This window comes from Tamandua tetradactyla, chromosome 1 (genome assembly GCF_023851605.1).
Source record: "Tamandua tetradactyla isolate mTamTet1 chromosome 1, mTamTet1.pri, whole genome shotgun sequence".
NCBI classification, from domain to species: domain Eukaryota; kingdom Metazoa; phylum Chordata; class Mammalia; order Pilosa; family Myrmecophagidae; genus Tamandua; species Tamandua tetradactyla.
In genome coordinates, this window is record NC_135327.1 from 176,388,718 (window position 1) to 176,646,180 (window position 257,463).

General features: G+C 37.8%; 1 protein-coding gene, 1 long non-coding RNA gene and 2 pseudogenes across 5 annotated transcripts; 2 read left to right on the forward strand and 2 right to left on the reverse strand.

Annotated features, from left to right (window-relative positions):
- Nucleotides 1–32,178: 32,178 nt before the first annotated feature.
- LOC143663645 (uncharacterized) lies at nt 32,179–33,526 on the reverse strand. The gene is made up of 3 exons (XR_013166118.1): nt 33,480–33,526; nt 33,288–33,356; nt 32,179–32,384 (listed from the first exon to the last, which is right to left on the reverse strand). It is a non-coding gene; the product is annotated as an uncharacterized LOC143663645 (long non-coding RNA).
- On the forward strand, nt 32,487–216,726 carry LRGUK (leucine rich repeats and guanylate kinase domain containing). 4 transcript variants are annotated; one of them, XM_077137085.1, is made up of 20 exons: nt 32,612–32,942; nt 38,342–38,449; nt 40,740–40,821; nt 45,040–45,140; nt 48,549–48,630; nt 66,574–66,698; nt 70,697–70,840; nt 84,373–84,453; nt 86,967–87,053; nt 88,422–88,528; nt 108,006–108,125; nt 115,382–115,478; nt 118,143–118,256; nt 120,550–120,751; nt 122,385–122,480; nt 164,503–164,642; nt 183,857–183,945; nt 188,361–188,492; nt 214,275–214,420; nt 216,148–216,726. In XM_077137085.1, exons 1-20 carry the CDS (start codon nt 32,658–32,660, stop codon nt 216,276–216,278), a joined length of 2,469 nt encoding a protein of 822 aa, XP_076993200.1. In that variant the 5' UTR covers nt 32,612–32,657; the 3' UTR covers nt 216,279–216,726. The 4 variants fall into 4 exon arrangements, with proteins under 4 accessions (XP_076993141.1, XP_076993052.1, XP_076992972.1 ...); XM_077136937.1 differs by lacking the exons at nt 164,503–164,642; nt 183,857–183,945; nt 188,361–188,492; nt 214,275–214,420; nt 216,148–216,726 and adding an exon at nt 127,377–132,747 and having other exon boundaries at nt 32,488–32,942; XM_077136857.1 differs by lacking the exons at nt 164,503–164,642; nt 183,857–183,945; nt 188,361–188,492; nt 214,275–214,420; nt 216,148–216,726 and adding an exon at nt 127,377–132,747 and having other exon boundaries at nt 32,491–32,942; nt 38,339–38,449.
- Nucleotides 216,727–216,842: 116 nt separating this feature from the next.
- Nucleotides 216,843–219,040, forward strand: LOC143663426 (5-azacytidine-induced protein 2 pseudogene; annotated as a pseudogene).
- A 6,776-nt stretch (nt 219,041–225,816) lies between these two features.
- LOC143681710 (exosome complex component RRP45 pseudogene) lies at nt 225,817–241,733 on the reverse strand (annotated as a pseudogene).
- Nucleotides 241,734–257,463: the final 15,730 nt, after the last annotated feature.

Genomic DNA, 257,463 nt, shown 5'->3' on the forward strand with positions numbered 1-257,463 from the left:
GTTATTCTTGGAAGATAGTATGGAGCTAGGGTACTAATGAGGGAACTTGAGGTGAAAGAGTAGATAGTTTAAAAAAGTAAAGAAAGAAAGTGGAGTAGAAAGAGAGATGAGGTGGGGGGTGGGGAGAGATGCGGTAGGGTGGGGAAGAAGGAAAGAAAAAGAGACAGAAAAAGACAAAAAGAAAGAGAAAGAAAGAAAAAGTTCTCAGAAGTATGAGGAGGATCAGACAAGTGTGACATGAAAATGAGTCAAAAGGGAAAACTAGTCCAGAATCCCTGGTACATAAGATGTCCTTTAATTATTCGTTGTTAGCTTTCTGGGAGCAGTGGAAGGAGAGGGTATCAGCGGATACAGGGGATCTTCCCACTCCCTGGAATTGCATGTATGCAGCAGTTTGGTTGGATGCCAGTTTGTAAGTCCATTACATGAAATAAGGTTCGAAGGTTTTAATCCGAGTCTCAATATTTCCTGCTGTCTATCTCCCAGAAATATAATAGGATTGCATTTCCTAGCCCCTTTGTGTTTGGTTGGGACTGTGTGATTAGATAACCAGTGAGTCATAAGTAGAAGTATGTCATTTCTGGGCTGAAGCATTTATATACCTGTGTGAAGCCCTCCAGAGCTTACTTCTCCCTCTGCCACAATGTCCAGCCATGTTCCAGATTGTAACCGTTCAGTCAGCTTGGATCCCAGAGAGAGGAAGATGCAGAGCAAGCCCCAGCCGACCTGCAATGAACATGTGGTGAAATAAATATTTGTTGCTTTAACTAAAATTGGGGGGGAATGTTTGTTATTGCAGCATAATCTTACCTATCCAGACTGATATATACAACAAAAAGGCTGACTGTGAGAAGGAGCACAGGAAGAGCAAGGAATTTTAAAAGAATGATGAAATAATTGACTTCAAAGATAACTATTTGATTGAAATGTTGGGAATTCGAGCCAAATTTCGATTTTCAAGAGAGAAGAGGGTGGTGCTTTGCAGATAGCAAGTGCTCAGTTAGTATGTTTGTCCTAAAGAGCAACAGTATGTGTTGTCCACTGAAGGAGTGACCCTGGATTCCCCTGGCATATTTATGTCTTTTGTTTTCTCCCACTCCTTCCTTTAACTTCTGTAATATTAGTGAGCCCATATTTATAGGTCTTAGTTCAGTGTCTCTAGTCACAGGAAAGCGTTTATATAAATCCAATGCATAAATAGAAAAACTTAAAAGCAATAGTAATTAACTGCTCCTAAAGCTTAAAAACCCTAAGAGGCCACACATCCTTGCTCCTAAATTCTGCTGACATCTTATCATCTCATTGAACCAGCCCATTTTTCTTTCGAAGCTTCCCATTACAGTGTCATTCAATATCAGTTCCCAGAATTGAGTTTTCATCCTCTGACAACCCAGGCCCATTCACCAAAAAATGAAAAAGATTGAGAGAAAAATCTATTTCCTGTTTTTCTACTTTCTTCTCTGACAGCTCAGAGTACCTTGTATTTCTCTGATGTCCCAATGGAAGTAAATGCTAATGGTTGTGAATGAGAACTGAGGTTGCAATTCTAAAACGAGGGGAAAAAAAAACCACTGAAATGCTGTAAACTCAGCCAGTTTTAAGAGACTAATAAAGCAAAAGGTACTAGGCCTTTGGGCACCTAAAGAGCTGAAATTCACTCATCTACAATTCAGTAAACATAAAGATTTTCAATAGGTTATAGAAAATTCTAACTTTTGCAGTTTTATTTACTGATGCAGTTAGTTATAGAGCCCCAGCAGCCACCTGGGGATGGGGTACCAGGCCTGCTGCTCTATATTGGGTTTACTTGTTTATATTCACTCAAGAAAAGAAAGTAAAGCCCCAAAATTCTTACTAGCTAAACACATACCTCGAATATGCTTAGTACACCACTCATTTCTAAACCTTCTTATACTAATTAACAAATCTTTTGGTCCAAATTTATTCAGCAGAACTTGAAAAGTTTGCCATAGCCACCTTTGGAGTCGAGGCTGAAAGGATGTCCGTGAGTCTAGCCTGTGAGACAATGTTTCTTGGGACCTTGACATTTGGGTTCTCCTGACCCTCAGTAATGTTCCTCCCATCAGATGCAGGTGGTTCCTCTAATCCCCCACAACAGTATATCTAGCTGTCATTTTCCTAGTAGAGGTATGGGTTGCATTGAGCCATTAACATGACCTTGGGGCCCACAACTCCAATTTGTAATGCAGGACCCAGGGTCTAGTTCCAGCCTACTGCGGAGCACAGGGACACTAACTGGGTCCACTGAAAACAAGACCATGCTTTTGCCCAATGGGTGGTACTTCCCTGACCTGCTGAGGAAATGTGTAAGTCAAGAACGCATTTGCCAGTTTCCCACAGTCAGGAAGCCTGACCCAGAGATCCCACAAACTACTACACGGAGGCCTCAGTGCAGCCTTTCCCAGAAACCTAACCCCTATTGCTAGTGCAAACTGGCTCATGCTCCCCATGTGCAGGGCTTTGCATCTCATCACTAAAGCATGTGGAGTCCATCCAGCCTATGCTATTGATCCTGGCAGCCAGGATCACGCCGCCAGCCTCCAGCTTATTAATAATGCAGGGTGGCAGCCCATGACTTATTGAAGCTATAAATGTTCCTCACCTGCATGATTAGCGCTTAGCTCACTGATTAAAAAGTTTCATCCTGTCACAAAATCTACCCCTTCTGAATGAATGGCTTGTCGAAAGAGAGCCAGAGTCTCTAAAATACATCTCAAAACTAAATAAAAAGGAATCAGTAACAAAAACAAAACCTACTTATGTTCCTTACTGAATGAGAAGAAAGGAACTACTAGCAGAAGACACTTTTCAAAAGTCCTATGCCATGCTTGTTGGAGACCTACCAGTAGTTATGAGTATAAGTGGGGGCAAGAGAGAGAGAATGCTGGAGAGATGATTAGGGCTCTATAGGAGGAAATGACGAGTTCTGATTTTTACCTTGAGGAGTCTGGGGGGAAGCATTAATGAGTTTTAAGTAAGAGAGTGAGATCAGGTTTTGACTTTAGAAATCTCACCTCTGGGGAAGACAGGTATTGAATTAGAAGGATGAGGGCCGTAATCCAGGAGTAGACAGACAGTGCTGATACAAACTAGGATGATGGCAGTGCAGGTGGAGAGAAGTGGACAGAAACAGGAGATATTTAAAAGCGTGACTCACTCACTGCCCTCCCCCTGTCTACATGGGACATGACTCCCAGGGGTGTGGACCTTCCTTGCAATGTGGGACAAAAATCCTAGAATGAGCTGGGACTCAGCACCAGGGGATTGAGAAAACCCTCTCAACTGAAATGGGGAAGAGCGAAATGAGACAAAATAAAGCATCAATGGCTGAGAGATTCCAAAGAGAGTCGAGAGGTTATCCTGGAGGTTATTCTTATGCATTAAATAGATACCACCTTTTTCATTAAGGTGTATCACAGAGACTGGAGGGAACAGCCTGAAAATGTAGAGCTGTCTTCCAGTAGCCATGTTTCTTGAAGATGATTGTATAATGATTTAGCTTTTGCAATGTGACTGTGTGGTTGTGAAAACCTTGTGTCTGATGCTTCTTTTATCTACCTTATGGACAGACGAGTAAAACATATGGATTAAAAATAAATAAATAATAGGGGGAACAAATGTTAAAATAAATTTAATAGATTGAAATGCTAGTGATCAATGAAAAAGAGGGGCAAGGGTTATGGTATGTATGAATTTTTTTCTGTTTTCTTTTAATTTCTTTTTCTGAATTGATACAAGTGTTCTAAGAAATGATCATGATGATAAATATACAACTATGTGATGAAAAAAGAAAAGAGAATGTTCATATTGTATGTTGATTGGTTTTATTAATAAAAATTTAGAAAAAATAAAATAAAATAAAACGTGACTCAAACCCTCAATACCTTTAGGTGTCTGCTTGAATTTTACCCTCTGAGTCTTCCCTTAACCACCTATTTAAAACCACAACCATCTCTACCCCTGGCTATATCCCCCTTCTCTGCTTAATTTTTCTTCATAGCATTTATCACTGTCTGATATACTATATAACTGAATTGTTAATTTGTGTGTTGTTTGCCTTTCCCAGTGAAACTATAAGCTCCAGAAGGGCAGGGATTTTTGTATCTTGTTCTCTGTAACTGCAATACTTAGCCCAATCTGACACATAGTGGATGGTCAATAACTATTTTTAAAATGAATGGATAAGTCAAGAATGAATACATTTAACAGGATAGGGTCATTGGTTACCTGGGAAGGTGTAAGAAGTATTAAAGGAGCAAAGAAAAGCTCTCAGGTTCCTTGCTGGGTTAACGGAGGGTGGTGCATATTTACTGAGATGGAACGCCATGCAGGAAGGGGAGAAGCAGGATGGGAAGTAAAGAGGTGAATGTATGTTAAATTGGAGGCACCCTGGGATATCTAGTAAACAAGGCGCAGAGCTTTCAGCTGGAGGCATAGATTTTGGAGCCTTTGAAATCTTTAGTCATTAAAATATATATATATTTATCGTATACCTACTTTGTTTCAGACATTATGCCAAACCATGATGAATACAAAGATGAGCCTACGGAGGTCATCCAGGTGGGTGACATTACTCATAGAGTCAACAAATACTACAGGCTGATAGCCGCTGTTACGGAGGGAGAAGGGAAACAGACACTCTCATAGATTTTGGGAGGAACTGGAAATTGGTAGAATCTTTCTGGAATACAATTTTCCGGTATTTATCAAAAAGCTTAGAAATTTACATGCTTAAAGCTCAACAATTTCTTTTCTAGATATTTATTTGCTGGCCATAAGCACAAAGTTTGCTATCTACCAAGAGGCAAGGGCTGTTCCTATTTTTGTTTGACCAGCTGGCGCACCATGCAGACACCTAGGAACCCCAACCAGTGATACAGAGGGCAGTCCCCTTAGGGCCTGGACCCTAAACAGGGCTATGAGAACCCTATCCAGAAGCCACTGAAGAAAAGCCAGAGTCTAACTTTGGTTCCTTGCTCATGTCTAATGCATACTTAGATTAAAGAAGGGCAGTGGCTCCCTTTTCCAGTTGCTTATCTCTGTGTAACAAATTAACCCAAGACTTAGTAGCTTGAACCAGTTTTTTCTTTATTATATCTTATGATTCTGCAGGTTAGGAATTCAGGCAGGGCTCAGCCATGCAATTCTTCTGCTCTGTGTGGCATCCACTGGGGTCACTTTGTGGTGCTAAACTGATGATTCCAAAATGGCTTCACTCACATGCTTAACACCTTAACAAGAGCAGATCCAAGGCTAGGTTCATCTGAGTCTCTGTCTCACTCCTTGTATCTCAAGATATCTTCACATGGTCTCTTCCAGCAAGGTAGTTTGATGTTTTACATGATGACCGTGGATACCAAGAGACCAAGACAGAGGCTGCCAGTCCTAAAGGCTAGACCTAAATAAAACTGGCATAGCATCATTTTGGCCATACTCCAAGGGTCAAAGAGTAACAGGCCAACTGGGTTTCAAGGGCAAGGGAAGTAGAGCCCATCTCTAAGTAGAAGAAATGTCAAAGAATTTGCCACCATCTTTAACCGGCCACACTTCCTAGTTCAACATTGCCAAGGGGATAAGATCTGGCATGTACTTTCGTTATGCCCCTTCTACTCCTCTACCATGTGGGCAAATTTCCTCCCTACTAAGTGATAGGGTTTTCCTACTAAGTGATAGTATTTTCAATTGGTAGGAGAGGAAATGCAAACCGAACTCAAAGGAGTTTTATTGCTGGGCCCTACACGGGTGGGCTGACGCCTGAGATGGTGACAGCAGTGAGCAGGAGGAGGGGTAGAGCTTATACAGGATGGTTGGTGGGAAATAGGGAATTTTGGTGGTGGGTTTTCTTTGTCTAGCTTGGGAATGGAAAGTTGGCAGGTGTTGACTGGTGGGTTTAGAAGCAGAGGTAGGGGTGGGGAGGGCACTAAGTGGGGGGATATCACAAGCTTGCAGCTGCTGGGGCTGTAACTGCCAGAGCGAGTATGCTGGATAAGGGGAGCTATTGTAGGAATGCAGCTACTAGAGGGGGATGCAAGGACACTCATATGACTGCCTACAATGTGGGCTGGGGCAGGTTTGGTTTTGCAAGGGGCCTCCTGGAAGGAGGTGGGGAGCAGAGGTTGGCCTTACATTAAGCATCTTCCAAAGTGAAAATCTCTCAGTCTCTATTTCTCTGTAGAAAATGAGGGTAATTTTCTCATTTGTAGCAAACAAAAAGGATCTCTTGTAATTTTGCCCTAATAACCAAGTGTGATAAACCAAGGCTGTCCTGGCTCCAGCAAGCTGCTAATCTGACTCTCCTGAAAAAACATTTTACTGTGAGAGAGGTGTGATCAGATTAGTCTAAGCCATTCATTTCTGGAAACATGGCTCAGGGAAATATATGGCATGTCTACTGATTAGTTATCACATTGAACACCAGCTACAACTGGCCACTCTGCAGGTGGCTGTTGCTTCTAAGCCAAATGTTCAGACCTAAGTTATAATTCCAAAATACTCTTGTGGAAGTTATGGATACTTCCTTATTTGTTCAATAGCAGAGAGAGTTGTCTTTGTCAATGTTAACAGACAGCAAAAAAAACTCTTATTGGAGCACCATGGGCCACACATAAATTACCTGAGGGGCTGGCCAAGATTGAGGATATGGCTGCCAGATATTGGACTTACTATATGAAGACTTTAGATCAGCTATTATAAATAATATATAATATATATATATTATATATATATATATATATATATATATGTCCAAAGAACTAAAGAAAACTGTTTTGATTTATTAATGCTGCTGGAATGCAATATACCTGACATGGGTTGGCTTTTATAAAGGGAATTCATTAAGTTACAAGTTTACAGTTCTAAGGCCATAAAGATGTTTAAACTAAGGCATTCAGATAAAGATACCTTGATTTAAGAAAGGGCCAATGATGTTCAAGGTTTCTCTATGGGCTGGGAAGGTGCATGTCAACATCTGCTATCTTTCTTTACTGGCTTCTCCTTTCAAATGGCTTCCCCAGGGGCATTTTCTTTCCGCATTTCCAAACATCTCTGTATATGTCAGCTCTGAAGCGTTTTCCAAAATGTTTCCTTCTTAAAGGGCTCCAGTAAGGGACCCACCTTGAATGGGTGGAGACACATGTCCATGGAAACAAGTTAATGAAAAAGATCCTACCCAGCAATATTGAATCCGGATTAAAGAACATGGCTTTTCAGGAAAACATAACAGTTTCAAATGGGCACAGAAACCATATCTAAAGAATTAAAGGAAAGCATGAGAATGATATCTCACCACAGAGATCATCAATAAAATGATAGAAATTATTACAAAAATAAAAAAGAGGTGGATCCTAATTCCCCTCCCTTTAAATTGAGCTGCAGTTAGTGACTAAACTCTCATAAATAGAAGATGGCAAAAATGATGGTGTGTGACTTCCAAGATTAGGTCATAAAAGACCATGAGGCTTCTTCCATGCCCTCTTTCTTGGATCATTCCTTAGAGGGAAGCCAGCTGCCAATGTCACAAGCACACGCAGGCAGCCCTATGGAGAGTATGGCAAAGAACTGAGACCTCCTACCAGCAACCAACAAAGAACTTATTCCAACAGCCATGTGAGTGAGTCATCTTGGAAGCAAATCCTTCAGATCCATTCAAGCCTTCATAGACTGTAGATCCCTATCATCTGACATCTTAATTTCAAAGAGATCCTCAGCTAGAAACATCCAGCTAAGTCACTCTCAGATTCGTGATGCTCCGAAGCTTGTGTATCTCACACAAGTTATGTTTATTGTTTAAGTAGCTAAATTTGGGGACAATTGGTTTTGCAACAATAGTAACTAATACAGACAGGGAGGAAAAATCCTGTGAAAACAGTCCAAGGAAAGAATTAAGATCAATAAAAAAATGTTACCAGAAAGGTAATTTTGTTTTAGCAAAAGGAAAAACATTATGTAGTAAGAGCAGTCCACAATGGGATATTTTTAAGTAGTGAGGGCTTGTCCCTTGAAGTTTTCAATCAAAATAAATGTCTACTTATCACAAGATTTTTGTTGATGACCTCTATTCTCAAATTTAGTTGTAATCTGATCTTTGACACCACCACCCCCACCTGTTTCCATAAAGAATTTTAGATAGTCTGGAATAATGACACATAATACATAAAGATGTTAAGATAGACATTTAAAAATAGAGATTAGAAACCACATAGAAGAGTTAAGAGAGTTGCTGCAATTAAAATTAAACCTCTTCAAAGCTCAAACTAGAAGAAAATTCTACCCTTATCACTGCAGATGTTGGGTTAGTAGACCTAGAGTGGCACCTGGCAATATTCAGCTATTTTTAAATGTCCTAGCTAATTCTGATTGGGTAACTACTGACCCACATTGTCCCTCCCAACTCTGTCCTCTCCTCTGGGCTTTTGTTAAGTGCTAAACATTACCCAATTGAAGATAAGCTGAAGAATCTTCCCTGTTACAGAGTCCATGGGCCACAGATCCCAGAAGGTGTGTAAGAAAAAACCTAGCTGCCTCCATAATAGAGAAAAGCAAATCTGTCTGATGTTTTCAGGGACTACTTTGCAGTCCCTTGAAGCAAGGCTATTTTATCTTGCCTAACATTGGGAGGCTATCTCCTTGGCTCACCCCTATGGAAGACGGAGGAGGTAATCTCAGCTCATAGACAGTCTTTGATAAGACATACATTTATGTGAACCAAATCAAGACTCAATTCATCAGTCCTAAGGCATCCTGCATATTGACTAGGGAATTACCTTCACAACCTGATATGGAATGGGAACACCTAACTTCCCAGCAGATCCCATTTATCCCTAAGCTTCTCTTCCTGGTTATTTCAGCCCTCTTAAGGAGAAGCACCGAGATGCTGTAGCTCTGTTTCAGAGTATGAAAGACTCAGTTTCGGCCTAGAAAATGTTCATGGTGATACCACTTGGTGACCTCAGTAGGGAAGAAAGCTGACTTGGAGTTGCACTTCCTCCTAATGAAAGCTCAGATGATCAATGCTATGCAAGGACCTAGTAACTAGGTACTGAATTCTAGGATTCCAACGCTGTGAATATTGGGCACTGCAGTCAAATCTGTGTAAACTGGGTACACACACACTCCAAGCACTGTAATGAAAGGGAAGCCTCACACCTATTAATCAACATAAAGTCTGAGACAAAGACAGAGAAACGGCACCTGATGTTCTTTTCAACCCAAGTCCCTACTTAATTCCAAACATATTCTGCAGGCTGGACGGCGGGGCGGCTGAAGGGTAATCAGTCTTATGCTGGAATTAAAGCCTGCTGCGATGTTAATGAAGAACCGCCAGTGGGTTTGCTGGAAGGTAATTTAGATCTACATAATTATGACTTAATCCCTCACCCTGTGACATCAAAAAGGTCCTTACCCAAGTGGAAGCTGCATGATTTCATGCCACAAAGAGTACAGCTGTGCGACTCCATTCCCTTTTGTGTGCAGTGCTCACATCAGTTATGATAGCTTTATTAAATGGTGTGACCCGACCTGATTCGTGCATACCAAGTGCTATGTCCCAATCAAAACTGCAAACTGTGGTTGAGCAGGCTGTGAAAAGAAATCAAGATCTGCATCTTAAATAGCAGATTAACTTCTCTGGATGGGAAAGCTGCTGGTGGGGGTGGGCATGGCTCAGAACCATCTCACTTCTTCATCCGTGGCAAATGGGAGGTGCTGCCTCTAGCAGTTGGAGGTAAAGAAATCCTTGGAGCTGTCTTCAGGACCGCAGTGATACCGGAATCAACCTTCATCGCAGAGAATTATTACTGGGACACATCTTCGTCACACACATCAGGCTCCCAACGCTAAGGAGAGCCCTCCTTGAAGCTTTTATACTTCTCCTTCTGTATCTTCTGAGAGACATGAGACATGGGCATGAGAATTGTCCTTGCAGACAGGATCAACATTTCCTTCAGAAAATAACTTGGGACCAATTCGACCAGCTGCAATTCTGGTGCTTTGCGTCACAGAAGAGTGATAGAGGTTACTTATGCTAGAGGCATTCCAGGAGAGAGAGAGGTTTTGTTCAGTCTGGGGTGGGGAGATGGGGACGGGATCAGGGATGTTTCAAGAAGGTATTATTTGGTCTTGGGGTAGAACTGTGTTTTTAGATGTGAAAAAGAGAACCTCAGGTGAAGGAAAGAGCTTAATTGGGTTAAGACCCTGTACTTGTATTTCAGGGGCACTAAGTAGTTGAGTTCTAAAGAACAGCAGTCTGAAGAGGGGCCGTGGGAAGGATTTGAGCCCAGGCAATGGAAAGCTTTGAACACCACGAAAGACATTTTAATTTTTTTAACTGGGGGAGCTTGCTTCTCAGTGGTTTGTTTCATTTTTAATGCTATTATTGAGATATATTCACACACCATACAATCTATCCAAAGTGTACAATCAATGGCTCAGAGTATCATCACACAGTTGTGCATTCATCACCCCCAATCAATTTTAGAACATTTTCATTACTTCAGAAAGAAAAAGAAAACTCAAAACTTCCCATACCTCTTATCCCTCCTCCCATCGTTTAGCTCTAGGACTAGTGTGGGGTATTTGTCATTGTTGATGAAAGAATATGAAGATATTACTCTTAGCTATAGTCCATAGTTTGTATTAGGAATATTTTTTCCCATATACCACTCTACTATTAACTCTTTGTAAAGGTATCATACATTTGTTCTGGTTCATGAAAGAACTTATTTATATTTGTAGTGTTAATTGCAGACAATGTCCACCAGAAGGTTTGCTGTGCTATATACATGCCCATATTTCATCCTCTAGTTTTCCTTCTGGTGACACACATGACTCTAAAAACCCCCTTTCAACCATATTCACAGACAATTCAGCCTGTGACTTACATTCTCAATAACATGCTACTATCAAGCTATCTATATTTCTATAAATATAAATCTATTCCCCGTTGGCCTAAAATCATTTGAGGTGGCTGAGTTTCTCTGCAGGTCTTGGGAAACCAGGTTGTGTGCCAGGAAGTGACCCGATCCTCCCTTTAGAGGAAGATGACCTTGGCCATCCCTACTCAGAGAGGAGGGAGACGAGAAACCTCATTAACAAGCTGCTGCAATCCTCTGAGAAGGAAGCAAAGAAAATCTGAATTAGAAAAATGGCAGTAAAACAAAGAAAAGAGGATGAACACAAGAGGCAAAATTACATCCACCTGGCAAATGTTTGGGGCTGGGTAGAAGGAAGAGAGGACTGGAGCACGTCGGTGTCAGTGTTTTGAGCCTGGTGACCCGGAGGAGGGCAGTGTCATCAACAGGTTTAGTGAGGACAGGAGGATCTCGTGGAGGAAGCAGACAAGGGGGACATGTCACACATGTTGGCCCCCGGGTAGAGGAGTCCAGCAGGCAACTGAAGGGGGAAGAAACTGAGAAGTCATTCACCTGGACAACAGAGTTGAAATTTTGAAAAAACCTGGAAAATAACAGTTTCTACTATACAGGAAATGAAAAGGGAAAACAGCATCCCTGTGAATCTATTTAAAGGTCGTTCTAACCCAGTCAAATGTGTGGGACTTGAAAAGAAATAATGAAATTAACAAAGAAAAGGTTTGATCTTGAACCTTGCTTTCCCCGATCATCCCCCTCTATGGAAGGATGAAGTAATGAAACGAGTAAACTTGTTTGTCAAAGAACGTCTCTCCCAACTGGAAAAATAAAAGCAGGAGCTCATGCCTGAAGCCCTCAGCCTCCGGGGAAGATCTCCCTGCTTTGCTACCCTGACCATAGCAGGAAACGGAAATGGAGACACCGAGGGAGTTAGGAAAGTAAAGCAGAGATGATAGCAGCTCAGCTTTCTTTGGAGAGTTAATTAGATGGTGAGCTTTGAGCTCCCCGACAGAGAAGCAGCTCAGGTTATCAAAGTATTCTTAATTGATGCATCCAGAGAAAGAGACAAAAGCAGCAGCATTTAGAAAGAAGATCTTGGATGCTTTTAGCACCAGAGTGAGGGAAAGTACTTTCTTTAAAGTTGAGTAAGAAAAGCCTTGGTTATATTAAGCACACCCATCCATACATGAGTCCTTATATGCTTTAAGTATTTATCAAGCCTGGTAAAAGTGAATGATATCTTATGGCTCTCTTGTCACCAAAACCACTCACTACCTCAGTGCTGTTCAAAAGAAATATGACAGCCACAGGTAATTTAAAATTTTTTCTAGTAGGTACGTTTAAAAAAGCAAAAGAAATGGGTGAAATTAACTTTAATAATATATTTTATTTAACCTAATAAATCTGAGATGTTACAATTTCGAAATGTAATCAACAGGAAAGTTATTGAATAATTTGAAATATTTTTGCATGAAGTCTTCAAAATCGAGTGTGCATTTTACACTTAGAGCACATCTCAATTGCACCAGGTACATTTCATATACTCAGTGGCCCTTTAGGACAGCACAGCACCACCTCTTCTGAATAGGGGACTTCAGATATGCTAAGCTATTTATCCACAACAGTTCTTTAATTATGGGCTTCTACCTCATTTTCAAAATCAGTGATCTTTCTTCACTTCAAAATGTTTGACCAATTGATTTGTTAGAAATTCCTTCAAAATTATAAGGCATTTCTTCCTGTTTAAAGGTGGGCTGCAGGACGCAGTTCACAAAATATTATTTTGTGCAAAGGCCAAGCTAGAATCTGAAGCAAATCTCTGTGGGAAAGGATAGGGGTGCAGGGATGAGAACTAACATTTACTGACGGCGTTCTATGCGCCATGTACCTTGCAGGTGCTGTATTTCTATTATTTCATTTAAATCTCACATCAAACCTGGACAATATATTTACTACCTCCATTTTTTACATGTTTTTTATTGTTAAATATAACATAAATACAAAGAAAAGAAAGAAAAAGCAATGATTTTCAAAGTACACTTCAACAAGTAGATACAGAACAGATTTCAGAATTTGTTATGGATTACTATTCCATTATTTCAGATTTTTCCCATCTAGCTGCTCCAAAACCTGGAGGATAGAAAAATATATATTTTTCTTTTTTGTGAAAAATAACATATATACAAAAAAGTTAGAAGTTTCAAAGCACAGTACAACAATTAGTTGCAGGATAGATTTCAGAGTTTGGTAAAAGTTACAATTCCACCATTTTAAGTTTTTACTTCTAACTGCTCTCAGATACTGGAGACTAAAAGAAATATCAGTATAATGATTCAGCAATCATACTTGTGTGTTAACCCTACCTTCTCTATATAACTCCATCATCACCTTGATCTTTCTTCCACTCTTTAGGGGTATTTGGGCTACGTACATTCTAACTTTTTCATGTTAGAACACTACCCTGTTGTGCTGGTTTGAAAGGATGTATGTCTCCTAGAAAAGCCATGTTTTAATCAAAATCCTATTTCATAAAGATAGAATAATCCCTATTCAATGCTGTATGTTTGAAACTGTAATCAGATCATCTCCCTGGAAATGTGATTTAATCAAGAGTGGTTGTTAAACTGGATTAGGTGAGGACATGTCTCCACCCCTTTGGGTGGGTCTTGACAAGTTTCTGGAGTCCTATAAAAGAGGAAACACTTTGGAGAATGAGAGAGATTTGGAGAGAGCAGAGAATGCTGCATCACTACAAAGCAGAGAGTCCAGGAACCAGCGACCTTTGGAGATGAAGAAGGAAAACGCCTCCCAGGGAGCCTCATGAAACAGGAAGCCAGGAGAAGAAGCTAGCAGCTGATGACGTGTTCACCATGTACCCTTCCAGATGAGAGAGAAACTCTGACTGTGTTTGCCATGTGCCTTCTCACTTGAGAGAGAAACCCTGAACTTCACTGGCCTTCTTGAACCAAGGTATCTTTCCCTGAATGCCTTAGATTGGACATTTCTATAGATGTGCTTTAACTGGGACATTTTCTCAGCTTTGGAACTTTAACTAGCAACTGATTAAGTTCCCCTTTTTAAAGACTGTTCTGTTTCTGGTATATTACATTCCGGCAGCTAGCAAACTAGAACACCCATTTTTTAAATGAGAGAACTGAAGATAAAAGAGGCAGAATACCTTGCTCAAGTAAGTGTTACTATACAGAGTATCAATTGTAACAGGTCCTCATTTTCAGTATCAATGGTCCTTTCAACTAGAGTAACTTAAGGACAGAGGTCAATCTTGCAGGCAGTGGTTCTCGGTAGATTTCCTTAGCTTTGGCGGTAAACAAGACCATATGGAGTCTTGCATTCTAATCAAGGCACATGGGTCATTGACATGTGCCCCCCCACCTCACACAGCATAGAAACCACCTACACCTCCCATTAGGGTTAGGACTAGGAGGGAAGCAGAGAAGCAGACACATCAGCTGTCCACCCTTAGTCTGGCAATCCACAATTCCCCCTCTCCTATTAAACTCTTGCTCCCAAGGGCTCAAGGATGGGAGTTAACGTGACATCTTGGTGCTGGCCCTGACTTATACTCAACCTTAGAAATACCGAACTTATGGTGACCTGAAGGTATAACCAAGAAATCAGGATTAAGGGATGATTTTGATAACTGAATCATTATATAGGTATTCCTTTTTGTTTCTGGTCTATTGGAGTAAACAAGGGGAAATTCCTGAAATCTCAATTGTAATCCAGCTGCCTTGGTCTGATAATGACTGTACAGCCCTTATCTTCTGTCCCTGTGATTGTAACAACCTTGTGACTAACCTTCATTTGTACCCAGTTATCCAATTTTCAACTTTAAAGCCCCTAATGTTTATTAAAGAAGCGTTTTGGGTCCACCCAGAACTAACCCATCCCAAGTCTAAAGTTATGATGACTGGGATCATCTTGATGACTGGGATTTGATCTAACCAAAGTAGGCCCATCGGCCATGTGCAGTAGCTTAGACTTGAATTAAGACCTCATTCCGTCATTTCCTTACACACGTCCTATGACTAAGCATGCAATCAATCTGTGCATGCTCAGTAATGAGATCACCTCTAATTACATCATCTGGGGCCACTGTGCTCATTATCCTAAACCCTGCCCATCTTTTCTCTAATTAAACTACCTGAATTATTGCAGTTTTGGGGGACAGATTTTGGGATGATAGACTATCTGATCTACTACATGCCTAGTAATGAACTCTTTCTCTCTTTGAAACCTCGGTGTCTCAGGAATTGTTTATTGAGCACGCCAGGCAAAAGAATCCATGGCCTTCGTCCAGTAAAAGGGACAAGAGGAAAAGGGAGCTGCAGGTAATGGCAATAATAACAATACATTTTTAAAAGTGGTTGAAAAGAGCTCTGAATAGTGCACAAAAAGGGGCAAACACACTGGGTAAGAAGAGAGGTGAAGGAAAGAGGGAGGTGGAAAAGATGGCATGGGCCCGGGAAAGCGTCCTGCTCCAGTCAGCGTGTTGGAGCTTCTCTAAACAGTGTGAGGGGAAAAGAGCTGACTTGCCTCCTTCTGCCCCATCCTTCCTGTTTGCTCAGTGCCACCTGTCATTCCTGTATCAGCTCATCAAAAATGGTACTCAGTACTTTCTGTTAACCTTAATTTTTCCCTGACTTATTTCCCTCACCAGAATTTAAGCCAAATGAGGGTGGGGATGGTGACTTTACCCACATTTCTACTTCACACTTTCCTTATCATGGTGCTCTGCACATTGCAGACACTCAAAAAGCATTTGCTGAATGGAATTTAAGGGTAAATTTGGGGTACACTGTGAATATAACATTGAAAAGTAAAAAGGTTAAGAGCTTTTTTTACACGGAATAGTGAGAAATTCATTGGAAGTTGAGAGAAAGAGAAAGAGAGAAAGAATTGGGAAGAGGATGCTGAAAGGGAACCAAATTAGGAGAATAGGTGCAGGCAGGGTGCAGGCCACAGACCCTTGAACAGCTCTGGAAAAATCAGAGACCAGGCATTGTATTAGCTCATTATCACGTTAAATAGCCCAAGCACAGGATGACTGCCCTTTGTTGACAGATACCTGTTTGATCTCATAAAGGAACGTGGGGAGAGAAGTTTCCTATGGCTTCCTGTGAAATTGCTTTGCCTTTCACAGAGAAAGCTCTCTAAATAACAAAAGGGAAATGTATGTGAAGGGATTAACTGTCCCAGATTCTACCAAAAAAAAAAAAAAAGGAAAATAAAAAAGCTCAATTAATCGTTTGATCATTTGAAACATCCCAAAAGTGGTTACCATCCTCAAGAGGAATAATGAACCACCCTAGCCGGGCAAAAGGCACCCACTTTCGGTACCCCAAATCCCCTTTCACTAACCTCCCAACTCCATCCTTCCCATTATGAAAGTGGGTGATTTTTAGGATTTTAGGATTCACGCTCCTAAACCAAAAAGGAAGGAGATTCGGCCCTAATCTACTGCTGAAAAACCTCTACACCCAGGAAGCCTTGGGATCCTGAAGATGGTAATTTATTGTGAGCTCCGCTGGAAAAGCTCCAAGCACCTTGACCAGTAAAGTTCTGTTGGCTGGAGAGCAGGTATCATTCCCTACAAAGGTGCAGGGAAGGGACACAGCAATTCGATGCAAGGCTTTAACAGCAAGTAACTGTAACCATATAGGAGATGATTTTTCCACTTAAGAAGTCCAGAGATCCAGAGCACCAGGGTTGTAAATCCAGCTGTTCAACCACATATCTGAAGACATAGATTCTTGTCGAGGGTCCACTGTGCCATACTCACTTGCTGGCCTGTCTTCAGACCACAGGAGGCTGCCACAACTTCAAGAGTCCTAGGCAGAAGGTCAACAACCACGGAAAAATAGACCATCTCCTTCTTTGGATCTTTAAGAGTCCAGAAACCATTCCAGGAAGTCCCAAAGCAGAGACTGTCATTGGCCTGGTGTGTCTCATGTGCCCATCCTAAACCAATCACTGGCAAGGAGTAGAGCACGATGATTGGCCAGAGTCAATCAACCCCCCAGCGGGAAGCACATGGCTGCAGAATTCAGGTTCTGTTAGGAAGGAGGCATGGAAGTTGGAGGTGGAGGTTGGGGAAATGGAAGTTAAGTAGACAAATATCAGGGTGTGTCTGGACTCACAGTTTTAATTCTACTTGTTAAACCAATGAAATCCTATTGTCTTTCCTCCAAGAGATTTCAGTGATATTTGACTGTATTTCACAGTTTTCTCTGGGACGCACAGCATGTAACAGAAAGAGCATGGGCTTTGGAATCAGAGGCCTGGGTTCATTTGTTTTGCTGCACTACCCACTAGTTTATGTGCTCCTAAACGCGTTTGCTCATCTGCAAAATGGGGATCATAATACCCATGACCCCCTCCACATGGCGAATATTAAGAAATGGTATGTAAATAATCCAGCGCAGTGCCTGGTGTATAGCAGGTGCCCTTACTGTGAAATCCTTTGTTCTGTGTTAGAAATAGTGGCAGTACAAGTGGGTCAGTTACTTATTAACTTCCTAGCAGAAGAGTGCCTGGATTTGTTTTCAGCAGAAACACATTAAATACTTCACAGTTCCACCGAGGCCACTAAGAAAATTGGAAGAATGAGGTGTGTTTCAAAAACGCTGTGGAAGGGAGGCACCCAGAGCTAGTCAAATACAGTAGGAGACCATACAACAGGAAAAACACTGGCCTACCCTTTCTCTCTTCACTGGGATTTGGCACTCTGTTCATTCATGATGGTGCAGATTGCTGGGTTCAAAAAAGGCACAGTTAGTTACATCCCCGTCTGCCTTCCCATTACACTTGGCACAAGTACTATTACTATCTAATAATAAATTATTAGTATCTATTACATTGTATTACAACACCCACACATCATTATGAATCATCTGTACGTAGCTCCTTTTCTCCTACTAGACCATGGATTGGCATAGTTAATTTTTCTTATTTATCTTGTTTCCCTAAGGGAAAGTCCGGTAATCTAGCAGCTTCTGGTTAGTCTGTAAGTTGCAGAGAGATAGAGACCACCATTTTCCAACTAAAACTTGACCCTTTTCAATCCTGTGTTGAGGTCATGAGACACTCTTTTCCTCACGTCTTTAAGGCTGGCTGTAAAATGTTGTTTTTACAGAGCCCCCTGGGAGGAGCCCTTAGGAAGGCTAGGGAGGGCTTGAGACTTTGGCCCACATTTCATTTTTGAGGGGGCTGCCATCTTCTTCCTGAGTCATTTCTTTCTTATCTCAGCCTCTCTTGGCAGCTTTCATTTTAATGGTTGTTTTTGGAGAGACAGTTCTTGTTCCTCTCTTCTACTACAGTGGCCCAGAATTTATTGAATCAGCGCTCTTCAATTTGCCACTTGTCTCCTCAAACTGTGCATCTACCAGACTCACTTTAAGAGAAATGTCTAATTTTCTATTAACAGGCTTGTATTTAACCAGCAGTGCCCCTGTCCCTATTTTGGATTTCCATACATTACTCACACTGTGAAGTTTCATCACTTGACACGGTTGGGTGTTTGAATGGCTGAGCTCAGAAATGGCACTTTCACAGCCTATGGCTCAGATTCTCCAGTTCGTCACATAATTAAAACCCTTATGCTTTTCCACTCTCAATTAATACATTAATGGGTCTGCTTAAAAATGAAACGAAATCAGTCCCTGTACTTATTACCTCTAATCAGAGACTAGATGGGTGAATAGCTGCAGTGACAATAAAGTAGACCAGGGTTTGTTTTGAAGAAGGGAAGGAGAGAAAGGTAAGAGCAAGGCATCCTCCTGCTACATACCCCAAATCCTGCTCCCCAAGTACATTACAAACACCAGCCAATATCTCAATGGTGATAGTTTGCTAAGGGCTTAAAGCTAACAGTCTCACTGTCTTTTGGAATTAAGTAGACTTGTCTTTGACCTTGGGTAACATCCCCAACCTGCCCTTTCCAAAGCATCTAATCCATTTCTTGATAAAGTCTGGCTCATGCCCAACCCACCCACTCCACCCCCTGTATCCACTGCTCCATCCTGCCCCTGTGTCAAGGCAAGAGTCTGTGATTTCCAGGTGCTGGTCTCTGCTATTTCTTGTTACTGTCCTTCATCTTTCTTACCTCAGCATTACTGTTTCCAATCTGAGTATGTTCTTGCTTTCTGATTCTTGCATGCACCCAATACATTCTTTTCTTTCCCAATCTTCCCCTCTTTTGTTCATCTATTCCTGTATAGGCAATTCGATTGACAACCCCTTACTGAAGTCGCAGCTACTTCAGTGGATACTGTTGTAAAACAATAGATCTTTTTCTTCTTTACTGAGAAAAACTGTCTTTTGTGATTAAAAAAAAATTAGTAGCAGCTGAAAGTGGAATTTTAATGATACTGAAACCTAATTGTTATTCAGCTTTCACTTTAAATCCTACCTCATCTTCCACAAATTCATATTAATTCATCAGCTAAATAACGTGGCTACTCCTAAAGATTCTGACATCTAATTCTCTGCCTGTGCAGGTTTATTGCCAGGGTGAAAAATACTTCGTCTGTTTACGTTCATTTTTAAAAACAAATGCAATGAAAATATAAAATGCTGTTTAGGATTTATCTGAAAAGCCTTGGCAGCTTCCATGAGAAATGGTTGGGTGGGGAGATATGAATCAAATTTGGAAGTCCTCTCCTCCAACCATAAATAATATATGAGTAAGTATGAGCTGATTTTGGCATGGAGAAGATCTATCTATTTTTGACTAGGATTCATATCCATTTATTTATTTTTTAATTTAGCATAAAAAGTAATTTTGTGATGGCAAAGGATTAGGAATTAGCCATATAAGTTGGTTAATTGTGACAGTTGTGATCTTCGGAATAGTTTAGATTTAAAAAATATCTAATAAGTAGTCCATTGATCATTCCTTCTGAGGCTTAAGCCTGAGATTCTAGTGTCGGGAGGTAGTGGGATGCTGGTTAGGACAGAACCGTGGACTTACGGACCATGGGGTAGGTGGCAGGTATGAGAAGGACTAATTCTGATTACATGTGAGCCCAGGGTTCACACTTAGGGTACATAATTCTGGGTGTAATTTCCAGAATGATTTAATTCAAGTCCAGGTAGGTGTAGATGACAGAAGGCTCTTCTGGACTCAATCAGACTGGCTTACTAAATGAGGAAGGCCTGGTTGTTTGCCCAGTTTTTAGGGTCTACTGCATAGAAGATGAATGAGTCAGATTAAGATGCAGACCCTTTGAGTTGGGACAAATGAAGCAAAATTAAAAAAAAAAAAAATACAATACCTGTGACATCGCTCATGTTAACTATTTTTGGGGAGGGGGTTATTGTGAAAAATAACATATATACAAAAATGCAATAAATTTCAAAGTACATCACAACCATTAATTGTAAACAAATTTCAGAGTTTGGTATGGGTTACAATTCCTCAATTTTAGGTTTTTACTTTGAGCTGCTCTAAGATAGTGGAGACTAAAAGAAATATCAATATCATGATTCAGCAATCATAGCTCATTTGTTAAACCTGATCTTCTCTGTATAACTCCGCCATCACCTTTGATCTTTCTCCCACTCTTTAGGGGTATTTGGGCTATGGCCATTCTAACTTTTTCGTGTTGTAAGGGACTGTTGATAATGTGGATGGGGGATAGAACTAGCTGATGTTCTGGATTTCTGCATTTCAGGACTTATGAAGTCCAGGGACCCATCTGGAGGTTGTAGATTTCTGGAACGTTACCCTAGTGCATGGAACCTTTGTAGAATCTTATATAGCCCAGTAGGTGTTCTTTAGGATTGGCAGGAATGGTTTTGGTTGGGGTTTAGCAAGTTATCTCATCTTGACTTTTTTTTGTATGCTGTATGGTGGGGGCCACATTCCATTTTTTTTTTTCCATGTGACTATCCTGTTATTGCAGCACCATTTGTTGAATTTTTTTTTTCTTTGGGGGGGAAGTACCTTGGCTGGGAATTGAATCATGCTAATTTTTGATATGTTAAATTATTACTTAATGCATTCTACCCTTGGTTTACTTCTCATGCTCAAGTTATAAACATATTTCTATGACTACATAGAAATAAAAAAGCAAGAGAGATGAATCCTGGGTCTCTCTCACTCAACCCTCAACTTCCAAACAGAATGTGAGTGCTGTGGGGAACTATCTTGGTAGACAAATTGTTTTATTTATTCCTGTCAAATGATTATCTTTATTTCCACTTATTCTTATCAATCAGGGCCCTAGCAGGAAACATTTGGCCCACTTAGGATTCTGAAGAGAATTTAAGAAAAGGACTATTTACAGAGGTATGGACAGAATTAAGAGAATGAACAAGGGCTGTTGAGGCACTGAGGACCTAGCCACCGCAGGAAGCTGTCACCACATCTCAGCCTGAAGGATCAGGAGGAGCTTTACCAGAGCCTGGGGAAGGCTGAGGCTGTGTAAGTGGGGCTCTGGGCAGGAACTGTAGCCACAGGCACAACATGTCCGGGAAGCACTCCTCCTGGCCTCCTGTCTCCTACCTCCTATTGACTAAAAGCAACCAAAAGACAGAAAGCAAAGGAACCCAGGTGATGCAATCCATAGGGCTCCTGCTCTAGGGAGGAAGAGACTCACAGCGAATGGAGGGGCGGGGGGAAATGGAGACCACCCAGTGCCTGTGTCTTACAAATGATTGAATTAGTACAGGCTCAGGTGCTCAGTGACGTCTGCCCTATAATTAGTACCACCTTGAAGCTGTATGTACCCCAGGAAAAAAGCATATTCTTAAATCTAATCCATCCTTGTGTATGTAGACACTTTGTAATTAGGACCTTTTGATGAGGCTACTTCAGTTAAAGTGTGACCCATCTCACTTATACTGGAGTTCTTTATAAATGGAATGGATATAGAGAGATAGAGAGAGAAAGAAAGCCACAGAAGCAAGAAGAGGAAAGCATGAAAACCTAGAAGAGAAGCAGATCCTGCCATGTGCCTTACCATGTGGCAGAGGAGCCAAGGATCGCTGGCAGTGGGTCTTCGGAAAGAAAGCATTGCCTTGATGATGCCTTGATTTGGACACTTGCTTGGTCTCAAAACTGTAAGCTAATGAATTCTCATTGTTCAAGCTAAACCATTGCTTAGTTTCAGCCTAGGAAACTAAAATGCCCACTGTACACAGTGTTAACGCCCTCTGCCTAGAGAGAGTTTGTTCTCCTTTTGAGAATTTTTTTTTTTTTTTAAAGAGAGAGGGAGGAAAGGAAGGAAAGACAGAGAAGGAAGGAAGGGAGGAAGAAAGGGAAACATTTTTAAACATTTTCTTGTTTTATTATATTTTGTTTGTTTGTTTGTTTTTTACATGGGCTGGGGCCGGGAATCGAACCGGGGTCCTCCGGCACGGCAGGCAAGCACTCTTGCCCGCTGAGCCACCGCGGCCCGCCCCTTTTGAGAATTTTAAACATTAAAAAAAACAATGGTATTAAGAGCAATTCCATTTCTAAATAATTAAAATCATATTTCTCAAATATGATTTTTATTCAAAAGAATTTTGTAAAAGCCATAAATCACTTTTGAATTAGTTCACAGCCAAAGTGGACTCTGAGTAACTTGATTTGGTCAGGGACAAAAATCAAAACAAAGCAAGAGTGGCTTGAGGGAATCTCAATAATTAATGAACTTTGGAAAAAATGCCCCAAGCCTCCATTTGTTTATAATAAAATACTCTGCATACCCAGAGCTGTGTCTGTATCTGTAAGACTCTTTAAAATCAGGTAAATAATTCAACTACCATTTCACCCACCTGGATATCTAAGGGCAGCGAGGGCTCAATGACCAGGCTTCACTCCTATTCTTCTGTTGGTTATTTATTTTTGTTCTCTAAAAATGAACATTACCAGTGTCCTAAGATGCGCCAAAAGGCCCTATGGCATGGCATGATTCAAGATATGATTCCTCTTTTTACCATCTCTTCCTGCTTTAGATGATGTAATACTTAATTTGGAAGACAAGAATTCCAAAGCCTACCTGTACGTTTTCATGCGAGTGTGGGTCTTTTCATTATTAATGATGATTATTTCTATGTGCCTTCTAGATTTTTTAATTCTCTTAGCTGTTCGCACTGTCACTGACCTTGAGAAAGACAGGAGAGCTCCCCAGACAGGATGGCATAAAATCAGGAAGAATGTCCAAGCAGAAAGAACAGCCCACTTGGCTGGACAAAAAGCTGGTACAGCAACAGTAGATGTGATGTTTGTTCTTTCCCTTTCATAGGTTCCAAAGGACTTTCCTTCTGGCCCTCACTTAGAAACTGCACATAAGGGTTGCCCGCATTCTTGGAAAGATATGCAGTCTCTCTTTTGGACTTGATAGCAGGAAAGGTTTGTAAGGTAGTATTAACAACAGCAAAAACTAATATGATATCACTTGAGTGAGATTCAGAAGCTAAAGATTCTAACCTCAATCTGTTACTAACCAATTGGATGAGATTGTGTTCAAGTCAGACAACACAGATATAAATTAGCTTTTGCTGCCTTTCAAACCACTCCACATCTCAGTAGCTTAGAACAACAATCTGCTTAGCTCAGGATTCTTTTTTGAAAAAAAAATGTGTAATTGAGAAATCCTCACACACATACAGTGCAACTTTATTATATAATGAATGACTCACAATGTCATCACACAGTTGCATATTCATTAACATGATCATTTTTAGAATATTTGAATTTTTGCAATATTTAGAAAAAGAAAAAAGAAAAAAACTTATATATCCCATATTCCTTACCCCTCCTTCTCATTGACCACCAGTATTTCAATCTACGCTATTTTTATTTTTTAGTTTTTTTAAAAACATAACTGGGCACAAACATGAACGTTCCTACCATATGACCATTCCATTCTTGGTATATAAACAATAGCTCACAATATCATCACGTAGTTGTATATTCATCACCACGGTCACCTCTCAGAACATTTTCTTCAATCCAGAAAAAGAAATAAAAAGAAAAAAGAAAAAAATTTGTACATACCATAACCCCTACCCTACCACTCCCCGATCACCAGTATTTCAATCTACTAAATTTATTTTAACATTTGTTTCCCTATTATTTATTTATTTTTAATCCATATGTTTTACACATCTGTCGATAAGATAGATAAAAGGGACATCAGACACAAGGTTTTCACAATCACACAGTCACATTGCAAAAGCTTTATCATTATACAATCATTTTCAAGAAACATGGCTACTGGAACACAACTCTACATTTTCAGGCAGTTCCCTCCAGCCTCTCCATTACACTTTAACTAAAAAGGTGATATATATATATAATGCGTAAGAATAACCTCCAGGATAACCTTTCGACTCTATTTGGAATCTCTCAGCCATTGATACTTTATTTTGTCACATTTCACTCTTTCCCCTTTCGGTCAAGAAGGTTTTCTCAATTCCTTGATACTGAGTCCCAGTTCATTCTAGGATTTCTGTCCCACGTTGCCAGGAAGGTCCACACCCCTGGGAGTCATGTCCCACATAGAGAGGGGGAGGGCAGTAAGTTGCTTGTTGTGTTGGCTGAGAGAGAGAGAGGCCACATCTGAGCAACAAAAGAGGTTCTCTGGGGGTGACTCTTAGGCCTAATTTTAAGTAAGCTTAGCCTATCCTTTGTGAGTTTAAGTTTCATATGAACAGACCCCAAGATGAGGCTCAGCCTTTTGCTTTGGTTGTCCCCACTGCTTGTGAGAATATCAGGAATTCTCCACTTGGGGAAGTTGAATTTTACCCCTTTCTTGCCATTACCCCAAGGGGACTATGTAAGTACTTTTTTATTCACTGTTCAAATCACTCTGGGATTTATTGGGGCATCACTCTGGACAAACCTACAAAATCTCATGCCCTACTCAAGGTTCCATGTACTTATGGTGTTCAATTAAGCCATCCACATAAGTTATATTAGGAAATGCACTAGTCAAAATATAAATTCTCTTCCAAATAAACATTTTTTGATTTAGCCTCACACATAAGTTAAAGTTTTAAAATATGAATTACCATGTATTTTCAACACCTTGCAGTATTGACATTCCTTTGTTCTTCCTCATGCAAGAACATTTTTTAATTTGTACGTTTAGTCACCATCATTATACACTCTAGGCATTCCTAGATTATACCATCTCGGTCTTTATTGTCTATTTTCCCTTCTGATTTCATTTGTGCCCCCAGGCCTCCTCCCTCTAATACTCTGATTTCTCTTCAGGTGGTATAAATCTTTCACCCTTTACTACCCAATTTTTTTTTTCCATTTATCCCCCCCTGTTATTTATTTAATTTTCATTTGAATTGTTATTATTATTATTTTTTATTCATCTGTCCATACCCTGGATAAAAGGTGCATCAGACACAAAGTTTTCACAATCACATAGTCACACTGTAAAAACCATATAGTTATACAGTTTTCTTTAAGAATCAAGGCTAGTGGCGCACAGTTCAACTGTTTCAGGTTCTTCTCTCTAGCCACTCCAATACACCATAAAGTAAAAAGGGATATCTATATAATGCATAATAATAACTTCCAGGATAATCTCTCAATTCTTTTTGAAAGCTCTCAGTCATTGAAACTTTATTTTGTCTCATTTCTCTCTTTCCCCCTTTGTTCAAGAAGGCTTTCTCAATCCCGTGTTGCTGGGTCCCAGTTCATTCGTGGGATTCAGGCTCCATGTTGCCAGGGAGGTTTACACCTCTGGGAGTCATGTCCCACTTAGGGGAGAGGGCAATGCGTTCACCTGCCAAGTTGGCTTAGAGAGAGAGGCCACATCTAGCAACCAAAGAGATTCTTTCAGAGTGATTCTTAGGCATAATTACAAGTAGACTTAGCATCCCCTTTGCTTCACAGGGGCACACCTCAAGATTGAGGGTTTAGTTCATGATTCTTTGTGTTGACTGGAAGTTCTTCTGGTCTGGGTCATCTCAGCTGATTTTTGCTGAGCTTACTCCAGAATTTTAGGTTAGCTGGCTAATTAACTAGTACTGGATAATGTAGGGTGGCTTCATTAACCTGTCTGGCAAGGGAAGGTAGTTATGCAACATGATGGGAGAAACTGGACCCAGTGTCTCTCCTTACCCTGCAACCTAGTCCAGACTTCTTCACAAGGTCACGGAGTACCCAAGATCAGCACGAAAGAACAACCCCAATGCTTGAGTGTTTTTCAAGTCCCTGCTTGTGTCACTTTTGCTATCATGCCATTAGCCAAAACAAGGACAAAGGCCAAGCCCAGATTCAAGAAGTAGATGGTTTGTATACAGGAATGAGAAGAATTGGTGCCCATATTTTCACTCCACCTCAATGCATTGGCCAATTTTATACTCATTGTATTTAATTCTCACCATAACCTAATGAAGTAGGCATAGGGACCATACATGTGTTCGGAGCACTTAAATAATCTACCAGGCTTGGATTAGGCCTCAGCTCTAACTCTAAAGAAGTCCTGTTATACTTTTAATGCTGGGTTTGTGTCTTTTTATTTCTTTGGCAGCTTCAGAGTCCAGGTGCTCCTTTTTGAGACAAGCATCCTGTTAATTTGATTCCAGACACTCTTTAGCACAGATGTCATTTCACTTAGGAGGAATGAAATGACAGCTGTGTTCAGTATATTCACTATAACACTAAGCTTTGGAACAGTCAATAAGTGTTCATAATGTGCAAAGCATTTTTTGCAAGAAAGAGAGTCACCGCAGTGGAGAAAGGTAACTGAGAAAGGCTGGCCATAAGGTATAGCTGGAATTGTGTAAAGTGCCTAAAATATACTGTGTATCAGAGACTAACAGAGCCTTTGTGATAGTTTGAAACTGTTATGTATCCCAGAAAAGGCCATTTCTTTTAATCCATTCCTATGGGTGCAGACCTGTGGTAGATGGGAACTTTGGTTAGGTTATTTTAATTGAGATGTGACCCATCCCATTCAAGGTATGTCTGAATCCTTTTAATGGAGTCTCACATGGGAAAAGTGTCATCTATGTGTAAAATACTTCATAAAAAAACAGGAATACTCATGGCTGTCAGTATCTCTCACTATGCCCCCCTTTTTTTCTTCCTTCTTTTACATCCCATTCTTTAGACTCTGTTTAGCCATTTTAGCACATGAAGCAATTTCATTCCCTTCTTCACTCCTGTCCACTTGGAGGTTGTGTAACTGATGGGCGATAAGGATAACCTGGATGTTTCCTGTGCTTTCCAACAGAGCCTGCATATTTGCTTCTCCCCAAAGCACCACATTTACAAACTTTTTCTTAACTAGATGAAACATATCGCTAGTTTAGCAATATGGTTTCTGGTAGGATTTCTTGCACACCTCATTCACCTGTCTTCTACTTGTTCTTCCTAAAGTGCCATCAGGATGCTTTAGTTATTACACTTTCAGTCTTTTGAGCTCCCTTTCCTTTCTCCCACCTCCTGAAATTACTTCTTTCTGAATTTTCCTTGCTCTCCTTGAATGTCCTTGCATTACATCCTTGACTCCTAATACCTCCTTCCAGAAGATATCATAGTGTACTTCTGGCCTCATTTTAATAATTTTGACCTTAATTCTCTCTGACTTCCTTTATGAATTCCCTCTTTCTTTCTGCTAAGCTAGAACTTCTTGGTAATCCTTATCTAGTCCTCTGTTCAGATTTTATTCATGACTTGATGCTTGCAATTCCTTGGCAGAAAATTCTTCATTGGCTTGACTTTTCTGCCTTTGTCTCTGAGCTTTGAAGATTATCTTTTCCTAGACTGCAATTTTTATCTTGAATCTCAACACCAGTATCTGATCCAGGGAACTCAATTAGTGGGGCACCCAGAAAATGCCTTTTATATCTGCTAGTAGAGATATTGTCTCAGTTAAGTCCTGCTTCATCAGGTTCTATTAGCCCAATTAATTGCTACAATCATAATCTAAAAAGTTATTTTTCTGCAAAGGTGACAAATGAAGTTCCTCACATGTTGTACTACCTTTCACCCACTTTCCTTATAATCATCATGAAAGTCAAAGTGTTTGTCTGCCAGGTGATGTTCTCACGGCTCCCTACATTTTCCCTTCTTAGCCCTTATGGCCATTGAAATTAAACCATCATTTGTGTAATTATTTGTTTAATGTCTATATATCCACTAGGCTTTATTAGTTAATTTGCTTTTAGCCAAAACACGTGTTTCTTCCCCATGAAGAATCATCCCTTCTGTGATGAAAATTAGAAAACATAAAAGGATAAGAAGTTAATGGATAGAATTATCTTACATTTAAGGTTCTCCCTCATAAAGTTTTGCTAAAGCAGTTGAGTAGAAGTATCATGTTGTGATTAAGCATGAGGCTGGAAACCCAACTCTCTGTTTGTGACCTTGAGTGGGTTACATAACTTCTCTATGATGATCTCTCCTCATCTAATTTTGGGAGAATAATATTAATCTCTACCTTATAGGGTCTCTATGGTGATTAAATGAGTTTATATACATAGCACTTAGAAAGGTGCCTGTTACATAGCAATTATCGAGGAAGTGTTAGCTGTGGTTGCTGCTTTCTTTTAATTATATCAATGGTGCCTCTGCTTCCTCTCTGCTGTCCCCATTTCATGGTATTCTGCAGAAATCATAATTTTCCATAAAGAACACCATGAGTTCAAGGTGTCGCCATCTCAACATGCCTGAGAAATATGCTGAACTTCTTTTTCCTTACACAAAAGAAGGGGGCCAGATGCACAGGTGGTTCAGTGGTAGAATAATAGAACCCAGGTTCTATTTCTGGACCATACACCTCCCCCTTCCATAAAAAAAAAAAAAAAGAAGGGAGAAAACATTCTTTGCCTTGTCTAAGTCCCACACTGCTAGGAAGGTATTCTTTCCAAATATGGGAAACAAGGCACTCATCTCTGACTTTTGCTTCCATTCTCAATGTGGTCAGGTCTTACATCACAGTGTTGACTCTGGACTGGGAAACCTCTATTCCTCATGGAAAAGTTAGGAGAAAGGGTAAATAATCGCACTGAGGCAAAGCTACCAAGTAGCCAAAGCTAATAGTTGACACCCTCTTTCAAATTTAAGTACTTGACCCCTTTGGCTCTCCTCTCACAGCTGCGTACCCTCTCTCCAAAGAGATGTTTTTGAGGGTGGTGGGCTCAGACTGTTGCTCCTTCTCTCTCCCCTTCATTTTATCCAAGGTGGCAAGGATCAGGACTATTTGAGAAGACCCTGCTCTCCTGGGTTCCCATATCCCACTGCCTCTGCTCACCCCACTCCACTTCCCTGGTCCCAGGAACCTGGAGTCTTCATTTCTTTCCTGCCTGCCCCTAACTGCTCATGCACAGGCATGCACTCACGCACGTACGCTCACACACACAGATGCACACACAATACTAACACAAGCCATTTTTAGTATTTTGTTCTCACCTGGGCCAGACTCTCTGTGCCTCACAATCAGTTCCTGGCAAACTAATTCATACTTTGGGAGAAAGTAGAATATTTTAATGGTTAAGATCAGGAGCTTTAGAAACAGAAAGACACTAGTTGTCATTTTAGTTTGGGCACAAATCATGGGACTTTGGGCTAAAATACTTAGCATCTTTGAGCTTCATTCTTCACCTTTGTAAAATGGGGATATCAATTCCTATTTCAGAGAGCAGTTGGAATAATTAAATTAGATGATACCTATATAGCGTTAGCACAGGCCTGGTTCACAGTGAGCAGTGACAAAATGCAAGTGATTATTGTTTTGTGCTAATGGGAAGAATTTAGACCAAATATTCTCTCCTCTTCCCTCCTCTCTCTCTCTCTCTCTGCCTAATCCTGTCCTCTATACTTGTTAAAATAACTTGCCTTCTAGAGACAATACCTTCTATTTAGATGCCCAGAATCCAAAAATAGGGATTCTACTGGTAAAATTCCAGCCTAGGGACCATTTTGGTGAGCAAAGATTGAGCAACAAGAGGTCTAGACTTCTCACACCTGTCTGCCGCTACCAAGTCAGGCAATTTTGGACAGGGTCATCATCCCTATAAGTCTGTTCATTTCTTCTTCCATAAAAGGGAGAGATGGGATAAGATGGCTGTTTAAGTTCCTCTGGTCTGACATGCTACATTTCTATATGAAAGGGTGATACTCTGAATGAATTATTTTGTTTTTATACTTAAATCCCTTGACTGATACATGTTATTTCTTCTGAGACTACTTGTATGGAGCTTTCTCTTGGTGCCTCACATTTCTTTCACTTGCAAAAAAAAAGTGGTGATTGAAGGTGAAGTTAGCTATTCTGGGTTTGGATTTCAGCACAACCACATGGGACCAGCGATTTAACTTCTCTGAGGCCTCAGTAACCTCATCTGTTGAACGGGATTAGACAGAAAGTAGATGTGAAGTCGAAAAGAGACAAAATGCTTAGAAAATACGATCACAAATATCATAGTTTTATTGTCCGTAGGGCATTAACCACTTTTCTTTTTTGTCATTTTAACAAGTTAAAGTTTTTTAAGTGATAAATTATATATAAAACATAAAATTTGTCATGTTAAATATTTTTAAGGGTACAATTCAGTGGGATTGATTACATTCACAGTGTTGTGCGATCATCATACTAATTCCAAAACTTTTCATTACCCCAAACAGAAACTCTGTACCCACTAAGGAATAACTTCTCCCTCTCCCCAGCTTTTGGTAACCTCTAATGTGTTGTTTTTACAAATCTGCTTATTCTAAACACTTCGTATAAGTGGAAGCATTCGGTATATATCCTTTTGTGACAGACTTCTTTCATTCAGCATAATATTTCAAGGTTGCATTTTGTAACATGTATCAGAATTTTATCTCTTTTTATGGCCGAATAATATTCTATTGTACATATATGCCACATTTTGTTAATCCCTTCATCTGTTGAAGTACACATGGATTACCTCCACCTTTCGGCTATTGCAAATAATTTTGCTATGGAATTGGTCTACAAGTAGCTCTTCTAGTCTCTATTTTCAATTCTTTTGGGTATATACTCAGGAGTAAAATTGCTGGGTCATATGGTCATTCTATGTTTAACGTTTTGAGAAAGTTCCAAAGTGATTTTCACACTGGCTGCACCATTGTGCATTTCCACCAGCGATGCACGAGAGGGGCATTAACCAGTTTTGTCTCGAAATTAGCAAACATTTTAATTTGCTAATTATTTCCTCATGTTCTTCAAATTGCTCTTTGAAACAGCCTTATCATCTTACTGGCTCCCTTATTAATTAATCAGTTGAATAAAATCTTTGACATGGGCTTCATTTGATATTTGTATGAAAGTCATGTTTTTAACTTTCAAAAATTATACCTTAACAGGCTTTAACTAACTCTGCCTGAAAACACTTCCTGCAATCGATTGATATTGACAAAACTTGCTTTGCTAGAAATGCTGATTAAGTTAATGAAAAACAACAACAACAAAAACACATTGTATTTGCATTTTTATTCTTCTTTCTTCTTCTTGCTTATACCAGTTAGTTAGAGCCATGCCCTGTGGGAGTCGGATTGGGGAAAAATCCCTGGGAGGAGTCTCTGTCTACTGGAAAAAGAAAGAAGCAAGCAAGATGAGTCTAGCAGAAAGAGATGCTTTCACCGTGGCCTTTGCATTTATGACTAGGGAGATAATGAAGGAAGGTAATTCTGAAAGCTTTATGTCAGTTTTAACGGTCCCTCAAGCACTGAGAAAGATAATAGTCAATGGATGGTATCCATAAGGATTTTTTCCCTTTCTCCCCTGAGAGCCATTGACAGGATCATTTTGAATTTGCAACTGCTGCCATTGAAGCATGCAGAAAAGGCTCTGTAAGGCCAGGAGGATGAGGGCGACTTCCCTACAAGGATCTGTATTGTCATCACTATGGCAATAATTTTTATTCTGTTTCTCTATAATGCATCTACTTTGTGGTGCTTAAGGCTATGGGATTTGGGTCAAATAAAATCACAGTAGCATAAAACCATGCTTTGTAATCTTGCAAGAGTATTTTATAAAACAGCAAAGAGAACCCATAAGACAAGATAAAAATAATAACCAGTGCTGGTCACTTGACTAATACAATTATTTATGGGACGTTAGAGGCTTTTCAGAGGCTTTCAGAGACTGTCAATTTGACAGTCGTTTTCTCTCTTTCTTTGTAGATTGTGAGGCCACTTCCAGCCCCCACTCCCCCTCACCCCCCACCCCGCACCCCCCGCTCCCGGACATGACTTATCATCTAAGGGGAAAACGTAAATGAATTTCAAATCAGCACTCAGTCCTCTGGTAGTTTCTGTTTATTATCCACAATTCAGGAACTACGGGTTGTATTTCATTTATGCATACCCTCATTTCGGAAAGCCTCGGTCTCAACAGAGTTAAATTTCAATACATGTCATTAGCTTTCCTACAGATAGCATCAGAGACATCAAAGCCTTCCAAAGTTCCAATCTGCGGAGAGAGCCATTCGTGAACAAAGCTGGCGAGGAGGCACACTCGTGATCTTAGCATGGGATGCAAAATCTCTAAGAGGCACCTCGAGGTAGGATGAAAACAGTTGGGAGAGAAAAAGAGGGAGAAAACAGAAAAGAAAAGCCAACGACAGCAAAAAGAAAGCCAACGACAGAACGAATTACAAAGAAGAAAATAACAGGAGAAGCAGACGAAAAGAAGGGTATTTAGCTGTTCGGAAAGCCGAACGCCAGTGAGAAAGCGAGGAGGCGAGGAGGGGTGGAGACTACAGCCCCCAGAATCCCCTGCGGCACCTCCTCCCCAGGAGCCAGTCTCCTAGGCAACTGCGGTAAACAAGATGGCGACCTCCGGGAAGCTACCCCAAAGTCCCAGGCTTTGCTCTCTCCTGGGAGGCTTGTACAGTTTAAGAACTGGAGCCCAGTCGATATCGTTGCCCTCAGAGAAAGAGAATCACATCTTCTCGTCTCCTTTTCCCATGGGGCAGAAGCCGAAAGGTACTTTCCACAAATCCTCCCACCTACTCCAGCAGCTTATTCACCGCTATCCAGAGTCGGACGCGGAAGAGTACGAGGGCGAAGTGGAGGACGAGGAGTCTTCAGAGTCCGAAATGCTGAAATTGGAGGTGTGCTTTCCCCCACCCCCTCACCCCTTCGCTCTCACTACCATCTGTCGGGCCCTGCTGTTTCAGCGGCACTTGCCCGATCCGCCCCTCACCAACCCGCGGTTTAGCGGATCTCTTCGGCTCTCGCCTCCAGGAGCGCTCCCTGTTTTCTTCGCATTTCTGTTACACCGTTTCCTCACTCACTGCTTGAAATATTGCCAAATATTCCCGTTATGTTTTATGAGTCGTTACACTCAGCGTCGTTAAGAAAAAAATATCTATATATTTATATGAGAGTTATGACTCACTTTTTGAAAATTATACATTGACAGTACTGTGAATAGACAGAGTTCGTCTTTGGCATACCTAGTACCTGTTTCCGGGACCCTGAAGTACTTCAACACTCTCCCCCACTTCTAGTCTCTTCATCCTTCCCTAAAGGAAAAACAAAAACAAGAACAAAAAAAGTGTTGAAATAATTTTATTAATGCTTTCTCAAAGACTAAGTTACTTAGAAGTTTTAATATACTATTTCTACTAGAAGTATTTGCTTTATACAAGCGGCACTCCCTGGCGCAGAATGGAGTCAGAAGGTTCAGCCAGCTCGCAGTGGGAATATTTTAGAACGTGGGGAATGTTCCCAGCGTTCCCACCTGTATTGCCATCTAAGCTACACAATAATACACATTCCTTTTCTACAATGCCTCTTCTGTCACCCAATTCCACTTCTTTCTTATATTTCATATCATCTGTTCCTTTCTTAGTCCTTGACCCGTATTCTTGACTTTTTAGATTCTCGTCACATCATTTTCTTCTCTGGGTCCTCTTGCTTTCTTTCAAAAACACGAATTGCTTTGCTTCCCTTCAGTAAACCATTAGGTTTTCCTCTTTGTCTTGGCTGTCAGAAAACTCAGAATCAAATATTTTTCTTAATTTCAGTAGTTTTCTTTAGATTAGGTTTTCCTTTCTCCTTTGCCTTCCTTTGTAATATAAATTGCTTCAAATTCATTTCAGAAGCAGATATAATATAGACAAATAGAATGCTTTCAATATCCCCACTCTGTAACATTCTTCTGACTTCCTTTCTTACCTTGATATCTTGAATATTTCTTTTCTTAGTCACCTCTCATCATCTAGGCCTAACTTGTTTCTCTTTATTATGCCTCTTTCACTTCACAGACTCATTACCCTTTTTTTTCTTCTTATTACCTGTTCTCTACCTCTCCCCCCACCTGAAATATCTTCTGTTATTGAGTCTACCTTTAGCCATACACTCTTCCTCTATCTGGGTTCCCTTTCTTTTGTAATGTCCTTTGTTCACTTTTAACATTTGGCCCATTTTTTTTCTACCCTCAGTCCCCCCCTTCTATCTCCTTCTACATGGTTTTACTTAAAGTGGACTGTAGAAAATTATTAAATATTTTATCTGTCTTTTGTTGTTCATTCTGCTTCCCCTAATAGTGACTATAGCAAAACTGTAGCAGTGTTTTTGCAACTTCGAGATGTTTGTATGGTTTCCACCAGCTTCTACCCCAGAGGAATTCACAAATGAATCACCAGTTCACTTTATTATTCTAATTAACGACGCTCTTCATCTATGGGGTTCATTAGTGCCATTGTTAATCTGTCTTCAGTATGCCATTAACAAGCCATAGAAGGAGTTGACTTGAACTAGTTATTCCTTTTTGCTGTGTAGGACATCTGTGGAAAAACTCCATTATTTCTTCAATTTAAATTCTAAATATTAATATTTATTTTGTGTTCTTGCATTCTACTTTGGTATCACATATTTTAATATGCTGAACAAACAAACAAAAAGTTTTAAAAGGAAATATTTAGACTTTCATGACCAGTTATTTACTTTCCATATCTTACCATGGCTATGATTGGTCATACTATGACAATAGCAGTGCTTTGTGAGTGTCTGTAATGTACATAGCCTCAAACCCCAGAAGACATTATGAATTAAGGGGAGGCAGTACAGACAAGCTGTTAAGATCACTGGTTTTGAATCAAAGATTCCCAGTTGTGAGATCTTTTTTTTTTTTTTTTTTTTAAACATGGGCAGGCACCAGGGATCGAACCCGGGTCCTCTGGCATGACAGGCAAGAAGCTGAGCCACCGTGGCCCGCAGTTGTGAGATCTTGAGCAAGACACTTAACCTCTCTATGTCTCATCCCTTATATGGGAATTACAATAATACCTTTCTCATAGGAGTGTTGTAAGAAGTAAATGAGATGTTATATATAAAATATATTATTTTAACATAATACATTATTTATACTGTTACTAATATAAATAATAATAACCTACATGTTTTTGTCTGCTAACAATAGCCTGTTAGGTGATTGAATTAAATTAGTCTTCATTGAACAAGCATTCATTGAATGATTGCTGTGAGGGAAGCACACTTTGATTATATAGTGTAGAAAAAGTATCTGGGTTCGAAGTCTAATGCATCAAAACCAGTGTTGGCTGGTAATTTAATGTGGGTAATAATGCCTAGTCATGGGGTAGCAATTTCATGAGAACCTCTATGTTCAAACCCTTAATCTAGTATCTGATCCACAGTAGATTCTCGAATATTATTGATGCAATAAATAATAGCAATAGCAATGGTAGAAAAAGGTGAGAACATTGAGGACATACATTGTTTCTGCTCTCAAACTGAGGTAGGAATGTGTGCAAATAAAAGCAATTAGCATCAGAAGTATTATATAGAGAGATGTGTACAGGTGACAGCTGGGTTGCCAGGATCATGAACGACTTTATGGAAGAGTAGGCCCTTGTCTGGATGAAGAGGTGTTGTCTGATCAGGTGGATAGTGGCTTTTCCTGCAGATGAGTTATAAGGTGAGGGCAGAAGTTAGGTGGGGGCCAGACTGTGGAGGGCTCTGTGCTGTTGTACCAATTGTGGACTTGGGTTTCTAAGCAGTGGGGAACTGCTTTGGTGTCTGGGTGGGATTAGAATGGAAGGTAGTAAGACTGGAAGCAGGTAGGTCAGTGAGGAGCCTCCAGCAATATTTAGGGAGAGAGATTAAGAGTCTGAGTTAAGGTAGTGGCAGTGGGAATGGAAAGGAAGTTAAAGAAGAAAAAAATATTAAAAATGGGACAGTTGCTAATAGAATTTTAGAAGTCCAGGATGACTGTTAGTTCTATGGCATGGTCTGGGAAGATAAGGTCATTAGCTACAATAGGAAAGGGGCAGATGGAGCTGTGTATTGAGTTGGATATTTGAATCATGAATTTAGGACTTAGGGGAGAGGTCTCAGAGGAGAAGACCTGAAAGTTATCAGCATTGGAGTCTGTGAGGTCACCCAGGTAGAGAAGAGATAAGAGGAAGGAAGGGAAGGGAATAGAAGAGAACTGAGAACAGAATCCAGGGTGATACAGGTATTTAAATGGCAGGCAGATGAAGAACCAGGAAAAGAAACTGAGAAGGACTAGTAAGAAAAGAGGAAGAAGGAAAAAGAACCCTGTGATAGGGAAACCAGGGCAGGAAAGAGTTTCAGAAACATGGGAATAGATTATGCTGCCATGAGGGTAAGTGGGAAGAAAGGCCAACAAAGTGCTTAGAAGCCATGACTGAGGAAGGACACCTTGGCCCATGTGTTTTTCAAGATGTGGTAGAGGCGGAAGACTAGCTGAAATGAATTGAAGAGTGAATGGGAGGTGAGGACGGTGGGGGTGGGGGTGGGGGAAACTGAGGGATACAAATCAAAACAAAATGATAAAACAAGACAAAACAACTCTGGTTATTAAGGACAGTTATAGCTATAGCTAAAGGAATGTGCAGGACTGAAGAGAGCCTTTTTAGGACAGCTGGATAGCTAGAACAGTGAAGTGTGACAGGTTTAAAACACAGGCCAAAGAGGGCATAATTGATTGTCCCCCTGAGGAAACAGAAGGGAGTGGGATCCTGAGTATGGAGAAGCAGCAGCCTTCCCTTTGGGATGCACATAAGAAACATTAGGGCAGGTGCAGAAATTCCAGACAGTTAGTGCCTGATAGTTTCTATTTTGCTCCTAATGTAGAAGAGAAGGGTATCTACTGGGAGTGAGGACAAAGGAGTTGAGGCCCTGGACAGCTTGAGGAGGGAAATGAAGGTGAGGCCTACTCAAGGAAAGCAGTTGGAAAGGGAGTTGGTGAACAGGAGGCTGGCTAGTAGCACTGAAGCCCAGCTGCAGGTCACTTTAGAGTGGCACCAGAATGTATGGTTGTGTGGCCTTTCCCAGACCACTCAGCTCAAGGGTAGGGATAGGTTCATTAATTCATCCAACCCACATACTAGGCACTGTTTTACCTAGATACCTTCAGCTATCTTGGTCTCTGTGGTTCACCCAAAGGACCATACTCACATTTATTTGCCTTCTGTATTTTGTACATGTTGCCCCTTTTACCTGCAGTTTCCTCTTCAGCCTTCTTTTCTGCCCTTTCTTCCCCTTTGCAAGAATAGCTCATAACTTTGGATCTTGGCTTAGTTGTGCTTCTCTCCCCCCCACCTACTACCACCCACTGGAAGTCTCTTCTAACCTCCTCTTTCTCTACCCTAGACCTGACACCTGTTAGGTGCCCTACTTACCTCTATTGTGATATTTATCAAACTCCTGAAATTGCTTGTGTACTTGTCTGTCTCCTAGACTGAACTTGTCATGCCTAATGGACAGGCACCACTTCTCATTCATAATTCTCTCCTCTGAGTCTAGCATACTGGCTGGCATGTGCATGGTATTATATAAAGATTTTTTCCTTCCAAATGAACATCACACATTCCCTGACTCAAAGAAGTAGTTGATTGTAAAATTGATTCAGTTTGGGTATGTATAGGGTAGTTGTAATCAGGGGATAAGGGGTCAGAGACTTGAGGGTGGAGAGAAATTTCAAATGCCCATGGAATAACCAGTAGGAAAGGAGATCTAGTCAGCAGGGGAAAGAGAAGGGAAAGAATGAACCAACTGAATATTTTGATGTGGTCAAAGTGTAAGTTCAGTAAGGGTAGGAGGGTATGGAATCACAGAATGGAATACTGGAGTCTGAGTTCCTTGGGTGGGGCAGTTAAGCATGATGACTAGATCTACAGTGCCTGGAACATGAAAGCATTCAATCAACGTTAGCTGTCACCACTCGTACCAGTACTTCTACTGCTGTTATGGTCATTCAACATTGAATACCTAATATGAGTAACTACCTGAAAATTCAGTGTAAATAAAAACATTAATTTTATAGATATTAAATTTTACATAACATGTACATATTCTCAAGGCAAACATTCTCTGAGGCTGGTAAATTTGGGGGGCCTGGTTACTGAATATGTAATATGCTAAATATGTGCTGGATATGACTTGACAAATTGTTTCTTTTCTAATGGAAGTCCTTCCTTCTTACTACCTGCCTAATTTTTTTTTTTTTTTTTAATAGCAGGAGGAATTTGATGGGGTCCTGAGAGAGGAGGCAGTGGCCGAGGCACTTCACAAATTGGGACGCTCAGGCTCTGGGACTGAGCAGGTCTACCTCAATTTAACTTTATCAGTGAGTATGACAAAAATCGCCATTAGCTGGCTCATTTTGACCCTGGTTGTACCATATCTATTTTCTCTGGTGATCATAGCTTTTATAGTGGCCCTGAATCTGAGAGATTTTGAATTTGATGGAAACTAGTGATAATGGTTATTTATGTAAATGTTGGACTTTAAAGAGTGCTGGCCAGTCCAGTTGTCAGCCCCGCAAATTCCTTTTTATCATTCCCTTCACACACTATTTCTTTGATCTTAAGTCATCTATATTATAATAATCAATTTTTTCTTTCCAGGAGGTTGAATTTGATTCTGCAAAAATCAATCAAAAACCCTTTAAGAATTTTCTCTCTGATCAGTGCAAGAAGGACTAAAATTTATATCTGAACCCTAAGGAATACAGTATTTTGGTATTGACTGTCCTCCCCATCAAGAAACAAGTAGCTTTGAGCTATAGCTCACCTTCCAAATGATACCTATTATTCAAGAAAAAAAATCTATTGCTATTCATCAATTTTCAAGATTTTAATACTACTTATAATTAGAGTAGCACAGAATGATACCTCTGATTTTATCACCAGAGAAGCTAAAAAATCAGAATACCTTGAGTACCTTAGGTTCTTTCCATGTTTTGTTACTCTATAGTCCTAGAAAAATAATTTATCTCATTTTCTTTCCTTGTATTGTAAAGAATTTAAATATTACTTGGTGATCCATAGAGGAAATGCAAATACATAGGTGAAAAGCATGTTGAGATTTTGCTGTTGCACCATAATTTGGCTAAAGGATAAAGTCATTGTAAGGTAGTTTGAATTAGGAAGCTACCCAAGAAATGTTAAGCTATTTTCATCTATGTTGTTTGCATGGCATCTCCTTTGAGGACAGTGTATTAGGGCGCTATCTTATTCTTCATTCTTTTCAGTTTATAACATTTTGTGGATGCTCAGCCAGTCAGGCAATAATATGTGGGAGCAGCTGGTACTGCCCCATGTTAGGCATCACATGTTGCATAATTCTAGCAGCCAAGATCTCCCACACAAGTCCCTTTCAATTAACGTTCTACTTATGTATTTCACTTATGTACGTAGTGCTGTGCCTTAAATGGATATGCCAAAAAAAAAAGCACTCCTTTTAATCTTATTTCAGTTATATGGGCCAAAGATTAGCTGACCTCCTTATTTGTGAGATATTACAGGTTAAATTCCTTTGCCTTGATACCCTGCCTTACTGAATACACTTTCTTAGAGTTGCTTGGTTTACTAGGTTTTTCCCCATATATCTTACTTCATGTTACATATTATTTCTTATTTTCTCTTATTGCATGTGTACATATCTTCTCTCTTATCAAAGTCATGAGTTTCTGAAGGGCTAACTATAAATCTCTTCCGTCACTGCGGTTCTCATCATGCCAAGCACAACGAATGTCTCGCACACGAGTGGGTGTTCTGTCAACATTTATTGTTACTGTTCTAGAAGTCTTTATTAAACAATCATCGTTATTATTTTATTTGTGAACTTGGCTAAAAATGGCTCTTCACTGGTTGGCTTTTTCTGATGGTGTAACATTAGCCAGTAATTGGTTTCTTTGCTCTGAGGAATCATCCTCCCTCTTGCCCCTCTTTAAATTGACTGGAATCAGGATTGCATGGAAAGAGTTTGGGACAGGATTTAGGAGACTTGGATTCCGCTTCTCCCTTTATCACTAACCTGTTATGAGATTTTAGACTATTTGTAAACTTCCCTGTACCTCCCATATTGCCCATCTCTGAATTGGGAATAACTTGGCCTCCCAGTCTCCCAGGTTTGTTTGATAGAAGAGATTATTGTGAAAGAGCTTTGAAAAGAGCACTGAAACTGTAGATGGTGTAGTTACTAATAGTCTCTTGATTAGGTGTGAACTCTTATCTTTAAAACTTCATTTAAATTCAAGGCATTTGCTTTTTCTTTTTTTCTGCTAGATAAAGACTTTGGCTTTATGGCTATTATGAGTTTTTTTATATATAAAACTCTGCCCTAAAGGTCTCATGAACACTGCTTTAATTTGCCTTTTCATGTTGTATTCATTTTTTGCTAACAACCCTAATTTTCTAAGCTATTATTTCTTCAGAGAAATGCATTTTTAATGGGTTTGTGGTCTGTTTGAATTCTTTTTAGTAGTAGGCTTCAGATTCCCTTCTCTCACTTTTACTACACTTTTGATAGACATTCTGGATTTCTTTCTGTCACCTATTATTTCCAGATGTTGCAAGAAGGCTGAATACTATCCATGTAAGCAAAATTAAAGTCTTTACGTTTTATTTTCTTAGGGTTGTGATTTAATTGACATTAGCATTCTCTGTGGATATGTTCACCTACAGAAGTTGGATCTTTCAGTAAATAAAATCGAAGGTATGTAAACTGCCTTTCTTGAAAATTGATGAACTGTTGAATTATTTAAAAATGTAAAACTTTGCCATATGTAATATAATTTAAAACCACAAAGCTTGCTCTAAGTGATGTTGTGGATCAATTTAGAATGGCTCCTCTTTCCATGGAAAAATGGCACCAGTGACTGATGAATAAAAAAAAAGCACTTCTTCAAACATGTGATATTATGACATAATTAAGAAGTACTCAGTATTTAAGAGTATCAAATTGAATATTTGCTTTAGTCCCCCTTTTAAGAAATTGACCATTACTTCTTTAATGTTTCCTGAATATTTGATGATTACCTTCTCTTCTCTTTCTATTCAGTGCAGATGATCTCTTCTTCTTTTTTCCTATAGTAGATTCTTTTCCTTATTTTGCTCTTGCATCCACATCTTATCATGCCTAGATACTTCTGTTCTCACTTGAGCACCAGGAATTCACAAATTTAGTTTTCCCCCCTTTTTTGCTTTCTCTATCTACTTGAATATTTACCTCTAGCTGATTTTTAGTTCTTTATACTTTTTGACACCTGTTCACATTTAATGAAATTAGTCCTATAATTTTTACATTTTGATCCTTGTTTCTCATTTATGATCTTATTTGAAGTTAATAGTGCACTTTTTTTTCCTTTAAAATTCTAGGAAGTAAACAAATCATTATTTCTGACTTGCCTTTGTCACCAATAACTTTTTTTTTATTAATTAAAAAATTAACTAACACAACATTTAGAAATCATTCCATTCTACATGTAAATCAGTAATTCCCAATATCATCACATAGATGCATATTCATCATTTCTTAGTACATTTGCATCGATTTAGAAAAAGAAATAAAAAGACAACAGAAAAAGAAATAAAACGATAATAGAGAGAAAGAAATAAAAAAAAAACAAACTATACCTCAGATGCAGCTTCATTCAGTGTTTTAACATAATTACATTACAATTAGGTAGTATTGTGCTGTCCATTTCTGGACAATAACTTTTCTATATGCTTCTTTCACCTGTCTTTTTTTCTTGACAAAGTGTGGCTGATATGGTCTCATTCATTTTCTGATTTTTTTCTCTCTCATATACTCCAGTAATTATATCTATCCTTTCTTTTCAATGCCTAAGAAATATTCTAGCATTTAAAATTTTAAAAATGCTACTATTTTTGAAATACTTTTTTTTTTTTTAGTTTTATAAAATTTTATTATGGGAAATTGCAAATACGAGCACAAGTAGTGTGATGAACTATCTCTCAGTGTCAACAGTTATCAACCCATGATCAATTCATTTATACTTCTCCACCTCCCTTCACACCTTCCCCAGAGTTTTTTGTAAAGGCAAATCCCAGATGTAATATCATCAGAAAGATTTTTTGAGTGTTGCCAGCAGGAGCTCTCCCTCCTTCCTTCTGCACATTGGTTTAGTTACTGGATAAGGAGCTGCAGATGGTGGAAGGCTTTAACAAGCTCAGCGCCGGTGTGCAGAGGAAAGATATTTGACTTGATGCACTTGCCACCCCCAGCAGGAGTCCACAGTTATCAAAGCTTTCCTCTTCAGTCAAATATGTCTTATTTAATCTTTTATGGCCCATTTCGTGGATTCATCAAGTGTTTGAGAGCCTACTGTCTGTGTGTGACAACAGTCTTACTCTGAAGCAGAAGGGTCTTCAGTTTACATCAGAATCAACTGCAGGAACTGTCAAAACACAGATTATTGGGCCCCACCCTCAGTGTTTCTGATTTAGTAGATTTGGGGTGGAGCCTCCGGGAGAGACAGTCTGCTAGTCCTGGGCCTACACTTTGAGAACCGCTAATGGAGATGTGAGGAGCTCCTGCCATCTGGTGGGTGCCATGGGCACTACACCGAGTGAGGAATTAGTGTCTGCTATTAGAAACCTAGCATCCCAGACCATGGTGTTTTTCTGTCAGAATGATTTGAAAGTGTTGGCCGTCTGCAAAGTGAGATATGCACTCCCCATCTCTTTGTCTCCGAGTGCTAGCTACTTTTGTTTCAGGATAGAACTCCGATACTTATCTACCCACAGAAAGGTCAACTCCAAGGAGGTTCAGGGCCGAGGAAAGTCAATTGAATTAGGACCACTACTAACAGACCTGTAGTGAGCTCACAGTTGAAAAAAAGGCAAAACATTGTAAAGCGATTTCAGTTTCTTTTTAGGTTTCCTTTCACAAGTAGCCTTTTTTGACTTGCTCATTAATTCCCACCAAAATGTGAATCACCCAATGAATTGTCCCTCCTAGAACTATTTACATTTAATTTAAAAAGGGTATAGTTAAGACCAAAGCAATGAAGTGGAAATGGGTGGGTATTTTCTGACTTTGGTGAGGCTTTGAGAAAGAAATCTGTTGGGACACCTGGTCACATTGCCTGCTCCCATACTCCAGGGCACACCCACCTGCTCTGGGCATGTGCCACCTGGTGAAAATGTGATGGCTCCAGTTCTCCCACTGGGTACCTCCTCTGAGGGATTGGAATAGTTGGTTCTCCGATCTAGAGCAAGAAGAGAGAGGGAGCCAGTATTATTGTCACCATTTTCAGGTGGAAAGAGGAGTCATTGGTTGAGCCAGGGCTTTAGGTAATTCTTTCCTAAATGTGCTTCTGCTGTAGAGTGGCAGAAAAAGGCAAAACAATATTTCACCATTTTTATATTTTTATATGTAATTTCACTGTGAGTATCCTTTATTAGCACAATAGCCCTTTTCTTAGTATTCAAGGTTCAGAGTGTTTGCTTGGGTTAAAATGCCAAAGTCAAATATGCTTTTTTTTTTTTTTTAAATGAAGTTAAACATACACTGAAGCTATGACCTAGCGAATTCACTCTTAGGTATTACCCAAGAGAAATAAAAATATATGTCCTCATGTATTATACACAAATGTTTATCTTGATTTGTAATGGCCCCAAACTACATCAGTAGTTAAGTGAACAAACAATATGTGGTATAGCCAGCAATGAAATAAAAATCAGAAAAAAAGGGGGGGGTGAGGGGGAATGAACTACTAATATATACAACATGAATGAATCTTATAAACATTATTTTGGGTGAAAGAAGCTAGCACAAAGAAGTTCCATTCTTTGAAGTTCTATAAGAAGCCAAAGCAACCTAAGGTAATAGAAAACAGCGATGGAATGGGGACAGGTGGTGAACTGGAGACTTTCTGTGGTGACTGAAATGTTCCATTTATTGATTGGGGTTTGGGTTATGGGGTAGGTGCATGATCAAAAGTCATCAAACTCTGCACTTAAGACTTGGGCATTTTATTGTATGTCAAATATCCTTCAATTAAAAAAAAAAAAGAAAAGAAAACCTTCTGCAGCCCAGGCACTCAAAATAACAGTCACGAAGAATGGGGCAGGGGAGGTGGCTGCTCTGGGGACCCGAGGGGGAAATGTATTCCCATAGTGGTGAGCTCCTGAAACTGGACCCCTCCTGATTCTGCTTCATTGTTCCCTCTGTCATCCCATGCCCAGTACAGGACAGTGTATAACAAATGTTTACACAGGGTAGGAAGAGTAGATGGAACGATCCTCTGAATGTGACGGAGCAGACCCTTGGAGTGATGCCAAGTCTGAGTTTAGGAGAGTGGGCTCCGTGGGCCTGTGTTCATCACATGTACTTTTGAACCAACCCCGAGTCAAAGTAAAATAATAGCAATTATTTAAATCACTTCAAGTAAGTAATGAAATTTATGATTAAGTCAAATGAAAACAAAATTTAATTTGCAACAAAGAAAGTTCCCAGTGGTATTTTCAATCTTCCTGAAAAGGCCTAATTCAGTTATTTAGGGGCTAATTATCCTTGGTGTATCTGAGGTTTAGTTTCTCATCCTTTCCTCTAAGGCTGGCAGTTTTCGAAGGATTTGTTAGCAGCTCCTGGGAGAATGAACTGGGACATGGAGGTGGTCTCAGCCATTTGTTACCTGGCTGTCCTGGGGAAAGGAATGAAAGGGATGGGAAACCCTGGAAAAAAGGTTAAACTTCGGGCTCTTGAGAGTTTTCTCTTCTTCTTCTTTTTTTAAATTTTTAACTATTTTATGTACTCTTGTTTTTATTTATTTTACTGATCTGGAATAATTAAGATGTGCTTGCAACTGGTATAGATGTTCTGATATAATGTATACTTGTTTTTAATGATTTTGTCTCATTTTGATTTTATTGGCTTACTTATTCTATATTTCTGTTTTCCCTCCAGATTTGTCTTGTGTGAGTTGTATGCCTTATCTTCTAGAACTCAATGCTTCTCAAAATAAACTGACTACCTTCTTCAATTTCAAACCACCTAAAAATCTCAAGGTAGACATTATCTATACATTAATTACATAAATTAAGTGTGCGGCAAAGTATATTAAATAGGCAAAACAGCACTAAATATAAACAGTGAATTCAGGGAGAATAAGATGTAGGGGTAAACAGTCTAAGTGTCTGAAACAAAAGAAAAAAGGGTAGACAAATTTGTGTGTCATTTTATTGTAGTGAGATGATCTGATAGTCTTTTTGGAAAGGTTTGCTAAAATTTTGTGTACAAACCAAAGAATTTCCTTCCATTCACCTCTTTCCCTCATTCAAATACTAGTTTTGTATGTTTTTTATTATAGCAGAACAACTTTATATCAAATTTGTAATCTGAAATATCTCTTAGAATTTCCTGTGGGTTCAAATTTTGCCTTTATTATTTAATTTAACTTTTGTTTATTTTTTTAGAAGAAAATTATTTCAGGATCTTCATTCTTGCTTTTCTTAACTCTGTTTTGTATTTCTGAGACCAGAAATAAACCAACTGTTGACTGTGTTTTATAGAGCAGTTCACTATGCCATAGAACAGTGCATCTCACCTGTGGTTTTGTTTAAATTGGCCTGGGGTGGTGGGCCATTCTGTGATTGTGATTGCCTGAGATTATGATTGCCTGCAAGCTCAGGGACAGTACTTGAGCAGAAAGGACATAAACAGTAGTTCCCAATCTTTTCTGCACATTGAATCACCTGGGGAGTTTTAGAGACTACTGATGGTTGTGTCCCAATGCTAGGGAGTCTGATTTAATTGGTAGGAGGTGAGGCCTGGGCTTTGGAATTTTTTAAAGATCCCCAGGTGCTTCTAATATGCTGGCAAAATTTGGGAACCATTGGCACAGAGCTTGTGATTAGCATTCTTGTATTGGACTCAAATATTTAATAAAAAAGTTATTTTAAGAAATGGGCATCAGCTGTTATTGCTCTTTAGCATTTATTGGTTTTATTTTATTTGCAAATGATATTAAATTAGATCCAAAGTATTTGCTGAGGCTTTCACACACAATATGGTATCTGAAATCTGTTTGTAATCAAGAATCTGACATACCCCATACTGACAGTGAGATAGATGCCTTTCTTGATTTTCTTCTATTGCTTCATATTCCATTTTTATCAGTCATGTGTTTTTCTCCTTTGAAATTACAGTATTTGCCAAGGTGATATTCCTTTGTCCCAGTAATAACACAAGGTATCTGTTAGTCCTTCATAAGGGCTCATTTGGTCTTGAGATTACTTACAGTATTTGCCAAGGTGATATTCCTTTGTCCCAGTAATAACACAAGGTATCTGTTAGTCCTTCATAAGGGCTCATTTGGTCTTGAGATTACTCAGAAATTGTATTTGAAGAGCTGTTTCAGTGCTCTCTTGCTGTCCCCTGACTCCTTGCCCTCAACCCCAGGAAATCAATCATGGAAAAACTTGGGAAAAACTTCCTTGGAGTTTCTTCCACTCATACCTCTAGCTTCTCTCCTCCCCTAAAGACCCCAGAAATGAGCAAAAGCCAATCATAAACTCTATCCTGAAAGTAACAAACTCTGAGAGAATTAAGAGCAAATATATTGGTAACTTCAGAGAAATGCTTGCAAAGTAGCAGGCTGTCCCTGATCAATTTTTTTCAACTCTTTGGAAACATGGGAAGGAAATGACTGAGGCATTGCAGGTGTTTTCACATGCATTATCTTATTTGTCCTTCCTCTAAAAGCTGCAGGGCTGCTGATACTGTCCCATTTTACTGATGTTTATTGATATGGACTCTGAAGCATAGAAAGGTTAAATAACCGGTAGGGAACTAAGCTGGAATCGAACTTGATGTCTACAACCCCAAAGTCTCACTCTCTTGGGAAGTTCTGCCTCCTTTTTATTTAATACGTATGAGCCTTGTACCACCAACCAGAGAGCACATACATTTCCTAAACAGCAGGGGCTTCTACTTGCACTTTTTTTGTATTTATTGGAATGTTTTTGCTCTTTTAGGTGAAGTTAATGCTAATCTGATTTGATGAGTACTTCAAATGGGCATCTGGGTTCAAAAGGGCGTCAGAGTAATATCATGACCCTTTAAGGTGTCTCAGTAAACCTAATGTCATAGGGACATGGAAGGCATAGAATTGACTGTAGTGCTGACTGACATATAATTAGATAGATATAAGCAGACACATGCGCTGGCAAGAGGACGAAAGGTGTTGATGAGAAAGTGTTAATCATCACTGAGGCCGGAGAATTATGTGTATTCCTAGCACATCATTTGGAGCTTATTGATTATGCATAAGAAAAAAGTTAATATTAAGCAGGTTTTACATCATGCCACAGTGACTTCTAATTTCTGTCATGTTACATATTTCACATAGCTGCAATTTGTGTATGCATAGTTCTGTGTTCTGTTTTGTTTGTTTTTTAATTTACCTAATCCTATTTCATTTGTTCATTTCTATTTTTTGATATGGTTTACACACTTCTATTTTAAATCACTGTGTAGTCCCATGGCTATATTGTAATTGACAACCATTTCTCTACTCTGACCATTTGAATTTTCAGGTTTTGTTTTTAGTATTTAAAGTACTTAGGATTTGAAGTGTTTAGTATTTAATGCATTGCTATCATAATCTTACCAAATTTTGGGGGGTAGAATCACTCTTTTAAAGGGAATGAAAAAATAAGAATATTGCACAGTGTTTATTATAAAATCATGAGATAGTTATCCAGAAAATGATTAGTGTCCCCAGCAATTTATTGGTGTAGGTATTTTTAAAAACTTGGATCTTTATATCCTTTTTTTAAAAAAATCAATTTTGTTTATCTTTTGCCAGAAGGCAAATAATTAAAGTTATTTAACTTTCTATTTCTTTATGTTGGTGGGGCTCATGTTTTTTACTAGGAACAAATGAGGTTGCTGAAAATACTTTCCTAAATTAGTCAATTTTGAGACAAGATATGAAGTTGGACAGATGAAGGAAGGATAAATAAGAAAGATGATTCTGGCATTTAGAGGAAAATATAGTGAGATAGGAATAGGAAAGGCAAAAAAGAGGGGTATAAGATATGCATATTAACTAACTGAACACAGTTTACTGGAAATTAGAGAAAATGAAAGAAATTGTGGTAAGTAAGAGGGAAATTGACATAAATCCTACAGATCAAGAGTGTTTAAAATAAATGCTGAAAACAGAGTAATAGCAGGCATTGGAAGCACTCAGACTGTGGGATGACTGTGAGGGACCTTAATGGGTCAGAGACGAAAGGAGGGGCCTCCAGGTAGAAAATGGTTAAGGATGCATGGATGTTGTAGCCTTAGTGGGTTCTCAGTAATGGAGTCTAACGCTACACCCAGAATTATATTCCTCATGTACAATTAATTATTGTGTGGGAGATGAATGAAAAACAAAGTATGGCATATTGTTCTCTTTTTCTCACCAGAATGTGGATTTTTCCTGCAACCGAATTTCTGAAATGTGTGATTTGTCTTCATACCAGGCTCTCACTAAACTAATTTTGGATAGTATCCTTTGAATGAGTAAAGGGAAAAATTTAGTTAATATATCAATTCAGGAATGTGTACCAGATGGCAATTTACTACAGATATGTGACTCATTTAAAAGATTAGAAATTGATATTCACATGGCTAAGAAAGATATTTTATTTACCAAGGAATAAAACCGCAAATCAAAACTTGCCAAGCGCATCTTATACCTGAAAAGTTGAAAGTAAGAAAGCCATTCTTCCAAAAAATATATATTTATTCTTAATTGTAGACCAGATAAGAAGTTCTGTTTTAATTGACTTTGACTCCTTTCTTCAAATTTAAAATTGTGCCCTACTTGTTTTTTTAGTGTAAATTCAGTATTTGAAAATCCAGATTTGGTCATGGGTAACAAGTAAAATTATTTTATGAATAATTCATATTATGCTTTCTTTAAATAGCTGGCATCTTTAGTGTCTTTAAACTATGCTTTCATTTAAAAAAAAAACAGAAAACTTTTGATCTTTAGCCAACTTCAATAACACATCTGCACACAGAGCCCCTACTCTAAAGTTAGTGTGTTCCAGTTTCTGGAGCCTAAAGGGTTAAAAAGGGATTGGTGACTTTAATGAGCTTAAGTCTCTTGTTTTACACCAGAGACTCTGGTATTCTCTGGGTGATAAAGGGAACAGCTCCTTATCTTTCTCTGTAACTATCTTTTTGTCAGCCTGAGGATTTTTTTTTTTTAACATGGGCAGGCACCGGAAACGAACCTGGGTCCTCTGGCATGGCAGGCAAGCGTCCTTGCCTGCTGAGCCATCGTGGCCCACCCACTGCCTGAGGATTTTGAAGGAGTCAGGGTGGAAAATGAATTGATAGTCCCTAGGTGCCTCATTCCAGGGATGTGGCAGCAGTTAGTACACTACCTTTATAACAAGGCGAGATGGAGGAGGATCAGCAGGTCTGTTTTCTTGAAGACATATCTTGTAGAAGAAAACCTTTTTCATTCATGATGGAAAGTTTAGGTCATAGCACCATTCCTTTTAGAAGTTTCATATGAAAATGAGCAATTAGTGGATATACAGATGGTGCTCTTGAAATGTTTAAGTTCTCCTGAATGTAACCTAATAGATTTGTTTTGATGATGAAGGGACAGAGTGTCTTTGGCCAGAAGTCAGGTGGTCCAGAAATCTCCTAGTCAGAAACACTCTCAGGCCATCTAGGAGAGTGCTGCTCAAGAAGGACCAGCAGCGTCAGCATCACCTGCAGCTTCTTGGAATTGCAGGTTCTTGGGCTCTACTCCCAGACCTAGTAAATCAGAAATTGCATTTTAACAAGCCCTCTAAGCAATTTATGTGCACATTAAACCTTGAGAAGCACTGCTCTAAAAGTCAGCTGCCCCTTTAAACTCCTAAGAGCCAGAAGGGATTGAGCATCCGGAGTCCCTTCTGATGACTCACGGTACGATGAATGGGAATATTCTTCTGTGCACTGAACAAAACTGCCAATGAGAACAAACCAACCAACCAAACTTCAGTACTTTGGACTCAAAACAGGAGATGCAGTTCAAACATTTCTAATGCAAGAATCATAATTTATATATAATTTTATCTTTCAATGTAAACAACTAAACCATGATGACTTTGTAGATGTCAAATATCATGAAGGAAGGAATTAGGTTTTTTTCTTGATATTTTATGCAGCAATGGCGTCTTCTCTTTGAAGTATAACAAACTGCAATCATTGTATCAGAACCAAGTGAAATTCAGAACATGAGAACATAATTGGAATGTAATATGGCACCATTCCTCACCTGTGTTTAAAAAAAAGGAAAGAAGACAAGTAGCCAAAACAAAGTACTTTTCATAAACTATTAATGAAATAAAGTTTTAGATACCTTACAGTTTTAAAAACTCAGTAGGCTGGTTTCTAAACAGGTACTACATAAGCCACCCCCACCCCCCTTTGTGCTATTCAAGCATATCATATTGTGCATGATGCAGAAAATGAAGCTTGACAAGTTTTTCTGAACATCTGAAGGCAAAAATGTCTTTGGCAAGACTATGTTTTCTTTTGTGGGGAAAACACTAGATGAGACTGTTTTTTTTTTTTTTTAATTTTAATTTTAATTTTTTTATTTTTTATTAACGGAAAGAAAGAAAAAAAAAGAAATTAACGCAACATTTGGAAATCATACCATTCTACATATGCACTCAGTAATTCTTAACATCATCACATAGATGCATGATCATCTTTTCTTAGTACATTTGCATCGGTTTAGAGGAACTAGCAACACAACAGAAAAAGATATAAAATGTTAATATAGAGAAAAGAAATAAAAGTAGTAATAATAGTAAAAAACAACAACAAAAAAGCCCTATAGCTCAGATGCAGCTTCATTCAGTGTTTTAACACGATTACTTTACAATTAGGTATTATTGTGCTGTCCATTTTTGAGTTTTTGTATCTAGTCCTGTTGCACAGTCTGTATCCCTTCTGCTCCAATTACCCATTATCTTACCCTGTTTCTAACTCCTGCTGGACTCTGTTACCAATGACATATTTCAAGTTTATTCTCGAATGTCTGTTCACATCAGTGGGAACATATAGTACTTGTCCTTTAGTTTTTGGCTGGACTCACTCAGCATAATATTCTCTAGGTTCATCCATGTTATTACATGGTTCATAAGTTTATCTTGTCTTAAAGCTGCATAATATTCCATCGTATGTATATACCACAGTTTATTTAGCCATTCTTCTGTTGATGGACATTTTGGCTGTATCCATCTCTTTGCAATTGTAAATAACGCTGCTATAAACATTGGTGTGCAAATGTCCGTTTGTGTCTTTGCCCTTAAGTCCTTTGAGTAGATACCTAGCAATGGTATTGCTGGGTTGTATGACAATTCTATATTCAGCTTTTTGAGGAACTGCCAAACTGCCTTCCACAGTGGTTGCACCATTTGACATTCCCACCAACAGTGGATAAGTGTGCCTCTTTCTCCGCATCCTCTCCAGCACTTGTCATTTTCTGTTTTGTTGATAATGGCCATTCTGGTGGGTGTGAGATGATATCTCATTGTGGTTTTAATTTGCATTTCTCTAATGGCCAGGGACATTGAGCATTTCTTCATGTGCCTCTTGGCCATCCGTATTTCCTCCTCTGGTAGGTGTCTGCTCAAGTCTTTTTCCCATTTTGTAATTGGGTTGGCTGTCTTTTTGTTGTTGAGTTGAACAATCTCTTTATATATTCTGGATACTAGACCTTTATCTGATATGTCATTTCCAAATATTATCTCCCATTGTGTAGGCTGTCTTTCTACTTTCTTGATGAAGTTCTTTGATGCACAAAAGTGTTTAATTTTGAGGAGCTCCCATTTATTTATTTCTTTCTTCAGTGCTCTTGCTTTAGGTTTAAGGTCCATAAAACCACCTCCAGTTGTAAGATTCATAAGATATCTCCCTACATTTTCTTCTAACTGTTTTATGGTCTTAGACCTAATGTTTAGATCTTTGATCCATTTTGAGTTAACTTTTGTATAAGGTGTGAGATGCGGGTCTTCTTTCAGTCTTTTACATATGGATATCCAGTTCTCTAGGCACCATTTATTGAAGAGACTGTTCTGTCCCAGGTGAGTTGGCTTGACTGCCTTATCAAAGATCAAATGTCCATAGATGAGAGGGTCTATATCTGAGCACTCTATTCGATTCCATTGGTCGATATATCTATCTTTATGCCAATACCATGCTGTTTTGACCACTGTGGCTTCATAATATGCCTTAAAGTCCGGCATCGCGAGACCACCAGCTTCGTTTTTTTTCCTCAAGATGTTTTTAGCAATTCGGGGCACCCTGCCCTTCCAGATAAATTTGCTTATTGGTTTTTCTAATTCTGAAAAATAAGTTGTTGGGATTTTGATTGGTATTGCATTGAATCTGTAGATCAGTTTAGGTAGGATTGACATCTTAATTGTATTTAGTCTTCCAATCCATGAACACGGTATGCCCTTCCATCTATTTAGGTCTTCTGTGATTTCTTTTAGCAGTTTTTTGTAGTTTTCTTTATATAGGTTTTTTGTCTCTTTGGTTAAATTTATTCCTAGGTATTTTATTCTTTTAGTTGCGATTGTAAATGGGATTCGTTTCTTGATTTCCCCCTCAGCTTGTTCATTACTAGTGTATAGAAAAGCTACAGATTTTTGAATGTTGATCTTGTAGCCTGCTACTTTGCTGTACTCATTTATTAGCTCTAGTAGTTTTGCTGTGGATTTTTCCGGATTTTCGATGTATAGTATCATATCGTCTGCAAACAGTGATAGTTTTACTTCTTCCTTTCCAATTTTGATGCCTTGTATTTCTTTTTCTTGTCTAATTGCTTTGGCTAGAACTTCTAACACAATGTTGAATAATAGTGGTGATAGTGGACATCCTTGTCTTGTTCCTGCTCTTAGGGGGAAAGTTTTCAATTTTTCCCCATTGAGGATGATATTAGCTGTGGGTTTTTCATGTATTCCCTCTATCATTTTAAGGAAGTTCCCTTGTATTCCTATCTTTTGAAGTGTTTTCAACAGGAAAGGATGTTGAATCTTGTCAAATGCCTTCTCTGCATCAATTGAGATGATCATGTGATTTTTCTGCTTTGATTTGTTGATGTGGTGTATTACATTAATTGATTTTCTTATGTTGAACCATCCTTGCATACCTGGGATGAATCCTACTTGGTCATGATGTATAATTCTTTTAATGTGTTGTTGGATACGATTTGCCAGAATTTTATTGAGGATTTTTGCATCTATATTCATTAGAGAGATTGGTGTATAGTTTTCTTTTTTTGTAATATCTTTGCCTGGTTTTGGTATGAGGGTGATGTTGGCTTCATAGAATGAATTAGGTAGTTTTCCCTCCACTTTGATTATTTTGAAGAGTTTGAGGAGAGTTGGTACTAATTCCTTCTGGAATGTTTGATAGAATTCACATGTGAAGCCATCTGGTCCTGGACTTTTCTTTTTAGGGAGCTTTTGAATGACTAATTCAATCTCTTTACTTGTGATTGGTTTGTTGAGGTCATCTATTTCTTCTTGAGTCAAAGTTGGTTGTTCATGTCTTTCCAGGAACCCATCCATTTCATCTAAATTGTTGTATTTATTAGCGTAAAGTTGTTCATAGTATCCTGTTATTACCTCCTTTATTTCTGTGAGGTCAGTGGTTATGTCTCCTCTTCTATTTCTGATCTTATTTATTTGCATCCTCTCTCTTCTTCTTTTTGTCAATCTTGCTAAGGGCCCATCAATCTTATTGATTTTCTCATAGAACCAACTTCTGGTCTTATTGATTTTTTCTATTGTTTTCATGTTTTCAATGTCATTTATTTCTGCTCTAATCTTTGTTATTTCTTTCCTTTTGCTTGCTTTGGGATTGGTTTGCTGTTCTTTCTCCAGTTCTTCCAAGTGGACAGTTAATTCCTGCATTTTTGCCTTTTCTTCTTTTCTGATATAGGCATTTAGGGCAATAAATTTCCCTCTTAGCACTGCCTTTGCTGCATCCCATAAGTTTTGATATGTTGTGTTTTCATTTTCATTCGCCTCGAGGTATTTACTAATTTCTCTTGCAATTTCTTCTTTGACCCACTTGTTGTTTAAGAGTGTGTTGTTGAGCCTCCATGTATTTGTGAATTTTCTGGCACTCTGCCTATTGTTTATTTCCAACTTCATTCCTTTATGATCCAAGAAAGTGTTGTGTATGATTTCAATCTTTTTAAATTTGTTCAGACTTGCTTTGTGACCCAGCATATGGTCTATCTTTGAGAATGATCCATGAGCACTTGAAAAAAAGGTGTATCCTGCTGTTGTGAAATGTAATGTCCTATAGACGTCTGTTAAGTCTAGCTCATTTATAGTAATATTCAGATTCTCTATTTCTTTATTGATCCTCTGTCTAGATGTTCTGTCCATTGATGAAAGTGGTGAATTGAAGTCTCCAACTATTATGGTATATGTGTCTATTTCCCTTTTCAGTGTTTGCAGTGTATTCTTCACGTATTTTGGGGCATTCTGGTTCGGTGCATAAATATTTATGATTGTTATGTCTTCTTGTTTAATTGTTCCTTTTATTAGTAGATAGTGTCCTTCTTTGTCTCTTTTAACTGTTTTACATTTGAAGTCTAATTTGTTGGATATTAGTATAGCCACTCCTGCTATTTTCTGGTTGTTATTTGCGTGAAATATCTTTTCCCAACCTTTCACTTTCAACCTATATTTATCTTTGGGTCTAAGATGCGTTTCCTGTAGACAGCATATAGAAGGATCCTGTTTTTTAATCCATTCTGCCAGTCTATGTCTTTTGATTGGGGATTTCAGTCCATTAACATTTAGAGTTATTACTGTTTGGATAATATTTTCCTCTACCATTTTGTCTTTTGTATTATATGTATCATATCTGACTTTCCTTCTTTCTACACTCTTCTCCATATCTCTCTCTTCTGTCTTTTTGTATCTGACTCTAGTGCTCCCTTTAGTATTTCTTGCAGAGCTGGTCTCTTGGTCACAAATTCTCTCAGTGACTTTTTGTCTGAGAATGTTTTAATTTCTCCCTCATTTTTGAAGGACAATTTTGCTGGATATAGGAGTCTTGGTTGGCAGTTTTTCTCTTTTAGTAACTTAAATATATCATCCCACTGTCTTCTAGCTTCCATGGTTTCTGCTGAGAAATCTACGCATAGTCTTATTGGGTTTCCCTTGTATGTGATGGATTGCTTCTCTCTCGCTGCTTTCAAGATCCTCTCTTTCTCTTCGACCTCTGACATTCTAACTAATAAGTGTCTTGGGGAACGTCTATTTGGGTCTAATCTCTTCGGGGTGTGCTGCACTTCTTGGATCTGTAATTTTAGGTCTTTCATAAGAGTTGGGAAATTTTCAGTGATAATTTCTTCCATTAGTTTTTCTCCTCCTTTTCCCTTCTCTTCTCTTTCTGGGACACCCACAACCTGTATATTTGTGCGGTTCATATTGTCCTTGAGTTCCCTGATATCCTGTTCGAATTTTTCCATTCTTTTCCCTATAGTTTCTGTTTCTTTTTGGAATTCAGATGTTGTATCCTCCAAATCACTAATTCTATCTTCTGTCTCTTTAAATCTATCATTGTAGGTATCCATTGTTTTTTCCATCTTTTCTACTTTATCCTTCACTTCCATAAGCTCTGTGATTTGTTTTTTCAGTTTTTCTATTTCTTCTTCATGTTCAGCCCATGTCTTCTTCATGTCCTCCCTCAATTTATCGATTTCGTTTTTGAAGAGGTTTTCCATTTCTGTTCGTATATTCAGCATTAGTTGTTTCAGCTCCTGTATCTCATTTGAACTATTGGTTTGTTCCTTTGACTGGGCCATATTTTCAATTTTCTGAGCGTGATCCATTATCTTCTGCTGGCATCTGGGCATTTAGTCAGATTTCCCTGAGTGTTGGACCCCACAGGTTGTAAGATTTTTCTGTGAAATCTCTGGGTTCTGTTTTTCTTATCCTGCCCAGTAGGTGGCGCTCGTGGCACACGTTTGTCTATGGGATCCACCAGTAAAAGTTGCTGTGGGTCCTTTAACTCTGGAAAACTCTCGCCGTAGGGGAGGTTTGGCAGCCGAAGCGTCTTGGAAGAGTGCCAGCCGGCCCGGGGGTCCGAACGCGGGGAGGGTCGCTGGCCGCCGCAGCACGTGAGAGCGCCCGACCAAATTTCCTAGTCGGCTCAGGGCGCCAAGCGTGGCAGAAGGGCAACAGCTGTCGCAGCCCGGGAGAGTGCACTGTTCCCAGGCGGACCGGGGAGTCACATGTTTGGAAGGGACCCCCTGGTCACCGTTCTCCGCAGTCTGGGGATTTCTGACCCAACTCTTTCAGTTGGTCCGGGGGGCCTCACGTGGTGGGGACGCCAGCCGCCGCGGTCTGAGGGGACCGCCTGCCCAATTCTGCCAGCTGGCCTGGGAAGGAGGAAGGGAGGGACTCCGGCCGCTTGCCGTCCCACCCAGGAAAGCCCACGTCCCTCGGTGTTCTCACCGGAGCTGGTTCTCCCAGACAGTCAGCCGTTCCAGGATGGGGTACGCTGTCCCTTTGATCTCCGTCGTGGCTCCGGGAGTTGCTCTGTATTGTCTCCACTCCCCCAGTAGCTCTTCTGGAGGAGGAATGGTGAGGGCGGCAAGGCTGTCGAGGCTGGTGGCGGAGGAGCCGGTGAAGGCGGAAGAGGGCACCGTGGTGGTTGGAGAGCCGCTGGAGCAGGAGGGGGAAGAGGGGAGAAGGAGGGCGGGCGGGTCGGCTGCTGCGGGGCGTGGGCGCCGCGCGGCGGGCCGGCGGAGAAAGAGAGGGGAGAAGGAGGGCGGGCGGGTCGGCTGCTGCGGGGCGTGGGCGCCGCGCGGCGGGCCGGCGGAGAAAGAGCGAGACTGTTTTTTGAAAAGACTAACAAGCTTTAATTTAAATTAAAAAATAATAGAAGAATTTTAACAACTTTCCTGCCATTACATTTGAAAATTTACACAAAATGGACACATTTCTAGAAAAAGATTACTCACCAAAATGCTTACTTTAAAATAGAAATCCTGAGCAATCCTGTATCTATTAAAGCAGGATTTAAAATCTTCATACAAAGGAAACCTCAGACCTAAATTTACAATGAACAGGCATTCCAATATTGGTCAAATTATTTCAAAATTATTATTAAAAATAGAATGCAAATTCCCAATCCATTCAAATGAAGTAACTTTGATATCCAAACTAGACAAGAGGAAGGTAAATGACAGACTGATTTCATGATGATATAGATGTAAAAATCCTAGGCAAAATATTAGCAAACTGGATCTGACAGCGACTAAGTTGGGTTTATCTCAGGAATGTAAAGATGGTTTAATGTTAGAAAATCTGTAAATGTCATTAACTATATTAACAGATTAGAGAGAATAAACCAAATTATCTGTAGTTATAGATATGGAAACCAAATAGATATAGAAAAACATTTGATAAAATCAAGTGCTCATTCACAATAAAAACTCTTAGTAAAGTAATGGTAGAGAATTTATTCAACTTGATAAAGAATGTCTACAAAAAAATTAGAAGCGGACTTTATCCTAATTGGTAACATGTTCTAAATATTCTTTAGAATTAGTAGTAAGACATGACTATACACCATTACCACTTCTATCCATCACTTTGAAGGTTCTAGCCAGTATCATAAAACAAGAGAAAGAAATTAAAGGTATAAAGATTATTAAGAAGAAAGTAACAGTCATTATTTGCAGATGATATGATTATCTACAGGAAATAAACCAAGAACTTGAAATAAATGACTAGAAATTACAGGGAGAGTTTAGAGAGTTTAACAAGGTGGCTGGATATGAGTTCCATGTATAGAAATTGATTGCATTTCTCTGTACTAGAAGCAAGCAATTAGAAAACACATTTTTAAAAGACACCATTTATATGAGAAATAAAAATTAATATCTTTAAAGATGAATAAGACCTGTGGGGAAAGCATGGCAAAACTTTGATGAAGGGCATGAAAGACCTAATTAAATAGAGATATATTCATGTTCCTGGATAAAAAAGAAGACGGACAAAAGATGTGAAAAGGAATTTTACAGAAAAAGACACAGGGAAGGCTAATAAATATATGAAGAGATGCTCAAACTCATCTGTATTCAGGGAACTGCAACCTGAGACCATTATGAGATATTGTGTTACGTTCATTCAGTTGACAACATTTAAGAAATGTAAACATACCAAGTGTTGGAAAACTTGTGGATCAAAAGGATCTCTTCAAACTTTGCTTGTGGGTAGGAAATTAGTTCAGCCACCTGGGAAAACAGTTTACTATTATCTTGTAGAGTTGAACATCCAAAGACCCTATGACCCAGGCACTTTCATTCCTACATATGCAAAGTTTAGTGTTTGTGTACCTGTAGGCTTATCTAAGAATGTTCAAGTGGCACTGTTTATAAGAGCAAAAATCTGGAAATGACCCAAATGTTCATTGACAAAACATAAATATGTTATGGTATAGCCACACAATAGAGTATCATATAGCAATGAAAATAAATGAAATATACCTACATGCAGCAATGAGAATGAATCTTAATAAAACTAAATAATTCAGGTTTAAAACTAAAGGCAAGAGGAAGGAGAAAATTCAGCCTAGTTCTCTCTGAAAGGGTGTCCCAAGAATGCAACGGGAGAGTTGTGGGTAGGTAGATTTATGTTAAGCAGATGTTCTTCTGCTTGGGCTGGGGCACAGTTTCAAGAATGTTCATTTTATTTTTGATAATAAATAAAAGTGAGCCATGCAGGGGCTAGTGATGAATCAAATATTAAACCTAACTCGGTCCTGTATACAGGACCTGTACATTAAAAACATTTTAAAACCCTGAATATTATTATTTGAAATAAAAACAAAGTAGTTAATTGAGCTATTAATACTGACAATGTCTTTGTATTATTTTATTATTAATACCTCAGAATGAATTATTAACAATTCAAAAGATACCAGTTTTTAAATTTATCTTGTGCTGTTTTATCTTTCCACATGTGGTTAACTGATGATTAATTTATGATTGTTCTAAATTGTAAGATGATAGACATTACCAAGGATAAGTACATTTATTTATTCTTCAGAAATAATGCAATTTATTCTTTAACTGCAACTGTCAACTAACTGTTTATTTGGAAGGTGTTTTATGATTATGGAACCACAGAGTTAAAAAAAATGGCTTATAGAAATTTATAGATCATCTTGTGTGACCTCTTATTTTATGTAAGAGGAGCTTGGGATCAGGGAGGTTCAGTGATTTGCCTGAGATTATTTGGTAAATAGATGAAATGAGACTAGTCATCTGAATTCCATTGTTTTTCCTATGTTGCAATTCACTGAATAATTACCACTTTATCATATAGCCATTTCATCTGTACGCATGTTTAATTTCTTAGAGAGATTCTCTCCTATAGAGAAGAACATTTTTCATGGGTGAGGTGATAGAGATCTTTCAAGATTGGTTTTGATTAAAGCCATCATTGTGGCTTTCAGCACTAAGGGAATTGTGATGGATTTCCCGCTTATCTCTCAGTAACTGTTTTCTTGATACCCGAACCATATTTTATGATTGTAGACAAATGAGTAAGTGTGAATGCTGAAGTAGTGAATAATTCATGTCAAGCACTGTCAACTACTGACAGCTTTGCCAAAATGTAAAAATATATGGTTGGGCTCTCCCCTAGTTGTAAAGTTATGCTTATATGCCACAGGATTACTCCACTCAACTTCACAAGAACCTTAACTTCCACTGTAAAAGATTTACCTACAGAATTGTAAAACTTTAGAGCTGGAATGCAATAAGATAATTTTCTTTCTTTCTCTTGATAGTTGGCTTTAAAATTTTTTATTTCTTTTTTTATTGACAAAACATAACAACATACAAACATGAACGTTCTTAACATATGAACATTCCATTCTGAATATATAAGTGGTGACTCACAATATCACATAGTTGTATATTCATCACCATGATCATTTTTTAGAACATTTGCATCACTCCAGAAAAAGAAATAAAAAGAAAAAGAAAAAACTCTTATATACCATACCCCTGACCCCTCCCTCTCATTGACCGCTAACTAGTATTTCCATCTACCCAATATATTTTAAGCTTAGTTCCCCTATTTTTTCTACCTATAACCCTTGCCTCTCCCTTTCATTGATCACTAGTATTTCAATCTATTCAGTTTTGACATTTGTTCCCCCACTATGTATTTAATTTTAATCCATATGTTTTACTCATCTGTCCATACCGTAGATAAAAGAAGCATCATAATACACAAGGTTTTCACAATCACACGTTCACATTGTGAAAGCTATATCATTATATAATCATCTTCAAGAAACATGGCTACTGGAACACAGCTCTACAGTTTCAGGCACTTCCCTCTAGCCTCTTTAATACAACTTAAACTAAAAATGGGATATCTATGTAATGCATAAGAATAACCTCCAGGATAGCCTCTCGACTCTGTTTGAAATCTCTTAGCCACTGACACTTATTTTGTCTCATTTCTTTCTTCCCCCTTTTGATTGAGAAGGTTTTCTCAATCCATTGATGTTGAGTCCCAGCTCATTCTAGGATTTCTCTGTCCCATGCTGTCAAGGAGGTTTACATGACTTCCTTGTAAGTCATGCCACGTAGAGAGGGGGAGGGTGGTGAGTTTGCTTGCCATGTTGGCTGAGAGAGAGATAGGCCATATCTGAGCAACAAAAGAGGGTCTCTGGGGGTGACTCTTAGGCCTAACTTTAAGTAGGCTTAGCCTGTCCTTTGCGGGGATAAATTTCACGTGAACAACCCCAAGATTGAGGGCTTGGTCTATTGATTTGGTTTTCCCCACTGCTTGCAAGAATATCAGGAATTCTTCAAATGGGGAACTTGAATTTTCCCCCTTTCTTGCCATTCCCCCAAAGGGACTTTACGAATACTTCTTTATTCACTGTTCAAATCATTCTTGGATTTATCAGGGCATCACACTGGGCAAGCCTACAAAATCTTATGCCCTAGTCAAGGTTCCATGTACTGATGGTGTTCAATTAATCTGTCCATATAATTTATATTAGGAAATGCACTAGTCAAAACATAAATTTTGTATCAAGTAAACATTTTTTGCTTTAGTCTCACACAGAATTTGAAGTTTTAAAATATGAATGACCATCTATTTTCAACGCCCTGTGATATTGGCATTCCTTTGTTCTTCTTCATGCAAAAACATTTTTAAATTTGTACATTTAGTCACTATCACTGTACACTCTAAGCATTCCTAGATTATACCTTGATAGCTATTTTTTAGAAAGGAAATATACCTGAAAGGATTATCCGATTGTTTCTTACTGAAAAGTCCCAAGACCCATGAAAGGACAAAGTATTAGGAGGAAGGGCAAGACACAGTTTTATGAAGGTTTTTAAAATAAGAAAACTGAAGATTAGGGAGATAAAGGTTTTCCTGAAAGCAAACTGTTGAACCAGTCCTGCATTTTGGCTTTAGTCATTGCAGATAGCCAGATAGGATGTATCATCAGCTGTTGGTATAAGTAATTAGGAGGGGACAAAAGCTTTTTACCACTAAAAAGTACTCTTAACCACATTTACTCGAGGGTTTGATTAATTTCTAGTGCCTGAAATTCCTTGATTTAAAAGGGAATGATGAGTTGAAAAATAGGAGAGGGCATTTTTTCCAAAATGGACATAGTTCTCAACAGAGATGTTCAGTCAAATTCCTCTTTCTTTGTTTCAGTACTGTGAGTGGCAGCAGTGGGTTCTATAGAGGCCGTGGTGATGCTTGCAGTGAGGCATCTGCTTCCTTCTTTTTATCCTCGCAATACTATTTTCATAAACACGACTTGTTGTACCATCAAAGCTGGAAGGCAAGCTGGATGTACCAAGGGAACTGTGGTTAGCCTCTAATGTCTTGGAAAATTACAGTATGCACAATAAACAAACCTTTCTTTTCAATTCCTATTCTCTCTTGATAGTTTGTTTTCTAGTTTTTTTCATCCTTGTCTGCTTCCCATGGGAATGCTTGCTGACCTAGCTACCCAGAAACATCTCTTTTATTCTTTGGCATGATTCATACAGTGTCTTCACTTTGCTTAAAGCAGAGCTACTCAGCATTACTGCTCCTGAAATAGATCTTACATTTTATTGCTACCTCTGTGAAACTAAGATAGATGGCATTTGAAGTTTTCCTTGCTTAATTGTTGATACCAAAGCATGCCTATTCCAAGGATATTTTATTTGATTTGTAACTATGAAATAGTTTAATCTACTATTTCCTATATTTCACATTCAGCCTGCTTTATGACCCTTATCTACAAAGAGTTGTCCTCATTCCAGAATAATTATTTACTCAATCCAAAGAAAATGGAAGAGGAAATGAGGGTGGTGTTGGTGAACATAAATATCTACATATAGGGCTAGTCTGTCAGTGAGCTTTATGGAAGTAAACTTGAAAATTCATATTGGCAACAAATAGAGCTATGGGGCAGAAAGGAGAAAGATTGTTAACAATATGTTAAACATATGCTTTAACCCAAGGATTGAGTCTGAAACCAATGAGGAAAACCTAGGAATTTCTTGTTCACCTTGGCAATATTTTCTCATCTTTCTCAGTCATTGGTCTTTCAAGAGTCAATTCCAACCTTGTATCTTCCATATTTGTGTTTAGTTATACAATTGTTCATCAACATAAGAGATAGAAGATATGATACCTTGGCCTCATGTGTTTATAATTTAATAATGATAGTGCCTTGTAATTCTGAGGTACTTTATGGTTTGTGCGGCTCATATAACACCCATTTTCTTAATTTTTCACCATTCTCTGATTTTTGATGTTCATGGCCATCTGATGTTATCCTCACTTTACAAATGAAAAAATATATTCAGAGAGGTTAGGACATAGTAAGTAGAATATGTTGGCTACAAAGAATTATAATATGAGGAAATTATTCTATGATTAATGGTAAGGAGATGTAGCTGTGGGTTAGAAGTTGATCAGAAAGCCTTTAAAAATGTTTTTTCTGGAGTAGATACTAAGAAGTGGAATTGCTATGTCATTTGTAGAATTTTAATGGACACTGCTAAGTTGCCTCAAATTAGCTATATAGTAATGAATGCGCTCACCCATTAGTGTGAAAATATCTGTTTTTGAAACCTTATTGCACTTTAAAATGTTTGCCAAGCTGATGACTTAAGAATGGCATCTTGTCTTATTTGCATTCCCTTGAATACAGATGAAGTACAACTTCTTTTCATATGTTTATTAGCCATTTAGATTTATTCTTTCGGGAATTCCCTGGACATATTCTTTGTTCATTTTTTGTTGGATTAGTTTGTATTTTTCTATTGATTTATTGTCATTCTTAATGTATTCTAGATAGTAATCTTTGTCTATTGGTTATGTTGTGAATATTTTCTCCCAGTCTATCATTTGTCGTTACTTGAGTGACTAAAAAGTAATAAGAAAATGAGGGTTAGCTGTCAAGAATAAATGCTTAAAATGTGGATTTAATGTGAGCATTCAAAAAGAAAAACAAAGAGAAAAAAAGTAGAACTGATGTGTAGGAAAGCAGCCTGAAAAGAAGGTATACTGCCAAGAATGTTCTTGATACATTTGAGAACTATTGTAAAGATTGACCTGTCAGAAATGGGGAATTTTCATTGGATTATAATGGGAGAAAATGTTGGATAAGTATGTTTTGTTTATTGTGAAGGACCTTAAATTCCAGTTTGAGGAATTTAGAATTCATCCTGTGAGAATTTTTTAATTGAAGCATAGTATCCAATAATTATTTTGAAAAAATTAACCTGACTACACTGTATAGAATGACTTCAGTGCAAGAAGTATACAATATTAGAGGTATCCATTGGTGCTAAAGATGAGCTAAATTGGCAGAGGAGTGAATGTAAAGGAAGAGAATAATTAATGAAATGTTTTGAAGAAAAATAAAATCCAGGTTTTGGCAATTGATTGAATGCCCAGAAAATCATAGCTGGCTGAGAGAATGTGATATCATCAGCTACTTGGGAAAGAAAACTTAGCTTTGGTGGAGAAATGATATTAGATCCTAGAAACTGACCAGAGACATTGAGGACAGAGAGAAGTGAGTGGATTTGGTGACTTTGTGATTCCAGTTTTAGATGAATATGAAGATGGAAAAGAGAAGTTAAAATTTTAACAAGGAATGAAAATTGAATCAATGAATTAGGAAATCCAGACAGTGTTCAAATCTCACTCATTTTAAAGGGTGATAAGAAGCCAGTACAGATAGAAAGAAAGTGCTGATGCTCTGTATAATAGATTATTGGTCTTTGGACCATCTGTTTGCTACAGATAACATCTCTGAGGCTGTTACCTGGTCACAGGGATGATAAAGCCTGGTACATATTCCTCTCCAGGGTGCCCCATGTTCAGAAGTCTTGCCAATTGGAAAGCACATGAGTTTCTCATGGAGACCATTAAGTAACCAAGGGAACATACACTTCTAAGAAGGCAACTATATATCACCCCTGTGATATTTCTTTCCTCACAAGTTAAACAGAATTGCATTTAAATACAAGTGCAACTCTACACCCAAAAGCTATGCCTTTATAAAATAACAGTGTGGTGGTTTGAGGCTGTATTGACCCCATAAAAACATATTCTTAAATTTAATTCATTCCTGTGGGTGTGAATCCATTGTAAGTAGGACCTTTTCATGATATTACTTCAGTTAAGAAGGTGTGGCCCACCAGTCAGGATGGGTCTTGATCATATTACTGGATTAGGATTTTATAAGCAGAGTGAAATTCAGACAGAGGAAGAAAGCCACAGCAGCAGAAAGCTGAAATCAGTGAAACCCAGAAGAGAAGTGAGAGACTATGAGAGAGATTCCATCAGGTGACAAGCTAAGGGCCAAGGATCACCAGCAGCCAACCCCAGATTACCATGATCTTCAGGAAGAAAACATAGCCTTAATGACACCTTGAGTTGGATTTTCTTTTAGCCTCAAAATCGTGAGCAAATAAATTCTGATTGTTTAACTTGACCCATTTAATGGTATTTACTTGAGCAGCCTAGGAAAATAAAACAGATTTTTGTACCAGGAGAATAGGTGCCTCTGTTGTAAATACCAAAAATGTAGAAGTGAGTAATGAATAGAGGTTGAAAGAATTATGAAGTGCTTAATAGAAAAGGCCTAGATTGCTTTGAAGAGACTGTTGGTAGAAATATGGATGCTGAAGGCACTTTCAATGAAGTCTTAGATGGAAATGATGAATGTGTTATTGGAAACTGGAGGAAAGGTGATTCTTGTTTTAAAGTGGCAGAGAACTTGACAAAATTGAGTTCTGATGTCACATGGGAGGCAGAACTTGAGAGTGATGAACATCACTGAGCGAACGGTGGGGCTGCTGTATTAGACCTGGAGGATGAAACATTGATTCATAGATGACTCTCAGACCTTGAAATCTAATGGAATATACTTTGCAGAATTTAAGAATTATTTGGGACCCATGTCCCCAGTTTTCCTTGTAATTTCTGCCTATCGGAATGAAAATATTTTTTCTATGCCTGTCTTTCCATTTTTGGAAGCAGACAACTTGTTCTCTAGGTTTCACAGATCCACACACATAGGGAAATTGTGCCCAGGACAGACCACACCTATAACAGATTTAATGAGACTTGGTACTTAACATTGTTTCTGAAATGAATTAAGGCTCTTGGGGTTTTAAGATGGAATAAATGTATTTTGCATGGAGAAAGAACATGTCTTTGGGTCCTGAGGATGGTGTGTGGTAACTGGAAGCTGTATGTAGTCCAGGAAAGCATGCTCTTAAATTTAATTCATTCCTGTGAGTGTGAACCCATTGTAAGTAAGACCTTTTCATGACATTACTTCAGTTAAAAGGTATGGCCCACCCAATTTGGATGGGTCTTAATGCTATTACTGGAGTCCTTAATAAGCAGAGTGAAATTCAGACAGTGGAAGAAGGCCACAGAAGCAAGAAGCTGAAATCAGTGAAATCCAGAAGAGAAGTCAGTGACCATGAGAGCCACCATGTGCCTTGCCATGTGACAAGCTAAGAGCCAAGGATCATCAACAGCCAGCCCCAGGACACCACAGTATTTGAGAAGAAAGCATTGCTTTAAATACGCCTTGATTTGACTTTCTTTTACTCTCAAAATCATGAGCAAATAAATTCCCACTGTTTAACTTGACCCATTAAATGGTATTTGCTCAAGAACCCTAGGAAATGAAAACGCTCAGCTTTAAGTGGTGCTAATATAATTTATATTCTATCTAAAAAATATATTTTAAGATTTAATGTTCATTCTATAGTTGGCACATAATACAGCTTTATTTAAGCTGATTTTTTCTCATGATTTAGCACTGATTCTTTTTCCTTCAAAATCTTTTAATAACATTTTCCTTAAACATAGTCATGGTATATAGGCAACAAAATAGAAGAAATCAAAGGATTAGAGCTGTGCATCAATCTAACTCACCTTAGCCTGGCCAAAAACAAGATCACAACAATTCATGGCTTAAGCATGTTACCAATCAAAATACTTTGTCTGGTAAGTCTAAAAAAATTATTATTCTTTATAGAAGTGGTAGTTAATGTTTTAGTAAATGTATGAATTATGATTATTTAGAATTTTTCAAGTTCTAAATGAAATGTTATCTTCAGCTTTGTTTGCTCGTTTTCATATCTCTTGGTTGTGTGTTATTAATAGTTCATGTTAAATTAAATTTTTTTCTAATTTGCTATCCAAATTCAGTTTTTTAAAAGATTGACTTATTACACTGAGAAAGAAAGATATAATTTTATCAATTATTATGTCTATATTTTGCAATGTCTTATTGATAGAAATAACGTTCAGCCACATTCAAGCATAATATTTATTGCTGATTATTGCTTTCAAATGAATCGCAAAATGTTCTCTATGCTCTGAATTTTGACAGTCCTTTTATATTAATATGTTAGTCTTCCATTCTAGAAAATCAGAAATTTGTGCTACAAGTGAATATTTATAAACAGAAAGTTTAAATTTATTTATCCCATTCAGAACATCTTTTTAATAAACTTATATGACATGCTTTGTAACTATCACTCAAGGAAAATAAGAGTTCATTTACAAAAAAAATCAGCAGGATTATCAGCCCAAAAGATTATACATAGTATTTTTGAAATAACAGTGTAATAGCTCATTAATTTCAGGGCTGATGACATAGTTTATTGTTTATTCAGGATTCTTTCTCTTCCTTTCTTCCTCCCTCCTACTTCTTACCTTTACATGGTTTTGCTATTCTTTATATCCATCACAGGGTGGGCAGGGAGAATTTTAATCCAGTGAAGCTTGTAGTTTATTAATTTCTTAAGTGAACTATCCCACGGAAGGATGTTCAAACTGTTGTTTGAAATGATGTCTTTGGGTTATCTCCAGACTCTTGACATATCCGATATGCTATTCCTGTTTTATTTAGTCATAGATAACCCAAGGTGGCTATGTGTTGATTTTTCTTTCAATTAGCCTGGAGCTTGAGGTGCTTTTTCAAGACCTTTCATTCTTTACTTTGAGTTAGGTGAGGGTATAGTACTGGCTTGTTGTTCCTTAAGGATGGAACTAAGGCTTGAAAAGGTTTAATAATTTATATGCAGTTTCATGTTTCCACCCACTAAGGTTAGCAAAGCATGCATGAAAATGAATTTGGTAAATTGGTTTGAAAATTTAAGAATTATAAAAGAAGTAGCATTTTAAAATAATGATAATTTGAAATATTATTGGTGTTATGTATTATTCATTTTGTGGTTTGTTAGAACCATATTCTTTTCTTCACATATATTCTCTGTATTAGCACTCCTATTAACTTTAAGTGGAGAATATGTGGAAAGATATATGGGGGTGTGCTTAAGGGAATGAGATTTGAGCCATTATTAAGAATAATAACACACATCACTTTCATCCTAAGAGTTTGCTTCAACAATTAAATAAGTAAGTCAGGTTGACAGTTCCATTTTAAGTAGCTTGTAGAGAAAGCATAAAATTCTTAATGTTTTTCTACAAATAGATTAAATTGATTGTTCCCATTCCCTGCCCCTATCACCTAAGATGAACTAGAAAATACAGAATATGCTATCATTCCTTTTCCTTAAAATTTTTGAGACTAGAAGGTTTTTATTTTCCAAATTTTAATAAAATCTCTCAAGTAGAATGATTCACATTTGTTACAACTGTTTTTATTTTTAATCCATTGAAGCAGAAAACCAATTACTTTAGTTACTATGGAAAATAATTCATTTTACAATTTAGAGAAAAAGAGCAACTCATATGTAAAACAATTACTAGTTCTCTGATACCAACTTTTACTGCAAATGTAAAGGAAAAATAGTTCTGTTGATCTGCTTTTTTGCAAATAATGACAATGAATTCCAAACTTTGAAATTCATTTCTTGGCAGGAGTTGCTTGTTTTTTACTCCCAGATTTTCAGATTAAGAATATTTCTAATTTCGTTTATTTAAGAAAATAGGCTGTTTCTAAAAGTCTTTCCTCCTCTGCCTCCAATCATTATAAAATAAGCAGGAGGAGCCATTTAAGCAGAAACTGGATATCCACTTATTGGAGTGATGCATTGTTTTTTTAACATTGGGTAAAGGGTTTGACTCAGTGACTTTCAACCCAGAAATTTGTTGATTCTGAAAATTTCTCAATTCTGATAACTTTTATGATCATAGGCTATCTAATTAAGCTTTGTTATGCCTCACTGTACCCATGCATCTACCACACTGAAAGCTATCAGAGACTGTAAAGAAGAGTTATAGTCTATCTACAATTCAGAGTTCTTTGGGAAGAAGTGCACTGTAAATAAAATTGATACATGGGCATATTTTGAATAGGATATTGAGGTCTTATTTCAATAAGTTAAATTAATATGGATAGTATGTTTAGTGTAGTTTTTCTTTCCCTTTTCCGTTACACTTTTTTTGAATTCTGAACAGTAGGAAATTTGACTTAATTTGCAAGTGGGGTTATGAGTAATTTTTCCTTTTTATTATGGAATTTCAAACATATGTAAAAATAAAGAGACTAGCATAATGAACCCCTAATTTCTCAACATTCTATTAATATATTTTAAAAAGCCATAGAATTATACTAGTGAAAACAAATTTTGCTCATTGTTGAAGTGAAATCTTATGAAAAATAGGATGAAAATGAGCTCTTGCTATTAAATGTACCAGGAAACATGAACCAGGAAAAAAAAATGGAAGAACAATATTGTTTAACTTTTCAGTTCTTAAAATGCTTATTAAAAGTTATAGAAGTTTAAGTATGGGAAAAATAAGATGTTATTAACTGAAACCCCAAATTCCCTCTTTATTATGATTCTTTATTCAAAGTTTAGTTTTACCATGACATGTTCTTATGCTTCAAGGCTAAGGAACTCAAGGAAGTATGAGATACTGGAAAACATACAAGAAAATACAAATCATTGTCATCCCTATTATTTATTCGTTTGGAGGTAGGGGAAGAGGGTAGCATTTGAGTCTTGAATCTTCCTTGTTTTGTTCTCATTGTTTGTCTCATATCATACAAGGTGTTTATGTATGAATTATTGAAGAACTTAGTTTGGGTATCTACTAAAATGTTTAGTAGTCTTAGTTTGGAAATACCCAAAATGAGAGGGGCCTTAAAAATAAACATTTTATTTGCTAATGATTTAGGGATCAGAGTTGGATTCAACTAGTGATTATTCTACTGGTCTTTCTGCATTGGCAGAGAGATTGTCTGGGAATGGACTCAGCTGGGATTGTGGTGTAGCTGGGTTTTTCTCTTTATTTAGTCTCAAGGCCTATCTTCATGTGGCCTCTCCACAAAGTCTCTCCAACAGGTATCTGGAGTTCTTACATGGAAGCTCAGGGCTCCCAAAACATAAAAGCAGCAGCTGTTAGGCCTCATAAGTCTTAGGCTTACAGCTCCCACATTTGCATCATTTTTTTTTTTATTTAAGTAAGTCATAGGTCCAGTCTAAATTCAAGAGGAGGGAACAGCAGTAGAGCCTGAAAACTTGAAGGCATGGTTCATTGGAGGCCACTATAGCCCTCATGATATAAAGGAATTATATTTAGATTGTTTCTGAAAATGAAGGATATGTAGGAATTACAAAACTCAAGGGGTTGATTGTGATGGTGATGAAAAATTTTTGTTGATTTTATATTTCTAAAGTTAAATATGGAACTATGCTTTAGTCATTAAGCTTTAGGTATGCAATGTTAATGTTAAAAGCTTATATTACTTAGCTTTTGTCATGCCTGCTGATTTGAACACTCATCTCAGCTTAACTTTAAAGAACATATTCTAGTCTGAGTCTTCCAGCTGAAAAACTGGGGTTTCTTTTTGGGGGTGTATATATGTATGTTTAGGGAAGTGAATGATGGCAGTATGGTAAAAAACAAGAATGGGCTTACTAACTTCAAGAGATTTGGAGGAGATTCCAAAATGAAAGCTTGTCATTACAACGTTTCCTACTAGAAACTTGAAGACAGTAATGTATTTTTTAAAAAATCAATTTTAGAGTTATAACCACATTGAGAAGATCACAGGTTTGGAGGACCTGAAAGCACTACAAAGCCTGGATCTGTCCCACAATCAGATTGCGAGCCTCCAAGGCTTAGAGAATCACGAGTTCTTAGAAGTGATCAACCTAGAGGACAATAAGGTAATATACTTTCCTTGTCTTGGTTTCAGTGTCTTTGTAAGAGGACATATATTAGAGACTTAGCACAAATGCCCCATTATTGGTTACTCAAGGCTGTCCCGTTAATTGCCGGTTTAGAAATGTTATTCTAGCAAACCTCCCAGAGCAGTAGTTGTAGGCTGGTTTTTTAAAAATAAATACTTAGAATTATTAGTTTTTGAAAATGTAATGACTCCTAATTACACTGTGTTAAAGGGTTAGGCTACATCTAAGTGTGTAGAGTTTTCTGAAGTAGATGTGTTAGTGGGAAATTTTGTGTAGAAAGTTGACATTAGGAGTGTTTAAAATGTCAGAGCAAGGAAATTGGAAATGTGAAGATAGCTTAAAGGTGATGTTTCTCCATGCCTATTGCTTAGAGAGAAGAGGCACAGGAATTGAATTCTTGTAGGGTGTGTTCCCAATCTGCGTGATGACGTGTGGGTTGGATTTATTCAAATTCTCATATCCTGCTTAATACTGCACAAATTATGTAAAATGGCTTTCACTCTTAATTAAAATTGATTTTTGATAAAGGATTTGTGTTCCTAATCTTGGTTTATTAAGTTGGTTCCATCGTTGATGTCTTGTGAAATAAAGCCTACAAAGTGATTTTATTTATATTTTTATTCGTTTCACATTTTTTTGAAAGATTTCATAACTAAGTTGAATGTCTATTTCTTCTTGAAAATTAAAAACAGGACTCGCCCTGAAAGAGATAGTGCCTTGAGTCAAATATGAGGCTGTAGAGAAATTTCCCTGTTCTGCTGTGATGGTTCTTATCAGTTCTTTCAGTTTCTCCAGCAAATTTCCATCATCTGTTAGGTTTCTAAAAAAATCAAAAGTCGGTCATTAGGTCAGGAAATCAGTGATTCTTTTCAGTCAAAGACAAAACTTTTCATCTTGAGTCTCATTTGATTTGCATGTTAAATTATTTTAGCAGCTTCTAGAGTTAACTAATTCTAATGAGCCATCATTGTTCACTGTGCTGTGTGACTTGAAAAGTCAGCACGATTTCTTCCTATAGTTTTAATGTCCTTTCCATGCAATTGCCACTGAAGACTGAATTTTAAAAATCTATTGAAATTATTATGAAGTTATCCTTACATGTGTATGCATGGTATTGGAAAGCTGGAATACACTTATTAAATTTAAACTCAGTGCATCTCAGGATTTAGGAAAAGGGGAGTGATGATAATACTACCACTAATAATTAGAACACTAATATTACTATTAAAAATAATGTAGAGGACCTCCGGAGAAGATGGCGGCTTAGTAAGACGCGCGGGTCTTAGTTCCTCCTCCAGAAAAGCAACTAAAGAAACAGAAACAATACGAAACAGCTCCCCGAGTCACGACAGAGACCAAAAAGACAGCGTACCCCATTCTGGAACAGCTGAACGGGCAGGGAGAATCTGCTGCGGTGAGATACCCGAGGGGCGCGCGTTTTCCCGGCCGGGGCGGCTGGCGACTGGGGTCCCCTCCACGCACGTGGCTCCCCGGTCTGACTGGGAATGTTGGATAGCGGGGCCCTCCCGTCACGCTTGGCGTTTCGGGCCAGCTGGGCAATTAGGACCGGCACTCTCCCAAGCCGCGGCGGCCAGCGACCCCCGCCTCCACGCGCGGTTTCCCGGGCTGACTGCCGTGTAGACAGACGAGCGCCACGAGCGCCACCTACTGGGCAGGAAAAAAAAACAGAGCCCAGAGATTTCACAGAAAAACCTTTCAACCAGCTGGGTCCCACACCCAGGGAAATCTGATCAAATGCCCAGACACCAGCAGAAAATAATGGATGACGCTCGGAAAATTGAAGATATGGCCCAGTCAAAGGAACAAACCAATAGTTCAAATGAGATACAGGAGCTGAGACAACTAATGCTGAATATACGAACAGAAATGGAAAAACTCTTCAAAAAACAAATCAATAAATTGAGGGAGGACATGAAGAAGACATAGGCTGAACAAAAAGAGGAAATAGAAAATCTGAAAAAACAAATCACAGAACTTATGGGAGTGAAGGACAAAGAAGAAAAAATGGAAAAAACAATGGATACCTACAATGGTAGATCTAAAGAGACAGAAGCTACAATTAGTGAACTGGAGGATGGAACATCTGAATTCCAAAAAGAAACAGAAACTACAGGGAAAAGAATGGAAAAACTTGAGCAGGGTATCAGGGAACTGAATGACAATATGAAGCGCACAAATATACGTGTTGTGGGTGTCCCAGAAGGAGAAGAGAAGGGAAAAGGAGGAGAAAAACTAATGGAAGAAATTATCACTGAAAATTTCCCAACTCTTATGAAAGACCTAAATTTGCAGATCCAAGAAGTGCAGCGCACCCCAAAGAGAATAGACCCAAATAGGCGTTCTCCAAGACACTTACTAGTTAGAATGTCAGAGGTCAAAGAGAAAGAGAGGATCTTGAAAGCAGCAAGAGAAAAACAATCCATCACATACAAGGGAAACCCAATAAGACTATGTGTAGATTTCTCAGCAGAAACCATGGAAGCTAGAAGACAGTGGGATGATATATTTAAATTACTAAAAGAGAAAAACTGCCAACCAAGACTCCTATATCCAGCAAAATTGTCCTTCAAAAATGAAGGAGAAATTAAAACATTTATAGACAAAAAGTCACTGAGAGAATTTGTGACCAAGAGACCAGCTCTGCAAGAAATACTAAAGGGAGCACTAGAGTCAGATACGAAAAGACAGAAGAGAGAGGTATGGAGTAAAGTGTAGAAAGAAGGAAAATCAGATATGATATATATAATACAAAAGGCAAAATGGTAGAGGAAAATATTATCCAAACAGTAATAACACTAAAAGTTAATGGACTGAATTTCCCAATCAAAAGACATAGAATGGCAGAATGGTTTACGACCCAGCAATACCACTGCTAAGTATCTACTCAAAGGACTTAAGGGCAAAGACACAGACGGACATTTGCACACCAGTGTTTATAGCAGCATTATCTACAATTGCAAAGAGATGGAAACAGCCAAAATGTTCATCAACAGACGAGTGACTAAACAAACTGTGGCGTATACCTACGATGGAATATTATGCAGCTTTAAGACAGACTAAACTTATGAAGCATGTAGTAACATGGATGGACCTAGAGAACATTATGCTGCGTGAGTCTAGCCCAAAACTAAAGGACAAATACTGTAAGGTCCCACTGATGTGAACCGACATTCGAGAATCAGCTTGGAATATATCATTGGTAACAGAGACCAGCAGGAGTTAGAAACAGGGTAAGATAATGGGTAATTGGAGCTGAAGGGATACAGACTGTGCAACAGGACTAGATACAAAAACTCAAAAATGGACAGCACAATAATACCTAAGTGTAATGTAACTAGGTTGGAACACTGAATGAAGCTGCACCTGAAATATGGTTTTTTGTTTGTTTGTTTGTTTGTGTGTTTGTATCTTTTGTTTTTGTTTTTTTCTTTTTCCTTTATATATATATATATATATATATTATTAGTATTATTATTTTAATTCTCTTCTCTATATTAACATTCTATATCTTTTTCTGCTGTTTTGCTAGTTCTTTTCCTAAATCGATGCAAATGTACTAAGAAATGATGATCATACATCTATGTGATGATACTAAGAATTACTGAGTGCATTTGTAGAATGGAATGATTTCTAAATGTTGTGTTAATTTCTTTTCTTTTTTTTGATTAATAAAAAAATTAAAAAAAAATAATGTAGAGGGAATCATTGAGTACTTGTATAGCAGGCACTATTCTAAGCATTTTACATACATCAACATTTTATTTAATCTTTGTTTTAACCCTACTATTATTACTATCTTACAGAAGAAACTGGGGCAGAAAGAGGTTAAGTAACTTGCTTATATATATCAAATGGCAGAGCCAGGATTAAAATATAGGACAGTTTACCTTCACAGACAGTATCTTTAACCTCTTCAGGGTAGTATAGTAAATGAAATTCAAAAGGCCTTCCCTTCAAGAAAGGCTATGGTGCAATGCTCTCGAACAGTGCTATCAACAGAAAGATAATGCAAACTATAAACGCAAGCCACATATGTAATTTTAACTTTTCTAGAAGCCATAATACAAAAGTGAAAAGAAACAGGTGAAATTATTTTTAATATTATATTTTACCTAACCCAGTATATCTAAAATTTATCATTTCAACATGTAATATGTATATATATAATTATATTTAAAATATTTTTTGTTGTGAAATATAACATATATACAAAAGAGCAATAAATTTCAAAGTTTAACATTGTAAAAAGTAGTTGTAGAACAGATTTCAAAGTTTTGTATGGGTTATAGTTCACAGTTTGAGGGTTTTCCTTCTAGCTGCTCCAAGACACTGGAGGCTAAAAAGAAATATCAATCTAATGGTTCAGTAGTCTAATCATTTGTTAAATCCTAACTTCTCTGTTATAACTCTTCCTTCTCCTTTGATCCTTCTCCCAACCTTGAGAGATATTTGGGTTAGCCCATTCTAACTTTTTTCATGTTGAAAGAGTGTCAACAATATGAGATAGAAAGATGGAACTGATTGATTTTTCTTGGAAAGACTGGCACCTCTGGGTATCAGGATTTATCTAGTCTAGGAACCTTCTGAAAGTTTTAGGTTTTTGAAAAGTAGACTTAGTTTGTATAAATTTTGTAGGATATCAGATAGAGCCTTGGGTGTTCTTCAGGGTTAACAGGAATGATCTGGTTCGAGGTTTGGCAAACTGAGGCAATTAACAATATCTAACTGAAGCCTGCATTAAGAGTAGCCTCCAGAATAGCCCCTCAACCCTATTTGAACTCTCTTAGCCATTGATACCTTATTTTGTCACATTTCTTTCCCCCCTTTTGGTCAGGAAGCCATTGTCCATCCCATGGTGCCAGGGCCAGGCTCATCTCTGGGAGCCTCCATTTTTCCAGGGAGACTCACACCCCTGGATGTCATGTCCCACGTAGGGGAAAGGGTAATTATTTTACTTGCAGTATTGGGCTTAGAGAGAGAGGCCACAACTAAGTAACGAAAGAGGTTCTTTGGAAGTAACTGTTAGTCATAATTATAGATAGGCTTTAGTTTCTCTGCTATAGAAATAAGTTTCATAAGAGCAAGCCTCTGGTGTCTCAGCCACTGACACTTTATTTTGTCTCATTTCACTCTTCCCCTTTAGTCAAGGAGGTTTTCTTAATTCCTTGATGTTGAGTCCTAGCTCATTCTAGGATTTTTGTCCCACATTGCCAGGAAGGTCCACACCCATGGGAGTCATGTCCCATGTAGAGATGGGAGGGCAGTGAGTTTGCTTGTCGTGTTGGCTGAGAGAGAGAGAGGCCACATTGGAGCAACAAAAGAGATTTTCTGGGGGTGACTCTTAGACCTAAGTTTAAGTAGGCTTAGCCTATCCTTTGCGAGGTTAGGTTTCATATGAACAAACACCAAGATTGAGGGCTCAGCCTATTGCTTTTGTGGTCCCCACTGCTTGTGAGAATATCAGGAATTCTCCTCTTGGGGAAGTTGACTTTTCCCCCTTTCTCACCATTCCCCCAAGGGGACTTTGCAAATACTTTTTTATTCACTGTTCATAACCCTCTGGGATTTATTGGCACGTCACTCTGGACAAACCTACAAAATCTCATGCCCTACCCAGGGTTCCATGTACTTATGCTGTTCAATTAAGCTGTCTACATAATTTATATTAAGAAATACACTAGTCCAAATGTAAATTTTGTACAAAATAAACATTTTTTGCTTTAGTCTCACACATAAGTTAAAGTTTTAAAATATGAATTACCATCTATTTTCAACATCCAGCAATATTGGCATTCTTTTGTTCTTCCTCATGCAAAAACATTTTTTAATTTGTACATTTAGTTACTATCATTATACACTCTAAGCATTCCTAGATTATACCATCTCAGTCTTTATCATCTATCTTTCCTTCTGATTTCATTTGTGCCCCAGGCCTCCTCTGTCTTTCATTCTCACATTCAGCTTCATTCAGTGTTCTAACAATATTGTCATACTGAGTTTTTAAAATTGGGTGTGTATTTTATACATACAGCACATCTCAATCTGTCCTAGCCACGTTTTCAGTGCTAAGTAGCCACACATATTTCAGTGCTAAGTAGCTATCATATTGGACCTTTCTAGAACAGATCTAAAAACATCTCAAAAATAGTTTATTGTTCTCTTCCATTTCAAAAGAATATTCAAATCATAACTGAAGCAGTTTAAAGAAATAAAAGGGATTCATTAAGTGAAGAAAGGAATTAATAATTTTCAAATGTTAAAGAGAGTCTCTTAAAAAAAAAAGTGGCCATGTGTCCCAAAGGTGGGGATACTTTGGTAACAATTGGGTCTGTAACAATAACATGATTCCCTGGCTCCCCACTGGGCAGGTTGGGAAGCAACCAACAGTACTTTGAAATATTTTTTGAGCCAGTCAAAGATTTCCTCAGAGATTCCTCCAGGACTACTGAGAATACTGTGTAACAAGGATGGAAAATTTATCATTTAAAAGAAACATACCTTCTCAAATGACTCATTTGATGTTAGGGATATTGTTTTATTGGTAGCACTTCCATTGGTATTATTCATTTGTTTTTAGCTGCTGAAACATTGCAGCTGCACGTGTGCTCATTTGGACATCTCTTTTGAGTTCCTTTGTAAATATTTATCATCACCTGGGGATTTGGGGGCTAGTGTCACTGTCCACTCCACAGTCTTTTTAAATTTGAAGTCATTTCTAACAGTTAAAACTCATCCCAAAAATGGTATCTCTGTTATAACCTTAGTCCTTTCTTCCAAGGAAAACAGATTGGCATAACCCCAAGATTTTGGTCTGGGCATGGCAAGAGAATGCTGTCTTACATCTCTGAGTCTTAGTTTCATTCTTTCACAGTATTTTTCCTGAAAACTTTTCTATGTCATTGTAAGGGTTAATAAGACAATACTTAGAAAGCAATAGAACCATGGAAATAACTTAAATCCTAAGTAGCAATAGCATTGTTCTCACAGTTCCTGCTTCCTTCAGTTTTTGCAGGGCTCTGGCCTTTTCTTCTAAATCACTTGCCCTGAAGACTGATGGGCAGTACTGCAGCTGAAAACCATTATCCTATTCTTTATTTTTTTGATGCTTTATATAGACCACACATTCATTATAGAGGACTTGTCAAAGCCAAGCAGCAAACGCAACATTACCCCGGTCTTTATCAGGTCCTCTTTCATATTTCTGTTTGTGTACATGAACAAAAGGAATTTTGGGGGAATTGAACACAATTTGACTATGAAGTGAACTTAATTTCTCTCTGGATTTGAGTTTGTTAGGCCTGTAAGGTAAGGGGTTAGCTTAGAAGATCTCTTGAGGTATCTGGGCTTCTAAGGGTTTTTAAAAAAATTTTTTTAAATTAATTAATTAATTAAAAATTTTTTTTTAAAAATGCAGCAACAAACACAAACATCTTATGATCATTCTGTTCTACATATATAATCAGTAATTCACAATCAATATCATCACATAGCTGCAGATTCATCATCATGATCATTTCTTAGAACATTTACATCAATTCAGAAAAAGAAATAAAAAGACAACAAAAAAAGATTCATACATACCATCCCCCTTACCCCTCCCTTCCATTGATCACTAGCATTTCAATCTAAATTTATTCTAACATTTGTTCCCTCTTTTATTTATTTTTATTCCATATGGTTTACTCATCTGTTGATAAGGTAGATAAAAAAAGCATCAGACACAAGGTTTTCACAATCACACAGTCACATTGTGAAAGCTGTATCATTATACAGTCATCTTCAAGAGACATAGCTACTGGAACACAGCTCTACATTTTCAGGCAATTCCCTCCAGCCTCTCCATTATCTTGACCAACAAGGTGATATCTGTTTAGTACGTAAGAATAACCTCCAGGATAACCTCTCAACTCTGTTTGGAATCTCTTAGCCATTGACACTTTATTTTGTCTCGTTTAACTCTCCCCCCTTTTGGTCAAGAAGGTTTTCTCAATCCCTTGAAGCTGAGTCTCAGCTCATTCTAGGATTTCTGTCCCACGTTGCCAGGAATGTGCACACTCCTGGGAGTCATGTCCCACGTAGACAGGGAGGGCGGTGAGTTTGCTTGTTGTGTTGGCTGGAGAGAGAGGTCACATCTGAGCAAGAAAAGAGGTTCTCTTGGGGGTGATTCTTAGGCCTATCCTTTGCGGGGTTAAGTTTTATATGAACAAACCCCAAGATTGGGACTCATGGGTTTCCGAGGGTTTAAAACAGTGATGCAGAGGTTAGCTGGGCAGAGCACAGAAGATGCTAGGATGATCAGGTCTTCTAAAATCAGTCCCTGCTCCTCTGGCAAAGGCACCCCTGCCATGGGAAGCAGACAGGAAAGTAATCTCTTTGGATGCTTTTTGGTCCCTTTACATCTAGGAGGGCTGGCCAAGAAAGCAGAAACTGTCACAGCAACCATGCCTCTGATTAGCGTTGGCTCTCTGCAGAGAGTGCTGGTGAGTGGACAGTTGGAGCCCAGGTCCTGATGCTGCCTTATAACTTTTCCAAATGCTTTTTGAACTTTCAGACTTGTGCTAACATTACTTTATCCTTTCTTCACTCCATGTCCCCTGATTTAATGCCTACTTCATGGTGCCCATCTTGTACTGCTTCTTGGTGGCCTGACTCCGTGATGATGGAGCAGCATTCTAAGTTGTCCTCAGGCCTCACCTTAGTACTGGATCACTGATTCTAGTGTAGGCTGTTGGCCCTGGGGCCATGTATCCCTCAGCCAGCTGCTTGGGTTAGACTAGCAGTGCAGGTAAAGGGCCTATTGTGGCCAGCTCACATGACTGGAGTCAGAGGCCAGCACTCTTAGGGGCAACTGGTGGAGAGATGCGCTCCTTTGCAGAACTGTCTCTAGCAGTTGAAGGGTTGGAATGCCAAGTTGTGGATACTTTCTTCTGAACCTCCAACAGTCGAAGCTTATTCTCACCTCAGGGACTCTGTTCCTTCCCGCCTCTCTGCTAGAAGATTTTGTCTAGTTTTTTCAAAACACTCCACTCCTTCACTTCAAGCCTCTGTGCAAACCTTAACAGAGAGTCTTCTTTGACCACCCTACCTTGAGTAGCTCTCTCCAGCATCCACCTCCCTGTTTCTTTTATCCTTTTACCCTTTTTATTTGTCATTAACATTGAGGTTATATCACGCTATATATTTTTGCTTCTTAGGAGTTCATTGTCTTTCTACTAAATGTTAACTTAATGAGCTCAGGGACTTTATTTTGTTTTCTTTGCACAATGCCTTGTTCATAATTGGCAGTGAAGGATGTTTGTTGAATGGGGGCATGACTTTCAGAAGCCCTCAGTAATACCCATAACTGCCTCTCTTTTATCAAGCACTTGGTTCATGTTTAAATTATTCATAAGATTCTGGAACAATTGAATATTAGATCTGAGACTTTACTGTTTTCCTTCTGAATGGAGAGGAGACACAGACTGGAGATCAGAGCAAGTGGTTTAGATGAGAGATGATGAGGACCTAAAATAGTGCTGTGGTAGTGGAGAAGGAGAAGTAAGGATGGTTCCAGAGAGTGTTCTTAGGTAGAATTAATAATTTAGATTGGGGCGGGCAACAGTGTCTCAGTGGCAGAGTTCTCTCCTGCCATGCAGAAGACCTGGGTTCGATTCCCAGTGCCTGCCCATGCAAAATAATAATAATAATAATAATAATAATAATAATAATAATAATAATACAGATTGAAGATGGTGGATGAGGAAGAAGATGGAGCTGAAAGTAGACCTCCAGATTTCCAGTTCAGTTGGCTGGGTGAAAGTAGTACCCCCTTCTTCCCTTTCTCCCTCCTTCCTTCCCTTTTCCTCCATCCCATCTCTTCCTCCCTCCCTCTCTTTCCTTGTCATCAGATTCTATTTCTTAGAATTTATGGTTTCTGATTCAAATGGCTTGCAACCTAGAGCATCCTATTTAAAAGAGATGATCCTTGTCCACAGAACCTGATAAATTTTCAAGTCTCTTATAGAATGTGTATATATAAATTAAAGTCATGAAGGCACAGATTTTAATTCAAGTTTTGTATTCTCACAAAGTAGTGAATAGAAACAGCAATATGTTCTGGAAAAGTAACTGTCACATGTAGTGGAGCAGAAAAGAATTCTTATACAAGGCACCAAATAAGGTGAGAGAAAAAACTTTGCAGGGAGGGCCAGGCAAAGCAGCTCCGTAGCCTACCTGATGATAAACCTTGAAAACATAAGCCAGTTTTAAACTGTTCTCAGGATGGTTTTCCTCACAGAGGAGGTTATTTTTTCATTTTCTCATATGCTATTCTGAAACTATTGGGTATTTAGCTTTTAAGAAACCACAATTATGGATATAGCTATAATGAAGTTGTATTTTCTTTACCCCATAGATAGTGGCAATACTTTTGCAAGTGAACTCCTTCAGGGTATATGGAAATTATTTTTAAAACTAATTTTTAAATACCCCGTATGTAAAGCAAATATGTGTTCATAGAAAATTCAAATAATACAGGAGTGTAAGGAACAAAATAATCATCTCTTGAAGCTCCATTTCACTATTAGCATTTGAATGAAGCATCCTTCTCAGCTAGGGCTTTCAAACGTTTTTGACCATAACCTTCAGCAAGAAATACGTTTTATGTTGCGACCTAGTACACATAGGCAAGCATACACACATACGTTTTTAAAAAAATGAACCCAACATTTCTTGAAACAGTATTAACCCTTACACTGTAAGTGATACATTTTAATATATTTTTTCTTTTTCATTGTGTTCCATTAAAAAAGAAACTGCTGGTTAAAAACTCTAGCTTGCACCCTCTAAACTGATTTTAGGATCCACTGGTAGATAGAGCTCCACAATTTGGAAGTAGTGTTCTAACCTCTTTCTATATACATGGTGGTATAGATTCGTATGTATGTAGCAGTGAGAAATATTTAAATGGTTGCACCTCATTTTTTTCTAAGGAGACAATTTTCTTTTAAATAAAAGCCTAAACAGGCCACATTAAGTATGGATGGTGAAGGTAGGTATGTTTGATGAGGGTTGAAAGGAAAGGGCAAACAATGAGTTAATTAAGCAGCTCACCACAGGGAGTTGACAGGCTTCTGGGTGTTGTAGGTGGCCCTCATTAGAAGAGGCAAGGGGCTTAGGGAATATGGGTAGACTGGAATCTGTGGATAAACCATGCTGGTAAGACTTTCAGACATTCTTGGCAGCAGATGGCTGAAATTTCTTGAAGAATATAAGCTTCTGGTATTATGTAACCTTAAGTTGTTTGGAGCACTATTTCCCTATACCCTCAGTAAAAGTCTGCTACACCCGCAGCTTTGGGTCCCTGGAATTTGAGAAGAGATGTGGGTGGGATCTGCTGTGCATTGAGATGGTTCAGGAGAGCTGGTACAGAAGAGCTGGTACAGGAGAGCCAGGGCATATGCTGAACTACAGGTGTGTTGTACTTTGCTAATTCCACAGAAACAGGAACTGGAAGCTAGAAGACTCCATTCTTGCTCCCCTCTGCACTTGCCTGACTCATTCTACCCTTAGGAGGACTCAGAGGGAACTTGGGTTCTTCATTTAACTTTCAAAAGACCAGCTGATCCCAGATGACACCTGGGAGATATATACTTTTGTATATTCCATGATCATTCTCTTCCATGGTGTTTTCAACCTGTGGAGGAGATCTCTCCATGACAGTCACCATAGGTATCATCGTCATCTTCTAAAATGATTGCATAGTCTTATGATTATGGGACTGTACCATGACCCATTCCATCACATAATGATGGTTTTTTTTTTTTTTTTAGGTATTTAGAATTTTTTTACTTGTACAAATAACCTTAGACTGAACATTCTTTTGTAAATTTTTTTTTCTTTTACCTGGGCAGGCACTGGGAATCGAACCCGGGTCTCCAGCATGGCAGGTGAGAACTCTGCCACTGAGCCACCGATGCCTGCCCAGACTGAACATTCTTGTATTTATACTTCTGCATGTGTGATGACCTCTTTAGGATAAACCTCTTGAAGTGAAATAGCTGGTTGATAGCTTATGCATATTTAACATGTCAGATTGCCCTTTGGAAAGAATGTACAGATTTCCACTGTCATCAGCAGTGCCCATGAATGCGTGGTCGGCACTTGGGGAGTCATGATGGCTTCAGGAAAACATCTCCTCCTATTTGTATTAGGTTTAAGAATAAGAGCTGCACTTGAGAGCGGGAATCATTCTATTGTGCAAACATTCTGACTGAGCAGTGTGAACCAAATTAATTTTTTCACCTTCCTGAATGTTATGATATGTAAAAAAAAGTGATCCTTTTTTCTTATAGATAATTCGAATGGTAGTCTAATGGCCTAGTCTAGACACTGTGTGGAAAAAATGTGTATAATAGCACATTGTTGCTCTAACTAGATTAATGCATGCATATTATATTCTGTAACACTGGAGTTTGTCTTTTTATGCAGTCTTTGAAAATGGCATCCTTTGAACACTGTGCATGTGTTTTTCCTCTGATTTACATTTGAGAATAGTTTACATTTTAGCTGTGTTTTCTGGCAGATAACTCAGTAGTATCAATGACTCTTTTGTTGCAGTGCTTTTATAATGCACACCAAAATGTTTTGGGGAAAAAAGTAAATGAAAAAGCAATTATTAACTTTTGCAAAAATTCAGTATCTGTATTTGAAATAAAATTGTAATTATGCTAATTACAAGAGTTAAGTAAAGCTGTCTTTAGTGAGGTCAAACTGCTAGAGAATTCAGGCCTGCTGCCAACTGAGCTCTATCAAATTAAGGAACAGTCAAGCCATCTTTGTTTTCCTTTTCTTTTTTTTTCACTATTTGCAATTATAGAACATAGCTGATACAGAAAAGTGCATAAAATATAAATGTGCAGTTTAACAAATGATTTTAAGGTGGACAACTATGTTACATTCAGTATGAGCATATGTCATACAATTTTCAATTTTTCTCTTTCCTTAAAATAATTCTCTCCTGTGGAAAGAGTAATCAAATTACACATGTACATGTCATAAAAAGGCTTCACCAGCCATAAATAACTAGTATAGCAGAAGCAGGAGTGTGGGGGTGGGGGGAATGGAGGGACCTGGGGTGTGAGGGAGGAGGGGAGGGGAGGATCTGATAGCCCTTACGTGCGTTTTTGTACTGTTCCTCTGACTCTGCATATTATTTTATTTCTGCTTTTTAAATGGACATGGATGAAAGGGGGAACACTGTATGATCTCTGGCTAGAGAGGAAAAGAGAAAATGTGGGTGTGTGCATTCACATTTATTGAAAAGGGTACAGTAATTCCCTTGTTCCTGTGTAGGTTTGTAGGGTTCTCATTAAAAAGCTAAATGTCCCAAGAGAACAATGTTTTAAATAAGTTGAATTTAAATGACCCAAACTGGTTCTTACTATATTTTCTATTGTCTTTGTACACTCAGTTTGTTGATCATATTTTGTTTCTTTGATTACAAACAGGTTGCTGAGTTGGGTGAAATAGAATGCATTGAAAATCTGCCTCTCCTTCGAGTTCTCAATCTTCTAAGAAATCCAATTCAGGTGAGAGATCATTTATATCAGGTGGATGGCGAGAGGGGCATGGACCATCTTGAAACTATTCTTTAAGAAGGAACACAATGTACTTGTCTTCATTCTCTGTCTCTTAGGAAACACCTAGAAAGGTCAAGCAAAGTAGCAACTAAACTATTTGATTTTTTTTGGAAATAAGATCTTCTTTCCTGACTAACAAGCTTTCACATCCACTGTCAGTGAAAGTAAACCCTGAAGTTTCAGGAGATAGCTGTTGAGATTGAAGAGCAATGTCCTTTTACATTAAAGAATGAATAATTCCGGTAATGTAGACAGAATATGGTTCCTTCTTTCATTATAGGGGAATGAAAGACTAAAATAATTAACCTGGATGTAGCTGTGAAATTAGTGTGGTTGTAAAATAATGATGGAGCAAAATATTATTTTCCCTAGGAATACTTAGCCCCTGGTATTTGTGGATTTTGTTGCTCTTTTCTCAGGCCCCTCTTTTGTTTTCCATTGATCAGTCCTTTCTCCTGGCCTCCTCCCCTCTCTGTTTATCCATTTGCTCTTTTTTTAATGCAATTTTATTGAGTTATATTATATATTCACATACCATATAGTCATCTGAAGTATACAAATCAGTGGTTCACAGTGATACGTACAATCAGTGGTTCATCATATAGCTGTGCATTTGTCATCACAATAGGTTTTTAAGCATTTTCATTACTCTAACAAAAAAAAGAAAATTTAAAAATAACACCAAAAACACCCTATATCCCTATTTATTTATTATTGTCTGTTTTTTTTTTCTTATCTGTCCATAACTGGATAAAGGGAATGTCAGTCACAAGGTTTTCACACTCATACGGTCACACCTTAAAAGCTCTGTAGTTATTCAGTCATCTTCAAGAATCAGAGTTATTGGATTACATTTCAACAGCTTCAGGTATTTCCCTCTAGTTACTCTGAAACACCAAAAACTGAAAAGGAATATCTATATACTATATAAGAATATAACCTCCAGATTGACCTCTCGACTCTATTTGAAATCTCTCAGCCATTGATACTTTATTTTGTTTCATTTATCTTCCGCTTTTTGGTCAAGAAACCTTTCTGAATCCCACAATGCCAGGTCCAGGCTCATCCTGGGAGTTCTGTCCCCCATTGCCAGGGAGATTTATACCCCTGGGAGTCATGCCCCATACAGGAGGGGAGGGCAGTGAGTTCACCTGTGGAGTTGGCTTAAAGAGAGAGGCCACATCTGAGCAACAAAAGAGGTTCTTTGGGGGTGACTCATAGGCATAATCCTAAGTAGGCTTAGCTTCTCCTTTGCAGGAATAAGTTTCATAAGGCAGTCCCCAATGCTTGTGAGAATATCAAGACTTCTCCAGGTAGAGAATTTTAATATGTGCAATCATCACAAATTATCATCTACCTTTTCCCCAGTCCCTCTAGGGGACTTTGCAAATACTTTTTAATCTTCTGCCCAGATTACTTTTGGTCCATCTGCTCTTTATTCCACTTTTTTTTACCTACACCCTCCACTTACTTTTCTTCCTTTCTTTCTTTTTTTTTTTTCTGCATGGGCAGGCACTGGAAATCTAACCCGGATCTCTGGCATGGCAGGCGAAAACTCTGCCACTAAGCCACCATTGCCCTCCTCCATTACTTTTTTTTTTTCCGTCCCCACTTAATTTTGCCTAAACACTTTTGAATTTTTATGTATTGCTGGGTCTCTTTCTTTTTGTGCATATCTTGGTGAACATGTCTGGATAGATGAAAAAGCAAAATACAAACTAAGAAATTTAAAAATGAAAACAACTCTTTGTATGGAAATAGTGGCAGACAAATTAAAAGCATCTCTGGGTAAGAAAGAACCAGAGCTTAAAGAAGCCATCACACCCCAGCTTCAGATCCATGAAAGCTTTTATGCATATGCGTAAATCCTTGCACACATGTTGACTCACTTATATACACAAACTACTCGTCTGCATTCACACATTGAAATAATAAAAGATACCTTGTTTATTCATTTCATGTGCATTCTCATCTATAAAATACATTATCAAAGAGATGTAGTTTCTTCATTTATAAACAAGCTCTAGTTACATTTCTGAAAGGCAGATAAACTGAACAGAGGGGAAGGTGAAGGGGAATAAAGAATTTGTTTTACAATCATAAAATATCAGTCTTTGGAGTTAGAAGACAAGGCTTGAATCACTCACTGGCCGTGGAATCTTAAATGAGGAGCTTCACCTCTCTGAGGCTTAGTTATTTTTCTCTTTAAAAATGAGGGTAATCATGCCTGTCCTGCTTATCTCACAGGGTTATTGACTAGATCACACATTTGAAGAGGCTTATAAGTTGTAAGGCACAGTCTTCATTTCAGTTGTTAATGTAAGGGGACTAGTAAATGTGAAAATGTGGAGACCTGCAAATGTGTGTGTGTGAATGAAAGACCTAAGTTCATGAAAATAGACTGCTAGTGCTTGTTTATTTGCGAAAAGGTAATTGAATAGTCTTCTTGATACTTTAAATAGGAAAAATCTGAATATTGGCTCTTCGTAATTTTTATGCTACTACGATTAACAGAATTAGATCAGAAGAAGATAAAAGTAGAAGAAAAGGTATGTAATCATATAGTTTGATGTGTTTATGGCTTAACATGTTCCAAAGCTCATGGTGTCTGCCACAGGGCCAGTATCAAATAACACATTTAACAATTTGTAAACTAATTATTTGTTTATGGAATGTTTCCTTGTCCTAGAATCTGGCAGTTTAACCCTCTGCAAAGCTGACCATCAATGCAAATTCAGGGAAAGCCCTGCTATAGACACATGGAAAGAGCACTCTAGGGGAACAGAAGCAACATTCCACTTATATAGGCTGGCGGTGTTATGACAGACCGTTAATCTGGATAACTATCTTATTTGGAGGGTATATGTTTCTGTGTTACTTTAGCAAATTATTTAATAAAATGTATTATGATGCCATTCTGCCATATAATCAAAAGAAATAGAATAAATCACTACTCTGTGTTTTATTTTGCTCTTTAAAATAATGATTCATATGGTCACAATCCCATAGTCACCGGATCTTGAATGCTAGCACCCTACCTGTGGTATATCTGCTTTGTCTTGCTTTAGTGACTGATGATAGCTAAGATCTGCACCTAATGAGGGTTTTCTTAGACTGGATGCAAATTTGAGAGAGTGAATGAAAACAGGTATAAATATTTAGTGAGGCAGAAATTCCATCTCATAAATACCTTTCTGAAATCTTGGTTAAAAATTAGTTACAGATGCTAGTCAGTTATTATTTGCACACTTAGTGGCACTTATTAGGTTTGTTTTCCTTGAACATTTTGCAAGGAGAATAAAATGTAGAAGCCATGTATGAAGTAAAAATGTGGTAGATGAGGATAATACATTTACAGGGAAGACCAAGAGAAGGGGATAGAGGAACTGTACATTGAGGTCAAGGCCCATACTCTTAGATGGAGAAAGACTGAAAGAGGCGGGAGTTTGGGTAAATTTGAAAAATCGAGAATAGTTCTTGGCAAGATGGCAGGGGAAAAAATTCAGCAGTGTCAAGTACCTGGAATTTAGAACTCTGTTTTTTAATCCTTTTATTGTTTCATTTCCTACATTAAATGTTTACTGTGTTAAAATAATATAGCTGAAATGTTTACTATATTAAAAGTAACATGGATTTTGGAGGCTTCTTTTGTTTTTCCTCTCCCAAACGAGGAGGAATAAAGAAGTAAAGGAGCAAGGGATTCCAGCTCTTCATTAAAAAGCAATTGCCATTATTTAGATTTTAGGAAAGTTAGATAAGACGTGAAGACTTGAACCTAAAGGTTAATGAATGTGTTAAATTATTTTCTATGGCTGTTGTGTGTTTGAAATATTTCATAAATGAAAATCTAAACCTAGTCTCCTTTGTAGAAACTAAACTCCCCCCACCCCCCTTTTACATTTCTAACTCCGGAATAGGTTGCTGCAGTGAATAAGTACGACCCTCCACCTGAAGTGGTGGCCGCCCAGGATCACCTGACCCATGTTGTAAACAGCATGATGCAGCCACAGAGGATCTTTGACAGGTATTTTCTGGGAGTCCACAGGGTAGAAGTCAGGGCGGGCAAGCAAAAGACAGCCTCGTCATCTTCCCCAATTTTCTATTTTGCAACACATCCATTTCCTGTAAATGCTACTTTCTCTCTTTCTCTGAAGGAGGCATCAGGCTTTTCTTTGATAGACCATGTTGTCTGATTAGAGCAGATTATTATCACATGCTTGAATATGCTGCTCATTTGTTGGTGTTTTCCCCAAGAATAACGATGTCATCTTCATTCTTTCATTTGGTCTCTAGTATGGTAGCTAACCTGTGACACTCAAAAGTGAAATAAAAAATAGAAAAAAGCTTGTCAACTTTTCTGCCTTAGGATAGAACCACAGACCTTAGCCTCATTAACACAGAATTGTGATCATTTATATCCGTTGTATAAATTTTTCCTTAGCTGTAAGTGAATGCTAGATATTCCTGCCAAAAAGCCTTCTAGGAATTCACATTATTAAGGAGTCCCTAGAAGCAAGCCCAGCTAGCCAAAGGAAAACCTGAAATAGTCTTTGCACTGCATTGCAGTCAAACCCAGCTTGGTTAAACACATGGTTAGAGTCTTTCACTTCTAAGTTTGAAGACAGATTTGCCATGGTTTCTCTGTTTCTTTTTAAACAATCTGTTAGAGCAGATGGTCATTTATGCTATAAATATAATTCAGAAATTCTATCAATACTCAAAGGCGTTTTAAAAATACTTGTAAAAATCTCTTAGAATAAGTGGCTTCTCTCTTCATGCAGCATTTGCTCTTGTAGTTCGCATGGTTGGTTTCCTACAGAGAGCAAAATGTTTTATTTTGCACGCAGGACATGATTTTTATATTTAATTCAATAATATAGACATTGACAGTTTTATATGTTTATGGTAGCCCTCTAGGTAAAATGATTTATCATTTATTTGCATACATCTGGAAAAGCACATTTCATTTAAAAGAAGGACATTTAGGTCCTCATTGTATTTCTTTTCTAGTTTATGAGATTGCTAGTTTTATGCTTTAGGGTGCATTTATATAAAAATATGTCAAAGAAATTTTCAGAAATGTTTGATAAACACGTATTTCTTGATCATTTCTGGCTGTCAGGCAAACAAAAGCAAAAGCCTAAGCAGCCCAGAATGCTCTCCAGGATAGAGAAACAGTTGTGAAAACTCATGAAGACAGAATCTGTAGCTAGTGTGCAGATCTGCTATTGCCCTTCCCCTCTGGGGCAGTACTCAACAATCTGGCAGCACCAGATATCTGACTCTGGGAGAAGAACCCTGACTCTTAGATCATGGGGCTTTTATGCTGCATTATTGGGGAATCACTGTCCCCTCTTCTGGCATGATCAGAGCAAGGATACAATATTAAAATGACATGGCAGAACCTTGTCTCTGGCGTGGTACTCACTGATAGCTTCCCTGCTGTCTGGTATGATAAGATTATCCAGGCTCATATTGTACATTACTGTCCCAGAACTGGAAATCTGGAACCAGCCATTTCTCCAGGAAGCCCTGGTTTGTTTTAGTGAAAAATGGTATTTCACAATCACATTCTAGGCAGTAGGGATACTCATTGCTACTGAGTTGGTCATTGTTTCTAAGCCTTTTAGTGGATAAAACTAGGACTCAATCTTTCCCCACCCCTCCTCTGTCTCTCTGTCTCTCTTCTCTTCTCTTTCCTCTCTCTCTCACATGCACATCTATTATCTATATCTATCATCATTAACTATCTACCTAGTCTATATTCTATCTGTACCTATCTATAGCTATTCAATCTATTTGTATGTATCTGTAGATACCAATTCATATCATGCTTACAATTCAATTTCAAGACTACAGAACTATTATGTAATCTCCTCTCTATTATATGTGCATATCCTTTCTTTTTTTTATTAATTAAAGAAAAAAAGAAATTAACATAACATTTAGAAATCATTCCATTCTACATATGCAATCAGTAATTCTTAACATCATCACATAGATGCATGATCATCATTTCTTAGTACATTTGCATCGATTTAGGAAAGAACTAGCAAAACAACAGAAAAAGATATAGAATGTTAATATACAGGAAAAAATAAAAATAATAATAATAGTAAAAAAAAGACACAAACAAACAAACAGACAAACAAACAAAAAAAAAACTTATAGCTCAGATGTAGCTTCATTCAGTGTTTTAACATGATTATTTTACAATTAGGTATTATTGTGCTGTCCATTTTTGAGTTTTTGTATCTAGTCCTGTTGCACAGTCTGTATCCTTTCAGCTCCAATTACCCATTATCTTACCCTGTTTCTAAGTCCTGTTGGTCTCTGTTACCAATGACATATTCCAAGTTTATTCTCGAATGTCGGTTCACATCAGTGGGACCATACAGTATTTGTCCTTTAGTTTTTGGCTAGACTCACTCAGCATAATGTTCTCTAGGTCCATCCATGTTATTACATGCTTCATAAGTTTATTCTGTCTTAAAGCTGCATAATATTCCATCGTATGTATATACCACAGTTTGTTTAGCCACTCGTCTGTTGATGGACATTTTGGCTGTTTCCATCTCTTTGCAATTGTAAATAATGCTGCTATAAACATTGGTGTGCAAATGTCCGTTTGTGTCTTTGCCCTTAAGTCCTTTGAGTAGATACCTAGCAATGGTGTTGCTGGGTCGTATGGCAATTCTATATTCAGTTTTTTGAGGAACCGCCAAACTGCCTTCCACAGTGGTTGCACCATTTGACATTCCCACCAACAGTGGATAAGTGTGCCTCTTTCTCCGCATCCTCTCCAGCACTTGTCATTTTCTGTTTTGTTGATAATGGCCATTCTGGTGGGTGTGAGATGATATCTCATTGTGGTTTTGATTTGCATTTCTCTAATGGCCAGGGACATTGAGCATCTCTTCATGTGCCTTTTGGCCATTTGTATTTCCTCCTCTGAGAGGTGTCTGTTCAAGTCTTTTTCCCATTTTGTAATTGGGTTGGCTGTCTTTTTGTTGTTGAGTTGGACAATCTCTTTATAAATTCTGGATACTAGACCTTTATCTGATATGTCATTTCCAAATATTGTCTCCCATTGTGTAGGCTGTCTTTCTACTTTCTTGATGAAGTTCTTTGATGCACAAAAGTGTTTAATTTTGAGGAGCTCCCATTTATTTATTTCTTTCTTCAGTGCTCTTGCTTTAGGTTTAAGGTCCATAAAACTGCCTCCAATTGTAAGTTTCATAAGATATCTCCCTACATTTTCTTCTAACTGTTTTATGGTCTTAGACCTAATGTTTAGATCTTTGATCCATTTTGAGTTAACTTTTGTATAGGGTGTGAGATACGGGTCTTCTTTCATTCTTTTGCATATGGATATCCAGTTCTCTAGGCACCATTTATTGAAGAGACTGTTCTGTCCCAGGTGAGTTGGCTTGACTGCCTTATCAAAGATCAAATGTCCATAGATGAGAGGGTCTATATCTGAGCACTCTATTCGATTCCATTGGTCGATATATTTATCTTTATGCCAATACCATGCTGTTTTGACCACTGTGGCTTCATAATATGCCTTAAAGTCCGGCAGCGTGAGACCTCCAGCTTCGTTTTTTTTCCTCAAGATACTTTTAGCAATTTGAGGCACCCTGCCCTTCCAGATAAATTTGCTTATTCATTTTTCTATTTCTGAAAAATAAGTTGTTGGGATTTTGATTGGTATTGCATTGAATCTGTAAATCAATTTAGGTAGGATTGACATCTTAACTATATTTAGTCTTCCAATCCATGAACACGGTATGCCCTTCCATCTATTTAGGTCTTCTGTGATTTCTTTTAACAGTTTTTTGTAGTTTTCTTTGTATAGTTTTTTTGTCTCTTTAGTTAAGTTTATTCCTAGGTATTTTATTCTTTTAGTTGCAGTTGTAAATGGGATTCGTTTCTTGATTCCCCCTCCGCTTGTTCATTACTAGTGTATAGAAATGCTACAGATTTTTGAATGTTGATCTTGTAACCTGCTACTTTGCTGTACTCATTTATTACTCTAGTAGTTTTGCTGTGGATTTTTCCGGGTTTTTGACGTATAGTATCATATCGTCTGCAAACAGTGATAGTTTTACTTCTTCCTTTCCAATTTTGATGCCTTGTATTTCTTTTTCTTGTCTAATTGCTCTGGCTAGAACCTCCAACATGATGTTGAATAATAGTGGTGATAATGGACATCCTTGTCTTGTTCCTGATCTTAGGGGGAAAGTTTTCAATTTTTCCCCATTGAGGATGATATTAGCTGTGGGTTTTTCATATATTCCCTCTATCATTTTAAGGAAGTTCCCTTGTATTCCTATCTTTTGAAGTGTTTTCAACAGGAAAGAATGTTGAATCTTGTCAAATGCCTTCTCTGCATCAATTGCGATGATCATGTGATTTTTCTGCTTTGATTTGTTGATATGGTGTATTACATTAATTGATTTTCTTATGTTGAACCATCCTTGCATACCTGGGATAAATCCTACTTGGTCATGATGTATAATTCTTTTAATTTGTTGTTGGATTCGATTTGCTAGAATTTTGTTGAGGATTTTTGCATCTGTATTCATTAGAGAGATTGGTCTGTAGTTTTCTTTTTTTGTAATATCTTTGCCTGGTTTTGGTATGAGGGTGATGTTGGCTTCATAGAATGAATTAGGTAGCTTTCCCTCCGCTTCGATTTTTTTGAAGAGTTTGAGGAGAGTTGGTACTAATTCTTTCTGGAATGTTTGATAGAATTCACATGTGAAGCCGTCTGGTCCTGGACTTTTCTTTTTAGGAAGGTTTTGAATGACTGATTCAATTTCTTTACTTGTGATTGGTTTGTTGAGGTCATCTATTTCTTCTTGAGTCAAAGTTGGTTGTTCATGTCTTTCCAGGAACCCGTCCATTTCATCTAAATTGTTGTATTTATTAGCGTAAAGTTGTTCATAGTATCCTGTTATTACCTCCATTATTTCTGTGAGGTCAGTGGTTATGTCTCCTCTTCCATTTCTGATCTTATTTATTTGCATCCTCTCTCTTCTTCTTTTTGTCATTCTTGCTAAGGGCCCATCAATCTTATTGATTTTCTTGTAGAACCAACTTCTGGTCTTATTGATTTTCTCTATTGTTTTCATGTTTTCAATTTCATTTATTTCTGCTCTAATCTTTGTTATTTCTTTCCTTTTGCTTGCTTGTGGTTAGTTTGCTGTTCTTTCTCCAGTTCTTCCAAGTGGACAGTTAATTCCTGAATTTTTGCCTTTTCTTCTTTTCTGATATAGGCATTTAGGGCAATAAATTTCCCTGTTAGTACTGCCTTTGCTGCGTCCGATAGGTTTTGATATGTTGTGTTTTCATTTTCATTCGCCTCGAGGTATTTACTAATTTCTCTTGCAATTTCTTCTTTGACCCACTCGTTGTTAAGAGTGTGTTGTTGAGCCTCCATGTATTTGTGAATTTTCTGGCACTCCGTCTATTATTGATTTCCAACTTCATTCCTTTATGATCCAAGAAAGTGTTGTGTATGATTTCAATCTCTTTAGTTTGTTAAGACTTGCTTTGTGACCCAGCATATGGTCTATCTTTGAGAATGATACATGAGCACTTGAGAAAAAAGTGTATCCTGCTGTTGTGGGATGTAATGTCCTATAAATGTCTGTTAAGTCTAGCTCATTTATAGTAATATTCAGATTCTCTATTTCTTTATTGATCCTCTGTCTAGATGTTCTGTCCATTGATGAGAGTGGTGAATTGAAGTCTCCAACTGTTATGGTATATGTGTCTATTTCCCTTTTCAGTGTTTGCAGTGTATTCCTCACATATTTTGGGGCATTCTGGTTCGGTGCATAAATATTTATGATTGTTATGTCTTCTTGTTTAATTGTTCCTTTTATTAGTATATAGTGTCCTTCTTTGTCTCTTTTAATTGTTTTACATTTGAAGTCTAATTTGTTGGATATTAGTATAGCTACTCCTGCTCTTTTCTGGTTGTTATTTGCATGAAATATCTTTTCCCAACCTTTCACTTTCAACCTATGCTTATCTTTGGGTCTAAGATGTGTTTCCTGTAGACAGCATATAGAAGGATCCTGTTTTTTAATCCATTCTGCCAGTCTATGTCTTTTGATTGGGGAATTCAGTCCATTGACATTTAGTGTTATTACTGTTTGGATAATATTTTCCTCTACCATTTTGCCTTTTGTATTATATATATCATATCTGATTTTCCTTCTTTCTACACTCTTCTCCATACCTCTCTCTTCTGTCTTTTCGTATCTGACTCTAGTGCTCCCTTTAGTATTTCTTGCAGAGCTGGTCTCTTGGTCACAAATTCTCTCAGTGACTTTTTGTCTGAGAATGTTTTAATTTCTCCCTCATTTTTGAAGGACAATTTTGCTGGATATAGGAGTCTTGGTTGGCAGTTTTTCTCTTTTAGTAATTTAAATATATCATCCCACTGTCTTCTAGCTTCCATGGTTTCTGCTGAGAAATCTACGCATAGTCTTATTGGGTTTCCCTTGTATGTGATGGATTGTTTTTCTCTTGCTGCTTTCAAGATCCTCTCTTTCTCTTTGACCTCTGACATTCTAACTAGTAAGTGTCTTGGAGAATGCCTATTTGGGTCTATTCTCTTTGGGGTGTGCTGCACTTCTTGGATCTGTAATTTTAGGTCTTTCATAAGAGTTGGGAAATTTTCAGTGATAATTTCTTCCATTAGTTTTTCTCCTCCTTTTCCCTTCTCTTCTCCTTCTGGGACACCCACAACATGTATATTTGTGCGCTTCATATTGTCATTCAGTTCCCTGATCCCCTGTTCAAATTTTTCCATTCTTTTCCTTATAGTTTCTGTTTCTTTTTGGAATTCAGATGTTCCATCCTCCAATTCACTAATTCTAGCTTCTGTCTCTTTAAATCTATCATTGTAGGTATCCATTGTTTTTTCCAGCTTTTCTTCTTTGTCCTTCACTCCCGTAAGTTCTGTGATTTGTTTTTTCAGTTTTTCTGTTTCTTCTTTTTGTTCAGCCCGTGTCTTCTTCATGTCCTCCCTCAATTTATCGATTTGATTTTTGAAGAGGTTTTCCATTTCTGTTCGTATATTCAGCATTAGTTGTCTCAGCTCCAGTATCTCATTTGAACTATTGGTTTGTTCCTTTGACTGGGCCATATTTTCAATTTTCTGAGCGTGATCCGTTATCTTCTGCTGGCGTCTGGGCATTTAATCAGATTTCCCCCTGGGTGTAAGACCCCGCAGGTTGAAAGATTTTTCTGTGAAACCTCTGGGTTCTGTTTTTCTTATCCTGCCCAGTAGGTGGCGCTCGTGGCGCTCTTCTGTCTGCGGGTCCCACCAGTAAAAGATGCTGTGGCTCCTTTAACTTTGGAAAATTCTCGCTGTGGGGGAGGTCACCAGCCGAAGCGGCTTGGGGGAGTGCCAATCCGAATCTCCCAGCCGGCCCAGGAATCCGCGTGCGGGGAGAGTCGCCGGCCTCCGCAGCTTTGGTGAGCGCCTGTCCAAATTTCCCAGCTGGCCAGGGTCACCAAGCGTGGCGGGGCGGCGCCAGCCGCTGCAGCTTGGGGGAGTGTCTATTCACCGTTCCCAGCTGGACTGGGAAGCCACGTGTTTGGAAAGGACCCCGGTCGCCGTTCTCCGCGGCTTGGGGATCTCCGATCCAATTCTTCCAGCTGGTCCAGGGGGCCGCGCGTGGAGGGGGGGCGCCAGCCGCCGTGGCTTGAGGGGACCACCTGTCCAATTCTCCCAGCCGGCCCCGAAAGGAGGGAGGGAGGGACTCCGGCCGCCTGCCGCCCCAGCCCGGGGAAGCCCACGCCCCTTGGCGATCTCACCAGAGCGGGTTCTCCTAGCCAGTCAGCTGTCCCAGAATGGGGTACGCTGTCTTCTTGGTCTCTGTCGTGGCTCCGGGAGCTGTTCTGTATTGTTTCTACTTCTCTAGTAGCTGTTCTGGAGGAGGAACTAAGACCCGCACGTCTTACTAAGCTGCCGTATTCTCCGGAAGTGCATCTCCTTTCTTTCACACCAAGAATCCTTGTTCTTATGGATGCAGAGGGTGATGGGATTGGAATGTCCCATCAAAACATAGAACCATCACATACTATACTTTCTCCCTCTTAGCTCTCATTTAGTAATTATGTATTTGTTGCTTACTGCCAGACCTTATATTTATCTCTAATCATTTTGGTTGTAAGAAGGTTGATCTCTAGTAGATTTGATAGGAAGAGCTATGGGATCAGTATCCCTGGAATTCTTGAATATTAATAGTAATTTATATACTTGACAGACAGCTTTCGTGAATATAAAATCAGTGGTTCAGGTAGTAAAAATGCCCACCTTTCATGAGGGAAACCCGTGTTCGATTCCCGGACCATGCACCCCCCTCCCCCCCAAAAAATAAAGAATCGGTGGTTCACAGTTTTTTTCTTGAATATATAAAAATCTTACTCCATTTTCTTTTGGAATAAAACATTGCTGTCAAAGTCTGATTATAGTTTAATTTTCTGTCCCTTGTAAGTCATCTTTTTCTAATTGACCAAATGCCTTTTTTTTCTTTTTTCTCAAACACCAGTAATTTTACTGTGTAATGTTTTAATATTAGTCATTCTGGACTTATTTCTTGGGTATTCTACTGCTCTTTCCATGTAAATTTTTTTTATTTCATTTTTAGTTAAGAAAAGTTTTCTTGAGTTATGGTCCTTAATGTTTGTTCTGTTCCTTTGCATTGAATCTCTTCTTCAGGAGCAACTATTATCCATTTGTGGGCTCTTTGCCTTTCTTCGATAATTGTCACTTTTTCTCAAATCCTTTTTCTCTTTTTTGTCATTTATTTTTCTTTTACTTTTTATTTTGAGATAATTGTAGATTCATTTGCTGTTATAAAAATGGTATGGAAAGATTTCACAAAGTTTCCTCCTTGATAACTTCTTTTTTTAAAAAAAATATTTTTATTGAGAAATCTTTGCACACATACAGTCCATCCATAGTATACAATCAGTGGCTAATGGTGTCATCACATAGTTGTATATTCATCACTATGATCTATTTTAGAACATTTGCATCACTCCAGAAAAAGAAATAAAAAGAAAAAAGAAAAAACTCACACATCCATACCCCTTAAACCTCCCTCTCATTGACCACTAGTATCTAGTATTTCAATCTACCTACCTGATTTTTTTTAACCCCTTATTCACCCCTATTATTTATTTGTTGTTTTATTTTTTATCCTTAAGTTTTTACTCATCTGTCCATACCCTTGATAAAATGTTTTCACACTCACACAGTCACATTGTAAAAGCTATATAGTTATACAGTCATCTTTGAGAATCAAGGCTACTGGAATACAGTTCATCAGTTTCAGGTACTTCCCTCTAGCCACTCTAATACACCATAAACTAAAAAGGGGTATCTATATAATGCATAAGAATAACCTCCAGGATAACCTCTCAACTCTGTTTAAAATCTCTCAGCCACTGAAACTTTGTTTTGTCTCATTTGTCTCTTACCCTTTTGGTCAGGAAGGTTTTCTCAATCCCTTTTTGTTGATCCCAGCTCATCCCAGGATTTCTGTCCCATGTTTCCTGGGAGTCATGTCCCCTGTAGGGGGGAGGGCAGTGAGTTCACCTGCTGAGTTGACTTAGAGAAAGTGGTCACATCTGTGCAAAGAAAGATTTTTCTGGGGATGACTCAGGCATAATTATAAGTAGGCTTAGCATCTCCTTTGCAGGAATAAGTTTCATAGGCGTAAACCCCAAGATCAAGAGCTCAGCCTATTGAATTGGTTGTCCCCACTGCTTAAGAGAGTATCAAGAATTCCCCAGATGGGGAAGTTCAGTGTTTCTGCCTTTCTGCCCAGTCTCCCAAGGGGACTTTGCAAATATTTTTTGTTCTCTGTCCAAATTACTCTGGGATGTATTGGGGTACACATGAACCTGTACAAACCAATAAGATCTCAGATCCTATTTGAAATTCCATGCAATTATGGTGTTTATCATGGTCAGGTTCATGTGTCAACTTGGCTAAGTGGTGGTACCTGTTTTATCTGATTGGACAAGTGCCGGCCTGTCTGTTGCAATGATGACATTTCATAGAATTAAATCATGATCACATCAGCTGTATCCATAGCTGATTCCATTTGTAGTCAGCCAAGGGGAGTGTCTTCTGCACTGAGTGATCCTTAATCTAATCACTGGAAGCCTTTTAAGGAGGATTCAGAAGAGACATGCTCTCTTTCTGCTTTGGCTGGTGAGCCTCTCCTGTAGAGTTTGTAGACCCTCCATCAGAATTGTCAGCTTCAGAGCCTGCCCTGTGGATTTTGGACTCTGTGTTCCCATGGTCACATGAGACACTTTTATAAATTTTATATTTGTGAGTGTTCCCTGTTGATTCTGTCTTTCTAGAGAACCCTAACTAATACATCTTGGTACCAGGAGTGATTCTTAAGAAACAGAATCTTAAAAATGGGTTTTTATGAATGGTTTTCTACTCTGACTGGCCTTGAAGGCACTAAGGACTCTGATTCCCATAATCAGAATGACATTGCCAATCCATGGAGTAAGTTGGCAAAAGAGATATTCAAAATATCACCATTCAATTCTTCTAATGCTTCGCTTGTACGAAGCCAGGCTCTAGGGGATAATGTTTTTGACACCTTTACAGAGTTTTGTGAAAATAAGAGGTATAGAGATGTTGGCTGGTTGTTGTTAGATACTCTGGATACATTAAGGAGTGAAAAGGATGGGCTTAAGTATTCAAACAAGAAGCTTAAGCGCCGTCTGACAGATGTAGAAGTTTCTGTGAGTATCCTGAAGGAAAATCTTGTTTCCTGTAGCCGTAGACTTGAGATCTCTGAAAATCAGACTCAAAATCTTATTGTTAGAGTAGCAACTTTACAACATAAACTGAAATCTCAATGTTGCGTGATGTCTGCCATTAAAGTGAGAGCATTGATTGGAAAGAAGTGAGACCCTGAAAAATGGGATGGTGACATATGGATTGATAATGATGTCGGGGGTGAGGTTGAAACCCTAGGTCATGCTGAGTCTTCTCTAGATAACCCTGTAATTGTCTGCCCTGAGGACATAGCCACCCTAACTCCAGCCTGCATTGAGGAGTTGGCCACCCAAACTCCTCCTGAAGGTATTAGCCCTAGAGTGATTAATCCTGTTTCACCAGATGAAACTGCAAATGAATCCCCTGAAGCAAATGGCTTGGAAGATATTTCTAATTCTTTTCATGACCCACCCCCACCACCTCTCATTTCTTCCAAACCTATAACTAGACTAAAGTCCCAACAGGACCCTAAAGGTGAGGTACTAAGTATCACACATGAGCAGGTTTGTTGTATTCCAAATGAACTGTGTGAGTTTTCCAATTTATATAGACAGAAATCAGGGAAATACGTGTAGCAATGCATTTTAAGGGTGTAGGATAATGGTGGGAGGAATATAAGGCTGGATAAGACTGAATTTATTGATATGGGCCCACTAAGAAGAGATTCTGCATTCAGTGTTGTAGCGAGGATTAGAAAAGGTATTAACTGTTTGGATGGTTGGCTGAAGCATGTATCAAAAATTGGCTGACATTATCTGAGGTTGAAATGCCAGAACTACCCTGGTATAATGTAGATGAGGGGATCCAGATGCTTAGAATGTTAGAGTGGATTTATCATGCAAAGCCTGCTCTTACACCCCAGGAATGTCTGGAGGATGCACCTTTTATCAGAACAGTGAGAAATAAATTTGTGAGACTAGCACCATCATCCATGAAGAGCTCTGTAGTTGCACTTCTCTGTAGGTCAGATATTACTGTACTACTGTCACTGAGCTGGTATCCTTAAACACAATGGGGATGACCAGATTCTGAGTTGGCAGAAACCAGGTGGCAGCACTTAATCACCAAAGACAGGGTAGATGTGGCTGTTATAATAGACAGAAAACTCAAAGGAGGAGTCAAAATTATACGACTCACAGATTTGTGGCATTAACTGGTAAATCATGGGGTACCTAGAAGTACAATAGAAGGACATTCTACTAAATTCTTGTTGGAGCTGTATAAACAAAAGAGTTCTAGGTCAAGTGAACAGAAATCTAACCTGAATTACAAAAACATAGAGTCACGGCCCCTTAATCAGTTCCCAGACTTGAGACAGTTTACAGACCCAGAGCCCCTTGAATGAAGGGAAGGCCAGGTCCCTTTGGGGGAGAATCCTGTTACACTGCCACAAATTTATACTGTTAATCTTCCTCCAAGCCTTCCCTAGGGAGACCAGCGGCCTTTTACCAGAGTAACTGTGCACTGGGGAGAAGGAAATAATCAGATATTTCGGGGATTATTAGACACTGGTTCAGAAGTGACATTAATTCCAGGGGACACAAAACATCACTCTTGTCCACCAGTCAGAGTGGGGGCTTATGGAGGCCAGGTGATCAATGGAGTTTTAGCTTAGGTCAATCTCACAGTGGGCCCAGTGGGCCCCCGGATCCATTTTGTAGTTATTTCCCAAGTTCCAGAATGTATAATTGAAATAGACATACTGAGCAACTGACAGAACCCCCACATTGGCTCTCTCAGTTGTGAAGTTTGGGCTGTTATGGTGGGAAAGGCCAAGTGGAAGCCATTAGAACTGCCCCTATCAAGCAAAATAGTTAATCAAAAGCAATACCGGATTCCTGGAGGAATTACAGAGATTACTGCCACTCTTAAGGACTTGAAGGATGCAGGGGTGGTGATTCCAACCACATCCCCATTCAACTCTCCTATTTGGCCTGTGCAGAAAACAGATGGGTCTTGGAGGGTGATAGTGGATTATCGTAAGCTCAACCAGGTTGTAACTCCAATTGCAGCTGCTGTTCCAGATGTGGTATCATTGCTTGAGCAAATCAGTGCCTCACCTGGTACCTGGTGTTTAGCTATTGATCTGACAAATGCTTTTTTCTCAATAGCTGTTAGTAAGGACCACCAGAAGCAGTTTGCTTTCAGCTGGCAATGTCAGCAATATACTTTCACTGTCCTACCTCAGGGGTTTATCAGCTCTCCAGCCCTATGTCATAATCTTGTCTGCAAGACCTTGATTGTTTTTCCCTCCCACAAGACATTACACTGGTCCATTATATTGATGATATCATGTTGATTGGACCTAGTGAGCAAGAAGTAGCAACTACTCTAGATTTACTGGTAAGGCATTTGCATGTCAGAGAATGGGAGATAAATCCAACAAAAATACAGGGACCTTCCACCTCAGTGAAATTTCTAGGTGTCCAGTGGTGTGGGGCATGTCGAGATATCCCTTCTAAGGTGAAGGAAAAGTTGCTGCATCTGGCCCCTCCTACAACCAAAAAAGAGGCACAATGCCTAGTTGGTCTCTTTGGATTTTGGTGACAATATATTCCTCATTTGGGTGTGCTACTCTGGCCCATTTATCAAGTGACCAGAAAAGCTGCTAATTTTGAGTGGGGACCTGAACAAGAGGAGGCTCTGTGACAGGTTCAGGCTGCTGTACAAGCTGCCCTGCCACTTGGGCTGTATGATCCAGCAGATCCAATGGTGCTGGAATTGTCAGTGGCAAATAGAGATGCTGTTTGGAGCCTTTGGCAGGCCCCTATAGGAGAATCGCAATGCAGACCCTTATGATTTTGGAGCAAAGCCTTACCATCTGCTGCAGATAACCACTATCCTTTTGAGAAGAGCTTATGGCTTGCTACTGGGCCTTAGTAGAGACTGAAAGCTTAACCATGGGCCACCAAGTAACCATGAGACCTGAGTTGCCTATCATGAGCTGGGTGTTGTCTGATCCACCAAGCCATAAAGTTGGACGTGCGCAGCAGCACTCTATTGTAAGATGGAAATGGTATATACGCGACAGGGCCAGAACAGGTCCTGAAGGCACAAGTAAGTTATATGAAGAAGTGGCCCAAATGCCCGTGGTCTCCACTCCTACCACATTACCTTCTCTTTCCCAGACCAGAGCTATGGCCTCTTAGGGAGTTCCTTAACAGTGAATTGACTGAGGAAGAGAAAACTCAGTCCCAGTTTACGGATGGTTCAGCACAATATGCAGGTACCACTCGAAAGTAGACAGCTGCAGTACTACAACCCCTTTCTGGGGTGTCCTTGAAGGACAGTGGTGAGAGGAAATCCTCCCAGTGGGCAGAACTTCGAGCAGTGCACCTGGTTCTTCATTTTGCTTGGAAGGAGAACTGGCCAGAGGTGCATTTGTATACTGACTCGTAGGCTATTACCTGGATGGTCAGGGACTTGGAAATAATTGGAAAATTGGTGACAAAGAGATCTGGGAAAGAAGTATATGGATAGACCTTTCTGAGTAGGCCAAAAACATGAAGATATTTGTGTCCCATATGAATGCGCACCAGAGGGTGACTTCCGCAGAGGAAGGTTTAATAATCAAGTGGATAAGATGACCCGTTCTGTGGATACCAGTCAGCCTCTTTCCCCAATAACTCCTGTCATTGCCTAATGGGCTCATGAACAAAGTGGCCATGGTGGTAGGGATGGAGGTTATGCATGGGCTCAGCAACATGGACTTCCACTCACCAAGGCTGACTTGGCTACAGCCACTGCTGAGTGCCCAATCTGCCAGCAACAGAGACCCACACTCAGTCCCCAATATGGCATCATTCCCCAAGGTGACCAGCCAGCTACATGTTGGCAGGTTGATTACATTGGGCCACTCCCTGCATGGAAGGGACAGCGATTTGTTCTAAGTGGAATAGATACATACTCTGGATATGGGTTTGCTTTCCCTGCACTCTATGCTTCTGCCAAAACTGCCATCCGTGGGCTTACAGAATGCCTTATCCATCATCATGATATTCCGCACAGCATTGCTTCTGATCAAGGAACACACTTCACAGCAAATGAAGTGCGGGCATGGGCACATGCTCATGGAATTCTCTTGTCTTACCATGTTCCCCATCACCCAGAGGCAGCTGGATTGATAGAATGGTGGGATGACCTTTTGAAAACTCAATTACGGTGCCAATTAGGTAGCAATACCTTGAGAGGCTGGGTAATGTTCTCCAGAAAGCTGAATATGCTCTGAATCAGTGTCCGCTGTATGGTGCTGTTTCTCCCATAGCCAGGATCCATGGGTCCAGGAACCAAGGGGTGGAAATGGGAGTGGTACCACTCACTACTACCCCTAGTGATCCAGTAGGAAAATTTTTGCTTCCTGTCCCTGCGACCCTGAGCTCTGCTGGTCTACAAGTTTTAGTTCCAAAAGAGGGAGTGCTTCCACCAAGAGAAACAACAATGATTCCATTGAACTGGAATCTAAGACTGCCCCTGGTCACTTTGGCTTCTCATGCCCCTGGATCAACAAGCGAAGAAGCGGATTACATTATTGTCTGGGGTGATTGACCCTGACTATCGGGGGAAATAGGAGTGCAAATACACAGTGGAGGTAAAGAGTTTTTTTGGAATATAGGGGATCCCCTACGGCATCTTTAAGTACCACCATGTGCTGTGTTTAAAATCAATGGAAAACTGCAACAACCTAATCCAGCTAGGACTACCAATGGCTCTGAAGGTTTGGGTCACCCCACCAGGCAAAGAACCACGGCCAGCTGAAGTGCTTGCTGAGGGTAAAAGGAACATGGAATGGGTAGTGGAAGAAGGTAGTAATAAATATGAACTATAACCACGTGACCAGTTACAGAAACAAGGACTGTAATGCTGTTTTGTTCCTGTTAGACTATTTAAGTTGTAAGATAACAAGTTTAAGAATGAATATTACCCAAGGACTTGCACTCTTCTCTGGAGAGATTTAATGTGTTTCCACTTATATGCAGGACAGTGGAGTATTATTATGTGAAAGAAAAAATATGTGTTTCATTGTTTTTTATTTAGAAATTATATATGGCTTAAGGTGATATGTATAGCTACCAAGCTGACAAGGGGTGGACTGTCATGGTCAAGTTCATGTGTCAATTTGGCCAAGTGGTGGTACCTGTTTGTCTGGTTGGGCAAGTGCTAGCCTGTCTGTTGCAATCAGGACATTTCATAGAATTAAATCATGATCACGTCAGCTGATTCCATTTGTAATCAGCCAAGGCGAGTGTCTTCTGCAGTGAGTGATCCTTAATCTAATCACTGGATGCCTTTTAAGGAGGATTCAGAAGGGACATACTCTCTTCCTGTTTCAACTGGTGAGCCTCTCCTGTGGAGTTTGTCCAGACCCTCCATTGGAATCGTTGGGTTTACAGCCTGCCCTGCGGATTTTAGATTCCGTGTTCCCATGGTCACATTAGTCACTTTTATAAATGTTATGTTTGTGAGTGTTCCCTGTTGATTCTGTTTCTCTAGAGAACCCTAACTAATACAGTGTTCAAATAATAAACTGGCCATACAAGATAAATTAGATAATGTGCTACCCAAAATATAGATTTTTTACCAAATAAACATCTCTTCATTTGGTCTCAGACAGAAGTTGACGTTGTAAAGTATGCCATAACATCCTTTACCCTGTATTTGGATTTACTGTCGTCTTATCCATATCTGGTTCATTCATATCTCTATTCAAAGTGTGATCCATTTTTCAACCTTTTTAACAGTTACTTTATGGGGTAATGCTGAATTTCATAGCTGTAGAGCTCTCACTCTGAAGTTCAGGTGTCACATAAATGCCTGAAGTTTCAGGAAACATATCAATTATACACACATAGCTCAATACCATAGTACCATCTTGCCTGACTATAGCATAATATCAAAACAAGAAAATGAACATTGCTACAATCCAGCAACCTTATTAAATTTCACCAGTTTCACATATATGTGTGTGTGTGTGTATTTAGTTCTATGCAATTTTATAATGTGTAGATTCATGTGAGAACCACCACAGTTAAGATGCAGAAAAGTTTCATTGCAAGGATCCCTTGTGCTACCCTTTTTATAGCCACACCACTTTGCTTTCTCTTCCCCTCCCTAAGCCCTGACAACCACTAATTCATTTTCTATTGCTATATAATGTTTCAGGAATATTATATAAATATAATCATATAACTTTTATGATCTTTTTTCTCTCAACCTAATTTCCTGGAGATTCAGCAAAATTGTTACGTGTTTATCAACATTTCATTCCTTTTTATTGCTGAGTAGTATTCCATGGTATGTATGCACCAGAGTTAAGTGTAACCATCCATCCACTGAAGGGTATTTGGGCTGATTCCAGTTTTTTGGTTATGTCAAATGAAGCTGCTTTGAACATTAATATACATGTTTTTTGCGTGAATGTAAGTTTCATTTGCTTGGTCATATGGCCAGCATATGTTTGATTTTCTTAAAAAACTGCCAACTTTTCAGACAGACTATACCATTTTATATACCCACCACCAATGGATGAGTGATCCTGTTTCTCTGCATCCTCGCCAGCATTTGGTGTCATCACTTTTTAAAAATTTTTAGCCATTCTAGTAAGTGTATAGTGATATCTCATTGTGGTTTTAATTTGTATTTCTCTAATGGCTATGCATATTGAATTTTTCATGTTCTTATTTGCTATCTGTATATCTTTGTCAGAGAGGTGTCTGTTTCTGTCTCGGCCTACTTTCTAATTTGATTGTTGTTTATTCATTGTTGAGTTTTAAGTGTTCTTTATATATTCTAGATGCTAGTTCTTTGTCACTTTGTGGTTTGCAAATATTTTCTTCCAGTCTCTACTTTGTCTTTTTATCTTAGCTTCTTATAGGACTTTTTGTAGAACAAAAGTTTTAAAGTTTGATGAGGTTCAATTTATCAGTTTTCCTTTTTATGGATCATACTTTTGGTGTCAAGTTTAGGAACTCTTTACCTAGTCTTATGTTTTTTTTTTTTCTAAAATATTTATAATGCATATTTACCAATTAAGTCCATGATCCATTTTGTGTTAATTTTTGTATAAAGTGTAAGGTTTAGGTTTAAGTTTGTTTTTTAGCCTATGGATACCCAATTGCAAAAATTTCCTTTTTGGGAAAGGCAGTATTCCTCCATTGAATTGCTTTTTCACCTTTGCCAAAACATCTATTGGTCATATTTTGGTGGACTTTTGTTTTGTTTTTTTTTGTTTTTTTCTTTTATTTCTTTTTAATTTAAAACCAGTTTCTCTTAAAGCATGGAGTGTGGTACTTTCTCTAGTTTAGTCTTTATGTTCCTTCTAGTTTAGTCTTTATTTCTGGAATGAATTTTTTCTTTTATTTCTAATAATTTCCTAAAGCTTTAAAATTCTGTTTATGTTGTTTTTATGCCTTATACTATTTTCTTCTTCTGTTGCTTTTTAAAAATGTTAAAAGATATAGTGGCTTGCTTTCTGAGATTTCCTGTCTCTGTTCCCTTCCTTTGCTTTGGTCTATACTTTCTCTTTCTTTTGTCACTCTTTGCTCAATTTTCTCCTCAATGTGGGTCCTCATATGAGAAGAAAGCTTTAGTGAGTCTTACCTTCTCATTGAACTTATTGAATATTAGAAGCACAAAACCTTACCTAGTTTCAGCCTGCTTGCTTTCTAGTGATTACCCATTGGCTATTTTGGGGTCCCCTTGTTCTCAGGTCTGTCTGATGTTGCCTCTTGGCTCCCTTCTTCTTCTTCCTGCAAAGATTCCAATGCCACACAGTTTTATGTTTTTTTTTAAATAAATATTTTCTATGGATTTTTGCTCTCAAATTTTTCTGTTTTTATGTGAGTGTATTGAGAGATTGAAACCTCTGCTGCCACCACCCACATCTTCACAGAGTCCAAACCTCAGCATGTATTTTTTAAACATATAAAAAGGATATTTTATTTTATATTTCCTTAATTTATGTCATGAGTGAAGTCCAGATCCATCAGCTCAATCCAGCATATTTTAGGAAATTTCATTAATATACTCATTCTTTAGTCCTTTCTTTAAAGCCTGGAAACCATGCTTATGTATCAGCTTTTACTTTATTAGTTGTGACTTTGAACAACTCAATTAACCTCTATGAACTTTAGTTCCTCACATGTTACATGGAGAAAATAGGCTTCTGTGATAATTAAATGAAGTAATACATGTAAAATTGAATAGTGCCTGGCGCATAGTAATTGCCCAGGTAAATTTTAGTTATTTCTGTTAAGTTTGCTTTGCATATCTGTGTTTGCAACCAATAGGTATGGAATATTGAAATTGAATGGTCAGAGGCCAGTTTTATTTCTTTCATTTTCAAGTTCTTGGGTAATACTTTACTCTAGCAATCAAGAACTAGTATATCCTACCGTATTTTTCTTTTTAAAAACTCTTGTTAAAGTGAATTTACATGTATTTGAATTTTACCTGATTTATTTCTAGGCTATGAATTTATTTTTGATATGTTATATGACTTCCTTCTGGAAAGTAGGACTAGCCTTCTTTTCAGAGTGTACATATGGCAGCTACTCATTTAATTGAATTAATTATGTCCTTGGCATAGAACTTTACGTATTGGATGTAGTTAATACCCTGCATATCTGACTGGAGTAGGGCAATAATTGACTCTTTTCCTGTGTTGTAGCACCCTTCCTAGTCTGGATGCCCCTTATCCCATGCTGATATTAGCTGGTCCTCAAGCTTGTGGTAAACGAGAACTTGCCCACCGCCTCTGCAGACAATTTAGTACTTACTTCAGATATGGGTAAGTTTATAAGTTATAAGTGACTTATAAGGCTTTAAAAATCTCAGATATTGCTGATTTTGGCTGTTCTAAGGAAGTTAAAAAATCAACAAAACCATTTAATATCAGAGTTATATTTTATAGCAGGGCTAGAAGAGGTAAGTGAATGGGATGGTCAATAGATTAACTCTTGGTAAGGACAAAGCAATATGAAAATTTTAGTCCTCGAAGGTAAATTATTGATAATATTAAATCAGTGTGATTACATGGTTTTGGAATGATTTAGGTGTTTGATTATTGTGCCATTCTGGTCCAAATGGTAGGGTTAATTTCTAAAGTATACTACTGATAATATAAGAACTTAAAAGTAAAAGAAGAAAAAAATTTGTCTTTTGTGACCCAAATAGTAAACACACATCAGGAACCCCCTCCCCACCAACATGGCTCATCCATATAGTTATTACCCCATTTCCACAGGAAACTCATTAACTTCTTTGCCATTTATTACATTGTGATATACACTGTATTATTTTTAACTTCAATCTTCTGAAAATTTAATTTAACTCAGCACTAGCTCAGATCCCTCTCCAGGGTTTGAAAATACTCATTTTTTAAATTAAGCATAATGGTGTCTGAACGCAGGATTGCTCTGTTGCCATGGCACGTGATAGCATGAATGATAGTGTTGTGACATGTGGAAGGCAGGTCTATACCCCAGTGACAGCCCTGCCTGGTCTCTGCGTGGAACACATGCTGACAACACTTCAGCTTCTTTATTTCCAGGAAGGTCTTTCCCATTAGTGACATATTTCAGGAGGAAGTAAAGAGAAGGGATGGTAAAATTTTTCCTTTATTTTTCCTCAGTTTAGCATTCAGTATAGTTTTGTTTTTCTGGAGAAAATATTTTGCTGAGTGGTTTCCTAGTCAAAATAGAGGAAGGTACCAGAAAAACTAGAACTATCTACAATAACCTGTAGTAGGATTTACAGACTCTGTAGAGGTTTCTGAGAATTTTTAATCATCATTATGTTCTCTTAAACTGGTTTTCTCTTTTATTTATTACATATGGCAAAGAAATTGCTTTTAATCAGTGTTGTCTATCAGTTAGCTGACAATGTGACTACAAAGATATATAACTGTTTTTGTTTCTTAAATGCTGCTGGAATGCCATATACCAGAAATGGAATGACTTTTTAGAAGGGAACTTATTAAGTTACAAGTTTATAGCTCTAAGGCCATAAAAATGTCCAAACTAAGGGATCCAGAAAAAGATCTTGACTCAAGAAAGGCCAGTGGGTCTGGAACACTTCTGTCAGCTGGGAAAATGAGAGGCATTTGCTGGTGCTTTGACTTCTGGTTTCAAACAGCTTCCCTTGGGGCATTTTCTTTCTGTATCTCCAGATGTCTCCGTATCAGCTCTGAAGCAACTCCAATGTTTCCCTTTTAAAGGACTCCAGTAAACTACTCAAGCCCCATCTTGAATAGGCAGAGTCACATCTCCATCTAATCTAAAGGTCACCCCTACAGTTGACTGAGTCAATTTCCTTAGAAACAATCTAATCAAAAGTTCCACCCTAAACAATATTGAATTTAAAAATATACATTGAATCAGAATTAAAGGACTTGGCTTTTCTGGGTTATGCAATAGTTTCAAGCGTGCACAATAGGATAGCAAGAAAAATAAATACAGATTATTTTCTAATGTTACAAAAGTTCTCTCCCTTAAGCTACCTGTGTTCAGTGTAAATACTGTTTTAAACAGGTTCATTTTTTTAGATATCTGAAGTTAACAGTCCTCATTTCAGCAACTGTAGAATAGAAATACCATGGTATCATTTAATAGTTAATAAAATTTAAATGCTCTGAAGTAACATAAATAAATTACAAATTAATATTAGAGTAAAAATTTATAGAATGCCATTATGCTCATATGATGGGGTGGGAGCACTAAACCTGTTTGAAAAGATAAAGTTAATACAATGAGTGGAGGGTCAGACTAGGATAAAATGTGCTGTTGTGCTAATGTGTAAATCTGGTACCTTAGAAAGGACCATGCCTTTCTCTAGTTAGAATTCTTTTCACATCTCTGACTCAATTTTTGTTGAAAATAATTGGTAGCCCAGTCCTCTTATTTACCTGTAATATGAATTGCTGAAGGAAAGCTTGGTCATATGTGTTCTTGGAGGCATTTATTGATTCATCATCATGATTCTGGCCAGTCTACCCCCTACATTCTTACCTGGATAGGCACCCCAAATATTCATTTTCATTACCTTCGACATTTCCCTATTAGAATGCTTATTCTGTCATGCCTGTAATTGATTTATTTGATATCTGTTTTCTTTGCTCATTTCTCAAGCCATTGAGGGTAAGGACGTTGTCTACCTACTCATCATTGAGTTATCAGTGCCCTGCATATGGCCTGGCATATTATACCTGCTTGAAAAATATTTTTTAAATGAATGACTAACTGATTACTTGAGTAAATGAATTAATAGTATATACAACATTAAGTAGGAAATTACTGGAATAAAAAATAGCATAGATGACTTCCCCCAACCTCTACTGATGAATCTGTGGAGTGATAGATAGGTTCATTCATTTGTTCATTTTTTCAGTAAATAGTTATATTCCTCCCACATGCTAGGCCTGAGAATACAGCTGGAATGAGATTGGTGAGGTCCTGGCCATAATGAAATTTGCAGTCTAGTGGGGGAATACAGACTTTCAATATTTAGTGCCATGTGAAATTTGTGTGGAGGCTTAAGATGACAAAACAAAGCCCTAAAATTAGCTTTAGGCTCCTATACTATTACGGCTGTGACTGCTAATGTTCTCTCCTGGATGGAATTAGTGGCAATAGGAAATATACTTCTAGCTGGTCCTGCCCCCCCGCCCCCCACTCACCCACCCTAGCCACTCATCCACCCATCTCCTTTGTAGGCTCCTTGCATCACCCACCTTCTCATTGTCACCCACATTGAGGAGGGAGTCAGCATTTGTTCAATGGCAAATCATTTAAGAATTCCATCAAGGCATGGATCAAAGTCCATATCATTGGATAAAAGAAGGGTGTTAAGTACCTTGTGATTTTATCCATTGAAGAAGCAAGACAGTACCATCATTATATCCAGCAACTTTCTAATGAAAGTTGAAGATAAAAACAAGGCGTATCCTCAAGGAAAAGCCATTAGTCTTGTTTAGATTTTCTTTTATTCTTTATCCAACAAATTCCACGGATTTTTAATTAAACAGAAGATAAAAAACATGAACACAGCCTCACAATGAAACATATAAACATTTACAAAGCTACTTTCTCTGCCATTTACTTGAATCTTTACTTTCCCTCCTCTTAATTTCATTTTCTCCTGGTATTTAGTCTTCCTTTTTAAATTGCACTGACCCAAGACCAAGAAACTTAATAAAATTTTCATATGCTAAGCTGTATATCCACATACATAAATATTAAAAATATAACTCATGGTATAACAAATATTGGTGCAGCTGAGAGATTTTTCTCTAGTCTTAGGTTTTAATTTTACTATTTGTTCTTGATTTTAGAAATAGGTTGGAGGGTGTTCTTTCTGTATTAGTTATGAGTAGCCTGGAGAGATATATTTATTGCTTTCAGAGTCTCTCTACTTCCAACCTTACAATACTGCACAAATTGGTGGCTTCCTGGAAGAGTGTTAGATAATGAGGGAAACACAAGATGATACCCAGTCTGCCCATTTATCTTCTAGATATAAGGCAATGAAACTGATCGGTTGGTCATGAAAGAACAGCTGTCTTCTTCCTTAGATCTCTGTTTTGTAGCACTTTCTATTTTCATAATCTTCTTATGATGTTGAGTACCAAATGTGTTTCTTTTTTATTTGTAGCAGAGTAATTCAGTCAAGTAAAAGACCACAGCTATTTAGTTAAATGGAATGGCTTGAGCTTCAGACATCTAAATGCAGACTGATCTAATATGTTAATTTATACAGATATGACAAACTGGTAGAATGGTTCATTTATTCATTCAAACAGTATTTATTAAGCTCTGCCCATATGCCATGTGCTGGTGATAAAACTGGGCAGACCTGGACCAAGTCCTGACCGTGTGCAATTCACTAGCAGATTTTCACAGGTAAATGCTACCTACTGAGATGGTGAGATGAGTGCTCTGGAGAGGGGAGAAAAGAGCTGTGTTGGAAGCTGTGGTGGAAGACATAAAGGAGGACTGGGAATGCGGGGCTGGAGGAGGGCCACATTCCAGAAAAGAAGAACAACAGGCACATTTGATTAGTTGGAAGAACACATTGTGGTGTGGCTAAGCTGAAGTATGAAGTGAGATGTAAGATTAGAAAGATAAAACAGGTGCCTGATCATAAAAGGTCCCTAAGCAGGGAAGTTGTGTGATCACCATTGCCACTGTCTGCCATTTTGGAAACGGCTTGGGAGAGGGATGGCTGAGCCAAGGAGACCAATTGGAGTGTCATGACTGGGGATGATGGCATGAGTTAGGAAAGTAATGTGTAGTTACTGACAAATAGACAGAGTGATGACTTCATGGAATTTGTTCCTCAGCCATAGAATGTGCTGAACTCTTCTGGTTTCATACCCAGCAATATATTGACATATATTTGCATTGGTCATTAGGACCATATTAAATTAATTACCAACTGCCATTCAAAGAGTTCATTTACCAACAAAATGGCATGCTATAATATGTTCGAATCTAGATGAGCATATAGCCAAGCTTCTGCTTAAATATTTGCAGTCACAAGAAGTTCATTATTTCCTAAAGCAATCTGATTCAGAGTTGGAATTATAAGTCTGCATGCTTCTGACTCATCCTGAAAAATTATACTTCCTCATCCACCTGCTAGCTCTTCCTAGACGCTTTCTTCCTATTACATTGTCCTGAATTTTAAAATATTCGATTATTTGGCCTGGCCTTCTGGATCTTCCTGTTTACTCTGTCTCTAGGGACTTGATTTGTTAGTATCATCCATGTCAAGTGGCCAGTAAATCGGAGCATTGAGTTGGTCCATTAAAGGGCTTTAAAATGTCTAGATTTACCTTTGGACCTTCAGGACCAGTATTGAATACTGGGTTTAATCTCTAACTCAGTTATTTTGTCTGTCAAGTGAAACTAAGAGGAACAATGGTTTCCATTGCAAACCATGATTTAACTAATTCATAAATAAGAAATTCTTGGAAATGTAAATTATAATTGAAATTATATTTAGACAGGGAAGAAGAGAGATACTGAAAGCAATGGCCCAAGCCAATTTCTTTGTTTAAAACTTGGCATCACATTTTCTAAGTTTAGTGAAACATTGCTCTTCATATGAAGTGTCCCTTTTCTAAGATATTCCTATTTAGTCAGCATACACAGTAAAACCTTCTTTATGTGAAAATTGGATGACAGATTAAAAAAACCACAGGTCATCTTAAAGTCCTGCTTAATAGAAAGTTCCACAGTGGATGCAGCTTCTGTCATCAGCATTCTCCACATCAATGAAGCCAACTCTTTGTTTACCTGCCTGGAAGCTTCAAATTGCTTCTTTGCTTTGTCTTCCTTTAAGAAATTCCTGTCGCTCAATTCCTTTGTTGGGAAATGTAAATTCAGCGTAGTGTGTAAAGGCTATGCTAAGGGTTTGTGGCACGGGATGCCAAATCACTGATTTATCTTTTCTGACTGTCAAAGACACCTATAGACAGAGGGTCTCAGGTCTCTGCCAAGGCATCTGAGGAAATGCCAGTGTATTCAACCAACATAACAAATTTCACAGTGTTTTGACAGTCTTCTATTGGAATGTATTCTCTATCCTGAGTATACAATTTGAATGTAATCAGAAGACCTTAAAATTTACTACTATAGTTCATTCTTAATTATAACAGAAGGGAAACAATGGTATGAATTATAAAAAGTTGTTTGTCTTTTTTATCTGTGATAGACAGGCTTTAGAGCTTGCAAAAGTGCCCCCTTAATTAGTGTGATTTTTAAAAAGAATTGACTTTGAAGTCATCTTGGCATTGCTATTGACTAGTACTACTTAACTGCTATGCCTCAGTTTCATCATTTAAAAAATAAAATAATAGCACCTATCTCATGGCTTTTGTGAAGGATAAATGAACTGACATGTCAAGTATTCAACTATTTTCTTCTCCTATTTTAAAACTACAAGATAATCTAAAAATCAGTTTTTGCATTACCAGAATTTAACTTTGGGAGAGCAGAATGATATGGAATTATAAGAAATTGAGAATCCTGGTCTAGTTGGAACATCCATATTCTAGCTCTGGGACCGACAGTAGCCTGCTATGTGACCTTGGACAAGTCTTTTCATTGTCATCTAGAAATCGGAGTTCATAACAACCATGATCCACTCCACGTTTCCTTTGTTCATTCATCTTATAAATATTTATTTGAATATCTACTTGGTACCAAGTATAGTGAAGGCAGTGGTGAACAAGACAGAGTCCTCCCCTCATGATAATTCCTACGTTCTATTGGAGAAGATAGGCAAAAAAATCCCCCATAGAATGTATAAAAAAAGGCAGTTCTAGTGATAGCCATGGGGGTCTGATGGGAGGGATGCTACTTTAGACAGGGGTCAGCAAAACTTCTCTGGTTCAGTTGAGAATTCTATTTGGCATATGCATCATGATTTCCTGCAAGAGCTTTATATACTGTCAATAAGCACTGGCAGCAGAGCATGGAGGTCACCTCTGCCCTCAAGCATGGAGGAGATGGGGTCCTGAACAGTAAATGTGATTGGCAGATGCACTGAGGCCACGGAAGTATATGGCAGAGGTGCATAATCCAGCCATAGGGGATTAGGAAAGGCTTTTTGGAGGAAGTGACACTTCAACCAAGTCCTGAAAGACAAGTGGGTTAGTCAGGAGGACGGAGGGAGGGGAAGGATGTAGGAAATGCCCACAGATCAGAGAGAACATGGGTAGAAAGTATATGAATGATGACTTTGCTTATACTTTTTTAATTATTATTTTTGCTTATAATTTTTAAGTCTCATTTTATAATGATAAATATAAAGAAGTGTAATAGATAATTTGTTGTTGATAAGCCAAAATTTCTATAATCCCTATAGCGCATAACAACTGAATGTAGTCTAGCTTTTTCAAAACCATACTGTTCTCACATTTCTTTTACTTTATGCTTTGTAATCCATGGATCAATTTTGCTTCTTAAAACATATTGTATCCTGAAGACAGTTTCATTTTGAATTTCAAGTTGATAGACTAGGTTATTTATTTTTTATTTTCAGGGCCTGCCACACCACAAGACCTCCTTACTTTGGAGAAGGGGATCGAGTTGATTATCATTTTATCTCACAAGAAATTTTTGATGAAATGCTAAACATGGTAAGAATGTTCTTTATTATTATTATTTAATATATATATTTAATTTTTATTAATAAAGCCAATCAACATACAACACGAACAATACAATTCTTTTTTAAATTAAAAAAATAAAAACAAACAAAAATATTCTTAACATATGATCATTCCATTCTACATATATATCAGCACTTCACAATATCATCACATAGTTGCATATCCATCATCATGATCATTTCTTCAAACATTTGCATCAATTCAGAAAAAGAAATAAAAAGACAACAGAAAAAAATTCATACATACCATCCTCCTTACCCCTCCCTTTCATTGATCACTAACATTTCAATCTAGACTTATTTTAACATTTGTTCCCCCCATTATTTATTTTTATTCCATATGTTTTACTCATCTGTTGATAAGGTAGATAAAAGGAGCATCAGGCACAAGGTTTTCACAATCACACAGTCACATTGTGAAAGCTGTATCATTATACAATCATCTTTAAGAAACATGGCTACTGGAACACAGCTCTACATTTTCAGGCAGTTTCCTCCAGCCTCTCCATTATATTTTGACTAACAAGTTGATATCTATTTAATGCGTAAGTATAACCTCCAGGATAACTTCTTGACTCTGTTTGGAATCTCTCAGCCATTGACATTTTATTTTGTCTCATTTCGCTCTTCCCCCTTTTTGCAGAGAAGGTTTTCTCAATCCCTTGATGCTGAGTCTCAGCTCATTCTAGGATTTCTGTCCCACTTTGCCAGGAAGGTCTACACCCCTGAGAGTCAGGTCCCATGTAGACAGGGGGAGGAAGCGGTGAGTTTGCTTGTTGCGTTGACTGGAGAGAGAGGCCACATCTGAGCAAAAAAGGAGGTTGTTCTCTGGGGGTAACTCTTAGGCCTGATTTTAAGTAGTCTTGACCTATCCTTTGTGGGGTTAAGTTTCATATGAACAAACCCCAAGATTGGGGCTCAGCCTATTGCTTTTGTTGTCCTCACTGCTTGTGAGAATATCAAGAATTCTCCACTTGGGGAAGTTGAAATTTCCCCCTTTCTCACCATTCCCCCAAGGGGACTTTGCAAATACTTTTTTTCTCTCTGTTCAAATCACTCTGGGATTTATTGGGGCATGATTCTGGCCAAACATACAAAATCTTATGCCCTACTGAAGGTTCCATGTACTTATGGTGTTCAATTAAGCTGTCCACATAAGTTATATTAGGAACTGCACACTAGTCAAAATATAAATTTTGTACCAAGTAAACATTTTTTGCTTTAGTCTCACACATAAGTTAAAATTTTAAAATATTAATTACCATCTATTTTCAACACCGTGCAATAATTACATCCCTTTGTTCTTCCTCATGCAAAAACATTTTTAAATTTGTACATTTAGTCACTGCCATTATAATGTTCTTTATTTTTATTGCATAAGAATTGCATTTTTGGGGGGCAGAAATACAGGAAATAGAGGGAAAAAGAGAAGAACAACATTTTGTGTTTGTGATGAGAGATGGTTCTTATTGGCTGTTTTCTAAAACTACATCGTTGTTCATATTCTTCTAGATTTTATGATCTTGGAGAAAATATTGCAAATTTTCAATAAAACTCAATGAGTAGATGTTTTAACAAAATAGAGCTGAAAACACTATCAGAGAGAGAAAGGAAAACAGAGAAAGACAGAGAGCTAATTGAGGGAATGAAACATTAAGGATTTTTATTGTTGAGTTTTAAACTTTTAGATTTTGGCTTATCATCATCCACAAGAGACGCATTCCTCACTGACCTACCCCATCCAAAGAGATTTAGTGCAGCCTTGGAAGTTTTCACCTCATTATTTATTTCTAAAATAATGTATATGAGGTATCAGACTTTGCCAAGGCCATTTTCATTTTTATATCTTCTATTGTCATCACCCTCCCAGCTTAGATTAGACCTAGTGCTTGGTAAATTTGATATTGTTAAAGAAAAACTTGCAAATAATTTTGAGAGATGCATTTTAACTTGCATTCTGGGGGGAGGGAGAACAGCTTTCAGAAGAATTGGGTTTCCAGAATACAGAGAGAAAAAGTATTTATAGTTCAAATGACCATAGGGTAGACAATAATCCTGTTTAATAATATGTGGGGCAATTTTAATAAAAAGCTACTTTTATAAGGAGAAACAAGATGGGTCTGTTTTCTTGGCTTATCTCAGGATGCAAAGCTTTTAGGAAGTCCCTGTAAATCATGGACTTCAGGAATTACCCATTATTTACGTCTTATCTTGGAATGCCAGGCTTTTGGGAATGGAAGCCTTTTCTGAGCTACCTGGTATGCTGGCATGGCTGAAATGGCTGAGGCAAAGAGCAAGCCGTCAGTTTTGCTCCCTCAATGATGAGAGAGTGTGTGGTTCAGGTTTGGCTGGAAGGGATAAGCAAAGTGGTCTGTTCTACCACTTCACTGCCTTCACTCCCTAATGTTTTGTCAGCAGAGTATTTCCAGAACCCTTGTTTTTTTGACTAAGAGTCTGATTACATTTCTTTATCACAGTTTAATATTAAGTTTTAATTGTCATTGCCATATAGTTGCTAATGTTTATAATTTTTTATGGAATTGTATAAAAATAAGCATCAAATTATTTTACTTATATAAAATTCCATTATGGTGGCTAGTATATGAAAATCTTCGTACTTTTTAAATTTCAGGGGAGATTCATACTAACGTTTAATTATGGTAATCACAATTATGGATTAAATAGGGACACTGTAGAAGGCATCGCAAGAGATGGTTTAGCGAGCTGTATTCATATGGAAATAGAAGTAAGTGTTTTTCATTCAGTTAATTTATTTTTTTATGTGTGTATGAGTTTGGATATATATCTATAGAGAGAGATTTGAGGTGGGCTACAATGTGTAGCCAGGGCACCATGCTAGCCACAAGAGGAATGAATAACACAGTATGAGAAATTAAATTATTCATTAGTATGGGGGAAGCAAATCAGGAAAAGCTTAAATGACAGGAATGAGATTACAATTCAAGACATCTCACTTATACTATGAGTAAAACTGCCACCCAAACTTATTTTCTAAGTTTTTTCCTCATGAAATTATCCTTTTTCTTTTTATATATAAAACAAAAAAGTTGCCATTGTAACCATTTTCAAACGTACAATTCAGTGACATTACATACGTTTACAATTTTGTGCTACCATCACCACCTTCCATTACCAAAACCTTTTCATTACCCAGAACAGAAACTCTGTACCCATTAAGCAATAAGTCCCTATTCTCCCTCCCCACAGCTACTGCTAACCTCTAAACCTACTTTCCTTCTCTATGAGAATTTCCTTTTTCTTTTAGACCATACTCTGTTTGTATAAAAGTGACAATAGATAAAGGCAGATTCTCACAAGGTGTGGAACTGTTTGCCTATCCCTGCAGGAGAATGGAAGCCCTGTGCACTTGACATTGCTCCTTCATTCTTTCTTCTGGTTCCTGCATTCTTTATGGGAGACCTGTGGGCTATGCTATCATTGACTCCAGTTGCTCACTGTTTGCAATATTTGCATACTTCTAGCAATTTAGACTTGCAGATTTCAGATTTTCTACCTGTCTCAATATCAGTTTTCTTGCTCATCATTTATACAGCTATTTCTCCAAATTTAAGATCTAGAGTAAAACCATGAATATCCTACTCACTTGTTTTAAAAACATTTAGCTTTATTAAATATTTGAAATTTCAAAGACTATTAATAATGCTTAGTTACCTTCACTGAGCATGATAACACTTTTTTAATCAGAAAAAAATTATAGGGTGGGCCACGTGGCTCAGCAGGCAGAGTTTTCACCTGCCATGCCAGAGACCTGGGTTTGTTTCCCACTGCCTGCCCATGTAAAAAAAAAAAAAAAAAAATTATAAAAATGATTCAGTTAAACCAAACTTACAGAAAACAAAACCTAAGCAAGCCTAGTATTCCTTTACTGTGGACTCTGAATCTTTCTGACTCTTTTCTGTTGTAACTTAATGGAGCGGGAGACTTTAATTCCTTTTTTGACTACTTATATAGGTGTAAATTGATCGTGGTTCCTTTGGCTATTTAATTTTAACTTCATAATCCTTCAGTTATTTCTTATCTTTCTGAAACTGCTTGTTTTTGCATCTTTAGGGAGCTTTTCTTTGTTTCCATGCTAGTTAGCAAAAACAAGGAAAGACCTTTCCCGAGCAATTTCTTCCTTGGGCAGGGCAGAGACAAAACTCAACGTTTTCTTTCTTGTGTGCAGAAATTCTCTACCCCTTGTGTCTGCCCTTTTCTTCTTCAGCTGTTCTCCAAGTGCTGGCTCCTGTTTTCATTTGTTTCTCCTTTTTTACTCAGTTACAAGAGGGTGGGTTTATAAACCATGCTTTATTCACACATTTCTTCCCAGCTTAAACATTTTTCCAAACTGTACTTGTCATTGATTCTTTCAAAAACTGCCTTTAAAAAGAGAGTATATTTATTCCCACTGAGATTTTAAAACATGAATTTTGATCATGGAGTTAAACTAAAGATGATAGAATAGAAGAGACTTTAGAATTCCTTTGGAATAACTCTTTCATTTTGCTCATGAGATACCTGATACCAGGTTGCTGGGTTAGAAACCAGCAAGGCTCCCAAGGAGATGACAAAGGGATAAAAGAGAAGCCATTTCTCCCTGGTAAGATCTTTATCTCCTGGTGCTACAAGGATGCCTTTTAAAATGTAGGGTTTAAATTACTTTTCAGTAATAAAGACACAGAATTGCTGTGAATGTAGCTATTTTTGTCTAGCCATATTGTTCTTTAGCACTCATATTCATTAGAATGATTAGTTAGAGGATACCAGGTGGAATGAATTCTAATATTTCCAGAGACATTTTAGTATTTGATAAACACAGGAAAGTAATCCAATCTTGAGATATTTATAGTAAAATAGTAACTAATTATAAAGATAAAATAAATATTTCAATATTTTTCAACTTTATTAAGATAAAATAAATATATTACAACTTATTATACCTATGTTGTCAAATATCTCCAAAATGATTTCTAAATTGTTATATCTATTTCCAATTTATCTTTCCTTTAATCTCAAAGGGTGTGAGAAGTTTGAAATGTTCCTATTTTGAACCTCGATATATCCTGGTGGTGCCCATGAATAAGGAAAAATATGAGGGTTACTTGAGGCGAAAAGGATTATTCAGTCGTGCTGAGATTGAATTTGCTGTCTCCAGAGTAGACCTTTATATTAAAATTAATCAGAAATTTCCAGGATATTTTGACGCAGTAATCAATGCAGGTCAGTAACTTTCTGCAAAGTTTTGATTTTGAAGTGTGAGATCACTGGGTTAAAAGTTTTTTTTATTGGAAAGAAAAGGGGGAAAGATAACTTCCTTGTAACAGTGAATCACAAAGAGCTGCAAAGAGGAGTAAGAATCCAAGAGCTCTTGGGATCTAACCCTGCTAATACCTTTTAACTTTCCACTGTTTCAGTCTGAGAATGATCTTTATTATTTCTTAAGATCTTAGCTAATAAGATTTGTGTAAAACAAGCCTTGATTAGGTTTCTTCCTTAAGGGACATTATGAGAACAAATACATCATTTGAAGTACTTATTTAAATTTCCAGGAAGGTATATAGGAATCCCAGGTGATTGTACCATAATCTACATATAGATAAAAACTCTACTACTAAAAATATCAAAACCATGAAAATATGTGTGTAAAACAAACATGTTCAAGCACTAGCTTAGACGTGCCTATTTATTTGAAATAGTGGTCTGTGGGAGAAGTTATGAAAACATGGAAATTTCTGTATATTTTTTAAACTCAGTGCATTATACAGCCATAAAAGGGAATGGGAAAGCTCTCTATGTTCTGGTAAGGAAAGATCTTCAAACTGTACTGAAACTGAAAAATCCAGGTTCACAACTGTAGGTATAGAATGCTGTCATTTACGTAAAGAAAAAGAACTATATACTCATACTTTCTTGGACTGCATAAAGAAAAATGACTGGATGAATCTTCAAGAAACTATTACCTATTTGGTGGGGGATTGGATGGAAGGGGACCATTAGGTTGAACCATATGAAATTGTTCATATTCAACTACCTTAACCTACATAACCAGCATTTTCATATAGGATAAGCTAATACTTTTTGATCTCAGAAACATGTAAATGTCTTATATAATGTCTTAGTTTTCTACTGTTGCATGATACATTTTCACATTTAACAGCTTAAAACAGCAACCATTTATTAACTCACAGTTCTGGAGGTCTGAAATCTGGTATGACCTACCTGGTTCTCTTCTCAGGGTGCTACAAGGCAGAAAGTAAAATGCCAGAGCTCCTTTCCAGGAGCACTGGGGGAAAATCTGCCCCAAAGCTCATTCTTCTTGTTGGTGAAATTCAGTTCTTTGTGATTGTAGGACTGAGGTTTCTGTTTCCTTATTGGCAATCTGCCTGGGGATTATTTTCAGTTCCTATTCATGGGCCTCCCCCATCTTCAAACCAGCAGCATGGTGAATCCTCTTCAGGCCTTGAAGCTCTGACTTTTTCTTTTTCATCAGCCAAAGAAAACCTCCAGCTTTAAAGGGCCCATGTGATTAGGTTAAACCTACCTGGATAATCTCCCTTTTTGGTTAATCCAAAATCACCTCATTAGTATGTTGATTTCATCTGCAAAACTTCCTTTTGCCATAGGAGATAACATCATTATGGAAATATTTCCAAACATTTACAGGTTCTATCCACTCTTAATGGGAGGAGATTATACAAGGGCAAAGGGTCCTTGGGGGTCATGTTAGAATTCTGCATAAGACAGTGATCATAAAATTAAATATCATTAAAAACCATTACTACTGACAATTGAAAATAGGCTGTATTTTGATAGGATTCTGTTGCTTTAAAATATATTCTCTAATTTACTGTAGATGATCTGGATGTTGCCTACCAAAAGCTGAGTCAACTCATTAGAGAATATCTTGGATTGACTGAGGAACCTGCCAAGGGTTTGGCACCATCTGCAGGTACTATCCTTTCCCTTATGTTTCTGAAATTATTTTTTCATGGAAGGGGGAAAAATCTATTTGTTCTGACTCTTTATTCACCATCCTTCTGCTGGAGTGGTTGTCCCCACAAATAGGCTCTAGGATCAACCTTCTGGACCTGTAGCTCTGGTCCTCTTTGTCACCATAATAGAACTCTGGGGATTATCCTATAGGGACGGTCTGGGCAGCACCTAGGAGGTGGGTAATAGATAAGGGTTAACTTCATCTACAGAACTGGGAAGGTTGGCTTCCTTTAGGAAGATGAGCCATTGTTCCACTTAGCAGGTTTATGTTTGGCATTTTTGTCTAAGAGTTTTCTTTCCCCTTTTCTTTTCATTGCTTGAGATGGTAGAGTATATGGAAAGGACACTGGCCAGAGGATGTGATCCTGGTCCTAGCTCTGCCATCCCCATGCAGCTCGGTGCTTAGTCATTCTGAACTTTATTTTATTGTCCTGTTAAATGGGATCAATAATCCCCACCTGCCTCAAGGACATAAAAGTGCATCTCCTAGGAATCTATGTATTCTAAAGTTCTAACTTAGAATTTTGGTACATGAGTATTCAAGTTGTATTTAAAAGGCCCCCCTGATGTGAACTCCATTCATATATCTCATATTGTAAAATGTTAATAAGAGACTTTTGCTTCTGTGCAGATGTTTTGCAGTTTTGCATATCTGTGTTTTAGCCTCTGTGATTTCTTTGTTTAAATATGATTTTGCTTGCCTGGTTACATCCTGACCATTGCAGTTGTTCTTGGCTGAGACTGGCCAGGTCATGATTTACTAGAATTAATCCAATTACACTATTTTACAATTTTACATGCTTGTCCCAGGTCAGGTACCTCTGGAATTTGGGAATGAGGTCAGTGTGAGACTCGTAAAAATCAACAAATAATGGTTGAGATTTTCCATCTCCATAGGAGCCAGGGTACAATCTTCTGACTGGAAATTACCTCAAGAAAGTGCAATCTTTCTGAAAATAGGCATTGATAGAGGATTGAATGTGGTTAGTCTAAAAGAGGCATAGGGGTGGGTGTTTAAAATCAGAGCAGGTTTGTGTATTTATCCAGCTCTGTCCTGATTGTCCATAACAGGCATTGGTTCTTTAAAAAAACCAGGACCGACAAATAGTGTGATGTATGTAATGAAGTTTCCGTAGCTCAATAGAAGTTTCTCTTGAGGAAATCTGGCTCCCTTTGCTTTAATTCTTTGCTAACCAAGCAACCTTCTGGTGTTTAATTTGGTCCCCCAGGTACCCCTGCCCCCTGTGGGGGCTTTCCCTTACGTTAGAGCACCCTGCCCTGATCCCTGAGCCAGGCCCATCTCCCATTGTAAATTAATAAATTGGTGTTCTGGCTTTTAAATCAGCCTCTTGTGGGTTTGGCTAAACATGAGTGAGTCCCTCTGGGCCTGATCCTTTCTGAGTGACTGATAAGAGTGTGCTTCTGAATGAGTCACGTTGAGGGCACACCTCAGAACAGTAGTGTTTGAACAGGATTCTGCCTCAACAGCCAGCGAGCCACCATCTCTAACATCTTTTCTTACTCTCCAGCTATCAGAACTACTCAGTGCATTTGCCATATTGCAAATTAATAGACCAGATAATTTGCACATAGGAGAATGAACCCCCATTTTAAAGAGTGTGATTAAACTATTTATTTAGGCTAATTAGGTCAGGCCTGTCTGATTAATGAAAAGTGTGAATTATGGAATTTGTGAAAAGTTTATCACTCTCACATTCATCTGGTTATTGACTAATAAAATTCTTGCTTTAAATAGTAGAGGGGAGAGGTTTGTAATTAATACATCAAATCGCTAGCTTACATGGATCTCTGTATTTTCTGGCAGTTTCAGGATTTTGAAGAACAACTTTATCTTATTTGTGTGGTTAAATTGGCTGAGTAAGCTGCTTTTTTTCACTTGATAGTATAAGGATAAACTTGCATATATAACTTGCCAGACATTATTTAAGTGGCTATTAAAATGTTCTAATTAATATAGCCCTTATTACTCAGCTATCAGTGTCGATACTAATCTATTAACCAGTATCTCCAGTGACCCAAGAAGTAGATCCAGTGGCCTCTCTGAATTTCAGGGTGTGAAGTACCTGCAAGGAGCATGGGCCAGATGCTTACAAGCTCGTTGCTGGAGAGTGGGGCTCAACTATAATCACCTCAAAATGAGGGTTGTGAACCCCTGAAAGGACCCCAAAGCCACAGGAGCAGCACTGTCACAGGCTCTGCAACCTCTTCACCTCTTTGCCTCTGCTCTGTGCTGGGCCACTCTGAGTTTAAGTTTTATAGCATGCGTATAATTACATAATTATTTACCAAAATGAACCCCTAGAAATAAAGTGGTTATAATTGAGTTATCAAAGATAAGAAATTGAAAGAAAAAATATTTAAGAGTCTATGAAAGACAGTTTTGACTGAGGGCAATTAGGAAACAACTGGAAACATGAAGCCATAGTTTTCTATTCTGAATCTTACCAGTAATCATGAATTTGATTAGCAAATCACTTTGAATTCCCATTTCTGAAGAAAATTACACATAATATTAAAGGATATTTTTAGAATGTGTTGTACTTCTAGAGCTGAATTTTTCCCAATTGAATTAGAGTATTTTATAGAAATCTTATGGCTAACAACATAGTTGTCATAAAAACTGTAATCTTGTATCAATAGAAATGAAAAATTATTCCCAAATATTTGAAATTTGAAAAACAAAACATAACTTTGTTTTTAAGTGATTTTATGTTGCTAATTTGTAACTGAGATTGCAGTTTTAATTTCTAGTTTTAATGATGAGAGTAGAACTAAGTGAAAAAATAAACATAAGGTCTATTTGTTCTAAGTTCAGCTGGTTCATCAGCCTGGATTCAAAAATGTAAGCTCTCACCAATGGAGAGAGTAACTGAAAATTCACTTAATGCAGGTAAAATAGATTGTAACTTTAGGGCAGAGTGATTATAAACTCTTGAGCTCTTTAGTTGTACCACTGATTAAAAATGTATACCAATTAGATTAAAAAATTGTCTTATTTTTTTCCTATGGTAATGCAGGTACTGTTTGCTTCTAAAAGGATGAAGACTATAAAAAATCCTGAATAAACAAAATCATTTCTATAAAATAAAAAATTTACTGGGTTCACACTCTATGTGTAAAGAATGTCTTTACCCTCCATTTGTCTACAACCTATTTCTGGGATGGTCAGTGCTTCCAATGAAGCTTTTAAAAAGCTGAACCAACTACCAGTCTGAGTTCTTGCTATAAAGATCATAAAATAAAATTATATTTGCAAATCATTATTCAGAATTCTGACTAATGATAGAGGAAAGTGATGATAGCGATAATAAGGCAAACAGGAAAATTGAACAATTTACTAGTCCATAAAGTGGTGACTTTATCTTTAATAAAGAACATAGTATCATTTGCCAAATTATGTGACTTGTTAAATCATTAAAGTGGAAAGAAGATCCTTGTATGTCTGATTATAAGATACTAGCAGGGCAGTAACAATGGTAAGAATCTTCAGTATTGGGTTTTGCTGCTCTTGTATTTTGTCTCAATCTTTTTCTCTTGTCTAAATTAGTACTGTAGTATATGATTACCATAAATTAGGGAGATGAGAATGATGAGTGGGCATCCCCTTAGAAACCCTCCCAAAAAGCAAGGTTTTCCTTGTACTCACTCTTTTCACTCCTTCTGCCAACAGGCTCTGGTTTGACTGGATGCAAAAGGTGTAAGACTAGACTAGGAGATTCAGTGAGAACCCACAGTAGTCTAAGCTCATCCTACTTCAGGGGAAGGGAAATGTGGATAGCTGCCTGGTTCACCTCTGGGGCTAGACCAGTCTGGGGTTACCTCAGAGGTCTGATTTGGTTGGGAATCTCTGAGTATCACTCCCCCAAAGTGAACTGAAATTACTTTCCTGAAGGCTATTCAAGAGGAGTGGGCCACCTCTGACCATTCTGCCTTTCAGACCCCTGTCTTCAGGACTGGCCTGAAGATCAGATATAGGGCCCCCACAGAATATCAGGACTTCTAAAACAAATAGGTGCCTACTGAGGTGATGATGAGACTGACCATGAGATAAGAGTCAATCTGAGAAGTTGCTCCTGTGATAACTGAAGGGAGGAATTCTTCTCTGCAAGATTAGTATTACTAGGGGCCTGTGACAGTCATTTTTGAAACTGGGATAGGCTTTGAGGGAAAGTATACTTACTAGGGAAGTAAGTAGGTAAGAGTTGGAAGGAGGGATAGCAGATTGGACATCCTCAGGGTCAGTGTCTCGGCCATGGGGTCTTATGGCTCCATCGAACCAAGTCCTTCCTCTTGCCTTCCTTTCTCCTTCCTTCCATTCATCACTATTTATTCAGTACTGCTGAGCTTCATGCACCCTGCTAGGTGTTGGTAAACAGACATGATCCCTCACAGAGCTCACAGTTTTTTAAGGAGACTTCCATTAAACAAGGAAACAAATAAGTGGGAACATCTTAGATGTTTGTTCATCTCTGCAATCAAAACTAGCAGGTTTTAAGGTGGTAAAAATCTAAAAATCTTACTGGCTTAAAAAAATTTCTTGCTATCTACCAGCCTAGATATAAATTGTGCATCTGGGAATAAGTGTTTTATGTTTATTCATCAAACTTCATGTTCTCCATTGGCTGAAATTGTTCTAGGTTCCATTTAATAAGATAATTCTGGCTCTTGGTATCCAGAAGAGAAGGGAAAGTTCAGTTCTATAGAAGTGATTTTATTTTTTTCAAATGTCTATGTACATAAAAAAAGCGAAAGATGTTTTCTGTTATCAATTGTCAGTTACGTAGTCTTATTTGTTAAGACTGACTTTAGCTAACTTCTTTTCATATTAAAGCAGGAGCTCCTTCTAGTAAGAAGACTCTCTCTGGGGTCCCAGCACACCTGGTCCCATCCCCAAGGCGCTTGGCGAAACTGCAAGCAGATGGCCAGACAATAGAGCATTTCTCTGGCATGCAGACTCATGCAAAGGTGCTTGAAGATCAGAACCTAGCTCAATCCCAGAACCAAGAATTGGCTCAGGGGGGAGAAACCCATAAAAAAGAGCCTTCACATAATAGTCATGTCAATTCTGAGCCTCCTCAACACTCCAGCTCATCAATACTTGGAATTCCCCAGCAGACCCAAGACTTATCCCCAAACCGGAAGGATGGAGATGTCCAACAATCAGATCTTTCTCCAAAAACATTGTCCAATAAGACATATTTTTCTGAAAATGAGACCCTGTCATCTAAGGTGAAAGCAAGTGAAGCAGGGCCGTCCTCTGCCTCTCCTTCCCAAGCTTCTCCACAGCAGCCCAACTCACTACCAGCCCGCAGCCCTCAGCCGGACCAGGATGTGGAATCGGGGGAGGCCACAACGCCCCCTGCTAAATATTACCCATCTGAACCTTCACAGGGGCCTGGCCCAACTTCCCTCAGCCCTCAGATAACTCAGATTGAGGAAACTGAGTCAACCGAACTTCCACCCGACAGTTCTTCTCATCACCGTCCACCAGATCCTTCTCTTGAATCATCTCTGGAAGATTCTCAACAACCTCTAAAGAAAGAAACCCCCCAAGTAGAAGTCCGGGTCAGTACTCCTTACCCAGAATTGCCACATCCACAAGACTTATTAATGAATACAGTGAAGATGCAGGACAGGGAAGACCCCATGTCTTTGCTTCCTCGTAGCCGGCTGGCTCCCACCAGGCTGCCGCAGCCTCAGATGCTCGCTCCCCTCCAGAGTAGGAGGCCCACACCCAAACTCCTCTCACCCAGCAGGGAAGAGGCTTTAGGAACAGCCTCAGATCAAAACATGTCTCCCTCTCCCAGGATTCTTTCCGCTCAGGAAGGAGACACCAGTAAACTTCCTCCCATCAGCCCTCCCCAGACTAAACCTCCAGAGAATCTGGGCCCCAATCCTGCGTCAAATCTTCAGCAAGTCCAGCAAGAGAAAGTCAGTGAGGTGAAACTCCCTCTTATCAGTCCTCCCATCCAGGAACAAGCACCACAGCACAGTCCCAATCTGTCCCGAGAGGAGGAGGCCCAGAAGGTTAAGCTCCCTCTCATTGCCACTCCTTTCACAGAACAGCAGCTGCATCAGAACATAGGGGTTCAGCATAATTCAAGGCCTGCAAAGGAAAGGAATGCTCCTAAAGGAGGCCGCTCCTCCAACAGGAAGATTCCAGATACACTGCCTTCATCCCAAAATCAAGAGTCAATGCAGCAGATGGGAGCTAGAAAAAAAAAACTCCCTATGCAAAGTGAGACAGCTAAAGGACCAGCACATCTGAAAAAGGTGCCACCTGGAAGCCATCAGACAGTTTTGCAGATAGAATCACATAGTAAGCAGACTCCCAAAAAGGGCCCTGACCATCATAACCACAGCCCAACTCCCAGCCCTCAGAGGAACCAGAAAAGAAAAGTCCATAAACAGGAAATCCCTGTGTCACCCCACGCTGCAGCATTGCTTAATGATAGTGAATTACAGGAAGAGAAAAGTGAAACAGTACACCGTTCCAGAAAAAAGGCCCAAACCAGTCTCCCCCAAAATGACCTGGTTCAGAATGTAAGAGTGTCCAGAAAAGGCCCATCTTTGAAAAGAGAGATTTCTGTAAGATTATCTGAAGATAATAAAACTACTCTTAGCCATGACCAACCAATTCTAGAGAGTCAACCTCCACACAAGAGACCTCTCCAGAGCAAAAAGGCATCTTCAGAGTCAGTACAGGACAGCTCTGCTCCTGTGGAACACCCAGTGAGGAAAGAACCAGCTTATAAAAAGGAAAGGTCTCAGAAGATAGCGACTTCTGGGCTCACAGAGCAGGAAAGTATTGTCCCCACCCAGCAGCCTGTCAAAGAGGCACAAGCCCATAGTGGTACCAGTCAGACCAGAGAGAGCTCTGTCCAAAGGGACAATGCAGTTGTTGCTAAACAGCAACCCAAAGAGAGATGGACCCCCAAAAATGGGGGTGTACCACAGGTAAAAAACCCTGCTACTCCCCAGAATCAAATTGCTGAGAAGCAGGGCAACTGGAAAGGAAGACTGCGTGCCAGGGGCAGTCAGAGCACCAAGATTTAACCCATCCTTGGAGCCATCAAGTCATTTACATCTGTGAACCCCTGCAGCTTTGCTGTCACAGAATGAAAAGCATTGGCTCTGTCTCTATGAGATGACACAGTGGCTTTCTCTGTAACTTCAAGTCAGCTCAGGTGGAGCAGCCATGACGTCCAGCCTTTGGAGTCTTAGAAGACAGCCAATCTTTGCACCACTATGCCTCTTTCATGGTTGCCATTATAGCCTGAAAGAGCAACTCCTGCAGAGAGATGCGGCAGCAAGCAGTTCTTCTTTGTTGCAGACTGATAAGGCCGATCTTGAAGATTGGTGTCAGCAAGTAGCCTTTGTGTCCAGACATGAATTCCAACTCTGGCTGAAGCAGTGCTGTATTACATTAAATGTTGTTCTATTCTTTAGGAAAATCCACTTCTAGATTAGAAAATTCTCTTATGCCTTTTGCATTATTGAGGGGTTCAGAAGCAAAAAAGAACTCTAAGAAAGGAAGGTTTTGCTCTTTCTGAGTCTTGGTCTCTCCCAGAGACTCCAAATCCACAGTTAATTTGTGGGAATCTTCTGAAGGGAAAGGGACAAGTTCTGTATGTACATGACATTGTGATTGAATGCTTCAGATTTGCATTGGTATATAGTGTCTGAAACTTACTTTTGTTTGAAATGTGTTTTAAACTGAATACCTTCCTTTTCTCTCTGAATAGGAATCTTATGTAAATTAGCCCATTCCTTCGTTATGCCAAACCATCTGGTTGATTCAGTTAAAAGAACTAGTAGGGGAATAAGTGTAGGCAAATCAGTTTTTCATTTATATATTCAATTGTCAGGATTTTGCTTGCCAGTGACAGGAATCAAACATGAGCCAGCTTATGTGAATCTAATAGAGGGGTATAGAATATCTCACAAAGCCAAACTATCACGAGGGCAGAGGAGCAGCTGGGCCTCTCAGAAATTGGGAGCCAGTTTTTGAGCATAACAGGACTCTCATCATCTGGATTTTGTCATCTCCAAGATTCTTGTCACTTCTTGGACTCTTGTCATCCCCAGGACTCCCATCATCTCTAGGATTCTCATCATCTCCAGACTTTTCATCATCTCCTGGACTTTCATTAAATCCAGGACTCTCATCATTTCCAGGATTCTTGACTTCTCCTGGAGTCTTGTCATCTCCAATATTCTCATCATCTCCAAGACTCGCATCATCTCCAGGATTCCAAACATCTCCAGAATTCTCATCATCTCCTTTACGCTATCATTTCACTCCTATCATGTATTGGACTCTCATGATTTCCAGAACTCTCATCATCTCCAGGATTCTCATCACCTCCAGGCTTTTTGTCATCTCCTGAACTCTTATCATCTTCTGGACTTTTGTTATCTCCCTGCCTTTGTCATCTTCTGGACTCCTGTCTAAGACTCTTGTAATTTTTCATCTCTTTGTTTTTCTCCATTCTGTGTTCATTTTGCTTTGTATAAATGACTGCATAGCGTAGGGAACATGGCCACCAACAGCTCTCAAGATTTCCATCTGGCAGTTCCCACTACTAGAAAGGGATTAACTCTCATGTCCCTTGTTCCTAAAATTGAAAAATAATCCCAGGGAAAGGCTCTAATTGGTGCAGCTTGGTCAGGTGCTCATTCTTAAACCAATATATTCTGGCTTGGGGAGAGAGTCACATTTAGACCTGTCTATTATATATATAGATATATACAGTAGATATAGATATAGACATATAGACATATATAGATATAGACATATCTTTATCTATGGTCCCAATTTTATGCAGGGAGACTACATTCCCAGAAAAGAGAGAATAATTGTGACCAGAGCAAACAACCCAAGATGTGGCACTTAAAATGTGGCAATATATACTGAGTGCTTACCATGTATACAGCATCATGCTAAGCTATGTTTGGCATCCTGTATTTAAAAACCATAGTTGATGATTAAACTTTCATGTATTTAGTGAGTATTAGTGGTGTGCCAGAAGCGTGTCTGAAGCTGGGACCTGGGAAAATACCAATGATTCCTAGGCGAATACTTTACTTAGGCGTCCAAAGCTAGCTATCAGTATGTTTGACAAATAAACCATGTTCTAACTACCTTTATAAATGTGTCGTATTACACAAAAGATGTGTTTCCACCCAGTTGTGTCTATGTCAAATGTTATTTTAAATGCAGTAGAGGATATTGAGGTTTTTAAAATCTAAGATGCAGGAGTCCTCTTGTAAAATGAAGAGCCTGTGTGATGCTAATAATTACCCTCCAATTTAAGATTAGGGTAATAAGGTGAATTTTTAAACACATATCACAACTTATTTTTATTATTAGCTCATTCATCCAACAAGCATTTTTTGAGCACTTTCTACATGCCAGGCACTATGGTTGTTGCTAGATATATTGAGATGATGAAGACATTTCAAGGAGTTCACTTTTTGTTAAGGGAGACTGATAGTAGAGTTCATTATGACACCATGTGATTAGGGCAATGGGAGTTCCAAAGCATGTTAGACTATCCCATAGAGAAGGAAACCTGCTTATGTGCTTTTCCAGAATGTCATATGAATACCAAGGGAGGATAGCAAATTCAACCTAAAATGAGAGAATTGAATCAGGAAACACTTCCAAAAGAGGTGTTTGGTGAAGTCATCAAGGTTGGCTAATAGCCGTGGGGGAAAGTTTCTCAGAAAAGGCAACAGCATACGCCTAAGCATGGAGAAATGAGCAGGCATAACATGTTCTAAGGATCCAAATGCCAGGAGAGCTGTGGGATTATGTAAAAACAAAGGGCTTTTTGTGCTGTGCTAAAAAGCTTGGAAGCCTGATCTTGTAACAATGAGGAGCCATCGAATAGTTAAATTAGTATCTTGGAGAGATCCATTAGTGGTGGTATAGAGGATAAATTTAAGGAAGGGAAATAGAGGAGGCAGTTAAGAATGGCTGGGAAGCTATTGCTTAGTCTGGGCAGAATGGTAAAAGGCTTGCATTAGGGCAGTGGAGGCAGGATGGACAGATCCAAGTATTTAGATTGGATGTGGGAGGAGGGTAGATTGTAAAAGAGAGGAAGAAAATAGGATAACTACTCATTATCTATTACCTGTTTATGGGGACACTTTAAGAGGCACCAATACCTTACTTAAGTAAGAAACTGGCAATTTACTTGGCTTCCTCTTTAGGCAACTTCTTGGGCACCTCAAGGCATTAGGAGTTGCATTTTCATTACGGCACTAACGAGAAGTGATAAGCCAAATTTCCTTCATCTCACTTGGACAAATTCTCTAGCTCCTCTCTCCCGAGATCTATGATGGTAATGTAAGTTTTTTGTTTGTGTTTATAGTTTGGTAGTATATATTTTTAATGCCTGAGATTCAGCGTAACTGGATGAAATTTTTGTTGCGGGCACAGGCAAGGAGTAGAAAAGATTAACAACTCCTTTGACCAGCGAGAGGTTTTTACTTGCTCTATAAAGTGATTATTGATTTTTCTTGGTTTAAGAGAAATTTCCAATTTTTAGATGTAAAATATAAATATTTTTAAATGGTCTTTTCTCTATCAACATTTACAAAGAAAGTTTATATCACTTTAGTTTGATATGTTCCTCAAGAATATAATGTTTATGGGAAAAGTGTGGGTTTCATTCTCTCTATTAGTGAATTCAGTCTTCAACTTCTTTAAAGAACTTTGGCACCTTATATTCAAATCAACAGAGATAATAGTTCCACTGGGCATGAGAGCTTTCTTCAAATATTTAAAGAGCTAAATCTATATTTTAAAAACCTTAAAACCTAATTGGACAGAGGGCATGGTTGGGCAATTCACAAGAGAAGATATAAAAATGACAATAACAATGTTAAAAGTATTCAACTTCAGTATAAATTAAAACAGAATAAACTTTTATTTTTTGGTGCCACATTGGTAAAGATGGAAAATAAGTTTATGCCTTTTTTTTGGTGGGGCTGAGGAAAATTGATTTTCTTATGCCACGTAGATTAAGAGTAATTTTTATTTTTTCCTTTACATTTTTTAGTATTTTCTAAATTTTCTTCAATGAACATGCATTATTTATTCAGCAAAAGTTATATAAAATTAAATTCATACACACACATTGAAAAGCTGTTATGTAAAAGTTAACAACAGCCTTATGTTCTATTTTAATTTGGCATAAGAAAGAAGTTTCTAAGAGTTGGAGGTGATGCAGAAAGGGAAGAGCAGGTGTACTCCAAAAATAATCACACAGAGGTTAGATAGTCTGTGACGTGACCCTTACAGAAAGTCTCCATATATTGGGTGATTAGTTGACTTGGATGAAATTTAAGCTTTCTTTTATGATCTATGCTCCATTAGCTACAAGTGCCTCTACTTGATGGCTATAAAGAATTCAGCACTCTTGTTTTTATTAAATACAGTGCTTAGTACCAGAAAATTGCACACTTAGTACCGAGAGCAGTAGGTTTCAAACTTTTTAGATCAAGATTCCTAACTAGATGAACATTTTACAACACCATGTCCACACATGCACACATAGGAAACAAAAATTCCCTACAACATCCTTACCATGGTGATGCATTCTGGTATTTTCTATTCTGCTGAATTTGTTTTTAAATGCTGGCTGTGACCTTCCTAATTGATGTAATTATTTAGTTTGCAACCTACAGTTTGAAAAATCCTGTACTGAGTGCCCTGGAGCTTTGCTGTGGTGCTGTCCTTAGAGGCCCTATTACCAGGCTGTCTCCCTGCTCTGGTTCCCAAGTGAGGTTTGATGGGTCAGCATGAACTAGCCTGAATTCTTCTCTGTGAGCAGAGCGAAGATCCAGTGTATTGGAAGGTACATTCTTTGTAAATATTACAACTTGGGGTAAAAGATAACCAAATTTCATATGCATAGATATAATTTCTTATGTAAAGCTAAAAAATAAGAAAAAACTTCAAAACAATCTTGAAAAGTGTTTTCACCACTAAGTACTTAGCTTATTCCCTTTCTTTTTGCTATATAACAACCCTGAAAATCATCTTGTTACCATAAAAGATCCTCCAAATTCCATGTCAGCTAATTGCACTATTTATGTTGTCTCTAGTACAGTGTGTCCACAAGTGACTTTAATTGCTCAATTTCAATTTGAAAGAGATAATTCTAGAAATTACTTTTCTTTGTTGACCAGACATTCAGAGTAGAGGACAAGAGCCTAACCATCTCCTGGTGTTGAATGTAGATAATGTTAGACAACCAAACCTCTAAATCTGAAAGGTTGTTGTAAGAGTGCAGCCATGATTAGCAAAAGCTGAAGACCCTTTTTAAAGATCATTTAAAGGGTTGGAACCTTAGAAATTCATGATTGCATGTAGCACTAAAAATCAAAAGAATCAGTTCCATTACATCCTACCTGTATGTAGAGCAAGTTACAATTTTCTTGTGTGTAAAGTAGATATAATAATAGTACCTACCTTAGGATTGTTGTGAAGATTAAATGAACTAATATGTAGAAAGTACCCAGAAGAGTGTCTAACACATAGTAAGCACTTATATTAGTGTTTGTTAACATTTAAACAACAGACAATTTGCATTTTAACAGTAATTGAAATATTATAATACTGTCAGTTCAAGCTAGGTGGAAATTTTGGTAAATGGAGTGGTCTTCCTTGAAAATCCTTTAAAATGACCCATGATAACCTGCATGGGTTTAGACAAAATTAGAATAATTTTAGAAAGAAGTTGTGGTTCAGCAAAATATTAAGATCAAGAATTTCTTTGATGGGTATTAACAGGCAGCACTGCAGCTTGGAGAAGAGAGACCTCAGTTCTGAGATTACTCATGATGTACACATAAAATATTTGTAGTAGCTTCTGACACAGTACACACTTTTTGATAAACTTTTTTATTTTACTACTGTTATTTCATTGTTGGTAAAATCAAGAGCATTTGTTTCCTGGATTTCAGATTAGTTAGATGGTCAATGCCATCAGGTGACTTGTCTCCGCAATGAATAAAATACCAGAGGGTGGACATTTTGTTTTCTTTTTTGTGGTGGGTTGAGATGAAGACTGGTTTCCACAAGCCACCAGATCTAAAGACCCTCAGCTTCCAAGGTCAAAGATAAAAGAAGAAAGATAAAAAATATCTTTGCTGGAAGAAGTGACCAGTAAAATAACACTTTTGAAGAAGTTTTCTTTCAGCATGAGCCCTTAGCAAAGCAAAGAACACACCAGTGGTGGTGTGAGTTCTGTGGAAATTTCAGCAACACTTAAATTATTGAAATGTATGGCTCAAAGGAGAGGAAACCCGTTTATTCAAGCCCATTGAATTTTTTTTATCTTATTTTTTGCCAATCATTGTACCATTTTCCTCTCCTTCCCCTTTCCAAATTCTATGCACATACAGAGCTTAGGTACTGGGCTTCTGCTGCTGACCTTTACTAGTCTTCCTCTGTTTTATCTCCCTCAAAGTGTCAATTAACTACTTCATAATAAACTTATTCACTCTTTTATGAAATCCAGGGCATTGTTACTAAGTTTTTTATAATTTTTTCTTAATTGTGAAAAATAACATATATATAAAAAAGCAATAAATTTGAAAGCATTCAGCAACAATTAGTTATAGAACAGATTTCAGAGTTTTGTATGGTTTACAGTTCCACAATTTTAGTTTTTCCTTCTGGCTATTCTAAGACACTGAAGACTAAAAGAAATATCAATAAAATGATTCAGCAGTCATACTCATTTGTTAAGTCTGATCTTCTCTGTTATGACTCCTCCTTCTCCTTTGATCTTTCTCCCAATCTTTAGGGGTGTTTGGGCTATTCCCATTCTAACTTTTTTATATTGGAACGGGCTATTGATAATATGAAATGGGGGATTGAACTAGTTGATGTTCTGGAGAGGCTGGCCCCTCTGGGTTTCAGGACTTACATAGACCTAGGAACACATCTGGAGGTTGTAGATTTCTGGAGAGTAATCATAATGCATGGAAACTTTGATGAATCTGATAAGGCCCTAGATGTTCTTTTGGGTAGGCAGGAATGGTTTTGGTTGGGGTTTGGCAAACTATGATAAATAGCAATGTCTAGCTGAAGCTTGCATAACAGCAACCTCCAGAGTAGCCTCTCAACTCTGTTTGAACTCTCTCAGCCACTGATACCTTTTTTCTTATAATTCTTAAACCCCTTTTGGCCAGGAAGGCGTTTTCAATCCCATGGTACCAGGGCCAGGCTCATTCCTGGAAGTTGTATTCCATGTTGCCAAAGGAGACTTTCATCCTTGGATGTCGTCTCCCATGTAGGGGGGAGGGTAATGATTTTACTTGTAGAGTTGGGCATAGAGAGAGAGAAGCCACATCTGAGCAACAAAAGAGTTCATCTTGAAGTAATTCTCAGGCATAACTATAGGTAGGCTAAGCGTCTCTGCTATATTTAATAAGTTGAAGAGCAAGCCTCAAGATTAAGGACTTTGCCTATTGACTTGGGAGTCCCTAAAGTTTTGAGACAGTATCAGCGTTTTCCCTGGTGGTAAAGTTTAATAGTTCTATATATTTTCTCCCATCCCACATGGCGTTTTGCCAATACTTTTAAATTACCTGCTCAACATATGCTGGTATGTATCTGGGCATTACATTAATTACAGCTCTGGACTAAATATGACTGCTATAATAGCTTACGATCTAGGCCCAAATTTTCTTATAAGTATTTTCTAAATGAGACCATATAATATTTGCTCTTTTATTTCTGGTTATTTTACATTACATAATATCCCACAGATTTATTCACAATACTGTATGCCTCATGACTTCGTTCCTTTCTATAGCAGCATATTTGATCATATGTATGCACCACAGTTTGCCATTCTACTTCTCAGTCAGTCTATCCTTCAGCCACCTCCATCCATTGGGCATCATGTGTAATATCCAAAGTCAACAGTCCATCAACACTCAATTTTAGATGATGTTCATTGTTCTCAAGAGAGAAAAAACCAATAAACACACCTTCACCAAGCAGAAAGTCCAAACCTCCCCTTAACTCTTGCCCCTACCCCCATTATTTACCCCTGGTATTGCTGTGGTACTGTTGATATCTTACTGTTAAGCATAGTCCATTGCATGTAATAGTAGTTTTCCCTCTATACCCTGATATAATAAACTCTTTGTGCAAGATTCATACCTTTGAAGTGGTTCATATAAAAACTTATTTCTATTTTTAGTGTTAATTGGTGGGATACATGGCTCTATACAACCCCTTTCAATCACATTCACCTTCAATATGGCAATATTACTTATAGACCCATTAATAAACTGCCTTTACTTTTATCCATTCTCTTGCATTTAAGTTCAACCTCATTAGCTAGCCATTCCCCCATCTCTAGCTTCTGTGTATCTCTATGTCCCCTATATTCTGTATAATAAGCCTCTGAGTTTATTTACCTTTACCATAAAAGTGAGATCATACAGTATCTATCCTTTTGTGTCTGGCTTATTTCACTCAGCATCCTGTCCTCAAGTTTCATCCATCTTGTCATATGCTTTAGGATGTCATTTTGTCTTGCTGCTGCATATGATTCCATAGTATGTATATACCACATTTTGTCTATTCAGTTGTCTGTTGATAGAAACTTGTATTGTTTCCATCTTTTGGCAATTGTTAATAATGCTACTGTGAACATTGGTGTGCAAATGTCTGTTTGTGTCACTACTTACAGCTGTTCTGGGTATATACTTAGTGGTATTGCCAGGTCACAGGGTAACTCAATATTTAGTTTTCTTGTGGCTGTACCATTATACATTCCCACCAGCAGTGCATAGTATCCACTTTCTCCACATCCTCTTCAACATTTGTATTTTCCTGTTTGTTTAATAGCAGCCATTCTTAATAGGTGTGAGGTCGTATCTCATATTCTTGATCTGTGTTTCCCTTATAGCTTTTTTGAAAATGAGCATCTCTTCATGTGCTTTTAAGCCATCTGTATTTACTGTTCAGAAAAATGTCTATTCATGTCTTTATATACTATTCATATAGTTGGTTGTTTGTTCTTTTGTTTTTGTGTTGTATGATCTTTTTGTGTATGTGGGATATTAAACCTTTATCTGATATGTGATTTCAAAATATTTTCTCTCATTGAATTGGCTGACTCTTCACCTTTTTAAACTAAGTCTTTTAAAGCACAAAAGCATTTAATTTCGAGGAGCTCCCGTTTATCTATTTTTTCTTTCACTGCTTATGCTTTGGGTGTAACGTTTTGAAGCTGCCTCTTATTACTAGGTCTTGAAGATGTTTCCTTATATTTCTTCTAAGGTGTTTTATGCTACTGGTTCTTATATTTAGGTCTTTGATCTACTTTGAATTAATTTTTGTATAGGGTGTAAGATAAGAGTCCTATTTCACTCTTTTGGCTATTGAGATCCAGTTCACCCATACCCATTTTTTGAAAAGACTATTTTGTCCCAGTTCAGTGCTTTTGGGGACCTTGTCAAAGATTAGTTGTCTATCGATTTGGTGGACTATTTCAGTGCTCTTGATTAAATTCCGTTGGTCAGTCCTTCTGTCTTTGCACCAATACCATGCTGTTTTAACTAACCACTGTGGCTTTCTGATAAGCTTTAAAATCAGGAAGTTTTAATCTTCCCACTTTGTTCTTCTTTTTTAGGATATTTCTAACTATGGAGGTTTCTTTCTCTTCCAAACGGATTTGCTAACTAGCTTTTTTCACATCTTCAAAGTAGGCTGTTGGAATTTTGATTGGTATTGTGTTGAATCTGTAAATCAATTTGGATAGAATTGATATCTTAAGTACATTTAACCTTCTTATCCATGAGCAGGGAATGTCTTTCTATCCATTTAGATCTTCTTTGATATGTTTTAGCAATGTTATGTAGTTTTTGTGTACAGCTCCTTCATATCCCTAGTTAAGTTTATTCCTAAATATTTAATTGTTTTAGTTGCTATTTTGGATGGAATTGTTTTCCTTAATTGTCTCCCCAGGACATTGCTTATGTACAGAAACATTACTGATTTTTGCACATTAATTTTATATCCAGCCACTTTGCTGAATTTGTTTATTGCTCAAGAAGCTTTGTCATAGATTTCTCAGGATTTTCCAAGTGTAGTATAGTTCATATCATCTGCAAATAATGAAAGTTTTACTTCTTCCTTTCTGATTTGGGTGCCTTTTATTTATTTTTGCTGCCTGGCTGCTCTAGCTAGAACTTCTAGTACAATATTGAATAATATTAGCAACACAAGGCATCCTTGTCTTGCTTCCAATCTTAGGGGAATACCTTCAGTCTCTCACCATTGAGTACAATGCTGACTATGGGTTTTTCATATATGCCATTTATCATATTGAGGAAGTTACCATTGATTCCTACTTTTTGAAGTGTTTTTATTACAAAAGGATGTTGAATTTTTGTTGAATGCCTTTCCAGCATCACTCAATAAAATCATGTGATTTTTTCCCTTCTAATTTATTAATGAGCTATATTACATTGATTGATTTTCTTGTGTTGAACCATCCTTGCATTCCTGGTATAAATCCCACTTAGTTGTGGTGGATAATTCTTTTAATGTGCCATTGGATTTGATTTGCTAGTGTTTTGTTGAGAATTTTTGTGTCTATATCATTAGGGAGAGTGGTTCTCATTTTCCTTTCTTATAGCATCTTTACCTAGTTTTGGTAATACAGTGATGTTACCTTCATAAAATGAGTTAGGCATTGTTCCTTTTTCCTTATTTTTTTTTTGGAAGAGTTTGAGCAGGATTGGTGTCAGTTCTTTTGGGAATGTTGATAAAATTCTCCTGAGAAGCCATCTGGTCCTGTGCTTTTATTTGTAGGGAGGTTTTTGATGATGATTGAATCTCTTTACTTGTGATTGGTTTGTTGAGATCTTCTTTGTTTTCTTGAGTCAGTGTAACTTGTTCTTGTGTTTTGAGGAATTTGTCCATTTCATCTAAGTTGTTTAGTTTGTTGGTGTATAGTTGTCCATAGTATCCTCTTATGATGTTTTTTATTTTTACAGCATCTGTGGTAACAACCCTGTCTCATTTCTGATTTTGTTCATTTGCATCCCCTCTCTTTTTTTTGTCAGCCTAGCTTGAGCTCCATCAATATTATTGATTTTCTCCAAGAACCAACTTTTGATTTTATTGATTTTTTTTTTTTTTTTGCATGGGCAGGCACCAGGAATTGAGCCTGGGTCTCTGGCATGGCAGGCAAGAACTCTGCCTGCTGAGCCACCATGTCCTGCCCTGGTTTTATTGATTCTTTTTATTGTTCTTTTGTTCTCCAGTTCATTTAATTCTGCTTTAATGTTTGCTATTTCTCTTCTTCTGTTTGCTTTGGGGTAAGTTTGCTGTTCCTTTTCTAGTTCTTCCAGGTAAGCAGTTACATCCTTGATTTTCTCTTCCTTCTTTTTAAGTAAAGGCATTTAGGGCAGTGCGTTTCCCTCTCCACACTGCTTTTGCCACATCCCATAAGTTCTGATATGTCACATTCTCATTTTCTTTAATCTCCAGATAGTTACTGACTTCTCTAGCAATACCTTTTTTGTTGTTGTTAAGAGTGTGCTATTTAATCTCCATATATTTGTGAAACTTCTGGTTCCTTGGTGGTTATTGATTTTCAGCTTCATTCTATTGTGATCAAAGAAAATGCTTTGAATAATTTTAGTCTTTTAATATTTATAAAGACCTGTTCTGTGCCCCAGCGTATGATCTGTCCTGGAGAATGTTTCATGAGCACACGAGAAGAATGTATATCCTGCTGTTTTGGGGTATAATAATCTCTACATGTCTATTAGGTCTAACTCATTTATCAAATTGTTTAAATTCTCTATTTACTTGTTGATTCTCTGCCTGGTTGTTCTATCTATAGAAGAGAACGGAGTATTGAAGTCTCCCACTATTATTGTTTAAAGGTCTATCACTCCCTTCTGTTTTACCAATGTTTGCCTCATGTACTTTGGAGCTCCTTGATTGGGAGCATAAACATTTATGATTGTTATTTCTTCTTGATGAATTGTCCCTTTTATTAATTTGTAGTGTCGTTCTTTATCTCTTTTGAAGAGATAAAGATTAGTTGTCTATCGATTTGGTGGACTATTTCAGTGCTCTTGATTAAATTCCGTTGGTCAGTCCTTCTGTCTTTGCACCAATACCATGCTGTTTTAACTAACCACTGTGGCTTTCTGATAAGCTTTAAAATCAGGAAGTTTTAATCTTCCCACTTTGTTCTTCTTTTTTAGGATATTTCTAACTATGGAGGTTTCTTTCTCTTATGATTGTTATTTCTTTACACTTAAAGCCTATTTTGTCTGATATTAGTATAGCCACTCCTGCTTTCTTTCCTCCAGAAAGTCCTCCAGACCCCCCAATCCTGTCTTTTTTTTCTTTTCAGCTGATAGAACCCCCTTTAGTATTTCTTGTAGGGGTAGTCTTTGTCTGTGAAAATTTTAATGTCTCCCTCACTTTCAAAGGACAGTTTGGCTGGGTGCAGAATTCTTGGCTGGAAGTCTTTCTCTTTCAGGATCTTAAATATATCATACCACTGTATTCTTGCCTACAAAATGCCAGTTGAGTAGTCCGAATTCAGTCTTATGTGCATTCCCTTGTGTATAGTAGATCGCTTTTTTCTTGCTGCTTTCAGGAGTTTCTGCTTCTCTTCAACATTTGACAGAGTGATTAGTATGTACCTTAGAGTAGGCCTACTGGGATTTATTCTATTTGGGGTTTGTTGGGCTTCTTTGATTTGCAGATTTATGTCTTTTTTTTTTTTTTCTTCATGGGCAGGCACTGGGAGTTGAACCCAGGTCTCCGGCACGGCAGGAAAGAACTCTGCCTGCTGAACCACCGTGGCCCACCCTATTTATGTCTTTTATAAGGGTTGGGAAATTTTCCCCCATTATCTCTTCAACTAATCAATCCTCTAACCTTTTACTCTTGTGTTTTCCTTCTGGGACACTGATGATTCTTATATTTGTGTGCTTCATGTTGTCCATCATTTCCCTGTGATCCAATTCAAGTTTTTCCATCTTTTTTGCCATTTCTTCTTTTCTGTGTTCAAAATTAATTGTCCTTTCTTCTAGTTCATTTATTCTTTCTTCTGTCTCTTCAAATCTGCTGTTGTAAGTCTCTAGTATATATTTTATTTGGTCTACAGTATCTTTCACCTCTGTAATATCTGCCATTTTTCTGTTTATTCTTTCAAATTCTTCTTTAGGCTCTTCTAATGACTTTTTTTTTTTTTTTTTTTTTTTTAAAGGAAAGACAGAGAGAAGGAAGGAAGGATAGAAGGAAGGAAGGAAGGAAGAAAGGGAAACATCTTTAAACATTTTCTTGTTTTTATTGTATTCTGTTTCTCCGTTTTTGTTACATGGGCTGGGGCCGGGAATCGAACCGAGGTCCTCCGGCATAGCAGGCAAGCACTTTGCCCGCTGAGCCACCGCGGCCCGCCCCTCTAATGACTTTTTGATCTCCTATATGTCATTAGCCAACCCATAGATTTTATTTCATAGAGTTGTATGAACATCATTGATTAGTTGTTCCAAAGTCTGTGTCTCCTCTGGTGTTTTAATTTGTTCATTAGGCTGGGCTATATCTGTCTGCATCTTCATATGCTTTGTGATTTTCTGTCACCTTTGAGGCATGTAATTATCTTGATGGGGCTACTTTGGAAGTTGATATCCCTCAGTAATCTAAGGTTTTATATTTGTAGGATGGGCATGGGGCAGAATATAGGGCATGGGTGGGGCACAGCAGCGCAGTGGCAGGTCATGTAACAGGGCTTGGTGCAGGGTAGGGGTGCTACTCTGGTGCCCAGGAGTGTGTGGTATGGACATGGGGTTGAGGGGCAGTGATACAGGGGCTGTGGGTGTGGGGTGAAGCTCAAGCAGGCCTCAAAGCACAGAGGCAGGGCACAACATCGGGGACATGGAGGCAGAACACGTCAGGAGGCAGATCAGGGGCACTTTGTAGGTGCACAGGGCACAGGGGTGATGATTTATGGGAGAGCAGAGTGCTACGAGGTGAAGTGCATGGTGTGGGTGCATGGGACCAGGTGCACAGGTAGGGTGCAGATGCACATGTGGAATGCAGGGTTCATGGAGGTCAAGGCATGGGGTTTGGGGCACAGAGGTTATGGTGCATAAGGAGGGGTTTATATGTGCACAGGAGTGCCTGATTCAGGGACACTGGGGTTGAGGGTGCAAAGTGCAGGTGTGTGGTTGCTTGGGGTAAAGCAGAGGGGGCATGGGATATGGATGCTCTGGTGTACAGAGATGAGATGCCCGCACACAGGGGTTGGATGCAGAGGCCAGGGTGCAGGAAGGTGGGTCCTGGGGGTAGGCATGTCACTGGTCGGGGGGTCAGGGCGCACGAGTACAGAACCAGGGGGTGGGTACAGGAGTTGGGGCTCAGGAGGATGGGTTGTGGGAGTGTGCATGGCATGGGTCAGGGGATTGAAATATGTGTGCAGGGGCAGGGGGGTGAGGCACAACTGTGTGCATGCTGGGTTGCGCGATGTGGGGCCAGAGTAGGGATGCATATATGCACAGGGCAGTGGGTTGTGACACAGATACGCATATGAGCACCCATGAGTGTTGGGGACTTGGGTGCGGGGGTGGGCAGAATGTGGTTGTGTACCTGCGGGGGGCAGGGCCCATGTTTGTGCTTGTGTGGAGTGTGCTGGGGTTAGGGCAGGGATGCATGCATGCTTGTGGTGGGTGGGGCACGGGTCCTTGGAGGCACATGTACTGGGTGGAGGCTCAATGCGAGGAAGCGGGAGTCCCAGGAGTGGCGGGGTGGGGGTGTTTATGTTGCTGGGGGGCAGGGCTTGGGTGTATGATGGAGTGTGGGTTGTGGGGCAGGGCCGTTGTGCATGGGTGTGATATATTTAAGGAACATAGCTTGGCTTCCTTTCTGGTTCCCATCTTCCTGTCCGTGCACTCCTGAGTGCACGACCTCCATTTGGAAGGGGTGCTTTATGCTCTTTGCACTAGCTGGGTGTTCTCCAATTTTTTGCATCTCAGTTCCTAAGGTTTTTCCACCAGGACCTTCATATGTAGTGTAGAAGACCCTCTCAGGTCATTTGCACCCTGGAATTGCTGTACCAGTTGTTTCTCTCTCACTTCTCTAGATGTTCTTTGGAGCAGGGGTGAAATCAGCCTATCCCATTCCACCGTCTTCCGGGAAGTCCTCATTAAGTTTTGATTGAGACATTCTGGATTCAGTGCCCAGATGTTAAACTTGTTATTTCAACTTCTCTGAAGACATTTCAAAGTAGGAGGTTATGTGGAAAGAAAAGTTTTTGTATCTCTCGTGTGTGAAAATATACATTCACATGCTTTGTGTTTTCCTGATGTAGAATGTGTTCCTGTTTAAAGAACTGATTTTTTTTATTGGACACTCAAGGATATAGCACTTTATTGTTAGAATAGTTTAATAAATGTATTCATTTTCCCATATATAACATGAATGCTATTACTATATTTCCTTGGACTTATATGGTAGCTTTCTACTATAAAGGCATATTTTCCTATGGAAAATTATTACAGATATTGTAGAATTGTGGAAATTATTATTTTTCTAGTTGCTATTATTCCTTTCTTAGAAGCACAGACAAAAAAGACTTGTAAGATCTAATTCTGTCTTAGAACAAACAGCTTCTTTTGGCACCTTTGGTTTCATGATAACACCTCCTTATGAAATGAATTTTGTCCTCCATTTCCCACTACAAATTCTTTAACTATCTGATTAAAACTAAATACATATTTTTAATTTTCTGGCAGATTATTGTACTTTAATGTGTTTCAAGACCTTTTCTTTGTTACATATTACAGTATTGAGACCATTTTTAGGAATTTCATAGATATTTGGAGTTTATATGTGTATGTATTTAATCATGTTAGGTATAACTTACTTTTTTATTTTTAAAAATCCTCACTGCTACCTAAATAAACATGTTTTACTTTTTTTTTTTTTTTTAAAGACAGAGAAGGAAGGAAGGATGGAAGGAAGGAAGGGAGGAAGAAAGGGAAACATCTTTAAACATTTTCTTATTTTATTATATTTTGTTTGTTTGTTTGTTTTTTTTACATGGGCTGGGGCCGGTAATCGAACCGGGGTCCTCCGGCATGGCAGGCAAGCACTCTTGCCCGCTGAGCCACCGCGGCCCACCCCCATGTTTTACTTTTTAAGCCCCATTTGGATGAGGGTGTCTGTGTGTAAATGATTTTGAAGCCATTTGGGCATCTGAGAACCTTTGTCTGAAAATTAAAGGCTTTTTTTTCAAGTCCCCATTTCCAAGAACTTTCAAAGAGACACTCTTTACATATTTTTTGCAAGGCTTTAGATAAATGTTAAAAAGGTATATTTGAAAGTGATCAGTCTTATATATTTGGACAGGAGAGAAACTAAATTGCTTTACTATGCAGATAGTCTCATCAGTGTTGAATTGGCCATTAAAGTAGGGATTTTTCTTACTCAAAATATTTAAATCCAATCCCCAAATGGTAATTTTATTACCAATTATTGAAATTTCTATGTGCCCATAATATCAGATCATCAACATCCTTCTTATCTCCTTTCTTATGTGCAGTAAAGGCTTTTTTAAGTCTGTGTGATGCTATAATGTTACTAGATATATTAATTATATATTTTTTAGGTTTGTGGCCTCTATTGCATCTGTTGTTTACTTTGGAATCTAAGCTTATTTTTCTGAAATGTTTTATACACATTATTTTAACTCACTGGAATCTGAAGGACTATAAGTCTAAATGAAACATTTAAGCCATTTAGAACTCATTTGAGATGTAGTTCTTATTGTTCCAAGAACTTCATTTATATTTTCCTGTGTTTAGTAATGATACTAATCCATAAAATAATTTGAAAATCTGCCATGCATCATTAAATTCATTTATGTTTCATTGTAGGTATTTAAATAAATCTAATTAGCCTATATGCTGAAGAATTTGGTTCTTTTCGTGGACTGTAATAATTTTTTTTCAGTGTTGCCTCAAGGTTGGCTTTAATTTAGATACTTTTCATAAAATTCCATTATGAAGCTTAGTTGCAGGGAATTATAACATTGATAACTTAATTTTTTGGTTTTTGTTTTTAATTAGGGTATAAGACCTTCTGTCCATTGAAGTATTAAGGCATTAGAAAATATATTAAGAATTTTATGAAACCTTTTATTATGGGAGTCAAGTCATTAAAGTGGTGATGTTTTCGTTTTCTAGCTGCCAGAATGTGATATTAGCAGAACTGGAATGGCTTTTAAAAAGGGAAATTTAATAAGATACAAGTTTACAGTTCTAAGGAAGGGAAAGTGTCCAAATTAAGGCACCAATAAGAGATTACCTTTACACAGGAAAGACCAATTTTGGGATCAGGAACACCTCTATCAGCTGGGAAGTCATGTGGCTGGCATCTGCTGGTTCCATGCTTCTGGGCTCCATTGCTTAGGGTTCCTCACTTTCCTTCTCTGGGGCTGGCTTTCATCTCTTGACTTTCCTTAGCTCTCTCCAGGTTCTGGTTTGCTGAACATCTCATGGGAAGGCACACAGCAACGTCTGCTTGGCTCAAAGCATCTTCAAGCATCTGTGTCTCTGCTCTCTCTGTCAGCTCTGTCATTTCTGACTCTCCAAAATGTTTCCTCTTTAAAGGAATCCAGTAAACTGATCAAGATCCACCTGGAATGGGTGTACTTAAAACAGCACACCCACAACTGAGTGTGCACATCTCCATGGAGATAATCGAATTGAAAGTTTCTAACCTACAATGTTGAATCAGGATCTGCTCCACAAGATTGAGTTAGGATCAAGAGAAACGGCTGCCTGTAAAAGATTGGATTAGGCTTAGAATGCGTTTTTTTCTGGAGTACATAATATTTTCAAACCAGCAAAGGTGGCATTACAAAGTAGTCTAATAGTAATCCCAATATGTCTTTACTTAAAATATTTTGTTACTGAGAAACCATCAAGACACTAAGTATCATTGATTTATACCATGAGACAGATGGTTTTTGTCTTAGAAAGCTTAAAAGAAATAGTAAATTTGGGGTAAACTTATGTATGTATATGTGCATATATAAGATCTTTTCTATGGAAATTATTTCAATGAATATATTTTCCATTCCTTTAATATCTGCTTATATTTTAAAATCCATCTGGTATTTTTCATAATGGTCTGCCCTTGGAGTTCCATCAAGAACAAGTAATTTTTAAAAAATGAGCACAAGATCCACCCTCAATCTCACTTATTTTGCTTGTATCACACTAGATTCCCAAGTGTAATTCAGTAATGTTAAGCATGCTTCTGAGTTCTTTTTTTTTTTCATTTTTAACTTTTTTTATTGTATAGTATACATATATACAAAGCAAAGAAATAAAAAACCAACAATTTTCAAAGCTCTCTTCAACAAGTAGTTACAGGACAGACCCCAGAGTTTGTCATGGGCTACCATATGATCCCCTCATATTTTTCCTTCTAGCTGCTCCGGAACATAGGAGGCTAGAGGGCTTAAGTACTTTTTCTATCATCACAATCAACTTTATTTCCTTCTTTTTTGTGTGAAAAATAACATACATACAAAAAAGCTACAAATTTCAAAGCACCACAATTAGTTGTAGAACATATTTCTGAGTTTGACATGGATTATGATTTCACAGTTTTAGGTGTTTACTTCTAGCTGCTCTAAAATATTGGAGACTAAAAGAGATATCAATTTAATGATTCAGCATTCATATTCAATTTGTTAAATCCTAACTTCTCTGTATAACTTCACTATCACCTTTGATCTTTCCATCCCTCTCATTAGTGGTGTTTCGGGCTATTGCAGTTCTAAATTTTTCATATTAGAAGGGTCTGTCACTAATATGAGGAAGGGAGATGGCACTAGCTGATGTTCTGGAGAGACTGGGCTAGGTTTCAGGACTGATCTGGACCAGGGACTCATCTGGAGGTTGTAGGTTTCTGGAAAGTTACTCTAGTGCATGGAACCCTTGTGGAATTTTCTATATTGCCCTAGGTGTTCTTTAGGATTGGCTAGAATGGTCCTGGTTGGGAGTTGCCAGGTTATGATAGGTAGCAAGGTCTAATGAGGCTTGCATAAGAACAACCTCCAGAGTAGCCTCTTGACTCTATTTGAACTCTCTCTACCACTGATATTTATTAATTAATTACCCTTCTTTTCCCCCTTTTGGCCAGGATGGAATTGTTGATCCCATGGTGCCAGGTCTGCATTCATCCCTGGGAGTCATCTCCCATGTTGCCACGGAGACTTTCACCCCTGGATGAAAGTCCCCCCATGTAGGGGGAAAGGCAATTATTTCACTTGCAGAGTTGGGCTTAGAGAGACTGAGGCCACGTCTGAGCAACAAAAGAGGTCCTCCAGAAGTGACTCTTAGGCATGCCTATAGGTAGTCTAAGCTTCTGTGATACCTACATAACTTCACAAGAGTAAGCCTCATGATTGAGAGCATGGCCTATTGATTTGAATATCCCTAAAGTTTGACACAGTATCAGGTGACTCCCTGATGGTAAGGTTTAATAATATTCCATATTCTCCTATCCCTCAGGGGACTTTGCCAATACTTTTTGATTATCTGCTTAATATACTCTAGGATATATCCAGGCATTACAATAATCTATATAGGATTAAAGGACCTCTATCTTATTCTGTGCTCCTTATGTTTCAGTTGTTTAAATGAGCTATACAGATAGGTTAAATTGGATTATGTACTACAGAAAATTTCAGTTCCAGACAAAAATAAACCTTTCTTGCATTGGTCTCAAAGAGTATGTGTGATTCTAAAATATAGACAGTGTCTTCCTTACCCCTTATATTCTGAATTACTTTAACCCCAACCTGTTTGGCTTCATTCTTATCTCTAAATATCAGGTTATATAAAAAACAGCCTCTCAAAATTCAGAAATAATAATCACCACTCCGGACTTGATGTGTCTGCTCTAAAAGTTTACTGTCTAGGCCCCTGTTTTCTTATAAGCATTTTCTAAAATGACCAAACTATTCTTGTTCTTTTGTTTCTGGTTTATTTTGTCTCACCAAATGTCCCATATGTTCATTCACATCACTGCATGTCTCACAACTTTGTTCCTTTTTTTAGCAGCACAACCTTCGTTCATAAGTATACACAATTGTTTGCCAATCTACTTCACCCTCAGGCATCCTTCAGCCACCTGCATTTATCAGGCATGATGTAGAGGGCCCAAAGTCCACAGTCCATCAACATTCTCAATTAAAGATAACTTCATTGTTCCCAAGAGAAAGAAAACCAATAAACACACCCTTGCCAAATAGGAAATCTAAACCTCCTCCTAACTCTTTCCCTCCCCCCATTATTTAACTCTACTATTGCTGTGGTAGTGCTGATGGTTTCCTTTTGAACACAGTTTATAGCATGCAATAGCAGTTTTCCCCTGGACCCTGGACTTAAACACTCTTTGTACAAGAATCATATCTTTGAAGTAATTCTTGTGAGAACTGATTCATATTTCTAGTGTTAATCAGTGGGACACGTAGGTCTGTACAACCACTTTCAATCGTGTTCATCTTAAATGTGGTAATGTTACTTATAGATCCACTATAGAACCACCTTCACTCCTATCTATTCCCTTACATTGGAGTTCAACCTCATTAGCTAACAGTTCACATGTCTCTAGCTTCTATGTATCTTTAGGTCCCCTATATTTTGCATTATAAGCCTCTGATTATACCTTTATGCTGGTCATAAAAGTGGAATCATACCGTATCTATCCTTTTGTGTCTGCCTAATTTAACTTCAGTATTATGTCCTCAAGTCTCATCCATCTTGTCATGTGCTTCAGGACATCATTTTGTCTTACTGCTGCATAATATTCCATCATATGTATATATCACATTTTGTTGATCCACTCATCTATTGATGGGCATTTGGTTTGCTTCCATCTTTTGGTGATTGTGAATAGTGCTGTTATGAACATTAGTGTGCAAATGTTTGTTTGTGTCATTGCTTTCAGCTTTTCTGGGTATATATACCAAGTAGTGGTATTGTTGGGTCATAGGGCAACTTGATATTTAGTTTCCTAAGGAACCAACAGTCTTCCATAGTGGCAGCACCATTGTACATTCCCACCAGCAGTTTTTAAGTGTCCCAGTTTCTCCACATCCTCTCCAACATTTATAGTTTCCTGTTTGTTTAATAACAGTCCTTCTTATAGGTGTGAGGTGGTATCCCATTGTAGTCTTGATCTGCATTGCCCTTAATCCAATGAAAATGAGCATCTCTTCATGTGCTCTGAGCCATCTGTATTTACTCTTCAGAAAATGCCTATTCATGTTTTAAGCCCATTTTATAATTGGGTTGTTCTTTCTTTTGTTGTTGAGTTGTATGATTTCTTTGTATATACAGGAAATCAAACCTTTGTCCAATATGTGATTTCCAAATATTTTTTCCCATTGAGTTGGCTGCCTCTTCACCTTTTTGACAAAGTCTATTGAAGTGCAGAAGCATTTGATTTTTAGGAGTTCCCATTTATTTTTTTCTTTTGCTACTTGTGCTTTGGGTATAATGTTTAGGAAGCTACCTCCTACTACTAGGTCTTGAAGATGTTTCCTTACATTTTCTCCTAGAAGCTTTATGGTGCTAGTTCTCATATTTAGGTATTTGATCCACTTTGTGCTAATTTTTGTGTAGGGGGTGAGTTAGGGGTCCTCTTTCATTCTATTGGCTATTGATATCCAGTTTTTCCATGGCCAATTATTGAAAAGATTATTTTGTCCCAGTTCAGAGGATTTGGGGACCATGTCAGAAATCAGTTGACCTTAGATTTGGTGGTCTATTTCTGCACTCTTGATTCAATTCCATTGATCAATGCTTCTATCTTTGTGCCAGTACCATGCTGGTTTTTTTAAAATTATTTTTTAATTAAAAAAAAAATAACAACAAACACAAACACAAACACAAACATTCTTAATATATGATCATTCCGTTCTACATATATACTCAGTAATTTACAATATCATCACATAGTTGCATATTCATCATCACTATCATTTCTAGAACATTTGCATCAATTCAGAAAAGGAAATAAAAAGACAACAGAAAAAACTCGTACATACCATACCCCTTAACCCTCCTTTTCATTGATCACTAGCATTTCAATCTAAATTTATTTTAACATTTGTTCCCCCTATTATTTATTTTTATTCCATATATTTTACTCATCTGTTGATAAGGTAGATAAAAGGAGCATCAGACACAAGGTTTCACAATCACACACTCACATTGTGAAAGCTTTATCATTATGTAATCATCTTCAAGAAACATGGTATATTAGTTAGGATTCTCTAGAGAAACAGAAACAATAGGGAACACCCACAAACACAAAATCTATAAAAGTGTCTCATGTGACTGCAGGAATGCAGAGTCCAAAATCTGCAGGGCAGGCTGTGAAGCTGACAACCCTGATGGAGGGTCTGGAAAAACTCCACAGGAGAGGCTCACCAGCCAAAGCAGGAATGGAATCTGTCTCTTCTGAATCCTCCTTAAAAGGCTTCCCATGATTAGATTAAGCATCACACATTGTAGAAGACACTCCCCTTTGGCTGATTACAAATGGAATCAGTTGTGGATGTAGCTGATGTGATCATGATCTAATTCTATGAAATGTCCTCATTGCAACAGACAGTCCAGCACTTGCCCAACCAGACAAACAGGTACCACAACTTGGTCAAGTTGACACATGTCCTTGACCATGACAGGCCGCCTCTTGTCAACTTGGCAGCTATATATATCACCTTAAACCATACCTAATTTCCAAATGAAAACAATAAAACACACATTTTTTTCTTTTACCTGACAATACTCAACTGTCCTGCAAATACTGAAAACACATTAAATCTCTCCTGAATAGGGCGCAAATCCTTGGGCAACATTCATTCTTAAATTTGATATCTTACAACTTAAATAGTATAACATGAACAAAACAGCATTACAGTCCTCGTTTCTGTAACTGATCATGTGGCCGAAGTTCATATTTATCACTACCTTCTTCCACTACCCATTCCATGTTCCCTTTACCCTCAGCAAGCACTTCAGCTGGCCGTAGTTCTTTGTCTGGTGGGGTGACCCAAACCTTCATTCCTGAAGTTTCAGAGCCATTGGCAGTCCTGCCTGGATTGGGTTGTTGCAGTTTTCCATTGATTTTAATCACAGGGCATGTTAGTACTAAAATACGCCCTAGGGGATCTCCTATATTCCAAGAAAACTCTTCTTTACCTCCATTATGTAGTTGATGTCTTACTTCCTCCTGATAGTCAGAGTCAATTACCCCAGACAATAATGTAATTCCCTTCTTGACTTGTTGATCCAGTGGCATAAGTAGCCCAAAATGACCAGTTGGCACTCTTAAATACCAGTTCAGTGGAATCATTGTTGTTTCTCAAAAGGAGAGTAGTTATCTGCAGCAGATGATAAGGCTTTGCTCCAAAATCCTAAGGGTCTGCATTGTGATTCTCTTATAGGGGCCTGCCAAAGGCTCCAAACAGCATCTCTATTTGCCACTGACACTTCCAGCACCACTGGATCTGCTGGATCATACAGCCCAAGTGGCAGGGCAGCTTGTACAGCAGCCTGAACCTGTCACAGAGCCTCCTCTTGTTCAGGTCCCCACTCAAAATTAGCAGCTTTTCTGGTCACTTGATAAATGGGCCAGAGTAGCACACCCAAATGAGGAATATATTGTCACCAAAATCCAAAGAGACCAACTAGGCATTGTGCCTCTTTTTTGGTTGTAGGAGGGGCCAGATGCAGCAACTTTTCCTTCACCTTAGAAGGGATATCTCAACATGCCCCACACCACTGGACACCTAGAAATTTCACTGAGGTGGAAGGTCCCTGTATTTTTGTTGGATTTATCTCCCATCCTCTGACATGCGAATGCCTTACCAGTAAATCTAGAGTAGTTGCTACTTCTTGCTCACTAGGTCCAATCAACATGATATCATCAATATAATGGACCAGTGTAATGTCTTGTGGGAGGGAAAAACAATCAAGGTCTTGCAGACAAGATTATGACATAGGGCTGGAGAGCTGATAAACCCCTGGGGTAGGACAGTGAAAGTATATTGCTGACCTTGCCAGCTGAAAGCAAACTGTTTCTGGTGGTCCTTACTAACAGCTATTGAGAAAAAAGCATTTGTCAGATCAATAGCTAAACACCAGGTACCAGGTGAGGCACTGATTTGCTCAAGCAATGATACCACATCTGGAACAGCAGCTGCAATTGGAGTTACAACCTGGTTGAGCTTACGATAATCCACTATCACCCTCCAAGACCCATCTGTTTTCTGCACAGGCCAAATAGGAGAGTTGAATGGGGATGTGGTTGAAATCACCACCCCTGCATCCTTCAAGTCCTTAAGAGTGGCAGTAATCTCTGTAATTCCTCCAGGAATCCGGTATTGCTTTTGATTAACTATTTTGCTTGATAGGGGCAGTTCTAATGGCTTCCACTTGGCCTTTCCCACCATAACAGCCCAAACTGCACAACTGAGAGAGCCAATGTGGGGTTTCTGTCAGTTGCTCAGTATGTCTGTTTCAATTATACATTCTAGAACTTGGGAAATAACTACAGGATGGGTCTGGGGGCCCACTGGACCCACTGTGACATGGACCTGAGCTAAAACTCCATTGATCACCTGGCTTCCATAAGCCCCCACTCTGACTGGTGGTCCAGAGTGACGTGTTGGGTCCCCTGGAATTAATGTCACTTCTGAACCAGCGTCTAATAATCCCCGAAATATCTGATCATTTCCTTTTCCCCAATGCACAGTTACCCTGGTAAAAGGCCGTCGGTCTCCTTGGGGAAGGCTTGGAGGAAGATCAACAGTATAAATTTGTGGCAGTGTAACAGGATTCTCCCTCAAAGGGACCTTGCCTTCCCTTCATTCAAGGGGCTCTGGGTCTGTAAACTGTTTCAAGTCTGGAAATTGATTAAGGGGCCATGACTCTGTGTTTTTGTAATTCAGGTTAGACTTCTGTTCACTTGACCTAGAACTCTTTTGTTTATACAGCTTGAACAAGAATTTAGTAGAATGTCCTTCTATTGTATTTCTAGGTACCCCATGATTTACTAGTCAATTCCACAAATCTCTCTGTGTCATATAATTTTGATGCCTGCTTTGAGTTTGCTGTCTATTATAATAGCCACGTCTACCCTGTCTTTGGTGATTAAGTGCTGCCACCTGGCTTCTGCCAACTCGGGATCCTGTCATCCCCATTGTGTTTAAGGATTCCAGCTCAGTGACAGCAGTTCCTACAGTAATATCTGACCTACAGAGAAGTGCAACCACAGAGCTCTTTAGGGATGATGGTGCTAGTCTCACAAATCTATTTCTCACTGTTCTGGTAAAAGGTGCATCCTCCGGACATTCCTGGAGTGTAAGAGCAGGCTTTACATGATAAATCCACTCTAACATTCCAATCTCTCTAAGCCTCTGGATCCCCTCATCTACATTATACCAGGGAAGTTCTGGCATTTCAACCTCAGATAATGTCAGCCAACTTTTGATCCATGTTTCAACCAACCATCCAAACAAACTGTTAATACCATTTCTAACCACTCGAGCTATAACATTGAATGCAGAATCTCTGCTTAGTGGGCCCATATCAATAAATTCAGCCTGATCCAGCCTTATATTCCTCCAACCATTATCCCACACCCTTAAAATTCATTGCCACACATATTCCCCTGATTTCTGTCTATATAAATTGAAAAACTCACAGTTCTTTTGGGTATAACGTACGTCCTCATGTGTGATATTTTGTACCTCACCGTTAGGGCCCTGTTGGGACTTTAATCTAGTTACAGGTCTGGAAGAAATGAGGGGTGGCAGGGGTGGTTCATGAAAAGAATTAGAAATACCTTCCAAGCCATTTGCTTCAGGGCCTTCGTTTGCAGTTTCATCTGGTGAAACAGGATTAATCACTCTAGGGCTAATCCCTTAAGGAGGAAGTTGGGTTGCCAACTCCTCAAGGCAGGCTGGAGGTGGGGTGGTTATGTCCTCAGGGCAAACTATTACAGGGTTATCTAGAGAAGACTCAGCATGATCTAGGGTTTCACCTTCACCCCCGACATCATTATCAATCCATATGTCACCACCCCATTTTTCATGGTCCCACTCCTTTCCAATCAATGCCTTCACTTTAATGGCAGACACCATGCAAGGTTGAGATTTAAGTTTACATTGTAAAGTTGCTATTCTAACAATAAGATTCTGACTCTGATTTTCAGAGATCTCAAGTCTATGGCTACAGGAAATAAGATTTTCCTTCAGGATACTCATAGAAACATCTACATCTTTCAGACGGTGCTTAAGTTTCTTGTTTGAAGGCTTAAGCCCATCCCTTTCACCCCTTAATGTAGCCTGTATATCTAACAACAACCAACCAACATCTCTATACCTCTTATTTCTACAAAACTTTGTAAAACTGTCAAAAACATTATCCCCCAGTGTCTGGCTTCGTACAAGAGAAGCATTAGGAGAATCGAATGATGATATTTTGACTATCTCCTTTGCCAACTCACTCCATGGATTGGGAGTGTCATTCTGATTATGGTAATCAGAGTTCTTAGTGTCTCTGAGTCCAGTCAAAGTAGAAAACCATTCATAAAAACCCATTTTATAGATTCTGTTTCTTAAGAATCACTCCTGGTACCAAGATGTGTTAGTTAGGGTTCTCTAGAGAAACAGAACCAACAGGGAACACCCGCAAACACAAAATCTATAAAAGTGGCTCACCTGACCACAGGAATGCAGAGTCCATAATCCGCAGGGCAGGCTGTGAAGCCAGTGACCCCAACAGAGGGTCTGGACAAACTCCACAGGAGAGGCTCATCAACTGAAGCAGGAATGGAACCTGTCTCTTCTGAATCCTCCTTAAAAGTCTTCCTGTGATGAGATTAAGCATCACGCTTTGTAGAAGACACTCCCCTTTGGCTGATTACAAATGGAATCAGTTGTGGATGCAGCTGATGTGATCATGATCTAATTCTATGAGATGTCCTCATCACAACAGACAGGCCAGCACTTGCCCAACCAGACAAATAGGTACCATAACTTGGCCAAGTTGACAGATGTCCCTGACTATGACACATGGCTACTGGAGCACAGCTCTACATTTTCAGGCAGTTCTCTCCAGCCTCTCATTACATCTCGACTAACAAGGTAATATCTTTTAATGTGTAAGAACAAGCTCCAGGATAACCTCTCGACTCTGTTCAGAATCTCTCAGCCATTGACACTTTTTTTGTCTCATTTCACTCTTCCCCCTTTTGGTCGAGAAAAACTGAAGGTTTTCTCAGTCCCTTGATGCTGAGTCCCAGCTCACTCTAGGATTTCTGTCCCATGTTGCCAGGAATATCCACACCCCTGGGAGTCAGTATCCCAGGAAGCCAGGGGGGAGGGTGTGGTGAGTTTGCTTGTTGTGTTGGCTGGAGAGAGAGGCCACATCTGAGCAATAAAAGAGGTTCTCTTGGGGGTGACTCGTAGGCCTAATTTTAAGTAGGCTTGACCTATTCTTTGTGTGGTTAAGTTTCACTGAACAAACCCCAAGATTGGGGGTTCAGGCTATTGCTTTGGTTGTCCCCACTGCTTGTGAGAATATCCAGAATTCTCCACTTGAGGAAGTTGAAATTTCTCCCTTTCTCACCATTCCTCCAGGGGACTCTGCAAATACTTTTTTTCTCTCTGTTCAAATCTCTCTGGAATTTATTGGGGCATCACTCTGGACAAACTTACAAAATCTTATGCCCTACTCACAGTTCCATGTACTTATGGTGTTCAATTAAGCTGTCCACATAAGTTATATTAGGAAATGCACTAGTCAAAATATAAATTTTGTTTATATTTTATAAACAATAACCAAATAACCATTTTTTGCTTTAGTCTCACACATAAGTTACAATTTTTAAATATTAATTACCAACTATTTTCAATACGCTGTAATAATGACATTCCTTTGTTCTTCCTCATGCAAAAACATTTTTAAATTTGTTCATTTAGTCACTATCATTATACACTCTAAGCATTCCTAGATTATACCATCTCAGTCTTTATCATCTATCTTTCTGATTTCATTTGTGTCCCCAGCCCTCCTCCCTCTATCATTCTTACATTCAGCTTCGTTCCATGTTCTAGCATAATTGTATTACAGTTAGATAGTATTGTGCTATCCATTTCTGAGTTTTTACAGTCAGTCCTGTGGTACAATCTATATCCCTTCAGCTCCAATTACCCTATAACTTACCCTATTTCTATCTCCTGATGGTCTCTGTTACCATTGAAATTCTCCAAGTTTATTCACTAATGTTAGTTCATATCAGTGAGACTGTACAGTATTAGTCCTTTTGTTTCTGGTTAATCTCACGCAGCACATTGTCCTTAAGGGCCATCCATGTTGTTACATACTTCCTAACTTTATTCTGTCCATTGTATGTATATATCACAGCTTGTTTTAGCCACTTGTCTGTTAGTGGACATTTTGGCTGTTTCCATCTCTTGGCAATTGTAAATAATGCTGCTATAAATGTTGGTGTACAAATGTCCGTTTGTGTTTTTGCCCTCATGTCATCTGAGTAGATACCTAGCAATGGTATTTACAGGTCATTACTTAGCTTCCTAAGGAACCGCCAGACTGCCTTCCACAGCGATTAGTATCGTGCTGTTTTGACCACTGTAGCTTTATAATAGGTTTTAAAGTCACAGAGTGTTAATCCTCGCACTTCGTTGTTCTTTAGGATGCTTTTAGCTATTTGGGGTCTCTTTCCCTTCCAGGTGAATTTGGTAGTTAACTTCTCCAAATCTTCAAAGTAGGCTGTTGGAACTTTGACTGGTATTGTGTTGAATCTGTAGATCAATTTGGGAGAATTGACATCTTAACTATATTTAACCTTCCTACCCATGATCAGGGAATGTCTTTCGACCTATTTAGATCTCCTTTGATTTCTTTTAGCAATGTTGTGTACTTTTTTGTATACAAGTCCTTTACGTTCCTAGTTAAGTTCATTCCTAAGTATTTAATTCTTTTAGTTGCTATTTTGAATGGAATTTTTTCCTTAACTGTCTCCTCAGGTAGGTCTTTGCTCATGTATAGAAATGTTACTGATTTTTGCACATTAATTTTATATCCTGCCACCTTGCTGTATTTGTTGCTTAGTTCGATTAAGTTTGCTGTAGATTTCTCAGGATCTTCCAAGTGTAGTATCCTATCATCTGCAAATAATGAGAGTTTTACTTCTTCCTTTCCAATTTGGATGCCTTTTATTTCTTTTTCCTGCCTGATTGCTCTAGCTAGAACTTCCAGCATAATGTTGGATAATAGCTGTGACAGTGGGCATCCTTGTCTTATTCCTGATCTTAAGGGGAAAGCTTTCAGTCTCTCTCCATTGAGTACAATGCTGGTATTGGTTTTCCATATATTCCCTTTATCATATTGAGGTAGTTACCTTTGATTCCTATCTTTTGGAGTGTTTTTTATCAGAAAAGGATGTTGAATTTTGTTGAATGCTTTTTTAGTATCAATCAATATGATCATGTGATTTTTCCCTTTCAATTTGTTAATGTGCCGTATTACATTAATTGATTTTCTTGTGTTGAACCATCCTTACATACCTGGTATAAACCCCACTTGGTCATGGGGTATAACTCTTAATGTGTTATTGGATTTGAGTTGCTAATATTTTATTGAGAATTTTCGCATCTGTGTTCATTAGAGAGATTGGCCTGTAGTTTTCCTTTCTTTTGCATCTTTACCTGGTTTTGGTATTAAAATGATATTAACTTCATAAAATGAGTTAGGTAGAGTACCTTTTTCCTCAATGTTTTGGAAAAGTTTGAGCAGGACTGGTGTTAGTTCTTTTTGTAATATATGATAAAATTCCCCTATGAAGCCATCTGACCCTGGGCTTTTCTTGTAGGAAGATTTTTGATGACTGATTGAATCTCTTTACTTGTGATTGGTTTGTTGAGGTCTTCTGTTTCTTCCTGAGTCAGTGCAGCTTGTTTGTGTGTCTCCAGGTATTTGTCCATTTCATCTAAGTTGTCTGTTTGTTGGCATATAGTTGTTCATAGTATCCTCTTGTGATTTCTTTTATTTCTTCAGGGTCTGTGGTAATGCACCCCTATATATTTCTGATATTATTTGCATCCTTTCTCTTTTTTCTTTTCAGTCTTGCTAATGCCCCATTAATTTTATGAATTTTCTCAAGGAACTAACTTTCGTTTTATTTATTCTTTCTAATATTCTTTTGTTTTCCCATTCATTTATCTCTGCTTTAAGCTTTGTTATTTCTCTTCTTTTGTTTGCTTTGGGGTTAGTTTGCTCTTCTTTCTCAGGTTCCTCCAAGTGTGCTGTTATGTCCTTGATTTTTGCTCTTTCTTGTTTTTTAGTACAGGTATTTAGTGCAATAAAATTTCCTTTCAGCACAGCCTTTGCTGCATCCCGCAAGTTCTGATAAGTTGTATTCTCATTTCATTCATCTCCAGATAGCTACTGATTTATTTCTCTAGCAATTTCTTCTCTGACCCACTGGTTGTTTAAGATTGTGTTATTTAATCTCCATATATTTGTGAATATTCTTGTTCTTTGATGGTTATTGAGATCCATCTTCATCCCACTGTGATCAGAGAAAGTGCTTTGAATAATTTCAATGCTTTTAAAATTTATAAAGACCTGTTTTGTGCCCTAGAATGTTTCATGAGCATTAAAGAAGAATGTATATTCTTGTGGTTTGGGGTGCAGTGACCTATATATGTCGGTTAGGTCTAATTCATTTATCAAGTTATTTAACATCCCTGTTTCTTTGTTGATCTTCTGTCTGGTTTTCTATCTATAGAGGAGAGTGGTGTATTGAAGTCTCCTACTATTATTGTTGAAACATCTATCGCTCCCTTCAATTTTGCCAATGTCTGTCTCATGCGTTTTGGAGCTCCTTGATTGAGGACACAAACATTTATGATTGTTATATCTTCTTGGTGAATTGACCCTTTAATTAGTATATAGTGTCCTTCTTTGTCTTTTATGATGTCTTTACATTTAAAGTCTATGTTGTCTGGTATTAGTATAGCTGCTCCTGCTTTCCTTTGGTTACAAGCTGCATGGAAAAACTTTCCATCCTTCACTTTCATCTATTTGTAGTCTTGTGTTTAAAATGAGTCTCTTGTAAGCATCATGTAGTTGGATTATGTTTCTTAATCCACTCTGCCAATCTGTATCTTTTAATTGGTAAGTTTAGCTAGTTAACATTCAAAGTTATTACTGAAAAGGCATTTCTTGATTCTGCCATCTTATCTTTTTTTTTTTTTATTTGTCAGATCTATATATTCTTTTTCCTCTTTCTCTTTGACTTTTTAAATTACCCTTAGTGGTACTCTTCAATTCTGTGCCCCCCTCCAGTCCTCCCTCTCTTGCCCTTTTTTTTTCAGCCAGCAGAACTCCTTTTAGTATTTCTTGTTGGGCCGGTCTCTTGTTGACAAATTCTTTCAGGTCTTTGTCTGTGAAAACTTTAATCTCTCCCTCAATTTTGAAGGACAATTTGGCTGGGTAAAGGGTTCTTGGCTGGAAATCTTTCTCTTTCAGGATCTTGAATATATCATACCACCCCCTTCTCACCTCCAGGGTGCTAGCTGAGTAGTCTGAATTCAGTCTTATTTAGTCTCCCTTGTATGTAGTAGATTGTTTTTCTCTTGCTGCTTTCAGGATTTTCTCCTTCTCTTCAAAATTTGACAGCCTGGTTAGTTTGTGCCTTGGGGAAGGCCTATTCGGATTTATTCTGTTTGGAGTTCGTTGGGCCTCTTTGACTTGTATATTTATGTCCTTTATGAGGGTTGGGAAGTTTTCCCCTGTTATATCCTCAGCTACTCTTCCTAGCCCTTTATTCCTCTCTTCTCCTTCTGGGACACCAGTGAGTCTTATATTTGTGTGCTTTGTTTTGTCTATCATTTTCCTGAGATCCAATTAAAAATTTTCCATCTTTTTTTGCCATTTGCTGTTTTAAGTCTTTAAAGTTGGTTTTCCTGTCCTCTATATCACTTATTCTTTCTTCTGTCTCTTCAAATCTTGTGTTGTGTGCCTCTAGTATGTTTTTTATTTGGTCAACAGAGTCTTTAATCTCTGTGTTATCTGCTATTTTTCTATTTATTCTTTCAAATTCCTCTTGATGCTCTTCTACTGTCTTCTTGATCTCCTTTATGTCATTTGCTGTCCCACTTATTTTATTGAGTAGAATGATATGAACATCTTTGTTTAGTTGTTCCAGCGTCTATGTTTCCTCTGGTGTTTTAATTTGGTCATTTGGCAAGGCTATATCTGTCTGCATTGTGATATGCTTAGCGATCTTCTGCTGTATTCATGGCATATAAATATCTTGATTGAGTTACTTTGAAGTTGATTACTTTCAGTATTCTAAGACTTTGTATTTGCGGATGGTTATACTGCAGAGTGCAGGACATGGGGTGGGGCACTCAGTGCAGTGATTTGTTTCAGGGCAGGTAGAGACACAAGTTGGGTGTGTTACACTGATGCTTGTGAACATGGGCCCCCAGTGGCCTTGGAGGGTGTAGCTGTGTGGGTGCACCAGTCTGGGGGCGCATAACCCTGGTGTGCACTGGTCTAAGATGCAGGGCCTTTTGTGTGCATGTGTAGAGCTATGGCAGCAGGTCGGCATTATGCCTTCATGGATTGGGGGCAAATGTGACTGGCTGCACAGGTCAGCATTTCTCAGAGCTGGGAAGTGTGGCTAAGGGTCCTGCACATGTGCGCTTCTAGGACTGCTGTATTGTGCAGTTCCCAGAGCTGAATCATGTGATTGGAGGCCCGTGCAATCACAGGTGACATAAACTGATGCGCAGAGCTTGGGATGGGGGTGTGTGTGTGGTGAGGCTGTGTGACACTATGGGGGGCAGGTATAGCCTGGGTAGGGAGGTTAGTGTCCACAACCTTTATGTGCTGGCAACAGCCTGCAGGGAACAGGGAGGGGGAAGTAGTGCTCTTGAGGGGTGCAGGAAAAGTGGATTGGGCTGCACTTGGGGTGGGGGGGTGGGGCAGGTACATGCACTGAGGGCTGATAGGGTGGGGGCGCCTGGCACGTGGGGAATGGGAGAAGGTGACGGGGTTCAGTATGTGGGGTGTCAGGTGAGTTGCTGTTCATGGGGCTGCAATGGTGAGGGTAGCATGCCTAAGGAATGAGACCTGGCTTACTTTGTATTCCGTGGCTCTTGTCCACGCTCTCCTGTGGGCTCCATGCCTGTGCGCCAGGCTCCAGCTCTCTGCCTCTCACTTCCTTGGCCTCTGCAACCAGGGCTGCCCCATGTGGTGCAGAAGGCTCTCCCAGGTCAGCTGCACTCCCTAATCACTGCCTCAGTCACCCTCCTGTCCCTTCTCTAACTTTTCTGTGAAACAGGGCTAATCTTGAGCTACCCTATTCGGCCATCTTCCCAGAAGTCACCCTTCTGGGTTCTTATGCATGCCATTCTCTATTCCAGATATGCCCTCCCCCCAATTATTTGAAAGCCTTTCTTCTTTAGATCTTAAGATCTCTACTCAACTGTCACCACTTTCAAGAGGATTTTCCTGACTCTCACTCTGCCTCCTTCTCTGATTTTTTTTCCTTCATTGCACTTCATTGTGTCTGACATTATCTAGTGTATTATTTGTCTGTCATTAACATTAGAATGTAATTCCCACAAGGGCATTACTGCTGTATTTATTTATTGCTTTATCCAAAACATCAGAGCACTGTCTGGCATGTAGTAGGTGCTCAATTAAGCACAGGCCTATTGACTTTCTTGTCATAAAGATTAATAAAGAATGCTTCTACATACAATTGTCTCATTTTATCACTTTTTAAATTATGAAAATAGCCATTTCAATGTTCCTTTTCAAGTTTGTTACTTGGAATTCCCTGGGTGTGAATTTACATGTACGTTGCTTATGTGAGTCTCCCTTTTCTCAAGACATGTCCTAGGTATGGAGATTTAGGCTTTATTCAGCACAGAGGGACTCTGGCCTCCCCTTTCAATCCAGGTGTTCAAACCTCAGTCACTAAGGCAGGTGTCTGATTCTGAGACACTTGGACCTTTTAGCATCAATTCCTACTTCTCTGGCCTTAGTAAAGTATCTCTGATGCTACTTCATTTCTAGCACCTGGAAATGTATCTTTCTTTGGCTTTGAATTTTGCTATGCATTAAAAACAAGACAAATATGTGTTATATATGACCTAGTGTTTCCTCATCTACATAGTCAGCCATATTCACTGGAAGTACAAGTGGAAATAATTTATCTTAGCATTTTAAGCAAGATTTCTGGAAGTGTTGATGCTCCTGGGTATCTGAAGGTATTTACCCTTGGCCATCTATAGATTATCTGTAATAGAAATTTAGATTCTGTATATTCTAGGTCTCTGGACATTCATTTATAGATTAATTTTGTTAAGCAGTTATCTCATCATCCATTCCATTCTGTTTCTTCTTAGCTTTACATGTTTTATTTTCTTTTTAACCTTTCAGAAGAAGTTTGTCAAATGGGAAGTAATTATAAGGGTAATTTTTCAATTGGGTATATAGAAGCCACTGTCTTTGCTAAGGTTTTACTTCCTTTAATTCCGTTCATATACCTATGTTGATTGAGCACTTGGTATACTCACAGCATGCATCTACTAGGTGCTGTAGGCTGAATTTTTATGTTATACTTTATTATTAATATTATTGTTATTTTATTCTGACTCATATTTAATTTTTTTTCAAATTGATAATGCATAGATTTTAAGGATGCAGTTTGTTGTGTTTGGGCAAATGAAGATCTAAAACACTTTTATCACTCCAGAAGGTCTCCTCACCCTACTTTATGCCTTTTATTTTAAACTTTTTTTCCCTATCAGATGTTAAGACATCTCACATGAAATCTGAAGAGCCTCATAGGAAGCTTACTACTTTGAATACGGCTGATTTCCTGGATTCTACATACAGAAACTACTTTGTTAAATCGTGCACCAAAATTTCAGCAAGAAAAACACCAGCGGTAAGAGGAGGACAGAGGGGATGAAGCAGTAACTGGTCATTACAATGTCAGAAAAAAATGGGATTTAATACTTTGAGACTAACACATTTTCCCCAAACTATGCTCTCACTGGTGTCAGCTGTAGACATGTTTTTTAAGTCTCTTCTTATACTCCTAAGAATAAGCATTAGTTCTAAAATTAGGATGTTCAAGGCAAGATCAAAGTGTAGTACCTTTCTCCCAGGCTTTCTTCTCAATGAAAACCCTGACACCCTGAACTCTTCTGTTTAGCAAGAACAGAAAAGCACAACTATAAAATAAGTGCTGTAAAAACTGTATTTCAAGGGAAACATTGCTTTGTTGTTGGGTTATAGTTTTTAGGGTTCTTGTTTTGAAGCTGAAAAGGGAGTACACTTGAAGAGAGTCTGTGTTTTATATAGCATGGCATTATTTCAACCAGTCATATAACTTAACCTCAATTCAGTTCTTTGAGAATTCAGAGAAATCAGCATGTATGAAATGCAGAATTGTCCTTGAATTCAATAGTGTTCATTTTCCATTTGCATTACTTGTTTTTTGAACCTACAGATGTTACTAAGATATATTCACACACCATATATTCCATCCAAAGTACACAGTGTCAACAGTATCCTCACTTAGTTGTACAACCTATCATCACATTCAGTTGAGACAATTTTCATTGCTCCAAAGAGAAAAATAACAGATAGGCACACACACAAAAAGAAAACCCAAAACACCACATAATTCTTAACCCCCCCCACCTACCCTGAACTATTTACCCCTAGTATTGCTATGGTACCCATGTTACTGTTGATGAAAGAATATTAAGGTATTACTATTAAAATAGCCCATAGAATGCAATAGGTAATTTTTCTCCATATACTACACTATTAACTTTTGTACAAATGTCATACATTTGTAGTAGTTACCATATGCATTACTTTTTTTTTTTTTGGTATGCTGTATGGTGGGGTCACATTTCATTCTTTTTCCATGTGAGTATCCCATTATTGAAGCACCATTTGTGGAGTTGTTTTTTGTGTGTGTTTGTTTTTGTTGGTTTCTTTGTTTGGGAAATGCATGGGCTGGGAATCGAACCCAGGTCTCCTATATGGCAGGCGAGAATTCTACCACTAAACTACCCTCGCCTCCACCCCCCACACTTGCATTAATTTTTATATGATGATCTTGAAATATAAAGAAACCTAAAAAATTACAGTTGTGTTCTGGGGCAGAAACCATGAACTTTTGTTTTGGTTGTCAATTCCTTGGTGGTATTTCCTTTAGGCTACCCTGTTCTAAGCAAATAATCACATCATCTCCTAAGGTCGAACCAGTGGCCCAGAAAGAATGAGACTGGTCACTGGAAACAAAATGCCCCAGGCTGTTGTATATCCAGGCACAGCTGTATTTTACTCAAATTAAATCTGGTTGCTGGGTATTCTAGGCTCAAGAAACAGAGACCCTTTTAAACCAGAGGAAGTTCTATTATAAAGAACACAACGAGTTGCCCAGGAATTACTTACAGACCTCATCAGAAGTGGACCTAGGATTAGAAATTAAGGTGCAAAGTTCCTGTTTCCCAGAGGCCTTGGTCCTCTCATTTCTGCGTTTATTTCTCCTAAGTTCTATTTTCTTCTCTCTACCTGCCAGCCTTCTCCACTCACTCACAGGTTCCCCTTCCCATGACCTCTTGGCTTTGTTCCAGGCAACTTCCCTCTGTCTTTTTTTTTTTTTTTTTTTGCCTTTTATAATGGAGATTTATTAACTTACATTTTACACTTTTTAGGGTGTTAAAATGTCCAACTCAAGACATCAACAGGACGATACTTGGACTCTGAAGACAGGCTGCCAGCATCTGGGGCTCCTTTGTCACATGGAAAGGCACATGGCCAACATCTGCTGGTTCCCTCTGTCTTTTTAATTCTTATTGTCAAAGACAAGAGAATATGAATGGCCCAGTTTAACCTTTCAAACCATGCCACTCATGCAATTTTAGACTGCTAGTCCAGTCACTTGTTGCAGGGCAAAGGATAGGACCACTTTGTACTGGTCATGGCACTCTAAACAACTATAAATAATAAGGATTTGTGCCTTGTTACTTAAGTGCAGGAAACATCACATTTATCCAAAAGAAATTAAAACTGGAATTGTTCCCGTCTACAGGATGTGTGGGAAATCAAATACCAGTCACCAGGAGTAGAGCTCACCTCCCTTTTTTGGATTAGTTCTAGAATACTGAGGTTTACACCATGCCGTAAAGTTGAGGAAGGACCTCTGGCCTCCAGACTATCATGGTTACTTGGAGATGTTCCTTGTCTAAGACCCTATTTTCCATTCCAACTCAGTGGCTCTGATATTCTCCATATCCTCTCCCATTAACAGGGTTGCCTTGAAATTAACCTGAAGATTTTACCATACCCTGGCTGTGTGTGTGTGTGGGGGGGGTGGGGTGGGGAGTGGGGAGGGCAAGTAAGCCAAAATGAATAAGAGTGAGCCTTAATCCAACATGGATCTAGTACATAAAAGCAAAGAAAATTGGACACAGAAGTGGAAGCCAGAGAAGGAGAGGGAGATTTTTTTATGATGGAAGCAGAGATTAAGTCACCCCCCAGAAGCTACAGACTTTGAAGAAAGCACAGCTTGGAAATACCTTGATTGGTGGTACTTTTTTTTTTTTTTAAAAAGTAAAAGAGTGGGGACAGGGGGTCAATGACTGAAGCAGTCAAAGACCCTGTCTTCTTATTCCACTCAGCTTTTATTCCTGAATCATAACAGAAAGTGCATGCATGCTTGTTTTTTATTGTTCTTAACACAACGTATTTTTCTTGCTTAATGTTTAATCTTTATTTATAACTCTTATAGGGAAAGAATAGTCCTAGGACACAGTCCGGTGCATTGACTGTTCTTTCCCAGTTTCTCAGAACAGGACTTCTGGCAGTTTGCCGCCATCTGGTAGCACACAGTGTGCTGTGTTCAGCTGTTCTTCATCCTGGTTGAGTGCAGCCATGTATGCGCCTTAGACTGAAGTCACCACATCTGGGTGGTGCAAAGGTGGTTCAGTGGCAGAATTCTCACCTGCCATGCCAGAGACCAGGGTTAGATTCCCAGAGGCTGCCCATGCCAAAAAAAAAGAGACCATTTGCAATTTTCCAAGTGGGCCCTAAACCCAATGTCAAGTGTCCTTTTAAGAGGCAGAGGGGAAAGCACAGACACAGAGGAAAGGCCATGTGGAGATGGAGGCAGAGATTGGAGTTATGTGTTCCAAGCCTGGGAACACTTGGAGCTATCAGAAGCTGGAAAAGACAAGGAAGGATTCTCCTCTAGAGCTTTCTGAGGGAATGTAACCCTTCGAACACATTGATTTCAGACTTCAGGCCTTCATAACTGTGAGAGAATAAATTTTTGTAGTTTTTTTTACATGGGCAGGCACCGGGAATCAAACCCGGGACCTTGGGCATGGCAGGCAAGTACTCTTACCTGCTGAGCCACCGTTGCCCAATTTTTGTAGTTTTAAGTCACCAAGTTTGTGGTAATTTTTTATGGCAACTACAGGGAACTCATACAAGTTTCTTTTTTATAAACAGAAAAATATTTATTAAATAATATTCGGAAGTTCATACAATGTCTGGGGAGGTTTGGAAACTACAGCTAACCAAGAACATATGCCTAAATGATACCAAGAAATTATAGCAGCAAAGACCACACTGCCATTGTCATGAATGTAGGCCCCAGTGTCACAGAGGATAATTACTTATGCCAAACCATCTGTGGTAGTTTGGAGTTGTATGTACCCCAGAAAACATGTCTTTAAATCTAATTCATTCATTTGGGTGTAACCCATTATAAGTAGGACTTTTTTATGAGGTTGTTCTGTTAATGGGTGGCCTACCTCACTTGGGGTGAGTCTTTTTTTTCTTTTCATACATACCATACCCCTTACCCATCCCTTTCTTTTTTTTTAAAATTAATTTATTTTTTATTTATGATACATAACCACATACAAACACAAACATTCTTATCATATGATCATTCTGTTCTTGTTATATAATCAATAACTCACACTATCATCACATAGTAGTATATTCATCATCATGATCATATCTTAGAACATCTGCATCAATTCAGAAAAAGTAATAAAAAAAATAGAAAAAAAGTCATACATACTGTGCTGGTTTGAAAGGATGCATGTCCCCTAGAAAAGCCATGTTTTAATCTAAATCCCATTTCGTAAAAGTAGAATAATCCCGATTCAATACTCTATGTTTGAATCTGTAATTAAATAATCTCCCTGGAGATGTGATTTAATCAAGAGTGGTTGTTAAGCTGGATTAGGTAGAGACATGTCTCTACCCATTTGGGTGAGTCTTGATTAGTTTCTGAAGTCCTATAAAAGAGGAAACATTTTGGAGAATGAAGGAGATTTGGAGAGAGCAGAGAATGCTGCAGCACCATGAAGCAGAGTTCATGAGCCAGCAACCTTTGGAGATGAAGAAGGAAAATGTCTCCCAAGAAATTTCATAAAACAGGAAGCCAGGAGAAGAAGCTAGCAGATGACACCGTGTTCACCATGTGCCCTTCCAGATGAGAGAGGAACCCTGACTGTGTTCACCATGTGCCTTTCCAGATGAGAGAGACTCTGTGTACACCATGTACCTTCTTACTTGAGAGAGAAACCCTGAAGTTCATTGGCCTTCTTGAACCAAGGTATCTTTCCCTGATGCCTTTGATTAGACATTTCTATAGACTTGTTGTAACTGGGACATTTTCTGTAAACTAGCAACTTATTAAATTCCCCTTTTTAAAGCTGTTCTGTTTCTGGTATATTGCATTCTGGCAGCTCTCAAACTAGAACACATACCATACCCCTTACCCCTCCCCTTCACTGATCACCAGCATTTCATTCTACTAAATTTATTTTAACATTTGTTCCCTCTAATATTTATTTATTTTTAATACATATGTTTTACTTGTCCGCCGATAGGTAGACAAAAGGAGCATCAGGCACAAGGCTCTCACAACCACACAATCACACTGCGACAGCCATATCATCATACAGTTATCTTCAAGAAACATGGCCACTGGAACACAGCTCCACATTTTCAGGCAGTTCCCTCCAGCCTCTCCATTACACCTTAACTAAACAGGTGATAATCTATTTAATATGTAAGAATAACCTTCAGGACAACCTCTCAACTCTGGAATCTCTCAGCCATTGACACTTTATTTTGTCTCATTTCGCTCTTCCCCCTTTTGGTCGAGAAGATTTTCTCAATCCCTTGATGCTGAGTTCCAGCTTATTCTAGGATTTCTGTCCCACATTGCCAGGAAGGTCCATACCCCTGGGAATCATGTCCCACATAGAGAGGGGGAGGGCAGTGAGTTTGCTTGCTGTGTCGGCCAAGAGAGAGAGGCCACATCTGAGCAAGAGAAGAGGTTCTCTTGGGGGTGACTCTGAGGCCTAATTTTAAGTAGATTTAGCCTATCCTTTGTGGGATTAATTTTCATATGAACAAACTCCAAGATTGGAGGCTCAGCCCATTGCTTTGGCTGTCCCCACTGCTTGTGAGACTATCAAGAATTCTCCACTTGGGGAAGTTGAATTTTCCCCTTTTTTACCATTCCCCATAGGGGACTCTGCAAATACTTCCCTATTCACTGTTCAAATCACTCTGGGATTTATCTGGGCATCACTTTGGACAAACCTACAAAATCTCATGCCCTACGCAAGGTTCCAAGTACTATGGTGTTCAATTAAGCTGTCCACAAAAGTTATATTAGTAAATGCACAAGTCAAAATATAAATTTTGTACCAAATAAACATTTTTTGCTTATCTCACACATATGTTAAAGTTTTAAAATATTAATTACCGTCTATTTTCAACACCGTGCATTATTGACTTTTTTTGTTCTTCTTCATGCAGAAACATTTTTAAATTTGTACATTTAGTCACTATCATTATACAAACTAGGCATTCCTAGATTATACCATCTCAGTCTTTATTGTCTATCTTTCCTTCTGATTCCATTTGTGCCCCCAAGCCTCCTCCCTCTAACATTCTCACATTCAGCTTCATTCAGTGTTCTAACATAATTGTATTACAGTTAGGTAGTATTGTGCTATCCATTTCTGAATTTTTACAATCAGTCCTGTTGTACAATCTGTATCCCTTCAGCTCCAATTACCTAATATCTACCCTATTTCTATCCCCTGATGGTCTCTGTTACCAACTGAAATTCTCCAAGTTCATCCGCTAATGTCAGTTCATATCAGTGAGACCATACAGTATTTGTCCTTTTGTTTCTGGCTAATCTCACTCAGCATAATGTCCTTAGGGTCCACCCATGTTGTTACATGCTTCATGACTTTATTCTGTCTTACAGCTGCATAATATTCCATTGTATGTATATACCACAGCTTGCTTAGCCACTCTTCTGTTGATGGACATTTTGGCTGTTTCCATCTCTTGGTAATTGTAAATAATGCTGCTATAAACGTTGGTGTGCAAATGTCTGTTTGTGTTCTTGTCTTTATGTCCTCTGAATAGATACCTAGCAATGGTATTGCTGGTCATATGGCAATTCTATACTTAGCTTCCTGAGGAACCACCACACTGTCTTCCACAGTGGTTGTAATATTTGACATTCCCACCAACAGTGGATAAGTGTGCCTCTTTCTCCACATCCTCTCCAGCACTTGTCGTTTTCTCTTTTATTGATAATGGCAATTCTTGTGGGTATGAGATGATATCTTATTGTGGTTTTGATTTGCATTTCCCTAATAGTCAGGGAAGTTGAGCATCTTTTCATGTGCCTTTTGACCATTTGTATTTCCTCTTCTGAGAAGTGTCTGCTCATGTCTTTTGCCTATTTTGTAATTGGGTTGTCTTTTTTGTTGTTGAGTTGAACAATCTCTTTATATATTCTGGATACTGGACCTTTATCTGATATATCATTTCCAAATATTGTCTCCCACTTTGCTATACTCATTTATTAGCTCTCATAATTTTGCAGTGGATTTTTCAGGGTTTTCGACATATAGTATCATATCATCTGCAAACAGTGAGAATTTTGATGCCTTGCATTTCTTTTTCTTGTCTAATTGCTCTGGCTAGAACTTCCAACACAATGTTGAATAACAGTGGTGATAGTGGACACCATTGTCTTGTTCCTGATCTTAGGGGGAAAGTTTTCAGTTTTTCCCCATTGAGAATGATGTTAGCTGTGGGTTTTTCATATATTCCCTATATTATGTTGAGGAAGTTCTCTTCTATTCCTATCCTTTGAAGTGTTTTCAACATGAAAGGATGTCAAATGCCTTTTCTGCATCAATCGAGTTGATCATGTGGTTTTTCTGTTGATATGGTGTATTACATTAATTGATTTTCTTATGTTGAACCATCCTTGCATACCTGGGATGAATTCTATTTGGTCATGGTATATAATTTTTTTAATGTGCTACTAGATTCAATTTGCAAGAATTTTGTTGAGGATTTTTGCATCTATATTCATTAGAGAGATTGGTCTGTAGTTTTCTTTTCTTTGTCTGCCTTTGGTATGTGATTGATGTTAGCTTTGTAGAATGAGTTAGGTAGCTTTCCTTCCTCTTCAATTGTTTTGAAGAGTTTGAGCAGGATTGGTACTAATTCCTTCTGGAATGTTTGGTAGAATTCACATGTGGAGCCATCTGGTCCTGGACTTTTCTTTTTGGGGAGCTTCTTAATGGCTGATTCCATTTTTTTACTTGTGATTGGTTTATTGAGGTCATCTATTTCTTCTCGAGTCAAAGTTGGTTGTTCATGCCTTTCTAGAGAGTTGTCCATTTCATCTACATTTTCATATTTATTAGCATAAAGTTGTACATAGTATCCTCTCATTACTTCCTTTATTTCTGTGGGGTCAATTGTTATGTCTCCTCTTCTATTTCTGATTTTATTTATTTGAATTCTTTCTCTTCTTCTTTTTGTCAATCTTGTTAAGGGTTCATCAATCTTATTGATTTTCTCATAGAACCAACTTCTGGTTTTGTTGATTTTCTCAATTGTTTTCATGTTCTCAATTTCATTTATTTCTGCTCTAATCTTCATTATTTCTTTCCTTTTGCTTGCTTTGGGGTTAGTTTGCTGTTCTTTCTCTGGTTCTTCCAAGTAGACAGTTAATTACTTGATTTTTGCTCTTTCTTCTTTGTGGATATAGGCATTTAGGGCAATAAATTTCCTTCTTGGCACTGCCTTTGCTGCATCCCATAAATTTTAATATATTGTGTTTTCATTTTCATTTGCTTTGAGATATTTACTGATTTCTCTTGTAATTTATTCCTTGACTCACTGTTTGTTTAAGAGTGTGTTGTTGAGCCTCTGTATATTTGTGAATTTTCTGGCACTCTGCCTATTGTTGATTTCCAACTTCATTCCTTTCTGATCTCAGAAAGTGTTTTGTATGATTTCAATTTTTGTAAATTTATTGAGGCTTGTTCTGTTACCCAGCATATGGTCTATCCTTGAGAATGATCCATGAGCACTTGAGATAAAGGTGTATCCTGCTGTTGTGGGGTGTAATGTTCTACATATATCTGTTAAGTCTTGCTCATTTATTGTATTATTCACCTTTTCGGTTTCTTTATTGATCCTCTGTCTAGATGTTCTGTCCATTGATGGTAGATGTGTCTATTTCTATTTTAAGTGTATTTTGGAGCATTCTGGCTCAATGCAGAAATATTGTTTATATATATAAATAAAGATTGTTATATCTTCTTGTTGAATTGTTCCTTTTATTAATACATAATGTCCTTCTTTGTCTCTTTAAACCGTTTTACATTTGAATTCTAATTTGTTGGATATTAGTATAGCTACTCCTGCCCTTTTCTGATTGTTATTTGCATGGATAATTTTCCCAACCTTTCACTTTCAACCTATGTTTATCCTTGGGTCTGAGATGCATTTCCTGTAGACAGCATATGGATGGGTCCTGTTTTTTAATCCATTCTGCTAGTCTATGTCTTTTGATTGGAGAGTTTAATCCATTAACATTTAGTGTTATTACTGTATGGGCAGTACTTTCTTCTGCTATTTTGCCTTTTGGATTTTATGTGTCAAATCTAATTTTTCTTCTTTTTACCTTTACTGATAGTCTTCATTTCTATACTCTTCTCCACACCTCTCTCTCCTTTCTTTTCTCATCAGTCTCTAGTGCTCCCTTTAGTATTTCTTGCAGAGCTGGTCTCTTGGTCATGAATTCTCTAGTGAATTTCTGTCTGAAAATGTTTTCATTTCCCCCTCATTTTTTTTCACATGGGCAGGCACCGGGAATCGAACCCGGGTCCTTGGGCATGGCAGGCAAGCACTCCTACCTGCTGAGCCACCGTGGTCCCCCCTCATTTTTTAAGGACAGTTTTGTTGGATATAGAATTCTTGGTTGGCAGTTTTTCTCTTTTCTTAATTTAAATTATCATCCCACTGTCTTCTCACCTCCATGGTTTCTGCTGAGAAATCTACACATAGTCTTATTGGGCTTCCCTTGTATGTGATGGATTGATTTTCTCTTGCTGCTTTCAAGATTCTCTCTTTCTCTTTGACACGTGACATTTTGATTAGTAAGTGTCTTGGAGTACATTGTCAATCTGTTCTTTGACTTTCAGTTCAGCTTTTTCTGGACCACTAGCTTAGGTTTGGTTTAAGTGGAGTATGCTGCACTTCTTGGATCTGTAATTTTATGTCTTTCATAAGAGTTGGGAAATGTTCAGTGATCATTTCCTCCCTTAGTTTTTCTCCTCCTTTTCCCTTCTTTCTCCTTCTGAGACACCCACAACACATATATTTGTGTGCTTCATGTTGTCATTCAGTTGCCTGAGTCCCTGCTCATATTTTTCCATTCTTTTCCCTATATTTTCTTTTCCTTGTTGTAGTTCAGATATTGTCCTCCAGTTCACTAATCCTATCTTCTGTCTCTTGAAATCTGACATTGTAGGTTTCCATTTTTTTAAATCTCTTCTACTGTGCCTTTCATTCCCATAAGTTCTGTGATTTGTTTTTTCAGACTTTCGATTTCTTCTTTTTGTTAATTCCTTGCCTTCTTTATATCCTCCCTCAATTCATTGATTTGATTTTTGATGAGGTTTTCCATGTCTGTTTGAACATTCTGAATTAATCGTTTCTACTCCTGTATCTCATTTGAATTGTTGATTTTTTCCTTTGACTGGGCCATTACTTCAATTTTCCTAGTGTGATTTGTTATTTTTTGCTGGCATCTAGGCATTTAATTACCTTAATTAGTTTATTCTGGAGATTGTTTTCACTTTTTTTTACCTAGGATTTTCTTACTGGATGGCTTTGTTGTCAATCTGTTCTTTGACTTTCAGTTCAGCTTTTTCTGGACCACTAGCTTAGGTTTTGTTTAATAGAGCAGAATATTTCAGTTCTTGTTTTCTTGTTTCTTGCCCTGCCTCTATGGTGCTTCCCCACCACCCCCATCCTTAGGAGGGTCTATTTAGGTATTATAGACCACAGTTAGATTTTCCCAGACCAAACTCGCCTCCTGTCAGGAGGAAACAGTCACCTGCGTCAGTTTTCTCTGAGGGTGAGACCCAGCAGGTTTGAAAGACTTTCCTGTGAAGTCTCTGAACTCTGTTTTTCCTATTCTGCCAAGGATGTGATGCTTGTCTGTCTGTGGGTCCTGCCAGCATAAAGTGATGTGGTACCTTTAACTTTGGCAGACTCTCCCTGCTGGGGGCATGATGGAGACAGAGGAGAGGTTGTAGGCTGGCTTTAATTGCTTCAAATTTCCCAACCCTGGGGTCTGAATTCCTTGAGGAAAGGAATCCACCTGGGTTGGACCCCACCCCCCCTCCCATGGAGAAGGCACAGGCTCCAGACAAGCTCCCAAACAAGCTTGTTTCTGCCTATGCCTGGGGCAGTGGAGCCTGAGAAGCCTTGCAGCTGTAGCCAATGAGTAATCAATCTGTAGAAACACAGCCACAGAAGCGAAAAAGAAAAATCCTTTTTGGAGCAGGACCCCATTCCTCAGGTTTGCCAATGAAGAGCTTAAGTTGGTAAGTTGCCCTGTGTATCTCCAGTTCCTATATGCCCCCTTCTTTCCTGCAGAGCCCAGACCTTTTCAGATCCAAAAAAACCTCTGTTTTTTTTTTTTCTTTTTCAGTCAGCCCTGCCCCCTCTGTGCCAGGGCAAAAACCAGTGATCTCTGACTTTACTTGAGGTTCAGCTGAGCTGGGGGCCTATTTTTAGTAGTCAGAATTTGTTAATTAATTTCACAATTGGAGTTTTGTTGTGTTCAGCTTCTGCTGCTAGTAAAGTCCCTTTCCTTTCCCCTCTGAGCAGCAGCCTGTCCAGGAGGGGCGCAGCTGCCATGGCTTGGGGAACTCATGCTTCTGGGGGGCTCGCAGCCAGTCCAGCTGGTCCAGACTAGGGTATGCTGTGTGTCCGGTCACTGACATGGCCCTAACAGTTGTTCTCTACTGTTCCTGGCTATTTACTAGCTGCTCTGGAGGATGAACTAAATCCCACACCTTGTAAGCCACCATTTTGGCTCCTTATACAAGTTTCTTAAGCCCTTGACTGGTAGTTCTACCTTTAAAATTATGAGACAATAAATTCCAGTTGTTTAAGCCAACCAGTCTGTGCTATTTGTCACTGCAGCCCTGGCAAACTAAGACCCCCAAGTATCACTCTGTACCTACATTCACCTCCTTGAGAAATTGTTCAGTCCCCATAATCCAGGGTCTCCAGAGTCCTTGAAAATGCTTTGTGTCCCATGTCAGAGAGTTGGAAGTTACTGGTCCACAATGGCAGTAATGCTTGATCCCCTTGCAATTCTAAGGTTTTAACACCTTTGTTTTTCATTGCAATTAGTTTAAATGGAGATATAATTTAACAGGATAGTTTCATAAAGTAGCAAATCAAATACACCAAGAACCAGGTTCATTTTTCAGAAATTCTTGCAAATGTAATACTAAATTGCTGCTGTTACATGCATGGGTTGAAGTCACCTAAGATCATTTTTAGTGCCTTATTTTTCTAGTCAAGTCTTTGAATTCAAAACTATTTTGAATTTCAAGTATTTATCAAAATTTTGGAGATTTCATAGGCTATTAACCTTCTGCATAGCTATTATAATGCTACAAAATGAGCAACACACCTTTTTAAGACCAACACAACAAAAGTCTTAACAACTTAACATAAGAAGTCTTATATGTCAGAGAACATAAATAGCCTTCATAGAGCATTTATAGTTTTAAAATGGCTTTCATGTGTATTCTCATGTATCTCTTACTGCAACCCTAAGAGGATGTCATTTTCCTTATTTTTCTTAACCAACATAAATTTTCATGTATTTTGAGAACTTTTTAGTGAATTAGAGAAAGTAATTGCAACTTCCTGAAAAACTGTATCTTTTTAATGCAATTTTATTGAAATATATTCACACACCAAATAATCCATCCAAAGTATACAATCAGTGGCTCACAATCTCATCATTAGTTGTGCTTTCATCACCACAATCAATTTTAGAACATTTTCATTACTCCAAGAAAAAAAGAACACCCAAAACATCCCATCCCCTTGTCTCCCCTAATACTTATTTATGTCTCTTTATTTTATTACTCAACTGCCCCTATAATTGATAAAGGAGTGTTAGTCACAAGATTTTCACAATGACATGGTCACATGATGAAAGCTATATAGTTATACAGCCATGAAGAATTCATTCTACTGGATTATAGTTCAACAGTTTCAGGTATTTCCTTCTAGCTTTTCTAATATACTAGAAACTTAAAAAGAATATCTATATAATGCATAAGGATAACCTCCAGAATGACCTTTTGACTTATTTGAAATCTCTCAGTCACTGAAACTTTGTTTTATTTCATTTCTTTCCCCCTTTTTGGTCAAGAAATTATTCTCAATTGCATGATGCCAGCGCCAATGTAAGGAGTCATGTCTTATATTGACAGGGAGACTTATACCCCTTGGAGTCATGTCCCACGTACTGGGGAGGTTAGTGAGTTTATTTGTAGAGTTGGCTGAGAGAGAGAGGCCACATCTGAGCAATGAAAGAAGTTCTCTGGGGAGTGATACGTAGGCATACTTATAGGTGGAAATAGCTTCTCCTTTGCAGGAATAAGTTTCATAATGGCAGACCCCAAGATCAAGGGCTTGACTTATTAAATTGGGAGTCCCTAATGCTTGTAAGAATATGAAGATGGGGTAGTTTAATGTTTCTACATTTTTCCCCAGTCCCTCAAGGGACCTTTGTAAACACTTTTTTATTTTCTCCTCAAAATACTCTAGGATATATTGAGATATTATATTAACCTGTACAGAATAACAAGTTCTCATTCCCTATTCTGGGTTCTATGTAATTATGTTGTTTAAATAAACTGACCATACAGGTTAAACTAGATAGTGTGCTACAGAAAACATAAATGTTGTACCAATTGAACATCTCTTCCTTTGGTCTCACACTGAAGTTGAAGTTTTAAACTATAGTCAATATCATCTACCCTGTATTCTGATTGACCTTTGTCCTAACCAAGTCTGTTTCATCCATATCTCTAATTGAAGTCTGATCTCTTTTTCAGTTGCTGTGTAGAGTAATGCTGACTTTCAGAGCTGCAGAGCTCTAACTCTGAGTCTCAGTGGTCACACAGATGCCCAAATTTCCAAGGAACTACCAGGTTATACACAAAGAGCTCAGTATCTCCAAATTTAGAAAAAACAGTTAAAACTCAGGAATAGATGTGACTGCTGTAAAAACTTACAATCTAAGAACCTTACAATAAGCCATATAATTTATACTCTTGAATTCAATTCTCAGTTTTTGTTCATTATAGTTAGTTTATATTAGTGAGGCCTTACAATATTTGTCCTTTAATTTCTGGCTTGTTTCACTCATCATAATGTCATCAAGTTTCATTTACCTAGTTGCATTTCCCACAACTTCATTCCTTCGTATAGCCATTCAATATTCTGTTGTATTTGTACGTTACAGTTTGCCCTTCCAGTCATCCATTGATGTACCCTTAGGCCACCTTCAGCCATTGCAAATCATGAATAATGCCACTGTAAAACCAGTGTGCAAATGTCTGCTTTCAGTTCTTCCGAATATATGCCAAATAATGGGGTTGCAGGATGATATGGTAGCCTTATACCTAGCTTCCTACAGAACCACCACACTGCCCTCCAGAGGGACTGTACGGTTCTATTTCCCTCCTATCAGTGAATAGCTTTCTCTCCCTCTCCACATCTTCTCCAGCACTTGTATCTCTCAGTTTATTTTTTACACAGAAAAACCTGTATCTTAAATGGTTCCCTCCCTAAATCATCCCCCTACCTAAACAAAAAAAGGTAGAAATTTTTGAGGTAGGTTAAATTGCATACCTCAGAAAAACATGTTCTTAATATTAATCCCTTCCTGTGGGTGGGAACCCATTACAAATAGGACATTTTGAGAATTTATTTTTAATTAAGATGTGACCAGCTAGATCAGGATGGGTCTTAATCCTATTACTGAAGGCCTTATAGAGAAAGCCTCAGAAAGAAACCAAAGGAAGGAGTCAGTAGCTGGAAGTCAGTGGAACCTGAAGGAGGAAGCAGAAGACACTGCCATGTGCACTGCCATTTGACAGAAAAATCAAGGATCCAAGGACTACAGCAGCCAGCCTCAGAATGCCGCACTCTTCAGGGAGAAAGAATCACCTTGATAATACCTCAGTTTTTTGACTGCTAGCCTCAAAACCATGGGCTGATAAATTCCTGTTGCTTAAACCAATCCATTGTGTGGTATTTGTTATAGCAACCATGAACCTAAGACAGTGTCTTAACTGTAGATTTAATATGTCCATATTTTACTTTGGAAACTATCAAAAAATCTATTTACAGAAATGGATAAAGTAGAAGTTCCCATCTCCAAGGCCATTTTGTTCTATTTTTCTGAAGTGCCTTTCACATTTAAGACTGTATTCTTTCTCTTCTGCCCAAACCCACTTCAAAACTTACCATGTGCATGAGTCCTTTTCAGTTCAATCACTCTGATCTCGTATTCCACACTTCCCATGTGCATAGTTAGCAGCTAAGTGTTTGTTTAGGTGTGATTACAAAATAATGAGGCTGATGTTCTCTGTGGCTTATGGTAGTTGGTATTCCTTGGTAATCACATACACCATCTATCAGAACTAGTTGGATAACTATATGTTTATGTGTGTGCATTTGTATCTTTTTTTATATTTTTGATCTATTCCTGTTTATGTTTCTGTTTAACTATTGACTCCTTGGCCCAAAAGGAAAATACACTAAATTTGAGTTCATGTGAGAGTCTTGCCACCTACTGGGTGATCTTGCAAAACCCAGTTAACTGCTTTCCTCTTCTGTGTTTGTGTGTCAAAAGCATATGAAAATGAACAAACTTCACTCTATGGATGTATTTCATAAACATAATGTTGAATCAAAAAATTCCGATTTAAAGACATGCATATACTATGATCTAATTGATATATGATGAAAAAAAATAGGCAATGTCAATAATAATATTTGAGAATGCAAGTTAAGTTTATCAAACTCAAAAGAACAAGTGATTACCATTAAAGCCAAGAGATTGCTTCTCTCTGGAGTGGGGGTAAAGTGGTGATGATTGTAAAGGGACTTGAAGGACTTGAGGAATGCTGGCAATTTTTTGTGAAATTTAGGAGCTAACCTAGTATAGTGGCATGAGTCATTTGTTTTGCTCATTAGCTAAACAAGCCTCAGTGAGTTGCTTAACCACTCTGGAAATGGACCGGATTTTCTGAGGGCTTCAGCTTGAGAAATCAGGGGCAATACATAAGGTGGTGTCCAACGATGACTCTAAAACAAAAACTGGACAAAGGTCCAACTAGATGATCTATCTGAAGATTTGAAGAAAGTGAAGAGTCTAGAACACAGGAATATACCAGAATTGTATGGTTTATCAGACCCAGCTAACCATCCCACTGGACATAAACCTGAGAAAAGTGAAATGATGAGCTAGGGGAAGTGTGGCCATGTATGAAAGGAGTAGTATTCCTGGTTTGTATGATAGCTTCTTGGTTGGCAAACTTATTGTACCTTTGCTAATTTAGTAAGCCTTGCATGCTCTTTGCTCTTACAGCCATCCATCCTTTTGCATTCTGATATGCAAAAGGACTTCCTCCTTTGTTTCCTTCCTTCTTCCCATTCCCTAATTTATTAATCTATCCATCCTGTCTTTGTTGAATTTCTACCATCAATCTAGGATCTTTATTTGCTTTTTCAGTATAGAGCAGTTATTCATTGATCAGATCCTGTTCTAGGCACTAAAACAAGGCAGACCTGGTCCCTGCTTCTATGGTATTTACAATCTAGTAGCAAGACCCTCTGGTATCCTTTCATTGGTGGGGTGAGGACAGTGTATCTCTTTATCTCTAGTCCTTCTACTATTACCTTCTTTCTTTGAGTAGAAAATAGGCAAATGGAGTGGGGAAATCCCAATATTTTGACTTCTAATACATTGACTTTTTTTTCTTTTGGTGGGTTTGGGGGACAGGGTGCATGTTCTGGAAACTGAACCTGGGTCTCCTGCGTGGAAGGCGAGCATTCTGCCACTGAACCATGACATTTGTTTTTTATTCATCATCTCTAAGGTCACTGAGGATTTACTGTAAGACTCAGTTGGCTTATCTTTCTTGGCCAGAAAATGCCCAAGAATATCATTGTTTGCTCTTTAAGTCTGAAAAAAATCTGCTAACCTCACTTGTATTTTATGTTATTCCAATAGTATATCAATATAAAATACTTTCTATGAACATAACAATAATTGAACATGAATGTAAAGAATTATGTTAAATATTCAATTTTCTCATTTCTTGCTTATACAGTCCTTTTTGTTTTATTTGTTCCCTGTTCAAATCTTAAGTGGTATTTATTTTTTCATGACTCCCAAAGAACATTAATTTGAATATCCCTAAATGCTTCTTGGAGAACTGTAAATATAAACTGTAAAGGTCAGGCCCTTCAGCAAGACTGTAGGTTGTGGTATATTCTTTTATTAAAAGGCACATAACGTTCTCATTTTTGTGACATTAGTGTCTGTTGTTGCTCAATGCCTAGATTCAATAACATTCTGGGGATTGCAATAATGATACCCTGCACCCATTATGAACATTGGAAACAGTTGAAAAAAAGCCTCTTTTTTTTTTTTAACAAATGTTCTTTCCCGTATTTTTTATGGTTGTATTAAATCTACACTGTCAGAGCATATAGTTATTACATACTATACTTTCTCCCTTTTGACTCTCATTTTATCTTAGTTCTCAATTATGCCTATAAGTCCATGTCTCTCTAAGGTCAGTGTCTCTGATTGTTTTGTTGTCTAAGCTTGTTCTTCTACTAGATTCCTCAGAAAGGGCTCAATGGAACAGTATTTCCAAGTTCTTGCATGTTGATATCAATGGATGCCCTTTATACTTGAATGTAGTTTTTATCATTTACATGGTTTCCTTGTTTTGGTTATCCTCAAGGGCTCTTAGTATTTATTGTTGAATCTTCTTTGTCTATCTTCAAATATTTGTGTTTTCTTTGGACTCTTCTTTACTTCTTTATTTTTTGAGTTTAAATTTTTTCCTCCATTCACTTTCCACTTTCCTTAAGGCAATAGTCTTTGTATTCTTTCTTGTATTCCTTCTAGTTCAGTTTTCATTTCTGAAGTGATTTTTTTCTTTTATTTCTATTCTCATTTATGAGTTTTTAAATTGTAATTTATGCTGTCCATTTATGTTTTGTGCCATTTCTTAAGGTATTCAGTTTATTTTGAAATAAGTTTTAGATCTTATCTATTTTATAAGCAAACTTTCATTGCCTGTAAAGATGTTATTCTGCTCCTTATTTTTTTATTATAGCTTTGTTTTTTATATTTTAAGAACTTTTATTTTTAATTGACTTAGATGCTTTCTTTTGCTCATTTTTATGTGACATTAGTTTTCTTGAGCTTTTAGGAAAAAACGTGGTTCCTTCAAGTAGTATTAAAATATATGGCAGCTTACTTTCAGAGCCACTCCTCTTGAAAAGTTTTTGTAATAAAAGACTGTTTTTATAATCACAGCTTTAATTCTTTAAAAAATCCCCCCTGAAGACATGCAAACACTTGAAACTGTGTTAATTTCTAGAAATGAAAGCAGGTGATTAACCTGGAGTTACAAGCTCACTGTCTTTGCTATACCATGAATCCTTTCCTTGGCATGCATGTCTGTTGGTATTTCTTATGTGACTTTAAGTCAATGTCAATTTATAATGGAGCCTGGTAATGCCATAAAAATCCAAACTACCAGGCTTCTCTCAGATTAAATTACTGCAAACAAAAATTAATGTATATTTAATGCAGTAAGGAAAATTATTGCTTAAATATATTTTATTATAAATCCCTTTATAAATGATGGATTATTTTATGTAAAACAAATAAGCACTGTTAATCTTTCCCATAAATTAAGAATTTTATATATTAGGGTGGCTTAAGATGAGAAAATCCTATTCTTGGGCAGTTATTAAATGAGTCATACTTCATCAAATGATTTATGTATAAACACATGTTATACTATTTATAAAGCAGCATGTGCTAGCTTGCTGCTATCTATCATTTTATTGTCTTTTACCATCATATTATACATTTCTTAAATGTAAAGACTTTTTCTTTCATATCTTTGTATCCCTATCAAATGTTTATTAAGTATGTATTAATGATGATGATGAAATATGGGAGGAAGACCTTCCACTTTTTTGTATTTCAGGATCATACTTAAACATTGTCAAATATGTTCATTCAATTAGTTATTTATTATGTGTGCTAGTTTTTGGGAGGACTACAAACACATACAATAATAATCTATCTCTTTGAGAAGTTTATAATCTCATTAGAAAGATTAAAAATGTAAATGCAAAAATGATATATTAATAAAAATTACCACATTATTGTTTAGATGTCAGATTAATTTTATACATGAAACTGCAGTATCAATGAAAATATTTTGGCATTAAATACAAAATTTGTCCTTTTCTTTCCACTGAACAAATAATAATTGTTTTTCGTGCCTGTCTTTTTGTCCTTTTTCTTTCCATATACTTGGAAATCTCTAGTAAAAAGGAAATAATTTTAACTGTTTCAGCTAACTGACATATTTTGAACATCAATATCATTTGCTGTTTATATTTCTTGCCTAGGAAAAAGTTTCCCTGCAGAAACAGCATGAGACAGCCCGGAAGGCCTTAGTGGGAAAGACATCCCCTGATCAGATATTCCTATTTCACAGGTAATGATTTATCAGATCTATTTATACGTAGGCATCTTTAGATTGATTTTGTAGTTCTATGTACCAAATGAGTCCTGAATCATCAACATAAACAGAAACTCTGTATAGTGGACCCGGTGATTCAGGAATAAAACCAGTTTTAGAGATTGTATTTCCCTTTCATTTCTATGTATTTTTAAAAGGCACAATATGCTATTATTGTGCCTTTATAATAATAATAATAATAATATAATTTTAATAATATTTATATAATTATTAATATATAAATCATTATATTATTATATTAATATAATGTATTATTATACATTATAATATATAATATAATATATTATATAATATATTATAATAATATATTATATTATTATTTTTTGATACTAGAAATTGATGATTTTTGCAATCTGTGAAGATTGCAGAGAGTGATAGTTCTGGTGGTGTCTGAATATAAGTATCAGCCTTCACCATGGCTGTTCATGACTTAAGGTTAATTATATGCTATTGAGTACCCTGTACCTATCCTTCATGGCCCTTGAAACAATAGAAATTATTTGTGGGACCGTTTGTTAAATGTCTCATTTCCATGTTAGATTGTAAATTCCATGAAGGCAGGGACCACTGTATTTTTATTAATCAATGAATTCTTAGTTCTCAGCAAAAAATGTCTTACTTAGTGCCTACCACATAATAATGGCTTTGTAGATGTTAGTGGTTATAATTATTATTATACTGTAAGTTATTACATGCAGAGAGAAAAATTTAGGTTTAAGTTTTATGTAAAATGAATACCCAGATCAAAGTGTGGTTATGAAATGTTTGCAATTTATTTTATCAGTAATGATATAGTCCTGAGTATTCTGAATTCTTCTTTTTGTATGACCTTTTAATATTTGATTGATAAAATGGAGAAGTTCTTGCTTTCAGACAGTTATCAAGAGCACCAGCAAGAACTTAACTATAGCATTTTTTAGCTTGTTAGTAAACCTTAGAGAAGTAATTCAGGGACGCAAACTGGTCTTTCTTTTTTTTTTTTTTTTTTGCATGGGTGGGCACCAGGAATTAAACCAAGTCTCCAGCATAGCAGGCGAGTCTGCCACTGTGCCACCATCACACTGCCCCCGTTCTTTTTTTTTTAAAACATTTTTTACTGTGAAATATAACACATATACAAAAAAAAAAAACCAATGAATTTAAAGAACATTGTTACAAGTAGTTATAGAACAGATTTCAAAGTTACAAAGTATGGGTTGCAGTTCTACAATTTTAGGTTTTTCTTCAAAGCTGCTCCAAGACACTGGAGACTAAAAGAAATATCAATATAATGATTCAGCAGTCATACTTATTTGTTATATCCTATCATATCTGTTCCTTTAATCCTTCTCCCAGTCTTTAGGAGGTATTTGGGCTATACCCATTCTAACTTTTTCATGTTGGAAAGGAGTGTTGACAATGTGGGATGGAGGATGGGACTAGTTAATGTTTCTGGAGAAGCTGGCACCTCTGGGTGTCAGGACTTATCTGGCCTAGGAAAGATCTGGAGAGTGTAGGTTTCTGAAATGTAATCTTAGCTTGTGAAACCTTTTTTTTTTTTAGAATGGCAGAAACCTTTAATGCTAGATGCTTTCTAGTAATGAGCATATAAAATGTCATTTCTGAGCTGGAAATATTTAGACATATATATATTAAATAGATATTCTTTTCTGATTACAAAACTGTAAAAATAAAATTAAAAATCCAGATGAGGGCTGAAGAAAAAATAAAAATCCAATCCAAGAAGGGAAGGATAACTACTGTTGACATTCTAGTACTTTGTCTTTAAATTTTAAAAATCCTTCTTTAAAAAAATAACACAAATATTCTTAACTTATGGTCATTTCATTCTACATATATAATCAATAATTCAAAATATCATCATATAGTTGCATATTCATCATCATGATCATTTCTTAGAACATTTGCATTCATTCAGAAAAAGAAATAAAAAGACAACAGAAAAAAAATCATACATACCATACCCCTTACCCCGGCCTTTCATTGATCACTAGCATTTCAATCTAAATTTATTTTAACATTTGTTCCCCCTATTATTTATTTTTATCTCATATGTTTTACTCGTCTGTTGATAATGTAGATAAAAGGAGCATCAGACACAAGGTTTTCACAATCACACAGTCACATTGTGTATAATGAAAGCTATATCATTATACAATCATCTTCAAGAAACATGGCTACTGGAACACAGCTCTACATTTTCAGGCAGTTCCCTCCAGCCTCTCCATTACATCTTGACTAACAAGGTGATATCTATTTAATGCATAAGAATAACCTCCAGGATAACCTCTCGACTCTGTTTGGAATCTCTCAGCCATTGACACTTTATTTTGTCTCATTTAACTCTTCTCCTTTTTGGTCAAGAAGGTTTTCTCATCCCTTGATGCTGAGTCTCAGTTCATTCTAGGATTTCTGTCCCACATTGCCAGGAAGGTCCACACCCTGGGAGTCATGTCCCACGTAGTCATGTCCCACGTTGGATTTGCCTGTTGTGTTGGCTGGAGAGTGAGGCCACATCTGAGCAACAGAAGCGGTTCTCTTGGGGGTGACTCTTAGGCCTAATTTTAAGTAGGCTTAGCCTGCCCTTTGCATGGTTAAGTTTCACATGAACAAACCCCGAGATTGGGGGCTCAGCCTATTGCTTTGGTTGTCCTCACTGCTTGTGAGAATATCCAGAATTCTCCACTTGGGGAAGTTGAATTTTCCCCCTTTCTCACGATTCCCCCAAGGGAACTTTTTGCCAATACTTTTTAATTGTCTGCCCAACTTATTGTGGGGTGTATCCAGGTATTACATTACATTATACAGAATGACAAGGCCTCATTCCCATTCTGGGCTCCATGTGTTTGGGTTGTTTAAATGAGCTATCCATACAGGTTGAGTTAGACTATATGCTACAGAAAAATTAGGTTTTGGACAAAATAAACCTCTCTTCCTTTGGTCTCATACAGTAGGGAAGTTCTGAAATACAGACAGACCTTTTTTTTTTACCGAGTCCTGACCAAATAGGCTTTGTTCTTATCTCTAATTGAAGCCTAATCTCTTTTTTTGGGTTTCTATAACAGGAGTTGTATGTAGCAATGCTAACTTTCTGAGCTGTAGAACTCCAACTCTGAGTCTTGAGTTTCACAGAGGTACCCAAAGTTCCAGGGAAATACCAGGTTAAACATATATAGAGCAGCATCTTAAAATCTAGAAATAACATTTACAGCCCTGGACTAAATGTGACTGTTATAAGAGCTTATAATCTAAGCTTCAGTTTTTGTACAAGTATTTTCTAAAAGAGACCATACAATATTTCTTCTTCTGTTTCTGCTGTATTTTGCCTCACATAATGTCCCCAAGGTTCATTCACCTCATTGCATGCCCCAAGATGTCCTTTCCAATATCAGCTTTTAACTGTCTGTAATTTAAAGCTATTTATTGGGAACCTGTAATCAATATAAATGAGATTAAGTTTTTGTCTCTCTGCTACTGTATACCAAAAGTCTGATTACTTTTCTCCATATTTGTAGGCTATGTTTGGATAATCTGATTCAAAAGAAAGGCTGTGTGGAGAATACAAAGTTCCCCTGAAGGTGGGGAGGCTGGGGCAGAAAATAGACAGTGTCTCTCAGATGAGCTGAAGCCAGGCCTGGGTGACCACTGACCTACACAGAAGCTTGCCTAAACATTATGGACAGAGAAACCAAACAATTTTAGATATTAGCTCTAAATGATCTCCACAGAGACAGCTGCTTTGAATTTGCTCCCCTTTATTTGCAAAGGCACTACTTTATACATGGCAACTCTCTATAGCAAGTCCCAGGTGAACATAGCACAGAGCCTATTCATAACCATGGTGAATGAGTCTTTCAAGACATTCTGGGGTAGAGGTTAGTTTATAAATATACAATTGGATGAAGAAAGAATATTTTACTTTAGAATTTAGTTGAGAGTATAAAGTTAGAGTTTTTAGAAATATTTTATTTGGCTATGTTTCAAAGCATTAACTTATAAGCAAAATTGGGAAACATCTGTTTCCATTTTTATGGCAGTTAATAAATTATTGGGCTTTACATAACAATAGATATATAATAATAAACTATGTACTAATCACCAGGAAGATAATTTGCCTGTAATAATAATTTAATGAATAAGAAACAGTCACAATAATACAAGCTTGCATAATCTACAAATTAGAATGTAATAAAGCCAGTGTCTAACACAAGCTCTGAAGTGCATGTTTATAAGGGATATATTACATTATTCCACATAGGTTTTGTTTGCATTTGCATTTGTATGGGATGTATTGGTTAGAATATAGGTATTACACGTGTGCATTTTTGGTATCATTTCAAAATCCTTTGGATTTTTTTTTCCAATTTCAGGGGTCCAGTATCAGTACCAGCACCCATCAACAATGGTCCACACTATTTTACAGATTTAGAAGAACTACAGAAAGGTTTTGAGATTTGTGAAGATTATTTCCTAACTCGTACTAGACCATATTCTGAAAAGAGGTGAGTTGAGGAATTCTGTTGAATGAAATAGCTTACTTTCTGCTAGTTAGCTAAAATCATGGCCCTTATCCCTGGACTTTAGTAGATTCCCCAAACTGGGAAGCGGGGGTCACCTCTTTTTTAAAAAATATTTTTGTTACTAAAACAACATAGAAACACACAGACATTCTTAACATACAAATATTCCATACATATTATACAATCAATGGCTCACAAAATCATCACATAGTTGTGTATTCATTGCCATGAATTGTTTTTTGAACATTTGCATCACTCCAGAAAAAGAAATAAAAAAGAAAAAAGAAAAAATTCATACATACAATATCCCTTACCCCTCCCTCTCATTGACCACTAGTATTTCTACTACCCAATTTATTTTAACCTTTGTTCCCCCATTATTTGTTTACTTTTATCCATATTTTTAACTCATCTGTCCATATCCTAGTTAAAAGGAGCATCAGACACAAGGTTTTCACAATCACATAGTCACATTGTGAAAGCGATATTATTATACAATCATCTTCAAGAAACAAGGTATTGGAACACAGCTCTACAGTTCAGGTACTTCCCCCTAGCCACTCCAATACACCATAAACTAACAGGGGGATATCTATATAATGTGTAAGGATAACTTCCAGGATAACCTCTTGACTCTGTTTGAAATTTCTCCACCACTGACACTTTATTTTGTCTCATTTCTCTCTTCCCCTTTTTGGTCAAGAAGGTTTTCTCAATCCCTTGATATCAGAGTCCTGTCTCATCCTGGGATTTCTGTCCCACATTGCCAGGGAGGTTTACACCCCTGGGAGTCATGTTCCATGTAGAGGACAATGAGTTCACTTGCCATGTCGGCTTAGAGAGAGAGGCCACATCTGAGCAACAAAAGAGGTTCTCTGGGGATGACTCTTTGGCCTAATTTTAAGTAGGCTTAGCCTGTCTTTTGCAGGAATAATGGCCTAATTTTAAGTAGGCTTAGCCTGTCTTTTGCAGGAATAAGTTTCATAGGGGTGACCCCCAACGTTGAGAGCTTGGCCTATTGATTTGGTTCTCCCCACTGCTTGCTAGAATATCAGAAATGCTCCAAATGGGAAAGTTGAATATTGGCCCCTTTCTGTCCATTTCCCCAAGGAGACTTGCAAATACTTCTTTATTCACTGTCCAAATCACTCTGAGATTTATTGGGGCATCACACTAACTTGGACAAACTAACAAAATTTCATGCCCTATTCAAGATTCCATGTACTTATGGTGTTAACTAAACTGACCATACAAGTTAAATTAGGAAATGCACTACCCAAAATATAAATTTTGCACCAAATAAACCTCTCTCCCTTTAGTTTCACAGAGAAGTTGAAGTTTTAAAACATGAATGATATCATCCTTTACCCAGTCTTCTGATATACCTTAGTCCTGTCCAGATCAACTTCATTCATATCTCTACTCAATGTCTGATCACTTTTTCAACTTTTTAAACAGTTCCTATATGGGGTAGTGCTGTCTTTCATAGCTTCAGAGCTCTAACTCTGAGTCTCAGGTGTCACATAAATACCTGAAGTTTCTGGGAAAGATCATGTTATATGCAAACAGCTCAATATCTCCAAATTTAGAATAACAGTTACACCTCATGAATATATGTGACTGCTGTAAGAGCTTACAATCTAGGACCCTTTACAATAAGCCCCAACCTGATAACCCATGCTCTCGACTTTAGTTCGCCAAATTTTTATATTATAGTTAGTCTGTATGAATGAGGCATGATAATATTTGTCTTTTTGTTCCTGACATTTTATTCAACATACAGCTTTTAAGGTTCATTCATCTAGTTGCATGCATCACAACTTCATTCCTTCTTGTGGCTACTCAGTAGTACATTGTATGTATACACCATAGTTCACCCTTCCTACAGTCATTGTACCCTTAGGTTGTGGATCACAAACACTGGCACCAGAAACACCAGGGTGCAAATGTCCATTTGTGTCCTTACACTCAGTTCCTCCAGGTATATACTGAGCAATGGGGTTTCAGGATCTTATGGCAACCCCACCCCTAGCCTCCTATGGAAACACCACACTGCCCTCCAAGGGGCTAGACCTCTCATTTCCCTACCGACAGTGATAAGGTACATCTCTCTCTCCACGTCTCTCTAGCACTTGTTTCTCTCTGTTCATTTTTTTTTCTTTGTATGCTGTATGGCAGGGTCACATTTCATTCTTTTTTCATATGAGTACCCCCTTATTGCAGCAACATTTGTTGAATTTTTTTGTTTTTGTTTGTATTTTATTTGTTTGCTTATTGTTTTTGTTTGTTTGTTTGTTTGTTTTGGGGGGGAAGTGCGCAGGCCGGTAGTTGAACCTGGGTCTTCTGCATGGCAGGTGGGAATTCTACCACTGAACTACCCTCACATCCATTGTGTTCATTTTTAAAATAGTTTTATTCACACATCATACAATCCAGCTTAATTTATAGACGTGCCTTTGCTACCATACCGTATATGAAAATATTTCCTTTTCTTCCACACCAAATCCCTTTCCCAACCCCCCTGCCTGTTGACATTCAGTTTTGGCATATTGCCTTTGTTGTATTCAGTGGAAGCAGTTACTGATGACACTAGACCCTAGCTTACATTGATTGTTCTTCTTCACATATACTATTTTCAATGCCCTATAATCCTGACATTCATTTGTTCTCCCTCAAGCAAAAATATTTTTTAATTTGTACATTTAATCATTATCATTGTACACCCTAGGCTTTCCTACATTATACCAAGTCAGTCTTTAATGTCTAGCTTTCCTTCTGGTTTCATATGTGCCCCCAGCCCTTCTCCCTCTATCATACTCCCATTCAGCTTCATTCAGTATATTTATGTTATTGTGCTATAATCAGGTAGTATTGTGCTATCCATTCCTGAATTTTTACAAATCAGTCCTGTTGCACAATCTGTATTCCCTCAGCATCAATTGTCCAATCTCTGTCCTATTTCTATCTCCTGATAACCTGTGTTCTTAACTTCAATTCTCCAAGTTCATTCATTACTGTTAGTTCATATTAGTGAGACCATAAAGTATTTGTCCTTTTGTTTCTAATTTCACTTGACATAATGTCCTCAAGGTCCATCCATGTTGTTTCATGCTTCATGACTTTATTCTGCCTTATTGCTGCATAATATTCCATTGTTTGTATATACCACAGGTTGTTTACCCACTCATCCATTGATGGACATTTGGACTATTTCCATCTCATGGCAGTTGTAAATAATACTGCTATAAACAGCATTATATTGGTGTGCAAATGTCTGTTTGTGTCCTTGCGCTCATGTCCTCTGAGTAGATACCTAGCAATGGTATTGCCAGGTCATATGGCAATTCTATGTTTAGCTTATTGAGGAACTGCCAAAGTGCCTTCCACAGCAGTTGTACCATTTGACATTCCCACCAACAGTGGATAAATGTACCTCTTTCTCCACATCCTCTCCAGCACTTGTTGTTTTCTGTTTTTTTGATAGTGGCCATTCTAGTGGGTGTCAGATGATATCTCATTATGGTTTTGATTTGCATTTCCCTAATAGCCAGTGAAATCGAATATCTTTTCATGTGCCTTTTAGCCATTTGTATTTCCTCTTCTGAGAAGTGTCTGTTCATATTTTTTGCTCATTTTAAAATTGGGTTGTTTGTCTTTTTGTTGTTGAGTTGAAGAATCTCTTTATATATTCTGGATACTAAACCCTTACCTGATAGGTACTTTCCAAATATTGTCTCCCATTGCATAGGCTGCCTTTTTACTTTCTTGACAAAGTTCTTTGATGTACATAATTTTGAGGAGTCCCCATTTATGTATTTTTTTTCTTCAATGCTTGTGCTTTGGGTCTGATATCTAGGAAATCATCTCCTATTACAAGTTTTATAAGATATTTCCCTACATTTTCTTCTAAAAGTTTTATGGTCTTAGCTCTAATGTTTAGGTCTTTGATCCATTTTGATTTAATTTTTGTATAAGGTGTAAGATATAGATCCTCTTTCATTCTTTTGCATGTGGATATCCAGTTCTCCAAGCACCATTTATTGAAGAGGCTGCTCTGACCCACGTGCGTTGGTTTGACCACCTTATCGAAGATCAATTGTCCATAGATGAGAGGGTCTATATCTGAACACTCTATTTGATTCCATTGGTCAGTACATCTGTCTTTATGCCAGTACCATGCTGTTTTGACCACTGTAAGGGCTCACCTCTTACCATGAAATTTGAAGAGAATAGATCCTGTCCCTCTAGGGAGAGCACAGGCATGTGACCTAAGCTTGTACAATTGGAAGATTAATCTGGGACTTGATTTTCAAGGGAGTGGCAAAAGACTCAGAGGCAGGTAGAGATTATTCAAGTCACCAGTAGCAGAAGAGTAAGAATCCAAAAGAATGGCCCCAGTGTCCATTGTGGGAGAGCAGATTATGATGTCCTCCTACCCATCTCGTCCTGTGTTATGACTTGGCTGTGTTTTTGGCTTATCACCTACCTTGGTTCCTGCTTGATTTTAAAGCCTAATTCTCTAGTTTTTTATTAATTCTATAAGCTACCTGATAGGCTTCTAATAAATACCTTGTTTATGTTCAATTTGCCGGAGCTGTTCACTGTAACGCTATTCAGGTTCTCAATGTAATATCAAAGTTTAATGTGAGGCTACAGAATAGGCCAGAGTAGACCTTACACCCTTGGTTTTAGTGCTCTGCTTCTGTAGGCATTCCAGTACTTCTGTTTCTGCGTCTGCTGCTCCTACCACTACAATGGACCATCTCTCTGTAGGTCTTGAATACAAATGTTCCAAGAAAAGATCTGACTCGTGCGTCAATCACTATCTACAATGAGGTGCCCTTCTTGGGGAGAGGTCTCTAGTCAAGCCCTAGAGGCTATAAACTGCCTCTGAGTCAGACAACTTTATTTTATTGGGTCATCTGTGGCCAGACCAGTGGGATCAATGGAACCTAATGAAGAACTCATCAGAAGGGATCTGTGGGCATGTCAGTCTCTCCAGAGTGTTCAAAAGCCTGGCAGCTTAATAGACAGGCAGAGTGACTGGATAGAAGTACACTAAAATATTAACAATGGGTATTCTTGTGGAATTACCAAGAATTATATTCATTTTTATCCTTTTTCTGTAATTTTAACTTTTCTATCTAGAATATGTATTTTATTTGTATATACTAAAAAACTATTAAAAGCCCAAGAGAAATTAATGAAATATTCAATAAAGGGGTAAAATTGACTCTTTGGACAGAATTAAGTTTCTTACATCACTTGATATGTTAAAAACAAATTTTAGATAAAGTAAAATGTTAAGTAGAAACAAAGCCCCATCATAAGTGATGAAGGTCAGATACTAATCTAAACAGAACATAATACAGATGTAAAAATATTCATAAAAATAGGTATAAAAGAAATGCATAAAAAATTTAGTTGTCTTCTAATGATGGGATTATGGCCAGTTTTAATTTTCTTTGTTTTCTCCCCATATTTTCAACAATGGGCATCTTGTAATTTCTGAAGTATTAATATAACTTTAAAAAGTTATTTAAAAATGTCACCCAATATGATATTTTCTATGCAAGGTTGATCTGACATAATGAGAGTGGCAATTGTAAATGTGAGTAATGCTTTCTCTATTTTTGGTTTTTATTGTTATGAGATATTGGGTTTTTTTTTCATAAACCTGATGATGGACAATAACTGTCCCCCCTAAAATGGTCCCATTTAAGACTGCCATTTCACTAGTTACTAGAGACTTTAGCATTATAATTAGTTGATTAGCCTACTGTAACAATGTTGAAATGGTGGACCTCTAAGGATTTGTTTGAGCTCTGAGGTTTTAGTGAAGTCAGGTAGACTGGTGGGAATACCATGAAAATTAGACAAGAAGGCCTAATAGGCCACAGTGGGTTTATACATCATCTGTTCCCACGGCAAAAGGGTCAGGCCTATCTTCACATGTAGTAACGTGTGGCTTTCAACACCTCCACACCTGACTTTCAAAGCATTTTCATTTAATACTTTTTTTGAAACAAAGGAAAAGTAATTGTTGAAAGGGAGAACTTTCTTTATAGTCTGTTTTTCTTTTATGTGTCTTAAATGAACACATTCTTTTCCACAAGTAAGGGATCAAATCATATACATTAAAATCCAGTGAAATATTTCTTACCATTTTCTTTCTGTGTTCCTTTCAACATACTATATTTATATCACTTTGGAGATTTAGCCATACTAAATCTGTGGGCTATTATGTTGTTTACTAAAAGAGGGAAGAAAATTGTTATGCCTCTGTTGTTTGGAGTAAAAGACCTTACTTATAAACCATAAGTGCATCTAAGACTGTATTTAGGGGGGAAGATTCAGTCGAGGTGTAAATCTAGAGAGAGCTCAAGCATGAGTTAAAAATGATACTTTTCTACTGCAGCAAAGAGGAAAGAGTTTTGCAGTCACTGAAATGTCTAGATATTGGCAATTTGTGTCTTAGTTATATTTCTATAGGACATGCTAAATTACTCTATGTGGGAACAAGAAATTTGGAAACAAATTTTACTAGAAGCATGGATGTTCCATCCGAAGAGGACCTGGAATTCTATAAGAGGGTTCCAAAAGCTGTTGTCCAGCAAAAAGCAGACCCAGGAACTCAGTCCAAGTTGGTAAAATGGACTCCCTCTTTCAAGCAACTAATTAAACTTCTTTACCAATTGATAATAAGTAGCCAGAACTTCACAGAACAATTCCTGGTTATAAGAAGATGGCCCCATCCTGGACTATATCCATCTGGGATTGTTGATGCCATCTTCTAGCCCTAGCTGAGGTTGACAGAAGTCTCAGGTAAAAGTGATAGATAGGTGTCCATGCTAGCAACGTGGGTGCTTTCCAGGAAAGCTCGTTTGGAATTCCAGCCACGAACTGGGACCCAAGTACTACAGCCACTGTTTGCTATTCAAACCCAATACAAGACATAGGCACTTTTGGTGTCCCCACATCAGACGTGTTACCCTCATAATGCCTATTTCAACCATTATCTTTCCTCTTGGGTCAAGGACAGACCCAGATAGCTATTAGAAATGCAGTTTCAATTAGAGAGGAACTATGAACTTCTAGGGACACCTCACTGACTTCTATTCTTTTTATCACTGCCACAACTATGACATCATTTTAGTAGATGTAGCCACTCATTTAAATGACTGATTTTATCCCAAATAGACCCAAGTTGCATCAGAACTTTACTACTGAACCTATGTTAAATGTGGAGTGTGAAAAAGTAGAGGGCATCTTGAACTTGATCTTAGAAATATTCTTCTTTGTTCAGGTTCATATCAAGAACCAGGTTCCAGTGTCTTGTAACTACAAAGAAGAAAGTGTAATCATAGCCAACTATCAGCTCCCTGACAATTATGTATTACTTTTCAACATTTTTAACCAGCCTTTGGCCAAATCATAAATGATATAACTAAGAACTTAAAACTTAATCTAATCAAATTTGACAATTTGGAACAGTAAAGCTCTAATGGCAAAGTTTAGCAATTGAAGATTGAGGGTATTAAATGAAATGGCAAGAACCTGGAGGCAAGTTTTTCATATGTGTCTAAAGCCAAGGCCAATTTATCTATACATGACTAAAGATAATTGCTAGATTTAAAAGCACACATGGTTAAAAATGGTTGACTTTCAGGGAAAGCTGGGGTTTGGGATTGGTGCTTTTTATTAAAAGTCCTTCTAAATACTGTGATGCAGTTTAACTATATAGTAGACTGATTAAAACATTAAAGAAATGCTTTTAGAGACATGGAAAAAATCATAGAAGAAAAGATAAATATATTTTAATTATATAAACATTTTAAATTTCTTGTAGCCCAAAACAAATTTAAGAGGAAAATAGCAAACAACATAAAATGAACAAAAGTATTAATGTTCAATATATAAAGTGTTTACACAAATCAATATGAATATCATTAAGATCCTTAACAGATAAATGAATAAGACAAACAGCTCACAAAATAAGGGGAAGAGCTAATTAATAAGTTTAAGAAATACTATTTAATCTTGCTTATTATTAGAAAGTAATTTCAAACAATATGCTACATTTGCTTGGCAAATTAGCAAAATTTATATTATTATTATTGTTTATAAAATTGATGCCAAGAGAAGAGCACTGCTGAAGGGACCAGAGTTTGTTTGGGATATAAATTCTGATAATTGTTTGGCAAGCAATTTGGTAAACTAGACAAAAATCCTAAAAATTCTTTTTACTCACTGATTTAGTTATTCCAGTTCTGGCAATCTATATTAATGAAATAGCTCAAAATATGGAAAAATTATTATATTCAAAGATACTCAGTGCAGGAAAATGTGTAGATAACTTAAATGTCCAAAAATAAGGGAAAAGTCAAATGAAGTATCAGGAATACACAATGCACTGTTAAGCGGCCATCAATTATCCGGTTTCAAAGAATAGCTAATGGCATACAATTGTGGCCTGAAAAATATGCACAATTATGTAAAACAAAAATGTAAAACTATATAGAGAAAAATGTAATATTGGCTTTCTTCGTGTGATTTTCCTTTTTCCTTCTAGTTTCCGATAATTTCTAAATTATCTATAATCCTTAAATGTTACTTTTATGATGAGGAAAAATTAGCAAACTTCATGTCAAGAAATAAGAAGAGATTAATAAAAATAAAGCAACCCAAAAACTGTTAAAATATGAACATGCATAGAATATGAGAGAAGCAGAATTATAACGATGGCAGATCTTGTATAGTGTTTACTCTCTGCCAGTTCCTGCTCTAAGCGTGTGCCATATGTTATCTGAATACACATATTCATTTATAACAACAACCCATGAGGCATAGATACTTTAGAATCTCGATTTTAATGATATAACAAGTGAGGTTGAGAGACTTTCCCTAGGTCATTTAGGTAACTAGTCTCAGAGCTGAGATTTGAACCCAGGCTGAAAGGCTCCAGAGTCTGTGTCAAAACACCTCGCTGCCTCTAAGGCTTAGAACTTAACCAAAGAAATATGACACATATGAGAGAAAAACTGAAAGAAAAAAAAAAGGAAATGTGGCAAATGATAAAATGATTAGTTCAGACATTTCATTCTGGTTTTCATTATTACCAGAGGATTCTTTTCTCTCTGCTATTCCTCTTTTTCCTCAAAATCACTTCTTATTTGCTAAGACATCATTTATTCTTCTAGCAAAGCTGAAGGTATCCCTCAGTCTGAAACCCTCAACCAGAACTTAGATTATCTGTTGCATCCTAAAGGAAACTCATTAGACCTTTAAAAATATTAAGGCTCCATATTCACATGTCTGAGGGGTCCACCTAAATTTATACTTCTTTTTGAAAACCTCTATTGACTGGAAGTCTTTCCCTTCCTGTGAGGGGACTTTTTGCTTGGCCTCAGCATGATCCTTTGCCAAGAGACTGAGGGCATTTATTATTAAGACAGCTGGTGAGACAAGGACAGTCTATAAAATGCTTAAACCACTACCATCTGGTTCTGGACTCACTGGCTTATGAGACCCAGAAACGTGTTGAAAAATCCCCTCTTTGCCCCATCTCAGGGGAGGATGGCATATCACGTTGGCCATGGCATCCTTTCCCCAAGGTCGATAATGGTAAAACTCCAGAGCCCGATGCCCCCATACTTTCCCCAACTCACCCTTTTATTAGTTGAACTACTCTTCACCACCCCCCAGTCTGCTCTTTCAAAGTGTCTACTCCTTGTCTTTGTCCCTTAGTCTTCCCAGCCCATTTCTTTTTCTCATTCCTGAAGTCCCACCTTGTCTATGAAGTATTCCTAGAACCTTTAAGTTGGAGAAAGTAAATCAGGCCTGCAGGGAGGGTCTTCAGACATGATGCGCTCCCTGCTTGGAACATTTTTTCTCTGCTTCTCTAGCCCCAATGTCCTCATTACCTTCTCGCTTTGTCTGGCTAATTCATCGCTCAGGTTAACTTAACTGTCACTTCTTCTGGCATCCTGTGCTATCCTCTCATACTATCCTGTGTTTGCCTTCATATCACTTCCACAATTATAATAAAATATTTGTATGATTAAATAAGCTGTAAGCTCCATGAGGGCAGGTTCTAGATCTCTCGTTAATTGTTATATCCCCTGTACCTACTCAGTACTGACATTATGAATGATATGAATAAGTGATGGAAAAGAGGGGCAAGAGCTAAAGCAAACTGTGGGGTTCCAAAGCAGGAGGGAGAGGAGAGGAGTATGTCTACCTTTTTATCAGGCAGGATCAAAAGAGTCCTTTAGCTGCAGATTGAATCAGGGACTACTTGTGGCATGACTTCAATATTTAGTGAGGAAACATCCCTAAATAAACATCTCCTACCCTCTGGTTTATTTCTGAAAATCTGCCATTAGAGTTGCATGACTTGAAACTTTGGCCCATGTTAAAATGCAGGATTCCTTCAAAAAATAGTGGGTTAGACTCCTGAAGATCAGGAGAAAGTGAAGAGGACATGAGTTCCAGGTTTCAGGTGACCAGAGGAGGATCTCTGCATCATGTAAGGAAGACCTGGATGAAAATTAGAGAAATTACAACTGAAAAGTTGGGGTGACTGTGCTCAATTGCATCCCACCCCTAGGTTCACTGCTGCATGCTGGCTGGATCAGATCGCCGAGGAGCAGTACACACCTACTTCAGCTGCCACATGGAAGGGCCAGCTCTCTCAGTCCTGCAGCCTGGAGTAGCCGTGCAGGAACCCAGGAGCCAGCAGACTCATTTTACCCACACACAGAGATACTGCTACAGTGCCCAATCCCTTCCCCACATTCTTGAGGCAGGCTGTTTTGGGCACCTGGATTTGGGGGAATACTGGGAAGCCCACCATCCTCAGGGGAAGAGGGGACACAGAGCAGTGCCGATTTGACAATTAGCTAATGAGGGAGACCCTCTGGGGTCTGCCTCAGTTCTTTCTCCACAGAGGCCCAGGGCACTCATGGCATACATGAGCAGAGAGACAGAGTTAAGGGAGCTGTATTGCAATGCCAGGCACCCTTCCCCCACCCCTGAGGCCAATGGGTGCACACTAACCTGGGTCCTGCTAGCTGGCAAAAAGCCTGGACTGGCTACTGACTAGGGAAGTTGAACCTCTCAGTCCCATAACATGGAGTCTTTCCACACAAGAGTCTGGGAATCACCAGACCCATTGTGCCTACAAGTGGGGTCTCCACAGAGGTGCACAGTGCTCACCCCCTATCCCCAGAGCTGGTGGCTTCTAGCACACAGAAACCTGTGGCCTTGACTGGATTGCTGCCCAGCAAAACTGCTGTTCTCCCCAGCCTCTAACAGCCTTCTAAAAAGAGTTGCACCTCCTGCATTAGGCCTCAGCCTTGGTTTGGCCAGAAATTACTGACAAAACTAGTGCCAAAGGCAACCTTTGGCACAAACCCAAGAAACTACAAAATCTTAGATGAGCAAGGGAAATCAACTTTCAAAATAACCTTATCAAGATAATCAAATACCAATAAACCACAAAAATTCACAAAGCACATGAAAAAGCAAGAAGATATGGCCAAGCCAAATGATCAAATTAAAAAGCAGGAGGAGGGCAGGCCACGATGGTTCAGCAGGCAGAGCTCTTGCCTGTTATGCTGGATACCCAGGTTCAATTCCCAGTGCCTGCCCATGCAAAAAAAAAAAAAAAAAAAAAAAAAAAAAAAGCAGGAGGAGACACAGAATTTGGAACAGCTATTCAAAGATGTCAAACAAATCTCCTAAATAACTTCAGTGAAATGGCTTAAGAGATAGAAGATATCAAGGAGACACTAGAAAAGCATAAAGAAGAATTTGAAAGAATACATAGAAAAATAACATCTTACAGAAATGAAAAATATTGTAGGTAAAATTAAAATATACTGGAGACACACCACAGTTTTGAAGAGGCAGAAGAAAGAATAAGCAAACTAGAGGACAGAGCAACTGAAATAAAGTGCATAGAAGAACAAATGGTGAAAAAGATGGAAAAATTTGAATTGGATTTTAAGGAAATGATGAACAGCACAAAGCACACAGATATAAGAATCATTATTGTTCCAGAAGGAGAAGAGAAGAGTAAAGGGCTGGAAGATTATTCGAGGAGAAAATTGGGGAAAATCCAGTCTTATAAAAGGAACAAATATGCAAATCAAAGAAGCCCAATGAACTCTAAATAGAATAAATCCAAATAGAGTCACTCCAAGACACATATTAATTGGACTGTCAAATTGTGAAAAGAAGGAAAGAGCCCTAAAAGCAGCAAGAGAAAAACAATTCACCTTACACAAAGGAAACTACATAAGATTAAGCACTCAGTGGGCACCATGAAGGTGAGAAGACAGTGGTATGACATATTTAAGATTCTGAGAGAGAAAAATTGCCAGCAAGAATTCTTTATCTAGCAAAGCTGCCCTTCAAAAGTGAGGGAGGATTTAAAATTTTCACAGATAAATGAATGCTGAGAAAATTTGTTAAAGGGAGACCTGCTCTGAAAGAAATGCTGAAGGGAGTTCTGTCAGTTGGAAAAAAAAAGACAGGAGAGAGAAGCTTGGATAAAAGTATATAAATGATGACTATCAGTAAGGGTAAAAAAAAAAGGATACAAAAACATAAAATATTAGATATGACAAATAAAAGACAAGGGATAAAATGGTTGAAGTAAGGACAACTTTTACAGTAATAACACTGAATGTTAAAGGATTAAACTCACCACTAAAAATACACTGATTGGACTTCCAGGAAGATGGCTAACTAGAGTAGCTCGAGATTAGCCCTGCTCCATGGATAAGTTAGAGAAAGGACAGGTGGGCAACTGAGGCAGCAATTCAGAGTGCGGCTAACCTGCAAGAGGCTTCTGCACCACATGGGGCAGCCCTGACTGCAGAAGCTGAGGAACTGAGAAGCAGAAAGCTGGAGCCTGGCGCGGAGGCATGGAGCTGCAGAGCCTGCAGGACTTCACGGAAGGGGGCGCAGGACTAGGAAGTAAGCCAGGCTGCATTCCTTGGGCACGCTACCTTCACCAGCACAGCCCATGGCTGGCAACTCACCCCACACCCCATGCACCTGAATCCTGTCACCTGCTCCCATTCCCTATGCTCCAGAAGCCCCCCACCCCACAAGCCCCCAGTGTATGTACCTGCCCCCCATCCCCCACCCCAAGTGCAGCCCAACCCACCATTCCTTCACCCCTCCCAAGCACTACCTCCCCCTCCCTGTTCCCTCCAGGTTGTTGCTAGTGCATAAAGGCTGTGGGCACTAACCTCCATACCTAGTCTAAACCCCCTGCCCATAGTGTTTCACAGTCTCACTCCGCCCCCTCTGAGCTCTGCGCATCCGCATTCATTTATGGCATTCCCAAGCCCACACATGCACACAGGCCCCCAACCACCGCTCTAAGAACTACACTTTACAGCAGTCCTAGAACCACACATGCGCACAACCCCCAGTCTCACTTCCCTGCTCTGAGAAAGTGCTTACCTGCACAGCCGGGTCACATCTGCCCCCAATCCATGAAGGCATAACACCAACCTGCTGCCACAGCTCTACCCATGCACACAAAGGGCTCCATGCCTTAGACCAGCACACACAAGGGTTTTGCCCCCCAGACTGGTGCCCACAGCTCTACCCATGCGCACAAAGGGATCCATGCCTTAGACCAGCACACACCAGGGTTATGCCCCCCAGACTGGTGCATCTGCACAGCAACATCCTCCCTCACTGCTGGGCACCCACATTCACAAGCATCAGCATAACATCCATAACCTGCACCTCTGCCTGCCCTGAAACAAATCACCACACCAAGTACCCACCCTGTGCTCTGCTCCCTGCTGTACAACCATCCCGCAAACACAAGACCTTAGACTACTGAAAGAAATAAACTCCTAAAGTAAATCAATCAATATATTTACATGCCATGAAGAAAGCAGATCACTAAGCATATCACAATGCAGACAGATATAGCCCTGCCTAATGACCAAATTAAAACACCTGAGGAGACACAGCTGTTGAAACAACTAATCAAAGATGTTCATACAACTCTGTTTAATAAAATAAGTGGCATAAAGGAGATCAAGGAGACAGTAGAAAAGCATCAAGAAGAATTTGAGAGAATAAATAGAAAAATCGCAGATAGCACAGAGATTAAAGATTCTGTTGACAAAATAAAAAACATACTAGAGGCACACAATACAAGATTTGAAGAGACAGAAGAAAGAATAAGTGATATAGAAGACAGAATAATTGACTTTGAAGATTCAAAACAGTAAATGGCTAAAAAGATGGAAAAAATTGAGTGGGAACTCAGGGAAATGATAGACAAAACAAATCATGCAAATACAAGAATCATTGGTGTCCCAGAAGGAGAAGAGAGGAGTAAAGGGCTAGGAAGAATAGTTGAGGATATAATGGGGGAAAATTTCCCAACCCTCATAAAAGACATAAATATACAAGTCAGAGGAGCCCAACAAACTGCAAACAGAATAAATCCAAATAGGCCTTCCCTAAGGCACCTACTAATCAGTCTGTCAAATGTTGAAGAGAAGCAGAAAATCATGAAAGCAGCAAGAGAAAAACCATCTACTGTATACAGGGAAACCAAATAACTGAGTTCAGACTACTCAACGAGCACCCTGGAGGTGAGAAGGCAAGTGGTATAGTATATTCAAGATCCTGAAAGAGAAAGACTTCCAGCCAAGAATCCTGTACCCAGCCAAATTGTCCTTCAAAATTGAGGGAGAGATTAAAGTTTTCACAGACAAAGAAATCCTGATAGAATTTGTCAACAACAGACCGGCCCTACAGAAATACTAAAAGGGGTTCTGCTGGCTGACAAAAAAAGACAGGAGAGGGAGGTCTGAAGGAGGGCACAGAATTGAAGAGTACCACTAAGTATAATTTAAAGAAGACAAAGAGAAAGAGGGAAAAGAATATATCGATCTGACAAATAAAATTAAAAAGATAAGATGGTATAATCAAGAAATGCCTTTTCAGTAATAACTTTGAATGTTAACTGACTAAACTTACCAATTAAAAGATACAGATTGGCAGAATGGATTAAGAAACATGATCCAGCTATATGCTGCTTACAAGAGACTCATCTTAGACACAAGGATACAAATAGATTGAAAGTGAAAGGATGGAGAAAGATTTTCCACCCAAGTTGTAACCAAAGGAAAGCAGGAGTAGCTATACTAATATCAGACAAAATTGACTTTAAATGTAAAGACATCATAAGAGACAAAGAAGGACACTATATACTAATTAAAGGGTCAATTCACCAAGAAGATATAACAATCATAAATGTTTATGTTTCCAATCAAGGAGCTCCAAAGTGCATGAGACAGACATTGGCAAAATTGAAGGGAGCGATAGGTGTTTCAACATTAATAGTAGGAGACTTCAATACACAACTCTCCTCTATAGATAGAAAACCAGACAGAAGATCAACAAGGAAATAGAGATGTTAAATAACTTGATAAATGAATTAGACCTAACAGACATATATAGGTCACTGCACCCCAAACCACAAGAATATACATTCTTCTTTAATGCTCATGGAACATTCTACAGGATAGATCATATGCTAGGGCACAAAATGGGTCTTTATAAATTTTGGAACATTGAAATTATTCAGAGCACTTTCTCTGATCGCAATAGGATGAAGCTGGATCTCAAAAACCATCAAAGAACAAGAACATTTGCAAATATATGAAGATTAAATAGCACACTCTTAAACAACGAGTGGGTCAAAGAAGAAATTGCTAGAGAAATCAGTGCCTATCTGGAGATAAATGAAAACGAGAATACAACTTATCAGAACTTTTGGGATACAGCAAAGGCTGTGCTGAAAGGGAAATTTATTGCCCTAAATGCCTGTATTAAAAAACAAGAAAGAGCAAAAATTGAGGGCTTAGCACACCTGGAGGAAGTTGAGAAAGAACATCAACAAGCCCCAAAGCAAATAGTAGAAGAGAAATAACAAAGATTAAAAAATGAATGGGAGAACAAAAGAATAGTTGAAAGAATCAGTAAAATCAAAAATTAGTTCTTTGAGAAAATCCATAAAATTGATGGGACATTAGCAAGACTGACAAGAAAAGAGAGGATACAAGTAAAAAAATCAGAAATGAAAAGGGGTGCGTTACCACAGAGCCTGAAGAAATAAATCACAAGAGGATACTATGAACAACTATATGCCAACAAACTAGACAGCTTAGATGAAATGGACAAATACCTGGAGACACACAAACAAGTTGCACTGACTCAGGAAGAAATAGAAGATCTCAACAAACCAATCACAAGTAAAGAGATTCAATCAGTCATCAAAAATCTTCCTACAAAGAAAAACCCAGGGCCAGATGGCTTCACAGGGGAATTTTATCAAACATTGCAAAAAGAACTAACACCAATCCTACTCAAACTTTTCCAAAAACTTGAGGAAAAAGGTACTCTACCTAATTCATTTTATGAAGCTAATATAATTTTAATACCAAAACTGGGTAAAAATGCTAAAAGATAGAAAATCTACAGGCCGATCTCCCTAATGAACTTAGATGCAAAAATTCTCAATAAAATATTAGCAAATTGAATCCAACAACACATTTAAAGAGTTATACACTATAACCAAGTGGGGTTTATACCAGCAGTGCAAGTATGGTTCAACACAAGAAAATCAATTCATGTAAAACAGCACATTAACAAATCAAAAGGGAAAAATCACATGATTATCTTGATTGATGCTGAAAAGCATTTGACAAAATTCAGCATCATTTTCTGCTAAAAACACTCCAAAAGATAGGAATCAAAGGTAACTACCTCAATATGATAAAGGGAATATGTGAAAAACCAATAGCCAGCATCATACTCAATGGAGAGAGACTGAAAGCTTTCCCCTTAAGATCAGAAGCAAGACAAGAATGCTTTCTGTCACCACTATTGTTCAACATTGTGCTAGAAGTTCTAGTTAGAGCAATCAGGCAGGACAAAGAAATAAAATGCATCCAAATTGGAAAGGAAGAAGTAAAACTCTCATTATTTGCAGATGATAGGATACTATACTTGGAAGATCCTGAGAAATCTACAGCAAAGTTACTTGAGCTAAGTAACAAATTCAGCAAGGTGGTGGCATATAAAATTAATGTGCAAAAGTCAGTTACATTTCTATACACAAGCAATGACCTAGCTGAGGGGTCACTTAAGGAAAAATTTCATTCAAAATAGCAACTAAAATAATCAGGTACTTAGGAATGAATTTAACTAGGGACATAAAGGACTTGTACACAGAAAACTACATAACATTGCTAAAAGAAATCAAAGGAGATCTAAATAGGTGGAAAGACATTCCCTGGTCATGGGTAGGAAGGCTAAATATAGTTAAGATGTCAAGTCTCCCTAAATTCAACATAGTACAAATCAACATTCCAACAACCTACTATGAAGATTTGGAAAAGCTAACTACCAGATTCATTGGAAGGGAAAGAGACCCTGAATAGCTAAAAGCATCCTAAAAAAAGAATGAAGTGGGAGGATTAACACTCTGTGACTTTCAAACCTATTATAAAGCCACAATGGTTAAAATAGCCTGGTACTGGCATGAAGATAGCAAGCATGGACCAATAGACTCGAGTCAAGGGTGCAGAAATGGACTACCACATCTACAGTCAACTGATTTTTGACAAGGCCCCCTAGTCCTCTGAACTGGGACAAAATAGTCTTTTCAATTATTGGGCATGGAAGAACTGGATAACAATAACCAAAAGAATGAATGGGGACCCCTATCTTACATGTACACAAAAATTAACTCAAAGTGGATCAAACACCTAAGTATAAGAACTAGCACCATAAAAATTTCTAAAAGAAAATGTAGGGAAACATCTTTAAGACCTAGTAATAGGTGGCAGCTTCCTAAACTTTACACCCAAAGCACAGGCAACAGAAGAAAAAATAAATAAATGGAAACTCCTCAAAATCAAATGCTTCTGCACTTCAATAGACTTTGTCAAAAAAAGTGAAGAGGTAGCCAACTCAATGGGAGAAAATATTTGGAAATCTCATATCAGAAAAAGGTTTCATTTCCTGTATATATATATATTCTTATATATATATATTCTTATATATATATATATAAGAAATCCTACAACTCAACAACAAAAGAAGGAACAACCCAGTTATAAAATGGGCTAAAGATTTGAATAGGCATTTTTCTGAAGAGCAAATATAGATAGCTCAATAGCACATGAAGAGATGCTCATTTTCATTGGCTATATGGGAAATGCAGATCAAGACTACAATGAGATACCACTTCATACCTATAAGAATGGCTGTTATTAAACAAACAGGAATCTATAAATGTTGGAGAGGATGTAGAGAAACTGGGACACTTATGCACTGCTGGTGGGAATATATAATGGTGCAGCCACTATGGAAGACTGTTTGTTGGTTCCTTAGGAAACTAAATATCTAGTTGCCCTATGACCCAGCAATAGGAATACTTGGTAAATACCCAGAAGAGCTGAAAGCAGTGAAACAAACAGACATTTGCACACTGATGTTCATAGCAGCATTATTCACAATCGCCAAAAGATGGAAGCAAACCAAATGCCCATCAGCAGACGAATGGATCAACAAAATGTGGTATATACATACACTGGAATATTATGCAGCAGTAAGACAAAATGACATCCTGAACCAGATGACAAAATGGATGAGCCTTGAGGACGTAATGATGAGTGAAGTTAGCCAGACACAAAAGGATAGATATGTATGGATAGATACATATAGTTTATGACCAGCATAAAGGTATAATCAGAGGCTTATAATACAGAGTACAGGGGACTTAGAGATACATAGCTAGAGATGTGTAAACTGTTAGCTAATGAGGTTGAACTCCAATGTAAGGGAATAAATAGGAATGAAGGTGTTCTCTAGTGGGTCTGTAAGTAAATTTCCATATTGAAGATGAGCAAGATTGAAAGGGGTTGTATAGATCTACATGTTCCACTGATTAACACTAGAAATATGAATTAGTTCTCACAAGAATTACTTCAAAGATATAATTCTTGTACAAAGAGTGTTTAAGTCCAGGATACAGGGGGAAAACTACTATTGCATGCTGTGAACTGTGTTCAAAAGGAAACCATCTGCACTACCACAGCAACAGCAGAGTTAAATAACGGGGTGAGGAACAAGAGTAAGGAGGTTTAGATTTCCTATTTGGCAAGGGTGTGTTTATTGGTTTTCTTTCTCCTGGGAACAGTATTATCTAGAATTGAGAATGTTGATGGGCTCTCTACATCATGCCCAATGAATGTAGGTGGCTGAAGGATGCACTGATGGTGAAGTAGATTGGCTAATGATGGTGTATACTTATGAATGAAGGTTGTGCTGCTACAAAAAGGAACAAAGTCATGAGGCATGCAATGATGTGAATGAACATATGGGACATTTGGCAAGATGAAATAAGCCAAAAACAAAAGAACAAGAATGGCACGGTCACCTTTAGAAAATGCTTATAAGAAAACAAGGGCCTAAATTGTAAGGTTTTAGAGCAGACATACTAAGTCCAGAGTGGTGATTATTATTTATGAATTTTGAGAGGCTGTTTTATATACATATAATCTGATATTTAGAGATAAGAACGAAGCCAAACAGGTTGGGGTTAAAGTAATTCAGAACATAGGGGTAAGGAAGACAGTGTCTATTTTAGAACCAAGCATACTCTTTGAGACCAATGGAAGAAAGGTTTATTTGGTCTGGAACTGAAATTTTCTATAATGCATAATCTAATTAAACCTATGTGTATAGCTCATTTGAACAACTGAAACACAGGGAGCACAGAATAAAAAGAAGTCCTTTAATCCTGTATAGATTATTGTAATGCCTGGATACATCCTAGAGTATATTAAGCAGATAATAAAAAAGTATTGGCAAAGTCCCCTGAGGGATGGAAAAAAAATAAGGAACTATTAAACCTTATCATCAGGGAATTCCCTGATACTGTGTCAGACTTCAGGGACACCCAAATCCATAGGCCATGCCCTCGATCATGAGGCTTACTCTTGTGAAGTGTATATAGGTATCACAGAAGCTTAGACTACCTATAGGCATGCCTGAGAGTCACTTCTGGAGGACCTCTTTTGTTGCTCAGATGTGGCCTCAGTCTCTAAGCCCAACTCTGCAAGTGAAATCATTGCCCTCCCCCTTACGTGGGACATGACATCCAGAAGTGAAAGTCTCCCTGGCAATGTGGAGATGACTCCCAGGGATGAATCCAGACCTGGCACCGTGGGATCAACAATTCCATACTGACCAAAAAGGGGAAAAGAAGGGTAATTAATAATACCAGTGATAGAGAGAGTTCAAATAGAGTCAAGAGGCTACTCTGATGGTTGCTCTTATACAAGCTTCCACTGAACCTTGCTACCTATCACAACCTGGCAACCCCCAACCAGGACCATTCTAGCCAATCCTAAAGAACACCTAGGGCAGTATATAGGATTCCACAAGGGTTCCATGCACTAGAGTAACTTCCCAGAAACCTACAACTTCCAGATGGGTCCCTGGTGCAGATCAGTCCTGAAACCTAGCCTCTCCAGTACATCACCTAGTTCCATCTTCCTACCCATATTAGTGACAGACCCTTCCAATATGAAAAATTTAGAACTGCCATAGTCCCAAACACCCCTAGAGAGAGGGATGGAAAGGTCAAAGGAAAGGTCAAAGGTGATGGTGGAGTTATACAGGGAAGATAGGATTTAACAAATGAGTATGAATACTGAATAATTAAATTGACATCTCTTTTAGTCTCCAATATTTTAGAGCAGCTAGAAGTAAAAACCTGACATTGTAACCCATGTGAAACTCTGAAGTATGCTCTACAACTAATTGTGGTGCTGTGCTTTGACATTTATAGCTTTTTTTGTATGTATATGTTATTTTTCACTAAAAAAGAAGGGAAAAAAGTAGATTGTGATGATAAAAAAAAAATTTAAGCCCTCTAGCCTCCTATATTCTGGAGCAGCTAGAAGGAAAAATATGAGAGATTCATATGGTAGCCCATGACAAACTCTGGGATCTGTCCTGGAACTACTTGTTGAAGAGTGCTTTGAAAACTATTGGTTTTTTATTTCTTTGCTTTATATATATGTTATACTACACAATAAAAAAAGTTTAAAAAAATACACAGATTGGTAAAAGGGATAAAAAATATGATCCATGTATGCTAATTACAGAGACTCATTTTAGACCCAGAAATGCAAATAGGTTGAAAGAGAATGGATGGAAATTTATTCCATACAAGCAATAACCAAAAAGAAAAACAAAAGCTGGGGTAGCTATGCTAATAAGAGATAAAATAGACTTTCAATGCCAAGATGTCATCCGAGACAAGGAAGGACACTATATTTAATGAAAGGGGTAATTCACCAAGAGCCGATAACAATCATAAATGTTTATGCATCCAATAAAGGTGCTCCAAAGAACATGAGGCAATCACTGGCAAAACTGAAGGGTGTAATAGACATTTCTATTAGTGGGAGACCACAACACATCCCTCTCTTCAATAGATAGAACAAGCAGACAGAGGAATAATAAGGAAAAAGAAAACCCAAATAATATGATAAATGAATTAGACCTAAGAGATATATAGAGATCATTGTACCCCAAAACAGCAGGATATACATTGTTCTCAAGTCCCCATGGAATATTCTCCAGGATAGATCATATGCTGGAGTACAAAACAGGATTTAATAACTTTAAAAAGATTGAAATTATTCAAAACACTTTCTCTAATCATAATGGAATGAAGCTGAAAATCAGTAACTACTGAAGAACTGGAACTTTCACTGGAACTTTGTGGTGCTGTGCTTTGACATTTATAGCTATAGATATTTGGAGGATAAACATCATACTCTTAAACAATTAGTGGGTCAAAGAAGAAATTGTAAGAGAAATCAGTAGATATCTGGAGATGAATGAAAATGAGAATACAACGTCTCAAAAGTTAGGGGATGCAGCAAAGGCAGTGCTGAGGGAAATTTATAGCTCTAAATGCCTACATTAAAAAGGAAGAGCGCTAAAACCAATGACCTAAGTGAAGAACTGAAGAAAATAGGGAAAGAGAAGCAAACTAACCCTAAAGCAAGTTAAATAAAAGAAATAACAAAGATTAAAGTAGAAATAAATGAATTTATTTCATTTATTTGAAAATGAAATAAATGAAATAAATGAATTTATTAAAGAATCAATAAATCCAAAAGTTGGTTCTTTGAGATCAATAAAATTGGCATACTATTAGCTAGATTTTAAAAAGAGAGAAAATGCAAATAAATAAAATCAGAAATGAGGGGGGAGGTCATTACCCTGAAGAAATAAAAAGACCATAAGAGATACCATGTACACCTATATGCCAATAAACTAGACAACTTAGATGAAATGGACAATTACTTAGAAACACATGAACAACCTATTTCATGAAGAAATAGAAGTTCTCAACAGACCAATCATGAGTAAAGATATTCAACCAGTCATCAAAAACCTCTCTACAAAGAAAAGCCCAGGGTCAGATGACTTCTTAGGGAACTTTTACCAAACATTCCAGGAAGAACTAACACCATTCCTGCTCAAACTCTTCCAAAATGTTAAAGAAAAGGAAACATTATCTAGGTCATTCTGTGAAGCGAATATCATTCTAATATCAAAACCTGATAAAGACACTACAAGAAAGGAAAACTACAGGCCAATCTCCCTAATAATATAGATGCAAATTTTTTCAGCAAAGTACTTAGCAAATTGAATCCAATAGCACATTAAAAGTATTATACACCATGACCAAGTGAGGTTTATTCCAGGCGTGCAAGAATGTTTCAACACAAGAAAATCAATCAATGTAGTAAAACACATTAACAAATCGAAAGGGAAAAATTACATGATCGTCTTGATTGATGCTGAAAAGGCATTCAACAAAATTCAGCACCTTTTCTTGATAAAAATACTTCAACAGGTAGGAACCAAAGGAAACTCCCTCAATACGATAAAGGGCATACATGAAAAACCCACAGTCAGCATCATACTTAATTGGTGTGAGATTGAAAGCCTTTTCCCTAAGATTGGGAACAAGTCAAGGATGTTCATTGTCACCACTGTTGTATTTATTAGACATTGTATTAGAAGTTCTAGTAGAGGAATTAGGCAAGAAAAAGAAATAAAAGTCATCCAAATTGAAAAGAAAGAAGTAAAAATTCTCATCATTTGCAGATGAAATGATCCAGTATTTGGAAAATCCTGCAAAATCTATGGCAAAGCTACTTGAGCTAATAAACAAATTCAGGAAAGTGATGGGATATAAGATTATATATTATATAATGTGCAAAAGTAAGTAATGTTTCTATACACAAGGAATGACCTAACTGAGAATGCAGTTAAGAAAAAATTTCCATTCACAATAGCAACTAAAAGAATCAAGTATCTGGGAATAAATTTAACGAAGAATATAAAGGACCTGTACACAGAAAAACTAAAAAACACTGCTAAAAGAAATCAAAGGCCTAAGTTGATAGAAAGACATTCCATGTTCATGGATAGGATGGCTAAAGGTCATTAAAATGTCAATTCTGCCCAAACTGATCTACAGATTCAACACAATATCAATCAAAATCCCAACAACCTCATTTGCAGACTTGAAAAAGTTAGTTATCAAATTTATTTGGAAAAAAAAATCCAAATTTATTTGGAAAGGAAAGAGATCTTGAATAGCCAAAAAAATAAATATCCTAAAAAAGAAGAGTGAAGGTGGGAGGATTAACACTTCCTGACTTCAAAGCCTATTATAAAGCCACAATTTTTTGTACAATTTAATACATATTTAATAATACATATTATAAAGCCACACATTGTGGCATTACATACAATGAAATATTATGCAGCAGTAAAGAGGAATGAGGTCCTGAAGCATGTGACAACATGAATGAACCTTGAGGACAAAATGCTGAGTGAAATAAATCAGACACAAAGGGACAGGTTTATGATTTCACTAATATGAACAAACTATAATATGTAGACACAGAGTCTTAAACTATAGAATATAGTCTTAAACTGTCTAGAAATAGGCAGAAGCTACAGAAGAGGGAGCAATTACCTAATATGTACAGAATTTTTAACAAGTTTAAACTTTAATGTGTGGAACTGGATAGAGGTGAGGGTAGCTCGTCATTGGGATTATAAGTAACAGTATACAATAGTAATTGTAGGTGAATTTGGTTGAAAGGGATTGTATATCACCAATCAAGTTTTACATGAACTACTACACATGTATGACACTTGAACATAGAGTTGATAATAGAATAGTATATGGGGGAAAATTAGCTATTGCAAGCTATGGGCTGTAGTGAACCATAATACCTTAATATTCTTTCATCAGGTGTACCACATCAATACTAGAGGTCAGTAATGGGGAGGGGTGGATAAGGAATATGGGGTGTTTTGGGTTTTCTTTTTGGGAGTCTATGTGATATTTTTCTTTTTGGAGCAATGAAAATTTTCTAAAATTGAGTATGATGATTGTACAACTAGGTGATGATACTGTGAGACATTGATTATATATTTTGGGTGGAATATATGGTATGCGAATATATCTCAATAAAATCTAAAAAAAAAAAGCTAAGCATAAAAAAAAAGTCTAATGCGGTCAGTTTAGATATGCATTGCAGAAAAATTTTGGCAAGTAGAGTTTGAATTCCCTGAAATTATGATTGCATTTAAATTTCTTTCTAAGGGAAAAACAGTCGGGTGGGCCACAGTGGCTCAGTGGCAGAGTTCTCGCCTGCCCATGCCGGATTCCTGGGTTCAATTCCCGGTCCCTGCCCATGCAAAAAGAAAAAACAGTAATAGTAATACCTACTAATTGTGTGTATTAGCTGTCACATTTAAATTTGCTAAAACAAATATTTGCTAAACATATTAAATGCAATGCTCTATTGGAAAAAAAAAGTAACGGGTTAAGTATCAGCCGTTTTCATGTGATCCCTTTCAGGATCTTTAATGGAAACAAATTTGGTTTGGGCGAGGCATAACCATAGACTCATCAGTCTAGAACTGTGAAACCCAAGGACTGAAATCAAGTGTCAGCTACTTCACAGTGCTCTGCTGCAAGGGCTCCCCAAGTCGAGCTGCCTCCCCTAGAAGGAAGCCAGGAAACATGTGAATCCCAAAGCAGAGGAGCCTGGGGGTCAAAAGTGCATTGGCACAGAAACAGGGATTCCAGGTGCATAGATCATAATTCCTACCTTATCCTCAAAAGGGAGTGAAATCAAAATTCCTCAAACCAGCATTTGATACGCACAATGTATGGTCCAGGTCACGCTCCCTAACATGCTTTCATTTGCTCTGTCCTTGAAATGGCAGTAACTGCAGTATATAAATTGCATTTGATTTTGAAGTCTTTGGGATTATAGGGATTGCTTCTTATTCATTTTATGTTATACTTCAGCACCTAGCTTAGTATATAGTATTCTTAATATGTACTCATATATGTTTTGCTTAATGGATGAGATATTTATGCTAATCTGTATAGTACTTATGTTTTTAAGATGTTAACTGCTATATAAGCACTTAGTACAGATACCATTTAAAACTTTAGCTCAACAAAGACATTTTCTCAAACTACTGACATAACTTTGATAAAGGTAACCTATTGAAGTCATAGGGGAAGATTGTTTGGCCATTAACAGTTTTGCACCTTAAAAAGAACGTTTATTTTTCACTTTTCAGTGGCAGGGATGACACCAGCAAATATCCTGGATTAATTTCATCTCAACTGTGGTCAAAAGACTTGTCATTTCAGCCTCCAGAAGGCAGCATTTCTCCACGCCCAGGATCAGGAAAAAGTGATAGTGAGGGGGATGATGCCTTAAAAGGTAGGAGTTATTTTTTATATGACACACACACACACACACACACACACACACACACAATTTTCCACTGTTTTCTGACTATTACTGTTTCCTTTGAGGTAGGGAGAGTTATTGAATCTCCCATTGTTATAAATGAGAAATTGAGGTTCAGAGAGGTCAAGGAATGTGCCCAAGGGCACTGAGCTGTTTGAGAAAGAGCAGACTAGAAGGTACTGCTCTGCTGATCTTGCCACCAACCACCTGCAGAGGGCTGGAGGCAGGCCTTTGGGATACGGGCTCCATTCAGTAAAGGAAGCATGGAAGGTTTCACATTGCTGTCCCATTTGCTTCAGTGGGCATTTGGCAGAATGCTGATGGTTGTGGTTTGTGGGCCATATGGGCTCTGTTGCAATTACTCAACCCTGCCTTTGTAGCATCAAAGCAGCCATAGGCAATAGTAAATAAATGGCCATGGCTGGGTTACAATAAAACTTTATTTACAAAAACAGGCTGTGTGCCAGCTTTGGCCCTTCAACGGTAGTTTGTTGACACCTGCCATATTAAAAGGAAAATTGAGTTAATTTGAAAATATTTTTCTTTGCAAACCCCTTTCCACCTCATCAATCATCACAGTATTTTCTAAATGTATAAACCATCACTTGAGCAAAGTCAGATTTTCTAAGTTTCAAAGTCAGACATACTGCTTTGTTTATCTCCATTCCCATTTTTAAATGGCCTTCAGTATTTTCTTAACTGTTAATGAATTCTCAAAGTCCAGACACTCTTAAGATACTTCTGCAAATTACTTTGGAGCCTGGGATATAATTTGTCTGGGTTTGGAAACTTGAACTGATTGAAAAAGGAGATATACTCTTCTATTGCCTTCTCCCTTCTTCAAGGCCTTTATTCTTTTAAAGTGTTTGAGTTACCCTTTCCAGTCAAAAATATTTCCTTGGTGGAAAAGAAAGAAGCAAACAAGGAGAAGCTTTGTGTATGTGTGTCTGTTCTCTGTTAGCATGATATCATCTTCTCAAGCAGTGGCTGATTATTGCCGTGAATATACCTTAAGAAGGCCCATTTTACCTTTAACATTTTTGGTTGCTTTGGTTTGCCCGATGGACTCAAATCTTCCTGGTTATGTTGTAGTTCACTCCTTTTATCTCACTCCCCATAGAACATTCTGCCTCACTTTCTCAACCCTTGCTACACTGCCTTCTCCCTATCAAGAATTCTGCTTCCTTTTTGGCCACCATGACTCTACCCTCAGTCTCTATCTTCCAAACTTCTCCAGCTTTCCACAGTCCCAGAAGATTCCTAGCTCCTAATGACTTCATGTTGGGCGAACAGACCAATGTTGCACAAAAAAATCTGGAAAGCGTTAGATCAGAAAGACTTAAAAGCGTGTGTGTGTTTGGGGCCACATGTGTATGATAATGAAAGAGTATGACCAGGGCTGTCATTATAGTGGGTACAAGTAGGGTGAAAGGGTAGCGTAGACATCGTTTCCTATAGCAACCTTCTGGTCGTTAAGCAAGTCTAAACAACCCAAGGCTTGTCCAACCACGCAAATGATGTATTCTGAACCTTGTCCCCATTTTCCTTGTTTGTTTGTCATTTATTCCTTGTAGTTTGTTATGAATGAATTCTAAATAATATTCTGGCACTTACATTATGCAATGCTTATTTTCTTTGTTTAGTGTACCAAAGTGTTAACTATATGTCTGGTATCTTTTTTAAATAATGTTTTTCAGACTTACAGCAACAATCGTTTTCACATGAAAAAGCGCCTCTCCAAAACAGAAAGCACTCAATCTCAGTTATCATTCGCCCAGGTTCCAACACCAAACCCATCCTCCCACCAATTCCTCAGGGCCGCAAGTAATTTACTCGACATCTCATCTTAACTTGGGAAACTTGCTCTGATCACGTCTAATCCCTTCATCTTAGCTGGTGATGGATCCCAGTTTTTTCCTTACTCAGCCTACTACTTACAAAAGAATATTCTCTCAGTTTCTTTTGTGAATCTCTAAATAGCGTCTATCTTTTTTCTAATGTGAGTTTTTCTTAGCTTTTGAAAAAATGTCATTTCAGTTTTTTCTATAGCTATAAATGATTTTTCCAGCTGCATCCTGCTCTGAAATATCAGATGGCAAATTCTCCCAAGGTCCCTGCATTGCTCAATATGCTATGTGCTTGGTGATGTTTGGATACATCCAACTGGGATTGTGCTCATAAAGTTAAAATGTGTCCCCTTATAATATTTGTATATATTCTAAGGATTGAAATATTCTGTTCTTCTAAATATTAAAAGGTTGTAGTGTCATATTTTACTTTTGACCAACATGATATGAAGTGCATCTTTCAAAAGGAATTAATTGCTTTTACATACTTTAAGATTACATTTAAAAATGCCAATGGCAATATTCTCAACTGGGTTTTAATTTAAGTGTTCATGAATCTCAACATGCTTAAGCAGTATGAAGAAATAAAGAAAACAGTAATTCTTTTATTTTGCTCTTTTCTGACTCTGATATGTACTCTTTGCCATTAGAAATGTTTTTAAACAATTTTCACCATCTGATTGGTTTTATTCCCTGATTATGGCTGAAAAAAATATTGAAGTTATAGGCAAGGCTGAAATTCCACTGGCAGGTGCCAATAAAGCTATTCTGGCTGTGAAAACATTGAAATGCATTACTATGGGTTAGTAAAGAGCCTCTTCTCTGAGTCTTCTGTACAGGACTGCTCATGGGAACAAAAGCTTCCTTATAATTATTAAATATTTTGATTTTTAAAACTGTTTCATGACATTCCTTTTTAAAATGTGAAAACCCCAAATCAAAACCCAGTGGCCCTGAGGTGACCCTATGTAATCTGGCTACCTGGCTCCAGGATGAACATGTGGATAGGATGCCACTGCCTGGGGCCTCCAAGTGGTGGACACCAACCTCTTGCACATCCTCAAGGGCTAACAGGTGGTATTTGTCATTTTCCCTAGTGTCTAACCTGTGTATTCAGTACAATTTTTGGTTATTTGCTGAGTGACTACTGCATGCAAGCTGTCATAGATAAACTGGTAGAAGATGATGTCTACATTCTGAATCATGAAAAAGCCCATAGGAGAGATAAAGTGACTCCAGGCTCAGTATATCCTGAAGATGAGTCTTTTGTTTCACATTTTGCCCTTGTCGTTGATGCATTATGAAGACATCAAAAAACGACTTAAGGATTCAGAAAAAGAGCCCTTTCTTTTAAAAAAAAAAAGTATAAGATTTTTGGAAGAAAAGCTTATAGGAACTCAAGTAGATGAAGAAACAAGTTCTGTGGGATGAGAATGAGTAAATAAGCTTTCGGGCATATTGAGAAGTCTACATGATAGAGATAATTTGAAGAATGATGAGGAATTTAAAGCCCCCTTCATCTAACCGGGAGGTAGAAAAGTTGCGCAGTGACTTGAAAATCCATGGTTTGAAACAAAAGCTGGAACTAATGAGGAAAGAATGCAATGATCTCAAAATAGGGCAACCAAAATCTAAACAAATGGATATGTCTTAGAAAGAGAATCTGAAGATCAGAGATCTCCAGATACTAAGCATTTCAAGTGATAATATACAACAGGCATACAGAGAACTGAAGACAGAAATGTCTAATTTCTGGTGACTCAAGTGCAAGCTGAACTAGTAAGAAAACTGAAAAGCCAAACTGCAATCAAGAAAATATGTACCCCAGTAAGATGTGCTGAAGACCTTGGAAAAAGATAGCATAAAACCGCATTTGATTAATTTGTCTGTAACATATAACAGACATACCTCTCCCTCACCAAATGGCAAAGCTCTTCATCATACCACAGCTTCCCCTTTTGCAGGAGACATAAAGATTGTATCTGAGAAACCAATTCTCCAATCATGTACAGATAATAAGAGATCCATTCCTAATGATGGTGCAAATTTTCTTATGGCAGAAATTCCGTGGAAAATGATTCTTGGGTATCCCCAAGCCCTCCTAAGTCATGTGAGACAACATTTGGGAAACTAAAAGTAAAACTTTGCCTTTACCCACCTTGCCACCACTGTGTTATTTAGATCTATGCAAGCAAAACTGCCTTTATTAGAATTAATTCTGAAGAGATTCATGGTTGATCACAAGGATGTTGTAACTCCTTCAGTAATTCCACCAACAAATTACTTAACAAAAGTAGATCGTGATTAAAAATTTGCAGTTCATCAGCATATACATTTGCACATACTGTACCATAATATGTAGTTGATTTTCCAGTGTGAAATAAGAGTGCCTCCAGCTCCATGTTCTAGCTAAGAATCAAATATATGTTAGTAACGAATACAACATTTAAGGGGTTTCACAAAGACAAGTCTACATCTGATAACAATGTTTGTAAATTTGGAAGTTTGTAGATGTGGTTTTACAAAGTGTGTGAAATGCCTAAATATTTCCATTCATGAAGTTAAAAAAGGAGGCTGTTAATATAGGATTAAAATCATGCAAGTTGTTTCATTCTACAGAAAGGTGCAAATGGTGCTGTGACTGGGTTACATTTCTGTTGAACTTGTGATGCTTAAAGATATGAAAAATACTACACAGGAATAATCTAGGTTACCCCATCTCTACATGTTATTATTTCAAAGTTTCAGATTTAAAATTGCTTTTTAATAACAATATTGTTTATTAATAAAATTTTTGAATAGCGATTTGAATTTCAAGGCTTGAAATAGCCTGATCATTGAAGCCAATTTTGTCTTATTGTATCTATCAAGTCCTAATTGGAAAAAAGAGATGCAATAGTTGTAAATATGTGAACAAACTATTATAACCCTATACATCATCCAATTAGAAGTAAGTAGAGTGTCAAAAGGTTTCAGTCCAATTTGTCCCTTCAGGTGTCCTTAATGAAAATCTAAAGGCATGTATATATAACTATATAAAGCCATTTTCCTCAAAGGAAAAACAACAACTAGCAACTAGCTGCATATTATGTAGTAGCTTATAAGCTGTTAGGCTTTGTTTTGGAATGTAACATTTATTCATGGAGAAAGTTATTTTTAATTCATTGAATTAAGAATTTAATTCTAGAAACTAATTTTGTGCTGTATTTATATAATACAAATCATGAAATACCAATGTCCTTCATTCTAAGTGGCCTATCATTTATATAAGTAAAGAAATAACAAAGACAGCTTCATATGAAAATTCTTGGAGAAACCTAAACACTTTCAGGGTGGAAATATTAAGAATATCATTGTACTACTTGGTTCATACACCTTTTGCCTGGGGATAAAGTGTATCATGTGGGAGAATTTTATCCTTTTTGATAGAGAGTTTCATATATCTTTAACTCAGAAGAATATCTCAGACCTTTTCTATATTACTGAATAGCATACATACATGAACAGTGTTCACCGTTCAGATATTTTTGTCTTTATATTATCTTATTCAGGCTAGTCTGTGATTAATGGAATTGGTGTCAGATGCTGGAATTTATTCTGACCAGTGAACACAGCTGACTCAAGGGGATATAATCTCCAAGTGATGGAACAAAACTCAACATGCATAAAATAAATACAAGACTCCAGGCTTTAGCCGAAGGATGCAACTACCTGTGTAATAACATAGCAGAAACTATTTCTCATGTGGCTGCATAGGCTGTATATTATATCTAATTTTGAATGTGGTTTACTGGTTTGCCTTTTTTAAAACAAAGATTGGATATTTTCCTTTGTAAAGAAAATAAGTTTATAAGATAATGACTTGATTAATGTTTTGAGCAATGTAAAGAAATTGTTTAATTAAAATAAATCATTTTTGTTTGAAATTTAAAAATATATATCAAATCCTTTCATAACCAACCCCCCTCACCATAACTCAAATTTGGGTGTGATATGAATTATAATCAGCTCTTCTCTTCCACGTAGCTCATTCTCAAACAGGATCTGGTTAAAGTATTTTCCTTGGGGCTGTTGGAAGGGGAGTAGGGGGAACATGAGGAGAGGACAAAGCTGAACAGGGAAAGGGAAGACAATCACTGTGTTCCAAGAATCTTCAAGAATAGTTTATTTCACAAGCTTCATATAACTTTTTAAATAGTTCATTGAATCTTTTAAAACACAGTAGAAAATTAAAAATTATACTTCTAGTAACAGACACCATGGAATAGGTGCACTTTTCCCTATTTCTGCCTCTAAGAACAGCTAAATCCCCAAACAGAAAATAGGAGATGGTGGAACTCTCCCAACATTTTTATGAGGCAGGTGTTAACCCTGATATCAAAATCAGAAAAAGACAGTTCAAGAAAAGAAAACTACACACCATTATCCCTTATGAATTTAGATGCAAATAAAATTCAGCTATACATAAAAAGAATTATACACCAAAGCAAATGAGGTTTTTCTCAAGGATGCAAGGTTAATTTAGTATTCAAAAGTTGACCAGTGTAATCCACCATAATCTGGTAAAAAAATTCAGATGATTATATCAGTGATACAGAAAAAGGATTTGACAAATTCTAACACCCATTCACAATATAAAATTAGGCATAGAAGGAACTTCCTCAATTTGATTTAAAAAAAAAATCTACAAAACTCCTACAGTTAACATCATACTTATTAAAGACTGAACACTTACCCCCTAAGATCATGAGCAAGACAAGGATGACCATTCTCACCACTCCTAGTCTATAGAGTACTAGAAATCCTAGCCAGCATGATAACGTAAGAAAAGTAAGTAAAGGCATGCAGGTTGGAAAGGAAGAAATAAAACTGTCCCTATTTGCAGATAAAATCATGATTTGCATAAAAAATCCTAAGGAAGCCAGGGGGAAGAACCCTTCTAAAATAAATGTGTTCAGCAAGATCTCAGGCTTCAAGTTCAATATACAAAAAGCAGTTCTTTTTCTACAAGCTAGAAATGAACATGGAAACAGAAATTAAGTTACAATCATTTAGGAAATGAAATACTTAGGTGTAAATTTAAAAAATGTACAATACTTATATCTCATAAACTAAAAATAACAAGTCCTGTATATCCTACTAAACCCCTTGAATAAATAAATTTTACCTGTACCATTTGTTTTAGTCTGCTAATGTTGCTGGAATGCAATACACCAGAAATAAAGATGATTTATTTAGTTACAAATTTACTATCTTCAGAGGAAAGGCAGCTGGCTTTCTCTGTCACTTGGAAAGGCACACAGCAACATCTGCTGGCCTTCCCTCCCACCTTCTGGGTTCAAACAACTTTCCCTGGGGTGATTGATTCTTTTCTGCGTCTCCAAATGTGAGTCTGAACTAGTTCTCAGCTCTCTTCTGACCTCTCTCTTTTAAGCCTCCCGCTAATTAAATTAAATGCCACTTACTGCAGAAGGCACCCACCTTTGCTGACTGCAGATGTAATAGGTTGTAGATGAATTTCACATGGTGATGATTTAAGTCCGCAGCAACAGAAAAACTGGGCACCAAGAGCTGGTTCAAGTTAACAGCTGAAGCCATTGAAGCCCATTTTGTACCCTTCCTGATTTCCCACCTGGAAGAAACCATTATTCTCAACTTGGCTATCATTATTCCCATGTACATTATTTATGGATTGGATATTCATAAATTCACCTAGTTGCTAAATATGCTTAGGGTACTCTCTCAGTCATTTGTGGACATGTGCATGCACAGAGTGACAAAAAAATTCCCAGCCAAGGTAGAACAGACTAATTTAGTGTTTGTAGGGGCTTTATGGAACATAAATGGAACATGAATAACAAGAATCCACTGTAATTCTTTGTACTGTTTATACATATGTATCTATCCCTGAATAATATATGCTTTTGTTCTTGATTTTTAAACGCCGTGTTCTGCTATATGTATTAGTAATTACCTTCTTCTCATCATTGTGTTTATGATGTTAATACATGTAAACTGTGCTGTTGTAGAGTTTAGATTTTTTTTATGAGAAGTTGTGGGTTTACACAATAATCATGCATAAAACACAGGAGTCCCATATACCACTCTATTATTAACACTGTGCATTGGTTTGGAACATTTGTTACAATTGATGACAGTACATTTTTATAGTTCTACTATCAACTATAGTTCATTGTGTAATGTAGGGCTCACTTGTGTTGTACAGTTCCTTGGATTTTTTTAAAAAACCTCTAGTAACATGTCTACAATCTTAAATTTCCCCTTTTTACCACATTCAAATATGTAATTCAGTGCTATTAACTTGCTACACAATATTGTGCTATCATCACCACCATCTATTACCAAAAGGTTTCCACCTTCCAACTAGAAACTCTATACATTTTAAGTCTTAACACTCTATATCTACCTCCATCCCACTTCCTGGGAACCTATTCTAGATTCTGACTCTCTGAGTTTGCTTATTCTAATTATTTCTTATCAGTGAGCTCATACAGTATTTGCCCTTTTGTGTCTGGCTTATTCCACTGAACATGATGTCTTCAAGGTTCGTCTATGTTGTTGCATATGTCAGAACTTTTTACAACTAACTAATAGTCCATTACATGTATATACCATGTTGTTTATTTATTCATCAGTTGATAGACACTTAAGTTGCTTCCATCTTTTGGCAATTGTGAATAATGCCACTAGGAACATCAGTATGTAGATATCTGTTCGACTCCCTGCTTTCAATGCTTTTGGGTATTTATGTAGAAGTGAGATGTCTGGTCATATGGTAGTTGTATACTTAACTTTTTGAGGAACTGCTAAACTGTCTTCCATGGTGGCTGTACCATTTTACTTTCCCGCCAGCAATTAATGAGTGTTCCTCTCTCTCTAATCCTCTCCAACACTTGTAATTTCCCATTTTTTGGATAGTAACCTTTCTAGTGAGTGTGAAATGCTATTTCATTCTGATTTTGATTTGCATTTCCCTACTGGCTAAATGATGATGAACATCTTTTCATATGCTTTTTGGTCATTGTATGTCTTCTTAGGATAATTTTAAATTAGGTTGTTGGTCTTTCTGTTGTTGAATTGAAAAATTTCTTAATATATTCTGTATATTAAACCCTTACATGGTTTTGTAGTTTCCAAAACCTACACTATGTAGTTTCCAAATATTTTCTCTCATTATATAGATTATCATGTTACTTTCATGTTAATGTCCAAAAAAAAGATTTGATTCTGGTGAAGTCCCATTTACCTATTTTTTTCTTTTGTTGCTTGTGCTTTGGGTGTAAAATCTAAGAAACCATTGCCTAACACAAGGTCCTAAAGATGCTTCCTTACATTTTCTTCTAGGAGTTTTATAGTTTTGGCTCTTATATTTAGGTATTTGTTTCATTTTGAGTTGATTTTTGTATATGATATGAGATAGGAGTCTACCTTCATTCTTTTACATAAGGATTTTAAGTTCTGCTAGCCCTGTTTGTTGAAGAGGCTGTTCTTTCCCAGTTGAGTGATCATTGCCCCCTTGCCAAAAATCAGTTGACTGTAAATATGGGGGTAGATATCTGAGCTCTTACTTCTATTCCATTGGTCTATAAATCTGTCCTTATACCAAAATCATGCTGTTTTGATTACTGAGGCTTTGTAATACATTTTAAGATCAGGAAGTGTGAGTCCACCAACTTTCTTCTTCCTTTTCAAGATGGCTTTGATTATTTGGGACCCCTTACCCTTTTGTATACAATTGATGTCTGGCTTTTCTACTTCTGCAAAATAGGCTGTTGGAATTTTTATTGGGATTGCATTGAACCTATAAATTGGGGTAGAATTAACATCTTAATATGTATTCTTCCAATCTATAAACATAGAAGTCTTTCCATTTATTTAGGCCTTCTTTACTTTTATCAAAGTTTTGTGGGTTTTGGCATAGAAGTCCTTTACATCCTTGCTTAGATTTATTCCAAGCTATTTGATTCTTGTAGTTGCTATTGTAAATGGACTACTTTTCCCCTGATTTCTTCCTCCAGTTGTTCATATAGAAACACTACTGATTTTTGCATGTGATCTTGTACCCTGCCAGTTTTTCTGAATTTATTAACTCTAGTGGCTTTCTCGTGGCTTTTTCAGGATTTTCTCTATATAGGATCATGTCATCCGCAAATAGGAAAAGTATTACTCTTTCCAATTTGGATGCCTTTTATTTCTTTTTCTTGCCCAATTGCTCTGGCTAGAACTTCCAGTACAATGTTGAATAACATGGTGACATTGGGTGTCCTTGTCTTGTTCCTGATCTTAGAGGGAAAGTTTTCAGTCTTTCATCATTGAGTATGATGTTAGCTGTGGGTTTTTAATATATTCCCTTTATCATGTAGAGGATGTTTCCTTCTACTACTATTTTTCTAAGTGCTTTTATCAAAAAGCAGTGCTGGCTTTTGTCAAATGCCTTTTCTGTGTCAATCTACATGATCATGTGGTTTGTTTCCTTCATTCTGTTAATGTGGCATATTACATTAATTGATTTTCTTATGTTGAACCTCTCCTGCATACCTGGGATAAATTCCACTGGAACATGGTTATAATTCTTTTAATGGGCTGTTGAATTTCGTTTGCTAGTAGTTTGTTGAGCATTTTTGCATCTATATACATAAGGGATATTGGCCTGTAGTTTTATATTCTTGTGGTATCTTTATCCTTTTGTTGCCCACTGCACATTTTAATATTTTAAAATGTTAACTCTGAGATTTATTTCCTGGGATGTCTATTTCTTGAGCTTGTAACCAGCTGATGATATGAGAAAGATGTTCTTGAGTGTCAGCTCTCCTATCAAGAAGGTCAGCCCAAGGCTAATGCAGAGTGCAGGGTGTTCTCTCTCTTTTCTGGGCCTGTATCTTGTCCTGGGCTTGTGCTTGCTAGTGGCCTGAGGAATGCCCTTGTTTACAGGAGTTCTAATGCTCCCTTTACTTCCAGGAGATAGACCTTCTCTTTTGTGTGATTAACTGCCAAACTTACAGCAGGTAAACCTTTGCCCCAGGTGGTGCTCCTCAATTGTTTCTTATCAGTTGTTACAAGCAGCTTTTGCCTAGAGGGCAAATTCATGCTGCAGTTGAGTTTCGCAAGTCAGGAGTTTTTCCTAGCCAGAACAAGGGCAGAGATTGACAAAGCAGGGGGGCCCAAAACTTTCCTGGGGAAAGAATGAAGGAGGGATCAGGACGGGCATGAGGAGCTTCTTCCATGGCTCCCTAAAACTGCACTTTCTTGTCCTGCCTAGGAAATGCAGCCCTTCAACTGCCCTCCACAGCTCCAAGAAATTGAACCCTTTTAGGTCTCCTCTGCTGCCTTTGTCTGGGGTGAGTTAGATCAACGGCTGTCCTCAGAGTCAGGCACCAAGTGATTCAAAGTAGCTAATCAAAAGTCGTGATCAGCTATTGGCCTGTGCCCACCCTGGGTCTTGAGGAAGTATATTTCTATGTCCCTTTCTGGCCACAGCAGGCTATGCCAGGGGCTGGGCTACACCGGGGGCCGGGCTACACCAGGGGCCGGCCCACGCTGGCCTGCGTGAGAGTGCGAGGTGAGTGCTGCTAAGCACTATAAGGAGAGAGCAATTCACTGTCTTTACTGTAATTCACCGGCCTCTTCTTCCCACCCACTTCTCCCTGGATGCTATACAGTGCTCTCCTGGACTCTGGAGTTTTGAAATAGTTGATTTAGATAGTTCCTGCCTATTTAATAGTTGTTCTGGTGAGGGACTGATTCCTGGAGCTTCCTACTCCACCATCTTCCCATGATCCTCTCTGCAGTGTTTAGAGTTTCATAGGTGTATACTATTCCATTGTAAAAGCATGGCACAATTTATCAGTTTTTCCGTTGGCAAATATTAAATTTACTTCTTTTGTTTTCAACAGATGAGTTTTATTGTGTCTTTAAAATATCACAAATAGGTGTTAGGAATCATCTGGCATCTTGTTGCTTCCATAGGTGGACAACTCTTAGATCTTATTCATCAGCCTGCTGGACTATTCCTTTTTCAGAGACATAGATACCATCCAAAATTTTCCTGATATCCTTGTATTTAATTGTGGTTTGCTGAGTCAAAGTAGCTGAATTTGATACAAGTTCAATGTCATTTTCTTCAATTACTAACTTACCTTTCTGGACAAGCAATACCTGGCCTCATGCTGAACCCTGCAGAAATATTATTCACCCAAGAAATTTCAGGTTTCAACAAGAGAAGAGACCCACTCTCTGAACGATAATGTTGATGGGAAAGTGTGCGTGTACAGACCTCATCTTGTAGTGAAACACCCTTTATCGCTTCCTGCCCTTCACAGGTAGTATGAACTGTAGCCAGCTCCTTTTTATTTTGCTACTATTGTCAACCTGAAGTCTCTTCTTTTTCTTTCCTAGGTTACTGAGTGTGCTGGTTCTAAGCTGTGTGTACTCCAGAAGATAATGTTCTTAAAGCCCATGGATTTCTGGGTGTGTAAACCTATTGTGGGTGGGAACTTTTGATTAGGTTACTTCAATTGAGACATGCCTCAGGTGGGTCTTAGTCCTCTTACTGAGTCCTTTATAAGAGGTTGGAAGACAGAGAGAAATAGAACAGAAGCTGAGAGAGCAGGATACACACAGAAGCTGAGAGAGAAAACCACAGAAACAGAGAGGAAACCATGGACACCAGAAACTGGAAGCAACTGAACCTGGAAGAGGAGAGACCAGCAGACACAGTGTGCCTTGCCAGAGGAGTCCAGGTATTGTCTGATGATGCCTTGATCTGGACATTTTCGCGGCCTCAGTACTGTAAACTTGTAAGCTAATAAATCCTCAGTGTTAAAAGCTGGTCCATTTCTGGCTTATTGCATTTTGGCAATTTGAGCAAATTAAAACACTGAGTTCTACATTTATGTGATTGTACTCCCTCTGTAGGGTTCCTCTGGTGCCCTACACAACGGCATGTCCTTCAGCATTTTCTAGAATGAGAATGGTCTTCATTCTTGCAGTAAATGTAGCAAAGCCACTTGTTGTTGTTATTGTTGTTGTCGAAGCAATGCAGCTGAAAACAATCTTGTCTAAGGTGGGGTGGAATTGCTGGTTTAACTCTACCAAGAATTGCTAAACTGGTTGTCCTCATATGTTCTCACCCACATGTATAAGGATTCTTATTTTTCCATATCCTCACCAACAAATGGCACTGACATTGACAGGGTTTTTATTGCTAATCCAGTGGATGTTAAATGTTATCTCATTTTGATTTTTAATTTTCATTTCCTCAATTATCAAGCATCTACTATTGTTTTTTTAAATAAGTTAATTGGCCATTTGTGTTTCCTCTTCTGTGAATTGCCTATTTACATGTTTGGCCTTTTTAAAAAAAAATTTTTTTTATATGGGCAGGCACTGGGTGAATGGGTCTCTGGCATGGCAAGTGAGAACTCTGCCACTGAGCCAGTTTTGCCTGCCCCGCTTGGCCTATTTTTGAATTGAGCTATTATCCTTTTCTTATTTATTTGTAGGATTTATTTATATATTCTGTTTACTAATTCTCTGTTAATGATATGTATTGAAAATGTCTTTCCCCAGTCTATGGCTTCTTTTTCATTTTGTAAATGATCTCTTTTAAGGAATGATTTTTTTTTCATTTTTTTATAGCCTAATTTGGAGTCTTTTTCTGTATGATTTATATTTCTTATGTCTTATGAATTCATTCCCTATCTCCTAGGATATATAGTCTTCTGTATATTCTTTTAAATTTTAAAAAAGGTTTTACTTTCCCAAATTTAGGTTTATACCCTGTCTGGAAAGGATTTTTGTACATAGTTTGAGGTAGGATCAAATTTATTTTCCAGGTCAAATAGTTTTCCCTCTGATCTCTAAGACCCTCTCCCTCATATATTGGTTCCTAAATGCCTGTGTCTATTTTTGGGCTCTCTGCCCTATGGTACTGCTCTATTTACTATGCCATTATAATAAGACTTGGTACATGGAAGGACAAGCTATGCCAGTCATATTTTCTTCAAAATTATCTTGGCTTATCTTTGAATTTCACTTTTCCAAGTACTTTTAGACAATTTTATAAATGTCTTATTAGATTAATTAATTAATCAAATCAAATGTGATTTTAAAAAGTTATTTACATTTAATTCATAAATTTGAAGTAGCTTGTCTTCTTTATGATATTGGATCTTCTATCTATAAATATGCTAATTTACCCCATTTAATAGGTTTTCTTTAATATTTTAATAAAGTTGTATAATTTTCTCCATAAAGAACATACATATCTCTTGAAACTTATTTCTTTTACTTTGGTTATTGTATGCAATATTCTTTAAGATTACATTTCCTGTCACTGGTATATAGAATACAGTTCTTTCTCTATATGTCACGTATTACTAAGTCTAACAATGTATTTATAGATTCTTTTAGGAGTTTAATGCAGATAATAGTATCATCAAATATGACACATTTTTCCTATCCCTCCATTCCTATTAATTTTTTCTTTTCATTTCTTTTTTTTAATGCACAGGACAGAAACATACAATTCACTGTTGAATAGAAGCCATGATAGTGGGCATCCTTATCTTAGTCCTGATTATTTAATGCTTTGTTATTTTATTAAGGATGAGAGTCACTATAGATTTTTGGTAGATAAACTTTCTTGGGAAAAAACAACAGTTCCCTTTTATTCCTGGTTTACTAAAAGTTTTACCATAAATGTATTGAAAAGAAAGTGTTTACAAATTTGAGTTGTATATTAATTCAATCATATTGATTGAATTATTCAAGCCATTTATTTCATCTTTAGTTTGCTTTGTTTTGTTTTTCTTTACTTATGCATACTGATATGTTTAAAAAAACTTCCTACTATGATTAGGTTTCTATTCCTCTTCTCTTTCTCTTGTCTTTTCTTCTTTACTTTCCAAGAATTTATCATCACAGTTTTGTTCAGTTTTTTGGCCCAAAAATTATTTTGAGAGTATTTTCTTTTCCTTTTTATGTTCTGGATTTGGTGGATTTAAATGCAGAAATTGTAACATGGTTTGTCTTATTTCTATTTTGTAAATTTTTAAGTTCTATATGCTTTGATGTGTGCTTAATTTTTTAAAATCTTTTTTGAAATTAAAAGGAAAGCCTATGGTATACAATTTTGATACACCTACTACTTCAATTTTACTAATTAAATGTAAACTACCTAGATATGTCCTTTTTTATTTTTTTTTATTTATTTATTTTTTGGCATGGGCAGGTACTGGGAATTGAACCTACATCTCTGGCATGGCAGGCGAGAATTCTGCCACTGAGCCACCATCGCATCACCCTTTTTTGTATCTTATTATAGTTGTGTTTTTGAGTCTTTCTTCTTCCATGTAAAATAGTTTTTTGCTTTATAAATTTCCATATTATTTTTATGAGTTTGGTACTATTATGCCATAATTATGGATTTCACCTTGTTTCAAAATAAAAGGATCCTTTTGTTTCATTGTTCTATTGAATCATTTTTGCCTTGAACTTACCTTTGATATCTGCTTTTTTGTATTTTTACCTGATACTTTTTAGCCTATCCTTTTAATTAATTTTTTAACAAAATTTATTTTTAGTCTCACTGTTGTAAGAAACATAGTATTTTTTATTTGAACTAGTCTGAGAGTTTTTTTTTTTAGACGGTTAGGTTCAGTCCTATTTCTATAATTTTGTTGTATATTTTCTGGTGAGTTTGAGACTGCTTTTTAACTGTTTCATTTATTGGTTTATGACTTTTACTATATATTTTGCTTTTTTCACTGATAGCGATTTGAAAGGTACATTTTTTTCCTACCTTGCTTTAAGTCATAGAATTTTAAATAGTTTTATTTCTCCATACTTTCCCCCTTTCCATGATTATAAATTTAATTAGCAATTATAGACTCGGTTTTTAGACTCTCATCCCCCACAACTTTTTGCCAGATAAATCTTCTTTTTCAGGAATTTTGGTTTTAAATTCAATATTTATGTTATTTTTTTCTCTATGAACTTTTCAGTGATTTTAATGTTTACTACCAATTCTTTTATGATTACTTTCTAATTTTCAAGTTCTTAATCTGAAAGCCAGAAGGGAAGGAGGTGATTCAATGAAGGAAGGGGAACTTTTCAGAAAATAATTCTATAGTAATGGTGCAGCCTGCTTTATTTTTTGTAGTCCAATAGGAGAGTGAGAGGTGACTGAACATTGTTTTTACATTTATCCTGCTATTCTTAGCATATATTTTCTTTCTGCTATCCCTAGTATTGTACTCAGTGGAAATACCAAATTTGGGGCATATGTATTTAGCTTTAGATTTTATTCCTAATGCCAATTGCTTTTATTATTTTTTGTTTGGGCTTTATGTTGGGGGTAATTTTCAGAGTTCATTGAATGGGAAGTTAGGATATGTTGCTGCTAATATTCTACCATATTAACCTGGATGTCTGAACTTCAGTCTCTAGTAAGCTCCAAGTTTTCATAAGTTCATAAAGAGATATATGGTATATATATATATGTATTTTTATACCACCTCATTCAAAAAGTGTTTTAGGCCACTTACAGTAATACATTCAAATTAATCAGAGAATATTAATGGCAAGGATATTGGGACCAAGAGAGAAAAAAAAGATAATGCTTAATAAGCCAAATGTAAGCCCTAATTAGTAGAGGTAGGTCACAAAATTAAGCTTCCTAGCAACCACAGCAAAGAAGGAAGCATGATCAGCTTCCCAAATGCATGGTATCCATAAAAGAAAATCAGACCAGTTGCCAGAAGTAGCAAAGAATTAGTGAGACTTCAGAGACATTTCACCCCAGTTTCTCTACAGGAGGTGCTGTATGAATAGGTGGGCCATATGGTGAATGCAGTACAAGCATCAAATAAAGTTTGTTGGCTTGACAATGCAAATGAAGGCTTGCCGACTAAGCCATGTATATCGTCTACATTTGTAATCTTTCAATATAGACTATATAACACAAAATCCTGACTCAAAAAAGATAATAAAGCAATTATTTGAGAGGCCCGGCCTAAATATGTAGGAAGGTGATAGAATATAGTGATTTACCAGGTGAGTGTGCTTCTGGATTCCTGAGTTTAAATCCTGGTTCAGCCTTTTGCGAGGATTCTGACATTAGGCAGCTCTCAACCCTCTGCTTCTTCAGCTGTTAGGCTTCAGTTACAAAGGGACTGAAGAAGATGTCATTTCATAGACCCGGGTGTGGAGGGGGTTGTAATGGATGAATGAACAATAGCAAACAGGTCTCCAGTCTCCAGTGCCCAAGCCCCTGTGGCTGGATCTTGGAAGGGAATTAATAATCAACTGATGAAAAACTGAAGAAAAAAAAGTATCTTATTAATTCTAAGGGACACATTTTTCACATTTTAGTATCTCTAAAATCAGGGAACATTTAAAAATTGATGGCATGCCATAGTTGAATTGACAGCATTGCTTTTCTTTCTTGGTGGAATATCAAATAATAATGCACGTTACAATTTATAACATCTCAGGTCCAATAAAATATGGTAGTAATATTTATTGCATGATATCAGTTGTTCTTAAGGACAGCCAAGGCCTGTTTGTGGAGGGAGAATGGAGCCCTGTAAGGTTCTGGCAACTAAAGAGGGCCAGGGCTGTGCCTTTAGGGTTCTGACAAAGAGATGGCAATCAGCAGAGGGACGGCTCTGTCATTTTGAAAGGAGCCTGACTAGGACTAACCCTTGTGTTAACCACCTTCTCCAGGTCCCTTGTAATGAGGAGAAGGTGCCAAGGATGAAACTGTTATTGACAAGGAGGGAGAAAGGTCAAACCACAAATAAACATAAAACTAGGCATGTTAGAGGAAGGGAGAAAACAAGTAGACAAACAGCCTGCCAAGTTTCTCTCAGTGCCACTTCTCCTTGGTCATGTATTTTTTCTTTTTGGCATACCAGGTCAGGCAGAACTGTTGAGAAATCATTCCCAGTTGACCCTCCCTCTGACCTTTCCTGCCTGGTGGCAAGTTGTTGGCACAGCTGACCCCAAATTCACCAGGAGGGGTATCAGAGACCCCTTTTGCTTGAGTGACAGCATGGGAAGGACAGACTGTGGAGAAACTATACTATTTCAATCCCCCAAAAATCTACACAACCCCCAGGGGAAGTTTGTAACCCATTCCCACAAGGATCGTCCATACAAAGCTCTTGTCAAATGATAAATGTTCAATTATCATTAGCTATTTTTATTTTTATGAGTATTTTTGGCATTTTAGGTTTGGAAGATATGAAGGCTCTATTAGGGAAGATCAGAAATGCTACCATATTTCCCCGTGAGTGAAAGTGGTGGGGGACAGAAGGCCTAAAAGTCCCCTGAGGGTTGAATGAGTGAGCACCACCGTTTACTTGGGGCTGTCCCAATTTATGTATGTTTTCCCAGCAAAATTAGTAGCTGTGCCTCCTTTCACTCTCAAAAGTATTCTGGTGTAAATAACAATTTTTAGTATCCCCCCAATGTGTGGGTCTTGTGGAGTCAGTCTTTTCATTATTTCTAGGCATACAAAGGGAGAAAACAATTTAAATACAAGAAGGATTTTAAAAATTGTTAAGAACAAGAATATCAAAACAATAAAACTAGATTATAAATAAAAATTCAAAAAGAAAAACCTGTGAAAAGTTTCCTTGTTACCCTTGTTCAGTGTAAAAGACAAAGTTGAGAACCTGGAGACTTAAAAAGATAAATTGTATCAGTTACTGTAATAAGCCACATTAACAAAGTGAAAGTGAAAACAACATGATCATCTCAATTGATGCAGAGAAGGCATTTGATAAAATCCAGCATCAATTCTTGATAAAAACATGTAGAAAAGATAGGAATAAAAGGAAACTTCCTCAATATGATAAAGAGCATATGTGAAAAACCCATAGCTAACATCATATTCAATGGTGAATGACTGAAAACTTTTCCTCTAAGACCTGGAACAAGGGAAGAATGTCTCCTCTCACAATGGCTATTCAACATTGTACTGGAAGTTCTAGCCAGGACAGTTATGCAAGAAAATGAAAAAAAAAGCATCCAAATAAGAAAGGAAAAAGTAAAATTTTCACTGCTTACAGATAACATGATCCTATATATAGAAAGTCCTAAAAAATCTACAACAAAGTTATTATCCCCAATAAATGAATTTAACAAAGCACTGGGGTACAAGATCAAGACACAAAAATCGATAGGGCTTCTATACAGTAGTAGTGAGCAATATGAGGAAGAAATCATGAAAAAATTCCATTTACGATAGCAACTAAAAGAATCAAACATCTAGAATAAATTTAATCAAGGATGCAAAAGACTAATACATGGAAAATTACAACCACCACAAAAAATTCTAAAAGAAATCAAAGAAGACCTAAATATATGGAAGGATATCCTGTGTTCATGGATTGGAAGACTAAATACTATTAAGATGTCAATTCTACCTAAAATGATTTACAGATTCAAAGCAATCCCAATCAAAATTCCAACAGCCTACTTTGCAGAAGTGGGAAAGCCAATAATCAAATTTATTTGGAAGGGTAAGGGGCCCAAATAGCCAAAAACATCTTGAAAAAGAACAAAGTTGGAAAACTCTCACTTCCTGACTTTAAAGCATATTACAAATCTACAGTGGTCTAAACAGTTTTAGGACCCCTACCTCACATCCTATACAAAAATGAATTCAAACAGGGTCAAAGCCCAAAATATACAAATCAGGAATATGAAATTCCTTCATGAAAATTTAGGAAAGCATCTTTAGAATCTTTGTGTTAGGCAATGTTTTCTTAAACTTTACACCCAAAGTACAAGTAACAAAAGAAAAAACAGTGATACTTCTTCAGAGTGAAAAACTATTGAGCATCAAAGGACTTTAGCATGAAAGTGAAAAGACAACCTACTTAATGGCAGAAAATGTTTGAAGATGACACATCTAATAAGGGTTTAATAACCAGAATATATAAAGAAATCCTACGACTTAAAATGAAAAGACAAACAATTTATAAATTTGTAAATGGGCAAAAGACATTTCTCCAAAGAGGGTATACAAATAGCTAAAAAGCACAAAAAAGGTGAACAGCCTAGTTAAAAGTTTTTTTTTAATTGTGAAATATAACCTATATAAAAGAACAATAAATTTCAAAGTATATTGTAACAAGTAATTGTAGAACAGATTTCAGAGTTGGGTATGTGTTAGTTTCACAATTTTAAGTTTTTCCTTCTAGCTTCTCCACTACACTAGAGCCTAAAAGAAATATCGATACAATGATTCAGCAGTCATACTCATTTGTTAAATCCTATCTTCTCTGTTAGAACTCCTCCTTCTCCTTTGATCTTTCTCCCATTCTTTAGGGGTATTTGGAATATGTCCATTCTAACTTTTCATGTTAGAAAGGGCTGTTGATAATATGGGTTAGGGGGATTGAGCTAGTTGATATCCTGGAGAGTCTGGCCCCTCTGAGTTTCAGGACTTAAGTGGCCTAGGAATCTATCTGGAGGTTGTAGGTTTCTGGAAGGTAATCATAGTGTATAGAACTTTTGTAGAATCTCAGATAGAGCCCTAGGTGTACTTTAGGGCTGGCAGGAATGCTTTTGGTTGGAGTTTGGCAAACCATGGTAAATAGCAATATCTCGCTAAAACATTGTGTGAGAGTAGCCTCCAGAATAACCTCTCGACTCTATTTAAACTCTCTCAGCCACGGGTATTTATTTTGTGACAATTCTTTTCCTCCATTTGATCAGGCAGGCATTGTTGATCCCATGGTGCCAGGGCCAGGTTCATCATATGTGGGGATCATATCCCATGTTGTCCGTGAGACTTTCACCCCCGGATGTCATGACCCACTAGGGGAGAGGGTAATGATTTTACTTGCAGAGTTGGACTTACAGAAAGAGAGAGAGAGAGGAGAAATCTGAGCAACAAAACAGGTCCCCTGGAAGTAATTCTTAGGCTTAACTATAGGTAGGCTTAACTTCTCTGCTACATAAATAAGCTTCATAAGAGCAAGCCTCAAGATCAAGGACTTGGCCTATTGACTTGGGAGTCCCTAATGTCTGAGACAATGTCAGGGGTTTCCCCCATGGTAAAGCTTAGTAGTTCCATATTTTCCTTCCAATTATCTAAAGGGATTTTGCCAATACTTTAAAATTATCTGCTCAACACACTCTGGGATATATCCAGGCATTAATTACATTAAGCTATAAAGAATTACAAGCCCTCCTTCCCATTCTGGGCTCCATAGGTTTGGGTTGTTGAAATTATTGATTCAGACAGGTTGAGTTAGATTATGTGCTACAAAACTGGGACAAAATAAAACTCTCTTCCTTTGGTCTCATTGGGTAGGCATAGTTCTAAAATGCAGACAATGTCCTCCCTACTCCTGTATTCTGATTTATCTTAGTCCCAAGCTGATCAACTTCTTGCTTATTTCTAATAGAAGTCTGATGTCTTTCAGTTTCTTTAACAGTTGGATGTGGCAATACTGACTTTCAGAACTGTAGAACTCCTACTCTGAGTCTTAGTTTTCACATAGGTACCCAGAATTGCAAGGAAATACCAGGTTATACATATATAGCACAGATCTCAAAATCTAGAAATAATTACAACGCCAGAATAAATGTGACTGCTGTAAGAGCTTACAATCTAGGCCCCAATATTTTATAATTATTTTCTAAGAGACCATACAATATTTGCTCACATAGTGTCCCCTAGAGTCATTCACAATGCTGCATGACTCATTACTTCATTCCTTTCTGTAGCTGCACAATATTTGATCATATGTACATAGAGAGTTTGTCATTGCACTTCTCAGTCAGTGTACCCTTCAACCACCTCCATCCATTGGGCATCATTTACAGTGTCCAAAGTCAATAACCCATTTCTCACACTATCCTCACTTAATTGTATAATCATCAACATTCAATTTTCATTGCTCCCAAGAGAAAAATAACTGATAAACACACCCTCACCAATAGAGCATCCAAACCTCCCCTTAACTCTTCTCCTTCCCCCCCAGCTGTTTACCCCTGGTATTGCTGTGGTACTGTTGATGTCTTCCTGTTAAACATAGACCATAGTGTATAATCGTAGTTTTCCTCCTGTACCCTGGTATTATTTAGTCTTTGTACAAGATTCATACCTTGTAGCTCATGCAAGAACTCATATTTGTAGTGTTAATCAGTGGGATATACAGGTCTATACGACCCCTTTCAATCATGTTCACCTTCAATATGGCAATAATGGCAACCCCATTAGCTATCCATTCACCCATCAAAAGCTTCTGTGTATCTCTAGAGCCCCTATATTCTGTATCACAAGCCCTTGCGTTTACCTTTACCATGGTCATAAAAGCGAAATCATACAGTATCTATCCTTTTGTGTCTGGCTTATTTCACTGAGCATTATGTCCTCAAGGTTCATCCATCTTGTCATGTGCTTCAGGACGTCATTTCATCTTACTGCTGCATAATATTCCATCATATGTACATACCACATTTTGTTTATCCACTCCTCTGTTGATGGGTACTTGGGTCGTTTCTGTCTTTTGGCAATTGTGAATAATGCTGCTATGAACATTAGTGTTCAAATGTCTGTCTGTTTCATTGCTTTTAGTTCTTCTGGGTATATACTGAAATATATACTGGGTATATACTGGTGTTGCTGGGCCATAGGGTAACTCAATATTTAGTTTTCTAAGGAACCACCAAACTGTCTTCCATAGTGGCTATACCATTTATACATTCCCACGAGCAGTATAAGTGTCCCAATTTCTCCACATTCTCTCCAACACTTGCAGTCTCCTGTTTAATAGTAGTCATTCTTATAGGTGTGATGTCATATCTCATTGTAATCTTAATCAGCATTTCCCTTATAGTTAATGAGAATGAGCCTCTCTTCATGTGCTTTTTAGCCACCTGTCTTTGCTCTTTGGAAAAATGTTTATTCATATCTTTAGCCCATTTTAGAGTTGGATTGTTTGTTCTTTTGTTGTTGAGTTGTATGATCTCTTTATGTATACAGGATATCAAACTTTTATCTGATATGTGATTTCCAAATACTTTTTCCCATTGAGTTGGCCACCTCTTCACCTTTTTAACAAAGTCTTTTGAGGCACAGAAGCATTTGATTTTCAAGAGTTCCTATTTATCTATTTTTTCTTTCATTGCTGAGTGTAAAGTTTAATAAACTACGTCCCATTACTAGGTCATGAAGACATTTTCCTATATTTTCTTCTAGGAGTTTTATGGCAGTAGCTCTTATATTTAGGCCTTTGATCTACTTTGTGTTAATGTTTGTATAGAATATAAATTTTGCAAAGAATAAAAGACAAAAGACTCTCATCATTTTGTCTATTGATATCTAATTCTCCCATGCCCATTTATTGAAAAGACTGTTTTGTTGCAGTTCACTGGATTTGGGGGCTTTGTTGAAGATCAGTTAACCATAGATTTGGTGGTCTATTTCCACACTCTCAATTCAATTCCATTGGTCAATTATTCTATCTTTGTACCAATACCATGCTCTTTTGACCAGTGTGGCTTTATAATATATTTTTTACTTGCTTTAAAATAAGGAACTGTTAATCCTCCCACTTCATTCTTTTTTTTTAGAATATTTTAGCTATTCTAGATTTCTTTCCTTTCCAAATGAATTTGCTACCTAGTTTTTTCAAATCTTAAAGTAGGTTGTTGGAATTTTTATTGATATTGTGTTGAATCAGTAAGTCAATTTGGGTAGAATTGACATCTTAGCTACATTTAACCTTCTTATCCATGAGCAGAGGATGTCTTTCCACCTATTTATATCTTCTTTGATTTCTTTTAGCAATGTTATGTAGTTTCCTGTGTACAGCTCCTTAACATCCCTAGTTAAGTTTATTCCTAAATACTTGATTATTTTAGTTACTATTTTGAATAGAACTTTTTCCTTAATTGTCTCCTCAGTTAGGTCATTCCTTGTGTATAGAGACATTGCTGATTTTTGCAAGGAAATCTTATATCTCACCACTTTGCTGGATTTATTATCTCAAGAAGCTTTGTGATAGATTCCTCAAGGTTTTCCAAGTATATTATGTAATCAGCAAATAATGAAAGTTTTACTTCATCCTTTCCAACTTGGATGTCTTTTATTTCTTTTTCCTGCCTGATTGCTCTAGCTGGAACTTCTAGTACAATGTTGAATCATGCTGGTGACTGAAGATATCCTTTGTCTTGTTCCTGATCTTAGGGGGAAGGCTTTCAGTCTCTCACTGTTGAGAACAGTGCTGACTATGGGTTTTTCATATATGCCCTTTATTATATTGAGAAATTTTCCTTCTATTTATACTTTTGAAGTGTTTTTTTAATCAGAAAAGGATTCTCAATTTTGTCAGATGATTTTTCAGCATCAACCAAGATGATCATATGATTTTCCCTTTTGATTTGTTAATGTGCCATATTACATTAATTGATTTTCTTGTGTTGAACCATCCTTGCATTCCTGGAATAAGCCCCACTTGGTTGTAGTGGATAATTCTTTTAATATGTCATTGGATTCAATGTGATAGTATTTTGTTGAGAATTTTTGTATCCATATTCATTAGGGAGATTGGCCTGTTGTTTTCCTTTCTTATAGTATCTTTACCCATTTCTGTTATTAGAGTGATGTCAGCTTCATAAATGAGCAAGGCAGTGTTCCTCTTTCCTCAAATTTTTTAGAAGCATTTGAGCAGGATTGATATTAGTTCTTTTGGAATATTTGATACAATTTCCCTGTGAAGCCATATGGCCCTGGGTTTTTCTTTATAGGAAGAGTTTTAATGATTAATTGAATTTCTTCACTTGTGATTGGTTTGTTGAAATCTATTTCTTCTTGAGTCAGTGTAGCTTGTTTGTGTGTTTCTAGGAATTTGTCCATTTCCTCTAAGTTATATAGTTTGTTGGTGTACATAGTTGTTCATAATATCCTTTTATGATTGTTTTTATTTCTTCAGGGTCCATGGTAATGACCCCACTCTCATTTCTGATTTTGTTTATTTGCATCCTCTTTCTTTTTTTCTTTGTTAGCCTAGTTAGGGGCCCATCAATTTTATTGATTTTCTCCAAGAACTAACTTTTGGCTTTATTTATTCTTTCTATTGTTCTTTTGTTCTCCAATTCATTTAATTCTGCTTTAATCTTTGTTATTTCTCTTCTTCTATTTACTTTGGGGTGAGTTTGCTCTTCTTTCTCTAGTTCTTCCAGCTGAGCTGTTAAGTCCTCAAGTTTTGCTCTTCTTTTTCTTATAGGCATTTAGTGCAATAAATTTCCCTCCCAGCACTGCCTTTTCTGCATCCTGTAAGTACTGATATATTATATTCTCATTTTCATTCATCTCCAGATACCAACTGATTTCTCTAGCAATTTCTTCTTTGACCCACTGGTTGTTAAAAAGTGTATTATTTAATCTCCATTTATTTATAAAGTTCTGGTTCTTCAGTAGTTATTGATTTCCAGCTTCATTCCATTATAATCAGAGAAAGTGCTCTGAATAATTTCAATCTTTTAAAATTTATAAATTAAAAAAAAATGTTTTTGCCCTAGTGTATGCTCTATCCTGTAGAATGTTCCATGAGCACTAAAGGAGAATGTATCCTAGTGTTTTGGGATGCAATGATCTATATATATATATATCAGTTAGGTCTAATTCATTTGTCAAACTGTTCAAGTTCTCTATTTCCTTGTTGATCCTCTGTCTGGTTGTTCTATCTATGGAGAGTGGTGTATTGAAGTCTGCTACTATTTTTGTTGAAACATCTATTGCTCCCTTCAGTTTTCTCAATATTTGCCTCATGTACTTTGAAACTCCTTGATTGGGAGCATAAACATTTATGATTGTTATTTCTTCTTGGTGAATTGTCCCTTTTGTTAATATGTAGTGTCCTTATTTGTCTCTTATCGTGTCTTTACATTTAAAGTCTATTTTGTCTAATATTAATATAGTGATTCCTGCTTTCTTTTGGTTACAGCTTGCCTGGAACATCTTTTTGCATCCTTTCATTTTCAACCTATTTGTATCTTGTGTCTAAGATGAGTCTCTTGTAAGCAGCATATAAACGGATCATATTTCTTAATCTGTTCTGCCAATCTGTATCTTTCTTTAGCACTGAATAAATATCTTTTTAATAGTATATATAACTCTATTAGTGTTAATTAATGGCTCTTTTCCTTTTTCTTTCTTTCTTTTTTTTTTTACTGGCTTTTTAGTTGGTGCTTCTTCTTGTTTTCCACTGATGGTCTGTGTTCTTATTTTCTTTGGATTCTTGTCTGGTTCAAAAATGATCATTTCTTCCTCTTCACTGTCTCAGAGTACTATAGGGATATATTGGCTTCCATTATTGGACACTTTTACTCCAGTGTCCACTCTTATACTATTGATAGCTTCATCATTGCCACCTTCATCCTCATCTTCCTTCTCAGAATCTTCAAGACCACCCCAGAAGTTTTCTATTCCCTCTCCAATTTGGGCAGTTTCAGAGGTCCATAACGCAGGTTTAGAAACAAATTCTGAAGGAAATTTAGCTTCAGCAATGATTTCTTCTGCTTTCTCCTCTATTCCAGAGGTATCACTAGGGGCTTTTTCTGTTTTAAATGCTGTGATCCTTTTATCTGCTATAGACTCTGCAAATCCAAACTTTCCACCTTGTTTCCTAACTTTCTGGTCATCCTCCAATGCTTTCTGGATAAGCTCTGTAATTTGTGCTTTCACACCAACTATTTTACTGCATCTCTAAACTTGATCTTTTAGTAACATTATTCCACCACTAAATTGGATGGTACAAATCTCTCAATGCTTATTCATAGCAATCCCCAGCAACCCATCCATTGCACATTCTTCTCATTCATTGGAATCCAACAATACATATGTTCCTTGCTGGAAGAAGGCAAAACTGACACAAATGGGCATATGGTGAATACTCAATGGTACAGGATCATGCTCTCCAGGTGTTTACAACATTACTTCCTCTCCTTGAACTGACACATCAGGTCTTTGAAAGTGACATAGGGCCACAGTTGCAGCAATGCTGGCAGCATCATTAATATTCCCATCATGATTTAATCAATGTAGATCATTGTTTATTTGCCAAACCTTTCACCAGCAACAACACAGACAGATTCAGTGTCTAAACACTTAGAATTTCTTAGACATTTTTCTAAGAGTTGATTCAACTTCACCAAAAGATCTGACTGCCTTCTGTTGCCCTTTTGAGTTTTGGACAAACAAATTCCCAGGAAACCTGTCTGAGAACTTTTGTTTTCTGAAGGTCCACCATACAGCACCCATGATCTGTTCCAAATGAGATCCTGATGCTCCTATAATCATAGGTTTGTCTGCTGTCCGGTTGCTTCTTCTCCTTGATAGCACAGAGCAAGAAATGACACTAGCAGTTTGACAGTAGCATTTCTTTCATGGTCTGGCAGGTTGTGGTCCCCACAGGTACCAGATTTCATTCAGTCTGTATCTTTCAATTGGTGAGTTTAATCCATTAACAAAGTTATTATTGTAAAGGCATTCTTGATCTACCATCTTATCATTTGTTTTTTGATTTGTCAAATCTATATATTCTTTTCTGTCTTTCTCTTTTTAGCTTTTAAGTTACCCTTACTGGTATTCTTCAATTCTGTGCCTTCCCCCAGACCTCCCCCTCCTGACTTTTTTTCAACTGACAGAACTCCCTTTAGTATTTCTTGTAGGACTGGTCTCTTGTTGACAAATCCTCTCAGCCTTTGTGTGTCTTTGAAAATTTTTAATTTCTCCCCAGTTTTGAAGGTCAGTTTGGCTGGGTACAGGATTCTTGGCTGAAAGTCTTTCTCTTTCAGGATCTTAAATATATCATGCCACCACCTTCTCACGTCCATGTGCCTGTTGATTAGCCATTTCAGTCTTATGTGATTTCCCTTGTATGTAGTGAGCTGCTTTCTCTTGCCACTTTTAGGATTTTCTGCTCCTTGTCAACATTTGACAGATTGATTAGTTTGTGTCTTGGAATAAGCCTATTTGGATTTATTCTATTTGGGGTTCACTGGGCTTCTTTGATTTGCATATTTATGTCTTTTTTAAGGGCTGAGAAGTTTTTCCCCATTATCTCCTCAACTAATCTTCTTAGCCCGTTACTCTCTTCTCTTCTCCTTCTGGGACACTGATAATTCTTATATTTGTGTGCTTTGTTTTGTACATCATTTCCCTGAGATCCAATTCAAATTTTTCCATCTTTTTTTGCCATTTGTTTTTTTGTGTATTTGAATTTTATTGTCCTGTCCTCTAGTTCACTTATTCTTTTGCCTCTTAAATCTGCTGTTGTTTGTCTCCCGTATATTTTTTATTTGGTCTACAGTATCTTTTGTCTCTGTGATATTTTTCTACTTATTATTTAAAATTCTTCTTTATGCTCTTCTAGCATCTTTTTTAGTCTCCTTTATGCCATTAGCTAACCCACTGAATTTATTTAGTAGGATTGTATGAACATCTTTGATTAGTTTTTCCAAAGTCCATATCTCCTCCATTGTTTTAATTTGGTCAGTAGGCTGGGCTGTATCTGTCTGTATCTTCATATGCTTTCTGATTTTTTTGTTGACTTTGAGGAACTTAATTATCTTGATAGGGTTCTTTGAAAGTTGATTTCCCTCAGTTGTCTAAGGTTTTGTATGTACAGGACAGGTGATGAGCAGGGTGTGGGACATAGGGTGGGACACAGTGGCATAGTGGTGGAGTGCAGCACAGGGCTAGGTGTGGGGTGGGGGCACTATACTGGTGCCCAGGAGCATGGGGTATGCAGCATGAGGTCCAGGGACTAAGTGTGGGGGTCAGGAGGACAGCACAGGGGACAAAGAGGCAGATCTATATATTCTTTTCTCTCTCTTTTTTAGCTTTTAAGTTACCCTTACTGGTATTCTTCAATTCTGTGCCTTCCTCCAGACCTCCCCCTCCTGACTTTTTTTCAGCTGACAGAACTCCCTTTAGTATTTGCATGTTAGAAGGTTGATTGTGGCAGTTGTGTGGGTGCACAGGGTACGGGGATAAGGGGGCAGGGGCACTGGGGCCAGGGGCCAGAGTGTGGGTGTTCATGGGGGTGGGGAGCTTGGTGCAGGGTGGAGTGGTGGGCCATGGAGGTAGGGGTGCAGCCACTGGTGTGTGCATGCATGGGGCATGTGGGTGGTAGAGCAGGGGGGGTGGATGGGGTGGGGTAGGGGTGTACATGTGCATGGGGCAGTGGGGGCCAGTATGCAGGTGCCTGCACGTGCAGGGTGTGGGTGCATATGAGTGTGTGAGGGGGGTGTGGGGAGAGTACAGAGGGGGGTGTGCTTGTGCATGGGATGCAGGGGCGCAGATGCACATGTGCATGGGGCACATGGGGGTTGTGGGTGTGCACTGGGGTCCGGTGTGGGGTAGGCAAGGTGCAGTGGGTGGGAGCGGGGTACAGGTTCTTGGGCATGCGGGGCGGGGCTGGGTGCATGGGGTGAAGGGGTCATGGTCAGGGAAGGTGGTACACTTGAGCATATGGACTTGGGGCGGTCAAGGGGTGCAGCTTGGCTTGTTTCCTAGTCCCTGTAGTCCCTGTCTTGCTCTCTGTGCACTTCTGAGGGCTCAGGCCTTTGCTTGGCTTAGTGCAGTAGTTGGATGGTCTCTACAAGCAGGGAAATCTCATTTACTGGCTTCCAGGTTCCCCAAGGGAGCTCTGAGCTGAAAAGCTGAGGGCACTGATATCCCAAGCTAGCTGAAGTAGCAGGCACTTTCATGGGCCAGCCTCTTATCTCTGGTGGAGTCCTGATGGAGTCCACTGACCCAGTTCTTTGCATCTCAATTCCTCAACTTTTTCATGAAGGAACTCTCTATGTAGTATAGCAGACCCTCTCAGATAATTTTCACCCTAGAACCACTGTCCTGGTTGTTTTTCTGTCACTTCTCTCACTATTCCTTGGAGTGAAGGTGTACTTAGTCTATCCTAGTCTACTATCTTCCTGGAAGTTCAATATCACTAGCTTTTAAGGCAATTCGGAGCAAAAAGACAATGAGATACCATGTCATGCCCACTAGAATAGCTACTATTAAAAAAAAAAGCAGAGGGCAGGTGATGGTGGCGCAGTGGCAGAGTTCTCGCCTGTCAATGCAGGAGACCTGGGTTTAATTCCCAGTGCCTACCCATGCAAAAAAAAAAACAAAAAACAAAAAACAAAAAAACAGAAAATTATAAGTTGGAAAGGATGTAGAAAAATAGAAGTTGTCATTCATTGCTGGTGGGAATGTAAAATGGTGCAATAACTTCCACTACTGTGGAAGACAATTTGGTGGATCTTCAGAAAGAGAAGTATAGAACTACCATATGACTTGGCAATCCCTCTACCAGGTATGTACTCAAAAGATTTGAAAGCAGGGACTCAAACAGATATTCACACACCAATGTTCAGAGCAACATTATTCACAATTGCCAAAAGATGGAAGCAACCCAAGTGTCCATTAACCAATGAGTAGATAAACAAAATGTGATATATACATACAGTGGAATATTATTAAGCTGTAAAAGGGAATGAAGTTCCAATACATGGAACAACACAGATGAACCTTGAAGATGAACTTTGAATGTTGAGTGAAATAAGCCAGACACAAAAGGACAATATTGTATTATCTCACTGATATGAAATAATTTGAATAAGCAAATTCATAGAGTTGGAATCTAGAATATACGTTACCAGGGGCTGGTTCAGGGGTAGAGAATGGGGAGCTAATGCTTAATTTGTACAGAATTTCTATTTAGGTTGATTGTAAAGTTTAGGATGTGGACGGTTGTCATGGTAGCACATTATTGTGAGTGTAATTAACAGCACTGAATTACATATAACAGAGTGAACCGTATTGCAACAATGCACTATAGATGATAGTCAAGTATAAAAATGTTCTTTCATGAACTTTAGCAAATGTACCACACTAATACAAGGTGTTAACAGTAGGGCAGTATACTGGGGAAAAATACACGTAATGTAAACTAAGGACTATAGTTAATAGTACAATTTTAATATTCTTTCATCAGTTGCCACAAATGTATCACATCAATGCAATGTCAGCATGTCATAGAGAGTATATAGAAATGCTGTAATTTTTACATGATTCCTCTATAAACTTACTTCTCTAATTAAAAAAATAATACAAGCCAAGAATCCAGGCAAGCAATGAGCACGACATTTACCTTCTAGGAAGTTTATTACAAATCCATTGAACATTCTGAAATGTATGGAATCAGATAGCAAGATCGAGAAAAATGGTTGAACAGCAAAAATTATGAGAGCCTACCACATTATCAGGCAAGATTAAAAATCCAACTTTACATGGAAGTTAGATATGTCATTCTTTGGATTAACTGTGAAGAAATTGCTTGAAACTATGTTTATGTTCTAAATGAAGTTTCAGTTATACTACTCAAAGTGGTTTCCCTTTTTTTTTACAAAAACCAGTAAGTTGCAAAATAGGATAAGTATGTAAATAGAAAAAAAAACAACACAGAAGCAGGACCAGAAAAATCCACTAAAACAATAAATATATCTATATATGACACTCACACACATATATGTTTATATTTATTATATTTTTATGTACATAATATTTATTTCCTAAGTAAAAAAGACAAACCAAAAAATAAAAGAGCAGTGTGGGGGCGGGGGTAGGGCAGGGGAGTGAAAACCAGGCTTTGGTTGGCAGCCAGTGAATAGCAACAACTCTTAGCAGAATTCTGCAGCCAGATGGAACTGGACTAGAGTCTCTGGAGGGAGAAGAGGCATGAGGGTCCCCAGAAATTGGCAAACCCGGTAAACAAAGGCTTGTCGTTACAATGTCGGTGAGATACTGCATACCTGTATATATGTCTCTTGAATCTCCACACCCATGAGCATTGTATTTAATTGTTTTCAAACATTTTTTGAAAAGCGGTCATGTGTGAAAACTCTTCATTGAAAGACTTAATTAATTAAAAAAACTTAATCCCAAACTCTGTTGATAGACTAGAACATTGTTTTATAAAGATTATGAAATCAACACATGAGGAGTAGCTCCTCAGTAAAAATCATCAACCTAGCCTGAGAGAGAATCTATGTCATCATTGTTTTAAAATAGCATATGAGGCAAATTTTGCTGAACAAGAACTCTAAAAAATGAGCTGAATTTGACCCATTAATTATAATGCTTTGATCAAATCAGAGCAGCTCAACTAAGGTCACATACTACTTACTTGCATTTAAGAAGGGAGAAAGGTCTGCAGTTTTATATTTTCTTTTATTTATTAGCATGAGAAAAGCTCCAGGTTTTTTATTAACCCAGGCAGTTGTTGGCATGAGAGATTAGTTTACAATTTGATAAGGTGAATCTCACAGCATGTTAAATTAGAATCCCAGAAACTAAATCCCCAAATCTAATTTTCACCCTGGTTTATAAGGTTCTCTTGAAAAGTCTATTATCCTAATGCATGCCTCTAATTCTCTAAGTCCTTGAAGAAACAGTGATTCCTACCAATTGTAAAGTCAAAAATGTTCATGCCGCTGTGGAATATTTAAATTTTATGTTTATTGCATCATAGAATTTGGGTACAAAGATCCAATCTATTTGCCCTGAAACTGTAGTGCTTGTAAACTGTAGCAAATTTCTTGATCTAACTATGAATTCTGCAAAATAAATATATATTTTTTATTTTGCAGAACACAGCTCACTCCCTCACCTTTTCAGATTTACTCACGTCTCTATTTTAGGTTTCCCCTGATGATCCCATTTAAAAATCTCCAAATCTAAACCACCACCCCATCCCACCCAAACACTCCTCATACCCTTTCCCTGCTTCATTTTTCTCCAGAGCACTTTTTATCATCTAACATTTATTTTAATAATTTATCTTATTTATTGCATGTTCATCCTTACTAAAATGTAGGTCCCAGGAGGGCAGAGATAGCTACACTTCTGAATTTTCAGTTTACCATTCATTCCCTTATCTTTTTTGTGTGTGTGTATGTGCTGTATCGTGGGGGTCACATTTCATTCTTTTTCCATGGGACTATCCTGTTATTGGAGCACCATTTGTTGATTTTTTAAATTTAATTTGTTTTGAGATGTGGCGGGCAGAAATCAAATCCAGGTCTCCTGCATGGCAGGCGACAATTGTAGCACTTAACTATCCTTGCACCCCAACCTTGTGTCTTTTGAAGAGTAGTCTTTGATGTCGCTAATTCTTTTAGCTTTATAAAAATGTTATCATTCTGTTTGTCTTCTGAGACTTGTTTTTCACCTCAACATTATGGTTTTGGGGATTCATCTTTGTGGATGATGTAGTTATTTTATTATTTTTCATTTTTCATATTTCCTTGTCAATGGCCACTTTGGTTGTTTCTAGTTTTTGCCAAGCAGTTAGTACTGTTGTGGACAATCTTGTGTATGTCGACCGGGGCATATGTGCAGGAGTTTCTCTACAGTTATAGTCAGTAGTGGAATTTATTGGACATTTTTTAGCTTTAAAATAAAACAACAAATTATTTTCCAAGTTGGTGGTACCAATTTGTAATTCACAGTATTGTATAAAAGTATTCCATTGATGCAATCATCACCAACACATGAAATATTCAGACTTTTCAATTTTGGCCAATTGATGCATGTAACGTGATGTATCACTCTGGTTTTAGGATGCCTTTCCCTAATTATTAATGAGATGGAGCATCCTTTCATGTTTAGTGGCCAGGGGTGTTTTTTAATCCTTGAAATACAGTTCACGTCTTTTTTGCCTATTCTCCTGTTGGGTAGTTTGTCTTTTCCTTGATTTTAGGAGTTCTTTATAAATGCTATATAGTAGTCCTTTATTAATTATGTGTTACAAATATGTTCTTCCAATTTCTAGCTTAACTTTTTTCCTTTCCTCTGTCCTACCCTCTCTCCTTCTCCCTTTCTTCTGCACTCTATTCCTTTCTTTCTTACTTGTTATACTTTTTCCCAACCTCGCTCTATTTATGGAACAGGGAACCATCCATGTTAGCTCACTTCATCACATTATATACAAATTTACTTTTATAGAATCTTTCTTCCTCTTAAATTTTCCCATTCCTAACATCTTTGGTATTTCCTATATAACTTTTTGGAAAAATAAACAGAAAACCCATTGGAAATTGAGTTATTGCTTTATGTTTTTTAATGGTAGAAGTAAAATAATTATGTTTTATTTTTCTGTTTGGGTACCATTTGGAGTTATGCTAACTTCTAGTATTCCTCCATAGCCTTAACTAACTGAGCACAGTGGTTAGGTTTACGGAGAAATCATGCATAAAATATAGAGTTCCAGTTCCCATATACTACCCTAATATTAACACCTTACATTAACATGCTACATTTGCTACAGTTCATGAAGGAACACTTTTTTTTTTTTTTCAGATTTTTTTTTTTATTAATTAAAAAAAGAATTAACAAAACAATTAGAAATCATTCCAATCTACATGTACAATCAGTAATTCTTAATAACATCACATAGTTGCATATTCATCATTTCTTAGTACATTTGCATCGATTTAGAAAAAGAAATAAAAAGACAACAGAATAAGAATTAAAACGATAATAGAAAGAAAAAAAAACAAAAAAAACAAAAACAAAAAACCTATACCTCACATGCAGCTTCATTCAGTGTTTTAACATAATTACATTACAATTGGGTAGTATTGTGCTGTCCATTTCTGAGTTTTTATATCCAGTCCCGTTGTACAGTCTGTATCCCTTCATCTCCAATTATCCCTTCTCTTTTTTTTTTTTTTTTAATTAACGGAAAAAAAGAAATTAACCCAACATTTAGAGATCATACCATTCTACACATGCAATCATTAATTCTTAACATCATCACATAGATGCATGATCATCATTTCTTAGTACATTTGCATTGGTTTAGAAGAACTAGCAACATAACCGAAAAAGATATAGAATGTTAATATAGAGAAAAAAATAAAAGTAATAATAGTAAAATCAAAACAAAACAAAACAAAACAAAACAAAAACCTATAGCTCAGATGCAGCTTCATTCAGTGTTTTAACATGATTACTTTACAATTAGGTATTATTGTGCTGTCCATTTTTGAGTTTTTGTATCTAGTCCTGTTGCACAGTCTGTATCCCTTCAGCTTCAATTACCCATTGTCTTACCCTGTTTCTAACTCCTGCTGAACTCTGTTACCAATGACATATTTCAAGTTTATTCTCGAATGTCCGTTCACATCAGTGGGACCATACAGTATTTGTCCTTTAGTTTTTGGCTGGATTCACTCAGCATAATATTCTCTAGGTCCATCCATGTTATTACATGGTTCATAAGTTTATCTTGTCTTAAAGCTGCATAATATTCCATCGTATGTATATACCACAGTTTGTTTAGCCACTCTTCTGTTGATGGAGATTTTGGCTGTTTCCATCTCTTTGCAATTGTAAATAATGCTGCTATAAACATTGGTGTGCAAATGTCCGTTTGTGTCTTTGCCCTTAAGTCCTTTGAGTAGATACCTAGCAATGGTATTGCTGGGTCGTATGGCAATTCTATATTCAGCTTTTTGAGGAACCGCCAAACTGCCTTCCACAGTGGTTGCACCCTTTGACATTCCCACCAACAGTGGATAAGTGTGCCTCTTTCTCCGCATCCTCTCCAGCACTTGTCATTTTCTGTTTTGTTGATAATGGCCATTCTGGTGGGTGTGAGATGATATCTCATTGTGGTTTTGATTTGCATTTCTCTCATGGCCAGGGACATTGAGCATCTCCTCATGTGCCTCTTGGCCATCCGTATTTCCTCTTCTGAGAGGTGTCTGTTCAAGTCTTTTTCCCATTTTGTAATTGGGTTGGCTGTCTTTTTGTTGTTGAGATGAACAATCTCTTTATAAATTCTGGATACTAGACCTTTATCTGATATATCATTTCCAAATATTGTCTCCCATTGTGAAGGCTGTCTTTCTACTTTCTTGATGAAGTTCTCTGATGCACAAAAGTGTTTAATTTTGAGGAGTTCCCATTTATTTATTTCCTTCTTCAGTGCTCTTGCTTTAGGTTTAAGGTCCATAAAACCGCCTCCAGTTGTAAGATCCATAAGATATCTCCCAACATTTTCCTCTAACTGTTTTATGGTCTTAGACCTAATGTTTAGATCTTTGATCCATTTTGAGTTAACTTTTGTATAGGGTGTGAGAGATGGGTCTTCTTTCATTCTTTTGCATATGGATATCCAGTTCTCTAGGCACCATTTATTGAAGAGACTGCTCTGTCCCAGGTGAGTTGGCTTGACTGCCTTATCAAAGATCAAATGTCCACAGATGAGAGGGTCTATATCTGAGCACTCTATTCGATTCCATTGGTCGATATATCTATCTTTATGCCAATACCATGCTGTTTTGACCACTGTGGCTTCATAATATGCCTTAAAGTCAGGCAGCGCGAGACCTCCAGCTTCGTTTTTTTTCCTCAAGATGTTTTTAGCAATTCGGGGCACCCTGCCCTTCCAGATAAATTTGCTTATTGGTTTTTCTATTTCTGAAAAATAAGTTGTTGGGATTTTGATTGGTATTGCATTGAATCTGTAAATCAATTTAGGTAGGATTGACATCTTAACTATATTTAGTCTTCCAATCCATGAACACGGTATGCCCTTCCATCTATTTAGGTCTTCTGTGATTTCTTTTAGCAGTTTTTTGTAGTTTTCTTTATATAGGTTTTTTGTCTCTTTAGTTAAATTTATTCCTAGGTATTTTATTCTTTTAGTTGCAATTGTAAATGGGATTCGTTTCTTGATTTCCCCCTCAGCTTGTTCATTACTAGTGTATAGAAATGCTACACATTTTTGAATGTTGATCTTGTAACCTGCTACTTTGCTGTACTCATTTATTAGCTCTAGTAGTTTTGTTGTGGATTTTTCCGGGTTTTCGACGTATAGTATCATATCGTCTGCAAACAGTGATAGTTTTACTTCTTCCTTTCCAATTTTGATGCCTTGTATTTCTTTTTCTTGTCTAATTGCTCTGGCTAGAACCTCCAACACAATGTTGAATAATAGTGGTGATAGTGGACATCCTTGTCTTGTTCCTGATCTTAGGGGGAAAGTTTTCAATTTTTCCCCATTGAGGATGATATTAGCTGTGGGTTTTTCATATATTCCCTCTATCATTTTAAGGAAGTTCCCTTGTATTCCTATCTTTTGAAGTGTTTTCAACAGGAAAGGATGTTGAATCTTGTCGAATGCCTTCTCTGCATCAATTGAGATGATCATGTGATTTTTCTGCTTTGATTTGTTGATATGGTGTATTACATTAATTGATTTTCTTATGTTGAACCATCCTTGCATACCTGGGATGAATCCTACTTGGTCATGATGTATAATTCTTTTAATGTGCTGTTGGATACGATTTGCTAGAATTTTATTGAGGATTTTTGCATCTGTATTCATTAGAGAGATTGGTCTGTAGTTTTCTTTTTTTGTAATATCTTTGCCTGGTTTTGGTATGAGGGTGATGTTGGCTTCATAGAATGAATTAGGTAGTTTTCCCTCCACTTCGATTTTTTTGAAGAGTTTGAAGAGAATTGGTACTAATTCTTTCTGGAACGTTTGGTAGAATTCACATGTGAAGCCATCTGGTCCTGGACTTTTCTTTTTAGGAAGCTTTTGAATGACTAATTCAATTTCTTTACTTGTGATTGGTTTGTTGAGGTCATCTATGTCTTCTTGAGTCAAAGTTGGTTGTTCATGTCTTTCCAGGAACCCGTCCATTTCCTCTAAATTGTTGTATTTATTAGCGTAAAGTTGTTCATAGTATCCTGTTATTACCTCCTTTATTTCTGTGACGTCAGTAGTTATGTCTCCTCTTCCATTTCTGATCTTATTTATTTGCATCCTCTCTCTTCTTCTTTTTGTCAATCTTGCTAAGGGCCCATCAATCTTATTGATTTTCTCATAGAACCAACTTCTGGCCTTATTGATTTTCTCTATTGTTTTCATGTTTTCAATTTCATTTATTTGTGCTCTAATCTTTGTTATTTCTTTCCTTTTGCTTGCTTTGGGGTTAGCTTGCTGTTCTTTCTCCAGTTCTTCCAAATGGATAGTTAATTCCTGAATTTTTGCCTTTTCTTCTTTTCTGATATAGGCATTTAGAGCAATAAATTTCCCTCTTAGCACTGCCTTTGCTGCGTCCCATAAGTTTTGATATGTTGTGTTTTCATTTTCATTCGCCTCGAGGTATTTGCTAATTTCTCTTGCAATTTCTTCTTTGACCCAGTCGTTGTTTAGGAGTGTGTTGTTGAGCCTCCACGTATTTGTGAATTTTCTGGCACTCTGCCTATTATTGATTTCCAACATCATTCCTTTATGGTCCAAGAAAGTGTTGTGTAAGATTTCAATCTTTTTAAATTTGTTGAGACTTGCTTTGTGACCCAGCATATGGTCTATCTTTGAGAATGATCCATGAGCACTTGAGAAAAAGGTGTATCCTGCTGTTGTGGGATGTAATGTCCTATAAATGTCTATTAAGTCTAGTTCATTTATAGTAATATTCAGATTCTCTATTTCTTTGTTGATCCTCTGTCTAGATGTTCTGTCCCTTGATGAGAGTGGTGAGTTGAAGTCTCCAACTATTATGGTATATGAGTCTATTTCCCTTTTCAGTGTTTGCAGTATATTCCTCACGTATTTTGGGGCATTCTGATTCGGTGCGTAAATATTTATGATTGTTATGTCTTCTTGTTTAATTGTTCCTTTTATTAGTATATAGTGTCCTTCTTTGTCTCTTTTAACTGTTTTACATTTGAAGTCTAATTTGTTGGATATTAGTATAGCCACTCCTGCTCTTTTCTGGTTGTTATTTGCATGAAATATCTTTTCCCAACCTTTCACTTTCAACCTATATTTATCTTTGGGTCTAAGATGTGTTTCCTGTAGACAGCATATCGAAGGATCCTGTTTTTTAATCCATTCTGCCAATCTATGTCTTTTGATTGGGGAATTCAGTCCATTGACATTTAGTGTTATTACTGTTTGGATAATATTTTCCTCTAACGTTTTGCCTTTTGTATTATATATATCATATCTGATTTTCCTTCTTTCTACATTCTTTTCCATATCTCTCTCTTCTGTCTTTTTGTATCTGACTCTAGTGCTCCCTTTAGTATTTCTTGCAGAGCTGGTCTCTTGGTCACAAATTCTTTCAGTGACTTTTTGTCTGAGAATGTTTTAATTTCTCCCTCATTTTTGAAGGATAATTTTGCTGGATATAGGAGTCTTGGTTGGCAGTTTTTCTCTTTTGGTATTTTAAATATATCATCCCACTGTCTTCTAGCTTCCATGGTTTCTGCTGAGAAATCTACACAAAGTCTTATTGGGTTTCCCTTGTATGTAATGGATTGTTTTTCTCTTGCTGCTTTCAAGATCTTCTCTTTCTCTTTGACCTCTGACATTCTAACTAGTAAGTGTCTTGGAGAACGCCTATTTGGGTCTAATCTCTTTGGGGTGCGCTGCACTTCTTGGATCTGTAATTTTAGGTCTTTCATAAGAGTTGGGAAATTTTCAGTGAAAATTTCTTCCATTAGTTTTTCTCCTCCTTTTCCCTTCTCTTCTCCTTCTGGGACACCCACAACACGTATATTTGTGCGGTTCATATTGTCCTTGAGTTCCCTGATACCCTGTTCAAATTTCTCCATTCTTTTCCCTATAGTTTCTGTTTCTTTTTGGAATTCAGATGTTCCATCCTCCAAATCACTAATTCTATCTTCTGTCTCTTTAAATCTATCATTGTAACTATCCATTATTTTTTCTATGTTTGCTACTTTATCCTTCACTTCCATAAGTTCTGCGATTTGTTTTTTCAGTTTTTCTATTTCTTCTTTATGTTCAGCCCATGTCCTCTTCATGTCCTCCCTCAATTTATCGATTTCATTTTTGAAGAGGTTTTCCATTTCTGTTCGTATATTCAGGATTAGTTGTCTCAGCTCTTGTGTCTCATTTGAGCTATTGGTTTGTTCCTTTGACTGAGCCATATTCTCAATCTTTTGAGCGTGGACAGTTATCTTCTGCTGCTGGTGTCTGGGCATTTATTCAGATTTCTCTTGGTGTTGGACCCAGCAAGGTTGTAATATTTTTCTGTGAAATCTCTGGGTTCTGTTTTTCTTATCCTGCCCAGTAGGTGGCGCTCGTGGCACACGTTTGTCTGCGGGTCCCACCAGTAAAAGGTGCTGTGGGACCTTAAACTTTGGAAAACTCTCGCCGTCCTGGGGGTTCGCTAGCCGAAGCGGCTTGAGCCGGCCCTCGGTCCAAACGCAGGGAGGGTTGCTGGTCGCCGCAGCCCGGGAAAGAGCCCGTCCGAATTTCCTAGTCGGCCCTGGGCAACAAGCGTGGCGGGAGGGCGCCAGCGGCAGCAGCCCGCCCGAGAGAGTGCACGTTCCCCGGGAGTCACGGGTTTGGAAGGGGCCTCCCCCACCCGTCACCGTTCTCCACGGCCTGGGGGTTTCCGATCCAATTCTCTCAGTTGGTCCGGGGGCTGCGCGTGGTGTGGGCGCCAGCTGTCTTTGTTTCAGGGGACCGCCTCTCCAATTCTCCCAGCCGGCCCGGGAAGGGGGAAGGGAGTAACTCCGGCCGCTTGCCACCCCGCCCGGTAAGGCCCGCGCGCCTCGGCGATCTCACCCGAGCTGCTTCTCTCAGCCAGCCAGCCGTTCCAGGATGGGGTACGCTGTCTTTTTTATCTCTGTTGTGGCTTTGGGCGCTTTCTGTATCGTTTCTACTCCCCTAGTAGGTGTCCTGGAGAAGAAACTAAGATCCGCGCGTCTTACTAAGCCGCCATCTTCCAGAAGGAACACTTTTATAATTGTATTGTTAATTATAGTCCATAATTTACAATGTTTCACTGTTTGTGTTGTAAAGTCATATTTTTTATTCTAATAACACATATACAGCCTTAAATTTTCCCTATTACACATTAAACTATATAACTCATGCTGTTAATTACTTTACAAATTGTGCTACCGTCAGTGCCATCCATTACTAAAACTTTTCATTAAACCAAATAGAAAATCACTATGGCCTATGTTTTAAGAATCTTAAAATATTCACAAACAATTGCCAAATAAGGGCCCATTCTTTCTAGGAGTGTATTTTAAGGAAGAAATCAGATAAATGCAGATAGATTTATATAGAAGGATGTTCATGAGGGTCAATATTTATAATAAAGTAAGTCTGGAAACAAATTTGATTTGTTCAACATTAATGAATTTATTTAAACAATTATGGAGCATCCATTTGATAGAATGTCATGAAGTCATTAAAACGTCTATTTTCAAAGATATAAGAAATGCGTACAAAATAGTGTTAAGGAATAAAACGGTATAGAACTGTACATTTAGTATGATCCTAATTTGGCATAGAAAAACTGTAAAGAAATACTGTATTTTTCAGAATACCAATAAGTGGTATTCTGGTAGAAATCACCAATAAGCATAGTTACTGCATCAGACTACAAGCTCTTTGAAATCTGTATCTGAGTTGTTTCAGCTTTCTATTTCCATAGTTTAGCACAATGCTTGGAAATTGTGGTATTCAACAATTAATTAATTAAAACAATGCCCTTAAAAAAAAAGCAAGAATTCTTAATTCCTTATAGCTCATTATCAGTAACTTGCCGTTGAATACATGTTCTACTCTGGCATTGCTCTTCACCTGCCATCCTATATTCCTGCTTGCAAATAGTGCGTCCTACATAGGGGGTTAGGTGCCCCCACCAGTCACATCCACCAAGGACGTTCTGGCTACTGGAAATGCAAGTGGCACATAACACACCTTCCACCAGCACATTTGAGAGCTGCAGACTATCATGTGGTAGTCTGTGCATGAGATCTATGCTTTCACTGTGTGAAATGAACTCAGTACGTAGCATCTAAAGCAATGCATGTGCATTTTTTGTTTGATTTGTAATAGATATATGTTAATTCAGTCTTGGTGGGAGTTTGTCTAGTGGAAGGCACTGAGCATGCTGAGCTTGGCAAGGTCTTACATAAATTATCCACTTTGGTTATATTTTGGTTGGTTATGAATGACTAGAGTATATGTTCTCATTAAGAAATACTCTGCTTTTGCTGCATTTCCAGTTGGTTGCCAAGATCTGACCCTGTGCTAACACTGGGTGACTGCAGCAGTGGTTTATGTAGGGGCCTAATCTTCATGCCTTCCTGGGATATCGTTATGGGATCACAGTGCTCCCGGTAGGAGGGCCTGGAGGGGTCCTAATAGAAATGATGAAGACGACTCTGGGAAAGTAGGAGATGTGTTCCAGGTTTCTCAATAGAGGGAGTCAGAAGAGCTGTGATCACTGTCAAATAGGACTGGCAGAAGTTACTGAGGCCACCCAGGAGGAGAAACTCCCTTCAGAGTCTAGACTGAAGGAATGGGCTTGATGCAGCAGCAAATGGTAAGGCAAAGGGCCCCACGGATTACATGGGGCGGAAGCCGCGTACCCCCTTGGTAAGGGTGCTGGCGGTGAACCCTCCTGGAAGCTAGGAAAATAACACCAGGTAGAGAAGAGGCTCTAAACCAAAAACAAGATCTACAACTTTACAGCATTTATTTGAGCAGTAATCTCCCTCTTTCTTCCAATTCTTTAATCCCTCCATTCAAGAAAGTAGCCAGGGCCTTTGTGCTCCACTGCCTGAGGTAAGCCAGGGTTTGGACCCAGGGAAATGCTTAAAGTGGTAAACCAGAGGGGATGGCAGAGCAGTGTTACTGAAGCCAGCAGGAATTGGAGCCCCAGGGTCACTAGGTTCCATGGACCCCAGTAATTATGAATGGACAGGAATTCACAACCCCTTATTCACTTAGTAAACATCACATAGCCTCCATGATTTTGTATAACTCCTAGGAGGTGAGGGAGCTTTGGTAAAGAGGAGCTTGTATGCCCCACCCCCTCCCGGCCCAGCCTGGCAGATGAGGGCTGGGAATCAGATTTGTTGAATTTCTTAAAATATATGTGACATTCCTTTCGCACTCCAGTTTGTGGACGAAAATCCATACCTTTTACACTCACACCCTCTGGGGGAAGTGTGATTTTCTGCGTTTATAACAAAGTTGGGATCCCCAAAGACTTTAGGAAACAGTCCCAACTCATTTCAACAAAGACTTGACCCCA

Coding starts and splice junctions, on each gene's coding strand:
- LRGUK (XM_077136857.1), top strand. CDS start 32,658: ATGGCGACCTCCGGGAAGCTACCCCAAAGTCCCAGGCTTTGCTCTCTC. Junction 32,943..38,338: donor CCGAAATGCTGAAATTGGAG/GTGTGCTTTCCC, acceptor TTTTTTTAATAG/CAGGAGGAATTTGATGGGGT. Junction 108,126..115,381: donor AGTACTTACTTCAGATATGG/GTAAGTTTATAA, acceptor TTTTATTTTCAG/GGCCTGCCACACCACAAGAC.